The sequence below is a fragment of the Zophobas morio genome, unplaced genomic scaffold (genome assembly GCF_036711695.1).
Source record: "Zophobas morio isolate AGI-343-1 ecotype UQ-CSIRO unplaced genomic scaffold, CSIRO_AGI_Zmor_V1 ptg000044l, whole genome shotgun sequence".
Taxonomy (NCBI): domain Eukaryota; kingdom Metazoa; phylum Arthropoda; class Insecta; order Coleoptera; family Tenebrionidae; genus Zophobas; species Zophobas morio.
Window position 1 is genome coordinate 2,984,985 of NW_026972149.1, and position 207,855 is coordinate 3,192,839.

Consider the following 207,855-nt stretch of genomic DNA (forward strand, 5'->3'; position numbering starts at 1 on the left):
CTTTTTCAAATCTATGGAATTTAACTCAATTCTCAATTGTGATGAATTTTTTATTCATTCGAGGGGATGGGCTTAATTGCAAGATCCATATTTATCTACAAGAATTTACCATTTTAAGCTTGTTTTAAGTTTCTTGTCCTGAAAAGACGACTACGTATATTAAGAAGAAAGGGGAAAATATAACCCCGCCCACCCGCCCTCTTATCGAAAGCCAAAGGAGCGGAATTTAAATGCAAAATTTGTATTATTTCTCTACAAGAAATTACCATGTAAGACATGTTTTTGAGTATCGTGTTATTCAAAAGAATACTAGGTATATTAAGAAAAAATTATATCCAAAGATTAAGCCCCACCCATACCTGCCCTAATCTAAATAGTAATAAAGTTTTCATTCGTTGGCAGACCTAGGGGCGGAGTCTAATTGCAAAACACATATTTCCTTACAAAAATTTACCATTTTAAACATGTTTTAAGAATTAAAAAAATATATCACAATTGAGATGGGGTGGGTGGGCGGGGCTTATATTTTGCCTTTTTTTCTTAATATACCGAGTATTCTTTAAACAACACGATACTCAAAAACTTGCAATTTCTTGCAAACAAACAAGTATTTTGCAGTTAAGCTCCGCCCTCTTGGTTCACTTTGAATAAAAGAAATCATCACAATTGAGACAGGGCGGGTGGGCGGGGTTACATTTTGCCTTTTTGTTTTAATATGTGTAGACTTCTTTTCACAACATGAAACTTAAAACATATTTAAAATAGAAAATTTGTATAAGGAAATATCAATTTTGCAATTAGGTTCCGCTCTATAATTGCAAAATCCATGTTTCCTTGCAAAAATGTACCATTTTAACCATGTTTTAAGTTTCCTGTAATGAAAAGATGGCTATGTATGAATATGAAGATTTTTTTATTCGTCGTGAGCCAAGTGGGCGAAGCTTAACTGCAAAATCCTTATTTCTCTACGAGGAATTAAAAACAGGTTTTGAGTATCGTGTTCTATAAAGTATGCTAGTATGTTAAAATAAAAATGAAGCCAAAGATTGGGCCTCACCCATACCCGCCCCGTTCTCAATTCTCAATTGTGATGAATTTTTCATTCGTTGTCAGATCAATGGGCGGGATTTAATTGCAAAATCCATATTTGTCTATAAGAATTTACCATTTTAAGCATGGAAGAAACTTGGCCTGAAAAGACGACTGCATATATTAAGAAGAACGGGGAAAATATAAGCCCCGCCCACCCGCCCTATCTCAATTGTGATGATTTTTTTTAATCGTCCAGAGCCAAAGGAGGGGAATTTAAATACAAAATCCTTATTATTTCTCCACAAGAAATTACTTAAGATTTTAAAAATATATGAACCTATTGCGATTTTTTTATGAACCATTCCATCAATTAAAAAAGTTCAAGAAAACAAGATTAACTTGACAACGTCATTGTAGAATTTCAAAAATTAAATTTTGTTATAAAGCCTATGAAGACATTAGAATATTGTTACGTTTGACGGGTATTAAAATCGGCGTGGGTAAAACTCAACAATTTATTTCTTACTAACTCGAATATAGACGACAATTATTACAGCGATTATGCACAAAATAATTCCGGCGCGACTTGTTCGGGTCTTCTTAACATTCGCTGGACTCGACTCGACTGAATGATGCTCGATCCCGACGGTGGCCTCTATTTAAATCTATACGTTTCTCTCGATGGATCGAGAACGCCGCTTCGATGGTTTTCTGGGCCCGTCGCAACATCCGCTTCCAGGCTTTCCTTTACCGAACGTCGCGTCGCCCGGCCGATGAGTCATACTACATACTACAAGAAACACATGCGGCGTCGTACCAGGGCAGCGTATGGGTTTATATCGTAACAATATATAAAAATATATAAATTTGAAAAAAAACCAACCTTAAAAACAAAACACTTTATTTGGAAATATTAGTCGACCATCAAATCTGTTGTGTAAATTGGATTAGGATGATTGAATATGAAAATTTAAATCATCTTTGTTTCATTGCTCATCAGGGATCTGTCATGGGTCAAATTTAGGACCGTTGTTTTTTATAATATTCATGAATGATATTGTCAATTAATAATTACATTGAAGTCCGAACCTACGCACGTGTCATTTCCATGAATGATAACACTATAAATATGTTTAACAATAATATAACGTTATATGGTGTAGTATTTATTTTTTTATCTGCTATTGTGTTTCGTGTCAACTCGTCATTTAGTACAAAAGTAATTTTTAGCGTGTTATGTATTTCTAATATAATTTGATGCATATTTTATGCTCTGTAATGATTTATTTGGCTTAATAAACAATATTATTATTATTATTATTATTATTATTATTAAATAATTCACCCAGCTCGATAGCTGTGGCAGCTATTAATAATCTGGCATGTCAAAGCAAACTAATTAAACAAATTGCAAATACTTAGCGCGCCGTATTGATTTTCGCGAATCCCCCCCTTGGATTTTTCCTTTTAAATGTGGCTTTTGTCCAAAAGCGTGGCAAAATGTGCATGGATGATTTCAATGTAGAGATAGGGATTTTTCCAGCGTTGTGTATATTTACGTGAGATATGTAAAGTTGTTGGAAGCACAAGGTGTAATATATATAAGCAAAAAGTTAAAATTTGATCAGGTTCTGGAGAACTTTGTTTTCGCGAATTATAAACGACCTGCGGTTGAAAGGAGCGAAAGCGCAAACTTTTCGCAAAAAATGAATTTTCCTAAATTCAGCTCGTTTTGTGCGAATCTTTGTTAAATTCAGCGGAAAACTAGGCAAAGGCGCAACTGAAACTTAAAAAATGCTTCAATAATTTTTCGGTTGGAAATCAGTTATCCGGAAGCGACGATTTAGTTTAAAAGGAAAAGATCCAATTTTTCTGGCTGGGTTGAATTTTCACCTATACTTCAGAATGATTAGATTGCGACGACAGGGATGAAAATAATCGGCCTTTATTGAAAGGAGTAACTTAATCTTTACACATTGTTAGAGCTCGGTAAGGATCAGGTTCTATTGTCATTAGGTTAGTAATGGAGATCCTGGATAATAACCATGTCAGCGTGGTGTCACTTTAAGTAGTTTGTGATTCTTTAGCTGCTATATCTAGCGTGAATGAAGACTAGGAACACGTGCAAAAAAAGTGTGGTAATTATTGAAATTTTAACTTTTTTCTTTTGTCTTTTGTGACGAGTTTTTACTGTGACAGTAACAATAGAGCGTTAAATTAAGATTATGCAGCGTTTATGGAGCTTTTATCTACCTACCGACTTGAGTAATCCTGCATAGAGTTTATATCGGTCCAATTCACCACCTTTCTTGGTTATTGACAATAATCCACTCAGAGTGTGTGGTATTTTTACGATTACTGCCCTATTTGGCAATTTTATTTTCTTTTATTGTAGAAGGGCAGGCACTTCATTTGACCAAACCGCCATTATGGTGTCTTCGGTTGCCCTATTTCCCCCGTAATTGCTTTCGTTAAATAAAGATTTGTAGATTAGACCATATCAACATTAAGCAAATAAAGAGAAATTGCGCGATAAAGGGTTAGCAAAGCCCTTTATGTTTATGACGTTCAAATAACAATCAAATTGAGAATTGTTACCATTTCAGCAAAAACCCGGCCACAGCGACAGTAAACATTTTCAGCTAAACAAAACAACGATCCCTGTTTCAAACATGTTAATAATAGACTTGTTTTAAACAAGTGCTAAAGCAATTTATGTTGGTCTATCCTTAATAAAGTACCAATCGTGAATCAATTAATTGAAGCAATCAAACTGCCGACGTTTTTCCTATCGATAACAGCAAATAACCAAATCCATTTATCACACTACAACGGAGGGAGTGACACTAAAGATAATTTAAATCAATGATGTTTTTGCTCATTTTTAATGGAATGCTGCTAAATAACTAACTCACTAAAGCTGTTTTTCTAACCTCAAAATTGAAACACTTGGAGCAAAAAGGGTGCTTTATTACGGTGCGGAAAAGGACCACAGGACATTTAACCACGTATTCTCTCTACGAACGTACTTTGATTTCACGAAAGGGCCGCTTGTTTCGCTGCCAACCCTTTTAAATAAACAACCGCCCTGCTTTATTAGGATTTTAGTCACCAAAGGCTCGTCCTAAGAACACTTCACTAAAAGAGCTTCTTTACTCGGACACAGCTATATTGGGGCCACCAGTAGGCGAGACGTATCTCGACATCAAGTATTATTGCCATTACCACACTCGTTGTTTTTATAAATACAATCAAAATTTTCACTAAAATGTTTTCGTTTATATAATTTTAACTTATTTACTTTTTTAACTTTCAGTAAACACACGAATTTGCTGCGAAGTGTACAAATTTTATTCGTAACGATAAACGGGATTTGTTAATATGCAACTCATTTATTTTCTTTTTAAACAAACATTTGTTTGTGTGACATTCAGTTATATCAGTTATATTTATATTATTCGCGATTTGTCTTCTGAATCCTCTGTATATAATTAATAAACATAAATATTGCGCCATGTTCGAGATCGTTTTGGAATCGGGGCGTCACGAAAAAGTAGGCTACAGTGGTCGACGGCAGAGTTGACAACTGAGACTAGATATTATTGCTAATCTTCCCCATTTCGCTTTTATATCAGGATATTTATAAACAAGAACCTTGTTTTCCTAAAACTGCATCACACATATTTTAAATGAGATAGCAGTTTACTAAAATTTTCCACAGCCGCGAAAATTTTAATTTCTTCTTATTACTTCCCGACGTTTCATAACCCCTAGAGTATGACAAAATAGGTCGCCCATTTCCGTCTGTATGTCTGTTGTCTCTCTGTAGTATGTAAATATATTTATTACTTTTTTTTACACGGAATGGTCTTACCAATATTTTTTTAACTTATAGGCGTTATCACAGGATACATAAACTTTCGCAATACAAAATTTGACTTTCCTGATAATAATGAACCCTATTCCATTATTACGTAAACATAAATAAACACTTGGGTTTCAGATTGTTATTACCCACTGCTGAAGGACAAGGCATGTTATTTATGCCACTGGTTTTTAATGTATAGCAAATTTTATAATGTTTTTAAAGAGCTGGATTTGTCGGATTATACTTATAGCCTTCGACGAATTTTTTGTTGATCAAATTAAGAACCTCATTTTTTGATTTGCCTATACAGGTCGCTCAAAAAAATTAATGAAATCAGTCAATTTAATTTATTGATGAACAAATCAAGAATTGCAAACTAAATACTCCGAAATGTTGCCGACGTTTTCAAGTTATTGCAAGCATGGTAAATTGTTAATCAAAATCTATCTGTTTATTCCCCCCCCCCTCCCAAAATTGATGACGTAATCTCAATCTCATTTCCGAAACTTAATAAAATACATTTTTTGAAGATTTCGAGCACTAGAACTCAATCCCGGCCTCGATTTTTTGATAACTGCAACCGTTTTTCCCTGATTTTTTTCGGAATTTTTAGACAACTTTTCTAAAAATTAAATTTCCCTTCTTCAAATTTCGGCCAAATTTTGACATTTTCGAAACTTAACAAAATACATTTTTTTGAAGATTTCGAGCTAGAGAACTCAATTTCGGCCTCGATTTTTTGATAACTGCAACCGAAATGTTTAGAAATTTTCAAAAATTCGCATTTCGTACCGATTTTTTCGAAAATGTTGCTTTGTGACCATCAATATGCTATATTTTTGAAATCACCGTGTCGAGATCTACGTCCCTGAATTTTTTCATAATTTTTAGACAACTTTTTTTTAAAATGAAATTTTTCCAATGGTCCCCCCTTCTTCAAAATTCGGCCAAATTTTGACATTTTCGAAATTTAACTAAACACATTTTCTTGTAGTTTTCGGGGTCGAGAACTTACTTCCGGCATCGTTTCTTTGATAAGTGCAACTGTTTTTCCGGAATCGACCGTTAAACTATCAAAATTTATACAAATCTTCAAAAATTCGCATTTCGTAGCGATTCTTCCGAAAATGTTGCTCCGTGACCATCAATATGCTATATTTTTGGAATGAGCGTGTCGAGATCTACGTCCCTGAATTTTTTCATAATTTTTAGACAACTTTTTTAAAATGAAATTTTTTCAAATTTCGGCCAAATTTTGACATTTTCGAAATTTAACTAAATACATTTTCTTGTAGATTTCTAGCTCTAGAACTCACTTCCGGCATTGTTTCTTTGATAACTGCAACCGTTGTTCCAGAATCGACCGTTGAAATATAGAAATTTTTAGAAATTTTCAAAAATTCGCATTTCATACCGATTCTTTCGAAAATGTTGCTCCATGACCTTCAACACGCTATATTTTTGGAATCAGCATGTCGAAATCTACGTTCCTGAATTTTTTCGCAATTTTTAGACGTGTTTTTTAAAAGTGAAATTATTCCGATGGTCCTCCCTTCTTCAAATTTCGGCCAAATTTTGACATTTTCGAAATTTAAGTAAATACATTTGCATTTGCAGTCTCTATTAACTAACCTTGGGTACGGTACTCGTTTGAATGGTAATAAAATAAATTTACGCAGTCATTATTTTTTTTAATCATCCGGTATATGCAAATTCAAAAAATATGAATGGGATGATAAATTACAAATACAGACTCATCATATTTTGTATATTCTAGATAGGATTTGTTCGGCAAACTTTTGAGCTGACGTCATCAGTTTTTGTAGAAGATAAGCAAATATATTTTGACTAAAAATTTATTATGCTCTTTATAACCTTAACACATCTGCAAGATTTCAAAACATTCGGTTTTGTAGTTCCTGATTAAATCAATAAAATACATTTACGAATTCATTATTTTTTTGGGTCACACTGTATATGCAAATCGAAAAAATATGAACGGAATCATAAATCACAAGAGGAGACTCATCATATTTTGTACATTTTAGATGGGATTTATTCAGCAAAATTTTGTGGTGACGTCCTAAATTGTTTAGGGGGGGATGAGGAAATACATTTTGACTAAAGGTTTATGATGCTCTTTACAGCCTTAAAACATCTGCAACATTTCAAAGCATTCAGGTTAGCAGATTTAAAATTAAATTGCAAAATGTTGTTTTATAATTTTGATTTTTTTTCCAAAAATCTGGACATTTCGGGTAAAAACTCAATTCGGAGTCAAGTCAAAAGTCAAAAATACATTTATTTAAGCTGGTTGGTACAGTTTTCCTTAAGATATTACATGGCATGGTGTGTGGGGCGCTGCTGAGGCTTAGGGCCTTTTCGGCGCAATTCGGAGTCGTAAACTAGATGTGTAGGACTATGTTATTTTATACAATTTAAAACCCATTTACTATGTAGAATTTTGAAGTGACGTCATCACATTAGTGGTGGGGATGATTAGACAAATTTTTGTTAGCGTTTTACCAACTACATGATATTCCTAATATAAGTACAAAATTTCACAACAATCGGTCGAATACTTTCGGAGATTATCTGTCTAATAAAAATCCGGGACGGCAGACGGACAGACGGACAGACGGACAGACAGACGGAAATGGGACACCTATTTCTTCGTCTTCTAGGGGTCATGAAAGATCGAGAAAACGTAAAAGTAGAGAGTCGGCCGACGGACTCGATTACAATACTTCCTTTGCTTACGCTCGGGAAGTAAAAAGGTCTGTTCTTTTCTTGTTAATGTTTTTAGGAAAATGTGTTTTGTCTTTCGAATAGATTAACGACACGATGGTTAGATTAAAACAATCATCGAACATGAGTGTGTTTCAAGGGCTAACTATTGTTGGTGAAGGGCACGATGAAGCCGAAGTGTGACTCCACCGACCCGTATTACGATGGATATTTCTACAAAGATACGGTGAAGATACAAAATCCTGGAGGTTCTGAATTACACCTTGAACTTCCTTCCACCTTCTACCGTTACCTAAAAAAATTCATCGTTAAATTCAAGTCTGAAGTAGTCAAGATGCAATTTTTAAAACTCATGAGTCTCAGGTAAGAAAAATTTCTCTACTAGGTATTTTATAACAGTCATAAGGGTTTAACAAAACACAAGGAAAAATAGCGTTTGTTATAATCCATACAATATATGTATATATTTTTTTGTAGATACAACGATGGATTGCAGCCCCCGACTCCGTCACCGGCCTCATCGGAATCTTCAATGCATTAAATTTATATGTATTATAAAAACTAAAAATAAATAATTAAGTAAAGTTTGTTGGAACCACCATCAGGACTTTCCCTGAATTTGTTTGGCCAAAATCATATTCATATGTGTGCTGAAGTGGCCTAACAAAAAAAACGGAAAAAAGGCGAATTTTAACTTTTAACAAAGGTACGATATGTTCTGAAGGGGTTTACTAGTAAAAAAGTCTTTAACACAGGGCAAAATTTCTAATTTTGAGTGTTTTTGAAAGGGAAATTCGCTTCGCTCATGAGGACTTTGTCCGAATTTGTTTGGACAAAACCGTATTCATATGTGTGCTGAAATGGCCCAACAGAAAAACAGGGTTAAAAGACGAATTTTAAGTGTTTTTAAAAGGGGAATTTGTTTGTACGAAACCGTATTCACGTTTGATAAAACAGGATATATTTCTTAAAATTCTGACTGTCGAAGTTTGTATAAATGAATAAGACCAGCGAACAGTAAGATAAATGTATATTGCTAGTGACAAGTGTTATGATAAATAAGAATGATAAGAATAGAATATTATGTGACCGTGCGGTCGAGATAGTTGAATGTTAGTTACGAATTGAGAATTGCGAATTGAATGTGTATGAATGAGTTAAGAATTAAGAATAAATGCTACCCTGTGTTCCAAGGTGGGGGTGGCTCTGGCTCCCACCCTTACGGGTGGGGATGGGTGAAACAGGTCCCCGCCAGAGGCTCTAACACTGACTTTTTTTAAAAAGGGCGAGTTCGAAAAACCGGGCAATTTCTTTAAAAATTTTAACTTTTCAAAAGTTACTTTGAAAACCAGGCTAAAAGCATTAAAAATGTGTTGTGTTCTGAGGGGGCCTGTATAGTAGTGAAATTTTCAGAAATTTTCAAAAATTCGCATTTCCTACCGATTTTTTCGAAAATGTTGCTTTATGGCCATCAATATGCTATATTTTTGGAATCAGCGTGTCGAGATCTACGTCCCTGAATTTTTTCATAGTTTTTCGACAACTTAAAAAAAAAAAAATTTTTTTCGATGGTGCCCCCTTCTTCAAATTTGGGCCAATTTTTGACATTTTCGAAACTGACCTAAATATATTTTCTTGTAGATTTCGAGCTTTAGAAATCACTTCGAGCCTTTATTTTTTGATAACTGCAACCGTTTTTCCAGAATCGAAATATTGAAATTTGTAAAAATTTTCAGAAATTCGCATTTCGTACCGATTCGTTCGAAAATGTTGCTCCATGACCTTCAACACGCTATATTTTTGGAATCAGCATGTCGAGATCTACGTCCCTGAATTTTTTCGCAATTTTTAGACAATTTTTTTAAAAGTGAAATTTTTCCAATGGTCCCCCCTTCTTCAAATTTCGGCCAAATTTTGACATTTTCGAAATTTAACTAAATACATTTTCTTGTAGATTTCGAGCTCTAGAACTCACTTCCGGCATCGTTTCTTTGATAAGTGCAACCGTTTTTCCGGAATCGTCCGTTGAAATATCGAAATTTGTAGAAATTTTCAAAAATTCGCATTTCGGAACGATTTTTCGAAAATGTTGCTTTGTGACTATCAACATGCTATATTTTTAGAATCAGCGTGTCGAGATCTACGTCCCTGAATTTTTTCACAATTTTCAGTCAACTTTTTAAAAGTGAAATTTTTCCAATGGTCCCCCCTTCTTCAAATTTCGGCCAAATTTTGACATTTTCGAAATTTAACTAAACACATTTTCTTGTAGTTTTCGAGGTCGAGAACTCACTTCCGGCATCGTTTCTTTGATAAGTGCAACCGTTTCTTTGGAATCGACCGTTGAAATATCGAAATTTTCAGAAATTTTCAAAAATTCGCATTTCCTACAGATTTTTTGGAAAATGTTGCTTTGTGACCACCAATATGCTATATTTTTAGAATGAGCGTGTCGAGATCTACGTCCCTGAATTTTTTCATAGTTTTTAGACAACTTTTTTTTAAAATGAAATTTTTCCAATGGTCCCGGGCTTCTTCAAATTTCGGCCAAATTTTGACATTTTCGAAATTTAACTAAACACATTTTCTTGTAGTTTTCGAGGTCGAGAACTCACTTCCGGCATCGTTTCTTTGATAAGTGCAACCGTTTTTCCGGAATCGACCGGTGAAATATCGAAATTTTTAGAACTTCTCAAAAATTCGCATTTAGTACCGATTTTTTCGAAAATGTTGCTCCGTGACTATCAATATTCTATATTTTTGGAATCAGCGTGTCGAGATCTACGTCCCTGAATTTTTTCATAGTTTTTAGACCACTTTTTTTTAAAATGGAATTTTCCAATTTTGACATTTTCCGGCAATATTTTGTTTGTCGTTAGAGATATTGACGTGTGATGGAACTCAAATTGAATGACAAACTGTAACGAGTAAGACTGGTTATACAGGGTGACTTAAAAAATTAAGTATCAGGCAATATTTTTACACTTTACCGATCCAAATTTATATATGTCGCGTTTTTTATTTTGTTTAATATAATTCACTCGCAATATACGCCTAGCATGTTTTTTTTTATTTATGGCTTAACAACCCACATGTATTGTTTCTTACCAGACTTATGATTTATCTAGGAAACTACTTTATATTTTCTATTTCTCGTATAAATTCTGAATGATTTGAAAGAATGGGTAAAAATATCTTCAGACACTATTATTATTAGCAATTTTAGTGTCCTTGTTTCCTGACGAGAGCACTCGTTCGAAACAGATATTTTGAAAATGTAGACCATAAATCCAATAACGTTGTAGCTACTTAAGTCCTTCCCCCTCCTTCCCTTCCGTTAAAAATGTCTATAGGTGTCATGTTTTAAGCGATTTGAATAACTCATAGCTACACGCTAGTAGGTACGGTGAAATGAAAGGTTGCATAACATGAATGTGCCCTACCCTGTCCGTAATCAACCCTGAACGCAATCTACACAATTTAACACAATTAAATCGAGAAAATATCTATTATTTAAAAGCCTTATCCGATTTATGTAAAACACACTTTCGTGACCGAGGAAAGAATGATTTTTGTTACGTTTCCAAGAAATTATTTTAAAATGTGAGTAGGCAGCATGATAATAGTGCATATTTTCGCATCGAAAAATTAGTCTTAAAAATTGGTGATACATATGTATGTTTTGTTACGACAAGTCAAATGATTTCAGAACAGAACCATTTATCTTTCGCCAAATGATATATCCCTTCAGTCACAAATACATATAGAGCGCACCCTTAACCACATTTCTTGTATAGAATTACAGGGTTTAAATATGAGAGATGGTTATCTCCGTATTTTTAATGTGGGCAGACTTGTGCGTGTTTTGAAAGCAAACAGTTAAGACACCTCGACGTCGCTAAGAAAACCAGTCTTTATATGTAAATTAATAAGTTCCACTGCAAAAAATATTACAGTTAAACAATAGAACCGATCGGGTGGACTTACCGCACATGAAGGTTCTAGTTTATTCAAATTCTACTCTAATAATACGTGTTAATGCCTATTAAAAAATTGCACATGGCTGATATATCACCACTTTTACGTCAACACCTGTACACTCACACTAGTTACTGAAATACAAGATTAGTCAAACCATAAAAACCTCGTCTAAACAAAACCAACTAAATATTGTCTGTATCTTGTAAACAAACTCCTTAAGCATCACCATTTCACTTTATAAATCCGACTCGAATCAATTATTACACAAACGCCTGCCTAAATGCCGGGGTCTGTGAAACACCGGGTTTCATACACAACAAATATACCGGGTGTACTAGATTTATGCGATAAACAACGTACAGTTTACTGTTGAAAAGTACACATTACCACAAAAACGGTAAAATTAATAATTACTTTTAAAAAAACTATATATTGTTTATCACGCCACTGCTACTCTTTCTTGACCTACCATAACTACTATTCAATGAATGGGACAGAAGGATTAGGATTAACAACCAAAAAAGCGGCGCACTGATTAGCAACGTGCAAAAACACGATAAGGGCCAAATCGGGTGATTCCGTGTGCGCGAACATTTACATCAGTGGTACAACATCTCCGAGTTCATATGTACCTGCGAGCGTCAAACTCACGAATATGGCCGCGATAGAAACGAAAGAATACTGCAAGCTGAAGAACAAATTTTGGAACGTGTTGAAGAGCCCAACATCAGCACTCGCCGACCAGCAGTGAAAAGTGGTTGAAAACTGAATTTCCGGGGTAAAATGACGTCCTAGAAGACAGTTTAGACTGCGAAAGAAGAAGATAAAGTGACAAAAAGACGAAAGTAGACTTCGATCTTACAAGAATATATCTTAATGGTTGCTGCTTTGTTTCTGATATAAGGGGAAACCTGAGTTATGTGAAACTCCCCTGAACGAATATATATTCGCAGCCACTGGGGATAACTTAGCGAGGAAACTCCGAGAGCGCACTGGAAAGTTTTGCTAAAAAATGCTTCGAGAATCGAATTTCAAAAAGGTGGTAATTAAATAGGTTTGAAGCCAAAGTAGTCATTATAACAAACTCGAGTGGAAGAAAGAGCCGTAGTTGGAGTTAGTATGGATTGTTAAGAGTTGTGGTAATTATAGTTGTTTTATAAATAAAAATTGTCGAGTTTGTTGGAATTTCCGGTCAGCATTGAATAGAACCCAGGATAAAATCGATCAGTCGTAACCATGTTACAAATATAACTGTATTTGACATTAAAAAAATTATTATTATTATTATTATTTTATTATTATGCTCGACTCGAGGAACCCTGTACTGGGAGCTGAAATTCACTACCATCTCTATTAAGGGGGTGCTCGAACGACGGCTGGAAAATCAATATATTGACACATACTTTTTTTTTTTTAAAGATCAGTCAGGTGGTTATAAAGTTTATTTTTAAAGGAGGCAGTGCTACTTGACTCGATGAGATCTGAATCCAAACTGTTCCATACGTTGAAAACTCTGTTCGATAAGAAATTTTGACGCCATCTGGTCTTGTATTTTTCGTGATGCAACTTCACTGAGTGGCCGCGAAGATGAGAGGCAGCAGATAATTCAAAAATATTTGAAAGATCAACACCAAATTGATGCGTAAGAATGTTGTAGGTGCACACAAAATCATTAATGATACGACGCTTTTCCAAAGAAGGAAGTTTAAGTAAAGAAAGTCTAGCATCGTAAGGTTTATCCTTTAAAGTTTGTACAGTTTTTAAATAACGACGTTCCACTTTTTCTAGTAATTGTTTGTTTCCAATTAAGCTCGATGACGGAAAACGACACATTTTTTGTTGTTCAAGGGCATTAACCAAGTGGACGTCCAGTTCTGTGCTGTAAGCAAATCGCTTTGAATTATTTGGGAGGATGTTAATGGGTTGTTAAACAGTCTGCCGTCATCAGCGTAAAAAGCATGAGGTGATTTTAACAAAGACAGAAGGTCGGATATGTACACAAGAAACAGTATCGGGCCCAACACCGATCCTTGAGGGACACCTGAAAGCACTTCCCGGTTGGATGAATAAGAAGAACCCACTCTTACTCTAAAGCTACGTCTTCTCAGAAAAGCTTCAATTCACTGGAGTAAGAGACCTCTGATTCCGACATTATCTAACTTTCGTAACAGCCGACGATGAGGAACGTCGACGATATCGTCCACGTGTTAAGGCACTGAAGCAAGCAAGTAACGGTAGATCTTCCAGATAGGAACCCATGTTGGTTAGCAGAAAGTATGCTTTGATCGTTTAAAAATCGAAACATTTGATTCCATATGATTCTCTCCATAACTTTGCTGCATATGGAAGTAAGGCTGATAGGTCTATAATTTTCTGCTTTCGTTTTATCGCCTTTCTTATATATGGGTGTGATAAGTGCTTGGAGCCATATAGGGGGAAGAACTGAGTTCTGAAACGAAAGAGTCATAATGTGGGATCAGGGACCAGCAATCCAACTAGCACATTTTTTGAGTATAAGAGGAGATAAACCATCAGGTCCTGGCGAACTTTTTTCAGAAATTTTGATTAATTCTGCAAGAACCAGTTCTTCAGTAAAATCAATATTAGAAAGAAACAGTTCTTTATGGGGTGATAAACAAGGAGGTAGATTGGTATGAGGTTCGGAGGTGAACACACTTTGGAAGAAGTCAGCCAAGAGATTGGCCGATTGATGTTCATTAGCCGGCAGTGTGTTGTCGTTTTTGCAGAGAATCCGAATCAAAACTAACACATTTTTTTAAACAATCCGAACATTTCCAGTTGAGACCTGGAACAGATTCCAGCTGCTCTTGAAGGCTTTCCGGTACATCTACACATTTAAAGTGAAAACGCTTTTCACATGTACCTGAGCAGGATAAATAGCCTGAAGATGGACGGGTTTTGATAGCGCTATGACATTTATCGCAAAGAGGTAACATGGTCGATTTGAAAGAATTGTCGAAATGTTGGAAATTAAGAAAAAGTATATATATATATTTTTTTTTGGCAAACGATTGAGGGTCAGAACGAACACCAAAAAACAAGTGTGGCTTGGTTGATAACGACAACACCGAAAGGAGATACACGATAAGTTTGTAATTAAATGGAAAGATCTCACCAGATTGGGATGAGGTGTGAATCACCGAATATTATAAACCAGGCAAAGTAATAACTCTCCCTGAATATGCACTTTTGTTAAGTATAAATCCAAGATAAACTTCGAAAAACACTCGGAAACTCGGAGCACGACGTGAACACCGCACCGTGAGCTCGAATTGCACGTTTCTCCCCTAACAAGCGAGTTATTGTTCGTTATATGAACTCGTAGCTTCGGTATCATCATAACAATAAAAACTTATAATAACTTTACTGTTTTTGTAAAGTCGGTTCATATAAAATCTCGAATTTAACCATATGAAAAACCCTCGCGTTTTTATCAAAGGTTGAACACAGAATTTTTTATAGGGTTTAAGTTTGGCGAAATTTAAACACAGTATAACTTGTGATTTTTTTTTGGAAATCAGGCCTCCTTAATTTTGTGTAAGAACAATACTTTAGTCCTTAGTCGACAGCTATTGCACAATCTATGTCTCTGAATCTTTGGAAGCGACAGCTACATCGCGTCATCCAATTAAAATCGGCTTGTTCTAAAAACATAGAACAAAAGGTCTTGAATTTACTTACTCAGAGACTCTCATCCATAATTACATGGAGGTTTTATCCGAGTAGTTAGTTCTTGTGAGATAAGCAGGAAGCAATATTTCAGGCAAAGTTTTTGAGAGTGGAATACATACAATAAAATGATAAAAACAACACTTCGCGAACTTAGTTTATTTTATAGTAACAAAGTTTGACTGGAAAGAAAAAGCGACGAACAGTTTTATTGAGTCTGGTTTAAAGTATGTGAAAATGATGCGCTCATTTCGGCCGAATTAACATAGAGTCATTAACTTTAAATTAAAAACATTCTCATTGTCTCGCATTCGAACGGGAACGAATTGTTAGAGAAAAGTAAATAAAAACAATGGTGTGGTGTAGAAGAGTTGTACTATTGACGTAACGTTTACCATAATGATTACATGTTTATGTATATGGTTCAGATTTTTACCGTAAGAAAACGATAGCGCTCCAGCGAAGACGAAAAAGTCATATAATGGTAAGTTTATTAACCGATTCTCGGACCCACAGCTTCATGTGTAACGAGTGTCTACTTGCTTAAACGTTTGGCCATTACGAGGAAGACAATTTTCCAGTGTACTTTGCTCTACTGACGCTGTTACAAAAAGCGAACAAAATATGGTCGTCCTTGCTGTAAATAGACTCAAGATTTGAATTAGAGGTGGGTGTGGGTTGGCACTATATCTCGAGTAATTTAGTTTTAACTGTTTTTGTTCACGCTATCTGTGGCTCTCAACAATTTCATTCATTAACACAGTTAAAAATTGTTCACATGATTGACTAGACGTTTAGTTCTTGTTAAACTGTCTGGCACAAAAGACCACAGCGTGAGCACTCTCCTTTTAATGAGACTAAATTAGAGATTTGCATGAAGCAGAAAAATCCCCACAGTTAGAGTAAGCTCTCGGCTAAACAAGGTGGCGATACAATATTGATCCTCTCTACATTAAACATTCTGAGCAGTTGAGGAATTTAATTAAATTAGAAAATGAAAATTTGTTACATCAGCCAGTCTGCATGGCACACATTAAACTTGCATATGGAGTTGTTTACAGTTAATGTGGCTTTAATTAACGAAACTCCAACGAATTCACAAAATCCACGTCGAAGTGTGAAAAATGTTGGCTTTTGTAGTGAAGAAAAACGATTTCTTAACCGTGCGGTAAATTAACTTCTCTTGAATTATTCATCAAAGCTTGAGCCACATCCGATTATTTGTTTCGAAAAAATGTCGTGTTCGATAAATATGCAAATGCGAGGAAAACTCAATGTTGCATCGCGACTTGACAAGGAAATATTTTTCGATGGAGAACATTGTCGGAAAGGCCTTCGATAATTTAATTAAGATGTGCTGCGGCGTTTGTCGACTCCACAAAGTCGAAGGCCAGGATATCTGTTTCCTGTGAGCAGTGGCGGGGTCTTGCCGATGACACTTGCAAGTGTGCCAAGCTGTTTCCGAAATTTCTATACCCAGTTATAATTAAATCGAGCCGAAATAACACTAGAAAGTAGCATAGATAATGCACAAAGATTACGATAAGTTGCAACCAACGTTTACATGTATTTTTAATCTTAAAATCGCGAGCTTCAGTCGCTCCAAATAGTTCGTTACACTCGCTGCAGACAACGTAACTAAACCAATGTCTATAGTAGCTATAAAGTCGTAAACATATCCTGCGTAGACTTACGCCTATTAAAGATTGCGTTAAGATAACTTCTAAACCGTTGACAATAATGTCGGCATTTCAGGCGCCACTCTCGCACAAGTCTTTGAATTTTAAAAGTGTACGTATTGAATAATGAAACACGTTTGAAGTTTCGTACCGATACCAATCACATAATAACACTCATGACAATAAACTTTACTATAGTATCTAGTTCATCGTCGAACTGATAGTGTCGTTGTCAGTAGTTTAACTGTCTACACCCATATCAACTGTCTACTGTCACTAGGTGAATTATCTATAGTAAAATGTCTTATACTAGTGACTATATGCCGCTACACTGTCTAACGGACAATTAAACTGACACCGGTAGCCAGTTAAGTGTCGCTTAACAGTTAAGCTGTCAGCGACTCAAAATAAAATTCAACTCTAGCAACTCGATTGGTCGCTCGAGGGCTGCATAGTGCATAATAGAAGTGACATTTGCAGCTTTTATAATCGTAGTTTGTGACTATTATGCAGCGAATAAAACAGTCTACACAATGTTTTATTGAAGAAATACAACATATTATGTGGCACCAGTAGCACAGGTGAATGGATAAGTGACGTAAATTTCGATTTCTACCGACACTAAACGACACAGAACCAAGTATTTTTACAAAACTAATCTCTAATTAATTATAAGGCTGGAACTTCGTACGATTTCATTGAATATTTGGTCCAAAGTACACATTAAAGTTTGAAACTCGAATTCAAATACTCGAAAAAAAATATGGGTGCTTTTTTGAACTTCTCAGCTCATTAGGTGATGAAATCGTTAGAAATTATGAGAAAGTTAGTAAAAAATAACATTTTCTTAATTTCTGAACGATAACATTTTCTTAATTTCTGAACGATTTGTTGGACTTGCAGCCCCCGGAACATGGAAACTAGCATCAATCGCCTCCTTTTCGCAAAATCAATAATTTCTGTAGCCAACAGGTGGATCTGGGTGCCCCAAATGCTCAGAGCAAGCTCCAAAGTGGCTCAAATCTTACACATTTCGTCCGAAAACTGATACCTAACTAAAATATGGTGCTTTTTCGAATTGATCCCTAGAATACGAAAAAGTAGGTCTACAAAACTACAAGCACTCGCCTCTTTTTCGCAAAATCAATAGTTTCTGAGGTAAAAAGTGGATCTGACTGTCCGAAATGGTGGATCGAACTCCAAAATAGCCCAAATCTCATCAGGAAACTTATTTTCAGCTGAAATGTGGATGCTTTTCGAACTGTGACAACCCATACTTTTGTTTAGGTTATTTATTTGGGCTACGATACATACTATTTGCACACGTCAAAAATCACAAAATTAAGAAATAAATGCGTACAATAATCGAATATTTACGTTTGCCATTTCTAAAGAACTGTTTAAAAATTGATTAAAGTTATAGCCACGCTTATGTAATAAGTACCGTTTAATGGTGTTTAGAAACTGTTTAGTGGGCATTGTTTTAACCTTTTCTGTAATTGCATTAAAAAAATTAAAACAGTAATAATTGGTGGCTGTTTTGGATTTCGTAAGAGGTATAGGGTATAGGTTGTACGCACTTAGATCATTTCTAGTGTTGCAATTATAGTACAAATTTAATTTGCGTTTCTTTTAAATATTTATATGTTAAACACTTAAATGATATAGACAGTGACGGTACAGTACAATGCCTAAACTACAAAAATAAAGTATAAAAAAGTTACATTTTCTGAATTTTGAACGACTTTGTTGAAGTTACAACAACTCGAACACGAAAACTGATACCAATCGCCTCCTTTTCGTGGATCTCATACACTTCATCAGAAAACTGATTTCTAACTAAAATATGGGCGCTATTTTAAAGTTTCACAGTGGAAAGTAGTAAAAAGTAACATTTTCTTAACTTCTCAAGTACTTTATTGAAATTACAGTTACCGAAACGCCAAAACTAGCACCAATCGTCTCCTTTTTGCAAAATCAATAGTGTCTGCAGTAACAGGTGGGTCTGCCTAGACCGAACTCCAAAATAGCTCAAATTTCAGTTAATTTCCTAGCTAAAATATAGGTGTTTTTTCAAACTTGCACCACTTTCTTTTTGCAAAATCAAACGTTTCTGTTTATCTGACTACCCGAAATACTCAAAACGGGTCCCAGACTATTTCATATCTCAGCTCGGGCGTCAACTGTTTTTTTTTTTTTAAATCTGGAACCTTCTCGGGGTCCTAACTGTTTTTTTTTTTTTGTTAAAGAAAGCGAAATCTACTGTCTAGTGACCCCCAACTAGTTTTTTTTTTAAGAATGTGAAACTTACTCGTGGGTCCTAACTGTCTTTTTTTAAAAATATGAAACCTTCACGGAGGCCCTAACTGTTTTTTAAGAATCTGAAACCTTCTCAGAGGTCCCAACGGTCTTTTTAAGAATGTAAAAAAGAAACAATTGGCGGGGACGCCAATTGTTTCTTTTTTAAGAATGTGAAACATTCTCGAGGGTCCTAACCGTCTACTTTTAAACCTTCTCGGAGGCCCCACCTGTTTTTTTGTAAGAATGTGAAACCTTGTCGGGGCCCCAACTGTCTTTTTTTTAATAAGATGAAACCTTCTCGGGGACCCCAACTTTTTCTTTTTCAAGAATGTAAAACCTTTTTAAACCTTCTCGGACGCGCTAAATGACTTTCTTAACAATGTGAAACCTTCTCGGGGGTCTCAACTGTCTTTTTGTAAGAATGTGAAACCTTCTCGGGGGCCCCAACTGTTTTTTAAGAATCTGAAATCTTCTCAGGGGTCCCAACTGTTTTTTTTTTAAATGTGAAACTCTCTCGGTAGTTCTAATTGTCTTTTTTAAAATGTAAAACCTTCTGGGAGACCCCAAATGTTTCTTTTTTGAGAATGTGTAACCTTCTCGGGGCTCCCAAATGTCGTTTTAAAAATGTAAAACCTTCTCGAGAGCTCCTACTGTTTTTTAAAGAATCTGGAACCTTCGCGGGGGCCCCAACTGTCTTTTTTTTTAAAAGGTGGAACCTTCTCGGAGGTCCTAACTGTCTTTTTGAAAAATGTTAAACCTTGGAGGCCCCAACGATTTTTTAAGAATCTGAAACCTTCTCAGGCGTCCCAACTGTTTTTTTTGTAAGAATGTGAAACCTTCTCGGGGGTCCCAACTGGTTTTGAAGAATCTGAAATCTTCTTAGGGGTGCCAACTGTTTTTTTTTAATGTGAAACTTTCTCGGGAGTTCTAATTGTCTTTTTTAAAATGTAAAACCTTCTGGGAGACCCCAAATGTTTCTTTTTTAAGAATGTGTAACCTTCTCGGGGCTCCCAAATGTCGTTTTAAAAATGTAAAACCTTCTCGAGAGCTCCTACTGTTTTTTAAAGAATCTGGAACCTTCGCGGGGGCCCCAACTGTCTTTTTTTTTAAAAGGTGGAACCTTCTTGGAGGCCCCACCTGTTTTTTTGTAAGAATGTGAAACCTTGTCGGGGCCCCAACTGTCTTTTTTTTAATAAGATGAAACCTTCTCGGGGACCCCAACTTTTTCTTTTTCAAGAATCTAAAACCTTTTTAAACCTTCTCGGAGGCGCTAAATGACTTTCTTAAGAATGTGAAACCTTCTCGGGGGTCCCAACTGTCTTTTTTTAAGAATGTGAAACCTTCTCGGGGGCCCCAACTGTTTTTTAAGAATCTGAAATCTTCTCAGGGGTCCCAACTGTTTTTTTTTAAATGTGAAACTTTCTCGGTAGTTCTAATTGTCTTTTTTAAAATGTAAAACCTTCTGGGAGACCCCAAATGTTTCTTTTTTGAGAATGTGTAACCTTCTCGGGGCTCCCAAATGTCGTTTTAAAAATGTAAAACCTTCTCGAGAGCTCCTACTGTTTTTTAAAAAATCTGGAACCTTTGCGGGAGTCAGGCGCGGATCCAGGGGGGGACAATAGGTGCAATTGCCCCCCCCCCCTGACACACGACCGAAGTACTTTATTTTGACCGATTTCAAAATTTTTAAATCGCATTTCATTTTGTAAATATAGTACAAACTCTATAATCCGAATTCACCATTATCCGAACATCCAGTGATCCGAACAGAGGCTATTTGAAGTCGATGCTTCCTTAATTCGAACAGAAACTCTGCAATCCGAACTGAACTTGGAAACACGCACCTATTTGCAAAAATGACGCAAAATATGGAATATTTTGAAATTTTTAAAAATTGCGATATTTCAATGCACTGAATTAATTAACTAATTCTGGAGAAAAGGTTGAAGTTATCGAAGAAATGAGGCCCGAAATCTACAAGAAAAAGTATTTAGTTAAATTTCGAAAATCGTCGAAAATGGGTCGAAATTTGCATGAGGAAAATTTCATTTTTTAAAAAATTTAGGGATATATGTATATTCCGACGTGCTGATTCCAAAAATATAGCATGTTAATGGTAACCGAGCAATATTTTCGGAAAATTCGGTGTAAACTTCGAATTTTTGGAAATTTTTAAAAATTGCGATATTTCAACTGGACGAATCTGGAAAAATGGTTTAAATTATCGAAGAAATGAAGCCAGAAGTGACTTCTGAGGCCCAAAATCTACAAGAAAATGTATTTAGTTAAATTTTGAAAATCGTCGAGAATGAGTCGAAATTTGCATAAGGGAGGTAATACATCACGGAAAATTTCATTTTTGAAAAATTCTTCTAAAAATTCTGAAAAAATTCAGGGCGTGGTGATTCCAAAAGGATAGCGTGTTTATGGTCACGGAGTAATATTTTTTTAGAATGTATCTATTATCCATTGTTGCTTAAGAATTCTTTAATTTTGTTTAATAAAATTAAGGTTTATTTCTTCAAGTTTGTTTTCAGCTGTGTATGAAGTTGTTCGTCAATTTCCTTTCAGATTTTTGGGAAAATCGCTGATCTGAACAAATCATTAATCCGAACACACCATTTTGCCAATTAATACGGATTATCGAGGTTCTACCGTACACTATACGTGTAACGAAAACAACCAAATATCACCCATGTTATATGAAAAAGAGTATACTAGCTAATATTTTACAATTTTTTTTGTTTAGAACAAATTTATTGCACAAAAATTGCCCCCCCCCCTAAACGAAACTCGGTATCCGCGCCTGGCGCGAGCCCCAACTGTCTTTTTTTTTTAAAAGGTGAAACCTTCTCGGAGGTCCTAACTGTCTTTTTGAAAAATGTTAAACCTTGGAGGCCCCAACAATTTTTTAAGAATCTGAAACCTTCTCAGGCGTCCCAACTGTTTTTTTGTAAGAATGTGAAACCTTCTCGGGGGTCCCAACTGTTTTTGAAGAATCTGAAATCTTCTCAGGGGTCCCAACTGTTTTTTTTTAAATGTGAAACTTTCTCGGTAGTTCTAATTGTCTTTTTTAAAATGTAAAACCTTCTGGGAGACCCCAAATGTTTCTTTTTTAAGAATGTGCTCCCAAATGTCGTTTTAAAAATGTAAAACCTTCTCGAGAGCTCCTACTGTTTTTTAAAGAATCTGGAACCTTCGCGGGAGCCCCAACTGTATTTTTTTTTAAAAGGTGAAACCTTCCCGGACGTCCTAACTGTCTTTTTGAAAAATGTTAAACCTTGGAGGCCCCAACGATTTTTTAAGAATCTGAAACCTTCTCGGGCGTCCCAACTGTTTTTTTGTAAGAATGTGAAACCTTCTCGGGAGCCCCAACTGGTTTTTAAGAATCTGAAATCTTCTCAGGGGTCCCAACTGTTTTTTTTTTAATGTGAAACTTTCGCGGGGGTCCCAAATGTCTTTTTCTAATAAGATGAAACCTTCTCGGGGACTCCAACTTTTTCTTTTTTAAGAATGTAAAACCTTCTCGGGGGCCCCAACTGTCTTTTTTTTAATAGGGTGAAATCTTCTCGGGGCCTTAACTGCTTTTTTAACAATGTGAAACCTTCTCGGGGGTCCTAACTGTCTTTTTGAAAAATGTAAAACCTTCTCGGCCCCAACTATTTTTTAAGAATCTGAAACCGTCTTGGGGCCCTAACTGTCTTTTTATTTAAAGAAGGCGAAACGTTCTGGGGGCCTCCAACTGTCTTTTTTTTAATAAGGTGAAACCTTCTAGGGGACCCCAAGTGTTTCTTTTTTTGAATATAAAACCTTCTCGGCGGCCCAACGCTCTTTTTTTTTAATAAGGTGAAACCTTCTCGGGGACCCTGTCTTCTTTTTAAAGAATGTGAAATCTGCTCGGGGACCCCCAACTGTCTTTTTTTGAAAGAAGGTAAAATCTTCTCGGGGCCCCACTATGTTTAAGAATGTGAAAGAAACATTCTTGAAGGTCTTAACTGTCTTTTTTTAATGTAAAACCTTCTCGGGAGCGCCAGCTGTTTTTGACAGAAATTGATTTCTAGATGCTTGTTCGAATTATCAGAACAAGAAAACTGATCTCAGTCCACTCCTTTCCCAAAAAGGAACCGTTTCCTTAGCTCATAGAACAACCTTTAAAGTGGAACACACTCTTAATTATTGATACTTACAAAATTCATGTCCATTGATGAGATTGGTTTTAATGTACTATAATTAAAAAATGTATATTTTAAAACGAAAAATAAATCCCGACATTGAAATCTTTGTTTTGTTGTAACACTTCCCTGTCTGGGTCGTTAAAAAACCACAGAAACGTACGACTGCCAAACATGCTGAATCATAATGTATATGTAGACACCATTATTACCAACAGACAAATTGTTCGTAAGACGAAAATCCGCGAACGTTAATCATCCGTCCGAGTCCGATGGCACTAGTGAAGAATTACGAATTGGCGTCTAGGTTTAATTTTGCTGCGGATTTAGAAACAAAACCTCAACGATAAAGATCTGTGGGTAGTTTGGTAGTTACAATACACGTGCACTTGTCGCTTGTCGGTTACATCTCCAAAATAAAGGAAGGCCAGTGACGTGTCCGGCTTCAGATCTTTGTCAAATTTATTCTCATGATTTATTGTTTACGGTGAAAACCCGTTGGTGAATCACCGCAGCAGCGAAGCCATTTCCTAACCAAAGAGGATATTTCCGGTGAACTAGATAATTTGGCAACGACGGGTATGCAACATTGCTGGCAAGACATTTTCACTTGACCTCCAGCAATCAGTATTGCTTCTATTTTAAAAATGACTGGTTTCCGTAGACGGCGATGCTATTATCTGTAATTATTGCCTGGCTGGGTCCAAATCATATGCAAAATTGAGTTATTTATAAAGTAATTGAAGTAAAACTCGACTCCTACGTCTTAGGCTGAATTGAATTGTAAATATACGGCTACATCACTATAATTTAGAAGAAATCGGCTGGACCGTGAAAGTGGATTAGCTTTGTGTATGCGGCAATAAATTTGCCGATTGAATAGAGGAAGAAGCTTCCGTTCCATTTGTTTGTATATTTTACCGATTATGTAAACATCCACACCACTTGTACTTTGGGAGCTTTCTTCGCTTCGTAGTATACTTCTCATGTGTGGGAGCAGCAGGCAGTACACACGACGACTTTTTCACATACACAATAACACAACAATAACAGTATAATCTGTTCAACATGTTGGCATCAATTTCCTAGCATTATTTCAGGGAAACGAGTCTTGCCTGTTTTGCTTTTCTTGCCATTCTGATATTTCGGTCGAAAAGTTTAATGACTTGAATATAATTCTCTTGGATTACTTCACAAAAATATTAATTCTTGAATAAATACTCGCAAACTAATGAGAATGCGCATGCATAATACCCATTTTCATTGAAATTTGAATTTCATATTTTGTTTCCAAAGTAATTTTCAAATCATTTTCTCCCGACATTGTAGAATCGTTAAAAATTCGAAATGAGATGACACAATACGTAAACGTGTCAAAGAATTTTGAGGAAATAGGTACGATAAGAAACACACTTATCTAAAATTAGTTAAGGAGCAATGAACTTGTCGAAATTCTGCATGCAAAGCCATGTAATACAATACAGATATCAACACCTAAAGAACAAAATGAAGGAATTTTGCAACGCGAACTTGTTTTACACAAACTAAGTAAAAACTGATACACCTTCTGATATTCGGAATCACGATTTACAAAAACTATGCTTACGACATTCGATAAACGAAATTAGTATCGACAACAGCTTTTGCCTTTGAGTTGACACCACTCCAATATAACCGAGTTTGTCACGAGACGTCACTTTCGTCGCCGTTTACATTTTTCGTCATCCGTTATTTTATTCAGTACTGATAACAACTTTCAGACTTAAGCACTTGTAAACAATAGTCAGACACGTGACGAGAGTGTTTCGATGCAATCGAACCACTTTTTATACTCAACAAGCTCATTTTTTAATCAACATTTTTAATAATCAAACTGACATCGAGTATGCCCATTTTTTTTGTTTGCATTGCCACCTCTTTTCCTTTTTTTTCCTGTTTCGTATTTTAACCTCTTATACATTGTTTTATACAAAAAGTGCGATTTAACAATGAAATAATAATAATAAAAGAGATATTTCAGTTTCCATTAGTTTGTAAATAACGTTTTTGAAACAGCTGTGTGTTTAGATATGTTAATTAAAATAAAATCAATCAACATTTGCACAGTGGCTACCCGGAAACACAACATCATTTTTAAAATAAAACTATTGCGAGGCCATTTGTATTAAATTATTAAAATAATAAATCTGTGTCCGAAGCAATGATCATTCATTTGAATAAAAGATACCCACGCACTGACTAAAAAATAGAAACAATTCTGTTTAATGCAAGCGTACGGTAATCGTCGATCTAATAAAAATACTTTAGAGGTAGTATGATTAAAAAAACAAACACTTACATAAATACAATAACGATCTCCTCGAGTGCGATCACTTCGCAATTTTTAATTCAATTAAAAGCCTAGCTAGCGAATGGTAATGAGCTATAAATATGTAGTAGTTTAATAGTAGACTGTAGTAGGTTCGGCGTATTTTTATCTATTTTTTTTTATTAATACGGTGGATGACAAATTCAGACTGCTGAGTACAACCTTGGCTTACTTAAGCGAAATCATTCATTTTAATACTTATGTTTAAACGACGGATAAAATGATTGCAATTTCCACTAATTTCTGAACGTGCGCTAAATTAAGAAAAAGCACTTAAATACTTCACGTCTGACAAACAGAAATTTAATTCAAAAGCGGAGCAAATATTTTTCATAATTCTAAGAAGCAGAACCCTTATTTATCTTAATCTGCTGTAAATTGTATCCTCTGAATTCATACAATGCAAATAAATATTTTTAAATGAAAGAAACAAAAGTTTGTCTGTCAACATTTTTATGAAAAATTCGAGCTCGTTTTGAGGAAATTTCATCCTAAACGCGTCTTCCATACAAGTCGCTTTTTACGACACTCTATTCACAGTTGCTGTATCTACATAAACAACTAAAAAGCTTCTTTGTAAAGGTCTCCTTGAGAAGAGAACATACTCTGCTCCATTAAATTTATTTCCCTTTCAATACCGTGGAGTGTGTTCAAACTTCGCTCTTCCTATGCACTATTTCGACGTCGGAACACTCGCCAAGGTCACTGCACTAATGACAAATCGAATGGTGTTTAAACGACGTTTCAGCAAAGCCCAAAATCGTTACAGCGAGAAAACGGAAACCAAATAAGCTGGTTTTTCAAATCCAATACTGTCACGTCTAGACTGCCAAATGCAACCTTGGATGGCAGGCAAAATCAATCAAAACTGAAAACTACCTGCTATTGAATACTTGCTCAACGTCTTTTCTAGCGTCTTGTCGACGAAATGAGCTTTCACCGCTTTTATAATCAAGCGGAACCTGATTGTCACTCAGTTTCCTTTAATAATCTCCGTGCAGCTTGTAAACAGATGGACTGGAGCCTCTCTAACGCCGGTAGTAACCCTTCTGCTTGACATACCCTTTAATTAACCTTATCAAGCTCTGGTCGATATTGAACATCGTCGAAATGTTGTTCTATAATAATCAGACCTATAATATTCGCTCACATGGTACAAGTCCACTAAATTAATACACTTGAGGGAATTCACAAGAATGGACCTCAGACGTTGATTATATATTTATGTTAATTATGGTGCTTCACCCTAGCGCCAGTATCGACCTCAGCTACCACAAAAATTACTCCGGACAAATACCGTATTTTCCGAGCGGAATATTTTTATAACGTTTCAAATATTTATTTATTAGGGGCGATTATTAATTTCACGAGTGTCCCACTTCCAATTGTTTACATTTTTCTCAACCCACGTGACGTGACAATTTGACACTACACCGTCACGTGGACATCCAAAGCCGTCTCGACGACATTTATCTTCTTTACGTCATATAAATATTCTAGTTGCTCATTTTCTCATTAAAAACCTGTTTTTAAGTAATGAGGTACGCCTGTTTCATTAAGAGCTTTTATATAATGTAAGTATTTTTGCGAAATTTGCTCAAACAAAAAGTAACCAATTAAATATTTCCTTTGTATCAAAACTTCAAAGCGTTTTATTCATGATCATTATAATACAGAAACATATTCGGATAATAAGACGAACTTCTACATCAAGAGCAAACTTTTAACTAACGTCAATATTTCGTTTTATAGAGAGTAATTACGTATTCAAGGAATTAGCATCCGTAATAGCAATATTTTTCATAAAATTCTGTTAGGGCCTGAATATTTGCACTTTTAATGTGAAGATATTATGTATTTGAAATGTTTGCGCCACCGCTGGGAACCATATGTGGCGAATTTTTAGTAGCACATTAAATCTGTGAAATTAAAAAATGAAAACGAGTCAAACATTAATAATCGCAAACATTAATAATCGTACAATTTTCTAACCAAAGGGTGATAAAAAACATGATCAAAGACACCTATGGATTTTTATATAAGTATGTCTTTGATCGTTGCAAATAATCTGCTGTCTCGTTGGAGATTATTTTTGCCACTTGTCATTTACCAGAATGAGTTGAAAGTATTCTTCCACTTATCGACTGGGGTTTTAGAATTTCCTGCGCCAATTAAAATAAATATTTTCATAGAAGCATTATATGTATCAGAACTTAACCACTAATTTAAAGTAGAATCGTGCTTAGTGCCTTGTGCAACCAAAATTTATAATCAGTTTGATTGCGGTGTCTTTATGTCATACCTTCATTAAAACACCTCTATGGAAATTATACAAACCAAGCATAAAATGAATAAGTCCACTAATGACTAACCTGAATATTTTTTGCATATATTATAGCATTGTTATATTATAAACCGGATGCTTTATAGATGTTTGTTCGAGATTATCAACAATAATCGATAACACAAATCCTACGGGTCGCTGAAGGTGTGAAGTCAGTTTTTAAGTTCTTTGTCATTAAGTCATTTAACGTTTTACGCGTTGTAGAAAACAGATTACACAGTTCCATCAGTCTCTCTGTCTATCTACTGATACAAAAATACAAAAGAAAATGAAAATTAGATACATAACCTAACCTAACCTAACCAAAATGTCAAAATTTCTTTATTCATTAATAAAGAAAAAAAAAAACTAACGTTACATACTGAATAAATAAAACTGTCTGTGGTCTGTCCATTAACGCCTGCCTTCTCTACCATCTCCTACAATCACACCGATCGAAGTGTACGAATTCGTGAATCTGGAGGAAAATGCAAAGCACCAGTTTCACCGGAGATACCTACTCTTATTACATTTACTAGAACTGGAATCTGAGGTAGAACTGTATTACCCACAGTGATAGTTACTGCTGCTGCAGCATGACTTCGTTGCACTGTGAAAGAGAGAAGAATTAAAATTTATTATTAACATTATCTCGCTTACCTTCGAAGTTTTAGCAGGTTTCTCAGTTTTGTTCCACAAGGACCACTACTCATGCTAGTAACTTTGGTTATTTTGACGGTTACAGGACAGCTGGACCAAAATGTACAACTAGGTGTCTAAACCACGACGGACCACTACATGGTTTTTGTTTGAAAAAAGTACCTCGCAAAGCATGCAATGCGTATGTTCCAAGTGCGTTATGCTCACAACAAAATTTTGAGATGCAGACGCAACTGTATTTCTCAAACAAAAATTGTCATATTAGTTAGTTAGTTACTGTATTAGGAGTGACATTTTAACACAGCCAGATTACCTAATTTAACAAATATAAACTAGTGTGAGCTTTTTATATATTTTTTCAAACCCATTATTATGAGACATCTGTTTGAGTTGATCTTATACCTACAACCAATACTACAAACAATCGTTATGTAACCCTATCTCTGTATACATCATTATCGACTTAAGAATAAACCGGAAAGTAGTGAAGTTTCAATAGTTCGAGAAGCCGGAGGGGCAAAAATCTGGACTACTGTACCGACAACACGCAAACACTATATTAAATTTTTCAAATTACCAGTAAATTACAAAGTACTGCAACCGAAGTCTTCAACACCTGTTCGCTGTCTACAAGCACCTAGCAGAGATAATGCTAAGCAAACTTAAAACATTTGAATATTGGCACGCATTATTGCTGTAGCAAGTAGCTGTTTGTCCAAACAATTTTACATTTAAAGTTGACTGTGGTATTTTAAGTTCAGTTCAACGAATGAACACAATTGATATCAACACCAAATTTTTAACAAAGTTGCACCATTTTTTGTTCAAATATTGGTAACTATGATTAAGTAAATTTGATAACCATGTGACTTTGTTAGTAATTTTGGATTTTCGATATTTTCAATTCCACTGATAAAAGGGTCATGCGAATGCGGTATGCTTGAGTTCGTCTTAACAAAATTTTGGCCAAGACTTTTTGCATATATGGGCCCATGTTTAATACTTTTACTGCCATATTGTTTCCCGAAAAACCCAGATAAGATAACAAGTTTTGCGAAAATGTGATCACTTAATCACAGGTTGTCTTAATGTATTATGTTGATAAGAAATACTCATTTTGATACACTGCCCGTTTAAGTTGTATTACACTCAGCAATCACTGTCGGTTAAAATTCCCTGTAGTGATTGCTTTTAAACAAGTTTTCTTAGTACAATTACCGCACACAGGTATTTCGTTAATTATCGTCCAAAGTGGCAAGAAAAAATTCTTTGCTGACTAATAATTATAAAGACAATGAATGACAAACTACTGTCGTTCTAGGTAATTTGTGCGTGCAATTATCAACTTTTAGCATTGTTGGTCAAGTAAATATTTGACTATGTCGGAAACACTTTTTGTGTTGCTGAGGTTTCACCAAGCGTTATGATTTATTTTTAAACAAACTATTTTTGAAAAATAATAAATTTCGGTGTTCAACGTGTATAAATAGCGACAATAAAACTTTTGCTGAATCATACAAAATGTTGCCGTGGATCAGTCGGCGGATGGTAATTGTTGCCTAAAGCCACAACAAATCACTAAAATACAAGTAGCGGTTCCTTTTTGCTACGGTAAAACGTGAATAACTAAAGACATTTTTTCACCACGTTAACGCAAGTATAAAATTAGTCATACCGTATTATCAATAATGGCGCCGTTGCTTTTTATTTTCATTTAAGGAAACACAATATACGTGAACACGCAACGTAATTCAAGAATTAGTTATCGAGAAGCACAATTTAAAACGTCACTTTGGCAGTGTAAACTTGGTCACGTGTACCTGCGCTTTACTTCAGATTTGTCAATCTGTCGCCACAATCGCAACTGACGTGTATTAAACATAACTTAATTCGGCCATAAATTAATTATATTGATCGCACATGTCAGTTGTGACAGTCAGTGATGTTACTTTTCTAATTATTAGGTTAGAACCGACATAATCAACAGGTGTTGCTAACATATATTTGGTTTTGACTATATTCTAAGTGGCGTTGACGCTATCATTTGCTAAATTGTGAATGACTTCCTGGTACTAGATTTAAAAAAAAAATGGTCACTATGATACTTTGATGACAGTTCAACAGCCCAGTTTTATCGGTCAGATCATTTCAATTACATCTGAATTGGATAATCATCGGAATAAAAGGTATCACCGTGCTGAATTTGTTCAATAACAAACGGAAGTTAGCCGACCTTACCCTACTAAACAACATTCACGAATCTAAAAACAGTTATGCGTGCTCAACTCTCCGTAACGTCGAGCGCATTTTCATTTAAATTGCACACTATCTAAAAACAAATGGGAAATGGTGCCATTATAATACCATCAGGGAAAAATCGTTCAATTATGAATACGAAGGAATATTTATTAACCAAACTTAGATGAATTAAGAACCCAAGATACGTTGAGACGCGTACAAAAGATTTCATGTTTGGATGATTTTCCTCTTTGCATGATGAATCCAAAACATCATTCCTTTGTAGTTATTATTTTCCCTTTAATCCGCATACATTTATTTCAAAGAGAAAACATTCAAAATAAACTTCTTTGTGGTGTTTTCCTTTTTACGCTTTCCTAAGAAAAGAAAAACAGGAAAATATATATGGAACAAACAGAAGTTACGCAATGGAACAAATCTGGAGGCTAACGGTACTACCAGCGCATGAAGCATACGTCGCTACAAAAAATAAGATAACAAATAAAAAACATAAACACTGTGCACAAAAACAAAACAACGGTTTATATCTGCTAATGTTGGAAAAGTAATTTCATTACTTTGGAACGTCAATCTTGATTGAAAATATTTTAGCCAGGCGCTTTTAAAAACCCAATCCAACAAAACAGCACGAATTTATTTATATCAAACGGTCGATAATAATCTCATTTATAATTTCAGTCAAATCGCGCTCGCAAAGCACCACATAATTGAGAGAAAAAACATTCTTTCTTATTTTTAAAGCCGTGAATCCATACCCAGGACGCAGGGGCTAAAAGATTCAGACACGTGTTGCGGATTTACTGTGATCGACGTATTTTTTCCTTCGTGCAACTTTCTTATGTCACTTGTCAAAATTAAGGAGTTGTAATTTTTCTATTGACGTGCGATATTGTTGTCTAACCCGACGTTATGTATCGACAACTGGAAGTAAACCACATATGAACACGGTACGTAACGCTATTGTTTTTTCACAGACGACCGGATTGCTTTTTATTCAGTATTGTTTGATTTAAGGGTCAAATATGGCTGTAATTGACAGAAAAGGTATTAAAGTCGTTGCTTTTTTATGGACATTGTTAAATACAATAAAAATCTGTAACAATCATAATACATAATATATGCCACATAACAATAGGTACCTGTTCAACGACTTAATTATTTCCCCAACACGGTGAAATTATCGGGCGTAAATGAAAACCCTGTACTTAGCTCAGAATGATGCAATATTTGTTTTGTAAAATTCTAAAATTAAAAGCGAGTTATTTATACACAAACACGTTTCACTTAATTACTTAACAAATTTATAGTTCCGACTTCCGGAGATCGAAAAGATGATCGTCACAAATTTTTTATAACAGGATATATAGTTACAATGAAGACAATGTGATTGCATTGTTCTTTGGAACTTCGAAACAGAACTCCATAAAATTAAAAAGGTTTGTCTCTTCCACTGAATAAAGCTAATACGGTTAAAACTTTTATTACTCTGTGCTATTCGATACTTGCCGACGGACAACTACCATACGCTTCAATTAATTTAGTATACTTAGCTTACGTTGTGAATACACATATATACTACAATTGATATTTTTCGTTTATGGATCCTGTTTGACAGAGATGAGAATAGGATGAACACAAATGTGGATATAGCGGTTAGCAGTATAAGTAAAAGTCGGGGGAGTTTCAATAAAGTCAACAGAAACAAAGACGAAGGAAAGTGCACACAAGAAGAGAGTATTGTTTCTGAAAATAAACCCTAAGTTGTGGATGGTTATATTTGCACAAGTGGGAAATAAAGAAGATTGTAGGAAATACTACGACTTGTAGTATTGGTCGTAAAACATTTCATAAAATTGGTATTTGCCAATAATATTTCGCGTGATCATTAACGGTGGCAGAGTGGCTGTAAGCAACACATAATCAATATCTTCGCGGTATACATCAGTCGAACGAAACCAAATTGTGGGAATAAAGGAATTGGGAGAGCAATTCTTGCCACAATATTTATGGCTTACACATTCTCACTGCAATTTAAAAACTCAAAGCAATTTACTTTTTATTATTATTATAAAATATGAGCAATTAAAAGTGGACTCGCCGCAGTCTACACAACTATATCGTCCATAGGATGACGTCACACGTATCGAAGGTTATGACAAGAACTTGTCATATTGGTAGTTTTAGGTTTTTATATTACACACCGTTGCATAGACGGGAGAAGGCATTAAAGTATTCGTATTAATATTATTTCCCTGTCTCCACTGGAAAACTTCAAATCTCTAACTGAATGTCACTTCAAGTAATTGACTGAAATTTAAATTTGTCCAAATTTGCCGCTCACTTTCGAACTGACGTGTGACGTCACTTTGACAGCTTAATTAGTTTGCTTTGATCTGACAATCGTTTATAGATACAGTATATATTCCAAGTACGATTTATGTTTGTTGGTTTTTATTTCATCTCCTACGCTTTAAGAGATCTTCAACGATTATCGACAAAGTGAAATTTGGTAAAGTTTGCCGGTCTCACATATTGTACTACGTTTTTAGAATAATAGGAAATTTTACTGCGGCGTAAAATCTCAGCGAAGACCGAAAGCTAGGAAATAAATTGCTAGATTGAAAATTTGCTGGGTAAACTTTTAAATGAAATAAGCATTGACATTGTTTTCTTTACATCTTTGTTATTATTATTTTAATTTGATTATGAATGTCCCGTTTCTTGATACTCACCTGTTTTCAGTTACAGATTGTGGATTTCTGGCGTAACATTACGCATGACATATGGGCACTAAAAGGTTTGGAAAAAAGAGCGTAATGGTGAAGATAGTAAAGGATTATTTATTACACTTTTAACTGAATAAAATAAGAAATAAAACCCGTGATTCATCTCCAAGCTATCCAAAGAATATAACATTTTGTGAGATAAATGCATATGTATGTAGAAAGTTTCAGCAAACTAAAAACCGATAAATAACCCGTTCGAACTTCATCTCTGAAAAGCACTTTTTAACTGTTTATCAATTTATTCGGGTTAAGCCAAAACTGATCATGTTATCCCTATTCTAAAGTTCACTCATTATAACTGCAAATGAAAGTTAATATCTCCCGGAATATTGCTTCGATGGAAGCATTATGATAATGGTTTTGAAGTACTGACTCCTCCCAATACGTCCATAATTGTATTACCAAGTCAAGTAACGTAATTATCTTGGAAAATAACTAAATTATCAATATCGAACGAGTTTTAACAGTCAACAAAGTTAGAACTGACGACTTTTTAATCTGTTTTCATGGATCAAAGTGAAGGAAGAATCAAATAGCTGCGTAATTCAATTAAAAAGCTTTTTGCGAGTATTATTTTAAAGTTTACATCTCTATTTGTCGTTTCCGGGAAAAACCAATTCACCTCGACCGTACTTTACGTTCAAAAATCTGAACAAAAAATACACCGTTGATTGAAATGTCAACGTAGCTTTCCTCGATATTAAATTCAGAACTGTATTTCGGGTAAACTTTGCTTAAGTTTTTATGTAAATAAAATTTTTATCAAAGCAATATTTTATATTTCTCCGTTACGTGTGGATATAATAACGTAAGTAAACAGTTTTTCGAGCAGTAATTTTCACTCGAACGCTTTGTTTGCTGTTTTTGTCTCTTAAATCATTTAGGGGGTTCTAAAAAATTAATCGTGTATTTGATTGAACGAACAGATTACCTCAATGAACGATTACAGCAAAAAGTACATTATTAATTCAACGTTGTAAATATTGTAACGCTTAAATCTTGACAGGGATTTTGTTTTTGTATAAAAAGTATAAACAAAACATATTTTTGTTACCATTCATCACTTCCATGTCAATTACTAATATGAGAAATCCTCGGAAGTCCTATCAGTTGGTAACTGACGCACGTTGCTGAAGTATTGATTTGAAGTTCTGTAAATATTTAGGGTGAAATTCTATCTTCTCTCCACAATATACGCTAAAAATTGATTTTTCTTTCTTAAGACGGAATTGCTAAAATGGAATAATGTAATCACAAACGAACAAATGAAGATTTTAGAGAGGAACTGCGCCGACTTCAATCTCGATCAGGAGGGATTTCATAAGTTAGAAAAAACCGAAATTTACGTTGGGTTCGTCGAGATATACATTTGTTTAGCGGTACCACGACCTACATTATTCCTTCTTTTGTAATAAAACACAATTATTCTTAAAGCTTATATTTTAGGAAAAGTCGAACGCTTTTGTAGCTTTTATTTTCACTGTTTCTTTGTTATATACCTACTATACTATTCATTTTATGGAAAATGACCTTCACCCTACCAACAAAAGTAAGAAAAGATTTCCCATGATAAAAGTTATTAGAAAGTCATTTGTGTATAAAATCATCTTTGCGGCAGCAAACTTTTTCTGAAATTAGTTCTATAGTACCAGGTACATATCCAGACATTGAAAAATGTCAGTAGTTTATACACTAAATTTATCAAACTATACCCTAAATGAGTTCCTGCTAACCAATTCAACCCCTCTAGTGAAGTTAAAATATTTTGTCGTAAACATCAACTCACTTAGATATGCACTGTCACGATAACGTCGAACAAAGGACGCAAGAACGCTGAGAAAAAATGTCCGTGTGTCCGTCCCTAAACCACATCGATGGTAAAAATGCCCAACGATAAGACAACAATTAAACAATCCGAAAGTACCGCCACAAGAACCACACAACTTCCTATTTAACAAAGTTTAAAAATAACAGCATGGAAGGAAGATAAGTTTGATACAACGCAAGGGTACTAAATTTGTGGCATTAACTTCTGTTTGATAACAGTTTGTCACTAGCATCCTTGCGCGTAGGAAAAACAAGGCAGATGTAAATGTAAGAAAACACCGGAACGGCTCAGTGGATTTCTCTACCCCTGAATTGAACCTCCTAAGGAAATGAGAATTTTAAATGACTTTTGCTACTAGTCTTCAGACCGCAATCCAATTCCTAAGTGGTTAAAATCTACTGCAAAATACACGTCTCAATCTCTGAAACCATGGAACATTTAGGAATCTCGTTACCAGGGTTGCAGATAAACATCTAAATGGACAGGTGCCAAGAAGTATTGATGTGCGTAAAACTTGCAAGTTATACTTCCAAGCCAATTTTACTTCGGGTGTAGAGGAAGACATCCGCTCCTATTGTATAAAAATTCAACTCTCAATTTTTACGCAGACTCGATCTCCCGGTACTTTAGGTATTTAGAAACGACGGGTAAACAAATAATCTCTAGATTTGATTGAGTGTAACGACAGTTTTATGAACCACTACTAAACAACTGTAATATTACAAGGACTAATGGGTTATTACAACAGCTGAAATAGTTCTCCAAAATTATGACTGCATATTTAAACGAAAATATTATAAGCGTTTTATCGGAAGAACTCGTTGTTAGATTATAAACTGATTAGATAATGTTCGTACTTGAGAATTCACAGAACTCGAAACTATTGCCGACATTTTAAAATTACTATTCAGACTTTATCGGAATCGTTAATGTTTTTATGAAGAGAAATTTCAACAATTTCTCGTGAATCCGTTCATTTGAAAATTCCATCGACGATTGAGTCATTGTGAGATGAATCTAAATATTTAATCGAATACTTAATCTTTGAAGTGTTGAATAAATAAGATGGAAAAGTCGATCCGATTCCATCCCTAAAAGCGTAAAATGAAATGTGTCTCCCAACAAAACTTTGGTGTATAAAATAACGGTTCGGGGTCTAAGATTACATCGTTATTGTTTTGTAAGCTTGATAATGTTTCATAATAAACAAGTGTGCTATATAAATTACACAAACTGACGCTGTCACTAGAATCAACACAGTATTTTATTAGAGGTTCGTGCAGTGATAGTGATTACAGCGCTAGAGGGGAAAAAATATTTTTTCAGAAAACTAGCTACCACTTTCATTACGGCTAATTTCCTAGTAAACTGTGGGCTTCACCTTTAAAATCACATCATTCAAGATTTACTCAGGATTTGAGGATTGTTAGTGATACATACTTTACGTAACGTCAGTTTATAGCTAAATATGCTAATACAACGTAATTTAGTGACTTAAGTATGTCTGATCGAAGATGAACGATAATTTCCAGTGTCCACCGATATGTCAATGCATCCTTTTCCGAGATTTTACATCATGTTAGACCTACTTACAATAAAAGATCTTAGTTAATTATCAAGTTCATGTTTGTGTATGTAGTACACCTGCACAAAAACAGTATTTCCGCTGACATGATTCATAATTTCTCTTCGTCAGACGCAAAGTCAGGTTTTCAATTCGCCGTCCTATTACGAGTCGGCTTCGCAATTTTTCCCAAGTGTCAAAAACAAAGTTTGCTCTTATTGAATTGAGAGAATGTAACACTATATCGGATTTTCTAGCGCGAATGAGCATTGAAAATTTGATACCGGCTTTGATCTAATAAAAGGCAATCGACACCTCTAATGTTGTGTTATAATTTAATTTATGCATAGAGTTCCTTTGACACTTGTTCGGTTCTAGCGCTACGATAAAAAGCTCGTTTTGAATATTTTAGAATAACGTTGCTCGCATATTTGTTAATTTTGATGATTCATACTTACCCAGATTCCGTAGTAGATGTATTGGTTGGGCGTAAATGGCGAATAAGTTCTGGCTAACCGACTTGACGATATGGTAATAGTAAATGCATTAGTCGGAGAAGTTGGGATTCTCAAATGAGTTTGGTAGTAAAACTAATCAGTTTAAATTTAGTAGTTGCTTATTTGAATGGATTGGGGTGTTGAAGCTTAGAATAAATATAGACAGTTGACGATAGAAAGCTTGTTTGAAACAGGTGGTCAAGCCAAGTCTCTTTTGCAGCTTATTAAATAGTGTGGCATGTTGAACGCTACCTACACAAGTCTGTTTTGAACCTGACGCTAAAATCGCACTGCGTGTTGCATATTAGTACAAAGTATTTTTTGTGGTAGGTGAGCAACACGTGCCGACGTCACTTCAGATGAGAGCGAGCTAGTGACACCTGCGAGTGTGACAGAAATAAAACAAGGTGTCCACTTAATTTTTTTTATTATACGTATATATCACAAATCGTATTTGGCTCTCAAATCGCACTCATTATCGCAACAATATTACTTAGTTCTACATGCATTCATCCCCAAGCACACATCACTTTTGATTGAAAAAAGTTTTTATGTTACAAACACAGATCTTTGATAAAATAATATTAGATTAAAGTATGTATGTACAATATGAGCTCATAATTATTACAGTACCATCAAAGATGAGATAAGTATGCATCATGATAAAGGCCCAGTAAATCATTTTTGATTAGGCCGATCATTAAACATCAACCATGTAAGACATTCGCAATTGTGTTTCTAGTTTCAGGCACTATCAAATGTAGATCTTATGGTAGATATGATTCGGTTTAAAAAACTCGTAAATAAAATATTTATGCATCGTTTACGTTGATTTTTGTTCAATGTATAAAAATATAGATATTGTGCATTTCTAAGCCAATATTCATCCATGACGTTAAGTATACTAGAAATGAGCATTATTTATAAATGTAAATTTATAATTGTCCACAGTGCTATAATGTAATTATTAGAGTTCACACAAGCGGAGTGTCGCCTGTTGTAACACATTGTTCCCATAAATTTAAAGAAATGAGGCCGCTATTAGAGCACTGTACAACAACAGTAACTTTTCTTTTCCTTTTCGGGGCTAAAGTTCATTTCGCGAACGATTTCGGCGAACACTTCGTTAACGTTGGTCTTGTTCTTAGCGCTCGCCTCGATGAAGGGGCAACCCCATTGCTGGGCTAAACTGTTGCCCTCACTAGTTTGGACCTCCCGCTGATGGTCCAGATCCACTTTGTTGGCTACGAGGAGAATTGGCACCCGCTCGGTGCCCTTCACCCTGGTGATGAGCTCCTTCATGGACCTGATATCCTGGAACGTCTGGTGGTTAGTCAAGCTGTAGACCACCACAAACCCTTGTCCGTTCTTGATATAAAGGTCGCGCATGCTGGCGAATTGTTCGGTTCCTGCGGTATCCAAGATTTCCAAAACACATGGGGAATTATCAACTTCGATTTCCTTCCGGTAGAAATCCTCAATCGTTGGGTCATATTTTTCCATAAAACATCCGGAAACAAACTGAACCGTCAATGCACTTTTCCCAACCCCACCCGATCCGAGAACCACAACTTTAAACTCACGCATTCTTACGATTTCAGTACTAATTACTTTTCCAACACGATGCCGAAGCACACAACACAATCACAACTGGATTGTTTGGGTTCACAATTATCACGTTTATCAGATTAGAGCAATCCATTTCAAAAAACAGTCAAGCACACTACGCCATCTTAGTGAACTGTTCATCTCGCAGTGTTTCTGTGCTAGACGTAAAGCCACGAGGAATGACTTCCACAGAGAGGGGACACAAAACACTAGCCTTCTTGCGCTTGCGTCAAAAACAATTGTCAAATATTTCCATATGCGACAACCACATCTCCATCTTTTCGTCAAAGTTGTAACTAAAAGCAGGCACCTCCTATTTAGTGGTTGAGACACAGGCTACGAGCGGACAGAAATATACATACATCACGCACGCAGTAATACTGCGTCTCATTACTGACACCGAGACATAAAAATAAAAGTAAAACCATATAACCCTGTTAAATAACCATAACTACTGACCACGTTTTTATGTGTTATACATGGCTCGTATTCACATCTGTTGCTAAATAAGCTATAAATTTGCGTAGTAATACCAATGAATAGCTTTTTTATGTATCTAATCATAATCAGTTTCCGTCGTTAGATACTACACTATGTCACAATAAACTTAAAGCATCATTTTATTTCTTGTTTGTGTTTGCCAAATAAAAATAAGAATTACTTCCACCGCTTGCAATTCCCGGGTTTTTAGCCGCGCCATCTATAATCGTAGAATAGTGTATTACCGAATTTTATCACGTATGTAGTATTTGCTCACGATTATTCATACTTTTTTTTTATAATCATCCACTGTGGTTACATACCATGGGCTGTCAGATAACTTGCAGGTACGAGTAAGGCCATGGTCGTACCAATGGTGACCCAATAGCCCAGTGACTCATACTTCTAGACAGGATTTTCTAAATTGAATACAAACAAAAATATCAGTTTTTGCTTCTCCTCCTGTTAGGATCATTCTAAAATGTATGTATTACAAAAAAGTGTGTTAACTTTTGCGAATAAGAGTGACGTAACAACTGCACCCATTTAGAAATGACAAAAAAAAAGATAGGATAAATATAGATGGTATGCTGAAATGATGATATCACGGTTTAGAGTGCAGATCAATATCTCTGAATGTGTTGTTTTTGCATAATATTTTAATAAATGTATGCTGTTTGTTGAAGATGTCCTATCCTCCTCCTGGTGGTCAACAACCTGGTTATCCTGCAGCTTACAATGGTAAGAACTATATTTAATGTGTTGCACAAGTGCTTAATGACTTGTAGGTCAATATCCCCCTGCTCCTCCAGGACAGGGTTACGGTACACCACCTCCTCCAGGATATGGACCACCCCCAGGTTACGGTCCTCCACCCCAAGGGTATCCTCAACCCCCTCCTGGACAATACCCTCCTCCAGGACAGTATCCACCTCCAGGTGGACAGTATCCACCACCAGGGCAATATCCACCTCCTGGGCCATATGGGCCTCCTCAACCTATTATAAATCAGCCTGGTGGTGCTCCAGGTAAGCAAACCATAAAAAAAACAAGATTAAGCTTGTATGTAGTAATACCATAAGTATATTGTTTAGTAATGATTATGATAAGATAATAAAACTGTTAGAAAGGACACAACATTAAGTAACTATATTAAAACCAAAGTAGTGTTTCAGTTGTTCTACATAAAATAAATGCACGCTGCATATCGTTAACAACAAACAGTGATAAGTGAAAATAGATCCAAAGACTACAAATATGAAGTGAATGATCTGTGTTGATTATGATAAAAAGTGTTTGTTTGTCTTCACTGAACAGATAAAAATAAGGAACAATAATGGGTCAGTTTTAACCATGCCTGAACTAAGAACACATTTAAAATTTAAAGCAATTCCGCGAGTTTTGTATAAAAAGTTTGGGAAATTCTTTAAAATAAAAAAATCTCCAAAAAATAAGGGTTACCATAGATTTCTCTCAGAGAGCGAACAGAGGCAAGTATCACTGCACACTTGTTTACGTTGATGTTATTGTGTTTGCAAAACTTTACTAAACTTTATTAAACTATGAACACTCTTATCAAACAATTTCGTTTGTTTACAAAATTATGCAAGTACTGTGACATAGTTATACCCATTATCAGTCCCTTCATTAACACTGACTTTGTTCCAAACGTGTCTAAATTCTCTCTAAAACAAGATGGATTATAGTAAGTACGTCAGTTACTTGTTAAATATGAAATTAGCAATAACCACATTCTATGAATGAAACCGTTAAGTCGGCTGTCAATATTGACACTGTAAATTAATGTTGGTATATGCATACCAGAAAACGGAAATATGTCAATATTTCACTGTCAAAGTCCCAAAATATGAGATGTTAATGTAAATTTTTGATAATTTGACACACTTTTGTAAACTTTGGAACATCTACATAATCACGCTAAGTCAAGGTTATAACGGGCGTTAACAAATCGAGAATTACATTTTCTTTTACAAATAGGTGGTTGGATGAATATGCCGCAAGGACAAGTCAACTGCCCACCAGGATTGGAATACCTTACTATGATTGATCAATTGCTAGTCCACCAAAAAGTTGAGTTATTAGAAGGTATATTTCATACAGTAGACGTTTTATAATTCCACCAATCATAAATGTTTTTAGCTCTTACCGGATTCGAAACCAAAAATAAATTTACTGTGAAAAATAGCCTAGGCCAAAAAGTATATTATGCCGTGGAAGACTCTGATTGTTTAACTCGAAATTGTTGTGGGCCCATCCGACCTTTCGACATGAATATTTTAGATAATTATAAGAACGAAGTAATCCATCTTCATCGTCCATTAGCGTGTGATTCATGCTGTTTTCCGTGTTGTTTACAGGTACTTTACCAAATTCCAAATAGTATGACCATCAAAATGAGTCATTCGTAAATCGTCTCATTTCAGAGCATCGAAGTGTCGTCACCCCCCGGCACTATCGTAGGATCAGTTGAACAAGAATGGAGCATTTTCTGCCCTACCTTTGCCATCAAAAACCCAAGCGGTGAAACCGTATTAAGAATAGAAGGCCCCTTTTGTACTTTCAGCATCTGCGGCGACGTCGAATTTAAAATAATGTCAGCTGACGGGAACACTCAAGTTGGGAAAATCTCAAAACAGTGGTCTGGATTGATCCGAGAAATGTTCACTGATACCGACTACTTCGGGATTACTTTCCCGATGGATTTGGACGTGAGGATGAAAGCCGTGATGTTGGGAGCTTGCTTCTTAATTGTATGTTTTCACAAGTTGGGTGTACCTGTATTTACGAAATGATTTATTTCAGGATGCAATGTTCTTTGAAAAATCTAGGAACAAAGAAGGGGATTCTCCAGGAATGCTGTAGGTTTTTGCATTTACGTGATTTTAGAATCGCGGGCTTGAGTTCGTGGACCAATAAGAAGCCGTTCTTGTGACACGTGACCCACGAACTCGTCCCCGAGTTTCATGTTTTACTGTGTACTTCTATTCAAGTTTGTTAAGCACAATATTTTCTATTTGTTATATATTTATATTTATACAATGTGTGTCAAAATAACGAACGTACATGATGGCCTTTCATATTGTGAGATTACTTAGAAAAGTGGGTATTTTTGAGAGTTAATCTGCTATATTTCAATAAACACGAAACTTAATTAATATAGGACAAATAAATACGAATTTATATTATGATGTACGTGAATAATGCTTTTAACAGGGCCTTCCAGACTGTAACTCAATGCCAGTCATACTCTGAATATTGTTAGAAACTAACTTACTATATTTTTAAAGTGACTGTATAAACCAATATAAATATAATGTTACCATATACTGGAGTGTTATTTCTCTTTCTGATTTAATACATTGATTTAAAATGATGAACTGAAACATCCTATACATTTAAAGTCGAATTTAATTTTAGGTATGCAACCAGTAAAACGTTTTTTTTTTTTTTAATTGTATTATTTCGCCCTCTGCCGCCATGGAACGCAACTACTGTCATTGGATTGACATGTCTGCGATGAAAAATGAAGTATCGAAAATGTGGGGATGTGCTGTCAAAAGAGAGTTCGTATGTTTGATTTTTTTTTGACGCGTTGTGTTGCTAAAATAAATAATAATATGACATAAACAAAAGAAATTGTCATGGAGTGTAAGTTGTTTGTGTTATGGTTGCTGCCAAGTTTATTGTTCCATTTAAGTATATGCATAGATCAAGGTATATAAGTGAGATGTTTATTTTTGTGTATGGATGATGACCCCTTGTTATTTTTTAGCATCTTTTTACGGTAGCAGTTATATATCATTACCTTTTCAAGAAGCAAAAAGCTCAACAGATATACATTTTCAATTTCGAACTCTTTTACCAAATGCTTTGATTCTCTTAGTGGCAGGCACCACTGATTATTGCATTGTTCGTTTGGAAAATGGAAGAATTAAAATTAATATTAATTTAGGGGCTGGGGAGTCTGAACTCTTATCACAGCATAATTTAAAGCTGAATGATTTTAAGTGGCATGAAGTTTCTATTTCAAGAAGGGAAGCTAATTTGTCAATGCAGATTGACAAAGGACAAGTTGTACAGTAAGTGCCAAAAGATAAATAAAGTGCAATTTGTATCAAGTGTTTATAGAAAACAACTTCCTGGACAATTTTTTGAATTAAATATTCATTATGGTCTTTTTATTGGTGGACATGGAAATTTCTCAGAAATATTTTTTGGTCATCTGGATAATTTTAGAGGATGTCTGTCAGAGGTGAGTTTGATGTTTCTTATTTTCTCATTTGCGGTGAAAAGTCCCGTTTTAAAAATGATGTAGCAGATATTAACCATTCCAAAAACATCGAACCAAATCCGAAATTGAATTTTAGTGGGTTAAAATTTATAGTAGGTTGCAAAACACGCATTTAGACGATAACTAGCACGCCAAAAATGTTTTACAACCCTCCTGAGCTGATTTACATTTCAAGGTCAAGGAAACCATTTGGAATGTGAAAAATTTTTGATTTTGTTAAATAATTCAGTTGAGGGGCGTGCGTATTAAAAAAAACAAAATTTGCTGTGACACGCTGTTTTGGTTGTATGTATATCCGAGTTTGTTCCGCCTCTTTCGTAGCGTGTGTGTAACTATAATCAGTTCAAATGTCGTAATTACTCTAATAAATGACATTGATTAAAACTAAAAATGTCTACTATGACTGAGAAGCGGCAAATCTGCAGCAGTTCTAAAATTCACGGGCCACTAGATGTACAAAACATTTATGAACCAAAATTAAGTACATTTAAAGGTTGTAGTGTCCACACAGTTAAAATATGACCTGTCAATTTATACTTGTCAATATTAAATTTGCTTATATTGTGTGAAGCAAATCCAGTCAGTGACCAGCTGGGAAGCCACATTTATAGAAAAAATGCGCGCGCAGTTAATCTTGACTAGTAATCATAATTTGAATCGCCAGTGTGACTATGCATTGATTAAATACATATAGATAGACCCATGCTATTGTTTGGAGCGAACAGGCCAACGGCCGGCGAACAAGAGATGGCGCACCAACGGTCGGCCGTCAAACGCCGGCGAAAAGCTTGGACACCAATCACGCGCATAGGTAACACAAATCACACTAATAATATATTTAATAAATCTACCACTCGATAGAGGGCGACGAAAAAATGTGTAAAAATCTCATAGTTAGGATTTAAATAATTTGCAACGTTGCCAGATGAGCCTAACACAAATTTGCCGTTATTTCTAGCCAAGTAGGATTTATTTCGTTTAAAAGTTTCTGATAAAGAAATGGGATTATTATAATGAATAAAAATAAATAAAACAAACAAATTATTAAGTACTTGTTATTTTAAATACTTGTTAGTGCTAACATTATTATAAATACGGTCCGGTAACTCAAATTTTATAGAAAGAGTGAGATGTTTCAGGACGAGGCGACCGTAGGGAGCCGAGTTTTTAATTTCGAAACGAGTTCTGCGAAAAGAGTTATCGGAGGTATGTCGTTATGGATTTTATTTCATACTGTCAACATATTTTTTTTGTTCGATAAAATAATTACTATTTTGGAAAAAGTTCAAATCAAGTCACTTTTTCTGACATCGTTAGCAACCGCTGTTTGGCTAATGTTTTAATTTGTTTATTCGTGCAAATCAGCATCAAATGTTTAAACTAAAATTTATTAGTCTAGAGACGGACAGATATATACTAAAGACAAAACATATCCATTCATATATGTCTTAAAAAACGGGTAACATATGCCGCATAAACTAAAAAATAAGACATTTTCTTTCACATTTTATATTGTAAATGCAATTAAGTATATCGATAACTCGCTACTGAAAATTTATTGAAATATAATTTCTGCAAAAAAAAGATTGTTGTGGTTTTATGGTTTATTGACATAGTTTACTTATTTAAAATGAATATTTTTCATACATAGCACAAGTTCTTGATATTATTTATTTTAATTTCAAATAATAATTGTGTTTCCTTTAATTTTAACCAAGAAAATTTTTCGGTTATTATCCAACATACTTTTGTACATTAAGAAACTCCATTCCATGTCGCGGGACGTTACAGAACAATATTTAAGTAAATAAGCTTCTCCAAAAAGAAGTCGTTTTTATGTGTTTTAAAACTCACTCTTTTATCTCCGGACTTTCGGCTTTTTAGTGTTTCACTTCGACACAAGAATATAAACAGTGGAAAAATGGAACAGTTTTAAAAACTATTCATCTATTTGTTCTGTCTTGCAGCGAGAAAGGAATATAGCATATTGTACCCACATTTCATAGTAAAAATATGGATCCGGTTTAAAATTTTACCTACCTACTTAATTATGTTAACAAACTAAAATTTTCATTGAAGAGACAGGCTGTTCTAGGAAACTTTATTACAAATCTCTTCATTTACGAGCTGCTGAAGGACCGCCGGTCTCATTGATAATTCTTACCTACTTCAGTTCTTACCTGGCTTGTACTTAAGAATGAAGCGAAAAATGTTCCAACAATAAAAACCAAAATGTACAGACTGGAAATATAGTAAATGGGGTAGTACCTACATACAAACGTATGCGTAATAGTTCGTTAGACATTAGGTATTTATCAAAATTAACCAAATCTCTTAGTTTACGCACTATTGGACGAGCACTCCTTAAAACGGTCAGAATACTTAATCGCATTATTCCATTCACACCTACCTTAAACTTTGCCAGATGAACCTAACACAAATTTGCGGATATTTCTCGTCAACCTGGTAATATTTGATTTTGAAGTTTCTAGAAGTATCTCAATGGGAATATTATAATGGACAAATAAAACAAACAAATTATTGTTATTATTATTTGTTGTTTTAATCCATTAGACGCTTATAGGCTATCGCATACTTTTCTTGAAAAATCGGTAATAAATTCAGTGAAGCATCTTTGCCCCTTAATTCCTATGGGTAAATTGGGATTTTGAATAGAGATCGCAGAAACATTTTTTATGGTTTTATGGTTTATTTACATAATTTACTTATTTACAATGAATGTTTTTAATATATAATACAAGTTCTTGATATTATTTATCTTTATTACAATTAATAATCTTGTGTTATTTTTCATTTTCAACAAGAAAATTTTGTCGCTTATTATCTAACATATTTTTATACAATGAGAAACACCATATGTTTCACATCACAGGACGTTGCAGGAAAATACTTAAGTAAATAAGCTTTTGCTATTTCACTTCGACGCAAGAACCGTTTCAAAGAAAACAAACAGTGAAAAAGCGGAACAGATTCACAAAGTTTTCTGTTCTTTTTTTCTTCGGTTTTGCAGTGGGTGGGAAATATGGTGTATTGTACATTTTACAATAAAAATATCGATTTCAGGCAAATTTCCGCACCACCAATGAGGTATTGCCACGGCGCGTTTTTTTTTTGTTTTAGCAGTGCTATCCCCAATAGGCCTAATGCACCACTTGCCGATATTGATTCAGATAATTATCCGCTGAATTAAGACATGATACTGGAAAACTGACACAAATAAAACGTGGTGAAGGCCCAAATGCAAGCAAATAAGATTTTATTTGTGGCAGGATGTTGTTACCTACCGTCTAATTGCGGTTTTCATGGTTGCTTAATTGTTCTGTTCTTCCCTGTCCCTGTCGGGTAGTAGTTTGCAACAACACCGTTTCCGGATTACGGATTTATAGCATCCTTAGTAATATATAACTAGTTTTCCTTATTACAAAAATTTTTCTACTTGGCACTTTCTATTAAGCAGTGCTTCCGTGCAGTTTAAAAGTAAGTTTTGTATTTTAAGTTTTCTTGTTGTGTTAAATTATCTGTGTTGTGTCGAGTTTATATTGTTTAACAGCTGATAGTGTGCTCGATATTAGTTGAATGTTGAAAAGGTGGTCATATTTTGAAAATAATATTTTTTCTTTACACTGAAGTAAACAAACTTTAATATAAATAGTCCATTGTTTTGAATTTTACTATTGCAAAATGCCTGGAAACAGCTGTGCTTACATAACTTGCTTAAAAAGACAACAAAAAAATTCAAATATTAGAATGTATAGGTTTCCACTTGATGAGCGTTTAAAGACTTGGATTTTTAATTCAGGGAACACTCTTTTGCTTGATTATGAAAAAAAAGAACTGAGAAATAAATATATTTGTCAAGAACACTTTGAACTAGATGCATTTCGAGATCCTCTGAAAAAACACAGATTAACTTTAAATGCTGTTCCAATTCCTTACAATAAACACACTTTGGCAAGTAATTTAGAACGTGCTACTGAACCGAATACAAACTACTCTTCATCTCGGGAAATTCTTAAAGTTTTAACCCCTATAAAAAAATACGGAATTCAACAAGTTGCAGAAATTAGAAAATTAGATACAATAGCTTCACCAACGAACAGTGTAACTTCTTTAGATAAAGTAATTGACATGTCTTTGGTAGCCTCATGTAAACAGTTAACGAAAAGACGACTTTTTGATAATGAATATGAAATCGAAGCAAAAAAAAGTAAATTAGAGTACTATACATCTAAGGCAAATAAACTTAGACTGAGAAATGCGAGATTACGAGTAAAAGTACATGAATTAAGGAAAACATCTAGCATCGATTATTTTATAAATTCTTTTAAATTTGGTTCGAGTAATTCTAAAATTTTTACGAAAATGCAACTGAAACATAATAAAAAAAAATGGAATGTTGACGAGAAAAATTTTTCTATCATGTTATTTTATAAGTCCCCAGCCGCGTACAAGTTTCTACGGCATCAAGGAATTGTTTTGCCAGGTTTAACTACTATTAAAAGATGGATTGGTCAGTCTAAATTTCAACCAGGCTTTAACGAAGAGATTTTTAAACAAATTTCAAAAAAATTTGCCGCTTCTCCCGAGCCCGAAAAAAAGTGCACAATAGTTTTTGACGAAATGATTATTTCTGACAAATTAGAATATAATAAACATATGGATGTTTTTGAAGGATACGAGGACATGGGTCACCTAGGGAGAAAACCTCTTTTAGCAAAATATGCATTAGTTTTTTTTCTTAGAGGTATATATTCAAACTGGAAATTACCTGTTAGTTACTTTTTGTCACACAAACCAGTTTCCAACACAATTTTAGTGCAGTTAATACCAGAGTTATTAGAGAAATTGCGAAAATGTAATTTAAATCCAAAAATGATAATCTGCGATCAGAGTACGGGGAATCAGTCAGCATACTCGATGTTAAATGTCACACACAAAAAACCATTCTTGGAAATAACACAAAATCAAATTTAAATGTAAGGTATGTGAGAAAACCCTTATTACACAATCATCGTTAACAAATTCTCAAGAATTACTTATAATGAATAAATCATATTCAAATAATCCCCCAATAGGTACAGACGGTTTAAAAGCTCCTTCGCATAGTTTTATAAAAGTTATCGATGAATGTTTAAACATATTTGAGACTGTTTACGAAGAAATTCATTATAAATACAACGTAAAATTGACTTTAATTGAAATGTTCAAAAGTAATTCATTGTGTCAGATTTGGATAAATGACGGTCAGTGTAAAGAGCATAAAGTATTTATATTAAATCATCTAATTATATGCAAATTATTTAAAAAAGGAAAATGGCATCAAAATAAAAAAAAAAATTGTCGAGTATCCAAATTTGGTGTTTTTGATTCAAAGAAGCTGGTTTGAATTGAGTTTAAATGTAAAAAAATCAGGATATTTTAAGCTGCAGTTTTTGTAAATTGAGTGGTTTATTTGTGTCAGTTTTCCAGTATCATGTCTTAATTCAGCGGATAATTATCTGAATCAATATCGGCAAGTAGTGCATTAGGCCTATTGGGGATAGCACTGCTAAAACAAAAAAAAAAACGCGCCGTGGCAATACCTCATTGGTGGTGCGGAAATTTGCCTGAAATCGATATTTTTATTGTAAAATGTACAATACACCATATTTCCCACCCACTGCAAAACCGAAGAAAAAAAGAACAGAAAACTTTGTGAATCTGTTCCGCTTTTTCACTGTTTGTTTTCTTTGAAACGGTTCTTGCGTCGAAGTGAAATAGCAAAAGCTTATTTACTTAAGTATTTTCCTGCAACGTCCTGTGATGTGAAACATATGGTGTTTCTCATTGTATAAAAATATGTTAGATAATAAGCGACAAAATTTTCTTGTTGAAAATGAAAAATAACACAAGATTATTAATTGTAATAAAGATAAATAATATCAAGAACTTGTATTATATATTAAAAACATTCATTGTAAATAAGTAAATTATGTAAATAAACCATAAAACCATAAAAAATGTTTCTGCGATCTCTATTCAAAATCCCAATTTACCCATAGGAATTAAGGGGCAAAGATGCTTCACTGAATTTATTACCGATTTTTCAAGAAAAGTATGCGATAGCCTATAAGCGTCTAATGGATTAAAACAACAAATAATAATAACAATAATTTGTTTGTTTTATTTGTCCATTATAATATTCCCATTGAGATACTTCTAGAAACTTCAAAATCAAATATTACCAGGTTGACGAGAAATATCCGCAAATTTGTGTTAGGTTCATCTGGCAAAGTTTAAGGTAGGTGTGAATGGAATAATGCGATTAAGTATTCTGACCGTTTTAAGGAGTGCTCGTCCAATAGTGCGTAAACTAAGAGATTTGGTTAATTTTGATAAATACCTAATGTCTAACGAACTATTACGCATACGTTTGTATGTAGGTACTACCCCATTTACTATATTTCCAGTCTGTACATTTTGGTTTTTATTGTTGGAACATTTTTCGCTTCATTCTTAAGTACAAGCCAGGTAAGAACTGAAGTAGGTAAGAATTATCAATGAGACCGGCGGTCCTTCAGCAGCTCGTAAATGAAGAGATTTGTAATAAAGTTTCCTAGAACAGCCTGTCTCTTCAATGAAAATTTTAGTTTGTTAACATAATTAAGTAGGTAGGTAAAATTTTAAACCGGATCCATATTTTTACTATGAAATGTGGGTACAATATGCTATATTCCTTTCTCGCTGCAAGACAGAACAAATAGATGAATAGTTTTTAAAACTGTTCCATTTTTCCACTGTTTATATTCTTGTGTCGAAGTGAAACACTAAAAAGCCGAAAGTCCGGAGATAAAAGAGTGAGTTTTAAAACACATAAAAACGACTTCTTTTTGGAGAAGCTTATTTACTTAAATATTGTTCTGTAACGTCCCGCGACGTGGAATGGAGTTTCTTAATGTACAAAAGTATGTTGGATAATAACCGAAAAATTTTCTTGGTTAAAATTAAAGGAAACACAATTATTATTTGAAATTAAAATAAATAATATCAAGAACTTGTGCTATGTATGAAAAATATTCATTTTAAATAAGTAAACTATGTCAATAAACCATAAAACCACAACAATCTTTTTTTTGCAGAAATTATATTTCAATAAATTTTCAGTAGCGAGTTATCGATATACTTAATTGCATTTACAATATAAAATGTGAAAGAAAATGTCTTATTTTTTAGTTTATGCGGCATATGTTACCCGTTTTTTAAGACATATATGAATGGATATGTTTTGTCTTTAGTATATATCTGTCCGTCTCTAGACTAATAAATTTTAGTTTAAACATTTGATGCTGATTTGCACGAATAAACAAATTAAAACATTAGCCAAACAGCGGTTGCTAACGATGTCAGAAAAAGTGACTTGATTTGAACTTTTTCCAAAATAGTAATTATTTTATCGAACAAAAAAAATATGTTGACAGTATGAAATAAAATCCATAACGACATACCTCCGATAACTCTTTTCGCAGAACTCGTTTCGAAATTAAAAACTCGGCTCCCTACGGTCGCCTCGTCCTGAAACATCTCACTCTTTCTATAAAATTTGAGTTACCGGACCGTATTTATAATAATGTTAGCACTAACAAGTATTTAAAATAACAAGTACTTAATAATTTGTTTGTTTTATTTATTTTTATTCATTATAATAATCCCATTTCTTTATCAGAAACTTTTAAACGAAATAAATCCTACTTGGCTAGAAATAACGGCAAATTTGTGTTAGGCTCATCTGGCAACGTTGCAAATTATTTAAATCCTAACTATGAGATTTTTACACATTTTTTCGTCGCCCTCTATCGAGTGGTAGATTTATTAAATATATTATTAGTGTGATTTGTGTTACCTATGCGCGTGATTGGTGTCCAAGCTTTTCGCCGGCGTTTGACGGCCGACCGTTGGTGCGCCATCTCTTGTTCGCCGGCCGTTGGCCTGTTCGCTCCAAACAATAGCATGGGTCTATCTATATGTATTTAATCAATGGACTATGTAAACACGCTTTTGGACTTTTTATTTCCAATTAAAAGATGGATATTAAACACTATTGGATTGATTTCATACAAATAATAATAAATTATTACACAGAACGTTCCTCGCTTCAGAAGTTCAATAAAACCCGTAATGTGTTTTTTTTTAATACTTTTTTCTGGGCATGCGCACCAACACTAATCGAACGTGTTCCCAGAATTTCAGCAAAATTAGTTAAAATAAATTGGTTCATACCTTTTTTAATTTCCTGCGTAAAATTCTTCAAAATAAGAGTGCTTTTCACGGAGGTTTATTAAAATTAAAAAAGAGACGACGGCATGAACGTTACGAAAGGGATGAATAAATAAATTCTAATTGTGGTTCGGATTTAATTTCTTTCACAGCCGTTGTGAATTAATTTAAAAACACTGGTGGAGAGGTAAAGATGTACTTAACGATATATTGAGTGACGTAATCAATTTCTTAGACGGGATGAATGGACAAGTTTTAATTTGTTCACAATATAAAAAATCAAAGTCGTCAGAATGTTGGGAGTTATAAAAGCGTAAACGTTTCCCTCCATCGTTAAATTAAAGTGAGTTATTTTTTTCGATTTTAATCTAAAATTTCACCCTAATATTTTCAATTGAGAGTTGAAAGAAACCGTCGCGTCGGCGAATATCAAATAAAAATCTTTTGTAGTTCTCAGAAAATTGCTTTACAAAGTGAAAAAATATGTTACGTGCTTGAAACATCATATTGGAGTATTTTAATAAAGTAAAGGTTAGAGGTACAGCAGCGATCCTGCGAATTTAATATAAATAAGTGACATTGAGAAAACACCGTGTGAAAAACATATTTATAACCAGATATTGTTACGCCAAGAAATCATTGAGGGACGTAGTTAAATTGAAAGTAAGTAAAAATGTTGGAGGAACTCCCGACTTCATTTCCGATAGAGCAATATTTTCATTTTTATCCGTGCAACGCATAGTGCATGCGAAGTCTACAATTCCACGCCCGACTTTTAGATCGTCTTTTATTAAACTTTTGACATTAGTGATTTGGTTCATGTAAAATTTTTGTACGAATGTGTTTTTCTCGTTAAAAGTTCCCAAAGTATTTTGCCATCGTTCTTGTTATTGTAGTTGAGTTATAACGGAGTGATGGTCCTTGAACAAGCAAGGCTTCGCCAACTGCAATCAATCGTCCAGCGAATAACTTGGAATTGTGCGAGCGAATTCGAAGCCACATTTGAGCATCCAATTAGTTTTGTAGAAGATGACGCCTTCATGTTGCTGTCACGTAATTTTCATTCTAAAGATATCAAGATTCAATTCGATGTGAAAACCAAAACGACACAAAGTATTTTATTTTATAATATGGGTCGTGGAACAAAGTTAGACTATTTTCTAGTAGAAATATGGAAAGGTAGCATTCGGTGTATAATCAAAAGTGAATCAAAAACTGCGGAACTTGTAAATAGCGAATATATTGCTGATGGTTATTGGCATAAGGTACATGTACATATTAGCTCAACTCTTATCGAAGTCAGTGTAGATGGAAAGATGAAAAATGAGAAGAATCCTCACGGCCACGGTTTTCAGTTGAGTGATGCTTTATATATAGGAGGGTTGGAAGTGGGTCGCCGGTCAAGAGCCATGGCGAAGGGTTGCAAATTTTGCGATGCTACTTTCAAGGGATGTATGCGCCATATTGTCGTATCAGACATGAAAGTGGGATTGTCGGATGTATACGTGAGTGAAGGACTGCTACCAGGTTGTGTCTGGCACTACCCCTGTATACAAAACCCGTGTAAAGATGGTGCCGTATGTGTACAAAAAGGCCTAGATTCCTTTCAGTGTCATTGCCAGGAAGAATTCTGTGTCAAACTAAATTTCACAGAAGGATACAAAGTGTTTTCACACAATAGCCTTGCCACAGATTTAGAATTACTGTCTGTGGAACCGTTAAGTGTTTTAGAGGGGCAAAGTGCGATTATAACCTCAAAAAACTTACACATGATTCTCGATTACCAAAAGTTCGGAATCAAGGATTCCGGGATTAAGTTTTACATTATTGAAAATCCTATCCACGGAACGATAAATGTTCGACCTCACGAGAAAAACTCCTTCACACTTGCCGAAATTTTGAAAGACAAAATTCACTACATACACGATGGATCTGAATTCTATCAAGACATCATGATTCTAGAAATTGAATTCTCACCGGAAAAGACATTCATTTTGCCGGGGTACTTACAGGGTAGATTTAGGTTTAGTTTATCGGCAAATGTTGTCCCTGTCAACGATCTTCCACAACTGAGCTCTTCTGAATCCACAGTTTTACGCATCGTACAGGTAAGTGTTGATTAAGTCGTAGCATGTGAATTGATTCCGTTTAGTTTTACTTAAGTCATTAACATCAAATAAATTTTTAGCGCAGCGTGTTTTTGAATGTTAACTTAAATAATACTTACATATAACTTAACATCGTAAAAAAATCGTGCAAAAAAAGCAACGAAGGTTTTAAATAATCGTAATTTAAAAATTTGTAGAAAATCATCGAGTTTTTTTGTACGAATTTCAATTTTTTAAATTTCGTGGCACTAACTCTTTATTTTATGCAGCAAACAGGTGTGGATCAAGAGCAAAAATTCATGTAGTCATTTTTGCCCACACTGAATTTGTATTGGTCCAGATCTGAAAACGAGAATGGCTACAACTTAACTTTTTTTTATTTGAGTTTTTTTTGTTTAAGATGAATGTGCTGTAATTTCGGCATGAAATGTTTGTAGTTGAAATGGTGAGTAGTTCAACTTAACATTGAATTTTTTATCATTGAAGATGTAGATTAAAAAAATATGTCGTTTTAATTTGCATCTTTGTAGAGAAAATTTACACTAAACTGAGTGAGTGGGAATAAATGTTCAAATTCAAGTTGTGAGAAAATACGTTTATCCACTGCCACTTCTTACGAATTCCCTCCACCACAACCAGTTTAGTGTATATTTAAAAATGCATGCCCGTTTTTTCTTAACTATTTTCACTAGACAAAAATTCCTGCTTGTAGGGTACAAAAAAGCTCATAGACGGTGATCTTTTCAAAGTTAAAGATCCCGACAGCACATCAGAACAAATCATTTACAACATCATAAAGTCCGACAGCGGTCATTTCGAACATAAAAGTAAAGAAGGAGTCAAAATAACATCTTTCACTCAAAAAGAGGTCGAAGATAAGAAAATCATGTTCGTCCATCATAGCAGTTCGCCAAACAATGATTCATTTGTGTCTTTACAAGTGTCAGATGGCATTGAAACGAGTCCAGTTTCAAAAATACGCGTATCCGTGTCTCCCCAATACTGGAGGTTGGAAAACAACACGGGTTTAATTGTTTTGCATCAAACGTCAGCGGTAATAACTCCGTTCAACTTGAGTTTTACCTCTAACGTGGTAGGAGTTGATCATAAAATTCAATTCCACGTTGTGAAGAAACCTTCTTATGGTGTGATTGAAGTCGAGAAGAATATGAACGCTTGGGAAGCGTCGGAAATATTTACTAATATCGATTTAAAGCAACATCGAGTGAGATATCGGCATACAACGTCAAAACCAGACTACGACGAATTTCAGGTAAATACACTTGTATGTATTTGACTCAAATTAACGTTGCTTTGTTTTTAGTTTAGATTAACTTTAGATAAATCGTCTCTTTATACATTTAGACTAACTTTCGTTAAGTGTTCGTTGTTGAACGTGAATACAAGACTTTTGCTTCTTTTGAACGATACCTGGGAAGCTACATTAGCACCAGAATACTTGTCTTTCCATACGCAACCAATCAAAACTCTTCCAACTTCAATACATTACGTAATAACGTCGCCTCCTCTTTATGGATACCTTTTTTCTTCAATGTCGAAATATAAACTACGTTCATGTGATACATTTACTCAGGAAGATATACAGTCGCAGAATATAAAATACAAGTTTCACCAGAAACCGTTCTCGTACGTGAACGACAGCTTCCAGTTCGTTGTGTTATCACCAGGTTGTAAAAACGTAACTCACAGTTTTAAAATCACCTACAACCCATCCGAATCCGTAACTTCCAGAGTGGCTTTTCACTTAAAACCGCTCTCAGTAGATGAAGGTTCCAGCGAAACAATTGACTCAACATTGCTGAACTTAAAAACCACAGTTGTAACGGATCTAGTGTTCAACATCACCCAGAAACCCCAATTCGGTGTTCTCCAAGTCAAAAACGCCGACACCACCCGAAACGACACCCACTTCTTCACTTGGACCGAACTACGAATGAAACAACTCCGTTACAAACACGATGGTTCTGAAACCCGTTCCGACGGGTTCGTTTTCTGTGCCCTTTCTATAAACGAAAATTTTCAGTATGTGGGTGAATTCAAAATCGAAGTTAACCTCAAAAATGACAATAGTCCGGTGAGGACAGTTGATAAAATGTTCCATGTTGTGGTTGGCGGTGAACGCATAGTCACAGCTAACGATTTAAAATATTCAGACGAAGATTTGGATACTACGCCTGCTGAAATCGTTTATACGTGCAGGGAGTCCCCGAATGGCAATTTTTATCATGTAGGAAATCGAACGATAAAAATAAAAGAGTTTACGCAGGAGGATATCAATAACGGGCGAGTTTTATTTCGGCATAAGGGCCCCGAGTTTGCTAAAGTCAGACTATGGGTCACTGATGGCAAATTCCACGTTAGCGGAATGCTGGAAGTGCAAGCATCCGCGCCTTTTGTACATGTGCATCACAGGAAGAAGTTGATAGTTCAACAAAGTAGTTTAGCGGTTGTGAGCGAGGAGAATTTGTCGTATTCCACTAACGTGTTTGCTTCAAGTGAGGATGTGGTGTATGAAGTCAGCTCACAGCCGGCGTCGGGGAGACTAGTAGCCACGAAAACCTTGAAGGTAATACTAGAGAAGTTGTTAGAAAAACATTACTAAATATTTTTCCTAGTGTCTCTTTCTGCGTTAGTAGAACTTTTCTTGACTTAGACGATTTAGCTACCATACTTCCGCAATTTTAATAAAAACGTCTTATTTTGACTATAAATGAAATAAACGCACTATGCGTACTACTTTTCGGGCAATTTATGGTAGCTAAATGGGTGATTGTGTCGCATATCATTTACTTCGCCGTTCTTTTAGTCGTTGGATAATTTTACCCAAGAAGAAATTAACTTAGGTCAGGTTAGCTACATCAACGACGTACCGAATTCCGATGCGGACGAAATTGAGCTCACTGTTAGGTGTAGGGACGCTATTAATGTTGCTCAATTAGGAGTTCTAATACTACCGTCCACGTATTGGGAACCATTAGAAGTGAAAAATTTAAACAAATTGTCCGTAGAAGAGTCAACGAGTGCGATAATCACCAAAAATATATTGGAGGTAAGAAATTGAACGTCATTTAGTGCGGATTCCCTAAAATCGTTGGTGTTTTAGATTTCGCAACTAAACGTACCTCCATCTGCCATTTACTACTATATTAACCGACCTCCCGAGAACGGCTATATAAGCGTTATAACCGACTCTAAACGCTCAGATTATGAACCCAATAACGTCTTTTACTTTACACAAGACTTAATAAACGACAACAGGGTTTTGTATATACAGTCCGTCGCTAATCAAACTAAAGATAAAATCGTTTTCAATGTCACAAATGGGATGGTTTGGCAAAACGACGTTGTTCTACGCACCGAAATAATACCTGAACAGATATATCTAAGCAGCCATAACCTAACAGTGAACGAAGGTGGTATTGCCACATTATCTACCTCACATATTTTTATACTCACCGAGTACTATAAAAGTAAGTCACAATTGCAGTACATACAGTACGCGATATTACAAGACGCTCGACACGGTTGCGTACAAATTGATAAACGATGTAGTAAAGTAAATAAGTTCTCACACAAAAAGTTAGTCGGGGGTAGTATAAGTTACGCCCACGATGGTTCTGAAAATTTAGTAGACGAAATCAAAATAACTGCAGTGGTTAATCAAAAAAGAAGCAATGCGGTGACTTTGAACGTCAACGTTTTGCCAGTCAACGACCAAAAACCGAGGCTTGTAAATAACACAGGACTGATAATGTGGGAAGGCGGGGTCGAAGTTATAACTAACACCATGCTGGGTAAGTTACTTACTTAAGTCACAGTTAACACTCACCTGTGTATTCTTCAGCTGCAATTGATGACGACGCACCTGGCGATACTCTTAAGTACCAAGTACTCAACAGTTGGTGGGGAAGCGTGTCACTTAAGTCGGACTTATCCACGTCAGTAAGTCACTTCACGCAAGAGTTAATCAACAAAGGGATGATCGTTTTCAAGAATCAAAGTAAGTGTGTTATTGTTAGTTACAAACTAAAACCACTTTCAACCGTTTTCAGATGGTAGGGAAGCTAAATTTACTTTTAACGTCAGTGATGGTTTACACACCACAGAAGAACACACCTTTTACATCAAAACAAAACCCGTTCAGTTACAACTCCATGTCAAATCTCTTCACATATTTCCTCTGCAGAGAAAATATATAACTTCCGTGCATCTACTAACTACAGTGTCTGACCCCGCAAGAGTTATCTCTTACGAAGTGATAACTCCGCCTAGTCTCGGGCGCCTGATGATGGAATCCGAAGAATCGCGAGGCATTTTTAAAGTGGTGTCTAGTTTCACTCAAGATGACCTCAACAACACTCGAATTTTCTACGAGCATACTCATCAGTTTTCCGATTTATACGCAAACGATTCTTTTGTTTTTAACGTAAAAGCACACCTTGCTCGAAGTTTACACAACCAGATGCTAAAGATAGACATATCTGTGTCTTCAGGTGGTCTGGATGTGTATGTTAGTATACCTAAGATATCTGTAGATGAAGGAGGGATCACTACTATTTCGTTGAATTTATCCAAAGTGATTAGTTTTTTGGAAAACCATGCAGGGATTCGCTCGCCTATAATACACGCAGCGGCCGGGATTCCCCAGCATGGTCTAATCTTTTTGCAAAATAGTAGGAATATAACTACCTTCACCCAACAGCAGCTAGAGTCGGGACAGGTGTATTACGAACACGACCATTCTGATTCGTTGGGAGATAATATCCATTTCTCTTTGTATCTGCTTCCGGGATATGTGATTTTATGCAATATAACAGTGCCTATTACTATTAACCCCATTAATGATCAACCGTTTAATTTGATTACGCCGGCCCCAAGTTTGACTGTCGTTCAAGGGGAGAACCATACCATTACGAGGACCGAGTTAGCAACAGAAGATGCAGACACACCACCGTCTAAAATAAAATACATTGTAATAAACGCGGGACCCACGGAAGGTAAACTCATTCTGTTACCGAACAGGGTGCCAGTTATGCACTTTACTCAAGCTGATATTGATAACCAGCTACTCGTGTATGTACATAATAGTTCCATTTTAAAAGATTCGTTCCATTTTCGTGTTTGGGATGGAAGTTTCCCCCCAGAATTCCGATTATTTAATATTATAGTGTTACCCATCAAGATAAATATTTCTTCAGGACCGCCGGTGTATCTACAACAAGGTTCTGATGTGGTCTTCCTATCCGAAAAACAGTTTTTCGTCGAAACGAATGCTAATAAGTATAAAATACGTTACTCGGTCAAAAGTGAGCCTAAACGTGGTGTTCTCTACGTGCAAGATACACCCTCATTGGTGTTCACTCAAAGTGACTTAAGTAATGATTACGTCATGTACCTTCAGACTGATATGACAGCCGCTAACGACACGTTCAGAGTAATGGGCGAGATCATTTCCGGAAACACGTCAGTGGGGAACGAAGTCGACGTCACGATTAAAGTTCAACCATTAATGCAAATCCGAAATTTCACCGTAGCCACTGGGGAGTATAATCGAATTACGTTAAGTGTACTGGATGCGACACCTTTAGCTAAACTGACCAATAGCAATCCTCGGTATACCGTGACGCACATGCCACAATGCATACAAATAAGGAAGGTAATCCGAAGCTCGGGAGAGAAGAGAAATGTACTGAACACAATAATATCAACCTTCACTCATGAAGAAGTTCAAAGTGGGTTGATTTATTTGTACGTTAAAAGTATAGAGTTGCCGTGGAATGGGCTACAAGAACGGTTAATTTTTCTACTGGCGGCTAGCATCTTCCAACCAGCTGTTGGAGAGTTGAGGGTTGATATCAAGTCTTCTCTAAGTAACGACATTTACTCCACTTTGGCGGGGCCTAGTGATCCTGCGGGTCATGAAGGAGGACTACATTTTGCAAGTCCTAATATGACCCGAGATTATTTTCTTATAGGTAAGAATAACACTATTGTGTGATCACGTAAAAGTCGCATGAACAGCCTGCGCTAAATCTATAACGTTCGATTGATTTTGTTGCAGTAAGTATGGTCGCTGGGGTGATAATTCTCGGTGTCGCCGTAATCGTAGTTATTAAATGCCGCTCGCTGGAAGCGGAGGAATTGAAGAAGGAAGAAGAATGCTTGCAACCTATACCTTTGCCGAGGCCTCCGGACCGGCTGCTGGCGTCACCTTCGCCACTCAAACAGCACCATTTAGATGGTTTTACCCCACCGCTACCCACAGCACTGCCACAGTGTAAAGTAACTCCGTTGAGTAGAAGTGAGCTTGAATCGCATGCGTGTTATCCATATGGCGTGGATGAGCAACATTCAGATGACTGGAGTAGTTGTGAAGCATCTGATCCGACGTGTCCCTCTAAAAACATTATGCTGCGTAGAAATCAGTATTGGGTTTAAAATTTTTGACCTGACTTTCGTAACCTATCAGTGTATAGGTCTGTGGTGTATTTATACAAAAATTACAAACATTTTTTACGGAACTTAGTTTGTAATTACTTTCACACGATTATGATAGATATAGAGGTTTTGTTATTATTTTTATATAAAAAGGTAGACTTAGAAGAGTTTAGTTGGGATTGCTACGGAACTATTGGGTTTTACAGTAATGTAGGTACTTAACGTTTTTACTTTTTGCTATGTTTGAATAAATATTACGTTTTTTTGAAACTTGTTTGTCACTGAAATCGAGATGTTTCGTCGACTAAATTTACACCTTCAGGATTGTTGGCGTGGGGTCTGATAAAGTCTACACAATACTCACTCCAGTTTATTTTACTGATATTAACAAAATACATAAATATTTTACCTTGGAATGTCTAATTCTAGCAGTTTCAATCGCGTCAGTCAGCTGAAAGTATATACAGTGTTTCAGGTATCAGTGCACCACAGCAAACAGCGGCAAATTAAATATTTTCAAATTCTTCCTAGGCAACCTCAAATGAACAGTGCTAATGGTGCGCCAACAACTTTGGACTTGTATATACCATATTTTTTAAAATACATAGTCAGTTTCGACATCGCTTTCCATATTAAGTTTTAGTTGACAAGCCTATATTTCTGATAGTCTTTGGCAACTCAAAATCGTAAGCTTTATTATAGTCGTTATCACAGTTACTTAATGGCGGCCTTGCCCGTACCCCAAAGGTAGTAAGTCTTTTTTCAGGTAACTGACAAAGCATCATTTTCAATAAATTATGCTAAAAATAAAATAACAATCAGAACTATATACACCCTACAAAAACGATATTACCTCATCTCCATAGTTTTCGACGAAATTTATAGGAAATTTATGATCCCTCAAATCCATCAAAGTTCTAATTCGTTCCATATCAGTAGAAAAATACACCAATAACTCAAAAAATATCAATCCAAGCGAATAAATATCCACCTTGTAGTTGTATTTTTGCCCATTCAATTGTTCTGGGCTCATGTACAGTCGTGTACCTGAAACCACCACATAATCTCTCGTCACACTACCACAACTCACTCGTACCGACTTCCCTTGTGTGACCTCTCAAAGAATTAAATCCGTTAGAAGCGTCGTGAGATTCCTCTTCATCTTTAACTAAGCCAAAATCGCCCACTTTAATTTGACCATCCAAAGAAAAAAATATGTTACTCGGCTGTAATAGACAAAATAAAACTCGGTCTCCCCATCTCCAAATCCTACCTTCAAATCTCTGTGAATCAATCCCTGAAGATGTACATACTCCACGGCCGAAACGATCTGTTTAAATATGTCCAAAGTTTTGAAAAAGTGGCGCTCTTTATTTTCAACCAGCCACTCTCTCAAGCTCTGCTTTTGACATAGCTGCATTTGAATATAAAGAAACGCGGGTGGGTCTTCAAGAGTTGGCGTGTTGTCGTTAATACAGTGATAGCGTCTACTAGGTCTGCGCCAATTTACAACCCCTGGGCTATGCGACCCGTCATATGAGACTGTATCACTGGTGCTGCTGGTTTCGTTGCAATTATCATCTTCTTCGCTTCTGTCAAACACGATAAACGAATCCTCGCTTTTACTTTTGTTGCTGGGTACACATCTATAGCTGTCAGCCGAATCCGTGTCTTCCATTTTAATCCCAAAGGACTGATTTCTGCTACTAACGCAAGATGCGGTATTGTGATTCGTTGTACTTTCTGAAGGAAATTCACTACTTTCTCTAGAATGCGTTCACGTTTTGATTGTACACTATTCGGAAAAAGTGTAGAACTTACTTTATCCATTCTCGGTCATATTGGTCCTGCCAACCCGGCGGAGGTTGTTCTACCCAAGAGTTAAAATATCTAACAATATTATGATGTTCAAGTTTAGCCAAAGCCTTGACTTCTCTCATTACAGCTTCCCTTTTATTTTTCCTGTAATAACTCCATGAATAAAAATAAATCACATTTTTAGTATCATACTCGTTGGGTAATACGATCCGTTTGATTGCGTAATTACATTCGTCTATTTTTTGCTTAACCTCAAAAACCACTCCAAAACCGCCCTTTCCCAAACATCGCAGGGTTTCAAAATCGTGCAGATATCTCGAACTGAAGAATGTGTCCGACGATTCTGAAATTCTGTCGGACGACGAGGAGTCCTTTTGAGGAATTTCTACAGGGCGTTCCACAAAAATCACTTGCTTTTGTTGCTGGCGGCGGGTAAGCGATCGAAACATGAAGTTAAATAAAAGCGATGTAGTTAGCAAAATAACTACGATTTCTTTCCTAAAAACAAGAATTAGGAGATACTTAAACTTAAAACTGCGAACATTTGTAAAAGTACGTACCACCATCCCGAAAGGAACCAGCGAATACTGTCTGCTTTCTCTTTATATGTTAAAGCTTTGAACCTAAGTGTACTATTATTTTCACATAAGCCACTATTTTTTTGTTTTATTGCTTGTTCGCTGTATAAGTAATAACCACGGCCTGTAAAAAAGCATTAATTTTCATAAACTCGTGAAGTTAGTGTGACTACCGTTAACATATTCTGAGCTATATAAAACTGAAGTCGCGGTAGAATCGTCTTCTGTTAAGAGACCGGAAGCTGATATTGGTTTCCACGGTATTCTACCCAAACGTTCTGTTTGAACAATTTCTGTACCATAATGTAACTTATTTTGCCATGCGAACGATTCATGAATATATAACTGAAATATTATCGTCAACAACCGAGAATTCGAAAAATGCACGGAAAATACCTGTTTCTTGTGCATTCCGACATAGATAGCGGGTGATACTTGCGTGTCACTTGCTTCTTTATCACTTTTTGATTGAAATAGATCTATTTCTGTAAGTTCGTGTCCATTCCATTTCCAAACTCGGACAATCGGAGATGTGAAGTGGTATTGCCACGTGATTTTAACATTATCTTGGTAATTGGATGCTATTAGTAACCCATCTGGCATTATAGCAGTGACATTCCAGTTGAATAGGTTAGTAGTGGGGTCGGTACAACTAACTTGGGTTGATTTTATATTATGATGACCCACACTGAAGTTCCATCTATAAATACGCCTTAGTTGCAGTCACATAAAATTTTGTTGCTGATGATAAGAAATATATTCACTACTTTTCACTATTTCCAAACGTTATATATATATACAAAAAAAAAGACACAAAATGTTAGTCCACGATACCCCGTGGTTACGAAAATCTCGAAAAAATGCCCAAATTGAAGCCAAGAATCAGTTTTCTCGCCCAATTTCGGTACCCAAGCATTGTATCCGCAATTTTGACCCTCCCGGATACACTCAGATGTCTAAATCGTCTCGGATTTAGAAAAGTCGACGACTTTGTTCCGGTTCTACGCTCTAATAATTTAATTGGGTTATCACTAACGTAAAAAATGTCAGTTTCATCATTTTTTTAACGTTTTCTCACTTAATCAGACGTAAATTTTCATATATATGCAAATCAAATTTTACAACGATTATTTCAAATACCTCTCATGTCCCGTTCGCGATTCAACCGCCCTTACGACTTGTGTATTTCTTTCCAGAAGGAGTATGTCCTCAGCTTCACTTTCACTGTTCGTGTTGTTAATGCAATTTTGCGTGGAACACGTATAAAATATCTTTCCAGTGCGAAATCCTATTCCATAGGTTGTAACCTCTAAACCGCCTGCAAAAACCAAGTCATCTGAGTGTTTAAATGACGACTTGAGTAAAGACTCTGCTGATAGTGATACAGGGTCAATATAGTGGCCATCAAATTGATATATAGAACCACTTAAAGATGGGATCATTCGAATCCATTTCCCTTTGTTTGACAACTAAAATGGTTTATTTTAGTTTTGTGTCGCTTTTGTTAAGTTTTTATAACGTACTTCGATGTGGTGGATGTTGGAAACAAGTAAAGGTCCAGGGTCGGTCTCTACTTGCCATTGTAGGGTACCTTCAGAGGTTAGAGCGGAAAATCGTCCATCAATCGTACTGACCAAAACTAAGCTGTAATCTACATTAATACACACAAAAAAAACTTAATGTGAAAAACCTACCCTGGGACCTGATTTTCTAAACAGTTCGGTAGTAGTTCATAGTCAGTTTGAGCATTGATCAAAACCAATGTAGCAAAGAAAGTAATAAATTTTAATATGATCATGATAAAAATATAAATCAAAATAAACACTACATTTTAAATAAAATTGGCGTTTAAAAATGTTGGTATGTCACCTCCGTTATGTAGTGTTGCGCCACATAATCACTGTGTTTATACACGTAAAAACAAGTTATAAAGTTCAAACAGTGTTAAATAAATTTTAAATGATATATACTCAATAATAAATAAAACAGAACACGAAATAACCAGTACCCACTGTCAACATCACTGTTTACGATAGTTTATGTCATTTATGAACTTATGACATGACGTGACATGATCATCTGACTCATCCAAGGTCGTCATTCCATACCTGTCTACCAACTATAGAACTAAAAAAGATAGATCGCGCACCGCTTTTCTTGGTCAATAAATTACCGTTCACTAATTTAAAGTGGCGTTACTCAAATTGTGTTTGAATATAGTCCAAGTTTGGTTTTTATATTCACAATATTAGGAAATCACAATCACATACGAGTGTTCGTTTAAAGTATGGTCAGTTGAAAACAATTCCAATTAAAAAAAATGCACATTGTTATGCGATAAGTTATGGCAAAAATGAAACGACGCTGCATAACTACATAGTTTTTTTACACGCAAAAAAAGTAAAAAATGCGATAAAGTAGTTGGGATGCAACACACATTTACATGAATAGTTTAATGACAAAATTTGTTGATTTATTTTATACACAGGTGATACGTATAGTGTGACAAGAGCAGGTTTAATTTTGACTTATTTATTTTATTTATTAAATTAATACATTTCAAAGCCACATTCATTTTACTTGGATAGAGGTACTGAAATAATATGTGTTATTATAGTTTTAATTTGTGACTAATAAGAAATTTAGTAACGTCATTAAATCAAAATAAATCAGCCATCATTTTTGTTATATATACACATATAAATGAAATGTTTTTCCTGTTACATTAAGTAAAAAAGATATAGGAAAGATAAATGGCTTCATTTATATAAGAAATGAGGATGTTAAGATTACGTGACCTGAAAAATTTGAAAATTACACAAAATCATTGCGTGTAATTTAAAACCTCACGTAGTATCATGAATAAAAAAAAAGTGTGCTTTCCAGCTACAACGATTATTCCGAACGTTTGCCCACTGTTGTACAGCAGGCCCTTTCGTGTTCGCGAATGGCTCTCTGAATAATGAATGTGCCTTAGTCTACAGGTAAAATTACCGAGATAATTTACGTGAAAATCTCATTTGGACAAAACGTGAAGTATATCTCTATAAAACACAAAACAAACAAAAGATGAGAAAATTTATGAGGGGTATTTTTTGATAACGTAATTCGTTTTAATCTGTAGGCATGAGATACCTTACTAAAAAAGTGTAATCTTTTATTCACAGCTTGTATTAAAAATTAAATCTAATTTCTGGGACCCGGCTACGTGTAAAAACTGTGAACAACAATAACGAGAACCGAATGCAGTTCCTCTGAATAATACATTGTGTTGTGTAGATTACAACAATATATTTTCAACGTTTTTACTTATTCAATGAAATAATCAATGGGTCAACAGGCAGTTTTAACTTTGGATTTGCCGTGGTAACATCTACGTGCTGTCATATATAAAATTATACCTGCGTCATATGGTATGCTAAAAAATTACTTTTTCATTCTGGCGCAGCTTTCTGCCTTCTTTGTATTCACGAGACCAAAAACTAATCAAGACGGAACGCAGTAACTCAGTTTTAGTGCTCCAAATACACCTACATAGAGAAAAATTATTTTATATAGCCGCAAATATAAAACCTTTAGGGATCAAGATCTCAAAATATGGTTTTCCATTTTACTCTTTAATGAGGGGTAGATCATTAAACAGACCTCCAAAATTTTAAGTGTTTCTGTGTAATTTATGTCATATACTTCAGGTGCTGTTCAACACGCAACGATGGAGATATCCATAGGATTTATTAGAAACTTAAAAAGGGGTCGCGCAAATCTGTTTAAAAATGAAAACGTGATTTCCTGTAGAGATTCTTGTCACTTGGCATTTGCGCATGTACTACCATAATGCGTGCATGCCTAGCAACAATAATTCATTGAAGTGAAAAATTTGAAATTAATTACAACAGATAAAAGAAATATTAAAAACCCAGTACAAGCTACAAATGTTCGCATTCGTATCATACTAAAAGGGATTATAAAAGTATGCAGAATGGACTGTTCGGAGCATTTGATATGTGTATTTATTTACGTTCATAAAACGTACCACTTCGATAAATAAAATTTGAAATGTTCCATAATATCCATGACTCTGAAGTGTTTTTCTCGAGTTACTCTGAAAGCCATTTCCAATCAATATAACTGGATGTTAAACTTTCTCGTTAAGTGTTTATAATTTCAGTAATTTCTCGACGCCCTCCAGAGAATTTAGGCTTTTCCCCTCGTCTTTACAAACTAAAGTTCATAACTTCAAACACAATTTTCTTTCCCTTGTTTCAGACGGTATTGAAACACCTAATCGTGTTTGCAGTTTTTGAATTCGTGGTTGACCGATTAAGGATGCTAATTAATTATAATTAATTAAATGACACCTTAGCATAAGAAATTTGTTTTTAATTGGATATTCTCATTTCGTGGAAACTTTTGGTTTAAATACATAACGTGAGGTTTTAAACCCTCCCCTAGTTACTCAACTGATGCAGTTAATCGTTTAAGATGTTTAAACATGATGAGTAAAACTGAAAATATTTAATTTGGTTTTAAATAATGTCGTTTTAATTAAAGTGAAGAAAGTGTGTGATAAAGAGCAAATTTACACATACTTGATAAACTCTGCTTATCTGAATTAATTTGTTGTGAAATATGAAACTAATCTGTATTAAAATATGTGGAAAACTGTTATTATAGTAGATATACAAAATGACATAAATATAAAAAAAATATCTACAACAACATCGGTAACAGGCCATTTCGGAGAACCTCGACTTCGGTCCAGGTCGGGCATTTCTAATCCGGTCCACTGTTATCTTCGCATTAACCCATTCAACTCATTTTGGATTAGGACACTTCCTAGGTAAAGATATTTTGATAATTTAAACAATATTCATGTAGTTAACAAAATTTTACACGTTATGCAGTATTTGAAGCATCAAGTTTATGAATACATGATCAAATTTTACAAAGTCCTATCTAGAATCATTGTACAACTTGTTTGCATGGATTTTAAACTTGTAAATTAGAAGGAACGGCTCAGATTTATGCAAATTTTACAACCATTGTTCTTATCAGTTTGGACCGGAGCTAAGGCTAGGGGTTAAGGCACTCCAGGTATCACTGCAACGACATATGACTTTTAGGTCCTACCATTCAAATTAATTTCCTTATGTAAATGAGTTTTCACTCGTAGGCCGACTAAACCAATACGATGTACAAAATCATTGCATCCAGTCATCTAGGTTAATATATCTATAAAAAATGTATACATCAGGAATATAGAATTATGGAGGCTCAAGTCTGGCTGGTGGTGGTACGTATTTACCAATACCCTTATTATCAGAACCGAGTGACAAGAATGCAGAGATAGCACTGAAAGATTTTATATCAGGTCACATAATATCGAGAAATTCGGGATTCTATTTTCTTCGAAAAATACAAGAGCGTCCGTGTTCCGAATATTTCGTCGTCGAGGGACAAGTAAAGTAAGTCATCAAGAACCAAAACAATTTCATAAAAATAAGTATGTCTCAACGGGAGAAAGAGACAGTTATCGAATTTTAAAAGCTAATAATCTTCTTAAAGTAATATACTGGCGTAATTAATTTTTTAATGAAAATACGCTTCTAAAAATAAAATTCCTTGTGCAATCTGACGCTTTGATGAAAACTGGAGCGGCGTTTCAACAAAACGTGATACAAACACTCTTCGTGAAATGCCTCAGGTCCAACGGACGTTTGCTAAAAACGGTCAAATCTCCGGTTTTCCACTCTTTGTCAAGGCAAGGTGTTATACCGCCCGCCGTCACGTCATACGGCACACCAGGAAGGGCAATTTCACCTTTAGTTCTTTATGTTGGACTTCTCAAATTAGCACCTGGTTTGTTCTGACAATAGTCGGTCACGTGCCGTATGCCGCACCAAGTATCCCCTTTTTTAAAGGGCGAGTTTCGCCGCGGGGGGGGGGGGGAATAGCGCAACAACAAGGTCAGTTGTTGCCCATTTAAGTCTTGTGGGGCTCCGATATTGTTCTAAGTCGACCACGTACAGGGTATGCGATGCGGCAACCGCACGTGACCTAGAATTGTCAAAACAATGCCAGACATTATATATTTGAATTCGCGCGACGTTGTTTTGCCTAGGTGGAACGATCGGTGTGCCATTCGGCACATCCTGAAACAAACACTTCAGGAACAAACTCATCAAAAACTGAAGCTTCTGAAAAACATCTAAATATTGTGTTTACTTTGTCCTTTTCGTCAAGGAGAGTAAACAAAGACGCTGCTTCAAAGGATTTATCGTTTTTAATTAATTTCAGATCTTTTTGTGTCTAACACAAAAAATATTTTTGTAGTGAATTGATCATTATAGTTAGATGAGGTTTAGAAATCTTAGGAGAAGCGGGGGTTGTTTGGTGCTATTGTTCGTGGGTGCTTAATTTAAATTAGAGCTCGAAAAGGGATATAAATGGCTATAAATTTAGGTGGGAGTGATGTTGAAAGAATAATATTGCTGTCGACTTTTTCTTTTTTCGCCGAATAAATCGCCGTTAATCTTTCCTTTGTTTTTGTTATATTCGGCGATTCGTTATGCCTAAGAGCGCGTTTTCTCATTGTGCCTCATAATCTCCCCTCTGATGACGTCTGCATAAAATATGTCCTCTGGGCAATTTTCGCGAGTGAAAAAATATTTAACGACACGGCTCGCATTAATGATTAATAAAAGTGTCAAGTGGAGTAGGGCGTCCGTAGGACGCAGGCGTCGGTTCCAGCGTCCGCTCGGTCTGACTGAGGCGTCGTCGTAGATGTCGTAACCACAAAATCGCGCTCGCCGATAAAATGCCCCGTGGTGCGGATCGCGAGCCTGTAATGTCTTAGTGCGGCCAAAAATGAGGAGCAGCAGCTCGGAACTGCTCCTGGACCAGCAAGAGGAGCTCCGCAAGCGGAAGATCAAGGAGCTCGCGGCCGCCAAGCGGGCCAGCAAGCAGGTAGGCGGGCGGTCGTGCCGCGAACAGGCCCTGTTCTACTCCACCAGCCTGCTGGCGGTGGTGGCCATGTCGGCGGGGTCTTCGCTGCTCTTCCTGGTGCCGCTGTACGTGGACCCGGCCATCTCCACGCTGGCGTCCAACTTCGTCACCGAGCCCGTCATGTGCGTGACCACGCGCCGCGAGGAGCTCACGGGCCTGGCCAACTGCTCGTGGAGCTCCTGCCGCGAGGGCTGCACCAGTGACGCATATCACTGCACCCATATCTACGTCAGCTACAACGACACCAGGGAGGCGCACAACCAGACCGACGACGCCGTGCTGCTGGTGAACATCAAAGGCTGCGGGTACCCACCCAGCGTGCTCTGCGCGAACTTCACCGAGGCCTTCGGTGCCGAGGGCACGGTGTTCCCCTGCTACCACTCGCGCGAGAACCGCACGGTGGTGTTAACTCACTACGAGAGAGATGAACAGGTGGCGATCATCATCCACTACTTTGCAGTGCCGTTTGTGATCACTTTGGCCACGTCTGTGGCCTTATGTGTTATGCACTGCGACTGCCGTTGTCATCCAACGACTCACCATAAACGCGCTCGACGACCACGAATCCACGACCTGAGCGATGGCTCGATTAGCATAGGGGTTGATCTGCGACATAACACCAGCTATCACTCGGACCTGGTGGCGATTAGGCCTATGTAAAGTCTCGCTGTGTAATCTCACTATCCGCGATCCCATCCCCTTCGCTATCGACTCATTTCTTCACATCGATGTCAGTTAACACAACTAAATACATATATCTATACATATGCCTGACAAGCAAAATTATATAAACATGTTTGTGTTAGAGTATATGCTTTAAAGTACACTCATTTATATATAGGGATTAAATTGTACATTTTAATTACAACTATTTTTATAAAACACAAATACTATACCTAAGTACCTTTTTTTTCTAGTACCTAACTGAAAATGTGTGGCTTTTGTTATCAAAAGATATGTATTAGATGCTACCTACAGGTTTGAAGTTAATTTTGTATTAAATTTTATATTAAAGTATATTTATTAATAATTGTGTTCTCTTATTCTACCTTCCTATACACCATTATGCTCATTTTTATTGAACGCCCCTAATTCATCCTCATCCAATCCAGTAAAACCAAATAATTGTTTTAAACATAAGTTCTCGAACATACGAATATCTAAAACTAATCAATAGGTAAGTCTTGCCAACTGCATGCGCCTGCTGTTTATTTTTAGACCTTGAACCCTTTTTTAATTACCCTGATTTCGGTGTTTACCTGTTTAATAAAACTAATATCATGTAATAAACAACGTGTGGTAATTTTTATTTTTATACAACATGTAACCATCATTCTGAAACCCAAAAACTACCCATCAATCATACATCATAGTTGAATTCACTCGCAAGCAAAGAAATATGCGTAAACTACTTAACATAGTCGACTTTTTACAATAAAATTGAGGTAGTTACAAAAATAAACAAAAACTACCCCGACTTATGTATTGACTCTTTAAAAAAAAACAATCACTGTGCGCATTCGCAACATATTTGTCCTTCAACTTGAAACCTCGTGCTGTAGTTTACAGCATTTACAGGGTGAGTTCATTAAGATCAGCTGGTTACCACAAGTCTCGCATATTAACATATTTTCTCCACCAATTAGCGACGGACTTTTAAAAAGATGAAATAGGTAAGTTACACACAGTATTTTCAAAAACACTCTTCAAATGTCAATATTTCTTTATTCCTTGAAGTCGAAAAAAACAGTAGTACGCATCACTAACTTTCCGACTTTTATAGATTTTGGCATAAGTGATATTTTGAAGTCATATGGGATCACCCTGACGCTTTTGTCGCAACTATTCTAATTAGAGATACCACGAAGAAGCTTTTCACTATCTCCTATAGACCGAACATTGCCATGGTGGGTCTTAAAATATGTTCTCATGAACCCAGAACCTATGCGCAACCTCTGCCATTGTCTCTTTGTTTGCGATCACCGCTATCCTTCGAGCCTTAGGAGATGGCAGGAGGCAGCTCAATAGATGCTGTACTATGACACATCACCGGACCACCGTATGTGCATGTACTCCTGGTTCCGTTTCAGTACCGAGTACCCGGGTAGGTACTGAAAGTATGGTAATTGTAAGGAACCACCACATTTCATTAGGTCCCACATTCTCGACTCCTGTGCGGTGAGCGGTTAAAATTGTTTACTTACCTAAAACAAGGTACCAAATATGCAACCTGACACACTGTTTCGGATAGGACCATTCAGCCTCTCACCGTTTTTTTGCACAAAATAGCTAAACGCTTTCTGATACATATTTTTGGTCATCTTATCGAATACGTAATAATATTAATGCTGATTCATCTTTTTGTGGTATTCCTAAGTAAATTGTGTTCATAGAGCAAGGTCAGTTCATTTTTTGTTCAACCTTTAAGAAGTTATCCTGTCACCTAATTTTCATAACGGGTGTTTCCACTGTAATGTTGACTAGTCTAAAGCAGTAAATCCTGTCCTTTGCGCTATTTTAGTCGTCCTTGGATACGAACAATGTTTAGGTCTGTACTTTTACTTTGAGGAATGCATTTAGGTACACATTTGTGACTGTTCTGTATGGTCAAGCATGGCCACATTTCGTACAAAGGACGGGTTTACTGATCCGTGATTTACATCTTGCGACATCTCTGTAAAATTCCGTGCTTACGTTTTACTATGTGACAGTTTTATAGTAGTTTTCTGTCTAGACTCATTTAGCGCCTCTTGTCGGAACAGAGGCAAACTTCTCAATCGATTTTACCGTCCCGAAGAATTAACATGCAAATCGCGCATCTTTCGTTCTCGTTTTAAACACAAAAAGGTGGAACTGAAACTTCAGACTAGAATATATAAGTTTATGTGGTCTGTACGTTACATTGTGTTATTTTCTGAATTTACAATAGGAAAGTTTACAATACTGGCCTGTATTAATGGAAAAATATATTACCTAATATATAAGACTAAAAACAATTTGTCTGACTAGCATAAACATTGACAAGCTTGATCTCACCCAGTTGAAATGTGTGATAAAGGTATTAGATGTGGTTATGGTAACTAAATATACTTACGATTAACGAGACTCTACACTGAGCCATGGTGAAGCTGTAGTAATAAATGCGTATAAATTACACATCTAGGATGATAATACCCGTAAACCTATATAGTTATAATAGCATATTCTACATGGATAGTCTAAAAATGGTTATTTGTTATAGTTTGTACTTAAATTTAAAAGTGACGACTATGAAACAAATTCAACATGGTGAGAAACAAGTCTGGCGTTTAACCGCATTTTAATTTTTGCCACCCTGTATTTGAGGCGATAACAACTGATAAGCGTAGTCGTGTCCGTTTTTAGTTATACAACGATAATACACATGTATCTATATCCCTCTAATCATATAAGATTAAAATATCACCAGTTAAGCGTACCCAGTGTAGAGTTTGTACAAATATGTATAATAAAAATAAAATATATATTACAGAAAAACTGGCACCTTGTACGAATTACAAATTATGTGAAATTAGCTTAAATTAGAATTTACGTTAAAAAATTAGAAAAATAATGGTGCTAATGAAAGTTATTAACTTACGACTTGACCAGCGAACTTAAAGCAGTGAGCGAATTTTTAGCGACCAATTCGTAATGGCAAGTGCCAACTTGTCCTATAATATGTACGATATGAAACTTAACTAGTGTGAATGCTCAATAATATAAAAAACAACTTAATCTGACGTAGGTACTAATAACTGTTTATCATTAACTGCAACATGTGTCTGATATAATAATAATATTACTTCATATAAAAATATAATTATTAAATTTAGCAACATTATTATTTACATCTTTGGCTTTATACCTTACTTTCTGGTCCTACAGCAACGTGGTAAAATGAACTTACGATATTCGCAACAAAAAGGGCACACAGATGTCCATGATTTTTTTGATACCATTCCGGCGTTTTACCCCTAGAATCAAATAAAAACATGTAAATGGAACGAACTATGAAAAAATATGTTCAATTTACATTGCATCAACTCTTGAAAGATGTAGTAATTTTGATCGTCCAGATCCGCAAGGTTCTATGAGAAATCTACTCGCTAGGACGATCCCCCTCACGGTATTCGGGATAGCAGCAGCATCCTGATGCTCAACGGAAGTTTCAATAATTAAACAACTATCTTTTGGCAAATCGGTTTTCCAGGTACGAACAACGCAGTACTCCTCATTTGGAAGAGGAACGATCTTGCGTCTAACATATTGGAAGATCTCAACATTTTTATCAATCTGAGAGACGATCTTAGCTGAATGCAAGTCAGGATCCCAAATATGTCGTTCTCGGATAATTCTGTGCAAAACATCTAACGGCGGTGCTTCAACTTCGGCTGAAACTTTCCATAAACGGAGAGGGTGACCGTCAGCGACTTTTTTATAAGATATTTCTACTTTTGGATTATGACCAGAAACAACGATCCAACCTCGACCGCGCTCTTTCACTTCCTTCAAAAGCGCGAGTTGGCATTCATTCAAGTACTCTTTCCATCCACCCATATTTTTACCCAATTCACTCAATTTTACAGCTTTGCTTTCCCTGAATTCGCTTGATTTACACTGGTTAACAAACTCCTTTGGCACCTAGAGGACATAATTGGGTTAAGGCCAAGCGGGATTACAACTAAGTGCTCACCTTAAATAAAGTATTGTAATTTTTTAGGAAGTATAGCAAGCAGTCATGACCGGCTCTAGTTTCCGCAAGTTCCTTCGGGTGCGGAGAGCCCAAATTTTGTTTGAAAGTACTCTGCGAGTAGTGGAATAAAGACGGTGCGAAACATAGAGCTAAATTGCTTTCATTCATCTGATTCGAAGAGGAATGTTCGGCGATTTTTAGCAAGAAATGCAGCAGAAACTGAAGGACTTCAATATGCTCGTCTGGCATTAATAAAATGGCACATAGTACGGATTCACGGCGGAGGTATGGCGGTACATCTAAAATTTATCTCGGTTTAGAAAAATTGTATCGTCGAAGACACCTACTATATACATTGAAAGATCAAAATAAAAGTTTCTGAAAGCTTATTGGTTAATAAGGTTTCGGGCAGTTCTCGAAAATATTGCTTAATCATGTCGGCCACGTCGTAGGACTGTTGGTCGTTATAGTTTAGAATTTCGGAAGTGGTATCCACCATGTTTCTTAGTTGCTGGATACGTGACTTCACGCCCGATTTACGGAAAAGTCCCACATGGTCAGCTGCATTTTGTTGTAACCACTGAAGCGCCTCCTCTATATTTCTAGGGATTGATTGGCCGGTTCTTTGAAGCGTTATTGTAAGAGGCACGCCGAACACAGATCTATCTATAAATCAATACAACGAAAAATAGAACACACGAGGCTGACCTGAGCGAACCTTTATAAACAGGGCCCTTTATTTTGCGGATAAACTTCGGCAAGTCCCAATTCCAGCCAGTTCTGTGCGAGGGGCAATGCTTTTCCATGTGAGCGGTAAGTTTTAGAAGAGCTAGTTTTCTTAGAACTTGCAACTGGGTACACGAAAGTGTGTACATAGACGGGCCGCCATTTTCCAAATTGACCGATTTTTGAGGCGATAGTTCTTCTTCTTGCGGCAAAGCGTGCCATAGAGCTCTAAATAATTGTCAGTAAAGAGCGGAATTTAGTTTTCCATACGTACCTGTCGTCTGATGGAACTTGCGGATTGAGCCATGCGTCTGTATTATCGAATGATTTTGTTCTCTGGCTCCGCTTCGGCGTGCATTCTGAATCCGATATGTGATTTAATTCACATGTTTTTAGGTCAGCTAACTGATGCGTGAGAGAGTCTAGTAGCGGTGATCCACCTTCGCTAATAATGACGCCATCTCTTCGTCGTCGCCGGAATTTCGTGGAACCCGCTCTGCGTAACTTGTCTTTAGGGCTTTCCGTACATTGTTCAAACACATCATCTTTCTCTTGGCTTTTGTCGGGTTCGGCTACAATATGCATGAATTGAGTGAGGGTACATTCAATGGGGTATAGGTATATGTACGTGGTTGATTTTTGCAAGCCCGCGACCACCTCCTGATGTCAGTCTGGTATGTCCAGTTATCGCTCAAAGCGCAACATTCGTCTTCGGATTCGTCTGTATTAGGATGTGCTATCCTCTGTTGGTGTATATGGACACAACTGTTCAAAATTTGCAATCTCCGGAAGAGAGAGTTCAAAACGTCGGGTTCTAGCAGAGGGTGATCTTGCGCAACGGGCGAAAGGTCGATAGGAAACTGGAGATCTACAATTTTTAAAAAAAGAAATGACGCGTTCCGAGAGGTAGAAAAAGCGACTCTACCTTCGTACATTTGGGCATATTGGGGGAACCCCGTGGCTCGTAACCACTTGCATGCTTCCGCGGCTTCAATTTCTATAAAACAAGGATATTATTTTAGAAGTGGGGTCTAAGGACCGGAGGCAAACAGTCAAGCAGCCAGCAACAAACCTGCGATTTTGTGGTTTCGCATCTGCCTCCATAGCTGCTCGGCTTTGCGCACCGGCCAGTTGTCATTTACTTTTACACTGAGACTACGGAAGAACTTGTATTCTTTGATACGGATGGACATATTGCATGTACTCACCAGCCAGGTGTCGATCCGACTGTGATCGGGATTGTTTGCTCACCTGAGAATACAGAATCATTTATGCATGGCTACTCATGTAGATAATAAGCTCAAAGGCGCGCGTACGCATGATTAATACGACTAACCTTGATGGGCACCTTCTTCAAAACAGGTGCCGAGGAAGACTTTGTACTTAGGATTTGTTGCCAATTTGGTTTATAACTCCACGTAGACAAAAACTGCCCTTTTCCGTCCGACGAAGCCGAGTGGGAATCCTCATCGATTAAATCGCTGTCGGACGTACATGTCAGGCAAGGGGATGATGAACATTCGGATGCCCACGTTAAATTACTGGACGTTGGCGATAACGAGGGGGATGTTTGCGTTGCTGCATTTATTCGATTTTCGGATACGATTACCTACACATATTTTTTTATATTTCATGCGTTTTCAACAATTATAACAACTCACGGAACCTAATAATGATTCAAAACTGGATCCATTGTAGAGTTTTTCGCTCAACAAAGACTTGTCCTCGCTGTCGTTATTGTAAATATCACTACCCTTATTAAATGAAGGAAGATTTTCAAAAGTCCATTTAACGTCGTCGACGTCGTTAAGTTTCTTGTCGACGATAGCATAACCGACTTCATTTTCATTTGGTTTTTCTATATATCTAGACAGTAACTCCGTCAAATCTGACTTTATTGTAGCATTAAACTGTACAAGGAAAGGATCTAATTCATATTCGACTTTATCATTTTTGGTAACATCCTCTTCGAGAGCTGACTTAGAATTCGATTCAAGAGTTCCATTTTCAAAAACTTGCGTTATTTCTTTCTGAAAATGTAATGAACGGTGAATTACCCAGAGGTAGATTGTTCATGTGTAAGTAATTTACAGCCGTGAAACAATGCTTTCTCCACTTAGTTAATTATTCTAAGGAGGTCAATAATTCAATACTATAGCCGCAAGGTCAAATTAATGATAAATGAGGTGGACAAACTCCTACCTTCGTAAAATTAAGCGAAGAAATAAAGAACGAAAAGTAAACGAAAATCAACGTTAAAAATGTACATCGGTAGTTACACCAAGATTCCAGAACTTTTTCACCTAGCAATAAATACTTTATTTTCAACTTATCCAACGTAAAGGAATGAGGGCCGACGCAAAATTTCACATGCCAAGATTTGCACGTTTAAAACCCAATTACTTTGTTTTTGGCAGAGACGTCCATCAAACTATATTGGGTTATATGAAACTTGAACCGTAATGGCTACTACCATTTTGCCAACTTTTAGTCATAGTTCTGTTTCGAAACAAAAATTCAAATATACATAATTAAAAACACAAATTGTGTAACTTCATGTAATACATCTTACAATGAAAACCATTAACCTTGAGCCTGTAGTTAATGTACAATTTGTAAAGAAAAAACACACAGTAATTATAAAAACAATAACAACAGAACTATTATTTCTCGAGCGTTTGATGTTTGCACGACGTTTCCTATAGCTCCTAGAATTTGAAAGAGTAGATCTTTTATTTTCGTCTTGTGAAATTTGTGTAAAAAATGTTACGACCAACGACATCCAGTGTCAAGCTTGTAGCTCTATTGTTACTTAAGTCTTAGATGTAAGAAAAGCTAATATAATCTTAATTACTTAAAAAAGGGTTATTTAAGCTCATGTTACAATTCCAGCAAAAAATACATCCAGGAAAAGCCAGTGAAAAGAATTTCTTTATTTATGTTGCAGCTGCACGACGTTGCAGATGTCAAATCCACTGAGTCATTCAACTGCAGCAAAAAATCCACAAAGTTCATACTGTCACAAAAAGCATGAATTCTACATTTTCAGCAAGATCTACGTGTACAAATAAATATTACATTCTATTTAAAGTTTTTAGACAAAAACAAATGTGTATTATTGTAACCCTGACATGGTTATCATGTTTGAGTTAGATTTTTCATCGATAAGTCTATTTTTAATTAGGAATCATCATAGTTAATAGGAATTCTGTCCGATAAATATATGTCTCTTCTTTAGATAAAGACATCTGAATCAATAGAAAAATGGCGTCAGTGCAATATGTAATTTAGGGGACTTAAAATACGAGGAAAACTTCAATAACGGAAGTGTACAATGTACATGTAACTCTTTATCAAAATAAATATCTGAAGCTTCCCATTGATAACTTGTAAATAAAATATTAGATATGGGTCGATTTACTTCTTCCTTGACGCGTTATCTCATTTCGATACGAATTTCTTCAGTCAATTTAAAACAATTTTTGGAATTTTCATAAGTACGTGATTAAATTTGGATCCGCTAGAGGGCAACAAGGATCGGCACTTAATTCACATGTTACGAAAGCGACAATTAAAGTCACCTTTAACTTATGTTATTGGCGACTAATATAAGTCATCATAGACACAAAAGTTCATAGACACAAAAGTTTGACTGTTATTAGAGCTACCAAAATGAAAGTAGAGATTATTTTTCCTTCCCTCGCAGGACTTCTTCATCAAAATCTCCAAAATATTAACAAAAACAAAATAGCCCGAAGCCATATTCTTGTTGCTCTTTTCTGAAGCTGGACTTTATTACATTCGGGAATTTCTTATAAACCCCCATTTTCATTCCAAAAGTACATCCAACATTAAACTACACCGGAAGAAACAAATCTGAAGCGAAACAACGACGCTGTGAGTGACAGAACATTAATAAATTCCCACATTCCCATGGCTAATCCAATCTGACCGGAGGCCGAATTACCTTTACAAGCTCCAGAGAATCTACCGGAGTATATTTAAAGGGCAGTAGTTCTGCGAGTGGTCAGTGCAATTTTTATAGCAGCCGCAGAAACACAATGCTTATTTCGATAAAATGGCTACTCTTACTAACTCTAACGGGCGTACACGTGATTAGGGTTAGATCGTGTCATTTGTACTACTTCTAATTGAACTGTTGCAGGCGCAAGAACCACGGAAGAGAGCTTCGAATGATCGATTCACGTATGAAGAACCGATCGTCTTGGAACAGGAAGACGACGTGTCGTGTTCGGGTGGAGGATGTGTTAAAAGATCACCTGGACAAGATGAGTTTGGGCCCTTTTGGGCTAACAGGGGGAAGAAGGACCCTACTTATTCTAGAAGTAAGTTGTACGCGGAGGAACCACACTGGATTCTGGTGCGACGAGACGATAAAGATGTAAATGACAACGAACCTTTTTATGTTGCAAGAGGGAAAAAAAGTTTTTCTGAGAGTAATTCCAAGAATATTGCTGCCCAGTTCTGGAGGACTCTTTTTGGAGTCAATTCGCCTAGGAAATTGAAGTATTTGCAAAATTTAGGTGTACCGTATTTTTTAGAAGTAGGTAGAAAAGAAAATGGTAATGAGAGAAGTGCAGACATTCAGTAGATGTAAATTGTATGTGTTGAAGATGGAAAAACATGCATGTAAACCCTTTAAGCTTAATTTATTGTTGTAATTAATAGGCGTACTTAAATAAATTATTGTGAACTGGATGAAATATAGAATGTGGAATAATTTACTCGTACTTACTTTAGCCCGTTCGAGATAGAGCTCTAGCTCTTGATATGGGTCACACAGGCTCATTTCCCTCTCTCCTCACCAACGAAGGATTCTCTGAGACATGGTCTCTACCTTCAACAAACACCAAAAGAAAGGATTAGTCACTGTGTTACTTAAGCTAAATTACGTTGTTACTCAAGTTAAGCAACATGTTTGAGCACTGAATACAAAATGTGCTTGCCAGCTATTCATAAGCTTCAAATTTAGACAAAAAATTCATACATAATAAATCGTATGTTGGACTTATCTTTCCCGCTAAGCATTTGAAGATTAATGTCCACCGTACACCGTGATATAACAAATTCTATTTTGGTGTTATGACATAACATACCTTATTTTGCAACTGGTTCCTAATAAAATACATTGGAAACTAACTTTTACAATCAAACGTTTACAGATTTGATGTCATAGCCAATTATAGACAAATAATAAAAGACATACCTGAGAGTGTTTATTTAAAAAGACGCACTCAAACATACTAATGCATGTTGTAAATTGCTCTGGCTTTACATGAATAACATTAATGTCAATGTCACAAAAAACATGACATTTAAGATTTACAAAAAATTCTCAAAACAGGCTGATTGGGAAAGCCCAAAAATTGCTTGAGGCTTGATATAGTTGAATGTAAAAATTATTTTAAATTTCTACACCCACATGCTACACGTACATGATTTTCGAATTTACCAAGACTCTCTCAGGGATTTTAGTACCTATTAAATCTTACAATACTGATGTGTAAATACATATGTGTTGAATAGCATTTGCACATTCATTAACTTCTCCTATTTGCAATCATGTAACACTAATTTCATTTGCAAATATAAAAGTTGAAGTGGGTACGGTGCCACAAATATTTATAATTTTAAACGAAGTTTCCAACACCTGGATTATTAACATTGATAATATAATTTGGTTGCTAAAGTTTTCATAAATATAAAACAAACATCAACGTCACATTTATATTCTCGACAACGTTTTAAACAGTTATAAAATTGTACAGTCCATAATTATGATCGTTCATTTCCTACTCATAACACCACAGAAAATACCTGAATAATAGTCGCTTTTCCTGTTTCATTACATATAACAGTAATGGGTACAGCATAAACACAGACTAACTTACTAATTATATACAACTGATTTAATATCATCCAATACTATTTTAAGATCACTTATCTTTAACGGAAAACATAAATATAATTTGCAACTTTGTGAATTCATAAACATCTCTTATTAGAGGAGTTATCGCGAATAGATTTTTCGTTTCGTGTTACCGCGATAATTTATTGATTCCATAACTTATCAATTATGTAAATAACATGTGCGAAGTAGGTACTGGTGAAATAATGTGTTCTTTCATTTATACACCTTTAGGCAAATTCGCACCTCCGTTGTGTTCTCTAGTAAGTAGATAGTCAACTCGGTTTAAAAAATTCCATTTCTGTGTTTGCTGTAGTGGAATATTAAACTGTATTTATTTATTATGTCGAGTTCCAGATTTGTGCGACGTCGCACAAACACACAGATTTGCAAAGTACATATTACATATACCTGAGATTTACCTAGAATTACAAATCTGCTCTGTATAAAGGTTAATAGAAACGAAAAGACGCATATTTTTGCGTTTTTAAAAGTCAAACGTCACTTGTTTTGACAAGCTGAATAATTGATCCGTCACTGTATGAAAATAAACCAGGTATGGTAAATACGATAGTTTCATATTGAAATAAAAACGACCAATAACACTGTAATGTAATCATTAGTAGTGATTATGACAATTCAATCCAGCTGGAGACATCCAAGATAGCATCGTTGCACCATACGTGTTCATTAGATACATCTTAAATTTATGTTATTAGTATAGCTTAAATTAATTAAATGCGGCAATATAAAAAACGAATTTATATAAAATTTCACTTTATAGTGTTTTGCATTTCGGCTCTTTAACTTCGGGCTACGCAAATAACGAAGTTCTAAAATTCTAATGAACCATTTAGGGATCTCAATTCTCTCTGAAATTTTAATCGAGATAGGCGCTTTGTGGTTCCCCTGTCAGAGGTAAACTCAATTAAAAATATAGGGTCTATAAAACAAGCAAATTGAATTTCCTTATTCCTAGATGTAATTCTCGCAGGATATATTTTACGGTTCAACTAGAGAAATAATAACACTGTGAAGCCAGCGATTGCATGTATATATAACACAAACAATATAATTTCTAATCAATGCAACTATGTATACAATGTGACAGACAATGTTTTGTTCTTGCTATTATTAAATATGTAATTTTAGCGTGCAACATTTAACGGATGTAAACACAGCATCTTTGTTTATTTTATCATTATTATTTTAATGTGCATTTGTACAGGAAATAACAGTACAAGTAGTTTCAGTCAAATAAATTTTTTATTATTATTATCCAGAATTCAATACAAAGGAAAGAACTATAAAATTAGTTAACTGTTATACAAACATTTTTTTATTTGGAAACTAATAATTATTTATTTTACATAGAACGTTAATAATCGAAACCTTGAAAAGTAAAAAGTTAAAGGAGCTACGTGTCAATAATTGTGTTTGCACATATATATTATCTACGTACCAACAGCAATGAATAAAGCTGAACTGAAGCCGTTTTATGTTAATTCTCGAAAACAATGGTTTTGGCCCATGGTTCCATTAGCTTGTCAAGGCTTTAATTGTGGTAATAAACCAAAAAACACGCATGCCACACTATTTATGTTTTTTCACCTATAGTAAATGCAGTTTTCCGGAAAGCGGAATAATCGGAGTGCAGACCGTTTTTCGAGCAAGCGGCAAAGTGCAAATGAGAGTGTTTATAATGCACTATTTCAAACTCTAGTAGTCTTGGACCTAAATAGATTATATTCATCTTTGGCAACATTTATATTTCATAAATACTAGATAATTATTTGTAATCAAATTGCACAACATTTTTATAATTTAACCGACTTTTTATCGTTTACCCTTTCCGAGATTACAGTATTAACCAGTGAACGTCACCACTCTGTATGTTATCAACAAAAAACCAAATGTGGTATATTTTCAAAATCAGGTTATTAATGCGTCAAAAAGTTGCAAAACTAGAAATTTTTCTTTTGCAAGTCAGTCTAAACAATGACACATCACAGTCGCCCGATAATAAGTTAATCATAAATTATCCCAAGAATTGGTAGATACAGTAGTCGTTCCAGATTTAGAAATGTTAAACTTTGCATATGGCTATCTACTTGTGAAATGGATTATATTTTTGACAGTGTTAATGACACCGCATTATGAGCCCTATTGAAAGTGCAAACAACCCTTTTGAGCATTGTTCAAGCGTTCTTTGAAGGTAAAAGAACAAATATTCTGAGTCATTTATGGTTCTGTATCACCTGTAACCATCTTGTAACGCAAGTTAACTTTTACCTACAGAATAGAAAAAAATTAAATCTGAGAAAGTCATACATTGATGTCAGAAATGAAATCACATCAGCGTAATTTACATCTCAGATTTATTTTACATTCTAGATTAGGTAATACCTACAAATAAATGATGTATGTAGTAGGTACTAAAATTATTTCTATTGGCGTAACTACATTCCTCTAAATCTAAATGTCATATTTACGTCAGAGTTAGTAAAGTTATAAAAATAAAAATGTCATAGTGTCATCGGTTTGCAAAGTGTCATGAACAAAAATATTACTGTTCATTATACAAATGTAAGGGTGTGGGGACAAAAAATCTGCACAAATTTTAATTTACCGAAAATCGAGTTAGCTTTGAGAAAAATGACGGTTGACGTTATGACATTTTTTGACAGTTGTTAAAAATTGTTATGCCTAGTTCCTCTTGAAAGTTTCAATATTTTTTGTAATAATGGAACACTTAAATGAAAATGATCGCCGATCTGTGATTGCCGAATTTTATAGAAGGCATATGCATTTAAAAAAGTCATTCACCGTTAATCACTTTTTCCAAATAGGGATATCAAAAAGGACAACTTATAGCATTTGCTGAAGAGTAGAGAATGGGAATTCGGTAGAAAGACAAGTAGGAAGCGGAAGACCAGCAAGAAAAATGCCCTAGAAGAAGAGAGAAGCCTTAGTCAATCAAAGTCACGGTAAACTTGGTGTTTCACTAAGAAAGCTTGGACGGAAATTTAAAATTGACAAAAAGTATGTTAGCAACATATTAAAGGACAATAATGTCAAGCTTGCAACGCGAAAATCCGCCCCCAATTATTCAGAAAAACAAAAGCTGGAACAAAAACGAAAATTAAGGCATCTTTCTGAATCCGCTTTTTCCCCCTCAAATGGAACTGAAATAATCATCGATGACGAATCCTACTTCACTTTTGATGGTAGCGATACTGCTAACAATAAACATTTCTATTGCAAGGAAGGAGAAGAAGTAGATGATAAAGTGAAATTCAAACGTTATAAAAAATTTCAGTCCAAGTTGTTGGTCTGGTTGGCCATTTCTTCACGTGGACATTTTACTGCGTTTATTTGCTCATCTGGAAATTCTGTTAATGCAGATATTTATGAAAAACAGTGCATTAGGTCTCGACTTGTCCGCTTTATAAGAGAAAAGCATTCGGATGGCAATTTTGTATTTTGGCCAGACATGGCAACAGCTCATTACGCAGCTAACGTTATTACTGCATATAATGAGTTAAACATTCCTTTTATCCCTAAGGACAAAAATGTTCCCAACGTACCTCAACTACGCCCAATTGAACGTTTTTGGAGAAACCTAAAGAGGAATGTGTACGAAAATGGATGGGAAGCCTCGACACATGCAGAATTAAAGAAGCGTATACTGCTGAAAATACGGCAAACAAAAATATCGGCTTTTACAAATTTAATGCGTCGTGTTAAAACAAAAATTCGTAAAGCAAGCAGATATGATGCAGATTGTGTTCTTTAAAGTTGTTTTTATAAATGTTGTTGATCACGTTATTAATACCTGCTTTTATAATACAGTTATTCTAGTTTGAAATTTGTGCAGATTTTTTGTCCCCACACCCTTAATATCACACTGTCCCGAGTATTTCACCTTATCAACAATCTACAAATGTGTATCCTTGAGGCAAAATTATGACATTTGATGCAAAACTTTGATCAAACACCACAAACAGGTTAGTTAAACTTCAACTTGACAATATGCAAACACGTTATGACTGACGATTAGAAATACAATCGAACACGGAATATCAATTTGATATCGTCTTTTACTGATCATAGAGAACGCAAATCCATGCATGACAATGTGTGGACGTGTCTTAAATACCTTTCGTATGTGCCGCATTTTAAAAATAATTATGAAATGCTCTGACGTCATGGTTGTGACGTTACGTGTACTTACTACTGTATAATTATACTAATATTGACATTTACATGACAAAAAATTACCTGTATTGACGTGCCAATATAAATTTTTAACGATACATAAAAAAAATTAATATGCATTACACGTTCAGGTAAATTTGAAATCGTAGGCGTCCATGAAACGAACGAACTGTGCGCGAATTAATTCGGACGATTACGACAGTATTAATGCACGTCGTAAATGTCAAGGTTATCCAGAAAATACTTCGCTGCAACAATTTTGATATCTATATAAACATTATTTTTAAAAAAGTACGTTCACTGTTCTGATAATATCTATTTATATTCTAACTGCCTGGTGAAAAAACTCTTAATACGTAAATTGACCAAAATATGGGCGTGAGTCATACCGAATAACGCGGGTTATGATACTTATCATTATATCCAGTGCATTTTATCTTTTGGCGGCAACATATTAATATTATTTGGCTGCCACAACCGGGGCATTGAAGACCGTCCAAGCCATAACAACGTTATCGACTACGCATATTTATAGTCAAGTTGTTCGCGCCATTGAACGATGTTTCATTTCGTACTAAGAATAACAGGTTCACCCAGCTCAAAGAAACCACTTAATAAAAGTATTAACCAATCACTCATTTTTGAACGTTCAAAAGATCTATCATCAAAAAAGATCATTGTCAATAGTCATCGCCCGTTTTAAGTCCGTCTTTCACTTGACAACAACTAGTTACCAAATTGGCGCGCAATTTTCAACGAAAAAAAATTTACAATATAATGCGGTTATTATGTTTGATGATGTTAGGATTCGAAGAAAAAAGTAGTATGCGTTGACTCATGGTAATTTTCGTCATTCATCAGTGAAAAAAAAGATGATTTTTAAAGCGATTCGAAATTATGTTTGACGATAATATCCTTCAGGATGTTGTTATTTGCTAGCTAATTTTATAACCAAGCTAATGAAATATTTACATTAATTATTTACTTAAGTCTTCCTCAGGCTGTATAATTACATGTGTAATTTACTTTTAATTGTTTTGTTGTCGTAGTCGGATATGTGTTCGTCGAGCACAAGTAAAGAACATGAACATGTGGCTTATAACGACAGAAAAAAGCTAGTTAACCTCGATATGAACAACGTTATCAGGAAATTATTGTTATTTTGAATAGTTCGTTTGTTATATGTATTTGAATGAATAGACTTAGGCAAGCACACAACAACACGCTGTAAACAGTCTAAAAATATACAAATACCCAGTAGGCACATACCTACATGTACTTTTGTTATCTAAAACACATAATTGTGTAACGGCACGATGTGGCTAATTCAGGAAATAGCTTTTTTGGAAAAAAGAAGTGAGCCAATCTTGTGTACATCAAGTTGCTTCACCGTACACTGTACCTACAAAATCAACAATTTGCGTTAAACAAAACGCGGCGACGAACTGACGGTACTCACGCACTTTGCACGCACTGATCGCCAAATTTTGACTACGATTTGACACTGTCAAAAACAAGGGCATTCTGAGTCAAGCGACCATCCAGCGAATTACCACAAACCGCGAAACTCCGAATTCGTCACCGACCAAACTATTATCTTCGACTAACTGGCTAAACAAACAACGCAGTGACGTACCACCAGCAGACAACCGCACAACTAACAATAAAAACACCGAATATAAAAGTGGCAACTGGCAAAGTGGGCAAAGTTGAATGTTGAAGTGGGAGGCTGGGAAGGGAAACAGGATGGAAATATTTGAAGTGAAATATATAGAATAAGAATAGTGAGGGCTTGTAGGCGAGCACGAGATCACGAGATCACCACCTGTTCCCAAAAGCAACGCTGAGTACGTTGCGACACATTCCGAAACATCTTTGACAATTTCATAATAATATATCACACGAGGAATAAAGTGAAAGTCTGCTTATCCAGCGGGCATATTCATTCACGCACGAAGACTTAGACTTTGTTTTAATGTTCCCACGAGCATCTGAAGTTCCCCAGTCGGAAGAACCCACCGTGCATGAGAATGAATGAATTTCAATCTAGCGGATATCGTGTGGAATGTGTGCAGCTACCGAAATGGTACCTAACAAGAGGAAAATATTTGTTTTCATAAATATGCAGTTAACTAAGCGCTAATGCTGTTAGTAAATTGTCCCAAATTCGAGGGTATAGACCCTCAAATGTGACTCCCATTTCAAATCAAACAATAAGTGGGTATTTAACTTATTTTATCGCTTCGTTATTTGAATAAATTACGCACGAACGCCACTAATCACTTTTTACTTACAATTATATGTGTGCTAGTTACGCGATGAAAATTTTCAGATAATTCGGACACACGCACGCTATAATTCATTTCAAAGGAATTCAAAAAATTTTTGTCACCCTCTTTAGGTATTTAGTGTCCTTTGTATGAAAACAAGTGAATAGGCCTCTACCTGCTAGGAATGTTTAGGTCTTTTATGTTCAGACGTTTACAACAACATCAGTCATGCATAATCCGACCGAAATATTTGACAGAAGTTAATAGCTTTTGCCGAAGACTTTACAACACCACTTGAAATAACATAAACAGAAGGCAAGAGCTTAAACCGGAAGTATTGTTTAACACTCATTTTCGAACATGTGGTTATTATGTTGCGGAGTTTTTCTCAAGTGCACACAAGGAATTACATAAATCAGGTTTTTTTATTGTTCTTACAACTCCCACAGCGCACCATTTTCTTACGACATGGATCACATTCACTTAATACAGTGTATTTCATCTATTCATGAAAAATACACGACGAACATCACACAGTTTTTACACCAAAATGCAGTGGGTTTTCTATCAATTTGATCATCAGGGCGTATTTGTAAAAACCACACCTGGTGATGATTTTGCCCCCATGTGTTCAGAGGGCAGTTGGACCAACTGGCAAATTTAACCAACTGCCGGTTGAATAAATCTTTTTAAAAACGGAACCGTTTCTATTTACAGTATATTGAAAATTCAATCAGCAGCTGGTTCAACGTTCGTCTTAAAAGCACTCAATTTTGTTTTAGATGCTTTAAACGAAAGTATGATCTTCATAAATTATGCACTTACGTTACGAAAACTGGAAAGGCTGGTGTATTGGGACGTTTTAAAAATATGTTCCAAATAACGATCGCATTACACATATCTCCGCCGGAATATATTAAAACAGAATATTCAATAATATTATGCTACATGATGTGGGTTAAATTGCTGTTGCACAACACTATTCAGTTACTTATAACTGTAAATTATACCACCTAACAAAATGATGGTTTTAGAAAATGATTATCTGTGGAATATAGATACACTTCGTACGACTAGCTGGGGGCCTGCATTATAACCAATAATTTTAACGTGATGAAATATTTCCTGCAACAAAAAAACTAAAACAATTTACGTATTTTGAACAGTGTCAACACTGTTATTGATTTAAGTAACCAAATCACACAACTCTTCGAATGAATAATGATCGAATTAACACACTTCGGGAGCACTAACTTTACCACACTTGCCCTTATTACGCAAATTATACATTCAAACCGAGAATCACGAAGTGTCTTCCAACTAAATATGTGTATTTCCGGCCATAAAAACACATGCGAAACAACCGTTTACAATTGGTTATTTGATCATGCTGGGCTCATGCGATACGTTGATACGTAACCTGAGTGTCCGATTACCTATTAATACCGAACAAGCGCGTGCCCACAACGCAACAAACGATGTTTAATAGTTTTTGTATTAATAAACAGCTTCAGTTTATTGGAGGGGAAATTTCGTGGGACGTCTTTTTTAAAAATCTCTGTGCGAGAAATAAACAACTGAATTTGTAAACAGAAGCTCAAATAGAATTAAAATATACTAGAGTGATTGTTTATGATGCTGGTTATAAAATGCATTAAAATATCAGCTTACCACACGTTTTTAAATAAGGGACTACGACTACATGTTGAAAACATTTGGTGCCTTATGACCCGAATAAATTCGACATTTGCCGTTTTTGTAAATAATCAAGCCCATCCCATGCCCAGAATGTACTAAAGTATTTGGTGTCATATATCGGCGTCCTAGATTTCGCCCAACAGAAAAAATGTCACTTAGTTAAGTCGGTTTTTTAGAACGTGAATAACGTCATTCTGTGGTACATTGACCAGTTTTTGTATTCTTTTACATTTTTTTATTATGTTGTGCTAGTTGTAACACATAACTTCAAAAATTACCGTATTTAAGTGAGAAACCCTTCTCACCTGAATGATTTTATCACTAACATTATTTTTGACGGAAACTCCACAAAATTTTTCAGTTCTGTTTACAACTCTCGACAATTTTAACTGCATTAACTGTGGTTTCTTGCACTAACTGAATCCTTCACCAGACTAACTGTTCTTGTCTTCGAATCTTGCTTAAAACATTTCCTTCTCTGGAATTCTTTCGTCAAGCTGTTGTTCGTAACCACTTCTCGATAGTTTCTTTTTTAGTTTCCTTTCGGCGTTCCCTCTACCATGAGTTGTGTGTATACTTCAGCAAGAGTAAAATAAGGGGAAGAGTCATGACCTTTCTTTGAGTTTTAGTCGTCTTGATTAAAAACCATGCAACCGTTCAATGCTTTAAAGGCATCTTTTTGGCATTTTTGGAGCAGAGTGCAAAAGGAATATAATTTATTCATTCGACCATGTCTCCTGCACAAAATGTTTCAAGTTGTTATGATTAAAGTTTCACTACTGATGCTCTGTAAAATTTTTTCCCTTTTCTTCATCATTTTTTGGCGGCAAAATGGGGCTTCAAGCTAACTTGATTCTGCGCATGTGCGAATTCTGGCTCATTTTTAAGCGGGAAAATTGCTGTGCATGCGCACTAATCCAGATTTTGTCGCCAAAAAGTGAACCAGAACCCCCACTATCTAACTACTATCGTTCCTTGAATGCATCTAGAATCATGATATCTATTACGTTGTTGTAATTTCTGCAGTATTATTCTTACTTTGTTGTGAACAATAAATGATTCTAGAAATTACTATTCGCCTTTAACGGGGGAACAGTATATTTGACGATGGAACCTTCTCTTACTGTCAGGGTAATATTATTATTGTTATCGAATATTCCAGATTCTTTGTCAAATCTTGTTTATTTTATGTCTTCCTTTACAATTGCTATACGTGATAATTCAAACCGGTGTGTATTTTGTGTTGCATATATCAAAATATATTGCAAAATTTCTTTACTTTTAGATTGCGCTTATCAGTGTTATCAGACCTGGGATACCTTCCCGTTTTTCTAATGTTTGACATTTTCTTTTCACGTAATTTTGCATAGCTCCTTCCTATTGTAGTAAGTCTGCAATGTAGGTTTTATTGGCGGAACGTGCTACTAAAACCGAAAGATAACTCATCTAGTTTCAAGTTTTCAAATGGCAACGTTTGAAACGTGCATCCTGTGTTACATTGGAAAATAAATAATGCAATACGCAATTTCGATCGACGTGTGGATTTCGGAACGATGTGTCTGCAATTTGCAAGTGTTACAAGATGTATCGGTTGCAGCTAGGTGAAGCAAAAATGACACCTATGCAATCTCTTCTGGACTAGGGTCAGTGAATGTTGGGAGATGTTGACGTGAGAAGATCCGAAGCAGCAGTGAGTATATTTTTGACCGAAATTAAGAAGTTATGACTCCAAATGACGCTTTAGAGCATAATTTGAAATAAAGCTTGATAAAACATTTACGAGAAACCATTTTATTTTAAACTTAATACAATTCAGGTTATATATACTTTCTTATAAAACAATATATCATTCTTAAACTGGTCTGAGAATAGTTACCAAAATTATACATTGTTATATGTTTACATTTTAAAGCAAAATGATATTTTACTGTGCACCATGTTTCGTTTTAGTCATTTAGTGGTTTCAATATCTTTATTTATAAAGCTGGATCTAGTAAGGCAAATCCTTCAGATACAACGATATAATATTAAGTTATACAACTATCTGATGATCTAAATGAAACCACCACATAAAAGAAATATAAAAAAACATTTTATTGTCATTAACAGTGCATCTAAATGCTACAAGAATTAAAATAATATATAAACATATATAATTAAGGCCACAATAATTCAATGTTTGGAGATTGCATCTCTTCAAATACTTGATACTGGGAATAAACCACCAACCAACAATATCCCTACAAGAATATCATTTTAATAAAGCTTTACAAAGTACCTGAAACTATGTTATCACAAATTAACAAATTTCTTACGTTGTACGTCATCCACGACCAAATTACGAATGTGTAGAGAACCGTTTCCAACTGAAAATAAATGTTCACATATTAAAGTACATAAAATATAATATTACATAAAAGCTGATCTTAGCTACACGTAAACAAACCTAAACCACCCCTAAACAATACAAGGAGAGAAGTTCTAAATGTCTCATAAGTTTTAACTTTTTTAATATAGTAGAGAAGTAGTGTACAAAGTTATACGCATGCGCACGATCCGGATTAAATGTAAATGCTACTTTATTTATTGGCTTAAGTTTGACGTGTTGCCATACTGATTTAGAATGAAGTATTCTACTTGATTGAATTTGACATAAAACTTAATCAATCTACCAATTATACTCACATAAATGTAATAACCTCCAAGCAGCCATAACCCAAACACTAACTGAAACAATACAACAATTCCAAATGCCACCATCCATGGTAACATCAAACCACGATTCATCCTGCCTAAACCAACAACCAGTAATATAGCTGATCCAATGAGGTAGACAAAGAAGAGCAACAAACATCCTCCAACGACTTGCATTGCTAATAAAACAATAAATATAAACAACCCAAATAAAAACAATTTTAACTTACAATAACGAATATCTGCTTCAAACAATGGATTGTACAATTGTGTGGAGTCTCCTCCAGACATATCAAAAATAATAAAAGTCATCACAACTATACTCATAGCAACCGTATAAAATGCAATCACTTTACAGCTGGTCTTGAGGTTGTTGGTCCAAATGCATGGAGACCAGCACGAAGTTAATATCGCCATGTTTCTGATATGTACGAATGTAAGTAAATTGGACGGATAAGTTCCTTAATTGAGATTCTTCTAGAGAAAACAGGTGTACATTGGGGGAATAATCAATAGCTTGAAATTAATTTAGCCATTAGCTTATAATTAATCTAGCTACCAACTTCATCCTAAAAAACACTAAATTAAAACAATAAACTAAAAAAAACAACTATAAACAACGTTTTTGTGGTGAAATTTTCACAATATTTTGTTCATGTCACACCCAATTTAAATTAACAACACAGTTGCAAAGGATTAGAAACGTAAACACATTCGATACCCCGCCCACTTTAACTGTCATTGGTGAGTATGCGCTGTTGCCACAATGTTTAAATACCTTAAATTTTTAATTAGTTGGAAGTTTCGGAATATTTGTGCTGATTACATATTTGTACGATTACATATTTTTGCAGTAAAATGCAAAATGAATAATGGCAGTATTTATGAATGAATCAATAAATACAACAAATATTCTAAATAGGCTTCGCATGGACAGATAACCAAACTGTCATATGTATATAAAGGGTTGTCTAACCATCAAGTTTTAAAGTTAATTATGGACTTATTAAATTCGTAATCACTTGTCCAAAGTTGGAATGTCGGTACCACGGTGGTAGAAGTAAGGTGTGGAAACAAGCCGCTCCAATTTGTTGAATAAAACACGCATCCCAGTAGGCTTATTTACTACGAAATAGTATGCAGCACAGTATGTCCATCTATGTATTAACATTTCAACTTGTCAGTGTATTTATGAATGAAATAAGTGACAGATTCGTTGGAGGGAAAATAAATCACAGCACTACGGTTTGTGGTTGGTCTTTGGTGTGAATCGTGTGATTGGTGGATGATTCGACATTTGTGATTGGGTAATAAATGACATTGGCATAAATGTCAAAGATTTAATACAGTTTTCTATTACTTAATTTCAACTGATCTCTCTAGACGTCGCTGCGGTGTGGACAGATAATGACATATAATCCAAACCACGCGATTTGTGTTTTCTACCAATGATTTTGAGGAAAGTTATGAATGAGGTTTCCACACCTTACTTCTACCACCGTGGTCGGTACGCAAATGTTGAACTTTGGTGCTACACATTTCTTGTGTGTGTTATTTCACATATAATAAGCTTTACACAAGATCTATTAATTAAAAAAAAAATCGAAAAGTGAAATTTATAAAAGATGAGTTGACACTAGCATTGTCAAAACATTATACTTTATTTACAATCAAAATCACAAAACTGTGTCAATTTTTCTGTAGGTGTACGAGGGAACACTGTAGATTTTTTAATGTAATTTATATCTGTCTGTCCATATTTTGAATGCATGAATCACGAACTCAATCTGTGTTCAATTAACCACTTTTAAAGCACATGTTGGTTTTTCACTTTATGACGTCATCCGCAGTTCTAACGAGTAAAATTGGTCACGTGTTGTCGTTTAATCAGGTTTCCAATTCCATCCACAATATTTCAGTAATGACAACCGCAGTTTTTCAGTTTGTGTAACAATAAAACGTAATTAATCGATTGCAAAAAAACTTAATAAAGCCAAAGGCAATAAAGGACCGATCGCTGGAGCGTGTAATCTAATAAAAAAATTCTCCCTGAAAAGGCAGCTACTTTTTGTGCCTGAGTGTTTGTCTGTGGATGAGAAATATTTCAGTTGTGCTAACTTTGCTCTCAAGTTACCTAGTTTTTCGATCTAATATTTATCAAGGGCCTAATCTGTACGAAGCGGAACATGTTTCAGTTCAGCGGGCGTTTTTTCCAACGATATGCATAAACAAAATTCATTGTCTTTTTTAATGATTTGCTAGAAAACTGTTTTTCTGAGTTATAGTTGAGATGCACTGGCGATTTTGCCAATTTTGATAGTTCAAATGTCAAATACTCATTTTTTTAAGTGAATGGGCAACTACGTTAGGTTTATTTACTTGCGTAGATTTTACATCAAATTTGGTGCTTTTACAGAAGTGGATTTTTACAAGCGTCCAAAATTTATCATTCATGCTGAGAATAAATTGTTTTCTATACTTGTGCCATCGAACTACACCACCTGGCGCCACCGCCAAAACATATTTATTTATATTCCTCATATGCGTAAAAACGTTGGCTATCTATCCATCCGCTCATATCTCTTTCGGTGTATTAATGTATATGCTCGCTTCGCTCCGTTTCAGTAGTTTTCGTTGTTTTGAATTTTAATTAACTAGCGTCAATTAGCAATTAACTGTTGTTCAAGGGATGCTTTAACTAGAAAATTTATTTTTTGAAGGTTACAAAATATCATACACATCGCCTAAAATTTCCAGGCAGTAACTCTCCATTGACTTCTTTTTATTATCTGAATGCTCAAAGTATGTTCATTTGATCTTTGACATTCAATTACAGAACCTACCTAATATAAGTAACCTTTCAAAATACAAATATATCTGAAGTGTTACATTACAAGCCCGGAAACCGTGAATCTCTAATGATGAACGTCTGCGAATTTCAAAGATGTCGTTATTTATGCACAGATCTTTTGTAAAAAGAAACGCAAGAGCTGGAATTTAATTTAACGGTGATGCGCGAACATCAAAGAGGATGGTTTATTCAAAGATAAAGGGTCGCTGCTATCTATTAAGTTTCTTTGACAACAAATTACATTGTTTTTTTACAGTAAAACGGGAAATTGCGAGTATCTTGCAATATAATTACGAAAGGGAGAGTTCTGGTCTTGTTTTACTTTTTGCCCCTAGCTTACGTCAAACTATTCTAATTTTTGACAAAAACTACTATGTGTGATTATTCGGCCAAAAACATGGGTCGTTTTCATTGTGACAGTAGTAATTATTTACCTGTGTTTCCGAAAACATTGATCTTTAAATAAATAAAAAGACCCGTCCGCAAAAAAATAGATTGACCCTTAAATATTAATTGTGTCGACTATACATAAAATATACCCACTTTATTTGTACCTTAAGCCTAATCGATTGCGCACGTTGCTTAGTAATTAATGAATAATAAAAATTAAACATGCTATATCCTCCTTTCCGGTTTTTTTGTTCCTTTGCAGCACCATTTACATATTAATGCCGAGTTTCGTTGCACCCGGTGGGATTTTTTTTTCTTTATATTTATGTGCCAGTGTTTTCCCAATGATTTACTTTAGCTATTGTTGACATTATTATCTCTTACCGTGATCATGCACAGATGCGTCAAAATGTTCAAAATTCGCGGGTGCCAAACAGCTATTGAAATTTTACAACGAAAAAACTGATTTATAGCTCAAATTATTTTCGTTCCGGAACACGTTTTAAGGGATACCTACTACTCATCATCATATTTTACGTTGTCTGAAAGTTTATTTGAATCTTCAACCTACGCCCGACATGCATATATCATAATACAACGCAATTTTGTGGTAAATTTTATTTACTTGCGTAACTTGAAAAACTGAGTGACGTGATAAAGATTTACGAAAGCATTACAAGGAACCAGAGAATGAACTCCACTTTTATTTAGATGGATATCTTACTTCTGGTTACTATGTTCGCGTGTGCTGAAAATACAACTAAGAAATAATTATAAATAGTAATAAAATCAAGTTTTATTAATATTAAAGCAAATAACTCTGTAGCACATGATTTCACTTCATTTCTTAAATACCTTTCCTGCTTTTTTGTTAATCGTCTACTGTGTCTACATAGTGATTCAAGGAGTCTCACTGCTATAATACCTGACCCGGCAATCATCAAGGGACTTTTCACTTCACTCTAGAATCCAACCCACGTTCCTGGTTGAAAATTCCAGAAACAGATTTATGCGATAAATTAAAACTTAATTTCTGCTAATGAAATATTATTGCCTGTTTTTAGTATGTAATGTAATAACATACAATTTTGAGAGAGCATCGTAATCTATGTGTGGCATTTCTACTAATGAGACATTATTGCCTGCTTCCAGCATAGAATGTAATAATAAGATACAATTTTCAGAGAACACCGAAACTACGTGTGGTATTTCGTGGGAGCGGAACAAATATATTACATATTTAAGTAGTATGTACAATAATTAATAATAATACAATAAGTAAGACGTGGTCGCTAAACGCACAAGTAAATAATCTCTACAATATCTTTTATAAGCCTAAGGACAATTTATTATAGAATCACGAGCGTCACTCGCTCTTAGTTGCTCCAACTGTAATTTAACGGAGGGATCGTGTGTTTACACCTAAAGTGGATGAAGTAATGACGGTGTTGAGATGTTTACGCAACAAGCGACGGACGGGTGATATGAACTCAACGCACAAAAAATTGACACATGTAGATTTTTATTTTACGAAGTCACGAGAAAATGTAATTGTTAGTTTCTACCATTTCTCTCTAGTACACGCAGTCCGATAAAGATTACAATCATTTTTTATTCTATGTATTAGTAATACACGTCAGACAATTAGCACTAATGAAAATTCCACTATGTATTGTTGTGCCTGTGTTATATAGTAAAACTTTAAACAAAGACATAAAGTCCTCCTGCACAACACGTTGGAGTAATTTTTTAAATGCATTTCCTGTGTTTTCAGGCGCAAAGGGACATACAAAACTCCTAAAAGTTAAGATAAAGGACAAACCTAGTTTGTAAAAAAAAAAAAAATAATTAAATTGTTTCAGCATAACAAACAGTTCGAGGTATTGTGTTGTATTACTGAAGTCTCGGTCATTTTCTTGTTAAAAAAAGTGTGTATATATATACATATATTAAAAAAATCCAGTGACCGGATAGGTAGAGCGTATAAGATTATATTGATCCCGACGTAATGAAACCGTAAAGTTCACATAAAAAAGGTATACGGAGCTAAACGACTGAATGATAAATGACCTTTTCTTGGAAGTAAGTCATATAAGGGTTACATTTGAAACATGCCCATCCGTTAAACAAGTAGTTGACATTAGGAACTATTGATTGAATCAACAGCTGGTGGGTGTGTGCGCGCGAAGGAAAATCGGATTGGTGTGGAACCGTTACGCAGGTACGTACCGGTTTCCCAGTATAAAATAATACTAGGCGACGAGGAGAGTGCTATTGTAAGCTGTGTCTTCTCCGTCCCCAGTAGCGTTGAGCACCAGCCATGGTTAGGGTGGCGTTCTCGCCGCACCCGTTACTACTGGTCACAATAGTGATGGCTGTATGTGCGACTTTTCCACATGCTGTTATGGCCATAGACCTTAGTAGACTTTATGGACACATTAGCTCCAAACGTAATGGTGAGTTAAAGAAAATTTTATGAAAGAGGCGCACTAAACCGATCAATAACGTCATCGCTATGCACTTTTCACTTTTCGCGAATAATTTTTCGTTTGGGAAGAGAACATCCGAGTGATGCAAGCCGGCGTTTTAGGTGATGCTTGCCACCCTTACGAGCCGTTTAAGTGTCCGGGAGACGGAAATTGCATATCAATTCAGTATCTCTGCGATGGAGCTCCTGATTGTCCAGATGGGTACGATGAAGATTCAAGATTATGCACAGCGGCAAAGCGACCACCAGTTGAAGAGACTGGAAGCTTTTTAAAGTCTTTATTAGCTAGTCACGGACCAAATTACTTGGAGAAGTTGTTCGGCAACAAGGCGCGAGATGCTTTGAAGCCCTTGGGTGGAGTTGACAAAGTTGCCATAGCACTCTCAGGTAAGTAATAGGGTTCTTGAGTCGGAGTTTTAAAACGTGGTTGTAGAATCACAGACGATCGAAGACTTCGGTGCCGCTCTTCACCTAATGCGATCAGATTTAGAACATTTACGTTCAGTATTCATGGCGGTAGAGAACGGAGATCTTGGAATGTTAAAGTCACTGGGGATCAAAGATTCAGAATTAGGAGATGTAAAGTTCTTCTTGGAGAAGTTAGTGAATACAGGATTTTTAGACTGAACCATACCAGACCCTGCTGCTGTCTTCTTCGCCCACCCCCAACCACACTTGCCCCTGAGCAAGTCCTTTTATTCTTATCTTCCTTACTAGATCTGTCTGTCTATCTTCGTAAAGCAGCAGAGTCCGCTAAGATCCGTCCCCTATCATTATACCCTTTTTCCGTTAATCACCCTCTTCTGTCTCGGAGGGTAAGTAATCACGAGCAACGGCCAAGTAACCAGACTTATGAAAACATATCAAGCACCAAAGGATACTTTGGAACATCACGTCACATATCATTAGGTATATAAAAAATAGGGAATATATCTTAGATTATAAAAAGCGGTGTGATCACAATCTCTAACGAAATTACAACTTATAGTTTCTTAAAATGTTTCAATCTCTCTGGATGTTTTTAATCAAGTTGTGCACAAAACGTAAGCTCGCACTTACGTTGAGTGATACGATTGTTCAAATTGTATAAGTAGGTAATAATTGTGATCACTTTTAAGATAATAACAAACGACTCCCAATACAATTAGTGTGGCACTAACGAAAATGCGTGGGGTGTAGACAAAATCCGGCCGGTCCGGCAGACATCACCTCAGACCAATGCGAAGGTATCGGAACCTCTTTGTCGTACATGGTGCAGCACTTCATTGCAGGTTCCCTTTCTCATTGTTTAAGTCAACATTTCTATATAAATAATATTGTATGTAAAACAGTGGCAATCTGGCAATCATCTGGTGCAAGGTCTAACGCGTTCAAAGGGCCTGACGCGCCCCCTCTCGCCAGATGAACGATCACTTTGCCAATGTGATTTATGCAAATATTGTGATTTCTCTGTACATATCATTAGTTAGTGACGAAAGACACACCTTTACGCTAAGATAACGACCTGACATTTGCCAACAATATGCTATAGGTGAGTCTTTCGACTTGAACGTCCGCACAATCACATCTGCACGAAAATATAATATATTTTTTCGACTGGTAGTGAAGATGTTTGTGTTCTGTGTGCGCCGAATTCTATTGAAGGTTATCTGGATTGAAATATTTTACATAAAAGGCTGGTTCATTATGTATACATATCAAATGTTTTTTAATGAATAAATATATATTATATATACATATAATCATAACACAATTAAGTTGTGAGGTAGAATTTCTAATTAAATAAATATATTATCAAATAGTTTTATTCTTTATTGTTTGATCGGAATATTTTTATATTGTGAATATTAATAAAATGTACTTATGTCAATTTTTTCTAATCAATGAGTATTGGCGTAAGGGTAAGAAACAACGAAAGACAAATTTTGATTCGTATGAATATACACGTACTTCTAACCACTACAAATTAGTTATTACTTCAACACAACCTATCCATTATCATCAATAAAACAATTTCCTCACAGGCTCGTAAAAACTTGCGAACGAACAATTTAATTTACTTTGCGGTGGGGAGTGTTGTGACGACCCAAAGCTTTTCAACTACACGATTTCCCATAAAAAATTTATCCACATGTATCTAAATGCCTCAAATAAAAGCAAAATTGAATCAATAAAAACATATTTTACGTAAGTAAGTATCCATGATATAAAATTTTACGACGAAGTATTTAGTGCACCATTATGAGGATGCGCCGTTTTCCCTCCACTCCACGGCGATCAATAAACGACATTTACTCGTACGATACGGTCGAGTGACAAAGGAAAGTATTTATATAACGACACAAAAGAAAAAATTCAAGATTAATCAAAATACGAACAAAAAGTACTGCGCACCACGCTAAAAATCGTGCATTATTTATTTCGCCATTACTTCCTATCCCCGTTGGCTTGTAATTTCACGCGTAAAAAAGCAAAACAGATAATCAAAATGACTAGATTGTATGATACGTTTTTTAACATTTCCGTCATTTTTGATAACTTCTAGTGATTGCAGGTACTGACTTACACACACATTACTGTAAAAATGATATTTATTACCACGTATGCAAGCACGCAAGTTGTTAACAGTTCTTGCCAAGTAAACTTATAAACTTAAATGAGTATCCAAATATTGGAAGCCACACTTTTATCTTAAAACATTTTTAGAAAAATAACAAAAATAGAAATGGTTACAAACATGTAAACTGTTTATGATTGCTTATATTTCCCACAGTGCAGTTCGTGCTCCTACCCATACATCTTAATCAGATCTTGTTGGCAACGACCAATTAACAATAATAAATAATTATACCAATGCAAAATGTACATAGTGACATCAAAACGTATAAATTAATGTGAGATATGACCACGTAAAATAAAAAATATATAAATATATATAATATTACTTAAACCGACTCTGTGGGGCTTTGGAATTCGGAAAGGGCATGGATAGGGTTTTGAACCTTCTTCTGTGACCCTTTACGGACTTTGGCTCGCACTTCCTCTGGTTTTTCAGGTCTCACCAGAGGTTTCTTTTCTGGGGCTTTCATCTTCCACACGACAATTGGAGACTAAAACAAAGAAATAATCCGATATAGCGGCGTACGAATTAAGTAATCATAAAAAAAAACACTTACCGAGATAGTTCCCTGTCGGGGATATTTGGTTGAAGCAACGTACGACGCTTTGACTGTCAAAACGACAGCGTTCATTAAATTCTTAGCTGCCTGAATCAAAGAAGTAGCGCTATCAAGGCCTGAAACTATCAACTCTCCACTAATATTCTGAACATCAGCTTTTACTTTTGAGGTGATATTCATCTGGTGGCAATACAGCGCTATACGTTGTAAGTAGGCCAAAAGATCTTTTTTCGTCGAACTTTCTGGGCACTGTTCTGCTATTTGCCTGGTAAGTTTGTCCAACTTTGTACCAGCTTCTGAGATTTTCTTAGCGGCGTTGATGACGTCCATGGTGGTTTTGAGCGGACCACGACCCCTAACACGAAAGATATGAGAATGTCATGGATAGTAAGACAATTGACCTACCGGGTGAAGTCGGTCATCTCCATCATAATCATGCACATATGTTTCGCAAGGACTATAATATCGTTACCGGTGTCGTCCCACTTTGCGACTTCCCGATCAAATTTGAGCTTCTCACTCCTGAAATATTCGACTTGTTGGAGAATTTTCTGTTTGTCTTCTTCTGGCATCTTGCCCATAGCTTCCTACAATGGAAGGCTGAAAACGGAACTACAAAAACAATACCTACTTACTCTAGCGGTTGTAATACCGCTAATATCTGGATATTCGTCAACCCCGTGTTCTCCAGTATGGGCACTCGCTAAAACAAAAAAAGCAATTAGATATACAATACATATGCATTACGAACGATCTTACATTTACTACGCGTCTCTAAAGTGTAGTTTTCATCTAATTCCACATCTTCTGGGTCCAAATCTTCATCAGCCTATAAAATGGTACCAGAACAGTCATTATCAACACGAACACATGAATTCTACATATCATAGAGGTTACATGTCTATCAACTTACTCTATTCATCAGGACGGCTCTTCTGATCTCGCGGACCCCATCGTATACTAATCTCGACGCATCAATAAAATCATTCTCGTCTACTTCCTTTGCAGGATTGCTAGACAGAGCTTGCACTGCAACTTGGACCCTCTGGCTAAATTTTGGCATAACTTGATCATTTAAAACTTTCACAGCTTCCAGCACCCTTTTTGTGTATATGCAAGGTTCGTAATTATCCATTTCCGCAGTTACAACATTGCAGACACGGTTTGACCGACCTCGGATACCACCTGCCGTTCTGTCTAATGTATCTGCATCACCTTCTTGTAAAGCCAAGACGCACTTATTCACGTCTTCGAGAATATGGTTTTCAGAAACAGCCAAGAAATCATCTATGGTCGTAATATCATCAACTGCTTCTGTCAGAATGCGGACTTGGTTCTCCCAAGTTTGTTTGAACGCTTCCATATTTTCCTGAGCAACTTTGCTACGTGGTCTAGCCGCTAAGATTCGGGCGGCATTGATTACTTCTGGACAAAGATTGTCGATTTGAGCTGCAGCGTAACGTACCATTTTGACGCCATCTTCGTTATTTGACATACTGCACACTAAATTGGCAACCTAAACAATGAATTGGGTTACTTAAGTACATAGATCGTATGTGAGTTAAGGAAACTTACCTCTACAAGCTTATTAGAATGTTCTGTAAACATTACAGCAAACTCTTCCACTTCTTTTTCGTTACCGTTTTGAGCAGCTTTAATCAGTACCAAAAGAGGAACATTGGTTTCCAGGAAACTATCAGAGACATGGTCAACTACCGCTTTGCGTAACTGTCGCCTTAAATCTCTAGTCTTACGGCCCATGTTGTCTATAGCTCTGTTCAATCCTTCGCTCTTCTCCTTGCTACCGATATTACTCATATACTCTGATAGCAGATCTTGAAGAGCTTGACGCACCGCGTTACATTCAGCTACAATTCTTTCTCGTCTTTCATCTCTAGTACAACTAGAATCTGCCATCAGAGCTGCCCCACTAATAATACTCTCCAATCTCTCTTCTAACGACGGTCGGGTATGGACCTCGTTATAAGCCAAAGGCTCCATAACCATATGGTCATCAAAATCATCAAGAGCTGCCGCTAATTCACCCGGTCCATCGTAAGGTCCAGTAGCAGGTTGCGGTGTACGACCTTGAGCAACATCATTTATAGTGTTAACAGCCTCGCACACTTGCTTTAAAACATAGTCCCGGTTAGCTTTAGCTGCCGCTAATTCCGGATGACGTACATACACTTTCGAAGCCGTCAACAGCATCGTTGAGTGTTTTTTGAGAACAGCGCGAGCAGCTGCCAAGTCATCGCGCAATTGCGGATCTTTCAATTCTTGCTGACGTTTTGCAGCTTGATTCATCAACTCGTTCGCGTTTTGACCGAACGCTTTGATGTTGTCCAAGAGTTCGCCTTGACTGGAGGCGTTCTTCAACTTCTCTAAATCGCTTTCCACAACATGGAGAGACTTTAGAAGAAGATGGACATCAACCATGTCGGCAAGAATTAGCAGACGCGTTACTGCAGACAGAAGATTCCGTGCTGCGCGGACCATGTTGCCGCGTTTTAAAGAGGAACAAGGGTCTTCCGAGAATTCCCTAGCTGCGATACTCATGGCGTTGCCGGTTTTGCGTACCTCTTCGACCGCCGACAGCATTTCTTGGGTTATGTCAGGGTTCTCGTATGCGATTTGTTCGCCTTTTTCGATGAAATTTTCGGTTGCCTTTTCGACGGTGCTCACTAAAGCGTTGGCCCGTTTGGATTTGCCTTTTTTCTTTTTGCTGGGGCCTTTAGTGTTTACAAGTGTTGTTACTTGTAAAACTAAAGGTTCCAACGTTTTTTCGACGGACATTGTTCGAATTTCGAGATTCTTAGGATCCCATTTTAAGCCAAAATGGTCATTCATGTTTGAGATTCTGGAAATATAAAACTTTAACACCAATGAACTGTGGAAATGTAACACATACTGAAGCAGCAATCTACTGATTACGTCAAATAAAATGACACTTTACACCCACAAGTACAAACAAAATTTGACAGAGTTTACCCAAGTTAATGGTTATTCAATTATCTTAGCCAAACAGTGAAACAAGAATAGGCGTGTATATGAACTTATCAAAATTTAAATCTTCCTACTAGTGGTTACTGTCAACGCATAGAGATATAAGTGGTTGACTACATTATCGATTTTTTTTATTGAGTAATACACAACTGAGAGCGTTGTTACATGACGTGGTTTATATCGATTAAGAAAAAGTGTTCATCCAATACTGTTCATGTTACAAAAAAAATATAGTATGATTCTATTTAAAATGAAAAGTTAAGAACACTAAAAAAATTCAGAGGGAATGTTTTGTACTAATTAATATGTCATTAAACTCGGTTTTTATCGCATTACACTATCTCCACAGAAAGATAATATGCACCTCCATTAGGACCATGATTCATGAATGAAAATGACTTTCGACGTTATATTCTCTTCTTTTGGGTATATTCCCTTATAATTTCCAGTAATACATAATGTAAATAAAATCGACAAATATCCATGAACATACAACAAAAAATACATGTATACATATTATATATATACAATAGTACATATTTGTATATTAAACAATTTATAACTCGATGCGGAAATTATAGGTGACTACTTCAAAAATTGTCAAGACTGTATTTTCAGTGCAGCACGTTGTAAGCAGTAAAGAGTGCCGTGAACCAATTTTATGACACATTAAAAATATTTTATTGGGGACAGATGTGAAAGCAAATATAGTTGGGCGGCAACTTCTGGTAATTACCGATCTGTCACCAAGTCGTCAGGAAGTTGTATTACGCCGAATCTTGAAATTTAAAATTATATGAATAATAGTCTAAGATGACCCACAGTCCGGCAGTTATTTATTGCATAGTTTTTTTTTTTATAATTATGTTATGTTATGAAAAATATATATTTAGATATATTGTATATGCATTTAATAATAATACAAAAAATATAATATCTGTTCAAGAGAACGTCAGTTAATATCACTAATACAGCTAGAATTAATCATAAACGGCTTGTCTGAACAGGATACTTCAGGTCAGTTTTCCCAATTCCCGGAAACACAATGTCCTTTATTTCTCATACAACAATAGAATTCTCATTGCAACCTTTAAAGGTATGTCCGTTTTACAAAAAATGCTTACCTGTAAATAGACGAGATTCGTTTCCTCTTACCACAAACACCCAAAACTTACAAACGTAAAAATTCGAGTTACTCAACTAAAATACATCGTTTCATTTATGAATCATCAGATGAAGTCATAGAAATGCAGACATACCTCATACCACAGTAGCCATAACTAAAAACATTCTACCAGAACCACTCCCACTATCTCGAGGTCACAGTTGTTATTGAGCTGTCAGTTGTTATCAATTTGATTTTTTAATCTAAACGTGTTATCAAAGATGTGTATACTTTTTGACAATCATAAGCAAAATCAAGCAAAAAATCTAATATTTGTTGAGTTATTCTAACTAACGTCAGTACATTGTTGGCACACAAGCAGAACTACCAACATAAACCTCAGAAATCACTAGTTTGCCGGTCTTGAAAGGTTCTAAGCGCTTAAAAGAGTGGGGGTAGCGTTCAAATCGAATTTATTTTACGGCCTCCCGCGTAAATATTTAAGATAAAACTGCCTCTAGAATCTCTGATTTTGTAACTTTGAGCTCTAACACAGTGTAGTTATAATTAATCCAAACATGTTTTTGCGTGACAAGCATAATTACAAAAATAAACGGGTGTACAAACCGGTTCTATTTTGTCAGAGAGGAAATACCCTCTAAACTAAGTTAAAATAATTTATTTTAACAATCTTATTATTACTTAACTGTATTTTTTTGTCATTTATCTGAAATATTTAGAGACATGGTATAGAGTGAGGTATTAATAGCACAAATGACGTCTAGTTCAAAGTTAATGACATTACAAACAACCGAATGGAATGAAAAATCAAATTAAAAAATTGTTTACAACATTGTTTGTGAAATATTAATTATTGTTTTTATTCTGTAGGTAGTTTCCACGCTGTAGTTTTGTGTCAAAATACCTTGTACAACACTACACTACATACACTTGACTTTTAGGCATGAATGTCCCACTTTGTAGCTCAATAACTCAAAACATAATGTGTACCGTTATATTACAGGCAAAAATTCAAAGCAATCAATAAAATCACGTTTATTTATTTATAAACAGCATTCATTTTACTTTGTCGGTTGAACACGCCATTAGAATTTTTTTAATACTACAATGTCGTATTTTTCCATTTATGTCAATAACGGTTTAGTTTAAATCTCATTCACTTTTCATGATTTAGAACTGCGAAAACAATGCCTTGTATATTGATTTCAAATAGTAGCCATTTCACTTACTATTATGAAGGTACACGAAATTGTATGTATTGACACTGGAAACATTTTTAGTGCAGGCGATGGACTGTCTGACTGCATTGTTGTGGTACAAAGTTCTTGAAATAAATGGTAAAACTTTTTTCGATCCTTTTCTCAGGTAAATTTCGTAGCCGAAAAGATTAGGATAATCCTTTTGTATGGGTTCCAGGAATGCGAGAACCTTGCAGAGTTGGCTTATGTTAAAACATTTCTTTATTTACCACAAAATATGTTTATTCTGATTGTTCTTCGAAACTCCTTGTTTCAGATTCATCGGTTTCTTCATTTTGCAGAATTTCATCTGCGGTTTCATTTGAAATTTATCCAACTTCATTTAAAAAAAAATATATTCTTTCTATTTTTTGTTTGTTTTAAGTATACAAATAAACACAATAATGGGTACATAAAATAAACAAAAAATGTGATATAATTTATCCAATATTGAACGTTTTTTGTGGAAATTACCGGTAAATTGGATTTTCTTTTTAATAAATGGAGTAGAAATGTATTGTGTGTTGCATAAAATGTACCATCGTGTAGGCATTGCTTAAATAAATATATACCTAGTATATAACAATGGTTCAGGGCACGAGAAGTCTGTGGGTGTGTAGGTTCAGTACCACGTCTGCAAAAGTTTGGAACTTAGGTCGAATAATTTTAGTTTAGAAGTTTAATTTAAAATATCTTACATACTGTCACATAGCAGTGTATATTTTAGAGTTTCATTCTTGAAATCTTTAAAGACATTTTTCCATTTTGTATGGCTAAATTGACAAGCTATATTCTTGGAAACATGATTTTTTAGGGCTTTATTGAAAAAAAGCACACATTTTAACATAATCGAGTAAAAACTTTTTCTTTCAATAAATAATTAAATAAACACTATAAACAATATTCTAAATTAATAGAACTGAAAGTTAATCTGTGAACTTAAAAAATAATTAATTTTTGCTTATAATTTTGCAATAAAATAAAATAAACCTAACAAATAACATTCAAAGGGAACTAAAGTGTCTAAGATGTCGAGACGTCACATTTATTTTTATTTTCCAAATACAAAAACTTGATAGTTGCGTGTATTTGATAAGTTTCTAACTTATTTAAATTTGTGGGTAATTACGATTTACTAATAAGAATTACCACTGATATTTTACTTCCGTTAACCAGGGTCGCGTAAATCCCCCGCAGCAAATCAAGTGTAAAGGTGTTGATCTAAACGTCTGTCTACTATTTGCCCATGTGAACTCCATCTCGTAAATAAGTTCAAGTTCACTTCGATGACAGGATGAACTTGTACAATAATCTTTTCAAACCTTGCATTTAAGGTCAACTATTACCATAAATTCAGCGATAAACTTTTGTAAATGAACAGAAACTTCCACAAAATAATTAAGTAGGAGTTAAATTTAACATTGAATTTTCAAGATTTTCATCCTCACGTACTCATTTTTTTGCAATTTAAGTGATATACAGATGCAGGACCTTCACGTTTTGCAGATTTTCAAGTACAACAAGAAAATAAATTCGTAGAGGGGAAGTTCTTATAAAAATCAATAGCACACTAGTTTCTTCAAAAAAACTGTGCTTAGTTTTGTATTGAAAGTGTTTCAAAATGCATTCCAAAGTTCTCTTATGTGTGATGTTTCTAGCGGTGGCTTACGCCCTTCCACTAGACAATGAAGAACAACCATCCGGTAAATAAAAAAATGTAATAATAGTAAGAAAAAATAGTAAATGTGATTGAAACGTTGTAGTTCGGCAAATCCGTTCGCCCCATTTATTCAACAAGAAGAAGCCACTTCTAGGTGCTTTATTTGGAGGTGGTAATCAAGGGGGCGGTCACTACACGCAACCCGTGCATCATCCCGAACCTGTACATCATCCCGAACCTGTACACCATCCAGAACCTGTACACCATGGAGGAAGTTATGCTAGTAGTTCAGCTGGAAGTTCTGGACATGGGTCACAAAGCCAGAGTCAATCCGCCGCGTTTTCTTTTGGACCATTTTCGGGATCCTTGTCCCAGAGTCAGTCTCAAGGATCAGGAGGCGGCGGGTAAGATTTAACTATCACCTCAAAAATATATACCTAATCGTATTATTTTCAGCTTCTTCGACTATTAACTGACTGAATATTTTCGTTATTTATTTATTAGTATTTTAATGTTTAATTAAGTTTTTAATAAAGTTATATAACCCTACTAGTTGTTTTTAATTAATGCGCGAACACACAGATTTCTGAGTTTTTAGTCACTCAGTATTACAAATTATAATATTGTGAACGATGATAAATGCGTCATTTAAATTGAAAGACATCATTGTGTAGGAATTTTTTGAATATATTTTGAATCAGTAATCAATTTCTATGGTAAACTTCATATTTGATTTTATGATTTTGATTTTTAATCATTCCAAAGAACTGCAAGCCATGACGCTTTTAAAAAGTCGCCAGACCCTATTTATAAAAAAAAATCAATAACACAGCTTTCTAATGGGAAAATACAACCGGCAAAACCGCATACCTGATGCAGATTATAACTCTTTGTTAGAAATGTCAAATACATAGCAAATCGCTGCGGTGTAATTTCACATCTGCGCTCTAAATGTGCTGGTTGTTTTGAATTCAAAGTCAACGCAGGTGGTCTAAGTTTTATTGACTATGCTAACTACACTAACACCCCCACAAGAGTATTGCGATAAAAAGTTGTATGATAATTAGCTCGCTATTGTACTTCTGACCTGTTACAAAATTAATTGCGTCCAACAGGCAGGAAATAATAAATCTTATTCATAGTCATTTTATCCACAGTTTTCTGTATTAGAATTTGAGTCTAGAGTGCTATCATTATTAATATTACACTGCATCTATTCAAATTAATGTACGTGTCCTTGCTTGACGTCATCACAAAATTTTGCTGTAAAAAAACTCACTTGAAACATATGCATATGATGATTCTTTACTTATAATTTAACACATATATCATTATTTTATAATGTATCTAAAAAACTGGATGTATTTTATTGTAATCCAGATTGTGGTAAGTTTTATTATTATTATGACGGTGAATTAAAACTGTAAGTGAAATTCAGTAGATGTATATTTTTTTTTATTCCGAACATGTATTGGAAAAAACTATGAGCGTTTAACACATATTTACTCCTCAATTAAGATGCTGACCTTCCTGAAATGGTGCCACATCAAGCGGAAGTAAAACTGTGTATTTTATATAACACACCATGAAAAATACGTGATATCTTTTGCAACGACACGTATAAAAAGTGTTAAGAGGAGTAATCCTTTAATTAACAAACATCTTTTCTAGAATTTTTAACTAATATATGCAATAATGTATTCTGAAAGTTTCGTATAAAACAAAAAAAAAAACACGTATTTAAACAACCTTACACACAAATATACCTTTCTATTCACTTTGGTGGAGGTTATTTACAATTATAAAATTTTGTACATTATTCGTCTTGGTATTTTTTAAATTATAATATTTTACATCATTACAAGGTACAATTCTACAAAAAAGTTTTTTCTTTTTTCACATTGAACTAAATGAAACTAACTAATAAAATAAATGTTGAGAATAAAACGTAGGCGGCTTGTATTTTACGTCATATGTCAATGCATTAGTTTGAGTAGGCCATGAAATCATAAACATTAAAATTGTACCTCGAACTATTGGCATTAAATTATCAGTTTCATTACTATGCAATGTACGATTGTCAGAAGGTGCGAAAGTGTCACTATTATTATTATATTAGTCATTCTTTATACAAATAAGAATTATATTATAAATTAAACAAATGAATACTGCATGAGATCATTAACTTTACGAATGGTTAATTATGATGATGACTTAACTCACACAATTAGGCAGAACTATACAACAATTTTTAATTTAAAGTACACACCTTCATTATAATACCGTGTAAAGTATGCAAAAAAATTTGGAGAATAGTAATAAAAATCAAACGTGTTTACATGTTGACAAAGCATAGAACGTTCATTGTTTGTATTATTCATTTAGTACGTTTCAAGTAAAGTAATAAAAATGTGAAGTAAAGATATCAGTTATGTAATGCAAGGACACAGCAAGATTCACCGATCATGGTCAAGAACAAACTCTAAATTTCAACAAAACTGGAGATAACCTTGCTCTTGCTTACTCAAATTGATGCATTTTTCGAAATTTTTTTAACACATAACTCACAAACAAATCCCCAGTTCTTAAAAGCAATTACTGTTGAATATCTGTGCAAACAATATGGAATTCCTCTTGTGTTTTTTCCAAAGTGGTCAGTCAAACTCCGCTTGCACCCGCAGTCACTGCAGAACGACCACTAACCGGTTCAACCAACTCTCTCAGAATTGGCAAATTGGGGATTAATATTTTTTTTACACGAAATATTGAAGTCGTTTGAACCGAGAAGAAAACGTCGAGGTCGTAGAAGTGGCAAGTGGTAATACAAGTTCAGTGTTTTCTCTTCATATTGAGAGAATTACAGGTTACAATAAATTCAACTTCCTTTTAAAATGAAGCACTTGCTCACTTGTACTTTTGTTTTTATTATTTTTGTTTGTGTTTCCCACGCTGCACCTCTAGATAACAAGGACACGAATAAAGACTCAAAATGTAAGTTCTTAATGATTTTTTTACAATAAGTGTGTGAGAGAGAAAGTTCCGTGCTGCAGCAAACATATGGCTGGTTCTTCCGTATTTTTTGTGACGGAGATTCATCAATTAGGCATCTCACTAGTAACAACACATTTAAATACAAAATTACACATAATTACTCATTGTCGGAAATAAACGAAACGGATCTTAAATGTTAAGTGATTTAAATATATGGGCGGAGCTTGTTGTTAGGGTGTGTTTACACTAAATGTGCGTTTGTAGATATATCTAAGACGACATTTATACACCATATTTGCGTTTCTAACTTTAATGAATCATTTCAGCTGCATTTGGACAAGCCTTCGACGAAATAGTAGTAGAATCACACTTAACCGTCAGAAGAAAAAATAATGGAAGGCAAGGACGGACCCAAAACGTCACAAACGAAGAAACGGGAATCGTCAAAACTAAACGGGAAATTAAATTACCACAGCAGAGTCGCCAGACGTAAATCAATATTACTTTATGCACCAGGTTTCCCAGATTTTACGTTACAGGCAGGAAGCTGTTGCCTGTAAAGTAAAATTTGGCCCACCTGTATACCGCATGTCCCAAAAAACGTAACTCGATTTACAGATTCGTACAACCGCAAACACCAAACCTTCTAGCTGCAGCACCCCAAAAACAGTTTGGAGCTTCTGCAGCTAATTCTCAAGCCCAGGCTTTCAATTCTTTCGGTCCCTTGGGTAGTTTCGGAGCTTCAGCTACTGGTTCACAGACTCAGAGCTTTGGAGTAGGTCCAAACGGACTTGTGGGTTCAGCGGGGTTCTCAGGAACCCAGCAGTACAATTTCAACGGGCAGACAATTGACATCGCTTTTGGAAACGCTTTTTCGGGTGTTGGACCGAACAAGGGTGCTGGTGCTGGCGCTGTTATTACCATCACAGGACCCGATGGGAAAAAAAGACCATTGACGGGATAAAGTCAGGTTTACAGAGTTTGTAGAGAACTACTAAGAATTCAGATTGCCATTAGTGTAGGTACAGTTGTACATTTTTAAAAATAAAGTAAAATAAACAGAATTTGATTTTTATTCCGGACGAGGAGAGTTTTTTGGTGGAAAATAAGATTATCGGTTGATGATCCCGGTTGTTCATAAAACGTGATGACTTAGTAATGAATTCTGCTCAGGTCTAGGGTCAACCACGGTTTATATTTTCGTGCATATGCATGCATTAAACCAAACTACTAGATGAAACGCAAGATTAAGTCTACGATTGTTAGTAGCTTTTTTCACGAATAAATAAATAAAAATAAATTTTATAGTTGAGTTATGCTTGTGAACGCAAATCATTTTTAACGACTTTAATTATAGCAAAGTGTAGATATAGATCAATTCGTTTTAAATTTATCCTTCTTCTATTCAATTTTGAAAAAAAAAATACAAGTAAATACAAATGTTGTGTCTGAAGGTTTCCGCTAGTGTTAGATTTTACTTATTTGTAATAGATTGTCAAATAAAGGTTTCGTGGCGCCTAACACTGTAGTATTAGTAAAACATATAAATAAAACAAACCACATATTTGTGTAAATAAGGAAGACTTTGATAAAATGTGCACAAGTTTCCATAATAATGACTTTTTTCTACAAAATCGGAATGCTATGGTTTTTATGTATTCTTTAAAACGCTAGATCCTTTTCCTTGACCATAACAAATTTTAGTATTTGCTTTTTCTTATTTGCGCTGAAGCATAACAAATTTGAGAAACCTCAAGAATGAAGTTAGACAGAGAGGTGCATACACGTACGTTGTTGCCAATTAAGAAACCGGAAAATATGCACAAAATTTTCTTCAGATGGGATAGAGATGCAGTTTATGTGAGATTTCAATGCATTTCTTCACTGCCGCATTTATTCCATTAAATACCTTCGTGAATGAATGCACGGACAATAAAAAGAATTTACTTGCCTTCAACCATGCATTTTAAGAAGTATCTTCGTGATTTCACGGTGGTAATTTTAAAAACGTCATTAACATGTTTTCTCGCATATTTCTGTGTTTGTTAGCAACTTTGCCTTCAGTATTTCGTCTGGTGGAATTTTTTTCATAAAGACGTTATTAACCTTGAGCGATATTACAGAACTACTGAATAAAAGATGTCATTATGAGAAGCTACAGAGGGTAATTAAGAAAATAATAAACAATAAAATATAAAAAGTCGTTAATTAATAATCGAATCACAGTTGGAGATAACATCCATCGGTGAGAGAATAAATTTAAATTTTAAATCTGCAGGTGTCGTTTTACAGTAAAACCCATAAAACATAATAGTGATTCATTCCTTTTTAAAATTACTAACGTACGGTTGTACAGCCGTTCTTATTTACAAGCACGAGTTGTCTGTTTTTTATTACATTTCCTGTAATTTCGTTACTTAGCATCGAAATTTGAGCTTATTGTTATTATCGCTATTTTATTGTTCATAAAATTACGTTGGATATTATGAAACAACGAAAACAAAAGCAAATATATTTCAAACCTCATATTTCTTAAAAAAAAAAAAACAAATTAACTAAAATCGTATTCAGCTAAATTTCGCAGCATTTTAGTATATACGATGATATTTTAATAAGTTTCTAAAAGAACGCACAATCTCAGACGTCTACAATACACCATAAAATATACTACTATTGAAAAATTAACGAATTCAATAATTTATTAACGCCACTTAACATTAAAAAAACAATAACACTCACTGGTGTTATTTTACATAGAAGTGTACTACCAGTCACAGTTTTTCAAACTGCGCTTACCTTTTCGTGTAACACTTACTACGACTTGTTCACTTGTTGCATGCAATGTCAGTTTGACAGTTCGGCTACGATTCATGTTTTCAACAAGGCGGCAAAAGTAATTCGCATTTAAAGGGACCATCGTTGGTGTATAATTGTTGCGAATTCTCGCTGATACAGTTATGATTGTTTTTGTTTGAATGGTGGATGCGCCGGGTGAACAAATTAGCAAAATGTTCCCGGTCCATCGTGCCGTATGTGTTAAATTTATCCGACAGAGCTTAGTATGCGGTTCCACTTCGCTTAATAAACGTTAAATCAGTCAGACAGAAAAAGTGTATAGTAGGAATACCAATGAGATCAAAGCGTAAAAGAATCAATCAAGCTGTGTCAGATATATGGCCATTAAAAGACCATCTTCTGATTTAATTTCCGTCCTCGTTTAAATATGACCGTTAAGAGTGGCGCATCGTACATAATACAAGTTAATAAATTACGAAGCATTTGTTTTGAAGAAGTGAAGACCTTGATTATCTAAATATTCACGAGCGTAAAATTTTGTATTACACGTAGATACCATTCATAAATTAGTTCCAGTTTCCTGTTTGCAGATAATTATGTAACGTTAATCTTACCAGTTAACTACAAATTTGACAGAGTTCGTAGGACGTTCACCCTAAAGAACAAAAGAAATTTCCAACGGGTTTTGTATTAGTATTCAATAATTTTAAATTACTGGCATTCCATAAGCAGATACCATCAACACGAATCTTGTATTATTGTTTTGCGGAAATGAATATACGTCAGCAAATTGTGATGACGCACCCCAATCTCAGTTCGAAGAAGAAATATATACGGGGTGTTTTGTGTTTGCTTACACGTACTCATGCGGATGCATAAATTGTTAATTCGAAGAATTAGCTTATACGGACTGATGGCATGTGCAAAAAAAAAATTGAAACAATGCCAACACTCATAAACATAAATATTGCAGATATTTCTAGGACTCTTAAAATGCGTATGTCAAGATTAACACATTGTAACAAAGTTACATGAATGCGTGTACGACAAACTCATAATAATTAGTTTTGTCTTATCCAAGCAAATCACATCGTCTGAGTTAGTGTTAAAAAACACTGACACTCTTATTTTACATGAACACAAAACACGTATTGAATTTTTGATTATCAGTACTCGCACATCCTTATTGGGAGTGGACATAAGAAAGGGTTGTAAACGAGTGGGGATAATATTTCGCAATATAAATCGTAAAGTACTTTTGGCAATTTCAGTAAAGAACTAACAACCATGAAGACTTTATTGTACATAAGTTTCCTTCTTGTGGATGCTTTAGCCACATATCCTTACTACAAAGGTGAGTCTCTGTACGTGTGACAGATCGCATCAATATTTTTTCCTATTTTCACAGGATATACTCGGGTACCACAAAGAACTGTGATGTTTGGTGGATACTATGGCCGTCCGGTAGAATCCAGATATATTCCTCAAGGTTCGATGACTTTTGCTTCCGGCGATACAATTGCTACCAATTCTTTCGTCGGAGATCAAAACCCTTTCGATGTACCAACATCTGCGGAAGAAACAACAGAGAGGCGAAGCAGTCCTCTATACGAGGAAGAACTGGACGTTGAAAGATCCACTTCTAAACCGAAACGAATTCCTAAAAGGAAACCGTCGGAAGAGGATGACAGCGGTGAAGACGACGGATCTTCGTCCTGGCCATTTTCAGGTACCCGTAATGGTGCTCCTTCATACAACGCTTTTTTCCCCATCATGCTCGGAGGGATGAACGGTTATGGAAGAAAATCGAGTGGTGGTTCGAGTGGTGAAAGCTATTACCCGGGTTCTGCTACAGCAATTGCCAATAGTTTTAGTACAGGAAAGGGTGGTGTCGCCACAAGTCACGCAACCTCCTTCGGTGATCCATATTTAAGTACGCTTTTCAGAAGTGGCTTCTTTAACAAGAAAGGTGCTAAACCCGGCGCACTCGAAAATTAGACGAATATATTTAAACACTACTCATAATTAAATAAACACTCTGATTTTAATAATGTATCAACTTTTTTGTTCATCAATAAAAATAAAGCCGATAATGTCATCAAATTCCATCTTTTACCTAAAAACCTTCCTCGTCATTATTTGCATAAGAAACAACAGAAGGAAATCCCCGCAGTGTTTAAGTAACCGAAAACCAATTGAAGGTCAACGTTTTCATTTACACTAACTACTAAAACAAATTCTTTTTTTATACATACTATTATATACCGCGTATACATTAGTTCTAGTCTACTGCAATGTATATAGTAAACAAAAACCTGTTTGGGAACTCGTAATAAAGACTATTTAAGAAGAGATCATCACAATTCTGCCTCACTATCACCAAGATGAGAGTTGTGTTCGTACTCGCCGCATTCCTAATACATCTCGTAACCTCTGACACCTATTACCCCGGTAAGCTCAACCATCCACCCTACCCCGAAACTAATGTGTAACTATTAGTCATTACAGAATATTATGTCCCTTTGAAACTGGAGCGCATCCCGCGCTCACCCACGCACCACCACCACCATCACGGGGGTTACGCCGGCGGTGATGTAGAAATTCAAAAAGGATATGGAGGAAGAGGAGGCGGTCTCGGCGGCGGCGGCGGATTCGGAGGCGGTGGCGGATTCGGAGGCGGTGGAGGATTTGGAGGCGGCGGCGGACATGGAGGTGGCGGCGGATTGGGAGGTGGTGGCGGACATGGCGGATATGGTGGAAAAGGCGGATACGGTGGTGGTGGTCCTGGTTTCGGAGGAGGCGGCATCAGTGGATCGTCTTCAAGTGCCAGTGCATCCGCACAGTCTTCAAGTTTCGGCGGAGGTGGCTACGGGGGCTCACAGGCCTCAGCGTCGGCTTCTTCCCAATCACAATCTTTTGGATCGGGCTATGGAAAGCGGTAACAACGTGATTATACACACAATTTGTTAAGTGGGTATTAATATATCACTATTCAAAAGTATTTCGTTTTTTCTTGCCTATTTTTAATGCGTTGGGATTTTTAAGAATAGACTATTTTAGTAAGAGCTATTACGGTGTTTTGTTACTTATGGGACTGTTCCATACAAGCTATCTGCTCAAACAAAATTGCAACGAAACTGTAATTTTCGTGGAATAACATATGTCTGACGAAATTTTAATAATCTTTATATGAAAAAATATAAGAATAAGCACTTATTAAAAATGTAACAAATATATTGTACTATACAATAAAATTCAAAATGGTGCTCGGACAATATAAATTATATATTTTTGACAAATACTTGTAAGAACAAATAAACAAACTACAATTCACTAAATAAACTTTGTAAATAAATCTTTGTGTAATTTCCATTCTATGGGCTTCACTTTCGCAGTTAAAATTCCTATATTTTCATAGAAATTTAATTTTGCTACTGTGAATGTATTTAAATAGTTTCCAATTTTTCAAATTTAATTTATTTTGTATTAATAGCACTATTTGTCATGCTACGATTTACTGAAAAGTGTCGTCTTTAAGTTGTTTTTGTTCTGAAAACACGTTTAAATTCAAAGGAAAAAATCCACTAGTGTTTATAGACATAACGTAGTGTAAGCAACCTGTATAAGTCTACTGTGGATTTCATACGCAGAAATCTTTTGAAATGTGTGGATCTTGCCTCATGCTTATCGATTACTTGGAGTGACATCTATCCGTGATCTCCTTTTACTTATTTTCCGGCATCTGCGCATGCGTGCCTTTGTGATAATTTGGCGGTGATGAGACGTAAACCAGACGCAGACAATCTTTGTATTTAATGAATATATTTTGCATAGGTACACTTATGTAAAATCGTTACATTTAAAACTCATCACTCTGTGTTCATTAATGATGAACATAATGTATACATATACTACAGTTTGAATAAAATTAGGTGAACATGATAGTGACATTCTTCATACAAAATTGCACAGTTTAACAGTGGTGTATGAATGTGAGCTAATCACAGATTAAAATGCTTGAGCCTTATAAAGAAATATTCACAACAGAATTGTTATAACAACAGTTTAAAGTTAAGTATCAACAAAACTGAAACAAAATAAAAGTAACCCTGAAGAAGACAACATAAGTATATTATGGCAGTACTAAATACACAAATACGGATAATGCTTAAGGATTCTGCCAATTATTGTCGAAACTATATGAAGTTTTGTGTTTGTAGGTGGTTACTTAACTTAAGGTAAAATTATATTAATGCACATGTGATGTTGAACAAATATATGTACAATATAACTTTGTAACATCATTAAAACGATAATAAATAAGCCTTCTAGTTATTCTATACCCGTATTTTGATTTGTTTCCTAGAAATATATAAGAAAATGAAACAATATTTTTGTAACAGTTACAAAAATTGTATAAACAACGAGTAAAGCTTGAACAGGAAGAATATTGATACCTTGCTTCTAGTTCTTTCTGTTGCAACACAAAAAATTGATGTGTATGCTGGCCATTAATATAAACAACTTTGTTTTAGTCTATTTTGATTTTAATATATCATCAGTCATTTCTTAATGTAAAAAGCGCTATATAAATTTGTGGTGAATTTGACCTCAAATTACTACTGTCAAGTACTTAAAAATCAAATTGAAAATTTGAAATTTGGTACTAGTTTCGTAATACGGCAACAATAGTTGGTACTTAATTACAACTATAATATACATAATATTTCACAATCTACAAATCAACAAACACAAAAGCTTCAATTATTACAATAATATGTTATAAATAAAGAAAAAATTACAATCAAAGAATACCAAATTACTGAGCGTATGGCACACAAACAAATTGATAAAAATGTACGGCATTGTAAAACTATACAAAATTAAAAATAATAATGGTAACTTAAAACTAATATAAAAAAATATACAATTACAGTGTTTTCACTTATTCTAAATTGGTAATAGCATAGAATTCTACAAGGATCGAGTATTGAAAATAAGCTTAAATAATTAAAAAAATATTTACAAACCAAGAATAGGAAAGTAAGACATAGGTAGTAGATATTAAGTATCACAGTTTATGAATCAGATCTTAAAATTTGATAATGTTTAAAAATCATGCAGAATAAATTGGATGTTGTATTGTAAATTCTGTATAAAATTTGCTAAAATTCCAAACGTATAAAATTGTTAAAATAAAATCTTGTCCTTATTTACACTCGTAGCAAATATAAGTTTTCTTTCCATTATGTACAAAATCTTTATAAAAATGTTCAAAGCTGCCGTTACAAAAATTTCAGTCGCATTATAAAATTCTATTTTCTCAGAAAAAACAGTTAGTTTAGACTGTCACGAATAACCTAACTGCGAATTCTCTGACTGATTACACAGTCGAACAATTTTAGAAAAAATTCTTGTTACAAGCATTCTGAAAGGTTATTTTGTGCTGAATAACTATCTAATCAGACATTATGTCTACGTCGTTAAAAAAAATTTGAAATGCATAATGGGTATAAATACTTATTTAGTACTGCCGACTGCATACTCCATACAAACTGCAGAAACATATGAGAATATTCAAAGTTCCACAAATTATGTTTCATTTAAATTTCTTTACTGATAATCTTTTTATCGAGACATCAAGAAAATCGGAGAAATATTTAAGATAAACACGGAAGTATACATTCTTTCCGAATGCATGAGGTTTTTTAGAGATTCAGATCGTTGTACATATTCGAGGCAGGTTAAATATTCATAGACGTAATTAAATATCTGTCGACAAAAATCTGTGGAACATTTTTTTAGTGCTTCTTGCGCGTTTTTCTATGCAAAATTAGAATTCACTTAATTTTTTCTAATTGTTCATCGGACGACAATAAAAATTTAATTTTTTTTTGACGTCATGGGTATATTATCTCTTTTTAAGAGTTGTTCAGTACACAATTACCTTTCCGACCATGTTTAGAAAATATATGTAACAAAAACACTGTTCTACTGTGTTATCAGTACGCGGAATTCTATCTCACCGCTGCAATCCCCCAATTGAGTAAGGTGTGTTTTACGGCGAGTAGCGGAGACTCTTTGATCCGGTCCACAAGGTCGTAGCCAGTGCGTCGCTAGGAGTGTTTACAATTAGGAAATAAACTGCATCTATATTACTATATTCCTTCAAATAATAATATTCGATACCCTTTTTAATTTTTCAATCACAGGACTACAGATTTGTGATCTTGAAATGTTGATCTAGTCCAAAAGAAAAATATATTTGTAATAAAAGTATCGACGCGACAGCACTGGATCTAGCGTATGAGATATAATTCCGCGCCTTGGTAATTATAGAAATTTCACAGAGGTTTCAAAACTTTGTTGGTGGGTCCTCCACCTTCAGCGTTTGCTATTGAGGTATAGCGACGGGTTCTGTTAATGATTTCTTCGTCATCGAAGTCAGTTCTTCCTCTAAAGGTACTTGCTCGTCTACAAAATTTATGCTTCCTGCTTTATACCATACTATCACATCAACGAAAAATGCGCACAATAAAATCGCCCCAGTGGTTCCTAAAACCAAATATCGTTATATCAAACGCCCAACTAAAACCTCACCACGAACCATGGTAAAACATCCTAAAAATATTCGAGTCGTATAAACCACAGGCCCCCTTTTCTCCGCATGCCATTTTCCAAACCAAGCACGCGGAGTCCACAACCGCCCCATAAACTATGGGACAAGGAACATTCCCAAACAAACCAATGGCGAACTGAATCAAACCTAACGCCATTGCTTTATCCCTCGGATCCACGCATCTTAAAATCAACAACATAGATCCCACTTCTGACGTAGAATGTATAAAAACAAAAATGGAGAACAATATTATGTACCACGTAAAATTCGGACACTGAACGTCACAGTATCCTATTGTGGCATTTCCATTAAAAATGCTGTCAGGTAACCTTATAGTAACGTTATCGGTTTCATTCGAAACGCACAGACAGTTGGAATATTCAACAATTTTTCCTTCTTTTTCAGTGTAATTCCTACACCCGGCATGACACGGCGATAAGTAAGTTTTTCCATCTTGGCCGCAAATCGGCGAGAACTTGTCTTCGTTGCATTCACACGTCGTCTTGTTGCAATCTAAATTAAAAGTGGCAAATCTAAAAATCATAATTTAATAGAAGATCCTGCTTGCGGGATGGTTTTTTTACTCGTGGCGGGTTTGAATTCCTGCTAAATCATCCATTGGACAGCCAATGAACATAAGAATACCCATTCCTGGAACAATTTTATTACGAAATTAATTTCGCGATCATAGATGACTTGCATATTAGCTATGCTTGAAGTGCAAAGAACTACATGTGACAGAGGATGTAAGTATAAATCAATTCTGACGTTCCAAAACAAATTATCTTTCTTTTTGTAAAAGTACCTTTGAAACTAGTAAAATATCATTTCTTCACAAACTAAAGATCCATCAAGACAGCGTAAAACTTAGTTTGGATGAAAAAGAAAATTAAGATTGAGATTTACCGAAACATTGTCAAGCTAGAATGAATTTAATCTCACAGAAAACAAGTTTCTTAGAGGTAAAAATAGCACTTTTATTTTTGTAAGATTTAATGTGAGTTAGTGACAGTATGATGTCCACAGTGCAGTCAAGGAATATTTGTATTGCCACCCAAATTATCTTCTAACAGATCCTTAAAATGTGAGTAAAAAAATAAAACAAAAATGTACCGAAAGCGTAAATAATGGCCGTAAAGGCAATCCATGCTGCCACGAATCTTGCGTTGGGTTTGACTCGTAAAATGAAAACACCACTAACTATGATGCCTACTCCCATCACCAGGATTCCTCCAACTCCTAAAACGGTAACAGTTATCACTAAATACAATTTATGAGTGTTATTGACCTGATATCATATTGGCAGACGGTGTTGGTAATCTGAATTGAGATTCTAAATATTTAGGCAAAAATGTATACAGTCCGGCTATTGGGAGAATATGTAGAACGCTGCTAGCGGTTCTAAACATCAAAATATCATTTTTTAACAACCGCTTCACTGTTTTTGGAAAGTCTGAAAAAAAAAAGGAGCAATTAATATCGAAGATAACCACTAGAAGATATAACATATCAAAATATTTACACTCATAGTGTATACAATAATTGATATCGAGTGGCACGTTCCACTAGTATTGAATTACTTCGACTATCAAATAACTCAAGCAGCTGCTGCAAAACTATCAATCCTTGCCTTATTTACGAAATAAATTAAGCGAAAACGTTTGCCCGAAAATTTTCACACCTCCACACACATTGTTGATCAAAAGATCAACGACCTTACTTTTCCAAATAAATTACCTCTTATACTAGGATGTTTTCGCCCAGGTTGATGTATCCTAGGAGTGGGTTTAGCACTTTTCAGTCTTTTTGGGAAGGCAAACATGGCAAAACTTGCCAGCATTAACAAACCAGAAATTAAAACTAACCCTAAAACGTACACAAAACGTATACATTTTTGCATTTCGGTTTCAGAGTCACTTACCTAACCACCAAGCCCCGACCCATCTGGGATCGGTAGTGTCAATTTTTGGATCAACAGACAAATCGGCGTAAACGCTTGTACATAGGGATCCAACGATAAAACCTAAAGCTGGACCCAAAATTCGAACCCCTATCGTTATTGCTGAAATTACATTAAAATTATTTTATGGTTACTTTATTATCGGTCATTGTTTACTTTAAACCAAGTGCGATTTTCTTAGAAAAAAGTAAACCTGTGTCAACGACCTTTCGTTTACTTTACGATATGGAATTTTTTCAATGAAACGGTTGCTATACGATGCAGCGATCTAATAATCTAAGCCTGAGATAATCTTCATTCATAAACATATTTTAGTTATGAAACATTACTTTTCGGCGTATTTAAAATAACTTTTACTATAACTTTTGTAAGTTACGTTGTTCGGACCTTTCGAAGATTTATTGTATGACCGCTGACGGCTTATATAATACCATAATTAATTATCCATATGTTTTGCAGGAACTTAAGATGCATGGTGTTTATACGCATAAATAAAATCCATTTACAATTTTTTAATTTGCATAAACGTTGATTTTATAAGATTTCCATATCCATGAATTTGAGAACCGAGAAAATAATAATAGCTATTCTCACATTAATTTCTGCACTAATTAAGGAAACATCCGGTGCAAGAACGCTCATTTTTTTTGTTGAAAAGAGAAATTTTGACATTTTTTGCCATATATATCTTTATTACACATAATATATTCAAATGTAACGTTATGTCTTTCACAAGGAAAAAATAATTTTATCAGCATAATTATGTCTTCAATGAGGTACCCATAAATCGTGTTGATTCATTCAAAGATCTTGGTATTTTATTTGGCCAGAAATTTTACTTCGTGGATCATATATCAGACATATTAGCTAAATCATACAAAACTTATTGTTTCGTTTATAGAAATTGTAAAGATCGGTTTTAATTCTTCTTTTGCTAAGGTCCAGGCTGGAGTACGGCATAGTGGTTTGGTATCCCATATATAACATTCATGTGAATCATTTGGAAACACTACAGATTCTTCAATCTAACCACACTGCATACTATGCGTTCTTCATTTCTTGTATAACCTAGTTCACTTTCGGATCGACTGCTCGTATCTTCTGCATAAATTAAACTAATGTCTTAGTTAGGTCACCAATGGCACTAATGTCCGATCTAGCTAACAACACAAATTGTGTGTGCGTAATTTAATTTAAGTCCATAGCTGCAATTTCAAAAACTGTTCTTTAAGAATGATTGATCTTTTTTTCTTCATTTCATCATAGAATTTCTTAATTTTTAGTTTTTTTTAAATTTTTATTATTGTATCCTGTTGGAAAAATAAAAAAAAAAATGAACTGATTATGTTATTCGAAGTGTTGTACTGCAACTATTGTTACTGTGTATTATGACTAAAACACTTTTTTAGTTCAGGCTTTTGTGTATAATGTCAAAATTGATATCATGTATTGTCAAAAAGTTTGAGATTTTTGACAAGTGACAATCTGAGGCTAAGCACGACACACGTACCTTCTAGATCCATTACTTACATCGCAAAAAGATATACCGAGTGTCCGACCATTCACATGGTAGACGAAAACATTAAAATTTCTTTTTTTTTTGCGTCTTGTAAAACCCAAACGTATAGCCAGAAGAAATAATGACACTGGATTTTAAGAATTCAGGGTTATTTGGGGAGAAGGCAATTTAACTTGCAACGTTACTAACAAAAATAGAAAGGAATTAGATAGAATACGAAGAAATCGACAGATTTCTCACATTCAAATAAATTTCACCTAGTGCAGTGTTAAAAAAATCTTAGCGTCATAAAAACAGCATAAATAACTGCGTGCACAACCGCCTTTGCTACATGAATAATCATAAGAAATTAAGTACAAAAAAAAGTTGATTTAATGGAGCATTTTAAACGTAATAAAATATGCGGTAACGCCCCATAAATAAATTATAATACCCTAAAACAAGACAAGTAAAAAGTTGTATGTAAAATATTTTTTTTAAATACTTATAACTCATTTCTTTAAAATACCACGTTATTACTTTTGTAATAAACATCTAAGTATGTATGCAAAAGTATTAACGATACACCATTTAAAGAAGTGTAAATTTAATAACTTACGGACCAACGACGTGGTAAACAGTTTTAGGTTTTAACAATTTAATGTTAATTTGGTCTAAATTTAAATTTTTATTTTACTTACCTTTCACATCTGTCACCCTATATACTTTACGAAGATTTTCTTCTCTTTATTTTTTTAGTTATATATATTTTATCTTATTTCTTATCGGGATAAAAGATATTTTCGAGAGGTTGTAATTAAGTACTATTATCATTTTAGAAAAATTATCATTTATGCAGACTGTATGATTTGCCGCTTCGCTAAAACGGGAACTATAGTCAAAGTGACGTTTCGTACTCGTTTATGTTACCTTAAAAGTGGGCGGCAACTACGAATTTTAGATTTACGGAGGCAGTTTAATGTGACAATTATTTATAGACACTCTGTATTATACAGCGGTTATGTAATCCATCGGAATATTTATACATTTCGGTGGAAACGACAGAAGTGCATTGGATACCGTAATTAGTATCAGTCAAAAATTTTTAGAAATTGAAATTTATTAGGTATTTAAGTGTACAATCTATCACGATGATTAATGTTTATAGATTTAGAAAGTCATTTGCTTTTTTAATAGATCGCTCAAATTCGAAAAATCTCTCCTTTAAATATTTATATTTCAAAATAGGTGATTCGTTTTCTTGTGATATAGTTAACGTAAAGACAAGAATTAATCAAAATTTTGTTATCGTATTTCTTATGAACTGTTTACATATATACAGAATAATGTATGATAATTTTTAAAAATATGTGTCTGAGTCGCAGACTGGAACCAAACGGGGCTGTAATCTGTTTTGTAAATTTCTTATTCAGAGTAGATAGTAACTAATGTAAACCAATACGCACAAACAAGAATCGTATTAAAATGTATATAGATTTAGTAGGTACATGTATCGTGCAGTACTTAATTAAAGAATAAAATATTTGTGATAAACCTTGACATTCATGTATTTTATTCTTTGATATTAAAATTTATTGTTATTAATTGTTGCTTTCGTTCTATTAATCGCCATTGTAAATATTTTTAGTTCAGATGTCCTTTAGATAAATTTGACATTGACATTGAACAATTTAGGTACTTTAACAATTACACAATAAAATAGGACCTACTCCAAACTTTTACACAATGGATTTTGGCGGCCGCCATAAATAACCGTAATTGGCAAATTAAAATTTCACCATCAACTCTTTCAACTAATTCAAAAGACGGTTTATTAGGAGATGACTCACCGAAATAGAGGGGCGATTCCTTGCTCGCGACGTTGTCATCGATGTAAGGAATACCTAAAGTGTACACCGCCGTCTGACCCATGCCCACCCCCAACAAACTAATAAAAAAGATCGCAAGTACGATTTTCGTCACGGAAGGCTGGATTCGATGTTCGGTATCGATCTCCTCTTGACACGTCTGCAGAATATTGGAAACGCTGGTCATCTGCATGGTGTGTCCATGCACGCTGTCGTTACCCCAAGAGTTTCTATGTGGGTCATCCAACGAACTAGGAAGTCTGCACACATTTGGGTCCTTCGTGATACCGGTGAGATCATTGGCGCTTATCAGCTGCCTTCCGTAAATAAAATGCGGTAAGGAACAAGTAAACGAAGACACTGCGAATAAAACCATACCCCACGCGATCCATTTGGGTCTGTGTCCCTGCCCCCCGTAATAAGTCAGAAGCAACGAGGACCCAATCTGCCCTATCTCGGTAGCGCTCATGATAATCCCCGTAATTTTCGACTGAATTTGAAAAAGTTTTTCTATCGTCGTTATCGCGCTGACGAAATACGTGTGATACATCCCTTGCAAGACCCAGGCAATACAAAAAACTATAAGGAACGCTTGCTTCGACGCAAACATCTGTAGCCACTGGGGGGCGAACGGTCCTAACCCACACTCTGTATCGCTATCGTTTTTAAAATCACCCTCACTAACAAAACACTGCGATGGATACACTTCGTTCTGGTTTGTCAAGGCTGTTTGTTCTTCGGGAATATCGTCGACGCCTAACCGGGTGTTACCATTTGAAGGACCATTGTTGTTGCTTTGTTTCTCTTCGGTCCACATGGTGCCGTTTGCCAGGTGACTGGTACCGTTTGACATTTTGATTCGGGGCTTTTTCCGAGTCTATCGCTGCCTCTGGAATAGCACAAACGTTAATACGAAAAAGTACCAAACAAGTCTCCACAATAGACAGAAACAACAATTTCGAATTGTTAAAAATTGCTCGTAAACTAAAATAGCTATTATCTTTTTCCGAAAAGGCATGCATATGCATTCGTTCAAAGAACATACAGTGAATGACTTGCTTTTTACGGTTACTATTACATTTTGGTGCTGTTTTATATGCAACGTTGCAGCCAATATAACACGAGGTAATAAGTAAGTATACATTAAAGCATTTTTTAGATGGGCATCTGATGATTATATGACCAACGCGTTTTGGCTAATTAGTCGGAAAGCCGACACAAAAGGATTAATTTGTTAATTTCTTGATCGGTTGATAACTGCCAAATTCCTAGAAGTAAATTACTTGTTGTCATCTTAAAACAAACAGGTCACGACGAATCTTGATGAAATGGCCAGACTTCAGACATTTAGGAATTTCGAGAACTAATTTTAAGAGTCGTTAATTCGCGTCACCACTATTTAGTTCCTCCGATTCTTTCCTTACACCCGACACACGTATTTAAATGCAACGATTCCTTTTTACTCTTACCCAGATTTTCAAAAAACTTTTTCCTGTAACGCACTACAGAAGCTGGAATTTCGAAATTCCAAAGTGGTTACAGCGAAGCTACGCTGGAAATTGCCTAAATATCAATTAGATTAGTTATACTGCAGTTTTAAGCCACCGTGACTTTATTACCCTATAGCGGCGAATGACGACAAAATTGGTTTAAAATTAGATTCTGGCCGTTCTTCGAGCGTTTGCTTGTAACAGACGTGTTGGAGGTGGCAGGAAACGTATAGAAACTGTCTGAGAAGTGCATTTCCTGAGTTTTCGATTAGCTATGGCGAGACTACATGGATTAGAGCATTGGAAATAACGCAAACTTTCGCGTTTCTAGATTATTTAGTCTTCTAGGAGATTTTTTTAAACTAAAATATCATATTTGACGTTTCTGTTTAACATATGGAATATGGATTATTTATTCGAGGTTAAAAATGGGTACGTGTTTGCTCCAATTTTTAATTCGCTTTTAACTGGAAGCGCCTGGAGCCTCAACTGGTTAAATTAATTCTTAAATTTGTTATTATTATTATTTATCAATCGGCGGCTTTGAAAGTACCGTTAGCTGCAACACCAACCACACGTTTTAATTAGTATAGAAAAAAAATCAAACACCGCCGACTTTTTACAACAACATAAACTTAAAAATGTAGTGTTCTGCTAAACTAAATACAAAGTATACATTTTAGGGAAGTAGTTGTGCCAACAAAAGAAATTCACATACACCAACTTCCGGTACCGGCAGACTATTTAGTGCCCAATAAAAAGCCATATGTTGATGGTCATTTATTCACTGATGACAGACATTATATTTTTTTACTATGAACAAAGAATCACACAACATAGACCGATCCTCTTGTTTATATTAAGCAATCCTTAAATTGTCAAACAACCACAGTTTTTTGTGTCACATTTGCAATGTTATTTGTCTGTGGCGGCAATGAAATTCGCGAAAGGTGAAAATATTATTATTGATAACCCAATTTTCGGTGCATTTCTTCTTTGCACGACGGTACACTTTCGGTTCGAATTTAATGTACATCCGCCGCAAAGACTTGGTACCGCTCGGTCATAGAAAAATTACAATAAACTTATCTCTTTTTAGTATTGCTATTTTTATGCAGTGGATTTACCTGAGTCGAAATTAATAGGAATGAATCAGCAAAACGATCTCCCGAACTAAGGATTACATGACAAACTAAAGGAACGAACGTACATACGAGCTTCGAATTGTTGTCACCCCTCTATCTGAAGATAAAACTTCATTTATTGAAGTGGGTCGTTGTAAAATTAAGACCCGATTAAAATAGGCAGTCGCCGCGTCTATAGTTCCCCTGACACGAGATGTAGAATGATATATGCTACCAATTTATAATAGTTTAAATCACTAAAAACTTAATGATGTAAGTGGATTAAAGGTCAACGGCATCACTGGAATAAAATTTATGTATATAGGTTAAACGAGGGTATGTGATTGGTACATTAGAAAAAAAAAGGCTATTTGACATGTGCAACGTCGATAGTTAGAATACTAAATATATCAGAGGTGATGTGGTTGCAGAGAATACTAAAATACATGCGCCGCATTCCTTTACAGCGGGAGTAAATAAAATGATAAAACCTGACAAGACGGGATGAGTTCGTATTATCCACAGAGGCGGAGGTTAAATTTGGTCACAATTTATTTAGATGAACGAAAACGAGCTTTTACTGGGTCACAGCAGCTAATAACCAAAAGTTTTGTCTTTTCCTTTAACTTCGCAACTTGTTCACCTTGACATCTCTATACCTACACCTAATTAGTTTTTTGATTGGCGTCAAAATTTTACGGTTCGTTTGTAAAATTTTTCTACCGAAAGAAAATTATGTCAAAATAATTAAGTTCATGTACCACAACAATTTGACACGTGTTTCGGTATAATCAATACTATTATCTGTTGTTTTGGTGCGGACTTAATTGCTTTAACATAGTTCAAAACATGTTTCCATGCATAATACCACCCAGCGACAGTCTTTCAAATCTTTATTATTAGATCAAGTTGAACACCGACGATTCACCCTTACTAAATTACCCTCAAAGACTACTATTTATGAAAAAAAAAACGTGTCTAAATTTTACATATAGGTATATTGATCCGAGGCGAATCTATTTTTTCGGCATTCTGCACCGGAGATGACTCTTTTGCGTGCCGCCTATGTGAAGTCCGCAAAGCCCGCGAAAGTGGAAAAACGAAACACACCGAATCAAGTTTTCTTAATCGGAGAAAGGGGAATGTGGTTTCGTTTTCGACCGGAGAGAGAGAAAGGTGGTAAGACTGTCGTCTCACCTGTTCATACGTGAAAATCATGACGAGGGATAAGTTGCGCACGTCGGATGACAACTAAAAGTCCACAAGTGCGCTGATGGTGACGACGAAAGCGAAACGTCACTAGACTAGAACAGAGGCGTAGTGAAGCAGCACACTTTCTCCACACTTTACAGCACTCTCCGCAACCAGGGCTTGCCAAACACTGCGCGGACCGGCATAGAGGCGGCGCGGGACTGATTAGCATAACCGAATATTTGCACAGGGACGGACCAGCACCTCCACAGACGGTTTTCTCACATGCAGGCAAAATTTTCCAGCACCTGGTACCAGCTCGACCACGTAAATGGTACCCACGAAACGACCGCTACAATCCCGCCGCTGCGCCTGTGGTTTTATTCAGAGCAACGAGCAGTTTTTACCTGCCCATACAGGAAAATATTGAAGTGATGCGACCAGTTGAGTCATGTTACCGTATACACGGAAACGATTACACCAGTCGGCTTGTAAAACTACAGGGATCGATAATGTTCAAAAGGTTATTGACAGGACCATATATGTACACCATTTGAGCAAAAACTTAAGTCGCCCTAAAGCTGCATCAGTACTTTTTGTATACTACAAACCGTTTTCACAACTTAACGGTTAACACAGCCTTTTGTAGCATCGGCGAAAATGGTCAAGGAGTGCATAACCTCTCATAACAATTAAAAAAATGTTAATTATACGCAAACAAACGCGTGTGCATTAGTAATAAGTGTGGTTTACCGCAATTCGGTTACAGGTACTAAACGAAGACACAACTTTTACAGCGCAGTGCGCAAGTGTGACTCAACGAATTAAGATATGTCTCAAACTGAATAACGGTAAAACATGTACGGCCTTCTGCGTACTGACTTAAAACACATTATTCGATTTCAATCGATTTAGGTACCAGCCACAAATTACTTCCGTAAATCAGAATTGACTGCGATTTTCAAACTTCAGTTAGCATGAATGTCAGTATTATGGCATAAACTGGTTTTAGGGTTAAGATTAATCGTCTCCTTAACATGCAAACATGTGCGGATGAAATTTAATGTCAAAGGTAACCAAGACGGCGTATCAGAATTTCACAATACTAGTCACTTTGACGACGGAATTGCACCCATTTCTCACTCGCTCGTGAGAAATAAGCTCATAAATCAAACATGTGAGAAAACGTCAATGTCACGTAAAGCCGAGAAAACAAATTAAATCTGAATAATAAAAAGTAGGACACATGACTTAAGTCACCAGCTTGTGCTTAAGTGGTAAATGATTATTAAAAACTGGCGGTCTCGTGTGGGCTAAAGCCGGTTCTGTGTGCGGGCATCTGACCGAGGAGGATGTAGGTTATCTCCGTATTGTTCTTATTTCTTAGTCGGGTTCAGATTAAACCAAATTAAAACCGTCATGTTTGCGCCTTCACTCATTCTTAACACAAATTAACAATGGTGATTATATGTACCTCGCAACAATGACTTGCTACCCAGACTAGAAAATCTATCATAAAAATATACGATCAAAAGCAATTAAGAAGCATAAATTACCTCTTCAGTTGGTCGAAAACGACGTCCTTGCCAGTGGCGTAGTCAAGGGCCTCTCTAGGGTGTTTGGTCTAATCGGTGGAAAATAAAACAATACTATTTTCAAATGCTAATACCAAATTTCATATTTAAATGAGATGCAAGTTCCGGGCTGCATCTACGCCAAATTTATTTATCATTTTAATGTAACCTTTCAGCAATCGATTTAAATCGGACTCGGAGCCGATTTAAAATTTATTGGTTACCTCCGTCGAACATCTTGACCTGAGAATTTGTTGAATTATGGATAGAGTTCATTAGATATTCAAACCTAAGTGATCGACTATAATAGTTACGAAACAAAAAGAACGACGCAGACCACCGCTAGTGATAGCCTGAAATAATGTATGCTCCAGATTGACAATGTAACCAACAACACATTTAGTTCTATCAAAAGTTGTACGTGCTAACAAGTTGGTAAAACTGTGCAATGACAATGACATTAGCATTAGACAATTTTCTTTGGTTATCAACCGAGAAAAGAACTCATAAAGTGGAAAAAAAAAACACCTTAAACACCATTAATGTCCATAAAAAGCTAGGGTCATTGTCATTAAATACCTTAAAATGGTAGTGAAACAATTTTACAATTTTTGTCATGATTATTAACCAATAATATCGGTAGTTCTCCGAATACCACGAAATTTGGTGTAGATATATCTCTCTCGCTCTTGCACACACCTCTCTATTGTCTGATTGTTATTATTGCAGATGAGTTTGCGTTGGTTACATCTAGGAATATAATAACAGCCTTTACTTGTTATGTGATGTGGGTAATAAGAGCTTTACCAGTTTTCAAATTTAATCCATCACCAATAATAATAATAATAATAATGATAATATATAAGTTTTCATTGTTCAGCGTCTTTGTGCACATAACCAGATGCATCAAAGTAGATAGAGCATGAACATGTACCATGACACAGACTAGAATATGTAATAAGAGTAAAAGTGCAAATAAAATCTCTCCCATTGAAATCTCCTGCAGTGTAAATATTACAGACTCAATTACAAGTTTCTACAATTTAGTAAAAACTGTCATGGTGGCATATTTTTCAGTAGATGCACCCACCGTCGTCTTCAACAACTTTACATCATCAAAGTCGGTCAGCAACATTTTCACTTTCCATAACAACACAATTACAATGTTAATGCAAATGCTAACTGAAAAATCATCGGTAAGTAGACATCGTAGGTTTAAATAATACATACCCATTGTGGTGTAAATTGTCAGTCAAGCAACAACAACATGAAATTTTTACAAAAATTGATACACAAGGGTACCAACTACATTACAATACACGTACCAGTACCTTCATACAAGCAAACATTTTTTTGAGTGTTAGTGGTTCACACCACCATGGACATACACTATTTTGGTCTATAATTCTGAATAGGATTTGCGAACGTCCTTCGCAAAATTTTTTCACAAGGGAAAATTTTTAGAGGTCTTTGAAGGTTTCTTAAATTAGTATGCTCCTTAATATTTAATTTAATCCAGGTGTTCCATTTATGAAACAAAAAAATGCCATTTCCGGCGAAACCAGAAGTTACATTTGACCTTGCTTGGTCGAAATATAGGTAACTCGTCGAAGAAATCGACCAACCTATTTTAAGCAAAAAACTAACTCGCTTCATTACACTGCGTAGAGCCCTAGCTTGAACTCTGGCCTTCGCATTTATGAAAACGCTTTTAATCAGCGGACCATACCAGAGATTACTCATAATACGGTTGTTCCAAATGTGTCACACCAAATTCACCTGAAAACGACCGTCGTAAAAATGAAGCGACGAAAAATTTAGACAAACAGCTGTTAAAATAATGTAAATGTACTTAGTTATCACGCTACACGCATCAAAGCGTCAAAATATCAAAATGTTTTATATATGCAAAATTATGGAAATAAGGAGTCTACCTTTTCTTTTTTTCGGTTTAATGGTTCTTAGTTCTGGGAATTGTTACGAAGCAGTATGTGCGTCACGTTTAAAAATTAGAAGAACGGAAATGCTGAAGGATTCCATTCATTAAAATACAAAAGGCACGTTTGGACCATCGTGCAAATTTATTTTTAGGTGATAATTTAGAAAAATATTTGCCTAATGAGAGAATATTTAAGTCGCACATGCAAAAAATAAGTAGATGCTAAGCACGAAGTGTGAAGATTCAAACCTATGGATTATCATTTCAACAAATTAAAAAACGAATGACATATTTTAAGCATTATGCGCACGTCTGTCCGACACAAAGAACCACGAAAATTATAAAGAATAACAAAAAGAGAGAGAAAAAATACACGTACACACATACAAAATTAACACAATATCTAGCAAGTATTGACAGGATAGTAACGATAAGAACATTGAGACAAGTGTCCGATAACTATCAATCATCCCGACAACTTTATCTGGCGGTCTTACCTTCTAGATATACTAAGTATATAGTGTGTATTGCGCGTAGCGCACGTGTGCAATAACATTTCGTATCAATTGTGCATAGTCATTAAATTTGTAATACCTAAGGTGACTATATGAATAATTTAGACAGAAAATTTAAAAACTTTACTTTAACGTATGAAACTAATGCAGTGTAATAATAACAAATGTTTATTCATTAAGTTGGCTATGACTTTACATGAAAACATCACTTTTTAAATAGGGTTACATAAATTTGACATCTAGCTTGACACAGAATAGAAAAAATACAAGCAATAATAAACAATGCACGAGCAGTAGTGATAGAATGTGCACAGAAGGAAAGAAAATAGAAGGTCAGCATGCTAAGGTGAAAGGTTCTGTGGAAAAAGAATTTGAAAGAAAGATATGACAAATGGTGCAACGACACAGGAGTGGGAGGAACAGAGTGCTTGAACTACTACAAATAGTGTCATGGTTATGATGTTGGAAGAATGTCAGACAAATGCAAACAGGTGTAAGAGACTACAACATAAAAGTTTGAATCTTGACATGCGCATAAAGGAAATAATGAAAAGTTGACAAGAGTGACGCTAAAAATAGAACATAAAGTAAAATAATGTTACGTGTGGTTAATAAAAATCAAAAAACTGTTGCATAGAAAAATATAAAACGTATGAATAGGACCTTAACAAGTGTGCGAATTATTTAGCACAAAAGTGGGCGGAAAGTGTAGGTACACACGTGAGACAGTATTATTTCAAATCTAGGTGTCTCATCGTCAAAATAAACCCATGATTTAATAGGAACAACAAATTAACTAACTCTGTTCCATTGTCAGAAAATGAATGTTATGAGGTTATGACACAGCAAAAATTTTTTGCGTTGCACCAGCTGGTGCAATTTTGTCCTTTCCTTAATAATAGGTTTCCGAACTTCAAGACTCGTCATACGCAAATAATGGCCACATTTAAGAAATTTTACGTAAATTAAGTATCGTATACTTTTCGGTGTCCTTGAATTTTTTCTTCCACTTTGAACTGTCCTAGGACACCTTTCGGATAGTTAGAAGGTTAACACTATCACGAATTGTTACTCATCTCGAATTTCACGGACGTTTTCAATTAAAACTAAATTAAAGTGCCTTTAGTTGATTTTGAAGAGTGAAAGTGATGTATTATTGTATGTAAGTTTGGCCGGTTTTCAATTCACTTTAAAGTTCCTATACGCAATCGTACTGTTGGCTGTTGATTTGAGCCTTGACACTAAACTTCATCCTCTTAATACTGTTAATATTCTAAATGACATTATTGTTCAATTGTTTATTACGTCTAGACTTCTTATTTATTTTTATACTAAGAAACGTACATCTGGACCTTCCGACCAGAAAAATGATCAGATTGCATTATTTACGGTTGGGAACCGAGTCCGTCTAAACTGCAGATTATCGATCTCGGTAGAAGGTTAGCAACAATAGTAAATCTACAAAAACTGGATCAAATGGATGGGAATGAAGTTTCGTTAGATCATTAAACTAGATTAAACTTTATTCGGCGGTGTAATATGTTTTTTGTGATAGCTGGAGAATATTCGCGTATTCGGCATCAGCCACGGTTATATCCATGTAATGTTGTTTTCACTATTGTCTATTTATGACGACAAAGAACTTCAAGGACAACCGAACTATTTAAATTTACTAATAAAAGAATCGGATAAAAAAGTACCTTAAATTGATGGGTATAGAATACTTTTCACACGACGAGAACAAAATACTGATGCAACATTTTACCACAATGTGGTAGAATCACGGTTAATTTTATAAATAATCCAAAGGTAGTCAGGACCTTGGGCTAATGATTGTTTACATTATCACAATCGTAAACAATTTGACCAAAATTGGTTTACCGGAAGTACGTTTTTAACAACTTAAAAACACTTGTCGTTACCGTGCGGTGTTCTCATTGATGATTAATTATACAATGTTCCATTTTTACAATTAATCATTAAATAAACTGGACCAATTAACTGCCGCCCCACAAAGTATAGCTTTATCTTCTCTTTGTTTAAATTTTCCACTTCCGGTTTTATTAAGAAGCAACATTAAGCAATAGACCCAAATATTTGCCTTCCCTTATCAAAAACCACAGACATATTTTTATTTTTGCACAGCATGTAAAAATGTCCCACATATTATCATTTTTACACTCCCTGTATGCTGAATGTCTCCATCTAGGTTCTCTACATATTTACCGTAGAAAATAGTGAGAACCTTGACACAATTATATTAACTGCGACTAGAATGTAGCAGCAGCATGTTGTATAATGGAGCTTTTTTGAAAAAAATCACAACGATCGACCGACAGATTTACAGAACTTAATGGACAGTGCACTTGCATAATATTTGTACTCGCCCATTTCCGACGTAAAACTCGTGTAGAGAACTACGTGTCATTATGTAGTAAAATACGGGGAACTCAAAATTACTTCCCTCCGTACTTACTTAACATGTGACTTAACGTCGGCGCTAAACGGCGACGTAGTTAACTATCCACATTTTAGAGCATTTATAAAAGAGTCTTCACTGTCGACACTTTTGTGTCAAAGCAACCGGGAAAGACTAGAAAAATATGTAAACAAACATGTTACGAAAGCTTATTTAAATTTTACACCGCCACTTAAACGCGCTCTTATAAATTGTTCGGCAGCTTATTTTGAAGACGGTTCTTGTATATTAATATTTGTTTAACATACTAGTGTGTCTAATTTATCATAGTATTACATGACTAACGTTGACACTAGCTTTCGGCCGTCTGTATACAACGTCTACACTAAACATAATGCACATTGTTACAGTCGCTTAAAAATATCGCTGGGTTACTTTACAATTTTAATTAGATGTATAATAGACACCTTCTAATGCGACGATGAACTAGATGGAAGTGAATGGTTCTAAACACAGAAAATGAGCATCGTTAATTAAAATCGACAGTTCACACATATAATCAGACAAAATCTTATCTACAAAGTGAGTTATGTTGGCTTATAGAACAATGATATTTTAAATTCCATAAAACGTCATAGCTCGTCTGATTCTCAAATTACAGCGTGTCTATAAATTTAAAAAACACCTATGGAAAAATACAATCTACAATAATGTGCAGGTGCTATAGGTTATGTTATAAATCACTGTCAGAAGTGCCGAATAATAACTCGTTGACATTGAAAATTTACTATCAACTTGTCAGACACTATTCTATTTATTTACTACACATAATTTTCTACAAATTTAAAACACATTTCATAAAAATTTTATGAGTTCTTTTCAAGACCGTTTGAACTTTACAATTACTGACGCTTGTTGCGTAATTATTACTAAATTTGGTGCCAACCGCTTCAGTTTTGCCAACATATTGCAATCAGTGGTAGTTTTTAATTTATAAATAGATAATTCCAAAGTCTAGTACCTTTCAACCGATTTAAATAAGCACGTTTGAATATTATTAACATTAAAATAATTACTGTAATATAACCTTCGTTGAAACTGCCATAAATATAGATGTATAATAAAGCACATTAGATTCTTAAAATTATAGGTACAAAATGCTAAACGAACTCGTATTGATCGTTACTAAACATTTAGTTCAAACAATATTAAAACCATTTTTAGTTACACCTAATTTAAATTCACAAGTCGACGTTTCACAAATTCAAACCAGCAGCACAGTCTCGATAATCCAACATGTCATAACATGAACATCAAAAACGTGAACGTGTCATTTGATTCAGTCATTCTAAAACATTAACAACCCAGTGCCAACTTCCGTTTTTTCAAAATTTGACAATATTGTTTTCTAGCCGGTTTTACAAAGCCCCATACCGATTGAAATTAAATTTAAACTACTACGTTTTTAAAGAAATTCTTGATATTTTAATGGTGTCAAATAGCCAAAGATGTCAAATTGTTGTTTATTTGAGTGACATTGTGGGTTCGAGTATCTCCCATTATTGAAACACAATATTCCCAGAAGTCGGGTAGTATTTGACATTTAACCTTTCAGTATCACATCAGCTTGATAAGAATTATCATCTACAAGATGTCGCCGCATACTACCCTCTTGACATATTATTATATAAAAGATAAGCTAAGGTTATACAATCAGCCACTTCATCGTTTATGATAAAAATGTGTTTGTTTAATGGCGGCTATCAGGGTTTCCTGAGATGTTTACAAATGTGAAGTGTCCTACAGCGTTAAATGTCAAATTGGCGTAATCTTTTAATTTTATCACAACAACTATTAATATGAACGAATTTTGTTTTCGAGTTTGATAAATTACCCCAAGAGTTTTGCTAGGGACACAAAGTGGTTAATGCAAAGATCATTTTCTGTAACCAACTTTGTTGCCTTTGTTAGGGACGGTAGAAATGTCCTAAAATATATCATTTCTACTGGAGAATGTTCCTTTAAATTAATGTGGCGAGAATGTATGTCATCACTACACACTACACTAAGTTATGCATGATTTGTCCTTTAAGCTTGAAACAGGTCTTACCCAGACGGCCATAAAGCAGTTTATTCGTCTGTTGGGGTAATTCTCAGATACTCTAAAATCGTCTCAAAGATAACTGCCATATTTGTTATCCTGACACGGGTCGACAAGTTGGAAAGTTTATTCAACAGTCAACCATATTACCCGCAAAATCTACCAATAACGTATACACACCTATGGTCCATATCTCTACCCGAGCTATTGCATTAGCAGCATTGCCGATACTAATAAAAATAAATAGTATATTTTATTGCTCATTTATTTATATTTATTGTTGATATTTTGTATTCGTATTACAAAATGTCCATTATACTCACTTTCTATAACAGGATTAGAGTCTTACTAGTCATGTTTACATAAAAATTAATCTGTTCTATACGTAAATTTGCAGGGAAAACCAAACCATTCACCTCGTCTAGATTTGGCCATTGTAAAGTACCTCAGCATTAAATTTGTCGCCGAGGACGTTTCACTTTGAGCATTTTAAGAGAAGCGTACATTATTTTTATCGTTATTTAATGAGTGAAAAACTGCGCAAACTCATAACTAAGTACCACAAAATTATCCCACAAACGATATAAAAATTCCTATGGTCTAAATCCTATAAGATTACATTTTATCGTATGAGCAACAAACTTCTAAATGAGAGATATGCCTACCTGTTTGTTTGAATCGGTGTTGTAATATGACCCTATAACTTAACAATTATCTACACTTATTCCCTAGTGTTTTGACAGTGTGACATGTTTGAACTGGAACCGGTTTCACACTCGACTTCGCCACTTTTACAATGCCGAATTTTATGAATAATTTGACAGGTGTATAGTTTAAATCTAACTCTAAACTCGTTCCGTTCGCTCTTCTTCCAGCATTTGTAATTTTCATGGTTTTATTGCAAAAAATTAAGTCACGGTTGGATAACATCCATCCATATTACAACTAGTTGTTACTTGAGATCTGACGGAGAGCAACGTAAAAATCCGATGTAATTATAGAACTTCATAGCAGAATTGATGTTTTGTATTTCCTAGTGGATGCCTACGACTTTATAATCAAATTGAAGCTTTATAAAAAGCTCCGACAATCTTGAAACAGATTGCATCTCGATTTTTATGGAAACTGTAGTGCAGAAATAAGAAGTGCTATTAGAAAAGTTAATGAAGACAGTTACGGCTTACACTTGAATGATTCATAATTATTCTCCTAAATAACGGTTTGTTATTGTGAGCATTTTACAATAATGTAGGATGGAATCAAAATGCAAACATGCATTTTTCCTGATGCAAAAACGAACAGCTCAATAGAATAGACGATACCCAATTCGCATATTTATTCACTAAGTATATTTATGTACCTGCTGTTATATAACATGCCGTAAATGATTTTATTAACGAGTTGATCAACCTCGCTGTTTGTGAAAACCAGAACATATATTACAAAAATATTTCTCTATGAACCTCACGTCGAGCAAAAAATGGTTGATTATAGAAAATTTGTTACAAGTAAATAAGTGTGCCACAAATGAGAACATGAAACTAATTTGTAAGAAGTAAAAGTACTGACGTTTTTTAAACTTATTTATTTGTACCTGGGACTACTTTGAAGTTGGAGATCCCAAAATAACATAACCAAACTGTTGACCTACTATGGGGCCAATCAACTTTCGCTACTATAAATGGAAAGCGTTTATCACAAAAATAAACTATACTTTGTTCGCCTTTTTTCAGTCATAAAAAATCTTATCTTTCACACGATTAACCTTCCCATAAGGATTTTCTTACAAGCTGACACTTCGTTTAGCAAAGTACAAGAGAAATCTAAATTATAGAAAATTTCTCTCTAAAAAAACACAAAACAAAAAAATACAAAAAAACAAAATCATAATTTCCTTGAAACTTATCCACATTCCGGTAGTCAAGAAAAGTTCGCTTTTAAGCAGTACTCAAACGATCGTGTTTTTTTTAAGTGACGTCATACTAATATAGAAATATTAATCGATTTAAATTGGGTTACTCACACAGACTTTATTTGCGAGTGTCCAATATATTTATGGAAGTTAAGCACTCGGCGAAAGTAGAAATAAAAATAAAAATTATTTTTTATTTGCTTGCTTATGCAGTTGTTACCTTAATAACCTCATAAAATCGAATTTTTCTCTACGTGCTTAACCTGAATCGTGTCTTTCTTTTACCCGAAACGTCAATTCCAGTAACTAATTTATTTACTTAATTACAATTTACAACGCCTGTTAACACTGTAGGGCCATTTCAACCACACCTATAATTAGCTACTTTTAACAAGATGCGCCATTTTCGACGACCGTACTGACTTTCGACTTGATTAAAACGTTTTATGTTGATATTGGCGATTTTACATCTGACAATCGATAATGACGTACGCAATTAGAGTGCCACCCGTTTAAACGAGGCCTTAGAAAGTTTTGGCGATGACGAATTTAGAAAATAATGTGACAGCTACAAAACACTTAGAGGACACAATAAAAATAAAAAAAGATAATCGACTTTTTCAGCCAAGTTTACCGAAATAGTTTGAAATGTACAAAATATCACATATTTACGAGTACATCTATTGCAAAAGTACATTTTCGTCAATACTTAAATTCCAAGGTTGGTCTAGAACGATGGCGTCCCATTAAGAAACAAGAAATGTAAAATCATTTTTTTACGAGAGTTCTATGACATTTTTATTTAAAAATACTAATTCCACCCGAAAAGTGTCCTTGATACTATTAATAATCATTGTTAAAATATTAGAAACTTTTTTGACATTATAAGACCACATCAACCTGCACAAAAATCTAAATTTAAAAAGTTTTATTCGCGTAAAAGCATATAAATATCGTCAGATTTATTTTTAATATACAGCCAAGTGCATTTGCATCATTTCAATTTGCACAGAAAGAAGTTTAAATATAGGTGGAAATCGTTTCTCGATCTGTTTTTATTTTTAAAATCGGTACAGTTTTTTTAAATATAAATGCCAAGGATAAAGCGAAGTCACTTTTCACTGTAAAAATACAACAGATGTTTTCTAATAATAAAGGAGTCTGAGGAACACTAAGTAATAAGGCTAAGCTCGACTATTTTCATAAACAAACCGAAAACTGATCTCTGATATTTAACTCGTGGTACTTCGTTCGTGTCACATAACCTACGTCGCTTAAAATATTTACTATTTACACAGAAATAAGTTAAACAGCTGATAAATAAAATACAGATGCTCATGTTTATGAAAAGTAAGTGATTTTGACTTCGAAAAAGTTTTGATTCATTGTTGGAACGAAAAACTGAAACAACGGATTGACATTCTTTTTTGACATCAAGAAAGTGCACGTGATTAAACTAGGTTTTTCCACCGACCATTAATTTGGGTCAACGTCTACTGTCAAAATAACGTTATTATTAGGCACAGAGCTATTAAATTACAAAATCATTCGGTACTATAACTGTGGAAAACTAAAACTTTACCCAACGACGATATTTTTTTCAACGAAAAAACTAATAATAATAAATATTTCAAAAAATCAACACTTTTTTTACATTTATTTAATAATAATAGGTAAAAGACACTTATTACTATGTGAATAACATGACATTTAATTTAAATTCTATTATTTGTATAATATAAAGGAATGTGACAAGTAAAAAACTAGCAGTCATCGTAAAAGCAGAAGTTACTAAACCGGTTACGTTTCTGTTTTTTCCTGAGATACACAAAATCCAGAAAATCATAAATTATTGCAGATTTTGCTCAGACTGTTTCGTACTTCATTAAAAATGACAACATTAAAATCATGTTTGGAATAAATCCTAGGACTTTTATTGTTTATTTTAAAAAGTTTGTAGTTATAATTGAAAAATTCAAATAACGGGAAGAAACTGATTCAGAGTAGCCTCTGGCTGACACAAAATGACGTGTCTATTTTCCAAAAAATTACGGTTTAATCAAATTACTCGCAACAGTGAATGTTTTAATTATGTATAACACGAAATATTTATTGATCACTTAAAATCAAATTCGTTGACACTACATCTAAAATGATATTTTTATACCGAAATTCACAAATGACGATAAGATCTCCTGCGATGGAAATTTGTTTGATTATATCACAGTACAACGAAACAAACAACCTTCTTAATAAGCAGTTGGTTCGAAAATGTAATTTCAGCTAAATAATAAGTGGTCGCACTACCTTTCGATCTTTCGTTTACGTTACGGAAGCCAACTAATCAATTTCGTTGCTTAGCAACCCAGTCCGTTAGTTTTAAAATTAACCATAACCTACGTTAATTACTTTGAAATATATTTGTTAACGAACTGATCCCTTAAGTATTTCTGTATTATGTAAGTTTCATTTACAAAGCGAACTGGAAGTAAAAATTCGGTACTTTTCAAATTCTTAGAATAAAGAAACTTTGACCTAGTTCTCACAAAGTTGAAAGCCCTTATCCCTTTGTATTTGAAACGGTATTATTCCCACGTTAAGGGGTGTTACTAGTTGGTACTTAATAGTTTGTATAGTGTGAAATTGTATAAAAAACTAGGAAAAAATGAACATAGGATTCTTTTATCTCAACAAATTTGAAAACCGATCGCCTAATACCAGCATAACGTTTTAAACACAAAACATGTTTACACGGTGCATAATTTACACATTATTTTCTATACGAATATTGTTTGTTGAAATAGTTTTGACCTGTAACATTCTAAATATATTAAATCTTACTAAACAAAGTGTTAATTTTTAAATTCTAAACTCACAAAAAGGCACACATAATGTGATAGAACGCCTAATATCGTATTTTATTGTCGTTTTAATTCCAATCGCAACCAAAACAAAGCGCCGCAGTCATGTGACAAGAGGACTATTCTTGTACCACCATATACATCTACGAGTATTTTAAATTCTTTTAACGTGCTGGGGGTGTCAAAAAGGGAGTCGTTCGATCTCTGTTAAATGGGTCACACATGTGCATTTGTTACACACGTGTAAAGCCGAGATAATACTCTCTATTAGCATAATAGGTCATCACTCATCACGTGACCGCAGTGACGCAACGAACTACCCTATGAAAGTAACATCACACTCCATTTAGCGCACATGTAAAAATAAACGAGTATTGTGTTAAATTTTTAACTTTCGTTTTTACATTATTGAATCGATTTTTAATAGTGTACATTATTTATAAGATTTATCGGAAGTGGTGCTATATGACTATCAATGAGAAAAACAAATCGCCGTAACTATTTGATGTTTTCACACTATTTGGAATAGTTAGAATATACAAATAGATAAAAAAAAAGTAACTATTCATATCTGTTATTACTCAGATTAACCAAATGTTGACTATCATCAGTGAATAAACAAGGTGAAAAATGTAAATAGTCTGATAGCCGTAATGCAATGGCGGAAAATTGATTAATCACTTGCGTCGGAGGTAAATAAAGGATGTTTTGTTTACATTGAGTTAGTAGGGGTGAGTGGGGTACCCCACCCAAATTAAAAGTGGTATAATGACAGGTAGTCACAGATACATACGTTCATAGCTAAAGACATCTATATTCTATATCCTTAGGGGCCGAGTCGAGGTAATCGAAAAAACTGTTCAATCACTGAAATACCGGAGCTAGAGCCGTGTGTACGTAAAACACATGGTAGAAGTATACAGTATGATGTAAACACGATCACATCACCAGTGCCGAAACAGTCGAAACTCCAACCAGACAGACGACAGACTACTAGACCCCGTTCATTCAGTTAGGCATCAGCCCAGTGCCAGTCGGATTCCATCGAAACGAAAGCGAAGGGAGAGAGTTAGAGCCAGAGAGCGACCGCGACGCGGAATCAACAATATGCGAGAAATTCTTCAGATCGCCATACGGCGACGAGACGAGCGGTTTTTTGCAGCCATACGAGCTGCAGATCGATCTTTTATGCCTGCTGTTATATAATATTGCGATTCTATATTGCAGGAGTGCTGTTCACTACAGCCGACACAAAGCACGCGCACTCATTTTCTTTTTTAACTCACGCGTGTACCACTACGTTTTTCCACGCACGCCCGGAACGTTGATAATGCACGACCACCGTGACCCGCACCACGCACCCCATCTTCGGCTGTATGGGCCTTGAGACCTTGTTACCACGACATGTATGTGCTATGATCCAGCACGCGTTAAGGACATCGCTCAATACGACATCCACCGATTCCGGCAGGGCGAGCCACTCACTAGTTCTACATTACTTACGCGTATACCGTACAAGAGGCAGATCTTGGATAGAATTCCTCTAGGTCCTTGGACTACCAGGAAACAACATGAAAATTATTGATTACACGTACCCATGGTTATCGAAACCGCACATCTGTCGTATCTATCAAAACAACTCTTATTTTATTCATCGTAGTATTATCAGAATTATCACTTATCAGTTATACTAGTTCTAGCACCAACCAACAATTTCACTATACCAGCAGCATCTGTTTGATAATGTATTGTCAACGCAAATAAAGAACATGAAACCAAAACTTATTACCGATAATATATGTAATTAAGTTGCTCCTCAAAGGTACTACTTGCTGACGGAACGAGTAGGTGGGGTCAAGAAAGAAAAAAGGGCACTTGCCCTCTCTGACCTTCGGTTGAGATACAACACTTAAAGAGTATTCCGGAGGATGGGTTTCATTACAACCCGTCTGCGAACAAAGATTGCCATAGAAGTATTCTGCCTCTATCCTACAAGACATATATCGTCCACATTTACATCTATTCTGCACCCATACTGCCATAGAAGAATAAACAAAAATCTACCATTACTGCTAGAAAAATTTCCTTCCTTTAAGTTAGTCCACACTATACATAGTACAATCCAGTTTAACTGTTTTAAATTAGTTCATAAGTACGTGTAACCCAACTTACGAACAATTTACATTTTTGACAATAGAACCCCGATCACGTATCAAGTAATGCTCTCACCGTCGGACAACTCTCAGTTTCCGGTCGTCAGAGACTTCACAAGTTTATAAATCGTTCAAGAAACAACTTAAACTACGTCATGTATCCAAAAACCGAATTACAAACGAAACACTGGCAGAGAAAAATTTATGGCGGGTACACCGGACACCGAGAAATGAAGGTCATGCGATGGTGAGAGTGGTTTTTATAGTGACATCTATTTCTTTATTTTGACTTACTGTATATAATTATAGGACTCTCATGTAACGTTCTACGGAAAATACGTGTAGTCAAGAAAATTTGTAAACGGGTTATCCGCGGACGTGAATTAAGAGATCGTGTGTTGCAAATATCATGTGACTCGATTGCAAATTTTCTTGGTAGTGCAGTGCGGTGTCTATTTGTGAAAATTGAGGCGAACTTTTACTTTTACTGGGCACTTGTCCAAAATTGACATTTGTTATAACTGCCAATTATCTAAAATGCTAAATTTAAAATTTAACATCTGGAAATTATTCAAACTGTCAGTTTTAGGGTGCCAATACTTATTTCAAAAGAATATAACCATTTTAAATACATATATTTTTAATACTACCCATTTGTTTTATTCCTGCTGAACCTAATGTCAGTACCCTTGGTGGAAGGACTCTATTTTTAGAACAGAAGAGGTAGATTAAGCAAACTGCAACACGGGACTCACGTTGAAGAGAGAAAGTCTAGAAGAATTCTATAAGATACAAAAAAGATCATATTCTGTTACGAACGAATAACCTGTTGAAGAATTTGAACTAACATATATGGATTTCAGTACAAAAGAGAGCCACAAAGGCGAACTGATTTTAGAAGCTTTCATTAAAAAAAAAGGTTCCTTTGATTATTTCGATATAGTATGGAGCAAGTCTCTTCTAAAAGTATTTATATATTTACAGTCAAACACCTTTATCTCTGTTCATATGATAATAGTTATAGTTCTAATTGATTCATTGAACATAGACGAAGAGGAAGAGACATCGACAAAACGGACAATGCTTAAGTGAAAAGTGAGAGCACCAGTTAGCAGGTCAATACCAAGTTTATCAAGTAAAGGAATTGGTGTACGAAACTTCACAACAAGAAGAAACAGAAGTCATGTCATCGTCTGAACGAGACTGGTTAACAACCCTACAGTATCTCTTATGATTAAGTAGTGCCGATTCTAGACCATTTCTTGGAGAGAAATTTAAATTCATGTTAACGGGCGCGAAATTCAAATTTTGGAATAGGAAGACTAAGGAGATTTAGAAGTCGATAGGCAACACAGAATCCGTTTAGGGCATCACTCTAAGTTCACAACGATCGTAAGAATAGTCGCAGCAACGCCAGTCTCCTTCGCACCTCAACCCGTCAACTGATAAAGTTTTCTCCTGGTAACCAAGGAGACGTGAGTTTGGGTTCAATTATCCGAGGACTAAAGCAAGGAATTTCGACAGCATGCTAGAAAAAGCAGGGTCGAGAAAATATGGTCCTTGTTAGATTCAAGAAACCAAAATACTTGGAACCAGAAAATCTTGGATGTCAATGTCTCATTCCGCTGTCATAAAGTGTAAAACACACTTTAAGTACTCTAGCATTGTATTTTTTAGTCTTGTCATTTTTGACACTACGGGGAATGTCGACACTGCATCCGACGTGACAACTGTTTTAAATTTGTAACGTCAAAGTGACAATAAAGCATAGACTGCATCAAAATTTTCAAAATGACAGAAAAATTAATTTCAAGATGAAAATAAAATCGTATTTTGAAAATTTTACAATTTCACAATCAACAGGTAAATTGTAGAGGTATACAAACAGAGAAATATAACAACAAACTAAACATTTTATGAAAAATGAAAATATTTATTTATGATAAGATTATATAAATTGGCGCCGACGAAACATGACCATCTTTAACTAATTAACGTAAGTAACTGAACTACTATTTGTTTTATTATTTCAACATAATATAGGTGTACTAACCAATTTATCCTAAAAATATAGCGAGAGCGTTGCAAAATTTAATTTCAGGAAAACATAAAATTTAATTTCTTCTCACGCAGTTGCATGAGCTCGTATTTATTCCAGTGAAAAGTGAAGACGAACGTCTGAGCGCATAATAAGAAAGCAATTTTCTTCGTTTTCGCAGTATTATATTAAGTTTATATAATCTTTTTATTGTGCTTGCGTCAATTGTTGATCAAACTGTTATTTAATTCGTGTCAAACTGCATCACCTTTAGTAAATATATATGGGGATTTTTATTGTATTACCAAACTAAATAATCAACAGGTGGTAGGTCTTTAATAAATAAGTACGTAACACGCGCATATTTATCGTGTAAACGCACCCTAAAACGGTTTTTTGTCGCTTGAAATTACAGTCAGGTAATATAATTAATACAAGTATATGTTATGTATCAGCAACAATCAAGTTTTTGTATCGCGGTTATAATAAAGTTAGAGGATGAAATAAGGCTCGATTATTCCGAATCTAGTTTAGATACGGTCGGCTGTGGTGGGGTGGTCCAAAAGGAGGAGTCAAATTATGTAACTCGAGTAGATTGTTCTATTGGATAATGTGGCAGTAAATCGTAATCACATTATTTAAAATGTTTAGTGAAATGTAAATTAGTTGCGTTAAAATTTGTCAAGAAGCATTCGCTAGATACTAGTTCTAACTATGATTTCACTAGAGCGCCCCATTTTTGTTACCTTGAACTGGTTCCGAGCTCCAGTCTAGACAACATGTTTTTTCATCAATGAGTTAGCAACGGAAAACCACAATCAATCGTCAAATTTTGCAATAATTTGTAGTAAATGTTGGTTAAAAACTAGTTCTTCGTTACCATCTCGAGAGATAAATTCGTTATACGGCTTTTCGATTTGTTTTGCGTTATTAATAATTAGCATTTAAAATCGACTTTCACTTTTTGACCTATTTAAATTTGATAAAAAAGTTAGGATAAATGAATAAATTGCTCTGAGTAATATTAAACTATAATAACGATACTTATGGATATAATTACTAATTTATATGTATATAATTGAAATTTAGAACATGAAACGGCATTTTTTCATCTGCTGTTACTCAATAATAATAAATAGTAATGTCATTTAAACTTTCACAATTTCAAATGGTAGTACTTCGCAGAAATGTAATCTGACTTCTGATTAGAATTAAAAATTGAAATTTTACATGCGTTCAAATTGCGCAAACACCGTGATGAATGTCTTGTTTCATACTCTTTTTCGACACAAACACTTAAAATTATAAACCTGTTTTTCATGTTCACTCGTTATTTTGGCAGAAAATATTTCATTTATGTTGAATAATGGCCAAATTATGCTACCTAGTATATGCTTTAAACAATTTGAATATAAAATTAGGTACAATGTAATGAAGTCATCTTTATTAAAAGGAGAAATAAATTTTGCATTACCCGCACACTCGTATTTTTTTAAATTGTGGCGCTTCATACATCTTTAACCTAACAAAATTATTTCAAAAATTTCGATTTATTAATATTGTTAATATAATAGAAAAAAGATCGTCAGGTGCTGTGTTCTAACCCCGATTAGTTTAATATCAGTAAATATGCAACCATCATTACACTAACGGCTTTATCGTTAGTACCAAAAAAACTGTTGATTATTTTTTCGGTTAACAAAAATATCGCATTTACCGTAGATATAATAAAAACGGCAATTTTTATTTACACAATTTCGTATATTTCAAAATAAAATACACATTGATATTCCAGTTGATTTGAAAATAAATTATAAATTATGTGACTATTTACAATCCACTATCATTTTCAATACGTGCAGCATGTGTAGCAAACTGCCTCATTTTGGTCATACCTAAAAAAGAAAAATATAAGTAGTACTCAAATAATAACAAAAAAAAAAAAAAGGGAAAGCATTTGGTAGTAATTATTTAATAAACTAATTGTTGCGTGTTGGCGTTTTTATGATACATGCAATTCACCCAATTTTGTAATTCAAACCTGTCATTATCTCTTTTTCGTATATAATTTTTACTATTGATATTTTTAGACTAGAATTGTCACCCACAAGACCTACAATCACTCAAACTTTATATAAAAAAACAACACTATTTCATATATAACAACTCGTTTTTAGTTATGCCGTGCTAGTTTAACATGTAACAGCAAAATAGGGTATGCAAATTGTGTTGTAGCGGCAAATTTGAAACAAACACACAAAAAATAACCCACTTTCATGGCATGTCAACGTATTAAGCCACAAGCGACATATTGTTCGTAAAAAAACGTCAGTTCACACTACTGAAGAAACTATAACAACTTGCCTACAAGCAAAATTTTAATTATAACTACAAAAATAAAACTTACGTAAGAAAAGAGCACTTGGAGCAAAATTCATTACAACATTTATAACACGTATTTTTACAATCGCAACAAACGTCGTGTTCGCAATAATTACAACTAATTGTGCCCGCCATAGGTTTCGAACAGCCTGTACATACAACTTTGGATTGCTAAAAAAATCACTGATTACGATTCTTAATCGAATTATTGTTTACCTCTTTTTTGGTTTCAAGGTAATAATCAAGTTTTGCGGCCCCTTCGTATAATAATTGCAACGTTCTTTCTAAAAGTTTAAAAATTAAAAAGTAAACAAACATAACCTCAATATTGTTTACCTGAAGATGAAGACCTGATGTTTCGTGACTTGGTTTTGGAATTTTGCTGTTTCTTTATTGGTTGATTATCGTCATCTTCAGGGTACGGTCTTTTTGGCATTTTATACCGTTCATTACAGTGCAACTTTTGAAATTGAATTTTCCTGATAATTCTGTACCGATGGTGGTCGCACTTCTGCGCATGGCAACATTTTTCGCGCCAAAATAGTCGTCACGAGTTGTCAAAGGTATTTAAAAAAACCCTCGTTAATAAGTTAATCTGATATTTTACACAAAATTATTGTACATTCTAAAAATACATAAATGAAAATATATTAACCACAGTTAATTAAAACAAATAAGACAGTAACAAAAATATTTTGTACAGTTAACTCATTACAAAATATCACAAAACGTGAATCAATTAAAACAAAAAATAATGATTATTACTTCATCTACAAGGCATCCTTACTTTATATACAAATATTTTATAATTTATACATAGTGTACATTACTCAAAACAAAGGGAAACTGGATTTATAAAAGAGTAGTAATGAGCAACAATAGAATCACAGTTACACTAAGCTTGTCAGGAGTTAATGAGATCTTTTAGTCACTGGCCCGTTGGCTTGAGATGTTAAACAAAGTAGTTGTATTCTCATCCTGGCCTTGCACTGTCTCAGAATATCCTGAACAACACTGCAAAAGAAAAATAATCATTTATACAAAATTTAGGACGTTACTTACGTCGAATCAGAATTTTCCAAAGGAGGAATTATATCCAAAGCTTCTTGGAAGTAGCTTCTACAAACAACCAATTATCTATGATAATTAACAAATTAATTAAATACCTACCTAGCTTTATGTGTAGAGTAGTGGTCAAAAAATATTTGTAGAGCACTAATATCAGCTCTAGCTTGTTGTGCTCCACCTTTACTAAATTTTTGAACACAAGACATTAATCTATACAGTTCTTCAGCGATAGTTAATACCACTTGAGGAAGTACACTTTCTAGTAAAGAAGACGAAATGCTATTGACTTCTGAATGAACATGAATAACATTGTTTATACATTCTTTAGCGTAGGGTCTTATGTTATTTGGTGTGATGTCGAGATCCCAATCAAAACGGCCTAAATACATCGACGGTTCAATTGTTCCAACTAAGGGATCACTCTTTTGCTCCAAATATTTTTCTAATATTGATTTTTCTAAAATATCTAATTTGCTTTTAGCGTTATGTACTGGCCCTTCTGGAATTGGAAAGCCGCTCTCCTTGAATTTCTTAATAATATTAGTAAAAACTACGTTTTTCGTATATAGACAATTAGAAAGTGTTATTAATAATCTATGCTCCCACACAGGTGTGTTACTATTCGTATAATTTGATTTGTAACCATTAACAGGTGTTCCGATTAATTGTGAGACAACAGGTGAATTATCTTCGTCGTCGTCACTTCCCTCATCCGATGATAAGTTATTTAAAACGTTATGAAACGACATTAACACCGCTTCTATTTGTTTATCTAATTCTTTATGCGCAGCTGGATTAGCTAAAAGTGCAGTTTCCCGCTGTTCTGTCGATAAAACCGACTCTTTGACTATTTGGATGACATCTTGGATGATACACTCGAATTTAATTGGCTGAAACAATCACATGACCACTCGAGCACCAATAGCAACAATACAACTCACCAGTTCTGTAATTCCTATATGATCCCCACTAAAATCAATCTTCCAATTTTCGTCAAGTTGCTTAATTTGCTCGGCCGCTTGTTTAAATAAAGTACTCATACAGTGTATTCTCAAATCTAAAAGTAGTGCCGAAATAATATCTAAGGCTTCACTTGGCAAATCTAATTTAATTAAAGCGATGTACGTGGATCTAACACATCTTAAGATTTCGGGTAAAAATGGAGCAACTTCTTCCAGTTCGGGTATTGTCCAAGTTCCAAAAGTATTTTTATCACTTTTATCTAGAGTATTTGGTATAAGTGAAGATCGTATTGACTTGCAAAAGCATTCCATTATTGTCATGACTATATGCTACAAAACGAACTTTAATATTTTGTTGACTTAAACGATCACATTACTTTAAATTCAACATGGCGACCAGCTTCCACTTTGACTCTTAACTCGCCTGAAAAATACGCCTGTCCTATTTTCCACAAATCGGGAAAAGTTTCTGAAACGCTTATACATATTTCATCTATAAAATTAACATTTGCTGGAACCGTATTCAAGTCCGTTACCGGTGGAGGGTTGTATTTGGAGTACTTCGACGTATTCGACTTTGATTTGGTATCAGGCTTATCCACCGTATTATGGAAGTTGTAAATCTGTTTAATTTTTTCGTTAATAAAATCAGAACGACTTTTAATTGCGTCCCAAGCTGGGTCGTATGGGCAGTCTAAGTTTACTAAGTATCTAATTAAGCGTTTTTGTTGTTCTACTGTTATTGGCATGGTTTGCAAATCTGTATGCAGCTTCTTTTGAAGATCTTTTATTCGTTTTTCGACTTCATTAAGTGCAGACTTGAATATCTTAAAACGGTTTATTAATGATGAAGAAACTGAGTAGTTGGTTTTAACTTACAGGCACATCAGTTTTATTGAATAAATTTTTTACTCTTATGTAGTCGTTGATAACAATGTCATATTCACCCTTTTTGATATTTCTGTCGATCACACACGGCAAACAGAATAAGAACCTAAACCTGGCCAATACATTTAAAGCGTTGCGCGTTTTCTCTGCCCGATCTCGCCTTGCTAACACGTCGTCGAACAATTTACGACCTTCTCGTTCAGATTCTAAAATATATACAATTTCAGTTAAATACCACTTTCACATGTCTTCTTCGTTTCTATGATTCTAAAGTAGGTATGGCAAACCTTCCACAGCCAAAACCTGAGTTAAGACGGCTAATTAATGCGTTATACTCCGTTTACCGAACAGATGGAGTTGTAAAAGTGCAAGACATTTTAAAACATTGGACACAACCATTTTCACACAGCTCAACAAATTATATGCGTCCTTGCCGCTTAGGTCAACTGGAGCTTTCACTCTTAACTGTGTTTTCGTGTCGTCGTGCTTGTTTTCAGTTTTCTCTAGGTTTTCGTGTTGCAATCGTTCGATACTGTGTATTATTTCACAAATAAGGAATATAAGACATACTTATAAAGCGCACGTGGTCACTCCATCTGTTCGGTAAACGAACTACATATAGACAGCGTAAAATTGTTTAAATACAGTAAGGACATATATCTAATACTACTATACTGCTAACTGGCTTCAAAAGAGTCAGAAAACGCAACGGAAGAGCAATATATCAGACCTCTCTGTCTCTGTGTAGTACCAAACAGTACTGCGCATACACTCGTACTTGCTTGATCTGTAGTCGATAGTGCGCACAGACCTTCGGTACTCTTATAGACAGAAAACAAAATCTTCTGTCTTTCTCTATCCGTGAACACTGTTTCTATGTTACTTCTGAAGAGTTAACAATGTAGTAGTATTAGATATATGGGTAACTATATGATCATACTAATTTATATCAATACAGTATTATTGTGGTAATGACTGTGGGTGGAATTCCAAACCAAGGTCACATTTTTAAACATTTCAAACATCTCATCACATCACAAAATTTTGCTACATTTTGTGCATATCATTTGATGCATAGCCCTTATTCTGCTGTCAACGCGCCATCTTTGGTCGTTAGACGTAAGTTTAAGTACGTGGACAAACCTTTGATAGATTTCTCTAATTTTAACGTAGGTTCACTCCCAAACTTTGACACATCGCCCTCTAGCTTTTCTTTTAAATTCACTAAAGTATCGACTTGATCCATAACGGACCCTATATTTGCTTTTAAAAAGGACAATTGTCCTTCCTTTTGTCCTTCGACCTTTCTCCTCAAATGAAGTAAACTGAAAGCTCCTTTTACACTTAGTTTTTAGTAAACTGTGACCATTACCCTGCCTGTAGATCATTAAAGGACGTAGCATGGTGGTTTTCCAAAAGGAACCATCCAGCTGAAAAGTTATTGGCCGCAATATCTCCTGACTTTTCAGGAAAATAAGACATTAAGTCTTCCTCTGGAAATTTTTTATCATTGCCTTCTACAGACAAACCTAATGGGTCTTCTTGTTGGTAGCTGCTGGGTGACAAGGAGTGGCGCCCCCAGACAAACAAAGGTGTTGTTTCTTCAACCCAAACCGCACTTTCTTTCATTGGACCAATAGTCTCATGGTAACCTTAAACCAGTCATTAAGTGCTTTTTATGGGAGTTGTGATAACTTGTACCTTTAAATGTCACATTGCATGTCCCAATTCCTCCCAATCTGGTGGCTACAATGACTTCGCCTTTACCTTTCACGGGTCCCGATATTGCGATAATTTTATTAGGAGACTTCCATTCAGCCGACAGGAGACAATCAAACCCACAAATTGTCAACCCTGATAACAACAAGGTTAAATAAAGGTTCAGTTCTGAGCACGATTTTACCGATGAGATCCGTGGGTTTAGACCCGAAATTCTCGCCTCTTATTGTAATTCGTGTCCCTGGAAGGCCCTCGTTGGGGCTTAACCCTGTTACAACAGGGGGCGGTGCCATGACTTTAAATAAAACTGCGACACTTTCGGTTTCAAAAACGCGTTATTAACATTATTGTATCAGTGGAAATCTATTTTCACTCAGTTATTAACACATACTTTTTCAAATAAACAATGTAAAACGATTTTTTCTTTTTGCACTGACATTTGACGTTTACATCACGACAACAACAACAGCGGCGCTCCATCGTGGCGGAAATTGCAACTACAGAAATGCGCATTATTTTGAAAAGATTATTTGTTTTAACGGGTTAATTAAATATTTGCGCATTTATCGCATATTTGGCTTTGTCCTGTTTATTACTACAAGTCGGAGAGTGTAATGATAAGCATGGTTGCTGAGTGCAACCTAGTTGGATTTAATGAAAATTTATTGCACTGCATTCATTACATTGTTTAAGTCAATTGCTTAATTTTGCGCAAAGTGCGAAGCCGGAATTTAGTCATCTTTCTTTAAATTTGCATAACATTTTCTAATAAATGAGCGAGCAACATTCTTTCTTAATTTAAGACTGGAGTTTTTGTTATTGTGGCAAATACGCATCAACATTTAAGAAAACGACGACGCAATTTGATTTTCCCGGGAAATTAACAGGATTTTATGTTTTATGATTCTACGAATTTGTTACATAAATGCCAAAAATGACAAAAAGTCCATGCACAATTTTCAATAAAAAGGTGTTTAATTTACATCTATCGATATATTTGTGAACAACTTTTGGTGGGGATGAATATATGCCTGATACAACACTAATTTAAATAACATTACTTTTTCCCAAAATCTCAGGGAAATTAAGTGAGTCTACGAAATTCTGGCAATCGATAAAATTAGCTGGACGATTTTCAAAAATGAAAGCTTTTTCAGACAGACAAGCAAGGTTTATTTTTAAACGAATATTCATTTGATAAATTGTTGACGATATCAGTAACTCATTCCTGGAGAAGATGATTTAAGCAATTTTATTTACATTCTATAATCTCTACAAATGACTTGTTAAAATTTTGAAGAAATCTATTATCTACATGAATTCTGAAATAAATTGTAAGATTTGTTGGTTTCCATTTTTTTTTAATACATAAATACATAATCCATAAACATATTTTGAGACCATAATGTCTTTAAATTTTTGCTAAAGATAAATACACAACATGCAATTTCAAAGTAATCGGTGTGGTAGTTTTGGAGATGATACATCCAATAAAATGTGTCGTTTCCTTTAGAGTGAACTTCCTCTAACCGTGTCGTTGCTCGCGCAATATAAACAAAATTTATCGTAAAAAAATGGCGATAAACATGAAAATCTGGTTTATATCTTATCACAGCACTTATTTACGTCCCATTTGATCAAATAACCAATAAAATATTTAAAACCACCAGTTTTGTTTATAACAAAATTTTATTGTCTTGTGTTCTTAGTATATACAAATGTAGAAAAGTCACTAGTCAGTGACCATATGAAGAATTTTTTCAAATGGAACCCAATGTTTGTACCTGATAATCGTTTAAGGAATTGTTCCTGATGTTGATTAGATTGGTTTTAGAAACCTGTCAAATGTCAAATACAATTCGTTATTTGAAAATAGCCGACAACTTCACAAACACACCTTTATAATCGCATTTAGTTATTGTTAGAAGTGCGGTTTGAAGTGTAAATGTTATAGTTCCGGTTTTGAAATAATAAACATTGATTTAACGTTACGTCTGTCTGATCGATTTATTTGGATACCTACTGAAAATTAACAGTAATAAATAATTTACGATATTCATCAAATAGGTATTTTTAGAAAATATGAACTAAGAAAAAAATATGGTTATATTAAAAAAAAAACGCGATTCATATCACCTTTCGTGCTAAGACTGCTTTTGCATAAGTACCGGAAAATATTTTGATAAATATCCAGATATTAAGGCTATTTTTGAAAATAACCGGCTATTTAGAACAATAGTAAAGAACAAGTAAATGTAAAAAAACATAGAAAGATGAATAAAATGAAAAATACAACGTAGACTGACATTTTAGAGTCGTTTCGGAAATAAAGGAAAGCAGGTATTATAGAAAACAGTAAAAAACAAAAATTTAATTCAAGAGAAAATAAATAAAAAAAATGACAAAGAAACGAAACAACTCGTATGGTACTACTAATATTATTATAAAGCCCCCACGTATTATAGAGATGATAAACGTACAAAAGAAACCAAACGAGTGGTTAATTTAGATTCTTAAAGGAAACTGCTTGATATTGCTCAAGGAAACGACATAATAAAATATTTAGCCAAAAAAATTGTAAATAAATAAATGTATGCAGTCCAAATGACGTCACGTTTTTGAATATTTCACACAATGGAGCGCATTAATATACTTTTTTTTAACTTATTTTATAAAGTGGTGAATTCCCATTTAACTTTTTCGTTTGTCATTATTTAGCACGAATTATTCGGCTGGAAATAATTGATTTTCTGGTTGTACGCCAACCTTACTATTGATTATTTTTTCCGAGGTCAACTTAAACAACACAAATAGAACGAACAATTGCAGTGACGTATAAATGGAACATTTGGTATGTTAACTATTCAGATTTAGTAGATGGTCTTGACAGGACAGTAAAGAAGCGGCCTGAACGGTGTCTACACTAATCCACTTTTACTGCATTGTTAAAAGTTGCGAGTGGTTTTACATAAAATAATGGAAACACATCGCGCCGTGACGTCACCTTGTAATATACCGTAGAATAGTGGGGATAGCACAATTTCACATCACTCTTCCTTACGTATGAACGGTGAAAATAAGCTGTGTTGTGTTTGTTCCGAAAAAAAAATGAGTGACAACTATCCTGAGTATTTAAATCCTTTCTCCGAGGATCTAAAACAAAAACCAAAGTTGACAATTCGACATTCGTTTAAGGAATTGAAGAGAAGCCTGTAAGTGTGCGCATTTTTAAAATTACATATTTAATATTTACAGTAGATAATGTCGCTCATTAGGGAAAATCTACATATTTTTTAATGTGTTTCCATTAAGCGTTGGAATATTTTTATACAATATATAAACCAACATTGTTATCTTAAATTAATTTAGACTATAGTGTGTGTTAGATATTATTTATGATAATACTATCGTTCACTGTATAGGTATTTTAATTAAAAAGAAATTAATGATCATGGCGCCTAAAAATTTCGCGAATGTTTATTAGGTCACAAAATTCTTTCCACGGTAGTATGTACACCTCACATTTTCAGTATTTATGAGTAATGTAATTTCACGTAATATTTGCTTTACGATAAGTAGTGACGGTATTTACAATTCATTATTTACCCACCCTCACTATAAGTGTTCTTTTAATTTTTTCTTACACCGGGGTTTTAAGTGACACTCCCTTTAAACTTTATATTCTATGTATTTATCTTTTCCACACTAAATTGGACCCTGGTATTAGTTCGAACTGACATTATCGCTATTTTTTAAGTGTTTTCCTATAAAGCAAATATTAGCTGCGTGAAAACATCACTTAAGATTAATAATTGATAATGATAAGACGCTATTATTAACCAAGATGCATGTAGGTAGGTACTCAAAATGTTCCATGACTTAATTACAATTAATTAAACTAGAAACCTGTCTGACAAAACTTCCAATTATCTGTCAAACAAATAAAATAAAAGGGGTGGTGTTTATATTCATTTTAAGACAACATAAAGTTCCACGTTGTCATTTAGGTTTAAATTGTTAACAATTATCTTTAATGAGTAGTAAAAAGGTTAAAATTCTCATAAAATAACCTGAAAAGCTGGATTTAATACTCATCCTGCAATAAAATTGGCAGTAATGTAGTTTGTGGTAAATGAGGTATTTTGGTTTTACTTCCAGTTTGAAAATGGATCAGGTGCTGACACCACGAAATTGAAACAGTAAAACGCATCAAATGGACTTTTGTCTATGAATAACAATTGTAATTTTAAAAGTCTAAGTAAAGATCAAACAATCATGCCTCCCAGATGTATAAAATATTGTCAAAAATCAGAAGTTAGGATCATTATCAAAATTGATATTTTCGGTTAACGAGTTCAGGACATATTTTGGTGATATTTTGTAGTGCGAAAATAAAGTGTGCACGAATTAGACATTTGTTAAGTGTAGAGTGATATCTTTATTTCCTACAAAATTTTATGTCACTGCCATATCTATATTTGATAATTTTGAAGTAGGTGTGTGGCCCACAACGATACCTTTTTCTTCGTAGCCGAAAATAACATGCATATTTATGAATCATTTTATGATCAATGTTTATCCTTATTGTAACAAATATAAACCTACAATTATTACGTGTATCAAACAGTGACGATGCTTTCGATACAACTATTTATGTTATAATTGATAATAAATATTTATTTATAAGTTTCAGCACGGACTGATTAAATGATTACATAGAAAGGCAGGAGAAAATGATAACAAATTTATTTTATTGATCTATAGGTTAAAGACGCGTTGAAGCAAACCGCACTTCTATTAGCCCATTAATACTAACAAATCTTTGTGTTCGAACATTATGATTTCATCACTCTTAAAAAAGATATTAATACTACTCATGACGCAACAACTGATTATGTAGTTTGTTATGTATGTGAATTGCACTGTTTTTATTAGTGCATCATGAATCACTGGTTTTGTACAAAATTTATAGTCAATTATATTCAAAAACTGTTGGTTTAACCCAAACCATATTTTTTTAACACGTCAGTCATGAAATGTATTTTTGTTATACATTATTTAGAATTTCACCTGATTAATAAACTCAAACTGTTTGTATAGTGGAATAAATTTTGTACAACCTGTCTCTAGACCTAATCATTTTGACAGGCTCTGTTTTAACGCGAATAAAAACAGTGGTCCATATTTATATTATTCTTAGTCAGTAAACAACTTTGGTTTTTTGCTTGAAATGTTACACCAGCGCACACATGTGCTACAATATTTTGTCTATGACGTAATTTTTTTCATATTTTTAAGTAATTTGTATCGAAGTATCGGAGCCACATTATCTTAATTGACAACCCATAAAACATACGATAATATCTTCAATTACTTTTAATAAAAAATCGTCCTCAATAAACCAAGTGCAATTTGCGACTCTTTAATTGAGTTACAACGAAAAACGTAATATTGAAAGAAGGTAACAATAATATAATAAGAACGACAGTTAAGAAATTAAAACTACTTAACGCAATTACACACAACAATTGAATGCTAAATTGATACAGCCTTCACAATATTTACGTTGATGTAATGAGCGAAATTGAAAATTGATATACATTTAGGTAGTACCCACGCCTGTGGAATGACTAACTCGCCGGAAGTGTATCCACCTCAATTGGAATACAATACAATTGATACTAAAACATTGCACTGTCGCGTCATTATTATAAATAACTAATTACTTTTATCTCTTAGGAGGCAGTCCTTTCGAATAAAGAAGAAAGATGAGGGAGAGGTGACGTTACGTCAAAAAACTGGTAAGTGAACGAAAATGTCTTACCTTCACGAGTATATCGTTTTTTTCCTAGAAACTCTTCAGCGGCTTCCTGTATCGTATCCTGCTCCTAGTCAACGCATAACCGAAGCACTTCCACGCTCTAGATTCCATGAAAGAGTGTCAAGAAGTGATTATCGCACAAACACAGGTTCCAATCCGTTCGAAGAAGAGGAAACTGATGAAACAAGATCCATGATAATCAGACGGCGAATGAAGAAAAGGGCACCACTCCCACCTCCTAATAAGTCGATGTCTAGTCAACATGTAAGAACAATTGGCGTTATTTTGTTCACCGTTTCATTGTTTGTTTTAGATAAACGACGACAAATTAGAAGTTTCAGCTGGTGGTTCCCATTGGAGTTTAACTTCAGTAGAGACTGATTATTCGGGTTCGTTGTATAACACAATCACAAGGGAAGAAAACGAACCAGAAGCGAAGAGAGAATCCATGGTCGAAAAATTTGTGGACTTCAATAAAAATATGGGCACGCTTAAAGACGATACCAACAATAATGTAATTACCAAAGAGAATCAAGAAATTGAGTCAAATAGCAATATTCCAGATTTAGTAGTGTCTTGTCCTAGTGAAAGTGATAGTACTAAGTTAGCGAACAATAGTAGTGATGCGAAAAACGAAGCAGACGATGAAGATAAAAAATCTCTGGTTTCTGAAGACGATAGCGCAGAGCTGGTTATTAAAGACATTACAGATAATATGATAGTTGTTGAAAATACAAACAACACGCATGAAGAAAATGTAATGAACGATGAAGTACAGACAGACGAAGATGAGGAGCCGTATTTATATCATGAAAAGAAATCACTTTACATAGCTGGGTCCAGAGATGAACTAAATGATTCCGACACATACACTGGACGCGTGTCTTTATATATAACAGGATCTACCGACGACCTTGATGCTAGTAATAATAATGAAGTGTGTAATAAAAACGGAATTGATGGAAATAGTAACGATGATGTGGTTCCGATTCCCAAGCAAAGGAAAAATAAATTAACTAAAAATATGCTTCTAGGAGTGTAAAACTTATTGGTTATATTTTTTAACTATGATCAAATAAAACAGACTCTTGTTTTAATGATTTTTATTGAATTATAAATAAAACTTAACAGAAACAATAGGGAATTCCTTATACCACAAACTGAATAGTATTTACTATACATTTTTCATATATAAGTAATAACACTGTAACTAGTTAATAAACAAGTAAGTGTAGCAATCATCAAATCAACAAAATAATTCTAATGGACGGTGCTATTGAGTTGTATGGCTTTAAAAATGGTTGAATTGGCGCCAAAAACTACCTCAGTTTTCAAAATTAGAGGAACTAAGCATAATACAATTCTTACATGCTTACATTTATACAAAAAGTACTCACACTTTTCATTATGTTTAATTTTTGAACGAATAACGGGGTTGCTAATTTTAAATTTTGGCGCGTCTTTGGTCAAATTGTAAAAATCATCAGTGAATTTCTTAAATGTTTGTACTTCTTTGGTGGTAACAAGTGTACAAATACATACAGTTTGCAAAAAATAAGAAATACGTACAGAAAAAATACACCCCTGATACATACTGAAATAAATGCTATATCTAGTCTGTGGACCCATTTTAATGTGTATTTTTGTAAATATATAACTGCGTGCAAACTGGATATAAATACCATTCACCTTACTACAACTAAAAAATTATCACAATTCCATCCTACTCTCTAAACCCATATAATAAATTAAAATACGTATAAAAGTCTTATTATCATTGCTCTAACAATATGTACTCAATCTACCATGACATATTATTGCTCATCTTTTTCAATAACGCCATCCGACGTGATTTCTGTAACCTCTTGCTTTATATTATTGTCTACATCATTTGTAGTTGTATCAAAATTTTCTCGCTTTGGACTTATCTTGAAGGGACACTGATTTAAATGTTCTAAGAAAAATGAGTTATCCAAGTACGAATTTGAACAATATTTGCAAATTTTGTAGTGCGGACTGGATTTACTATCGTACAAGATTTCGACACCGTTGGGGGTTGAATAGGATTTTTGACTCGTCGGTGTCTGGAGTAAATGAACAAATCGGTGATTATCTAACTCAGCTCTAAAGAAAAATTTCATTTGGCATTGCGAACATTCATAAGGTCTGCTGTCCAAGCCATGGCCTATAATATGGTTCTGCAGTCCGCTTGCGGCAGTAAAAACCGAAGAACACACGTAACAACTATATTGATTCATTCCATAAAAATTGTGCTCGATTAAATGCGTCTGAAGTTTGAGTGGAGATGAGAAAACTTGCTTGCACAGTTTACACTCTAAGTTAGTTCCTTCGTTTAACATGTGCATCGCTGCATGACTTTGAACCTCACTTTCACTGTCAAATGTTTGTGGACACTGGATACAAGCGAACTGTTTTCCCGGGGTCGACACTTTTTTAACATCGCAATCCGAAATGCTTCCATTATTTTTCGTATTACAGTCTTTACACAAAAAAATGCTGATGTTGTCGGGCGTCTTTTCGAAATTATTCACGACCTGACCGCTTTGACTATCGAAAACTTTGTTGCACACTCCACACAAACATTCTTTTTGTGTTAAATGTTTCAAATGAAATTTCGCGTGTAACTTTATTTCCACATCAGTCTGTAAAGTTTGGCAACAGATAATGCAATTCGCTGGCAAAGATATTTGCGAATTTGGTTTTGCTGGACTATTACTGTGTTGCAGCTGATGATTGTAAAATGATTGTTCGTCACTCAAAACGGATTTACATTGAACACAACTATTCCCTTCAACTATTTTACAGTGTGTGAGTTTGTGGTCTGCCAACGTCAAAGTCGATGAATAAATCTCGTCGCAGATGTTACACTTGTGCTTTCCTTTCCCGCAACTCACTTGATGAGTTTTCATGTGGTTTTCCAAGTCGCTCCTTGATTTACAATACTCATTACAATACGCGCATTGTAGGCTAACAGGACCGATTTTGTTCTTGCTGTGGTGGACCTTCTTGTGACTTATCAAATCTGCCTCTGACGTCAAGTCATTACGGTTACATATATCACAAGTGTACATCGTCTCCATGCTGGTCGTGTCCATACCCACATGATCCGGAGTTACGATCTTTGGAAACATGAAATTGGGAGATCTGGACGGATTTTGATTCAATGTCGAATCCAAAATAAATTTTTCACTCTGTAACAAATGAAAAATGAACACGATCAGTAATTATTCACGCGCAAGCACTGCGCGGTTTACTAGTGCGCAAACGCAAGTTGTAAATTTGATTTTAGCGCCCGGCTTTTCAAAGGCGCCAAATTCAAACTTATCAAAAAAATTACCTCTTTAGCTTCATTGTGCTCCTTTAAAATATGAACGTACTGTGAGTACTGGTCTTTGAAAGTCTTATGGCAGAAAGTGCACTGGAAAATCAAGTTATATTCTCTGAACCTCGCATCCAGTTCTGTTTGGTACTGCGACCGTAGAAGCGACTGATTTGTGCCAACACACGGTGTGAACTGTTGATAATGTTTCATCGATATATGCAGTTCCGCAGACAGTCTATCATGGAACACCTGATTAGTGCACAAATAACATTTAAAATGTTTACATTCGTCACTATGCTTATTTGACAGATGCAACTGCATCGAAATTTTGGTATCAAATATGTCGTTACATATCGAGCACTTGAAAACTGAAACTACGTGTACATCCAGCAGATGTTTTTGTAGTTCTTCTAACCGTTCGAACGACTTTTTACAAGTGTAACAACAACGACCAGGTACTTGAGCAATAGCGTGGCTGAAGATGTGGTTAGTAAAAGAAACTGGGTCACGTCCAGGTTCGCCACAAACCGGGCAAAATCCTAGTAAAGAATTGTTTGACGAGATCACGTGAGATTCCATATGGTGAAGAAAACTCTTGAAATTTGGCAACTGCGCGTAGCAACACGAACAAATACATGGCTTGTCGTTGGAATCATACGGACTTATAGTCGTCGGTGAATGCTGATGGTCTTGCTTCTTCTTTTTGATCATCTTATCGATACTGTCTTCGTTCTTCTTCTTCCGACTCAAATCCGTCGGCTGGGTTTGAAACGGCGAATAGCTTTTTTCCACCGCCATGAAGTTTCCGTAGTCTTTGATAGGGTTTGGTGATAACGTGGGACGCCAATGAACGTTATTTATATGGTTTTTCAAGTTTTGTAAAGAGTCTAACTGCATTGTGCATTTATCACAGGCGTAAGTTGGTGTTCCATTTTGACAAATCTCGTGTTTTGGTGAGCTCTGAACGACTACGGGAGAGGAGGCAGAAACTGAAGTGGAAACACCATTGGGGACATCGCGGTGAGCAATGTTCGTGTGTTGGTACATTAAATCCAGACTTGGAAACTCTTTAGAACAGTACATACAAACTATTTTCAAGTCGTCTATTTGGTTTTGATACTCGGACAGCGGTTCCGGAGTTTGACTCAACGAAGAATCGGTGTCGCTGTGGACCATCGCCATGTGATTCTAGAAACAAATTTAGAAAATAAAGAAATCTGACAACACAACGGAGCTACATCACACTAACAATCGTTAACAAAATGGAGACCTACGTTGTGTTTTGAAATGGCGGAATGCGTTCACATGTAAAGTGGGAACCCGACTGACTTGAATTACAATGTAAAAATATAGACATTTTTTATTAATTTTGTCCGAAGACTGTAATTCCAGTCTGGAGTAGGGAAAGCTGCACAACCTTGTCGTCTTTGTAACAACGTAACAACAATGTACAACTCGTTATGAAATTAACACAATTCTAGAGTTCGCAACACCCTAACTAAAGTGAGCGGATGTCAATACCCAAGTTAGAAAGTCGTTCTCCGCGTTTGGGCCTCATCAAATTTGAAAAGGTTTTCGACATTTCACCTACTTTCGTGAGGGGTATCTTCAGGACGGGAAGTTCTGGAAAGAAAAGGGCGAAGAAACCCCTTTCAAATTTGACAAGATTCGAATCCGGAAGACGTTCTATTATTGACTCTTATACTCATTATACATATTTTATCGTAAAATTTGTTTGTTTTTATACTTGCGCATAACGCACTTGAAGCGGTATCCTTTATCGTTAACTATACGCGAACGATAAATTATTTCGACTTGACGTTTAAGTATATATTTTCGAACTCTATAAAACGGACTTAACACTCTAAGTTTACGAGTATTAGTCAAACGATCAAACTTGCAGTGAAATTAATTTTGGGTAATATAAAGTTAGTGATATTTGGTGGCCCGGCGTATTGACGTCACGTAAAACGGGTTTGCGTAGAAAATAGGATAGTGTGACTGTGGTTTAGTAATAATGTATACGTCTGGTGTGTATTTGTTTCTTTCCCAAGATTCAGCTAAGTGGTTTAAAAAACCCTACCTGCAACAGATCCGCTTTTCCGAAAGTTTCAGTGCAATGAGTACACCGGAAAAGTCCCGGACTAGGGGTGCTTCCTCCACTTGTGCGGCTTCCGGATCTAGATTCTTGCTTCAAATGACTTTGTTGGTGGGATGACAGAGCTGCAGCGGTGTTATAACCCCTATTGCATGTACCACATTTGTATGGTTTACGACTATCGTGTGTTTTCATATGAATTTTAAGATGATCACTGAAAAATGAATAAAAGTTTTAAGAAAAGAAAACTGGATAATGGTAAACCATTAATAGTGCTGGTTAAATTCCTCTTTCAATAAATCGTGCATTAATCACATATAATTGATAATTCACATATCGCATACATTACTACTTATTGCACAAATTATGTTTTTGTTGGAATAATTGATCCAAATTAACATACTGCACAGTTAAATACCTGCCTTCGTATGTAGTAAATTTTGTTTCACACGGTAACATCGAGTTTATTACACGCTACAAGAATGTGTTCTTTACGAGATGAATGTTTTCCTTAATAGTACCACTGACAAAATGTCAACTCGTTCTATAGCTTCCGTATTCAGCAAAACATTTTTCTTTCATTAACTCACCCTTTGCGCTATTCTAATAGGAGTATTATAAATTGCCATACCTTCGTGAAAAAGCAGAATCGCACTGCTGACACTTGTACTTTTTATCTCCAGTGTGGAGTTTTGTATGTCGATCTCTTGAACGCTTATGCTTGAAAAGTCGAGGGCAATAAGCACACGTGAATTGCAGGTGATCTGTGTGACTCTATAACAAAAAACAATGTTCAGGGCGTTAGGGCACATTCACACGCAATTTGTGAGCGCGCCTTAACGCGACGGCGCCATTTACACGAGACCAAAAAAAGAAAAGGTGTTATTTAGGACAGGTAGTCGTGAAATGTGCAAAACTTGTCCAATTGAATAAATTACTTCACCATGGTGTATTTGCCGTATGCCACAACCAGTAGAAACATTTTCAATGTGACATGTCACATGATGGGTTACGGTGCAACCTCTGACATTACAAACGGTTATGGCGTCTGTCGCGTGGCCATAATATCGTAACAGAACTCAACTAACCGGGTCTGATACCTTTAATCAACATCGTTTCACACGTTGTTTGGTGATTTACAAATGTTGTTTGGTTTTATGGGACGCAATTATTTTGTCACCTAAGTTTTTCACTGTAATAAAACTAAGTCAAAACCGGAATAAGAAATCGTAATGTACTGGTCATATTATTACGAATGTGGTTGGTCTTATAATTTGCATAAAAAAACTAACGCCAAGAAAATAATTACATATTGTGTTACGGTGCCGTAACGTTTAGTGGCGAAGTGTTATTGCCGTTTGTCTTTAGTACTCTTCATAATCATATTTATTGTCTAGCGTAATAGAATTTGGGGGTTGAACAAAAATTTCATTGCATTGAGAGAGACGAAATTATCTTCTTTCAGTATATGTAAATGCGCATATACTTTGTTATGCATTAAAATTTTTATTAACGCAGTACTGTAGCGATTTGTTTTGTACATTTTCATGGACACTTACAAACACATTGTTGCAATTTTTGCAAAAATATTATACTACTGCAATCAAAACAGGAAAACTAGTCTACGAAGATAAAAAATTAAATGAAGGATCATGCAAGAGATACGAGATGCGTCACACCACTATGACTAAGACAGATACGGCGGTGTCGCATATTCTTTAAACATACACACAAACAACTTACTGTTGTAATATTAGAAACCTAAAACAAACACCACGCCTTAATACAATGATTACGCTGAATTTTATCCTTAAATATATTAATGTAAATATAGCATAAAATGGACTCCGGACTGTAAGTACACAGGGCGCGCAGCGAGTTGTGTTTATGTGTCATAAACAGAGTTAGGCATAGCCGAAGTAATGGGGAATCAATCAGACAAATATTAAATAGGACGACGCGACGTCAGGCGATAAATTTGGCTGGCCGACTGTGTACTCTCATTCTCACTGGCAGTTCACGAAAATTGTGAATTGTTGAACAGTCATTTTTAATTTTTAAAGCAATTTTAACTTCTCGGAGAACTCGTATAACTGAGGAAAACCTAGAAAAAGTAGTCATTCTTATTGGAAATTCCCGAAGTTGTAAGCCACGACTGCAATACCGCTGGCGATCGGTCATAAATTCCCACATACAAGGTGCACTAGATTATTCTTCTTTGTTGAAAATTTGTGTATTGGTTTTGAAGCAAATCTAAAGAAACTCGAGGACCATGTGTGTCTTGTTTTTGAAGAAATTTGAAAGAATGCCCTTGTGTTTTGTTTTTGAAGTAGTTTGAAAGAAGCTCAGGGACCACTTTTGGTTTGATTTTGAAGTAGAGAGAATCTAGAGGACTCCTTGTGCCTGGTTTTTGTAGCAATTTGAAAGAATCTCGGGGACACCTTTTTTTCGTTTTTGAAGTATGTAGTTTGAAAGGATCTCGAGGACCCCTTTTGTTCTTTTGAAGCAGTTTGAAAGAGTCTCGGGAATCTTTTGTGTCTCCTTTTTGAAGTAGTTTGAAAAAATCTCGGGGACGTCTTTTTTTCTGTTTTTGAAGTAATTTGGAAGAACTCGGGGACCATTTGGGTTTTATTTTTGAAGTAGTAAAGCATCTCGGGGACTCTTTTTGTTTTGTTTTTGAAGTAGTTTGAAAAAAATATTGGTGATCCCCCCTGCGAGTTTTTTAGAATTTATTTGAGAGAATCTTGGGGACCACTCATGTCTGGTTTTTGAAGTAGTTTGAAAGAATCTTGGGGACCCCCTGTCGGTTTTGGTTTTGAAGTAATCTGAAGAAATTTCCTGAAGAGTTTGGGTTTTATTTTTGAACTCGTTTGAAAAAACTCCAGGGACATCTTGTGTCTGGTTTTTGAAGCATTTTGAAAAAATCTCGGGTACCTCTTTTGTTTCGTTTTTAAAGTGGATTTAAAGGAAATTCTGTCGAAATAACCTTCGAGCAATTTTGTTAAAGGATAATCAAGAACTCTTCAAAAGCTAAAGAAAAAAGAGTAGACCATAAAAAATATATATTCAGGAACTGTAAAAAAATTGGTAACGTTGGGAGCACAAAAATTATAAGGTTAAAAAACAATAAACAAGTAAAATTATATAAAAAACCACTAGAAACATGTCTGTGTTACCGTAAATAAGCTAATTTGGTTAATTATACACATTTATCAAGCGCTGTCAATTTCAGTAAAAATTCTGTTCATCTTTTTCGAAATCAAGACTCAATTATACCACACATAAAAAGAAATACACATGTTTAAAAAATTATTGACAACCTGTTGTGCGCGTAGCGCATGTATCTCGTAGTTTTAAGCAATTTGTATTTAAACACACTTAGAAAAGCATCCGCAAGAAGTACATTCGATTTGTCCATGGTAACTGAATCTCGAAAAGTGACGCGATAATAAAATTTTGGAAAATTTGATTAAATCACAAAGAAAATTTTGTGGTTGTCATTTGTGTATCTTTTATATTAATTGGTTCCACACTTTGTACAAGTAGTGTACATTAGTATGCGCGTATGCCAAAAGGTTTGACCGACTTAATTAATATTTATCTGACAGTTTTGTGTATTTTAGTGCTACTGCATACCGGGTTAGCCTGAAATTTTCCGGTAACCGTCGCCTATATAGATACGAGGTAAAGGCTTAATATATGCCGCCTTCTGACATTGTTATCTTCAGGAACGTAGATCATATCAAAAATTTAACTCTAATAAAATACGTTACAGCGCTTTGTCGCCTTAAAACTTTGTCGGCGAGATCAAAGCAAAACCAGATGCTGACTTCTTATGGCGCTGTTTATGTAACATACACTCATGCGAATAAAATATGCCAAATATTAATAATTGTTATAAATGTGGACACGTTATTCGCTGGAAAATAAATTGCGCACGAACAACGTACCTGCTCGTGCTCCCTGAGCTGTTTTTCCTTCAAATAATTTTCTCCACATACCGTGCATTTGTATGGGCCCGGTTTAGTGTCTTTATCTTGATCTCCCTGATGCACTCGTTCTTCCGACCCTTGGACAAGATCATCAAAACCCTGTACGGTTTCGCCACATCCAGAACCATCACCGGATGCAGAACTGGCGGCAGTTTCATCTTCAGCTACTGCAAAAAAATCGTAAGTTATTTACACGCAACTCCCTTGGCACACAAGCATAAGAATAATAATATATATTAAGAACGTCCATTAAAGGCAACAAACTTTTTAAACTATAGTGTCTTTTTGTGGCCAAGGTCATCTTTCTCGGGCGACATATAATGTGACTATGATTTTGAAAATAATCGGTTTGGTATTATTGTTTATAAGGAGCACGGAAATGGAAAACCTGTATTTTCGGATTCTACTAACTACAAAATCCAAATAAATCTTCGTCACAATTATTTTTTTATAATGTTTGTGATACTGCTCGGGAAGTACAAAATCACGTCGAATCAAAAAGCTGCAGAAGGTGTAGGAGTCCGTGTCACAGAATTAGGAAATTATTAAATTGAGGAAACGTTCAAAAAATGGGAGATTCCGACACCTACAACTCACGAACCGTGGGAAATCTCTCAATTAGAGTGTCTGCGAGATATACAATTTTCTTTTCAAGTGGGAATAATGACAATTTGTTTTAATTTCGATATTTGCTCCGTGTTGTAGGATAATATAAATAGTAATTTAATGGCTGCATACATAAAACAAGGGGAAACCCCGTTTGACAAATAACTGATATTTCCTATTAGGATGGCGCCACATATAAGTAATGTAGATAAATGACTCCACATTTCCTTAAGGTTGTTATTTCTGAAAGGGCAGCTTGAATCTCTCCATTTCCATGTGGATAATAGAGTAAAATATCACTTGATAATACGTTCTTAAATTGAGATGGATTGATATTTGTGCCTGTGTGACAGAGCAAGTACGCAAATGTTAAATTTAGATGTTATATTCAAGGATCTGAGTCTTGTCTTGATAAGTTTTGCAGACTTTTTCGAGTTAATAATTTATCACTAACACATTACTAGAGCTATGAAGGTTATATGTAACAAAATAAAAGAGCTGCTTACTACAACAGAATTTCCATTCTTATTTTATTAAAGCTGTAGAAAGCTTTTACGACAGATCTCATATATTAGCAAAGAACTAAATCTGACATAGAAGTAACTTGTGTACAACAAAATATGTAATTTATTATGTATTACTACTTTGGAAGTATATCTAAACCAGAAAAATATATTCTCTATATAAGAATTTATAGGCTTTATAGCGATATAGTAAAAAAAATGTCCCATTACTATAAAGAATACCGAATAAATATTATAAAAAAATAGAGATTAATACTATCACAATTATGAATACTTAATTAATTGTAATTATAATTATGCATATGTTGTTTACGAATGTCTATGCTATATGAAAACGCGATAGCCGCATAGTTATCCAGTTTGCTCTAGTCTCCCCTACAATTATGTAATACGGACTTAAGTGTTGTCTCGCAACTTGAAAACCTAATGACGGGTAGTTTAGTAAAAAAAAATAAATTAAACTCCTTAAACGTTATATAATGACCAGGTCTACGGGATTATCCAGGTATATTTTGTGCGTCTTTTTATCAATTTGTTTGTCGTAATCATTTAAATTTATGGATGGAATAGTTAAAATTCAGTGCCAAAATTCGTTGTACTGAACTGTTTTTTTTGTGATTTATTTAAAAAATACCTGGGACTTTGAATTCTCCGTTTTCCTTCGTCGACTGAATTTTTTCTATCAACAATTCCAGTCGACTACTGTTTCCTTTGAATAGCATTTTCATCATACTAAATCCCTGTAATCACGTATCATTCAAATCACTACACTTCACTTTTACGATACCCGAATTCGTCCTGAAAACGTCCACTACAGGTGTTATCTGAATAATGTTTACACGTGTATAGTCCCGTGCCTACTGCTCTGTTTCTGATCTCCCTTCCACTTTGACAGCCAAACTTTGGTTTGTTCTACCAAATATCCTTTATAGTTTGTTGGGGGAAAGGATGGGCTTAAGGATTAAGACACTACCAGCGAAAGGCGGGCTTTCGTTAATATTGTCATTAAACGCAGGATAATAGCAGGTTGACTATCTTATCGGCCAATCAATCCGATTTATTCAGCGTGTAGGGAGCAATTCGCGAATTAGAAATCTTAATTAGTGATAGTTTTCTTAAAGGTAGTTCATTTATATTAGTTACGGATAATTTCATTCATTCCTGTTCGGTTCTTTACATTTATTGGTTGATTACAGATGTGGGAGGAGTGTTCTTGATGCCTAAGACTTTTGCTTTCATTCACTAAAAAGGAATGCTTAAGCTACACGCAACTAGCAGCAACTTTAATAAAAAAAAACGCACCGGAACACTGCACTTAATTTTAAAGTTAACATGACTATATACATGGTGAAACAATTAAATGGAATTATTTTTTCGGTAAGCCAAAGTTATATAATTACAGTCATATTTTATTAAAATTAACTTAATTAATTAATTTAATTAAATGGTAAAACTTGTTTTGATTACTTTTTTCAAAAATTGAAAAAGTTACGTTTTTGTGTTAAATACACCGGCAATTTTTTGAGAAACTTGAATCTCTTCAATTCTTAAAAGTACTATAAACAGAGATAAAGCGAGCTCTAAGGTACAGAACCGTTCGTTTTATTACAAGAAATGGCATTAAATTGTACAGACACTTGGTTTTCACTACTTTTATTGTACTTTCACTGCTGCCGCTTCAATTGCAAGCTATATTCCGTTGACTATAATGTGTTAAGTGATACGCCAATGGTTTTACCCCTTTTGCTGTAACTCGTGTGTTCGAAAAGCTCTCTTGCTTGTGTCAAATTTTCAGCTGTCAACTTGACATTTATGCAAATTAGAAAAATAATATGTCGATGTTCTTGAAAATGAATGTCACTCTACTTTTGCTAAATTGCCGTTTTATGTTAAATTAATTACGGGGCACCCAAGAATAGCGGATCGTATCGGCGCAGATCATAGAAACGGGTATTAAGACAGCATTGTTATCGGTAAGTTCTCGGACTATCCGTATATAGAGCGTGGGAAGAAACAAGATTCCATGATCACATCTCGGGAAAAACTAGTGGAAGGAATCCGCCACCTAATGCAGGATTAGTGTTGGAAAACGTGCACTGCAAAATTAAACGTGCTTTACTTACGTAAAAGAGCCTATTTTGTTACGAAAAGAATCTTATTCCTTGTTAGTGTGTTCCACATAACTTATTTGATTTTTTTTTAATTGAGGAGGACCAAAGAAAACGTTCCCATAGAACCATAAATAATAGTTTTTTTGTCAATAGATAAATAATACAGCGTCTTTGAAAAGGTACATACTTTTGTTACTGTTAAGAATTAAACCGCAGCGTTTTTGTTCGTGGTCAATTTGCAGCGTTTGACGTACCTACTAAAACTGTTAAAATCTACATAAATCAGTCAAGAGAACGGCTTGAGGTTACGATAAAACGTCTCGGTACTAACTTATACGTCTTAAATGTCGCCCGATTTAGTGACGCGGAAAATCACTTCACAATTTGTTGTTGTGGGCACGAGACTAATAATTTTGACGGATGGATAGATATCAGCTGTCTCGGCAGGTGGGCGTTCTGCATGGAGAAATTTATAAATGGGTGATTTTGTGATGTGATTTCAAACCAAATAAACGCCTATAACACCATAAAAAATACCTCGGTTGAAGTCTTTCACCTGTTCAGAGCGACTGAAGCTCGCGACGCTTTCGTCACCAGAGACAGAGCAGCTACCCACAGTTACTTACGATATAGTACTTTGTTTCAAGTTAAAACTACTTGTTAAACTTTACTAAAGAACTCTTCCTGATATTGAGCGAATGACGTCACGACTCATCTCTATGACGTGCCACTAATTGATGAAAAATGGTTTTCACGAATACACCTTTTCGGTTAGGTGGTTACCCGAGCAGGAAAATTTTATGTTCCCCCAATGAGTTAACTGGGCTTCGAAGGGTGCGTATTAAGATGTCAACTCCCCACACGCCTCCCTTTGTCAGAAATTTATAGTCACGTGCCTGCAAGCAATGATAGCTCGGGTCGAATAAACAAATGCATCGTTAACTTTTCCATATTCGAAACGTATTTATACCACATAAGAGACATTTGAGCAGATGTACAATTGTATGATTACGTCAAGGCGCTACGGGATTGACCTGCGGGGGGTAAATAGGATACCGACTTCCCAGGGGGGACCCCATACAATTAAACGCAAACTATGTGGGTGTAAGACCGACGAGAAATGGTCACTTTTGGGTGGCCAGCACTCGGACAAAAAGTGCAGAACTAAATCAAAGTCGTTACTGTTCTTATGACTTTAAAATGCTGATCAACCGTACAAATTTAAACCAACAGAGTTGATTAGAAATTACCGCACATTAAAAACGTACTAAATAAGCTCACTAAAACACGCTTGAAATCTGTAAAAAGGTTACCGGCCATTGACGGCCATTTTAAACTGTCATTTCATTGTTAAAATTCGTGCAAACCAGTCAACAACTTCGTTAACATATTTCTATTACAATGACCGTCGTATGCTATATTGCTTTTAGTAAAATTCTAACAGTGACAAGTGTGGCATTTTTTATCACTATCTTCCAAAGAGCTTCCATTTTGAACACAAGCATCCAAATTTATGAACTACCCTCTGCCATTGAAGGTCAGCCTAGCTCCTTTGACCTGTGAGGAGCAGTATGATCCTTTATGCATAACTTTATGGAACAGGGAACCAAAAATATAGCCTCTTTTGCTCTAAATCAACTCCCATCTTTACGTGGTAGAGGCTGTTTTCACAAACGGAAGCTCAGGTCCATGCCGACCAAAGTCTTCAGTTCCTTGTAAGAGGGCTGCAAAATTTGGAACCAAATACTTCTACTGCGTTAGTACTCGGCAGGAAACCCTGAGGCGGCAAGGGTACGAGAAAGCCAGGCGGTTGCGCGGGCGGGAGGACATATGTATCAGTACCAGTACCTCAACTTGGGTTCTCTGAAGTGCACTTACTGGGTCCAATTCTTTAGGGTTCAACTTTATATAGTAGGTTCACCGCAAATCCGCCTGGTTTACCGGCACCTACTTGTCCGAGGTGCCAATGTTAACGTGTTAGATTCAATGTGTTCTACGAAACTGGTAAAGAACGAGATCGTAGACTTAACTGGACTGAAATCTGACCTAAATCGTCTCCTTTTCGGAATCCGAGACGATTCAGACGTAACGGATTGTGTCTAGGAAAGCTCACGGCTGGCTGCCACATAGTGCAACCTTAAAAATTTCACGAACAACTGATTTCTAACGTGAAACATTTTATGAACGTGTCACCTTTTCTAGGATTTTAACTACTTACGCTAAGGATGCAGAATCTGAGATGATTTAGGCACACTAGAGTATCCGTGACGCCCAAAATGTTCAGAACACGTCGAAACCTCACTCACTCTCACATTTAACAAGAAATTTGCTTTCTATCTGCAGTTTGGGCTTCTTCTTAGTATGTCCCGTTTCTATAAGATACCAAAACTGTAGAAAACGTAGTGAAGTTTAGGTATGCATAGACCGAGAACGCTCCAAAGTTAAAAATCGCACCCTTTTCAGAATTTGAGCCTACCTGTGCTTGCCCGAATGTGTAAGAGGCTAAAAATGTTAAGAACTCACTACATAGCTCTCTCCTCAACGGCGGCCGTTTTCTGAAAGTATTTTTTTTTATAAAATTTTGGTCTAGCATAACCTCAAAATAAAACTTCAATCTTGTATATATTTGTTTGAAGTTATTTTTCAAGAAATAAAACATAAGAGATGATTTTCTTAATTAGCTTGTACGAGTGCACACTTAAATAAAAACGTACATACATAATAATAATAATTGAGGACTTAGATGACAATACGGTTAAAAAAATTTACTAGGCGAGGTAACAGTTTCGCGGTTAAAAAATGCTTTGAGGTGAGGACACAAATCTGTCGGTCAATAGTCAATTCGATTCAATCGATTATTCACCGGCTAAAATCCCACAGAATGACATGGGGATTCTCGTCACTTTTGAAAATTCGCTTCACCTACTTTAAAGGAAATCCCGTTGTAATCTTACTGACTTTGTTAATTTATTTAAGATTTCATTCACAGGAGCGAAGATAGCTAGCAAAAACAACCCTCTCCCTAGTCTCTACATTGTTCTACAAAACTAAAAAAAATCCATGAAAATTTAATCAGACGATGTAAACACCTGTATTAGTCAGTCGTGCGGTATCCGGGAAAGCCGTCTGTTGCTGAATATTATTGCGCTAAGAAATCTGCGTCGGATGCCACAGGGTTTCATGTTCGACTACACGCTGTCATATTTATTCAACGCAGAATTCTACATTAAAAAACGACTAGGAAGTCCACCTAAAAAATTAGAATTATGTTGGGTCGTTGTGTGTGATCCATTTCTCATAATAAATTAATCGCGGTGAAAAACTTCGAGCATACGTAACGGTAGCGCAATGCATAATCTCGCCAAAGTATTAGTCTTGTATTTAAACCGTTATACTTGTTGTTAATTATCACAATTGATAGATTCAAAATGAATGTTTCCTAAGATAAATAAAGAAAATAATTTGCGTGTGAATGTGTTTTATCTGACGGCATAATTGTCAAAAAAAGCGGTGCGTGCAATAAAATTATGTGCGCAAAAAGACTAAAAGGTGGCGCTAGCACCGGCAAAATTTTCCACACTTGCTTGATTCATCGATTTTACGTTTGAAACCTGTTGCTTCGCGAAAAAATGTTCTTTATCGCTACAACCTAAACTGATTTTAATTTAGAACAAATACCGAGTTCGGTGTTGTAAAAAAGAGTAATTGGAGATTTTGGCGTTCTTTTTTAATATACACATGACTGACGTTATGAATGGTCCGGAAAGAAATGTGATATTTTGAAATGAATGGGGTGCTGTTCGACGATATTAATTGCACTATCCCATGAAAGAAGACCAAAATAAAACTCCCACAAGCATTCTTCTGTATGATTTAGAGTTGTGCTCTCGGTGAATTATCTACGCATTAAAAAAACACAATCGCGATTTGAATAATGTGTTTCAAATAGAGCTATCTTTTACACGTTTCTTGTATAAGCTAACTTTAAACAGGCGTATTTCATTTTATAAAATTTAATAATCAAATACCTCCAGCAAAAAATAATTGAAATCGATGAAAAACCCCCCTGACCAATGCAATTACTTCGATTGGAATCGATTATCTGAAATCACGATCAACGTTTTTGTTGTAAAATAAATATTCTACCAATTATTAACGCCTCACTTGCTGCAAATAAAACAAATAAAGTAGCTTGAATATTTGAACTGTACTGTGTCGGCAGTAATTATTGACGATGTGTAAACTATGCAACTTACTTTACTTGACAGGTACTCTAACAAAAAGTGCTTCAGGAACAGTGTAATTAAAAAGTTTTTGCTCGTTATAACGAGAGCTTACAAGTTATTAATAAAGTCGATAACTTGTATTATTGGGACTCCAATGAACGCTCTCAAGTCTCAAATTTCGAAAGTCTTGCCCGTTGGATTTGTCAAAGTTTCGCACTCCCAACTAATTGATCGTTTGATGAATAATAATTGAATCTCCAGCCAATTTTGTCTGCGTTAGTCAGAATTACGACAAATGTTTAACTCCTAGTCACTAGTGCCCATATGGAGCTGAACTCCTGTATTCATAAGACGACAGTTGATAGAAGTCACAACATGGTTGCTTATGGCCAGCTTAGTTTTCTTAACTTATTTTTCAAAATTCCATACAATCTTGTTGTAATGTTGCGCAGTATTGCTGAAATACGACGTTCGTAACTGTTATGTTGGACAATACTGAATATCGGGTCCTCATTTGCAACGTCAGTTCTATGAACCATTCAACATAGATGCACTGGAGTGTGTTTTCGTAAACATCATTCTATAGACCTTGAAGGACATAACCCTCGTGATGTTTATTGAACCTGACGTTATAAGATAAAATTTTTAATCAATTTACATAGTGAGTGATCTTCGCGGTAATTTGACTTTCGTTTGGGTAGACATAAGCCACAAAGATATAGATTGCAAGTTTAGCAAGTTATCTCCATCTAAAGGAATAATTAGCAAAGAAAGATTAGATTACACACAAGCGAGCTTTATTTCTTGCCCGAAGCACTTATTCGTACTTCTGCAAAGTATAAAATATTATCAAGCATTTGTCTTTGGAGATGACTATCTTGAGCAGAACTTTCTGAACAGATACATTTCTAGTGCGTTCTATAAAAACAAATTTGAAATTCAGCAACTACGTGTAAGTGAAATTTTGTCTTCGATGGTAATGCTACATATTCATGTCTCATATAATATGACGGCGGTGACGTCATCCGCGGCATGTCACATATATCAAGCTCTCCAAAAAAACTGAATTCTTAATAACGCTCCATACGGCGTGCCCTTTGAACTTCCACCCTTAAAACTCATCTCGGAAGAAAATAGCTCTTTAGCAAAGTATACCAGCATATTTGTAATTCGTTTGATCACTAAGAGAAAAGATGAGCGATGTATATAAGAGTAAGGATTGAACCTCGAACGGGCGAGGAACGTAAGTGGCAACAGACGCTGTGCGAGTCGAGGGTGTCAGGAGCGAGGCCTCCTTGGGGATTCCCCAAGCAATCTCGGTCGTTTCCTCCCCAAGCGGCAAGACTCAATTAAACTTTAAGATGATATGCAAGCGCCCCACCACCCTTCCCTATTCTTGTGCCTTCACTATGTTCTCGCCGCTTGAAAGACTACCGGTCCATCAGCCAGCCCGACCCGGAATTCCGGAATTTAAACCGGATAACACTAATACACCATATCATCCCTGAGACTAACTCGCCGACCATCACTATAGATTTATGCCGGACCGCACCGAGCTCACACAATCCTGCACCTACTTACGGCGATTCCGGGCAGCGAGGAAGTCCAAATTACTCGACTGGGTGCAGAATAACCTCTAAATACCACTAAGACGAACAAAAGTTGTTAAAAAATAAAAAACGTGACACCTGAAATAGGATCATACTCTTCTTCAGGTTTCAAACGTTATAATGTGGTAATTAGGCAGCACGACTCTTTAGTTGGTGTGACATTTCGTTACATCACGTGTGTCAGCACGTGTTTCCTATTATACACACCGACGTGGTACGTGGTAATTTGACATGTGTTTCTTTCTTGTAAACTATATCTTGAGTATCGAAAACGGACCTAACGCTTGAGTCACGTTCAGGTCAGGTTAGGTCACCTTGTATTTACCAAAATCAAATCGGTAACCTAAATGTGTCTTGTTCCCCTTTTGTATATCTCGCCCTCTTGTGTGTCTACTTGTAACCACAGTGCCAACTGACAGCTATCAACTCCTGCTGGAAATTAATGCTTATCCACGGCGTTAGTGTGACTTAAGTATTAAGGATTTGCAAAGTATCTTCACAAACCGCAACTTATGAATCCGCGAACCTCGCGAAAGAGCCGAGGCAAGAAAATGAAAAAATATTAATGCCATGTATATTAATCCGGTAGGTAGTTATTGAATTTAGGCTGTAAGTTAGTTAGGATAAAGTGCGTAAACAGAAATGACGAAGCGAGATAAAGAAACGAAGGGTCAGGGTGAGTCTCGGAGCAGAGCTCAGTGTTCGTACCGCAAGTGAGTCGCAAGGGGCGTCGCAGTACAGTAACTTTTAATTCCCTATTTACCAGTCTCCTACGGACGGTATAAGCTTTTTTCAGGAATCTGGCATGTTTTTGATTGCTCGGGTCGGACTGGCGGGCCCTCTGCGACTATAACGGCTCCGAATGACCCTCCAAACACCCATAATACCGCTGCTAATGTTTTCTACCTTCAGAATTAACCTGAGGAATACGGATGTTAGTAATTAGAGCTCGAATGCAGTCTTTTCTTTTCCCAACTCAAACCGCATTCGAATTGTTCGATTGTTCAACTGCCTCTGTTGGGGTTACACTGAATTTGTCTTTTGTGAATTGAGATTTAAGAGATCAAACTCTTGCCTGCTCCCCAAATCCTTTAACGAATTTTACTAATTCACACCAACGGCGCACAAAGAGCACCTCATAAATTAATCGACCCTAACCGATATTCACCGACACATAACTCTACACTTATACAGATAACTAATTTACATACCGCTAGAAAAATAGTTATAGTTCTTAAGTAAAACACAAACTATTTATATGTATTTAAAAATATGTTCATTATTTTCGTTTGTGGTCGCATTTATCCCTGTCCTTTGTTCTGTTGTTACGTATTCTAGTTTTAAAACCGCCCATTTCGATTACGTACAGTTTTAAAAACATATAATTCTGGGTTTATGAAAGCAGCCATGTCTGTGGGCCCAGATCGGTGCTAGTCGAGACCTTCGGGAGCAATCGGCCCGCTGTTGTATTACTGTCTAATTCAATGCATTACTGGTGCCTTGTAACTGGTCCCTAGGGCCCTATTGCTCCGTTTGGGCGTTGTGCAATTGTCCGACGCTATCGACGCCATACTAGGCGCCATCAGCCATCTGAAGACGCCAACACATTCGACCCACATACACCCAGACTTTTAATAAAAAATCATACTTCACTACTTTCTCGAACCCTAATACTTACAGTACGTTTGTCAACTACGATTCTCAGTTATATTGTAACTAAACATAATTAATTATAAGTAATTACGTAAAAGCGAGAAAGTGAGCAACGCAGCGTCCCATTTACAATCAAATACTGCCACTTACGCTTCAAGAACATTAGAAAAATATAAACTTTGTATTTGGATGTGTTGGTTTTAATAAAAACGTGATGTCCCACTTGAGGTGGTATAGTCATAAGTACATATTCGCTGTGTGAGAAACAAAACTTTAGTGCTGTTTTGTGGCAATATCGGCTTCTAAGGGACCATTCAAGCATTGTTTCCTAACAATAACATTCCTCCTTACAAACCACGAGAGCGAACCAGCGCTACGAACGACCGAACAACCCTACTAGGAGGACTCCGGAGAAAAACTATTTAAATGTCAACACCAAATTGATAATTCAATTACAGCCTCCCTATAAACGCAAACAAACAATTCTTCGCCGGGTGAATTCACCTCCTTATTTCGTATCATGGTATACACGTGTAATATACATAGAGGGCTTACGTAAGTTACGTAGAAAAAAATTTACTTCGTTTTTGTTCATATGCAACAATAAGCAAATATTTGATTAAAAGCACTAAATGAGACAGAATCATCAAACTTTTCACGTCGAATTGACGTGGATATGACACCACAACAAAAATTTGATAAAAGCATTTCTAACCATCACTAATTCACAATCTCAACAAACTCTAACACTTAATTTATCAAAGTGAATACATTTGGCTTCATCAAAATCATAACCGTGTATTTTACATTACAAAATAACCGAAATCCCTTTGTTATTCAATGAGTCATTAATGTTCACTTTACTTAACGAGTACCATTTACCTATCCGTAGTGGTGTCTCGCGATCTTCATTAGATACATTTACTGATTAATAATTTATAAGTAAGGATATTTTCCTTCTTTTTTGTGTGCTGAGCATACGTAGAATCACACGCACACACAGGATCCACAAGAAAATGAAACTCAGCGATTCAGTTCAGATTCTTCTTAAAAACCAGCTAACGAAAAATTGTGACGTCAAGTGTTTATAAAGAGCACAGATTTGATAGAGCTACGAAATTAAAATTGGTGCGCATAATTTTTTAGCTGTGCCAAGAATATTTCTACAGCATATTTAGTAATTCAACTTTTCAATTATGTCGTGATCCTAGCCCCTCCCACCACTCATATGATTGAAAAGAAGCGAATGAAAATAATATGACCAACATCTGCGTTAAACATTCTATCCCTATTTTTAAATATTTCCACTCTGTGTGATCATTTTTGCTACACTATTTTTTAGAGTTTGAGGGGGAAATACAGGAACTTTCATACAGCATCCTCTGAAAAATTTTTCTTTCAAATCGTATGATCAGTGAAGGGAAAATCAAATCATTTAGAAATCTACTTAAAAAAAATGTTATCTGACGACTCTGCTCAACGAAGTTTTTTTTGATATAGATACAGTGATCTCGTCAAAGGCACATGGCATTTGTTTTTTAAATTTTGTTGCAATTTTTGCATCAGGTACCTATTTTTTAAAATCAATATCTCAATTATTTATGGAAATTCCGGAACGCGGTTTCCACCACTGTTTGCAGCTTACGAAAATCTAGACATCGTATTATACAAATTGTAGACTTTTTCTGTTGGAAATGAGATACAGTAAAAAGAACAAATAAAGTCGACAATGTGTATGATACGACATTGACTTTTAAAGATCTAAAATATTTCAATAAATTAAAAAAAAGACGATGATAAACCATTTTTAACAAAACTTGTATTTTTAGAGAAAGTTGTGAACAAGTTATATTTAAAATTTCACAAGAATAAGTCTGTTAATAACGGAGATATTACATTTTGAATGTAATTGAAAATCCTATGGGGCCACCGTGACAACTGGCCTTAATATGATATAATATTCGTATTCTGGGGTGTTAAATTTTCCCTACTTCCACACAATTAAAAAACAAAATAGCGGTTAACACGGACACTAAACCTATCGTTCCTATTTGTTAGAAAACGTATGTCTTGAAACCGGACGCTCACTTGTGCTTTAGCATAAATATTTTTGGGTTACGGCAAATGAGAAAGTTAAACGTTGATACATAGGACACAAATTTGTAATATATTTTACATATCGAGGGTGGTAAGAAGCTAATTACGAACGAAGTTTACACACGAGCGAGCGTAGCGAGCGAGTGATGTAATGAGTTCGTAATTAGCTTACCACCAGAGTTGTGTCATATACTTTTTCTACGATCTATATTGAAGAATCACTTTCAGAAGAATTTTTTTTGGGAAAGCAAATATTTATAATTGCTATGGAAACTACCCAAACAGGCACGTAATATATATATATTACATGCCTGTTCATTCATTACATGCCAGTGGGTGTAACTATGGTTTTACTATGAGGCTAGACAGTTCGTAATTCATGGATTACTATGAGAGAGTAGAAAAAAATATTAATCTGGTGATAAACCACAAGTATTGACTGATCTTTTAATTTTTAGGGGAAATGAGCAATTACTTTTTTATAAAAAATTTATCATGCTTATGATAACTGAAAAACATCTACAAGATTTCAAAGCATTCGAATTTGCAGATTTAAAATTAAATTGCAAAATGTTTTATAATTTTGACTTTTTGATTCCAAAAATCTGGACGTTTCGAGTAAAAATTCATAAACTACATGTGTAGGACTATGTTATTTCATACAATTTAAAACCCATTTACTATATACAATTTTCAAGTGACGTCAATACATTATTGGTGGGATGATTAGACAAATTTTGGTTAGTGTTTTACAATGTACATGATATTCCTAATATAAATACAAAATTGGACAATCTGTCTAATAAAAATCCGGGACGGTAGACACGCGGACAGACGGACAGACAGACAGACGGAAACGAGACACCTATTTCTTCGTACCCTAGGTGTCATGAAAGGTCGAGAAAACGTAAAAGTTAAGAGTCGGCTTACCCTCGGAAAGTATTGTATTAGGGTCCATCTGGTGAATGGCTATTTGCATGTTTTCTCGACGCTTCATGACCCTTAAAATACGAAAAATAAGTTTCCCGTTTCCGTCCGTGTGTCTGTCGTCTATTTGTGGCGATTTATGTTAAATTTTGTATGCATTGTAGGATTATCGTGTAAAACGGTAACCAAAATTTGTTTAATCATCCCATCAACACTTTGATGACATTACTTCAAGTTTTTTATAGTAATACATATCATTTAAATTTTCTAAGATATTCGACCTCTGTACTTGTGGTTTATGACTCCGCCTTGAAAAACTTCTAAACAGTTAAAGCTCCAGAAATGGAACTTAAATAAGTGCTTTCAAAGTCTAAAGCTTAATAATTATTATATTTTTCCACTGTTTTTCTTTATATAAGCAGTCGTCTTTTCACAACAAGAAACTCAAAGCATGTTTAAAATGATACATTTTAGTGGTGAAATGGATTCTGCAATTATGCTCCGCCCCTAGAGGTCTGACAATGACTGAAAAACTAATAATTTTTGACAATTGAAATCGGTGCTGATATAGGTGGGACTTAATCTTTGGCATTCTTTTTTATATATTACATATAGTTTTCTTTGAACTTCACAATGACTTAAGAACTTGTTTCACATAGTAATTTTTTGTAGAGAAATAAGGATTTTGCAATTAAAGTCCGCCCCCTCACTCACGACGAATAGAAAAAAATCATCACAATTGAAATAATGGGTGGGTGGGTGGGGCTTATATTTTACCTTTTTTTTTTCTTAATAACGTAGTCTTCTTTTTACAACAATTGAGTCAAATATTTCTAAAATCTTGCTCCTGGATGATTAAACACACTGTATCTTTACAATCAGTACGTTGATATCTATACCTCAGAATTGTTTCTGAACTTTTAGACAACTTTTACAAAAGCTCCATTTTTCAATATGAAAATTGTTAATGGTTGTTTAAAAGTAAAAACTCTAACTTTTTATATTCAGTACTTACAATCAGCTTCCCTACAAAAGAACTGAATTTTAATATACTATTTTCTACGATCACCACTGTAAATCGTTAAGATCACACAACTCGCTAATCATGTATGCCTGTCCTTACGCACAGCGTGCGTAAGGAAAGCAGATCGCACAGTTAGGGATTTTTCGATTTATTCAATTTAGGTTGGTAGTGAAAATGACAAGACGGACAGGCAAATACAAAATTGTGAAGCACTGTCAGCGTTACTGTTAATAAAAGAGGCATAATCAAAGAATTTGAAAACAAGAAAACGAACAAGGTAACATTTATTGCAAAAAATATCAACATTTCTCTCTTTTTACGGATTTTATTTAATTGTAGTCTAAAATGTCTAGCGATAGTGATGAATTAATGTGCACGCCGCCGGAAATAATTGAAAAGGCCAAAACGGCTATCGAAAATCTATTGCCAAAAAAGTCGCGTGATAGGTATGAAACCGTCTACCACAAATTTATAGAGTGGAAATTAAAAAATAAAGTAAATTCGTTGTCAGAAAACGTAATGTTGGCATATTTTGAAGAGTTGTCAACTACAATGAAACCATCTTCTCTTTGGGCGATATATTCAATGTTAAGGGCTACAATAAACATAAAACATGACAAAATCAACATTGCCACTTATCCTAAATTAATAACTCTACTAAAAAGAAAAGCAGATGGCTTTAAGAGCAAAAAGTCAAAAACTTTAACAAGCAAAAATATAAATGATTTTTTACAAAATGCTCCAGATACGCAATATCTATTTATGAAGGTATCTCACATCTATGTTATAACCTCATAAATATAACATTTTGTTTTAGGTGGTTCTTATCATTGCGGTTAGTGGTGCATGCAGAAAACAGGAATTGCGAAATATTAAACCTGAACATGTGCAAGATACTGGAGAATCATTAATTATCACCATTCCTGATTCAAAAACAAAAACTCAACGTTCTTTTGTTGTACCTAAAACTTTTTATCCAACTTGTAAGAAGTATATGAACTTACGTCCTTCAGGAGATGATACAAAATCACTACCTTTTTTTTTAAATTACATAAACCAAAAATGCACCAAGCAGTGTGTCGGCATAAATAAGATTGGTAGTGTACCAAAAAATATAGCAGAATATCTTGGTTTACCAGATCCAAAACAATACACCGGTCATTGTTTCAGGCGATCGTCTGCCACCATCCTAGTTGATGCTGGTGGTGATTTACTAGCATTAAAAAGGCATGGTGGATGGCGGTCGTCCTCGGTAGCTGAGGGCTATGTAGATAATTCAGTGAAAAATAAAACCGACAATTCACTAAAAATCGCATCTGCGATAAACAACAGTCCTACTACATCAAATAATCATGTCACTATTTCAGAACATAATGTGACTGCATCCTGTAGTCAGAGTACAAGTAGCCACAAAACTAATACTACCGACCATTCCCTTGTGTTTAACAACTGTTCAGTGACAATAAACAATTACTACAAATAATTACAATATCTAATAAAACTAAAATATTAATGTTTATGAATAAAATGATAGAAAATATGTTTTTCTTTGTCTGTGCTCGTAGAAAAAGTATAGTACATAATTCGAGTTGTAAAGCCCTTACGCACTCATGGAAATACGCACTCGCCGCTTCGCGGCTCGTGCGCAACTTTTTCCATTCGTGCGTAAGATGCTTCTTACAACTCTTATTACGTAATATACTATTACCGTTGATAATGTGCTGTAAATATATTTTACAATGTCGACGGTTTATACGGATATGCTTGTGATGCATGACCATCAGGCCCTGGAAGTTAAGTTATTAGGTTTTAATTTGGTTGTTACAAAAATACGATTTCGTCTTCGACTGACCGTTTGGTGACACATATGATCTCGAGGTTGTGAAAAATGCAAAATTGGCCACTTCCGGGCGTTCCACTAATTTATAACTTGCAGCTAGGCAGCCACCTGCACAAAGAGCTGCCGCCTGAGTTTTATTCAATAAAATATGTATGCTTGTACAGGGTGATGCAAAAAAATATTAATGACTCAATTAATTTTATTGATCTGAAATAAGTGTCAAATAAAGGATGAAACATCTGCAATGCCAACATAATTATGTTAAAAATAAATTGCACGGGCTACTAGTGGATTTTTCTACTATTTGGTATGGCGTATTAATACGTAATGGTGTTAAATAATTCTTGCAATTGAACGACACTTCGTCATTGTTATTGGACTACTTTTGGTCCTCGTATTGAATAATACCAACTCTAATGTCATAAATCTGGCAGTTCAGCCGAAGCACATGCAATAAAAACGTAGACATTTTATTTTTCTCACATTTTACATAAAATATAACCTTCAAATATAATTTCATTGTAGAATAACATCAATAACCCGAGCATGTCTGAATCCCTTGATTAAATTGCCGTTTACATAAAAAATCTGCAGTTATCTGCTCTGTTTGTAACTCAGAACGTGTCTTTCATTAAATATTGTTTCTAAAAGAACGCCTCAACGTTAATTAAAAGTTAAAATTTTTAAAAATTTTTAAAAATTATTTTGAAATGACGTCACCAGTTTTCCGGAGGGGATCGACGTATAAATTTTGATGATTAGGCGAAACTGTTTTCGAAAATGTCGTGTTCTTTTTATTGTAAACAAATTGGTTTGAAAAAGTGATGCAGATTATGCAGGAGAGTGCACCCATTGTGAACACATAGTGTGATCTGTGTTCGATTTATTTTGTGTCATGCCACCAACGGCGTAGTTGTGCCAGAGATCCAGCGCCAGGGGTTCTAGCACCCTTCTGTGTTGGTCTCTGTCTTATACATCGAGCGGTAGGGGGTACATTATACTTTATAAAGCAATACCGCAGACCACATTGACTTATTAAATTGTAAAATCTTCTCTACTTTCGCGGTGCGCAAAACGAATAAATTCAATGTAAGTGATAAGTTCATGCATTAGATCACTTTTGTTATATATTTTGAATTTGAATCGACACGAATTTCATGCAGCAAATGATAGCGATTTCCGTGAATAAAAGCTGGCACGTGATCCAGTTACTGCACCTGCTATTGGTGCCGTTTTAAAAATGATATCACTATTACTATCCCTAGGCGTTCCTGATGTCGGCTCTTTGGGTTTGTTATCACAATTACGAAATGATCATTATCAAAATCAATTACTTTCGCATTGATGGAGGTCTGGCTTCGCTAAATCTTTCTCTGTCATCTAGATATAAATAATTTTACATCTCGAAGGAACAGAATAATCTCGTATTTTTACTCAAGTGATTTGTAGGTCTGTACACGTGTTGATTTTATGATCTTGCGTGTGCTTGCACAGATATAGCCTTTTTAAATATTAACAAAACAAGGTGGGGAAGTCGTTAAACTTTTCCTGCGAGAAAATAAGACAGCATGACAAAATCACAAAAGCGCTTTTACTCTCACAAATTTGCATTTTATACATATTGATTCTCTTACGCTCGCTGCCAGTACTGAGTCGTTTAATCTACAAATTAAAGACTAAGTACGGCATCAGGGTGATATCGGTTAGACCCCACCTCTGACAAGCATATCGCATAAAATTAATTTGTGTAACATACATCCGCCAATAAACCTATTCAAAACTTAAATATGCAGAGACTTTCTGTTAAATCGATTTTGGTGCTCGTATTTTAGTTTGAAATGTTGTGTGTCACTAAGTTTCAATTAAATCAGGCAAAAGCTAGAGAGAATGGCGTACACTGGACATAACAACATTTTACACTTAACATGTCCGCGAATTTTCAAACTCTGCACTCGTCACATGGTCCTCTGCTCATAATTAACTCTACTAATGCAGTTTTGTGTACATGTTCCCTCGATATCCCCCCATTCCGCTTTCATTTGTATTTTATACTGCTGATTTAGAATGACATTACTTCAACTACTTTGATATACGCCACCACCGGCTTTAAACTTCAGCCTTTAAATTTAACCTATGTATTATGCATAACACTATACATGTCCACCAACGATTTCGTTTACTTCTAACCAGAACAAGAAAAATCAAACAGAAAAATTTTATGAAAAAATTGGTCAAGATTGCCTCTAAACTACAACCAAACAAATCTAGTTGCTTCGAAAAATTATAAAATTTCATTGTGATAAATTAGTTTTATTTTTTAATAAGATATGAACCAGTTATACAGATGCGTATGGTATTTGTCATGAGTCCTTAGTAAAGTCCATAAGTGAGAGGCGGCACGTTTTCATGATCTACTTCGATCGTATAATAATCGCAACCCTTTATAAGTGAATCACTAAGTTCACAGTCCTCGGTATCTAATTAATTATAAGAGATAGAAAAAAGTCAAGGGTTAAATTTGGACGGTTTTTTGAGCAGTATAGAAAAACATATTTTCGACTATAAAAAGTGTTTTCTTTTTGAGGCACACACAACTTCGTTTGTTTAAATTGAACACCTTACATATTTTTAGATACTCTCATTAGCCCCTTCTTAGGCTTTATTGTCATTTATTTTTGAAATTCCGTTGCGACGTTGCCATGTAATTCCGATTTTCTTAAATTTTTCAGCAATGCAAGGGTTCACAAAAATATCGTACCAGTGTTACTTTTAGATCTGTGTTGCAATATTTTATGGAGAGATAAACACAAGTAAGCACTTTGTTATACTATCGATTAAATCAATAATTAAAGAAGTAAAAAACCAGAATAACTATCAGCTTTAAACATCCAAAATACTTAATAAAAGAGAAAGACAACAAAAATTGAATACGATGGAGTAACATCGATATTTGAAAAATGTAATTATTTTTTTTTTATAAACACTCTGTATAATAAGATTCAATTTTATTTATACCAGAACAAAGCGAACACCTTCATTTATCTTTTTTACAGAATATTGTACCACAGATTTTAAAAATAACCATCCGAAATTCAAAAAACTTGGCATGACGTGGCAACGTTGTATCAGGATTTCAAAAATATACATATTGATTTTAGTGTTTATGGTAATAATTCTGAAAATTATATGCCAATCTTTGTGACCGCAGCGCGCAACTGACCCTTGCTTCTCAGGTGGCTTGCAATCGTTGGATTAGGATCACCTGCACATTTTTTTGACCGCGGCACGCAACTGACCCATGCCCGTTTTACACCTAAAATAGATATATAATTTCACAACCAATTCGGAGATTATTGTTTGTCTCATAAAATCGCCAACAGACGACAAGATAGACAGACAACAGATCTATTTTTTGATACTTTAAGGGTCATGAAACATCGATAAAACATAAAAGTATCCATTCGCCGTAACGATGGGCCGTTTTACAAGACTTCCTTAACGTATGCTCGTGAAGTAAAAATTTTTATATTGATATAAAATGTTATTACGCAATGTTGATGTTTTTTACAAAGATCTGGATGTCTAGGGCAATCAATTAAAATGGATTCATAAACCACAAGTACAGAAGTATGTTATTTTATAAAATTAAACAGGACTTATTACGCAAAATTTTGACATGACGCCATCAAATTTTTGGTGTGGTTGATCAGACAAATTGTGGCTAGCGTTTTACCATGTAGACGATGTTACTAAAGTATACATAAAATTTTACAATAATTTCGAGACGACAGGCAGACAGAAGACTCATTTTTGCGTACTCTAGGGGTTATGAAACATCGATAAAACATGAAAGTAGTGGTTCATCAGATGGACCCTATTACAATGTTTCTTTAGCTTAGCTGAAGTGCGTTTCCTGGTTTATATATTTAGATATGTATAAATAAAATATTATTATACAATTTGGATTTTTTGTACAAATATGGATACCTAGGGTAAACAATCAAGGCGGATTCATGAACTACAAGTATTATAAAATTTAAATAGCATTTACACGGCATTCACAACATTCATGTCATCCATGTGTTTTATTAACCCATTAACCCATACTTTACAATATTTACAAAAAATCAAAATAATTGTTGATACAGATGATAGACAGACGACAGTCAAGGAGATCTATATTCTCGTATTCTAGGGGTCAGGAATCGTCTGGAAAACATGAAAGTAGCCATTCGCCGGATGAACCCTACTACAATACCTTCTTAGCTTATCATTATGAAGTAAAAATGATTACAAAGTCATCTTTCCGATTTTTGAATTTATTCTATAACAGATTGCCTTTGCAGCCGTACGGACAATGTAAAATTTAGTTAAAGCACTTAACAAACAGGGTAAAATGTCCTTCAGTACTAGGCAATCTGAAGCTCAAGTGTTGATTTATGTTTAGTACATCGAAAGAATGTCACATAGAAATTAGTTTGATTTAACTGAGTTTGTCTTCTCAAAACAAAACAAAATTATTAATTAAACCACAATCGAACGAAATGTTGTGAATATTATAATTATTATTTTCTTGTCCTTAATTTGACTAATAAAAAATTTGTAATCGTGGAATCGTACACCACACATATAGGAGTATAGAACATAGAATTCTTTGCAATGACGTCGTCAAATTGTTGGTGGGAACGATTCGCAAAATTATGGTTATCATAGAAAATTTGACAGCAATCGGTCCAGCAGTTTCGGAGATTACGTGTCTAATAAAATTGGATACACGCACCAGACAGACAGACAGACGGAAACGGAAGACTACTTTTTCGGTCTGTAGGGGTCATGAAACGTCGAGAAATATAACTCTTACTTCCTTAGCTTACGCTCGGGAAGTAAAAATATGTAAAATTATTTATTCAGAACTTCTCACGATCCGGGCGAACCCCCAGTAAAAAATTATTTAACACGACATGAGCGATTTTCTGATGAGAATAATTAAATAAATCGAGTTAATGTTGAACTTACCGCAACGGCTTGCTAAAATTTCGGCTTTGAAATTTCTGAGATGATTTGTAAAATTTGATTCAATTTTGTGTTGTTTGTTAACCCGTGAAATGAAAATTAAAAGTGGGCACCAATTATTAAGTAAAAAATGACGTCATCAATTTCTTGGACGTAGTAGTGTGCTTTTTGAACCCCAGGAAAATTAGTTTTGAAATCATCCCATATTAAGCAATTTTAGTAATTCGCCTCCGCGTGGCATTAAATTTTTTAAGACTGTCTACGATTTTGCTTCGTTAGTGTCATTGTCTATTGCACATAGCAACTCTGACAAACTATTGCTTTAATTGATAATTACCCACTGACATAGATAGTGGATTTGTCTTAAATCTAGCAAAATTGATTGTGCCCTTCCTTTATTTTAGAAGGAATTAAAGTTTAAAATTAAATTCAGTTAGAACTTTTTGTTTGTTGTACAGAAGTTGTAGTCCTCAACTTATCACGCGAAATGGAAACAATGTAATCGAATCGTGTACTTAGACACAGCCTTAAACTTCCTGTAAGTGTGAACTTATCTTCCAAGAAAAATGGAATTAATATTGGTTTCAGGCGACACATCGCTGATGGAGGAACGTTACGTTCTGGCGCCAAAAAAAGTCACATCAGACATATTGTTATTTATTATTAAAGTAATGGATATAATATTAAGTTAAAAAAGAAGAAAACAAAAATCTGAAAAAGCATGCAACACACCCACACAGGGGCGAAAAAAACATGAACACAAAAACACTTACGTGATAAAAAAGAATATTGAATTAAAGTATCTGTTACATTTTTGAACGACGTTAAAATGTATTAGCAATTGAGCAAATACCAAAATTCGTAATCAGTGGCAGAATGGGCTATAATACCCGGCTGTGATATCGAAGTTTTACGGCTGCATCCGAGTGCAGCATTTATTATCCTTACAGTCCGTATATTATATGATTCCTAAAAAGGCCCAGAGCATCAGATTTGTGATTAAACTTGAAGGTTTATTTCCGTCCGGTTAAAGCTATTATTTATTCATTATGCTATAAGGGTTTGTGCGCACCACTCTAATGGTGCTAAAAGAAGGGCACAACCCAGAAGATATTTGTTATGTACCTTTACGTCACCCTCGTGTCTTCTACCCTTATTAGGAAAGTAACTGGCCTAATAGAAAAAAATATGAATCTATCTTTAGACCTCTCCTTTCATGAAGAACACTACTTTGCTTATTTACCGATGCAACTGATAATTGATAACAATCATGTATTTGAATATTTCATTTTGTTTAATAATGAAAAGCAGTGGTGTTACACTACGAACACATTTGTTAACTGCAGTAATGATTAAAATGTCAAATAAAAGTATTTATAATTAACAGGATTTAAATATTGTTAAAGCGACTAACGGAGTCAGATAATCGATGCTTTTAACGGAGCACCACGTCTCCCTCGGGCTTATACAACATTTAAACGCATATCTTTTTCAAGTTTGGACACTGGGATAAAGGGATTGTCACATCTAGTCTGCATTTTCGTATCCATTATTAAAGGGAAAGGGCATCTAAAATTTTAATTAGCTTCTGTAGTAAGTGCTATTTTTCAGGCGAATTTCAAAAAATAGGAAAATCTATACTTACGTCGTAAATTTGGCGCTGTTAGGTCTTCCTCTTCTTGAGGATCTGAAATAAGACACTAATTGTTAATTCAAGGCCACACATAATTAGTATTATGTATATGACGTTCTACGTTCTAAATTTGACAGATACATCTGGTACGTGTGTTATAATTGTCATTTTTACAACCAATATTAACCGAATGTGTCGTCTCTAATGACTTAAAACTATGTAAAAATGTTTAAAAGGTTTATGTTGAAAACTGGCGAGTTGTCTTTTCTACACGTCTATTTTGTAAAAATCGATTAAACGAGATAGAGTCGAATCAAATGAACGTGGTTTTTGGACGAGTTTCCTGGTCATATTTAAATTGAATATTGTGAGTTTGATATTGCATTGTAATGAAACAGCGGAATAGTGCGCTAATATTTATAAATTCCTACACAGCGCGGTGTAATATGTAACATTTTACGGAGGAAGAAGAATAAGTTATGACATAGAATGTCCCTTGAGATATCCAAAGCCCGAGCAAGAATTCCCTCGAGTACACTATGCGCAAGGCGGCAGAAAATTAATGCATTCTCCTGGGAAATCGAACCTCTCTGTCCCGCGTGGTTTTGCCTGTTGGCAGCTGTACATCTTTGCTATTTGATCAACTTTTCGTTATCTCTTTACTTTAACACGTTTGAGAATACCGCATTTAAACACGACTCGATTTTACGTCGAATCGATATTGTATTGACCCTTCGAAAGTTACAGTTAACAATTCCCAAATGGTCTAATTAGGCCCTGTGGTCGGTCACACCTCACGGAGAATTGTTTCGACACCTTGGTTTTCGGAAAATAATGCGTGTAGTTTGTCACAATTTCGCTTTTAGGCGGACTGACCTGGAAACATTGTCATCAACAAATATATTTCGTGTTAGTGCGCATATCTAAGCAATTCCTTAGGGACTCGCTCAGAATACCTTTGTGGCCCTAGCCCCGTACAGCATATGTTCACATGTATCCACGCCAGCGCCAAAAACTCTGATTAGTTAGGTTCCCAAGGGTAATCCCCAACCGAGTGGTGCTATCCCATTCCATGGCTTTGCGACCTACTGCGATATACAGAGCGAAAGAAGCGTATCAAAAAATTCCATTTCAAAACCCGGTGGTCGCCACCGCTAAACAGCGAACAGTTTGTCAGTGTAATCAAATTCGTCTTATTCTTAGCAAATAGGCGGATTATTGATTTCTCATTTCAAGAAAAGCTCCCTCATGTATTTAATGTACTTCTAGGTGATCCGACTTGAGGTGATATAAATTTTCAAGTCCGATCCTGTTCGCCAACTCTTCATGATTAGCTCGTACTAGCGCATGAATAATATCCGAGATTAGGGCATCTCTCTTGCTCCTGTTTCCCAAGCAATCATCATCTAAATATTCACCAGGATTTGAACTGAAGGTACATTTTAAATCCCAGTAGGACCAAATCTAAATTTTATACTTAAAACTTGAATGTAGGGTTATCGAAATTACTTTGACGTTCATTAATCGTCCACAAACGAACCGATTGTCATCATGAATAACAGAAATGTGCGTTTGTCGACTCCACAAACTCGCGTTGTAGAATCTGAATTAAATATTCTGCTAATAGCGGTTAACTTGTGCCGTCTCTTGACGCCATACTTTCGTTACATTTCGTATAGGTACCCTATTTCCAAAATCAAAAAGTATCGATATAATCGTTTACTTACTCAAGTTAATATATGCCTTTTAGGAAATACGTTGAGCGAATGACGTGGCGTCTACATATTTACATTTTTAAAGTACATTTACGGTTCCCATATTACAAAACGCAATCCATCAGGCACTCAAGATCTGTCTCTAAATCGCAATTCCCCGGTGATCATCTTAATGTTAGCGAAGGGATAAAGACAGCATTATATAGGTATATATTGACAGGAAAAATATACCGATATAAAAAATATAACTAAAATCAATGAAGTACTTTGGTGACGTCACACTTTATTCATCACCTGCGTGACGTAGCAAGTCATCCGTCGCCTACTTAATTATGCGTGCATACAGGTGGCTGCATGATTCCGCTGCTATTTGTCGAGAATTTGCCGCGATACTTCTAGGGTCCCTATGTGGAATTATTGATTAAATAAAACAAGAAAAAGAAAAAAAAAGTGTGAATGTTGTTAGTGATCGAAATTGAATCACACCGGATTGTGGATTGAGAAGAGGATAAAGACAGTTAAGGAATTGCTTTAGAATAGGCTGAAAGAGAATCGAGAACAAAGCGGCGAATAATTGGGAGTTTATGTAAAACTAGTATAAATATAAGTGTGATAAATAATGAGTAGGTAATTTGTGTTTGTGCCGAAGTTGAAGTCTTGCCACCGCGAGGCAGGTAACTAAATAATACACAAGATAAAGCGAGCAAAAGCACCAGCAGACGAGACTTAGCTTAGCATGAAAATAAGTTAGGAAAGGGATTGGAAGATTGCGCTGTGAGGTCCATAGGGACCTACATAAGAAATGAGATAAAGTAACCGACGAAGAACGGTGGCAAAATTGTCATATTTCCATCTCCGTCTAATTAGCATTCTTGGAGTAGTCATTTCGCAAGATCCAAGACTTGGTCCCGGTCCGTGTCCTCAGGGATTTTAAACGCCTGCAACACTAACATGTCACCTCGGTCTTTACTACGCCAAATACGATGCTTCGATGTCGCTATCCCGGGATGTCGTTGGACGCCTTTCCAGCTATTTTTATATCTATTTAACGATATTGTTTAGCGATCCTTTAGAAACTTTTAGTCCAGGGACTTTCAATTCGGTTTTGTGCTTTTATGTCTCTTCTGGGACTTCAAAATGATCCCAAACACAAAAGTGAACATTTTTAGCAAAAGTCATACCGAATTGGACTTAAATACGCCTCACAAGACTTGCACCCTCAGCGCTGAATATCACCCGATAAAACATTTCACTCAAATGACGTCACTTATAACTAATTAAAACTTTGATCGCTTAAGGCTAGAGGATTTTTCAACACCATAAATTATGTATGAACATAGTACGCCGATTTCAAATACCTTCGTCAAACGCACTTTTGTTAACAACACGAATCGCTAATTGTTACAAATTACGGACGTTTACAAAACAAACTTATTGTTTATCATAATCCCCTGTATAATTTCTATTCGATTTTAATCCATAAATATATGATTCAGTAAAATTCCCTTAATCCTCGTCTCTGGAAAATACACGTTATATACATCTTTCGAAGGGCCAGTTACTCTCAACGGACCTATAAAATGATAGTGGTATGTATTTAAATTCTCATAACTGCGGCTCTTATTACACCACCTAATGTGCTCTCCTATGCCAGATTCCTGGTAAATTATAGACAAGATTTTGTGAAATAGCCGATGCAGTATGCTTAAATTAAATTTAAACAACGCGGCTATCACTACACGTATATTTTTATTACGAATAACAATTAAAACCCCCATTTTTGGTTCGATTTCACCATGCAGAAACCAAGATTGATTAACTATTACGAAAAAACCCATACGCCGCCCCGGTACGACGCCAATGGGCGGCGTGTTCGCTAAAGAAAAGCTTGTGGCGGCGGCACAATAATAACTGGGTAAGCGAAGTTAAGATAAGCCGCTCTGTAGCCTAGTGGTCAAGGCACCCGCCCGGCACATTTTTCTTCGCTTACCCAAAAATTAAACCGCAATTCTTGTGTGGATACCCTTCTATGTAAATATTACTATATAAGTTAATTGCAAGATTTTTTTCGGAAAACCAGAGATTATAGAGGCATGACATGAGAGAGAAAAAAAAAAACTCATGAGTGCTTGTCTTGCTCTCAAACACATATTTGATAAGATTCAGCTCTTTCATGTAATAAATGTCACTACCAGTATTATCGTTATAAGATATGTATTTGGGCGCGAAATTTCAAATTCGGCTATTATCTAGTCTATGCCTAGACTCGTAGTTGAACACTCATGTACATAAATCATGTATTATGGATATTTCTCAATCATGTTCCACCCACCCAGCCGAATGAAAACAGAATGGATATTATGTTATTATATCCCTCATTTTAGAATTCAGACTTTCAAGCTTTTAAAGCTCCCAGGAGCTTTGGTATTAGAAAACTGAATTTACCTGCGAATTCGCTAAGTTCTCTTCGCCACACATATGTAAATAAATACGCTTCTAAAAATCAATGTCTCGTTGGTTCTTTACTTAGTTTGGAAATTGATAGATACTAGTTTAGCAATTTACAAACAGAATCCACAAACCAATAATAATCATGTAGCAGAAATGACAAAGTTGTAGCGGGTTTGGGGCGCATATCTGTTAGTGAATGTGATTAATGGGGAGGTCCTTTGGGATTACGCCCTGTTCCCTCGCCATCCTAGCACGACAGACGTTCCTCTGGGGAATTCTCTAACCCGCAGGGCACGGCATCGCCCACATTCTATACCGAACACACAAACGTGCTCATTTTATCTACCTGTGTGCTTATTTATTTAAATTTTTCATTTACTATTCGGCAACTGTAACTAACAAACAAAGGCACATCCTTTGGTCAATACATAATTAAGTGTTACAGGGTGTTCCAATTAGATCCGAAAGCTTCTCCTTATAATCTTAGTACACCTTAGCAGCAAACAAATAGGAATTTATATTACGTAGATAAAGTACCAATTTCACCAATTTGAACACATGGATTTCATTTTTCTGCTCTCCTGAAACTGAGCTGGCAAAACTCATTGCTACTGGACCCTTTCGCAAGGGATTATCTCTTTAAATACCAGATTAATTTACCCTGCAAGTTCGGTTGCATTCGATGTAAACCCGAAGTCACTTTTCCAAATGACATTAAAAGCTATGAAAAAATAAATTTAACTTCGGCGCTTTATTTCCGAGATTGTGGATTAAGCGGAATTCTTAAACGAGCGAAACGAACTGTATTTATATGACTGCACAACACATATATACTGCCTGTAACCCTCTTTACCGAATTGAAAAAAGAATGCTTCAAGGTTCAATATTAGGACAATTATATTTGCAACATTCATTAATGATTATGCGCGCACACTGTAAAATATAGCAAATTAGTAAAACCTGACATTTTAAAACAAATGTTAGATCAGTTAAAGAGTTTAATTACTTTTCGTGGGCTTGGTATTTTTATGTATTTGTAACATGCGGGTGTTGCAATATACACTCGTCAATCTAATAATTAATCGACTGTCAACCCCCTCGAGATTTGACCAATGCAAATATTCGCATTCATTTCAACCACCCCGTCCTATCTATTCTCCGGTCGATTGATTGGTCAGCACTAAAATGGAGTATTTCATTGCAGGACTAATTATTTGTGTTACACCAGAAAGATCAATTGCCAGTTATAACAAAAAATGTAAAGTTTGATAACACCTCATCGCTTTTCACATTTTTCTGGCTAGATATACAAAATTATAATATAAAGGGGAAGCACCGACACAAGCGCATTTTGTCTGGTGAAAACCCCCGACCCTCCCGTGTGGGAGGGAAATACGGAAATTCTGTAAAACCTGTACGATATTAAAATAACTTCGTCGAATATTGGTTTATATAAAAAAAAAAATGAAAAAACTGCTTGAGCAAAATTATTGAAAATAAAATGAGGTTTTGGCTTAAACAGGGTTGTAATATTTCATCGTGATGCGTCTTCTCATATCGACAAGTTTCCATGGCAATAAGCATTGACAGTCACCAACTTGACAATGAAAAAATAATATTACTGTCTGAGCGCAGGAACTGTGATTGTGTCGTAAAGTAAGGTACTGAAGGGAAGACGAAACCCAATCAATCAATTAATTAAAAAAATCATGACATTTGGCTCTACACTCTTAAACTCTCGTCGGATCTAGTCGTGCCTTCTCGTTGATCATCGTACAACTGAACAAAATATAGCTTTCTAGAATTTTTTTAATGTAAGTGGTTGTTACCTCTAGTGGATTTTTTATCTTTGTAAGTTGCGTGCGCATTCTGTCAAAAACTTTGAAAATCGTTCTGAACAGCCAGTCTGTTTTACAAAATCCTTCACAGTTTTATATTCGCGAATTTAAATTGTAAATGATCTATGTACAATTTCAGAGAGTTGCAATAAATAATTCTCGAGATACCAACTGGTTTCATACCTTTTATGTCTTTTCGTCGTTAAAGTAAAAGCGGTTACTTTATTGTTAGTGTTATTAGTTTTATCGTGAATAAACTAAATGCGTACACATGACTTACTGAGTTAGAGTGGAAATGCTTTGAGAAGAACACACCAATAAAACGTCCGAATGTATCTATACATGAAAATATATATGTATTTTAGAACTTTCCTAACCCCCAGAGTATGAAATAGTAGGTCTCCTGTTTCCGACTGTCATCTTTTGGCGATTCTACATCACTTCCGAAATACTGGACTGATTACTTTGAAGTTTTACATGTGTTTTAAGAATACAACAATTTCATGACGTCATCTTAATGTTTTTTACCTTAAACATCCTGGTTTTCAAAAAAAAAAAAATCAAAATTGCATAACAACATTTTATAATTCAGCAGAAACTGCAAAATTAAGCATTAATGCTTTGAAATCATATAAACATGTAAGTTGTAACCGGGTCCATTGCACGATTGTCTACTTTTATCTTTTGTTGACGTTTCATGACACCTAGAGTACGAAGAAATAGGTCTCCCGTTTCTGTCCCTCTGTTTGTCTGTCTGTCCCCTGTCCGGATTTTAATTACTCAGATCATCTCCAAAACTCCTGGACCGATTGTTGTCTAATTTTATATGTGTATTAAGAATATCGTGCAGATGGTAATGCGTCAACCAAAATTTGGTTGATCGTCCCCACTGACAAGAGGGTGACGTCATCTCCAAAATTTAAATTAATAATTATTATTTACGTCGAATTTTTACTCTCGACATCCAGATTCTTAGGAAAACAAATCAAAATTGACATTTTGTAATTTGACTTTGAAACAGAATACCGAGTGCTCTAAAACGTTTTGAGGTTATAGGAAATATGATATTGATAAATCTTTAATCAAAATTTATACGTTTATGTCCTCCCCAAAAAATGATCGCGGCATCTTGCAATTCAGCTAAATACACGTTTTTCAAGTTTTGTAAAATAATAGTTTTTACCTTTGCCATCAGAATCCAAATTTTATAACACTATTCTACAATTTGACTTTGAAACTCCGAAAACCGAATGCTGTAAAATCTTGCAAATATTTTAAGGTTATGGGAAATTGTTAGTCAAAATTTGTCCGTCATGTTAAAAATTTGCCGAAGTGTGTTTCGGAAAAAAAACGAAGTTAAGCATGTACTGAGAAATTGAGAATATCCACATTTTTCGCGTCAATTATCTGTATTAAGTGGTTTTTATTTTATAGACGTTATCACAAAACGGAAATCGCCAAATCAAATTTTATAATTTTTTAAAAAAGAAGACTATACTTCAAGGACAAGGGAAGTTCTGTCGAAATAACCTTCGACCAATTTTTACTACGGAAGTATAGTAATCGAGTTCATCGGTCGAATGACCACTTTTATATTTTCTCGACGTTTCATGACCCCTAGAGTACGAAAAAAATAGTCTCCCGTTTCCATCTGTCTGTCTGTCTGTCTGGTGTCTATATCCATTTTCATTAGACACGTAATTTCCGAAACTCCTGGATCGATTGTTGTCAAATTTTGTGTGTATATTAGAAATATCAAACTAACCAAATTTTGATAATCATCCCGACCAACAACGTGATGACATCCCTCAAAATTTTTAATAACAAATAGGGTTTAAATTTTATAAGATAACATACTTGTGCACTTGTGCTTTATGAAACTGTCTTCAAATTTTCTCCGAAGCGTCCAAATTTTCGCAAAACAAATCGAAATTGTACATCAACCGTTTCTACGAGGTTCAATTCCAGACAAGATTGGACAAAAAAAACAAATATGCTTACTTAATTAATTGGACCTCTCTTCTATTCAGAATATTTTGTTATAATAAAATTAATAATTTTAGTCCTGTTTTGAGAAGACAAACTCATTCAAATGAAACTAATTTCTCCGTGACATTCTTTCGATGTAAATATAAATAAACACTTGAGCTTCAGATTGCTATTACCTAGTGCTGAAAAACAAGTGGTGTTATTTCTTCCTCTGGTTTTTACTTTACAGCGGTCATCACAAAACGGAAATCGTAAAATCGAATTTTATATATTTTTTAAAGGGCTGGATTTGTCGAATTATACTTATAACCTCCGACCAATTTTTTATTGATCAAATTAAGAACCTCTATTATGAACAAATAAGAATAATAATCATACTCATAATTTTAGTCTTCTGTTTTGAGGGGAATGAGTTGTCTCTTTCTCCCAAATGAAACAAATTTCTACGTGACATTCTTTCGATGTATACGCATAAACAATCAAAGTTAAGCATTTACACTGATAATAATACACCCTTTTCCGTTGGTTATTTGCTTTGAATACAGGGCAGCGCAGTCTCATCTTGACAAGTACTAGCGCCGCCCACCCACCCTTATTTTCTAAAAGGATATGTCATCTGCAAAAATCAGTCTCATACTTGCCAAGATAAGACTGATTTTGGCAGATGACCTATTCTTCTAAAACAACAAGGGGTGGGTGGGCGGGGCTAATATCTTTTCTTGGAAGAGTAGATTATTGGCCAAAATGAATCTTTGTTAAAAAATCGAAAAATGACAAATCGTGAAAAGGAAAAATTTTAACTTGAGAACTTGAAAAATTAAAAATCAAAAAATTCCAAAAAATTGTAAAGTTAAAACTCGAAAAATCAAAAGATTGGAATTAAAAACTGCAAAATTGTCAAACAAATTATCAAATGAAATATTCAAAAGTTGAAAAATCTAAAAACTAAAAAAAAAATGAAAACTGGAATTTTGAATTCGATTTTGTAACATTTATTTTTTTTTCAGTTCTTCGGTTTTTGATTTTCCGATTAAACAGTTGTACAATTTTCCGATTTCTCATTCATCCAATTTTTCAATTTCTCATTTCTTGATTTTTCAGTTTTTTTATTTTTACGACGTACTAGCCCCACCTACCCAGCCTTTATTTTCTCAGAAGAATAAGTCATCTGCCAAAATCAGTCTTATCTTTGCAAGTACTAGCGCCCCGCCCACCCACCCCTTGTTGTCTTAGAAGAGTAGGTCATCTGCCAAAATCAGTCTCATCTTGACAAGTACTAGTATTTTCCAAGATAACACTGATTCTGGCAGATGACATACCTTCTAATAAAATAAGGGGTGGGTGGGGGGGCTAGTATTTTCCAAGATAATAGTGATTTTGGCAGATGACATACCCTCTAAAAAAACAAAGGGTGGGTGGGCGGGGCTAGTACTTTCCAAGTCAAGACTGATATTGCCAAATAACATACCCTCGAGACGGACTCGATTACAATAAAAACGTATTTATCGTCTGAAAAAGTAAAAAAAAAAACAATAGCGATAACTGAAGTATTCCAAGGTCCAAGGGTATGTTTTTAAAAAATCTAGAGATTTATTTATTATTTAATACTATTTACTGAACCCAAACAACTTCACTAATTAAGACAATAAGAGATTTTTTATTTCATCAAAGCCTAGGCAACTTCGCTGTGGTTCTTTCTTAATCATTGACTTACACTTAATTACTGGAAAGATCTGAAAGTGCTCGTTGCGCTCGTATCCTAAGGATGTATTTTTCAAAAATCAAGACATTTATTATTTGCTATAATGTCATTTACATTGGCCCAATTTTTTAGAATTACTTATACTGGATGATTAAAAAAAAACAGTGAAGCACTTTATTTTATTAAATCAAAAACAGCTGATACCAGATTTTTCCTAAATTTTGACTGTTATTACTATTCCACTGTAGGTATATAAATTTATATATGTACCCCCTCCAGAAAGTTGATGACGTCAACACAAAATTTTCTTGTGAAAAAACTCTCTTTCTTTGTACAGTAGTTGGCAATTTAAGGCTAATTTAAGAGACTAATAAATTATTATTATTATTATTATTATTAATGTTATTATTAAGAGCTCGATTGCTATGCTTCTTTACCTATAGCTTAACAAGTCACATCTAGCTCTATAGGCGTTATCATACGAAAATAAACTTCGCAGAATAAAATCTTATAATTTATTAAAGGAACTGGATTTGTTTGAATGTACTTCAGCGGCGAGGGAATTTCTGTGTACATAAGTTTAGACCAATTTTTTTACAATAACCCCTAAAGTGAAGTTAAACACAAAAATCGATTATTAAACCGCAGGTAAATGAGCATCTTATTCCGCTTCAGATGAATTGATTCCACATATTTTGAGATGACGTCATCAGGTTTGTGGAGGAGATGAAAATAAAACTTTGTTGAAATTTTATTGATCGTTAAAATGACTATTTCAGGACTCTCTGGAAGTAAAAAAGAATCAAATAATGAACCTGTAGCTTGTAAAGAACACAGCAATGAGTAGAAAATAAGAAAATTAAAAATGCATAGACGGCTGAAGTTCCAAATGGGTAAGTTTTCGACAAATCCCTTCATTGTCGAAGAATCAAAGTGTTAATAAATTTAATCGATCGTTGCCGTTTTCAACCGTTGCTTGCACCTTTAACTCCCCCAATTTTCGTCTGCTCTTCCGGTGAACTTGACACTGTATCGTCGTTTAGCACAAAATAGCGCCGAAGTAATGACAGCCTATTACGTAAAGCTTTCGCTTAAGTTTAATGTAAGAAGGTGGCAAGGTGGTGTTTGTAGGCGAGTTTTGAATTAAGCAAATGGTAAAGTTTTTGATGGAACAGGAGTTTTGTTTGAATTGTTGTCCCAGGTGAGGTTTGGAATTTCGGCTCATGCCTCTGTGACCATCGTTGTTCTGTCGGACTTGCGCTCCTAAACCTCTACCGCTGGCTATTGCCGTGTTCAGTGGCCCCATTCCGCTGTTCCAGCGTTCCGCTACCTCGGGGGTTTGCAGGCCCGGCGAGCGCGACTCCCAGGGGAACCATGGATGACCATCATTGCATACATATACGAACGATATTGGTCGATAGATAAGCCCTCTCGCAAGTAAAACTACAAATATCTACCATCTATAGCGCTGTCGCGACGCGGACTACACGGGAAATTCATTAGGTAATTTTAACGCTCGTGCTAATGAATTAATAAATATTTTTTAAAAACTTTCAGTAATGAATAATTTTACTAAATAAAATAATTTCGTTAATTAGTCTATAATTGCTTTAATATAATTTCCGCTAATCAACGTCACTATATCTACTTCTCTTGTTTTACAAACTCCGAGTTTCCTAGTTTCAAAAAACACGCATTAGCGCCGTTTCATCATTATTTCTCTCCCAGACAATCAATAGAGTCACTTTGCATTCAGCTCGTCAATCTAACTCAAAATACTAACTTCTGTAAGTATCATTTTGTCGTTAGTACGAATTTACTCAACTCTTCTAGCAACCTGTAAGAAAACAGAAGAAAAAACTTCTTTATTAATATAAATAATGTGTGATAGTCGCGTCCCACTCGCCATTGTTCTATGGCACGTACAAAATTCCCTTTTCGTCGTAGTGTTGCGAGTTTTTTTTTCCCCAAGGACGAATGTTTGTTCTATGGGTTGGGCTACATAACGAGGCGTTACGGCTGACCGTGGAGACCACAAAAAATTAAAAGAAAAATCGTGCAAGAGAGATACGAAATAAATGACTAAGACGAATATAGGCTGCGGTCTCCACACGTTCTTCATGAAGTTGCACCTTATAAACTTTTTTAACACCACACGAATTTAAATAGCGTTTACCATGCAAAATTTCGAAGTGACGTCATCAAATTGTTGGTGGAAGTGATTTGACAAAGTTTTATCAGAGAGTTTTACCATCTACACGATATTCCTACTTCATTAGGAGTAGACAACATTGCCACTAAAATTATCCTGATCTTTAATAATAATAGCGATATGGCTCATTTTAGACCAATCTCTATACCTCTCCGTTATCAACAATATTTGAACTCGCTCTTAAAAATAGAATTGTTAAATGTGATTTAGCACAGCTATCAAAAAACAAAATTAACAATTATAGTTATGCAAAGTGGATCATGATATATTGATAAAAATTTAGAAAATTACTGAATTAGATCCCTCCCACTGCAACTATTACAATGTTATTTAGCAAATCGACTACAATTTATTTAAATTAGTCGACATTTTAATGATTTAATGGCTCACATAACATTTATAAGTCAGAAATCAATAGTGGGATTCTATGGTTCCATATTGAGCTCTTTATTATTGACCATTTTTCTCCATGATCCTTTTGTAATATCAGGAAGGTGTTGATGATATAAGCATTCTAGTGACCGGCGACTAGTACTAATGTAGAGTAGATATTTTAAATTTCTCAGTACGTGCTTAACTTCGACTGTTTATGTTTATACTTCGAAAGAATTCGACATTAGCATATTACGATTATAAGCATCAGTGGTTAAAAGAAAATGAAATGTGACTGATTTTGTTTCCTCAACATACAGGAGAAAACTGATTAATTAATTCACTGTACTCAGTTTCCTCCCAAAATTATTTAAAAATTTGTATTAAGTAAAAAAGAAATCCAAAAAATAAGCCCCACCCATCCGCCACGATGCTGAAAAACATGTCTTACATGGTAATTTCTCGTAGAGAACTAAGGATTTTGCAATTAAGCTCCGCCTTCTTGGGTCACGACGAATAAAAAAAAAATCATCACAATTGAGAGAGGGCGGGTGGGTGGGGCTTATATTTTGCCTTTCTTTTCTTAATATACGTAGTCGTCTTTTCACAACAAAAATTTAAAGCAGGTGACTCGTATATTAAGAAAAAAATTGGTCGTAAGTTGTTTCGACAGAACTTCCCTCGTTCCTGACGTACAATGAAACATACAGAGTTTTTTCTTTACACAATTTTGTGATGAGTTCATCAACATTTTGCAAATTTTTGCACATGTATATCAACTGGGATTTTTACTTCCCGAGCGTAAGCAAAGGAAGTATTGTAATCGAGTCCGTCGGCCGACTCTCTACTTTTACGTTTTCTCGGCCTTTCATGACCCCTAGAGGACGAAGAAATAGGTCCCTCGTTTCCGTCTGTCTGTCCGTCTGTCTGCCGTCCCGGATTTTTATTAGAACAACAATCTCCGAAAGTACTGGACCGATTGTTGTGAAATTTTGTACTTATATTAGGAATATCATGTAGATGGTAAAACGCTAACCAAAATTTGTCTAATCATCCCCGCTACTAATGCGATGACGTCAGTTCAAAATTGTACATAGTAAATGGGTTTTAAATTGTATAAAATAACATAGTCCTACACATGTAGTTTATGAATTCGGATTGAGTTTTTACCCGAAACGTCCAGATTTTTGGAAAAAAAATCAAAATTATGAAACAATATTTTGCAATTTAATTTTAAATCTGCAAAACCGAATGCTTTGAAATCTTGCAGATGGTTTACAGTTATGACAAGCACGATAAATTTTTAATCAAAATATATTTACTTATCCCCTCCAAAAAATTGATGACGTCAGCTCAAAAGTTTACCGAATAAATCCTATCTTAAATGTGGAAAGTATGATGAGTTTGTAGTTGTGATTTATTATTCCATTCATATTTTTGGATTTGCATATACAGGGTGACTCAAAAAAATTAATGAATGTGTGAATTTATTTTATTGATTTAATCAGGAACTACAAAACCGAATGCTTTGAAATCTTGGACATGTTTTAAAGTTATCATAGGCAAGGTAAATTTTTAGTCAAAATGTATTTGCTAATCCCTCCCTAAAAAATTGATGACGTCACCTCAAAATTTTGCTGAATATATCCTACCTTAAATGTGCAAAATATGATGAGTCTGTAGTTGTGATTTATCACTCCATTCATATTTTTTGGATTTGCATATACAGGGTGACTCAAAAAAAAATGAATGCGTGAATTTATTTTATTGATTTAATCAGGAACTACAAAACCGAATGCTTTGAAATCTTGGAGATGTTTTAAATTTATCATAAGCATGGTAAAATTGTAATCGAAATGTATTTACGCATCTCCCCTAAAAATTTGATGACGCCACCGCAAAATTTTGCTGAAAAAATGCTTAAATATGTAAAGAATGATGAGTCTATACTTGTGATTTATCACTGCATTAATTTTTTTTTAGATTGCCTTATACAGGGTGTCTGAAAAAAATTAATGACTGAGTCAATTAATGTTATTGATTAAATCAAGAATGTAATACAAAAAAAACATAATATTCTTGCAGTCGTCACGTTCCCGACAGCGAGGGAAGTACTGTCTAAACTCTTTAGACCAATTTTTTTGGGGTGGTGTCATCAATTTTTTAGGGGGATGAGCAAATACATTTACCATGCCTATGATAACTTTAAAATATCTCCAAGATTTCAAAGTATTCGGTTTTGTAATTTCTGATTAAATCAATTAAATAAATCCACGCATTCATTAATTTTTTTGAGTTACCCTGTATATTCATACCCAAAAGAAATGAATGGAATAATGAATCACAAGAACAGACACATCATATTTTGTAATTTTAAATTAAACAAAATTTTGGGGTGACGTCAT

At 35.1% G+C, this 207,855-nt stretch overlaps 19 protein-coding genes and 1 long non-coding RNA gene across 36 annotated transcripts; 11 read left to right on the forward strand and 9 right to left on the reverse strand.

The window, feature by feature from the left end:
• Window positions 1-38,166: 38,166 nt before the first annotated feature.
• Rap2l (Ras-associated protein 2-like) lies at window positions 38,167-39,576 on the reverse strand. Its single transcript, XM_064072261.1, has one exon. The coding sequence runs from the start codon at window positions 39,341-39,343 to the stop codon at window positions 38,798-38,800; it is 546 nt and encodes a 181-aa protein (XP_063928331.1). The 5' UTR covers window positions 39,344-39,576; the 3' UTR covers window positions 38,167-38,797.
• Window positions 39,577-40,067: 491 nt separating this feature from the next.
• On the forward strand, window positions 40,068-43,191 carry LOC135141288 (phospholipid scramblase 2). Of its 4 annotated transcripts, none has more exons than XM_064072257.1 (7): window positions 40,068-40,327; window positions 40,531-40,585; window positions 40,633-40,872; window positions 41,843-41,950; window positions 42,005-42,222; window positions 42,289-42,615; window positions 42,668-43,191. In XM_064072257.1, the coding sequence occupies exons 2-7, from the start codon at window positions 40,531-40,533 to the stop codon at window positions 42,725-42,727; spliced, it is 1,008 nt and encodes a 335-aa protein (XP_063928327.1). In that variant the 5' UTR covers window positions 40,068-40,327; the 3' UTR covers window positions 42,728-43,191. The 4 variants fall into 4 exon arrangements, with proteins under 4 accessions (XP_063928327.1, XP_063928328.1, XP_063928330.1 ...); XM_064072258.1 differs by having other exon boundaries at window positions 40,070-40,327; window positions 40,657-40,872; XM_064072260.1 differs by lacking the exons at window positions 40,068-40,327; window positions 40,531-40,585; window positions 40,633-40,872 and adding an exon at window positions 41,000-41,334.
• Window positions 43,192-43,382: 191 nt separating this feature from the next.
• LOC135141668 (chondroitin sulfate proteoglycan 4) lies at window positions 43,383-61,267 on the forward strand. Its single transcript, XM_064072968.1, has 11 exons — window positions 43,383-43,579; window positions 43,638-43,944; window positions 43,994-44,117; window positions 53,327-54,538; window positions 55,251-55,811; window positions 55,863-57,125; window positions 57,366-57,608; window positions 57,663-58,353; window positions 58,404-58,559; window positions 58,612-60,534; window positions 60,621-61,267. The coding sequence occupies exons 1-11, from the start codon at window positions 43,507-43,509 to the stop codon at window positions 60,995-60,997; spliced, it is 6,930 nt and encodes a 2,309-aa protein (XP_063929038.1). The 5' UTR covers window positions 43,383-43,506; the 3' UTR covers window positions 60,998-61,267.
• An 84-nt stretch (window positions 61,268-61,351) lies between these two features.
• LOC135141669 (eukaryotic translation initiation factor 2-alpha kinase) lies at window positions 61,352-65,471 on the reverse strand. The gene is made up of 12 exons (XM_064072969.1): window positions 65,088-65,471; window positions 64,917-65,037; window positions 64,534-64,862; window positions 63,790-64,093; window positions 63,567-63,738; window positions 63,376-63,517; window positions 63,008-63,313; window positions 62,819-62,959; window positions 62,271-62,763; window positions 62,094-62,223; window positions 61,851-62,044; window positions 61,352-61,797 (listed from the first exon to the last, which is right to left on the reverse strand). Exons 1-12 carry the CDS (start codon window positions 65,189-65,191, stop codon window positions 61,630-61,632), a joined length of 2,604 nt encoding a protein of 867 aa, XP_063929039.1. The 5' UTR covers window positions 65,192-65,471; the 3' UTR covers window positions 61,352-61,629.
• A 4,635-nt stretch (window positions 65,472-70,106) lies between these two features.
• Window positions 70,107-71,428, forward strand: LOC135141617 (protein tipE). Its single transcript, XM_064072876.1, has one exon. It carries the CDS (start codon window positions 70,261-70,263, stop codon window positions 71,056-71,058), a length of 798 nt encoding a protein of 265 aa, XP_063928946.1. The 5' UTR covers window positions 70,107-70,260; the 3' UTR covers window positions 71,059-71,428.
• A 1,837-nt stretch (window positions 71,429-73,265) lies between these two features.
• Cv-c (crossveinless c) lies at window positions 73,266-87,733 on the reverse strand. Of its 4 annotated transcripts, none has more exons than XM_064072211.1 (14): window positions 87,449-87,733; window positions 87,255-87,387; window positions 80,595-80,696; window positions 77,500-77,868; window positions 77,175-77,447; window positions 77,047-77,089; window positions 76,764-76,835; window positions 76,467-76,706; window positions 76,113-76,410; window positions 75,831-76,066; window positions 75,467-75,778; window positions 75,113-75,411; window positions 74,453-75,060; window positions 73,266-74,393 (listed from the first exon to the last, which is right to left on the reverse strand). In XM_064072211.1, the coding sequence occupies exons 3-14, from the start codon at window positions 80,646-80,648 to the stop codon at window positions 74,279-74,281; spliced, it is 2,919 nt and encodes a 972-aa protein (XP_063928281.1). In that variant the 5' UTR covers window positions 80,649-80,696; window positions 87,255-87,387; window positions 87,449-87,733; the 3' UTR covers window positions 73,266-74,278. The 4 variants fall into 4 exon arrangements, with proteins under 4 accessions (XP_063928281.1, XP_063928282.1, XP_063928280.1 ...); XM_064072212.1 differs by having other exon boundaries at window positions 80,595-80,692; window positions 87,445-87,733; XM_064072210.1 differs by having other exon boundaries at window positions 87,445-87,733.
• LOC135141271 (uncharacterized) lies at window positions 79,880-80,568 on the forward strand. The gene is made up of 2 exons (XM_064072220.1): window positions 79,880-79,950; window positions 80,004-80,568. The coding sequence occupies exons 1-2, from the start codon at window positions 79,900-79,902 to the stop codon at window positions 80,448-80,450; spliced, it is 498 nt and encodes a 165-aa protein (XP_063928290.1). The 5' UTR covers window positions 79,880-79,899; the 3' UTR covers window positions 80,451-80,568.
• LOC135141272 (pupal cuticle protein Edg-91-like) lies at window positions 85,719-109,134 on the forward strand. 4 transcript variants are annotated; one of them, XM_064072223.1, is made up of 4 exons: window positions 85,719-85,774; window positions 108,584-108,628; window positions 108,689-108,989; window positions 109,042-109,134. In XM_064072223.1, exons 1-4 carry the CDS (start codon window positions 85,744-85,746, stop codon window positions 109,055-109,057), a joined length of 393 nt encoding a protein of 130 aa, XP_063928293.1. In that variant the 5' UTR covers window positions 85,719-85,743; the 3' UTR covers window positions 109,058-109,134. The 4 variants fall into 4 exon arrangements, 3 of the variants coding, with proteins under 3 accessions (XP_063928293.1, XP_063928292.1, XP_063928291.1); XR_010282364.1 differs by lacking the exon at window positions 85,719-85,774 and adding an exon at window positions 91,265-91,643; XM_064072222.1 differs by lacking the exon at window positions 85,719-85,774 and adding an exon at window positions 91,265-91,643 and having other exon boundaries at window positions 108,432-108,628.
• On the reverse strand, window positions 92,024-93,367 carry LOC135141270 (uncharacterized). The gene is made up of 5 exons (XM_064072219.1): window positions 93,269-93,367; window positions 92,878-93,216; window positions 92,639-92,826; window positions 92,269-92,319; window positions 92,024-92,193 (listed from the first exon to the last, which is right to left on the reverse strand). Exons 2-5 carry the CDS (start codon window positions 93,062-93,064, stop codon window positions 92,110-92,112), a joined length of 510 nt encoding a protein of 169 aa, XP_063928289.1. The 5' UTR covers window positions 93,065-93,216; window positions 93,269-93,367; the 3' UTR covers window positions 92,024-92,109.
• LOC135141268 (IDLSRF-like peptide) lies at window positions 97,838-100,177 on the forward strand. The gene is made up of 3 exons (XM_064072216.1): window positions 97,838-98,344; window positions 98,479-98,763; window positions 98,810-100,177. Exons 1-3 carry the CDS (start codon window positions 98,209-98,211, stop codon window positions 99,001-99,003), a joined length of 615 nt encoding a protein of 204 aa, XP_063928286.1. The 5' UTR covers window positions 97,838-98,208; the 3' UTR covers window positions 99,004-100,177.
• On the reverse strand, window positions 100,950-106,052 carry LOC135141266 (catenin alpha). Its single transcript, XM_064072214.1, has 9 exons — window positions 105,821-106,052; window positions 105,686-105,761; window positions 103,131-104,415; window positions 102,469-103,071; window positions 102,315-102,384; window positions 102,191-102,258; window positions 101,961-102,142; window positions 101,553-101,910; window positions 100,950-101,486 (listed from the first exon to the last, which is right to left on the reverse strand). Exons 3-9 carry the CDS (start codon window positions 104,403-104,405, stop codon window positions 101,322-101,324), a joined length of 2,721 nt encoding a protein of 906 aa, XP_063928284.1. The 5' UTR covers window positions 104,406-104,415; window positions 105,686-105,761; window positions 105,821-106,052; the 3' UTR covers window positions 100,950-101,321.
• Window positions 109,135-111,194: 2,060 nt separating the features above from the next.
• On the forward strand, window positions 111,195-112,640 carry LOC135141269 (uncharacterized). The gene is made up of 3 exons (XM_064072218.1): window positions 111,195-111,576; window positions 111,903-112,065; window positions 112,195-112,640. Exons 1-3 carry the CDS (start codon window positions 111,477-111,479, stop codon window positions 112,538-112,540), a joined length of 609 nt encoding a protein of 202 aa, XP_063928288.1. The 5' UTR covers window positions 111,195-111,476; the 3' UTR covers window positions 112,541-112,640.
• Window positions 112,641-115,643: 3,003 nt separating this feature from the next.
• LOC135141267 (uncharacterized) lies at window positions 115,644-116,475 on the forward strand. Its single transcript, XM_064072215.1, has 2 exons — window positions 115,644-115,726; window positions 115,781-116,475. Exons 1-2 carry the CDS (start codon window positions 115,660-115,662, stop codon window positions 116,368-116,370), a joined length of 657 nt encoding a protein of 218 aa, XP_063928285.1. The 5' UTR covers window positions 115,644-115,659; the 3' UTR covers window positions 116,371-116,475.
• A 239-nt stretch (window positions 116,476-116,714) lies between these two features.
• On the forward strand, window positions 116,715-117,373 carry LOC135141478 (uncharacterized). 2 transcript variants are annotated; one of them, XM_064072610.1, is made up of 2 exons: window positions 116,715-116,823; window positions 116,872-117,373. In XM_064072610.1, exons 1-2 carry the CDS (start codon window positions 116,757-116,759, stop codon window positions 117,312-117,314), a joined length of 510 nt encoding a protein of 169 aa, XP_063928680.1. In that variant the 5' UTR covers window positions 116,715-116,756; the 3' UTR covers window positions 117,315-117,373. The 2 variants fall into 2 exon arrangements, with proteins under 2 accessions (XP_063928680.1, XP_063928681.1); XM_064072611.1 differs by having other exon boundaries at window positions 116,723-116,823; window positions 116,881-117,373.
• An 804-nt stretch (window positions 117,374-118,177) lies between these two features.
• Window positions 118,178-145,058, reverse strand: LOC135141802 (solute carrier organic anion transporter family member 74D). 5 transcript variants are annotated; one of them, XM_064073258.1, is made up of 9 exons: window positions 144,947-145,058; window positions 126,300-127,206; window positions 122,913-123,053; window positions 122,729-122,857; window positions 122,280-122,444; window positions 122,105-122,230; window positions 121,576-121,642; window positions 120,980-121,524; window positions 118,178-120,927 (listed from the first exon to the last, which is right to left on the reverse strand). In XM_064073258.1, exons 2-9 carry the CDS (start codon window positions 127,168-127,170, stop codon window positions 120,767-120,769), a joined length of 2,205 nt encoding a protein of 734 aa, XP_063929328.1. In that variant the 5' UTR covers window positions 127,171-127,206; window positions 144,947-145,058; the 3' UTR covers window positions 118,178-120,766. The 5 variants fall into 5 exon arrangements, with proteins under 5 accessions (XP_063929328.1, XP_063929327.1, XP_063929329.1 ...); XM_064073257.1 differs by lacking the exon at window positions 144,947-145,058 and adding an exon at window positions 144,237-144,326; XM_064073259.1 differs by lacking the exon at window positions 144,947-145,058 and adding an exon at window positions 130,139-130,330.
• Window positions 144,077-144,434, forward strand: LOC135141804 (uncharacterized). Its single transcript, XR_010282424.1, has 2 exons — window positions 144,077-144,218; window positions 144,274-144,434. It is a non-coding gene; the product is annotated as an uncharacterized LOC135141804 (long non-coding RNA).
• A 4,341-nt stretch (window positions 145,059-149,399) lies between the features above and the next one.
• On the reverse strand, window positions 149,400-150,545 carry LOC135141762 (uncharacterized). Its single transcript, XM_064073167.1, has 4 exons — window positions 150,353-150,545; window positions 150,233-150,300; window positions 150,042-150,187; window positions 149,400-149,529 (listed from the first exon to the last, which is right to left on the reverse strand). Exons 1-4 carry the CDS (start codon window positions 150,450-150,452, stop codon window positions 149,484-149,486), a joined length of 360 nt encoding a protein of 119 aa, XP_063929237.1. The 5' UTR covers window positions 150,453-150,545; the 3' UTR covers window positions 149,400-149,483.
• A 61-nt stretch (window positions 150,546-150,606) lies between these two features.
• Window positions 150,607-155,183, reverse strand: Sec5 (Secretory 5). The gene is made up of 10 exons (XM_064073164.1): window positions 154,838-155,183; window positions 154,636-154,788; window positions 154,307-154,586; window positions 154,078-154,259; window positions 152,926-153,140; window positions 152,424-152,873; window positions 152,026-152,376; window positions 151,187-151,974; window positions 151,079-151,135; window positions 150,607-151,030 (listed from the first exon to the last, which is right to left on the reverse strand). Exons 1-10 carry the CDS (start codon window positions 154,944-154,946, stop codon window positions 150,928-150,930), a joined length of 2,688 nt encoding a protein of 895 aa, XP_063929234.1. The 5' UTR covers window positions 154,947-155,183; the 3' UTR covers window positions 150,607-150,927.
• Window positions 155,184-157,502: 2,319 nt separating this feature from the next.
• Window positions 157,503-161,571, forward strand: LOC135141761 (uncharacterized). Its single transcript, XM_064073166.1, has 4 exons — window positions 157,503-157,865; window positions 160,393-160,454; window positions 160,506-160,738; window positions 160,788-161,571. The coding sequence occupies exons 1-4, from the start codon at window positions 157,717-157,719 to the stop codon at window positions 161,514-161,516; spliced, it is 1,173 nt and encodes a 390-aa protein (XP_063929236.1). The 5' UTR covers window positions 157,503-157,716; the 3' UTR covers window positions 161,517-161,571.
• Window positions 161,572-161,625: 54 nt separating this feature from the next.
• L (Lobe) lies at window positions 161,626-171,885 on the reverse strand. 3 transcript variants are annotated; one of them, XM_064073162.1, is made up of 6 exons: window positions 171,672-171,885; window positions 169,866-170,071; window positions 166,547-166,689; window positions 165,901-166,129; window positions 163,833-165,005; window positions 161,626-163,686 (listed from the first exon to the last, which is right to left on the reverse strand). In XM_064073162.1, the coding sequence occupies exons 1-6, from the start codon at window positions 171,766-171,768 to the stop codon at window positions 162,289-162,291; spliced, it is 3,246 nt and encodes a 1,081-aa protein (XP_063929232.1). In that variant the 5' UTR covers window positions 171,769-171,885; the 3' UTR covers window positions 161,626-162,288. The 3 variants fall into 3 exon arrangements, with proteins under 3 accessions (XP_063929232.1, XP_063929233.1, XP_063929231.1); XM_064073163.1 differs by having other exon boundaries at window positions 169,917-170,074; XM_064073161.1 differs by having other exon boundaries at window positions 169,866-170,074.
• Between the last annotated feature and the right edge of the window lie 35,970 nt (window positions 171,886-207,855).

Excerpts from the sequence above, each read along its gene's own strand:
- Cv-c (XM_064072211.1), bottom strand. The coding sequence starts at position 80,648 with ATGAGCCTGTGTGACCCATATCAAGAGCTAGAGCTCTATCTCGAACGG. Across the intron at positions 75,779-75,830 it reads AAAGGGCCCTGTTTATAAAG|ATAGATCTGTGTTCGGCGTG; the intron begins GTTCGCTCAGGT and ends ATTGATTTATAG. Across the intron at positions 74,394-74,452 it reads CTTTCAAGAGTTGATGCAAT|GGGTAAAACGCCGGAATGGT; the intron begins GTAAATTGAACA and ends ATTTGATTCTAG.
- LOC135141268 (XM_064072216.1), top strand. The coding sequence starts at position 98,209 with ATGGTTAGGGTGGCGTTCTCGCCGCACCCGTTACTACTGGTCACAATA. Across the intron at positions 98,345-98,478 it reads CATTAGCTCCAAACGTAATG|GTGATGCTTGCCACCCTTAC; the intron begins GTGAGTTAAAGA and ends CCGGCGTTTTAG. Across the intron at positions 98,764-98,809 it reads AGTTGCCATAGCACTCTCAG|AATCACAGACGATCGAAGAC; the intron begins GTAAGTAATAGG and ends ACGTGGTTGTAG.
- Rap2l (XM_064072261.1), bottom strand. The coding sequence starts at position 39,343 with ATGCGTGAGTTTAAAGTTGTGGTTCTCGGATCGGGTGGGGTTGGGAAA.
- LOC135141270 (XM_064072219.1), bottom strand. The coding sequence starts at position 93,064 with ATGGCGATATTAACTTCGTGCTGGTCTCCATGCATTTGGACCAACAAC. Across the intron at positions 92,827-92,877 it reads TGAAGCAGATATTCGTTATT|CAATGCAAGTCGTTGGAGGA; the intron begins GTAAGTTAAAAT and ends TTGTTTTATTAG. Across the intron at positions 92,320-92,638 it reads TTGGAGGTTATTACATTTAT|TTGGAAACGGTTCTCTACAC; the intron begins GTGAGTATAATT and ends ATTTATTTTCAG.
- LOC135141617 (XM_064072876.1), top strand. The coding sequence starts at position 70,261 with ATGAGGAGCAGCAGCTCGGAACTGCTCCTGGACCAGCAAGAGGAGCTC.
- LOC135141668 (XM_064072968.1), top strand. The coding sequence starts at position 43,507 with ATGGAGTGTAAGTTGTTTGTGTTATGGTTGCTGCCAAGTTTATTGTTC. Across the intron at positions 55,812-55,862 it reads CAGACTACGACGAATTTCAG|TTTAGATTAACTTTAGATAA; the intron begins GTAAATACACTT and ends CTTTGTTTTTAG. Across the intron at positions 57,609-57,662 it reads TCACCAAAAATATATTGGAG|ATTTCGCAACTAAACGTACC; the intron begins GTAAGAAATTGA and ends TTGGTGTTTTAG.
- LOC135141478 (XM_064072610.1), top strand. The coding sequence starts at position 116,757 with ATGAGAGTTGTGTTCGTACTCGCCGCATTCCTAATACATCTCGTAACC. Across the intron at positions 116,824-116,871 it reads CTCTGACACCTATTACCCCG|TCATTACAGAATATTATGTC; the intron begins GTAAGCTCAACC and ends TGTAACTATTAG.
- LOC135141272 (XM_064072222.1), top strand. The coding sequence starts at position 108,547 with ATGCATTCCAAAGTTCTCTTATGTGTGATGTTTCTAGCGGTGGCTTAC. Across the intron at positions 108,629-108,688 it reads CAATGAAGAACAACCATCCG|TTCGGCAAATCCGTTCGCCC; the intron begins GTAAATAAAAAA and ends GAAACGTTGTAG.
- LOC135141271 (XM_064072220.1), top strand. The coding sequence starts at position 79,900 with ATGCTTATTTCGATAAAATGGCTACTCTTACTAACTCTAACGGGCGTA. Across the intron at positions 79,951-80,003 it reads TAACTCTAACGGGCGTACAC|GCGCAAGAACCACGGAAGAG; the intron begins GTGATTAGGGTT and ends GAACTGTTGCAG.
- LOC135141269 (XM_064072218.1), top strand. The coding sequence starts at position 111,477 with ATGAAGCACTTGCTCACTTGTACTTTTGTTTTTATTATTTTTGTTTGT. Across the intron at positions 111,577-111,902 it reads CACGAATAAAGACTCAAAAT|CTGCATTTGGACAAGCCTTC; the intron begins GTAAGTTCTTAA and ends GAATCATTTCAG. Across the intron at positions 112,066-112,194 it reads CCACAGCAGAGTCGCCAGAC|ATTCGTACAACCGCAAACAC; the intron begins GTAAATCAATAT and ends CTCGATTTACAG.
- LOC135141669 (XM_064072969.1), bottom strand. The coding sequence starts at position 65,191 with ATGATCATATTAAAATTTATTACTTTCTTTGCTACATTGGTTTTGATC. Across the intron at positions 63,739-63,789 it reads TCGGAATGCACAAGAAACAG|TTATATATTCATGAATCGTT; the intron begins GTATTTTCCGTG and ends ATAATATTTCAG. Across the intron at positions 63,518-63,566 it reads TAGCTCAGAATATGTTAACG|GCCGTGGTTATTACTTATAC; the intron begins GTAGTCACACTA and ends GCTTTTTTACAG.
- LOC135141802 (XM_064073258.1), bottom strand. The coding sequence starts at position 127,170 with ATGTCAAACGGTACCAGTCACCTGGCAAACGGCACCATGTGGACCGAA. Across the intron at positions 122,858-122,912 it reads GGTCGGGGCTTGGTGGTTAG|GGTTAGTTTTAATTTCTGGT; the intron begins GTAAGTGACTCT and ends TGTACGTTTTAG. Across the intron at positions 122,445-122,728 it reads AAAACATCCTAGTATAAGAG|ACTTTCCAAAAACAGTGAAG; the intron begins GTAATTTATTTG and ends TTTTTTTTTCAG.
- Sec5 (XM_064073164.1), bottom strand. The coding sequence starts at position 154,946 with ATGGCACCGCCCCCTGTTGTAACAGGGTTAAGCCCCAACGAGGGCCTT. Across the intron at positions 151,975-152,025 it reads ATATAGGAATTACAGAACTG|CCAATTAAATTCGAGTGTAT; the intron begins GTGAGTTGTATT and ends TGATTGTTTCAG. Across the intron at positions 151,136-151,186 it reads TACTCTACACATAAAGCTAG|AAGCTACTTCCAAGAAGCTT; the intron begins GTAGGTATTTAA and ends GGTTGTTTGTAG.
- LOC135141761 (XM_064073166.1), top strand. The coding sequence starts at position 157,717 with ATGAACGGTGAAAATAAGCTGTGTTGTGTTTGTTCCGAAAAAAAAATG. Across the intron at positions 157,866-160,392 it reads AAGGAATTGAAGAGAAGCCT|GAGGCAGTCCTTTCGAATAA; the intron begins GTAAGTGTGCGC and ends TTTATCTCTTAG. Across the intron at positions 160,455-160,505 it reads GACGTTACGTCAAAAAACTG|AAACTCTTCAGCGGCTTCCT; the intron begins GTAAGTGAACGA and ends TTTTTTTCCTAG.
- LOC135141266 (XM_064072214.1), bottom strand. The coding sequence starts at position 104,405 with ATGAATGACCATTTTGGCTTAAAATGGGATCCTAAGAATCTCGAAATT. Across the intron at positions 103,072-103,130 it reads ATTCTAATAAGCTTGTAGAG|GTTGCCAATTTAGTGTGCAG; the intron begins GTAAGTTTCCTT and ends TTCATTGTTTAG. Across the intron at positions 101,911-101,960 it reads GAGATGACCGACTTCACCCG|GGGTCGTGGTCCGCTCAAAA; the intron begins GTAGGTCAATTG and ends CTTTCGTGTTAG.
- LOC135141267 (XM_064072215.1), top strand. The coding sequence starts at position 115,660 with ATGAAGACTTTATTGTACATAAGTTTCCTTCTTGTGGATGCTTTAGCC. Across the intron at positions 115,727-115,780 it reads CACATATCCTTACTACAAAG|GATATACTCGGGTACCACAA; the intron begins GTGAGTCTCTGT and ends CTATTTTCACAG.
- LOC135141762 (XM_064073167.1), bottom strand. The coding sequence starts at position 150,452 with ATGCCAAAAAGACCGTACCCTGAAGATGACGATAATCAACCAATAAAG. Across the intron at positions 150,188-150,232 it reads ACCTTGAAACCAAAAAAGAG|CAATCCAAAGTTGTATGTAC; the intron begins GTAAACAATAAT and ends TGATTTTTTTAG. Across the intron at positions 149,530-150,041 it reads TCCAAGTGCTCTTTTCTTAC|GTATGACCAAAATGAGGCAG; the intron begins GTAAGTTTTATT and ends TTTCTTTTTTAG.
- LOC135141288 (XM_064072257.1), top strand. The coding sequence starts at position 40,531 with ATGTCCTATCCTCCTCCTGGTGGTCAACAACCTGGTTATCCTGCAGCT. Across the intron at positions 40,873-41,842 it reads TCAGCCTGGTGGTGCTCCAG|GTGGTTGGATGAATATGCCG; the intron begins GTAAGCAAACCA and ends TTTTACAAATAG. Across the intron at positions 42,223-42,288 it reads GTTTTCCGTGTTGTTTACAG|AGCATCGAAGTGTCGTCACC; the intron begins GTACTTTACCAA and ends GTCTCATTTCAG.
- L (XM_064073161.1), bottom strand. The coding sequence starts at position 171,768 with ATGATGAAAATGCTATTCAAAGGAAACAGTAGTCGACTGGAATTGTTG. Across the intron at positions 170,075-171,671 it reads CGGAGAATTCAAAGTCCCAG|TAGCTGAAGATGAAACTGCC; the intron begins GTATTTTTTAAA and ends ATTTTTTTGCAG. Across the intron at positions 166,690-169,865 it reads AGCTCAGGGAGCACGAGCAG|AGTCACACAGATCACCTGCA; the intron begins GTACGTTGTTCG and ends TTTTTGTTATAG.